Here is a 225000-nt window from a genome sequence, read left to right as displayed (position 1 = left end):
CTAGTCTCATTAAAATACCGCGGTTGGGCTGGTTATCAAGCTTGCAGTACGCCTTCATGAGCGCCGCGCAAGATGCTTCTTCAGGCTACAGGCATACAGTAAGAAAGGCAATTAGTCGTCAGGAAACATCGCTGGCTTTCAAGGCCACATCGAGCCGCGACATTCCACAGCAGCTGGCACTGCCAGCCGGCCCGCCGGCGCTGGGGAACATGACGCCGGCGCTAAGTACACTGAAGCACTGGCCAAAAACAAGTGTGAACTGTTTCACCACTCCGCGCTGTTTCGACTAGCAAATGCTGACGCAATGCCTGTTCTTTCTTCTTCCACTTCAGCCGTTATCTTTTTCATTGTTTGTATCCATCCTGCACACCCGTGAACACCTGCTTAGATAAGGCGGCAGCGTCGTTTCCAGGAACGTACACACTGTGTTGCATGAAACCTGCAACAGGTACGCGTGACTGTTGCTGCTACACCGTTGGCTTATCTCGCTCAGATATTTCACGGATGTGCCATTTTGCGCGACGTTTAACAGGTTTTCTTCAGGGCGTTGCTGAGCGGTTTCGTTCACAATGAACTTGAAGTCGGTATCCACTGCGGCGACGCTCCACCATGTGTCGTGGTCACAATCATGGCTACGGTGAAGACAGTGTTCTCGCCGTAGCCGTGGAAGAAGAATTCAAACTTCATTTAGTGACGTCACCGCACATGACGCCCACTTCAAATTTATCGTGGCCAAAACTGACAATCAATGCCCGCAAACGTCGCAACATACTAAACGCCATGCAGAATCTGTCCGAAATATGAGTGATGGCAAACATTGAGCAATAAATTCTTCAATGAATAGAGATGAATGAGGACGAGCATGGGTGTTGCTTGCTGCAGGTGGACCTACACTCTCAAGCAAATTTACACCCTTTGGCTTGTCCCTTCTTCCACACAACAATAATCGTTATCTGCCTTGATGCGTTTCCTTTCTTTAACGCTGCGAGCCCGGAACTTTCCAGTAACGAACGGCACGCGCGTTATCAGAAGGGGCACTCCAAAGGGTGTAAACTGTGCTATGCTGATAACGCGCGTGCCGTTCGTTACTGGAAAGTACCGGGCTCGCAGCGTTAAAGAAAGGAAACGCATCAAGGCAGATAACGATAATTGTTGTGTGGCAGAAGGGGCACGCCAAAGGGTGTAACTTTGCCTAAGAGTGTAGCCTTGCAAAAAGTTGCCAGCAATTTGCTCCCCTGAACGCCGTCTATCAACCTCGATACGGTCTGAAACACTTCGCAGAACAAATGACAACACCAGGTTTCGAAAACAAGTTCGACTCGGCACCCAAAACGGTGCGCGCTTTCCGTACAATTACGACCCACGCGGTTCGCAACTCAATTCCCTACCCTGTATCATGGAGGAACTTTACGAGGAGCCGAAGCACCTCCCTTCTGAATATCCAATTCCCTCGCGGCAAGAAAATGTCATTTAGCATTCGAGTCTGGTGCCGGCTTGCGCTCGAGTCCACCTAGTAATGACGTGCGGTCTGCTTCAAGTTCAAGACATTTTAGTAAATAACGTTCAGTGTCACCAAGAACTTCACAATACATGCCCGACCATGAGAGAGAGAGAGTAGAATTCAGGAAGGCAGGGATGTTAACCAGTCAATAGTCTGGTTGGCTACCCTACACTGGGGTATGGGAGAAGGGGAAGAGAAAGAAGGGAGAGAGAAGGTGTAGATATGTGTACGGTCAGCACTTCAGTTAAAGTCGCTCGAGCAAACCAGAGGTTCTGAGAAAACACAAAAGTGCCTTCACTGCCTTCTGAGCCGATGATCGGTCGGGACGGTGCTCTAATATGGTCTGTTCACTCAGAGGACGAGCATCTAGTGTCCTCAATGCGTTGGACAAAGACTGTCTTTGTGCTTGAAATTGAGGGCAATGGCACAATAAGTGGTCAATGTTCTCCTCGCATCCGCAAACATCACATGCAGGAGTATCAGCCATTCCAATTAGTGCTGAGTAGGCATTCGTGAAGGCAACTCCAAGCCATAATCGACACAGAAGATGGGCCAACATCAGAGGGGGCTCACATTTTTCCTACGTCCAGTTTCGTTTCATTTATTTGAAAAAAAAAACAGATAATAACACGAGAAGCACGTGAGCTTTCACGAGCAGCTCTAGAACAACACTTATATTGCAGCAGCATCCAAACAATCACCTGCTGAAACGAAAGAACCAGGAATGAAATAGAGCAACCCGCCGTGTTGGCTAGCAGTTATGGCACTGCTCCAGGGCGCGTGATCGAATCCCGTTCCGCGGCGGCCGCATTTCGATGAGGGTAAAGTGCAAAAGACGCCCGACCGCCTCGCATTGGGTTCAACTTCAACCCCGGCGGTCCAAATTAATCCGGAGCTCCATTCCTCATAGTCAAATTTGTGATTTTGGCATAAATAATTAAGGGGTTTTACGTGCCGAAACCACTTTCTGATTATGAGGCACGACGTAGTGGGGGACTCCGGAAATTTCGACCACCTGGGGTTCTTTTACGTGCACCTAAATCTAAGTACGCGGGTGTTTTCGCCCCCATCGAAATGCGGCCGCCGTGGTCGGGATTCGATCCCGCGACCTCGTGCTCAGCAGCCTAACACCATAGCCACTGAGCAACCACGGCGGGTTGATTTTAGCATGTAAAACCCGACAACATGTTATTTTTTAGTGGTGTGAGTATACTTACATTCGAGTGCCAGAGGATAGCGGTCTTCAGTAACGACGCAAAGAAAGTCGTGCTTTAGAAAGCTGTCAGGCGTAGGTGTTTTGGCGGCTCAAGTGTGTGTGGCCGATCGTTTGAGCGACGCTCTTTAAAGGCAGAGGAGGCCCCGCATACGCAGACGACGCAGACGACGCAGACGACGCAGACGACGCAGAAGGATTGATTGTGTTTTCGTTTAGACAGAACAGGAAGGACGCAGGCTTAATAATAATTTTACGACAGACATGTCTTCCTACAGTACCCTACGCATCAGTGAATTTGCTGTACGTATGGGAATGAAGGACATTTAGATATTTTCATTATTTTTCAAGTTTGACCTACTAAAGAGAATGTTCCTTTGTTTCGTTCTTTCTTGATTTTTTATTCATTTCGGAGCGCAGCTTCGTTGCCAACCCAACGTCTACACTTCAGCTTTGCAGCGTTGGTGAGCATATGAATGGATGGTACAAAAGCAGCTGTGGAGTGTATAGTTGTTTTTTTTTTGCCGCTGCATTATCTGCATGCAGACGACTTATTTCCGGCTCACATGCACCGCGGTTTGCAACACGATCTCCAGCATGCCCTAGCGCATTGACGCCGGCTGAACGAGCTCGTGGAACGTTTAACGTGCACGGCCCCAACAAAGTTATGACGACGATAAGCCAACTGCTACGATAAGGCAACAGCTGCGAATAAATCAACTGCGAAAACGGGCGCTTGTCGTCAGGCGAGGTCGACGCGTCGCAGTGGAGGTGCCTAGATGGAGCGTCAGGCTTAGACGGAACGCCTTGGCTTGTTAAGAATGAGAGCTCTTATCCAAGATCGCTCAGAAACCACAAGCCGCACCGTGCACAGGTTGCACGTCAAAGAAGGCCAAGGGGGCCAAAATTATGTCGGAGTCCCCCACGTCGCTCGTAGTTCGATCATATTTTGGGACGTAAAACTCTAGAACTTATGTAACTTAATGATCTTCAGGGAGGTGTCGCGTTATAGGGAGATGCATCAAGCACGGAAAGCTTCGCTTATATCGATTCTCCTAGTGAGCGTGGAATCTGCAAAATTTTGTTCATTACGTTATTTATTATTACTGCCGGAAGGTGTCCTAGAGATGTCGCCGGTCAAATGTTTCTCGCCACATAATATCAGCAATTTTGGATGTCTGCAAGTGTGCCTACGTGTGCGCGTGTGTATGTGTGCCTCTTTGCGTGCGCGTTTTCGGTGCGCTTGAACCAGTTCTTCTCCAGTTCTCTTGAACCAGAAATGGAATATCAACGTGCCCAGGCTACCACATCAGTCGTCTTATCTGTAATGATTGCATGCTGAAATTCCTTTTGACGAAGACGGAGCATCGCTGCTGCGGACATTAAAACGAAAATAAATGCTATCCTTCTCACTAAAATACAATCATAAGTTCTTTTAGTTTTCGTATAACTAGTTATTCTGCAGAATGTAACCATGATTCGGGTTAACAGTTATACCGCACCAAGAAAACGCACTATACTGCCACTTCTGCTAGGCGTTGTCGTGTGACGGGAATTCCCCGCATTGAGTCTTTTTTTTATTGTCCGTTACTAAGTAGAGGTAGTAACTTTAATTCCAGTATATGGTTCAGGGACGCGGTGGTTTCTACGCACAGCCTTAATTCTCTAGTTCTTTCACGGCTGACGTGTTCTGGAGCAGATGGCGGAAGAAATACAAGCGGGCAAATACCAACGAAATGAACCATGTTGTTGAGTGGGAGGGGGGGGGGGGGGGGCTGCGATCATACATGAAAACGCAAAGCGGATAAAAGTTCACCTGTTAGTGAAGCGGCTCTGGAATGATAGGGGCTGCGCTATGGTTTAGTTAGCATGGCCATACTTATGCCGCACTGCACGACTATACGTATGCCACAAAAGAAGAAGAATAAAAAAAAAAAGAAGGCAGTTGCTGGGGTGGACGTGCTGCCACGGGGAAGCGGAATGTTTCATGACAGCTGGGTCGTGGGCTTCAGTAGATTGTTCCAGAACACTTGTAAGGAATGAGTAAACCCTCGTCATAGAGCCATGTTAGGAATAAATCCTTTCGATAGGGCGAAATGCGAAAACACCTGTGTGCTTAGATTTTGGTGCACGTTAAAGAACCCCAGGTGGTCGAAATTTCCGGAGTCCTCCACTACAGCGTGCCTCATAATCAGGAAGTGCGTTTGGCACGTAAAACCCCCATAATTTAAATTTTTATGCAATGCAATTTTTTAGGAATAAAAAGACAAAAGTGAATGTTCATAAAAAAATATGCACCAGAACGCTTACCTAAAGAAAAGCATAAATATCAAACATTCGACGCATGCGACTCGTACATGAGACCATGAGTAACGGCTGCATTATGAAATTCTCTGCCAATAGCGTTATTCCGTTATATAGCAACCATGAATGATTTCTCAAGCTTGCGAATCTTCAAGTTGTTTAATAAATGGTTGGCGCTCGTGAGTGGAAATATAAGTATATGACATTCTGCGCGGTCAATAAAACACACTTTTTCATTTGGAACTGCAGTTCTCACAAGGCCGGATGCACCATTCATTCTTTGGGGAGACTCATCAATCCATAGCACATATTGCATTGCTCTTCATGGTGTCGAGTAGATCCTCCGCCGCCGCCGACGAAGACGCCGGAAAATCAATCTCGACGAAATGTAAACCAGACGTCGCCTTCTCGACGAAGCCTAAAGACAAAGAACCACCGACCTCGACGTTCCTTTTGGCGGCCATGCAATCAACGCCTTAGTGGACACAGGAGCCGACTACTCCGACATGAGTGGACCCATCGCCGCCCAGTTAAAGAAAGTTAAGACTGCATGGAAAGGCCCTCAAATCCGGACAGATGGGGGACATCTGATAACGCCGACTGGAATCTGCCCGGCAAGAATTACCATTCATAGGCGGACCTACCCAGAACCTCCATCAAATGTCACTTAGTAGTGACAGTAAAGTACACAGTAGTAAAATGTGAATGACTAAATTAAGTTTTTAATGGGCGAACCTGTGCCCACAAAAACAAGTTGTACTCAAAGCACAACGACAGCGGCGAAAACAGTCGGCGATTGTCGAAAATACTGAACTACCGGTCAGGCGCGCCGGCTTTTATACATGAGTCATCGAAGGTTTCCGACTAGTCGCTGGTGCCCGCATGTCTTCCAGAAAGTTCGACACAATTCGCGTCGCACATGCAGGCAGATTACACAAGCTTAGGCGATAACATACAACAGATAGAGCCATCGATAACGTTCGACAAATTTCCGATACAAGAGGACGCGTCCCCTGCTGAGCGATAACATGGTAGGCGGTGAAAAATGGTCACCTGAAAAAGATAAACAAGCATACGTGTAAATATTCTTAAAAGGAATAAAACTAAGCCCACGCTTGCTAGCGTAAAATTTTATGAAGAAAAGGCACACATCCCCCCCACGTTACTGTTATATGTATTTTTATTTATTACAACACCCTCAGGGCCGACAGGGGCGTTACAGATGGGGTGGGTTGAAGTATATAGTATAAAATATCAACGCGTCAAAAAAAAATTGGTTTCACATTTTAATTGCGCAAACGAGAGCAAAAATTTACGTGTACGGACACGGTAGCGCGTGTTGCCAATCGTGGACGATGCGGCAAGGGGCGATATGTGTATGATGCCCACACGCAGGAGAAAACTTCTGCATTGGTGAAATTTTTCAGGCACCGATCCTTGTATTTGGGCCTTTAATGAGTCGTTAGAAGAGATTATGCGAGGCGTTATGCACAAAGAAGACGGAAAGAGACAGAAATAAGCACACCCCGTTTACGCACAACAATTTAACTTCTGAAATTCACTAGTGATTTTAGATAGCACAAAGCGAAAAAGTGTGCATGTCACGAGGCAGAAAATCTTCTTTATTTTATCAGTGATGTGTATTAAGCCAGCGTTACCCCCCGAAGAACGCGAAGCATTTCGTTGTCAGCTAGGCGTCTACACACTGATGTATATTTCGTACTAGTAAGAAATGTGATTTGTTGTTATCCCTCGCATCAAATAATTTCTTTTTTTTTCGGCGCTAAGTATAGCAATGGGAGTATAGTAAGTAAGTATAGTATGGTTGGAGAAGTATGGGAGAGGCCTTTGCCCTGCAGTGGGCATAACCAGGCTGCTGCTGCTGCTGATGATGATGATGAAGTATAGTAATGAGATAAGATTCGGGAACACAAGTAACGTCGTGCTGGAAACCTCGTCATCGTAACTATCATAGGAAAAAATATAACCTGAGTAGTTTGGTTTCATCGAAAAGTCTCTTGATATTGACGCGCACGCTCTAGCCCTCTAGAACAGCATTTGTTTAATAATAATGCATACGAACACGACAATCAATGCACAGAAAGGGTGCAGCATTAGGTTCACGCAGACGTTCAACGAGAGAACTATAACATTTAGAGTTTCAAAAAAAAAAACTTATTTTTCGTGTGCATACGCGCTCAGAAGCGGAAACTAGTTGTTAACGAAATAAATATAGGAATTTCAAAATGAGGTGGCCCCAGTTTGTATCTAGATGTTGTGCCGGGTCAGCAATATAATTCCAATAACAAACCAATCAGATGAACAATTACTGGTTTGTTTCAATGAGAGGAAATACTCTACCCCGTGGCCGTATTGCATCAGCGATAATTATTGAATTACTGAAGTGAATGCAGCCACCGAATTACATAGGAAGTGAGCGTATTGACTTCATTTCTTATTCGGTGAAGAACAAAAAGGTTCCAGTAAAACCTTGTTCCCGGGCGCAAGCTTTTAGCGGTTCATGGTAGTGATGGCTAATAATTTCAAATCAGTTCCCTAATTTTAGAAATTCAACCTGAAGTGGGCCCAAGGGTGACTATGCAAAGAACAGCGTGCCTCCTCAACTCGCAATAACTCACCGCATTCACTCGGTATAAGTAAATAATGATTTCCTCCTACTATGCATAATTATTTCGGTTTAGTACAACTTGTACAATTTTCTTGTTGCACTTAAACTATGGTGTTTTTGCTTAGCCAATGAACCTATATAGTCGGCATGCTCATAGACAGAGCAGTAAACTAGCACGACAAACAAGCTCAAGTCAGGCAATGACAATTTTTATGTCAATCATTGTTGCGCCGTCGCGTCCACTGAAACAATAACATCAACCCTGTATTCTTAACACATAACTGCCTCCACACGGCATTAGTTGGGTATTATGGACATCTTACTATTCGGAAACGCAAACAAAAACGTCTCCGTATTTTGGACAGTTGGACAGTAGAAACAGTTATCAGCATTCATCAATAATGAAACCCTATTACACCCCGTGCTAATTCAATGCGTGGCTGCGCATAACCTCGTCTATGAATCTAAGAAATGTGGCCAAAAGTGGAAGACCTTGGTTTCCCTGATTCTTTTCGCTACCGAGATGTATATTTATCTATTTATTCTATCGGATATTGTGCGACAACCTATGTTCTCATGCGACGGAATGCTTCTTGTGGGAGTGCCTCTAGGACACATTGTCACACATGCAAGTCCAGCCTCTTGTAACACACACAGCCGTTATGAGCGGTAAAGGTGGCAGTCGCAACATATCCGCCAACAAAAAATCGTTTAGGAGCGTTGAAAATTCATCATATCGTGAGGAAACTAAAGCGCCGGTAGGCAAATTTAGGGCATTCGGATGTTTGCGTCGAAGAAGCATGTGTGGACCAGATATATGCGCTAAGTAACATCTATTGATCAGAACACGCTTTTTTTCAGCACAGGAGTGGAGCGCCGTAGAGATTACGACATGCCTTAAACAGTCGTGCTTGAACGCATATGGTTTTTTTTTTGCCTAGTCACCACGTGCCGCTTATCGCTGAGGAAGTGCTGGCGAAACGGTTCACCACTTGTGCCGTCACCGAGGGCTGCCGCCCATTGGTTGCAGCTATACTGATGCTCATTTTACCTCGAATTCACCCATCGCAACTCCTCGTAACTCTAGCCTGTCTGCTATTGGCTCAGGACTGTTGGCGGGGCTGCGTTCAATTGGCTCAGGTATTTATTTAATGTTTTTTTTTCTCTCGAATTTTGCCTTGCGGGATACTCGCCGCGGTGTATGAAAGGCTTCGATTTCACGACGAAGCATGCCCCTCCGCTGAATCCTCCATTAGGGTGAGTATGGTTTCTGGTGCCTGCTCCATTATAAAATATATTAGGCTATGTCGAATGCCACGTTTGCTTCGTAGCCAAGTTTAGGCCGATTGGCAGCTAGAACTTTTAGTTGAGGCTATGTGCCTCTGTAGAATAGGCACTCTAAGGCGATAGGCCTACAAGGTCCTTATTCGCGTTCACCAACGTGTTCATCACTCATACCAGTAAAGTTCTCAGCTCTTGCCAACTTCCCTTAAATTAAACTGGATAAGAAAATCTTGGTCGAGAAATGTCGGAAATTATTTGTAAATTGTAGACATAAAAAGCCTCAATAGCAAGGCTCCATTGCATATCAGCTGGTTATCCTTTTTTTGCCAAAATATGCATGTTGAGTTGCATTGTTAATGAATACTGAAGTACTGACAAAAGAAATGTCAGAACTGAAGAAGCAGTTGATTACCATTTCTCACTAATCTTCAGCTGCTTATCTTTGATCCGTTTTTATGTTTTCTTCCTATTATCGGCCTATATCTTTGTCTTGCATTGAAACCATTTAGTACTGCTCATTTCCCCCCATGTGCACAATGTGATTATTCTTACGTAGACACAGGGTAGCCGGTCTGAGAACTGGCTAGTCTCACTGTCTTTCCGTCTATTTCTGCTTGCTCCTCCTCCTTGTGTAGACTAGGAGAATGTTTGCACGGAATTGTTCACGCGCGCGGGTTGATTCTGTCTCTTTTGCGAATCATAAAGCAGCGTGAAGGAACAGCTGTGGGTGTACTTCCCTCTGTTGAAGTGCGTTCTTTTGATTGCTTATGCAATGCCGTTTTCATCCTCACAGAAGTTTCTTTGTAAAACACGGAAAAATATACTCAGTACGTTAATCGCGAACCTTTCTTGCAGGTTCAACTGAACGTACCATGAGACCTTTGCATCTAGTCTTTGCGTTGGCCTTCTATGGCCTGCTGGTGTCAGGTAAGTTGTTCGTTTGATCTACATATGTTGGCAGCTACTTCGTAAATTTAATCCAATGGCAGCGAGACGTGCTATTGCTCTTATGTGCTCATATTTGGACCAAGTATAGTTTCTTGTACAGAGGCGACTTAATAAAGCCCTATTAAGAACACTGCTCAAGTGGGATCTCTAACATAAATGATTTATATGCAAACGTTACTGAATATAAACTTTGAACTCAAATATAATGTATTTTACGACTTAGAAAACACGACTGTAAACAGGGAGTGGTGTGCATATCATTTTTTGAAAAAGGGATGAAATAAGATATTGAAATTGTAAAACAAAATATATAAGGATCAGTAATCGATCATAGAGTCGCAGATGATAGATTTCACGATTTTTCGTCCCAATACAGAATTTAACAATAGATGCAGCTTAACGCACATAACATAAACAGGGCTATGCTGAATGATGACCTATACATTGAGACGTGACATTTTATGGAGCTGTAAATTCAGCTTTGCTTGGCTTACGCTTACAACTAAATTACGTAAAAGTTCACAACGACGCGCCGCAAAGATATTCATAGTTTGAATATAAGAACACTTCCCCGCTTTCAGGGTCAGCCATGCAAACCGGAATATAATTCTTCCTAGAGCATGTTTGAGTAAACCCGAGAACAGTCTCGAATATACGATGAAAAAATGACAAATACTCGGAAGCATTGCAAAAAAAAGAAAAAAAACTCACTGAGTGAACACCCGGCCCAGCTAACAGGACTGACATGTAACTGGTTTTGTTGCTTCTGCTGAGTTTGGATGGGGATGTACAGACGTTCTGTTTTCTTATTTTTCGATGCTGATTTTTAGGCAATGCGCTGGAATCTGGAGATGGACCACATGGAAACCCTCAAGATCAGGAGTTAATTAAATTGGTAGACTTGCAAGATCCCATTGGATGGAGACACCAGCAAAGAAGAGAGCTCAATGAACAAGGCCGCAAGTCGAAGGTCCCATATAGAGCAGGCAGTTACCACTCACAACATTCATTCCATAGTGAGCTTTCCTACCAAGAAAGCTTTCGTAACCGGACCTCCTAGCATGAGCAATAATGATTAATGTCGGAAGTCCCCAGTTTGGTGAACTAGGCTTGCTATTTAAGCTGTAGCCAGGTGTAGCACGTTTTCCAGCGATGCTACACAGCGTATTCACTATTCCTAGGAAAAGATCCAGGAAACATGCGATATCCTGTGCTGAAAACAAAGAAAACATTGCAAGCATGAATGTTTCGGTTTGGCTTTTCCATGCTCTAACAGTTGTCACCAACTACGCGAAGCAGTGGCGCAATAATATAGATCTAAATGTGTTTTTCTAAAGATGTTGCTGGAACAACTTCTTCTCAGCTCCACGGTTGTAAGGAACTACGCATTCGCTTGCAGCTGAGCAAGAGGTCGCAAGTAGGATTCCTGGTCTCGGTGGCTTCACTTGAATGATGAGGACTAAAACAACAGCCGGCTGACTTAAATTTAGTGCGCGTTGACACATGGGAGGCGTAAAAGGGCCTCAGGTAGAAATAATCTAGGGCTGTCCACAATCTTGTATTTCGACAACCGGCCCACGCTTTCAGACTTATGTTGCTTAAATTTAAGTGCAACGGAAACTTGTTTCGAAGTTTATATTTCCTTGCTATTGTACTTATGTACACTACCAGCACTCTTTAGCAAAGCACACAGCCACCGCCACTGCTTCCCGAAGAGCCTCTGCGGGACAACGGGCTGAACCTTAGTTGAGTAACGTATTGTTCGAATTTCCAATTCCAAAGGGAAACACTTGCAGCCAAGCCCACGAATCACGGAACATACCGCAACGTGTAGGTGCCTGATCCCGTTCGCGAGAAAATGCTCCTGAGGCGTCGTTAAGGGGGTTCCTAGCTTCGCGTTCTTGTTTTCGGTTTTGGGTGGTTGCTATGTGAACGTTTCAGTAGGGCGCAGAATGCTAACGGCATGTTTTTCTGTGTGAAATGTAGCAGACCTCTGATTACGTAGAACGTTTAGGTGTCCATCATGTCCAACGGCAATTATTCGGAGGAAGGCCGGTAGTTTCTCTCTTTTTTTTTTGAAGAAAATGACACCATAGGGCCTTCCAAGAAACGCGCCGTGCGGTGCCATTTCTTCAAAATGTCCGAGACTGTGAGAGATACTTATTCACCCGCTGACACCATCACAGATCGTCTTCACTAAATTAATCAGGCTCGTGGTTCATCACTTTGATCCCAAGCCTCCATGTCGAATGGGACGCTATTGCTTACAGAACGTTCAAGAGGAATTATGCCATTTCCGTCGCAACAGAATCAGCAAGTGATCATGATATTATGACTGAACCGTCACAGCAAAGCAGACGCTTTTGACTGATTTGGAAAGATGCGAAAGGAAAACTAGCTAAAGCAAGTTAGTTTATTTGACCCATGGGCATTATCAAATAAGACAAACAGGGCTACAAAATATTAGTATGGAATGTCTACGATAATAAAGGCAGCATTGTAAACGCATCTCTCATAAGAAAAGTAGCAGGAAACTCAGTGAAGCGGGGAAACAGCTGCAGCGTACGGACGATAGCGTCGAAGCCTTAGATAAGCTTCGTAACGTTTTTCAAACAGAGCGCAGGATGGGAACAGATGAAGATTTATGGAGAAAGCGATTTCGAATGGTCAACCACTAAAATGCAAGTAGTTTCTGGCGCTGCCTTTTCTATGAATATAAAGCTTCTTTCAAATACTACAGCTTAAAATGTCACTTGTTTTAAAGCTCAGTGCAGTGCCTTACAGCGCGTTTAGTAAGGCCACTGCCTCCACATCCATGGCTTCATAATTGCCCTGCTCAGCTCACTTCGCACTTTGCTAGGCGATCTGGAACCGACGTTGTAAGAGGAACTGTAAACCAGAATGTATTTATGGACCGGATGAAGTAGGCCTGGCACTAATCGTGCAGTTGTGGCGAATTTTCGTAATGTATTCGGTGCGCCTCTCACTCGTCATTCTGGTGCATCGTTTCACGTTCACCTTGAAGAGGATACTTGGCGGCCGCCTTTAAAAGTGGCTACGTGCACCGTTCAATCTGCGCGAGTCTGCCGTCTACTTGGAGTGGTTCAAGGTCGAGTGATAACTGAACCAATTTCCGCTTTTGATTATGCAACGGGCGGCGTGGTAAAAGAAAAACGGTAGCATACTCAATATAAATCACAGGGTTTGACTGGAGCACCTTTAGCGCATGTGACAAGTAAAATGTTTTGCGGCTGCCGTCTACGGTTGGATTGCTCGCAATTCTACATGGCATACGTATGTTTTAGAGCGACACTGCAATAAAGTTACAATGAAAAACTTTTTTCTTTGGCCCCGGGCAATATTCTTGGACGATTCGGACCTTTTGAATAAAACCTTGGGGAATATCCACATTGGCGACAATATCATATCTGAGAAATTCTTGATCGGAAAGGCATTACTGGAACTTTTTTGCTTTGTGCTCACTAAGGATGATGGTAATACACAGCATTTTAATGCCTTTCGAGGGACTTCTCCTATAGATGAAATTGACATATCCAAGAATGCATCGTCATTTCTTTACCTTGAGAAGAAAATCGCCAGGCAGGTGAAACACATCAGACACTTTTCGTAGCCGATACGCCGAATGGCGCACAAAGTTTCCTAAGCATTGTCTTTGCGAAGTAATTTTTTTGAGGAGGAGTTCCATGTAACTTGAAGTTATAAAATATTATTCGGGTGGCAAAAATGAGGACTGCGTTTATTGTTTCGTCTCACAGGCCGATTTCATTGCTATATACATGTGGAAGAACTAGGGAACAGATTAGAGATGTTTAGAGTAAAGGTCCCGAACGCTTCGGGGTCCTAAATAAATAGCATTATCGGATTGCGCATGCGCCAAACGCAAAAGGCGTACGGGGTTTGCGTTGCCACACTACTTCTAAACCTGCCCCTAAAGCGTTGCTTCAGTGATCGTGGTGGACCCGCTGAAGCGACAGCTCGCGCCTTATGCCAACTTCGACTCACTTCCTACTAACTGGTAAAGTTCGTAAGCTATGATTGGTGATTTAGCATATCGCTTTGGCTCATCATACGTAAGTGACAAAAATGTGTCGACGAAAGACGGCTATTTTTGAGTTTCGTTGTCCAATATTACGTTGACAAGCCTTAAAGGAAAGGGACTGCGCTAGGGGAAAATAGACTGCCAAATTTTGCAGCGAAGCCAAGCTTCGGGTCAGATGTGGGCAAATAGTGCCGTAGCCAAAGGTGGAAGACCATTTTAAAAATGTCGGTGCCAAAGACGGAAGGAACTTCAAGAACGCGATTATGCCAGGTCGATGACATTGCTTTGCTACGCGAAGCTGTCTTAGCGAACGCGTTCATGGTCAACAATTACCAGGCCGGTGATAGCTTGGCGCAGGATGGCTTCAGTCTACGGGCACTTCGCGATAGGCTAGACCTGTTGCTTGCCAAGCACCACCACCACGAGCGGTGATATTTTTCTTTCGTTCTTTGGCGCTTCAGAAGATTGGCAGATTAGGAAAGTCGCGCAGTAAAAAAACAGACTTCTAAAGGAAGAGCTGGAAAAGCTGACGAATATAATTTGCTCTGGTTGGTTCATGAACATAGCATGCCAAGGCGCATCCTGTTACCTTTTTCATGTCTCGATCTTTTAATTAGAAGTATTGAAACCAACGCATTCTAGACAGGAACGGTTAGCTCTGACGTTAGTGACCACTGTCCTGTTTTCATGTCTTATCAATGCAAAATTAAAACTGAAGTGTGTTCACAAGAGCCACACGTACGTCCTACAACGCCTAGTTTAGACCTCAGGTTTTGCTACTTAGCATTACTTTACGTCGAAAAGAAGTTCTTGCAGCCGATGTTCGGGTCACACTGGTGGTGGTGACGCAGGATACACGCGCAAGGGAGAAACGTTCCTCCCCATTTGATTGCCGCAAGAGGGCGCGACATGTGAGGTGCGCGTGAAGGAGGAACTCACAGGCCTGAAGGAGGAAAGCGGCTAGTTCCTCTTTTGTCGCTCCCTTTTTTAAAGGGTGTGGCAGAGACAACAAGTGTCGACAAATTTGTTGAACTATTAAACATATACATTCTTTTCCCTAAGCAATCACAAAGGAGAATATGGTCTTTGTTGGCTTGATTTCCTTCTTTTTCATGCGCGTGCGTGTTTTTCTTTTGATGCCATATGTTTAAACACGGTGCTCTGTGTGTTGAATTGTCCTATGGTATAACGATTTCTTCTCTGTGCCTTCTTTCTTATATGAGCTGTTTATAGCCGACACTTACCCGTTTCACACCTTCGAGTGCGCTACTTTTGTTGCTAAAGGTTTTTTGTTTATTCTGTTTTTGTTTGTTTATTTTTTTTAATGCGTTCGCCATTGATTAAGTGGTTTCTATCTTGTCTTCGCACTGATATTGTATTCGCACTTCTTCCAACCTGAGAATATTATTTTATGTTCTGTCTGATTATGTATTGTCACCCCCCCCCCCCCCCCCCTATGTAATATCCATGAATGGCTTTTAAGGTAAAGGAAGAGAATAAAAATCTTTCCCAAAGTTAAAAGAGGAAACAAAGATCTAACAGAGTGTTAAACAAATGCCTAAATTTCACTAAAACAATGAAAAGCGGGCTTCCGGGATCAACGCGAGAATTCCACACACACACACACACACACACACACACACACACACACACACACACACACACACACACACACACACACACACACACACACACACACACACACACACACACACACATATATATATATATATATATATATATATATATATATATATATATATATATATATATATATATATATATATATATATACTCGCCATGGTGGCGTAGTGGATTTGGTGTTGTGCTGCTAAGCCCGAGGTTGCGAAAGCGAATCCCGGCCGTGGCGGCCGCATATCGCAGGGGTACGAAATGGCAAACGCACACGTTTGTCGTGCAACGAGTGCTCATTAAAGAGCCCGAGCTGGTCAAAAGTGATGCAAGGTCCCCCCCTGTGGCGTGCCTCGTAATTAGAGAGTTTTAGATGAGGGGACGCAAGCGGCTTGCGTACGCAAGAACTAGGGGCCACGGTACTGCGCATGCGCTGACCCCTACGTCCTGGTCTGCACATGCGCAGTACCGTCCCCCATAGTTCTTACGTACGCAAGCCACCTGCGTCCGTTAACCTAAAGCTCTCTATTATATTGTGGTCTTGGCACGTAACACCCCAGAACATTATTTTAATTATCTTCCTTCCTTCTTTTATTTTTACTATCTTATCTTCCTTTTAGCGTAGTATTTTCCTAACTTGAGAGAGCAACGCTGTTCTCTAGCAACAGACGTATTGCGGACTAAAATGATCTTACCCGCGCATTCGCGTATTTCGCAAGCCTGTTAAACTGTTGCCACAGCGTTCAAGTGGGAGACTTTTTTTTCCTATTTCCAGGTGGCGGCGTTTGATAGTCGGGCGCAAGTTGTATCTATTCCAGCTACGGCAAAATGATGCGCGCGCATAAAAAACAAAAAGCGGAGGAGAGGGCGATGCCGTAAGCTTGCGTTCTCTCCCCCGCTTCTCCCGCGCGCTTGCAGAATAAGCACGCTGCCCCCCCCCCCCGCCCCCCCGCCCCCCCGCCCGGAAGCAGCTGCTAGCGCAGCAAGCAAATTCCATGCGCAGTATAGACAAAAAAGCAGCTATTTTCCACCTGTCTGTGGAAAAGGAAGAACGGGGAAATGGGAAAAAAATAATAAACAGCCGCATTTCTTGCAGCAAGACCATAGATCCGCGCATTGTGCATGAAAACGCAAAGCGGATAAAAGTTCACCTGTTAGTGAAGCGGCTCTGGAATGATAGGGGCTGCGCTATGGTTTAGTTAGCATGGCCATACTTATGCCGCACTGCACGACTATACGTATGCCACAAAAGAAGAAGAATAAAAAAAAAAGAAGGCAGTTGCTGGGGTGGACGTGCTGCCACGGGGAAGCGGAATGTTTCATGACAGCTGTGTCGTGGGCTTCAGTAGATTGTTCCAGAACACTTGTAAGGAATGAGTAAAGCCTCGTCATAGAGCCATGTTAGGAATAAATCCTTTCGATAGGGCGAAATGCGAAAACACATGTGTGCTTAGATTTTGGTGCACGTTAAAGAACCCCAGGTGGTCGAAATTTCCGGAGTCCTCCACTACAGCGTGCCTCATAATCAGGAAGTGCGTTTGGCACGTAAAACCCCCATAATTTAAATTTTTATGCAATGCAATTTTTTAGGAATAAAAAGACAAAAGTGAATGTTCATAAAAAAATATGCACCAGAACGCTTACCTAAAGAAAAGCATAAATATCAAACATTCGACGCATGCGACTCGTACATGAGACCATGAGTAACGGCTGCATTATGAAATTCTCTGCCAATAGCGTTATTCCGTTATATAGCAACCATGAATGATTTCTCAAGCTTGCGAATCTTCAAGTTGTTTAATAAATGGTTGGCGCTCGTGAGTGGAAATATAAGTATATGACATTCTGCGCGGTCAATAAAACACACTTTTTCATTTGGAACTGCAGTTCTCACAAGGCCGGATGCGCCATTCATTCTTTGGGGAGACTCATCAATCCATAGCGCATATTGCATTGCTCTTCATAGTGTCGCGCAGATCCTCCACCGCCGCCGCCGACGAAGACGCCAGAAAGACAATCTCGACGAAATGTAAACCAGACGTCGCCTTCCCGACGAAGCCTAAAGACAAAGAACCACCGACCTCGACGTTCTTCTCGGCGGCCATGCAATCACCGCCTTAGTGGACACAGGAGCCGACTACTCGGACATGAGTGGACCCATCGCCGCCCAGTTGAAGAAAGTTAAGACTGCATGGGAAGGCCCTCAAATCCGGACAGACGGTGGACATCTGATAACGCCGACTGGAATCTGCCCGGCAAGAATTACCGTTCATAGGCGGACCTACCCAGAACCTCCATCAAATGTCACGTAGTAGTGACAGTAAAGTACACAGTAGTAAAATGTGAATGACGGAATTAAGTTTTTAATGGGCGAACCTGCGCCCACAAAAACAAGTTATACTCAAAGCACAACGACAGCGGCGAAAACAGTCGGCGATTGTCGAAAATACTGATCGACCGGTCAAAGCGCGCCGGCTTTTATACATGAGTCATCGAAGGTTTCCGACTAGTCGCTGATGACCGCGTGTCTTCCAGAAAGTTCGACACAATTCGCGTCGCACATGCAGGAAGATTACACAAGCTTCGGTGATAACAAGCAACAGATAGAGCCATCGATAACATTCGACAAATTTCCGATACACGAGGACGCGTCCCGTGCGGAGCGATAACATGGTAGGCGGTGAAAAATGGTCACCTGAAAAAGATAAACAAGCATACGTGTCAATATTCTAAAAAGGAATAAAACGAAGCCCACGCTTGCTAGCGTAAAATTTTATGAAGAAAAGGCACACATCCCCCCACGTTACTTTTATATGTATTTTTAATTAAAATTAAATTATGAGGTTTTACGTGCCAAAACCACTTTCTGATTATGAGGCACGCCGTAGTGGAGGACTCCGGAAATTTTGACCGATTTTGACAGTGACCGAGTGGAACTCGCCAAACTTACGACTTACGCGACTGCATCGACTAAACCCCTCCCTGCAACACCGACCTCCACTCGGACTTCCTCGACGTGAAGCGGCGCTTCTCTGCCGCCATTGTTTAGGAGTGGCTTTCACAAAGGCCTACTCTACATTAATTGGAATGACTGACAGAGCAGCATGCGAGGTCTGTGGCACCGAAGAAAACATCGACCACCTGCTGTGCCACTGTCCAAGATATGCCCCAGAGAGACAAGAACTTGTCAAAGCTTTCCAAAAACTGGACAATCGGCAACTTTCTGTGCAAGTGCTGCTGGAACACCGCCCCCATCGCCCGTCGGCCCATGAAGCGGTGAAGGCGCTTTTGTATTTCTTTAGGACGACGGGTTTTTGCGACCATCTGTGACTTTTAATGCAATTTCTGTAAGACCACACGTGTCAGCGAACTCGCCGCAATTTCCTTCTTTCCTTCCCTCTTCTCTTTCTCTGTGATCTTTGTTTTCCCCTTTCCCATCCCCCAGTGTAGGGTAGCCAACCGGACGTTATTCTGGTTAACCTCCCTGCCTTCTACTTTTCTCTTCCCTCCTCCTAGCGCGACAAACAAGCTCAAGTCAGGCAATGACAATTTTTATGTCAATCATTGTTGCGCCGTCGCGTCCACTGAAACATAACATCAACCCTGTATTCTTTACACATAACTGCCTCCACACGGCATTAGTGGGGTTGGGCACACGGCATAAGTTGGGTTGGGTTTTCTGGCAAAAAGCTCATGCAGCTTTTTGCCAGAAAACCCTCGTTGAAGCTGGAAAATAAACTTACTTACTTACTTACTATTACGGATATCTTACTATTCGGAAACGCCCACAAAAACGCCTCCATATTTTGGACAGTTGGACAGTAGAAACAGTTATCAGCTTTCATAAATAATAAAACCCTATTATACCCCGTGCTAATTCAATGCGTGGCTGCACATAATCTCGTCTTTGAATCTAAAAAATGTGGCCAGAAGTGGAAGACCTTGGTTCACCTGATTCTTTTCGCTACCGAGATGTTTCTTTATTTATTTATTCTAGTGGTTATTGTGTGACAAGCTATGTTCTCATGCGACGGAATGCTTCTTGTGGGAGTGCCTCTAGGAAACATTGTCACACATGCAAGTCCAGTCTCTTGTAACGCACACAGCCATTATGTAGCGGTAAAGGTGGCAGTCGCAACATATCCGCCAACAAAAAATCGTTTAGGAGCGTAGAAAATTCATTATAACGTGAGGAAACTAAAGCGCCGGTACGCAAATTTAGGGCATTCTGATGTTTGCGTCGAAGAAGCATGTGTGGACCAGATATATGCGCTAAGTAACATCTATTGATCAGAACACGCTTTTTTTCAGCACAGGAGTGGTGCGCCGTAGAGATTACGACATGCCTTAAACAGTCGTGCTTGAACGCATATGTTATTTTTATTTTTGCTAGTCACCACATGCCGCTTTTCGCTGAGGAAGTGCTGGCGAAACGGTGCACCACCTGTGCCGTCACCGAGGGCTGCCGCCCATTGGTTGCAGCTGTGCTGATGCTCATTTTACCTCGAATTCACCTATCGCAACTCGTCGTTACTCTAGCCTGTCTGCTATTGGCTCGGGACAGTTGGCGGGGCTGCGTTCAATTGGCTCAGGTATTTATTTAATGTTTTTTTTTCTCTCGAATTTTGCCTTGCGGGATACTCGCCGCGGTGTATAAAAGGCTTCGATTTCACGACGAAGCATGCCCCTCCGCTGAATCCTCCATTAGGGTGAGTATGGTTTCTGGTGCCTGCTCCATTATAAAATATATTAGGCTATATCGAATGCCACGTTTGCTTCATAGCCAAGTCTAGGCCGATTGGCAGATAGAACTTCTAGTTGAGGCTATGTGCCTCTGTTGAATAGGCACTCTAAGGCGATAGGCCTACAAGGCCCTTATTCGCGTTCATCAACGTGTTCATCATTTATATTAGTAAAGTTCTCAGCTCTTGCCAACTTCCCTTAAACTAACTTGGATAAGAAAATCTTGGTCGAGAAATGTCAGAATTTATTTGTAAATTGTAGACATAAAAAGCCTCAATAGCAAGGCTCCATTGCATATCAGCTGGTTATCCTTTTTTTTGCCAAAATATGCATGTTGAGTTGCATCGTTAATGAATACTGAAGTACTGACAAAATAAATGTCAGAACTGAAGAAGTAGTTGATTACCATTTCTTACTAATCTTCAGCTGCTTATCTTTGATCCGTTTTTATGTTTTCTTTATGTTTTATCGGCCTATATCTTTGTCTTGCATTGAAACCATTTAGTACTGCTCATTTCCCCCCCTGTGCACAATGTGATTATTCTTACGTAGACACAGGGTAGCCGGTCTGAGAACTGGCTAGTCTCACTGTCTTTCCGTCCATTTCTGCTTGCTCCTCCTCCTTATGTAGACTAGGAGAATGTTTGCACGGAATTGTTCACGCGCGCGGGTTGATTCTGTCTCTTTTTCGAATCATAAAGCAGCGTGAAGGAACAGCTGTGGGTGTACTTCCCTCTGTTGAAGTGCGTTCTTTTGATTGCTTATGCAATGCTGTTTTCATCCTCACAGAAGTTTATTTGTAAAACACGGAAAAATATACTCAGTACGTTAATCGCGAACCTTTCTTGCAGGTTCAACTGAACGTACCATGAGACCTTTGCATCTAGTCTTTGCGTTGGCCTTCTATGGCCTGCTGGTGTCAGGTAAGTTGTTCGTTTGATCTACATATGTTGGCAGCTACTTCGTAAATTTAATCCAATGGCAGCGAGACGTGCTATTGCTCTTATGTGCTCATATTTGGACCAAGTATAGTTTCTTGTACAGAGGCGACTCAATAAAGCCCTATTAAGAACACTGCTCAAGTGGGATCTCTAACATAAATGATTTATATGCAAACGTTACTGAATATAAACTTTGAACTCAAATATAATGTATTTTACGACTTAGAAAACACGACTGGAAACAGGGAGTGGTGTGCATATCATTTTTTGAAAAAGGGATGAAATAAGATATTGAAATTGTAAAACAAAATATATAAGGATCAGTAATCGATCATAGAGTCGCAGATGATAGATTTCACGATTTTTCGTCCCAATACAGAATTTAACAATAGATGCAGCTTAACGCACATAACATAAACAGGGCTATGCTGAATGATGACCTATACATTGAGACGTGACATTTTATGGAGCTGTAAATTCAGCTTTGCTTGGCTTACGCTTACAACTAAATTACGTAAAAGTTCACAACGACGCGCCGCAATGATATTCATAGTTTGAATATAAGAACACTTCCCCGCTTTCAGGGTCAGCCATGCAAACCGGAATATAATTCTTGCTAGAGCATGTTTGAGTAAACCCGAGAACAGTCTCGAATATACGATGAAAAAATGACAAATACTCGGAAGCATTGCAAAAAAAAAGAAAAAAAAAACTCACTGAGTGAACACCCGGCTCAGCTAACAGGACTGACATGTAACTGGTTTTGTTGCTTCTGCTGAGTTTGGATGGGGATGTACAGACGTTCTGTTTTCTTATTTTTCGATGCTGATTTTTAGGCAATGCGCTGGAATCTGGAGATGGACCACATGGAAACCCTCAACATCAGGAGTTAATTAAATTGGTAGACTTGCAAGATCCCATTGGATGGAGACACCAGCAAAGAAGAGAGCTCAATGAACAAGGCCGCAAGTCGAAGGCCCCATATAGAGCAGGCAGTTACCACTCACAACATTCATTCCATAGTGAGCTTTCCTACCAAGAAAGCTTTCATAACGGGACCTCCTAGCATGAGCAATAATGATTAATGTCGGAAGTCCCCAGTTTGGTGAACTAGGCTTGCTATTTAAGCTGTAGCCAGGCGTAGCACGTTTTCCAGCGATGCTACACAGCGTATTCACTATTGCTAGGAAAAGATCCAGGAAACATGCGATATCCTGTGCTGAAAATAAAGAAAACATTGCAAGCATGAATGTTTCGGTTTGGCTTTTCCATGCTCTAACAGTTGTCATCAACTACGCGAAGCAGTGGCGCAATAATATAGATATAAATGTGCTTTTCTAAAGAAGTTGCTGGAACAACTTGTTCTCAGCTCCACGGTTGTAAGGAACTACGCATTCGCTTGCAGCTGAGCAAGAGGTCGCAAGTAGGATTTCTGGTCTTGGCGGCTTCACTTGAATGATGAGGACTACAACAACAGCCGGCTGACTTTAATTTAGTGCGCGTCGACACATGGGAGGCGTAAGAGGGCGTCAGGTAGAAATCATCCAGGGCTATCCACAATCTTGTATTTCAACAACCGGCCCACGCTTTCGCACTTATGTTGCTTAAATTTAAATGCAACGGAAATTTGTTTCGAAGTTTGTATTTCCTTGCTATTGTACTTATGTACACTACCAGCACTCTTTAGCAAAGCACACAGCCACCGCCACTGCTTCCCGAAGAGCTTCTGCGGGAAAACGGGCTGAAGCTTAGTTGAGTAACGTATTGTTCGAATTTCCAATTCCATAGGGAAACACTTGCAGCCAAGCCCACGAATCACGGAACAAAGCGCAACGTGTAGGCGCCTGATCCCGATCACGAGAAAATGCTCCTGAGGCGTCGTTAAGGGGGGTCCTAGCTTCGCGTTCTTGTTTTCGGTTTTGGGTGGCTGCTATGTGAACGTTTCAGTAGGGCGCAGAATGCTAGCAGCATGTTTTTAGTGTGAAGTGTTGCAGACCTCTGATTACGTAGAACGTTTAGGTGTCTATCATGTCCAACGGCAATTATTCGGAGGAAGGCCGGTAGTTTCTCTCTTTTTTTTTTTTGAAGAAAATGACACCACAGGGCCTTCCAAGAAACGCGCCGTGCGGTGCCATTTCTTCAAAATGTCCGAGACTGTGAGAGATACTTATTCACCTGCTGACACCATCACAGATCGTCTTCACTAAATTAATCAGGCTCGTGGTTCATCACTTTGATCCCAAGCCTCCATGTCGAATGGGACGATATTCCTTACAGAACGTTCAAGAGGAATTATGCCATTTCCGTCGCAACAGAATCAGCAAGTGATCATGATATTATGACTGAACCGTCACAGCAAAGCAGACGCTTTTGATTGAGTTGGAAAGATGCGAAAGGAAAACCAGCTAAAGCAAGTTAGTTTATTTTACCCGCGGGCAATATCAAATAAGACAAACAGGGCTACAAAGAATTAGTATGGAATGTCTACGATAATAAAGGCAGCATTGTAAACGCACCTCTCATAAGAAAAGTAGCAGGAAACTCAGTGAAGCGGCGAAACAACTACAGCGTACGGATGGTAGCATCGAAGCCTTAGATAAGCTTCGTAACATTTTTCAAAGAGTGCGAAGGATGGAAACAGACGAAAATATTTATGGAGAAAGTGATTTCGAATGGTCGACCACTAAAATGTAAGTACAGTCCGGCACTGCCTTTTCTATGAATATGAAGCTTCTTTCAAATATTACAGCTTAAGATGTCACTTGTTTTAAAGCTCAGTGAAGCGCCTTACAGCACGTTTAGTAAGGCCACTGCCTCCACATCCACGGTATCACAATTGCCCTGCTCAGCTTGCTCCGCACTTTGCTAGGCGATCTGGAACCAACCTTGTAAGAGGAACTGTAAATCAGAATGTATTCGTGGAGTGGATGAAGTAAGCTTGGTACTAATCGTGCAGTTGTGGCGAATTTTCGTAATGTATTTGATGCGCCTCTCACTCGTCATTCTGTACTATATATATACTCGCCGTGGTTGCGTAGTGGATTTGGTGTTGTGCTGCTAAGCCCGAGGTTGCGGCAGCGAATCCCGGCCGTGCCGGCCGCATTTCGCAGGGGTACGAAATGGCAAAAGCACACGTTTGTCGTGCAACGAGTGCTCGTTAAAGAACCCGAGCTGGTCAAAACTGAAGCAGAGTCTCCCCCACTGCGGCGTGCCTCATAATTAGAGAGTTTTAGATGAGGGGACGCAAGCGGCTTGCGTACGCAAGAACTAGGGGCCACGGTACAGCGCATGCGCTGACCCCTACGTCATGGTCTGCGCATGCGCAGACCAGGACGTGGGGGTGAGCGTGAGCGGTTAGAGGACGCAAGCCACTTGCGTCCTCTAACCTAAAGCTCTCTATTATATTGTGGTCTTGGCACGTAACACCACAGAACATTATTGTAATTATCTTCCTTCCTTCTTTTATTTTTACTATCTTATCTTCCTTTTAGCGTAGTATTTTCATAACTTAAGAGAGTAACGCTGTTCTCTAGCAACAGACGTATTGTGACTAAAAATGATCTTACTCGCGCATTCGCGTATTTCGCAAGCGTGTTAAACTGTTGCCACAGCGTTTAAGTGGGAGACTTTTTTTTCCTATTTCCAGGTGGCGACGTTTGATAGTCGGGTGCAAGTTGTACCTATTCCAGCTACGGCAAAATGATGCGCGCGCATATAAAACAAAAAGCGGAGGAGAGAAGGGCGATGCCGTAAGCTTGCGTTCTCTCCCCCGCTTCTCCCGCGAGCTTGCAGAATAAGCGCGCAGCCCCCCCCCCCCCCCCCCTCCCGGAAGCAGCTGTTGCCGCCGCAAGCAAATGCCATGCGCAGTATAGAAAAAAAAGCAGCTATTTTCCACCTGTCTGTGGAAAAGGAAGAACGGGGAAATAGGAAAAAAAGAATAAACAGCCGCATTTCTTGCAGCAACACCATAGAGCTGCGCATTGTCCAGGCAAGTTGCTCCAGCGACAGAAAAAGAAGGAAATGACACGCACGCGCGCGCGCACGCACACACACACACACACACACACACACACACACACACACACACACGCACGCACGCACACACGCACGCACACGCACACACACACACGCGCACACACACACACACACGCACACACACACACACACACACGCGCACACACACACACACACACACACACACACACACACATGAAAGAGGGTTCCTACGAAAGAGGGTTAAACCATAGTTCTTATTAATTCGTTAATTATGAATTTTGATATTTCGTACAACTATTGTCGACCTCGTGGAGTAATCCCGCTAAAGGAATAGAACTCCGCTATCTACTGTGAACAATCAGAAAAATAAATTGGTAAATGGAAATAAAACGCCCTGCAACTGAAGAAAAAACTTCGGCCAGAAATCAGCGCCACCAACTCTCTAAGTGCGCGACAGCGTAGCTAGGACTTGATGGCTCGACAACTGCATGTGTGTGCGTTCCCCACAACCTTGCTAACTCTAATATCGCCTCATATCTCTTGAGATTTCGGACACAATGCGACGCACTCGGGTACGCTCAACACAACTCAAATTTTTTGCTAGGTACCTCCAAAGTGGGCGAAGGCCACCTATACTTGAATAATAATAATAAAAAAAAAACATGTGACCAATGTGAAGATCAGAGGCAGCTTGCGCGGACATTTAATAACGAAGAGGCGTGCATACCGAGAGTCCCACCTGGATTTTGATCGAGATGTCGCACCACGGATCCGTGAAGCGGCCACCGAGCTAGGAACAGCATCGTGCAGTTGGAGGCTCCCAGTCTCTGTAGCCTAGCTAGTACGCTGGACCATTCCAGGGAATGTTCAATAACACCTTAATAAAATCGTTCTTATCTTCGTTATTAAGAGTTCGCGCAAGCCGCATCAGGTCTCTGTCTTCCGGCACAGCAGCCCAAAGCGCTATCCATCTTGCCATGATCACACGCATGCTTCTATCGCGTCGAAGGAGCTCCTCGAAACGTTTCGAGCGTGCGTGACGTGCCAGGTCCTCGCTTTCTTCCCTCGTTACGCCTAGCGTTTTGAGACGCTGTGTTGGACTGCAATTCATCAGAGTAACAAATCACCTCAGAACAGGGTTAAGTCCGTCTTGAATTGTGTCACATAGAAAAAAAAATGGCTGTGGCTTAGGTAAGGTTAAGCCCAGGATGCGAAGCATACTAGCCTTTATTTTAGTTGTTGAACCACTGTTTAGCCTGGTGAACTGCTGTTGCTTGGCTATACTTGGTTCGGCTAGACGAAGAAACAACTCATGCATTACTTCTTCGCCTTCAAGAGTGGAACGCGACAGCGTTCCCGTCGACCCGCCAAGGGGTGTAAGACAATGGGCTACAGGGCAGCGACTACGCGTCCCGCATTGGACGCGGTGAGCGTCGAGCAAAGCAGCGTTCGGCGCGGCAACGAAATGTGCGCCTGAGCAAGAGACGCACGCCTTAGAAACAGCGCGTTTCTAAGGCAACACCGCATTCACTAGAGGCGCTTTTGTACCGCTTTGAAGCGTTGTACTCGTGGCTCAGTGGTAGCGTCTCCGTCCCACACTCCGGAGACCCTGGTTCGATTCCCACCCAGCCCGTCTTGCAAGAGTTGAGCCAAAGCCACTTCTCCTCTGTCCTGACGTCACGGTGTCACGTGATTTCATGGTCACCGCCGCGCCTGAGGAGCTGGGTTGAGCCCTCGTAATATGCTTCGCATAAAATGGCTGTGGCTTAGCTAAGGTTAAGTCCAGGATGCGAAGCATACTAGCCTTTATTTTAGTTGTTGAACCACTGTTTAGCCTGGTGAACTGCTGTTGCTTGGCTATATTTGGTTCAGCTAGTCGAAGAAACAACTCATGCGTTACTCTGCTTCGCCTTCAAGAGTGGAACGCGACAGCGTTCCCGTCGACCCACCAAGGGGTGTAAGACAATGGGCTACGGCCCAGCGACTGCGCGCCCCGCATTGGACGCGGTGAGCATCGAGCAACGCAGCGTTCGGCGCGGCAACGAAATGTGCGCCTGAGCATGCGACGCACGAGAACAGCTCGTTTCTAAGGCAACACCGCATTCACTAGAGGCGCTTTTGTACCGCTTTGAAGCATCGTACTCGTGGCTCAGTGGTAGCGTCTCCGTCTCACACTCCGGAGACCCTGATTCGATTCCCACCCAGCCCATCTTGCAAGAGTTGAGCCAAAGCCACCTAGAAATTTCGTTGTCGCGCCGAACGCTGCGTTGCTCGACGCTCACCGCGTCCGATGAAAGCCACCTAGAAAATGTCTAGCAGAGGCAAGCGCAGCTGCTTATATACCGCCGCGACGCCGCGAGTGACGGCGCGAGTTGTAGCGCCATTTCTCCTCTGTCGTGACGTCATGGTGTGCGACACCGCCGCGCCTGAGGAGCTGGGTTGAGCTCTCGTAATATGCTTCGCATAAAAGGTGGTGCAACTTATCTCCTAATGACTGTATACGGCAATACGATTAGCACAAAATAAATATAGCGACACAACGTATTGCCATCATCGAATCAAGTTATGTATGAAGTGTGAGGCGTATACTGCAGCGGGACTCCTTTGTCGCGCTTTCCTAAGAGCACTCGGCGCCATCTAGCGCCGCCGCTGCGAAGCCTGCGCTTGGCCTCCGAAATGCAAAGCGCACCGAGGCGTGCGAACTGTGAGAAAAGGTGCGATAAGCGTCACGATGCAACCGGGCTCCTCTCTCACGCGTCTTTCTGGCCACGCGGCTCCATCTAGTGGCGCTGCCCAGAAGTCCGCGCACGGCCTTCGAGACTAGAAACGTGGCACGCCGGTGACTGCGAGCGATGAGGATTGTTTATTTTGTTTTTGCTTGCCGCACACTCAGTGGCGCGTAAACAGTACCTCAAGTTAGCGAGTCAAGTGAAGAGGGGCACATAGTGCACTTGTGGCGGATGCTGGTAATGCGTCGGGTTGCTGTCCTCCAGGAACCGTTGTGACGTGGATTAGCTTCCATTCAGCATCGGATAAATTTAGGCATATATTTCGTTATTGTAGGGCGGCACATTCCCAATCGCACATACCTAGCCACCCAAGTCGGCGTCAAGGACATTCATTGAAGAACGGCGCATACCTAGTGATGCAAGTTGGCATGAAATATGTTCATTGTAGACCAGCACAGACCGGGTCGCACATACCTGGTTACCCAAGCTGGCGTCAAAGAGTTTCTTCGAACAGCGGTGCCAACCAGACCCGCATCTAGAGTGACCCATGTGGGCATGAGTGAGGTTAGCTCAAGAGTGGCGCGTATGCACACATTGCCACATATTCAGTGGCCAAAGCTTTATCCGTTGGTTGGTCTCAAACCCCGTTACCGTAGCACAACCGCCTGATGTGCTACACATCTGACCACGGACTACCCAGTGACCCAGGTAGGCGGGAAAACGGTTAGACAGACAGATAGATCGCGGAAAGTGCGGGAAGTATCATAAGAATGCGAACGCATTAAAAGACGAAAAGAACCTTTAAGAAGCTTAAGAAGAGGCCATTATTACTAACCGAAGTGCCTGTAATCAATCATGATGGATGATTGATACCAGCATCCCCTTTGACACGGAGTGAGCGCTCGACACTGAACTTGTTATTTTTTACCTTTTTCTGGGTTGCTTATTGGCCCTGATGGTCTACGATTTGCGTTGACAAATGACAGAATCCAGAAGAACTGATTGAACATCCTAACGCTCCCGATTGTAGCGTACTTCCGTGCGGAGTTTTCCCTGCCTTTATAGCAGCGAACGCTCCAGTTATTTTTTTATTTTTCTACACACCCAATATAGAGATCTGTGGTTTGTGCTAATAAGAGAGCCTGAAGGATTTTTGTTGCTCTGCCACCACAGAAACTACGAGTAATAAATGTCCTATGCAGTGCCTCTAGTACAGAGAATTAAGGCAAGGAGCTTAGTATCAATTCTTTCAAGCAGTTTTTATTTTGCCTTCTATTCCACTTAATCTGGAATAGTTTAATTCCCTTTCCCCTCCCTTTGCAGAGTAGCATGTCACGGGCCCCATGATAGCCAGGAAAAATCCCTGCTTTCCAATAAAGAGCTTCTCTCTTTTTGTCTAGCATGGATGGATGGATGAATGTTATGAGCGTGCCCTCTGAAACCGGGCGGTAGGTTGCGCCACCATGCTCTTGCAGTTATACTGCCCAATGTCCTACTTAAGCTAAGCAAGAAAAAAGAAAGAAAACCCACTATGAACTCCCACAACCAAATTTTTGACCGTCTATTTCGAACTTTGCTTTTATACGTCTCCTTTTTTTGTTGTTTCCCTACTTTTGTTCCACCAATTTTCCAAGCGCCTCTTGCTAATCTCTATTGCGGACATGTTTACTTTTAACCTGCTGTCGCTGAACCCAAGGGCGTCAAGGAGGCCAGTGGTGCCTAAATCGACCGCTGGGCAGACGTCTTCACATTCTAATAAAACATGCTCCATCGTTTCCCTAGCTTTACCGCAGCAAGCACATGCTTCTACTGAAAACAGCAGAAAACAGCCCATAGCGCGTCACTGCGGCAAGGATGCAAACCCGGTGGCACGCTTTCCGCACTGTCGGGCAGATGGCACAACGCTCGTGAACGGAGAAGGAAATTCCATCCAGAGGAGAAGAAAGGAGTTTCCACCGCACACGTTGTTGACGTGCTGGAGAACATGCTTTACAGGGGCAATACTGCTACTACGCCGGAGTGGAAGATGTTGCAAAACTTGCCGTATACCTCAGTACATATATGCCTCCATTCGATTTAAAGTAAAATCAGTCAGTAGGTGCTCGCGTAATTTCTGAAAGGCATTCCGGATAAATTTTGTAATTGTGTTCTTACGTAGCATTTTTTTTGCTCTTCCCACGCACTAAGCGGTAGGTAGGAAAGTTCATGTCTCGCCTCTTCTTGGGCCTCTTCATTATTTTGTTACGCAGCTTGGGGACTCCCACCTGAATTCGTGGCAAAGGTGAAATAGATTTTCTTGTCAACACTGTTGTAACGGCACCCGCTGCTATCAGTGCGTGATCGGTGAAAGACCGGAGACGACTGCAGTCCAACCCGCAGGCAAGCGGAAAAAGCCCCGTCTTCATTTCCATAACAGTTTAAGTAGAACCAGCATGACGTCAGCGACACGTGGTTTGATACATGCGTCAGGCACCATGACTCGGCGCGTGATGCGGGAGCGTGCTTTCAGCAGCAGAGGAATACGTTCCAGCACATCCCCCCTATTGCGAAATGAAAGTGGTTTTCGCGCGTTGCATTGGCAACACCCGCACATGAACAAAAAGCAAGAACCCTCAGGGGTAATCTACCACGAACAAAACCTTATTCATCAATCCCGTATCGAACTGGTCGCTTAACGACTCTACCAGACTTGGTCACGGTCACTGAAGCAGAAGGAACTAAAGTTGAAGTCATAGCCCCTGATGCTAAAGGTAACGAAGCTGTTAAGGTAGCGGGTGACTCCCTGTTTGTAGAAACCAACTCGGATGAATCACTTTCATTTGGAAACTCGTAGCTGCTTTCTGCCTTCCTCTGTTCTGGCAAGTGGTTGAGCATTCGTCGGTTACGCCGCAGCGTACTCTCATCCTGGGTGCGTATTATGTAGGACCGCGGTGTAGCGGCTGTGGCTCGCACCGTTGTTCTGGTCTTCATGTCCGTTACCCAAACGGAATCACCAGCATTTAGTATATTCAATTCCCGGGTGCTGTGGCGCCTGTTGTAGTGCCGTGCTTGTAGCTTCTTGTTGGCACTGTCTTTGGCCGCAATATTAAACAGCGGTGGCTGCACTGGACCACACAGCCGCGGCGCCATCGGAACTCTTGTCCTAAGACGCCGGCCCATGGGGGTTTCAGCCGGACTAAGGCCAAGAATGCCTGGAGTTGCCCTGTAGGCAAGCAGAGCGAGGTACGGGTGCTTAGATTTAAGGATCAGGCGCTTAATTGCTTGCACCATGCGTTAAATGTCGCCATTAGCCTGAGGGTAAGTAGAGCTAGTAGTGACGTGACCACAGCCATAATAGTGTGCAAACTTATCAAACTCTGTACAAGAAAATCGTGGCCCATTGTCTGTTACTACGGTCTCCGGGATGCCATGGCGTGCAAAAATGCTTTTAAGTCTATCTGTCACCGCACTAGTGTTTGTTGAGGGAAGGAGGGCTACTTCCGGATACCATGACAGGTAGTCGACCACGACAGGATAATGACAGTTGTTAATGAAGCACAAATCGACCCCAACTCGTTCCCACCTGAAACTTGGCATTGGGGTTGAAATGAATGGCTCCGAGCTCTGGGTGACAAAGCGCGCACAAGTAACGCATTCTTTCACTTGCCGCGCAAGTTGTTCGCCGAAACCTGGCCACCAGACCAATACGTTTGCCAAAGCTCTAGTTCTCGAGATGTCCCGATGTCCATCATGTAGTTTGTATTACTTCCTTTCTTAGGCACTCAGGTACCGCCAATCTGGTTCCCTTTAGCAGCATGCCATTGCATTCGGCAATCAGTGCTCGTTCCTGCCAGAACGGAACTAAGTAGCAAGCAAGCGTTGGCTTTTTCCGCCAGCCTTGGCGACAACTTAAGCAAGGCTTGACAAAAGACGTCAGTATTTTGCATATCGCGCATTCTGTTAAAATTGTCACCCATTTGAAGCACTTGCACACACGTTTTGACGAAAGACGACATTTCCGAGACGGTTTTTTTCTTTTTATCGAAAGCAGATAAACCGGCTAGTTTATCAGCTTTCGTCGGTGCTCTGGAAATAGCGTCCGCCGTTATCAAGTTTTTACCGGGAACGTACAGAATGTCAAAGTGATACCGCATCAGCCTCATTCTGAAGCGCTGAATCCTTGGCGGCAACACGTCAATAGGCATTTTACCAAGGAACGAAACGAGAGGTTTGTGGTCTGTTTCAAGCATCACCTCAATACCTCTTATGTAGTCGAATATTTCGGCAGCCCATGTTAACACTAGTGCCTCCTTTATCACTTGCGCATAGCGCTGCTCAGTTTTCGTCAGTGACCTTGAAGCAAACGCTATCGGCCTGCGCTCGCCATTGCATTGTTTCTGGAAGAGGGCGGCACCGAGACCGTAAGACGAGGCGTCCGCCGAAAGAATCGTGGGGAGGCGTGGATCGTGCATAGCCATGCAGTTTGCTGAGCAGATAAGAGATTTCAAGGTTTCAAAAGCCGTGTTCTGAGCAGGGCCCCAAGCCCAGTCGGTCTCTTTCTGCAAAAGCTCCCGTAGCGGGGCAGTGGTTTGCGCCAAGTTCTCCCTGTCCGACCCCATCCTTCATAGGTATCTTCCTGCTTTTATTGTGTAGAATTAAGGTAGATGTAGAACCTCTGTAGACATTTTACAAGGTACTTACGTAAGCGTTCTGTAATCCTTGATTACGTAATACCTCTCCTCTATGACTGCGGCCTCTGTGACGCTTATTGTACCGGGCGGATTTCTCGATAATCTGATTAACGACATTAATACCGCCGTTTGTGTACATGAAAAAGAAATAATAAATTCGTCATCGCGATTGTCAACTGACGTGTGGGAAGCCACATATTGCCCGATGTAAGGAAAGTAAATGATGAAAGCACCTTATTGGGAAGTGTCACTTTTGCAGACTTTCGCAGCATATAGAGTTTTCTTAACAAAGCCCTAGGGTTTCAAACCAAGCCACCGCAGCAGAGGATTGCTGCGACGTCTTGGACTGCTGGGACAATTTTCAAAGATTGCTTTAATTCCCAGGGACAAGCAACTTTGCGCACGCTGCTATAGGAATGACTTGTGCTAACTATGAGTTCTCTTACACCTTCTGTGAATCTCTCTCGCGATTTCTCTCATCTTTCTAGCCCCTCCCGCGTCTTGAAGTGCAGGGTAGCAAACCGCATTTGTTATGTGGGTTAACCATTCTGCCGTTCTTTGTTTTCTCTATCTTTATTCGTCCGTGACACTATCAATAACTCTGCGTCGCGTGCAAAGGGATCAGGCGCGGAAAGTAGAGGAGCCATTCTTCCGGTGCTCTCGTTTGTTCCGCTGAAGCTATCCATTGTGCATTGGACCGGCCACTAGCCACTTTAGGCTATGGGTCCAATTACTCTGTCTGGCTGCACCATCCTTTCGTAAACTGGGCCTCGTTAAAGCGCACCATCAAATGACCGGGAATCCCACAGACATTTTTAAGACGGCCATCAGAACTCCGTTCGGCCTGCTTGAGTATGTGCGGATGCCCTTTGGACTCCGCAACGCGGCACAAACTTTCCAACGGTTTACTGTAGAGGCGGTGCACGGCCTCCCAACGCGGCCTCCCAGCGTGGCCTCTCTGCATCGATGACATTCTTGTTGCGAGTACGACTTCAGCAGACCACGACCACCAGCTGCGTGCATTATCCTAATGCCTACAGCAATTGTCGAATGTGATCTGCATGGTCGAATGTGATCTGCATGGTCGAATGTGATCAGCATGGTCGAATGTGATCTCCATGGTCGAATGTGATCAATGTGACCTCCATGGTTGAATGGGTATCGCATCGGGTGGCTGTGCTGAGGTAACGGGGTTCGAAACCAACCGCCCGATCAACTTGGGTCACTGAGTGTATGCCAGTGTGTACTTACACGCCGCTCTTCAACGAACCCCTTTCACCACGACATGGGGTCACTGTAGATGTGGGACTGGTTGACACCGCGGTTCGAATAAATTCTTTGACACCGACTTGCAACACTGGGTACGTGGCAGTCGGTCTGTGCTGGTCTACAATGAACCTCTTCGATGCCATCTCGGACCACTGGGTGCGGGCCGTTCTTCCATGAATGTCTTTGACGCCAACTTGGGTGACCAGGCATGCACCCCTGCAAGAATGTGCCGCTCTACAATGACCAAAAATATCCCGTAAGTTTATCCAATGCGGATAATCCGATTCCGATAATCCGGTGCGGACAATCCGATTATTTAGCAGGCTGCGCCGCAAATACACTGGAATATGTCACTCCTCAATGACCCTCTCGGCAACCTGGGTCACCGCGCATGTACCACTGGGTGTGCGACGAGCGAGGGAACAATTCTCAGCGTTCTCACGCACTAGCGCCCCATTGCTTCTCGTCTCGGAGGCCACGCGCGAAATGCTCGGCGGCGTCACCAGATGGCGCAGCACGTCCGATGAGAAGAGCGAGAGAGGAGCCCGGTTGCCGCATGATGCGTTTCTAAGCGTTCGCGCGTACCGGCGCGCCGTGAATTTCGGAGGCCACGCGCAGGCCTTGCGGGGACAGCGCGCGAAGGAGGAGTGCCACTGCAGTACACGCCTTATACGTAACTGGTTCCGACGGTGGCAATACGGTGTGCCGCTATTTGATTCAGTGTGAAACTCATTGCCACCGACAGTCATCGTAGATGGGTCCTCTCGAATTTTCAACAACAACAACAACAACAACAACAACAACAACAACAACAACAACAACAACAACAACAACAACAACAACAACAACAACAACAACAACAACAACAACAACAACAACAACAACAACAGCGACGACGACGACGACGACGACGACAATCTTTATTCCACTTGACAGTCGAAATTGATGAATCGACTTCAACTACCCTTTGAATCGCGTTCCAACATATTTGTTTGTGGTTTGCATAACCTAATGCGTCTGGCGTTGAATGCGCTGTTTCTCTTTAGAGCCCAAGGTCCCCTCAGTCATTATCACTCGGCGCCAGTGACAAGTTGGAAACAACCCATAACAAAAAAAAGCAGCCTCATGCGAGCTGGCCTATCTCCTGTCTCAATACTGCATTTACCACTCAGTCTGAAGGACAACTTAATAATTTATGACTCGCCATTGAGCGGACGGGATTGTTGAGTAGAAATAAATGACCGAGTGATTGACAGAAATTTCTGAAGGGCGACATGGTAGCCTGGCCTCCCGACAAGGGCCGGTTTTTTTCTCGCGCAGCGACCGCAACCTCTGCAATAACTCTGACGTCGACTTACGTCAACCAGACCCTACTGCCTATCTGAGCACCCGGGGGTGACTCACACTTGTTGCTTCCTCATTACCGCTTCTGACGTAAGTCCCTGCTAACATGTCACTTTTCTATCTGCAGCCTGCGACGTGCTTTATCGCAGCTGTATTTACTGGCGTTGTCGCGAACCTTATTACGTGATACTACCAATCCTTTCTCCCCATCAGACGAGCAATTCATCCTGACATAAAAAAGTTGTTTACTAATTCATTCATTAGCGTCGAGCTCGTCCTGGCTTTCAGAAGCCTGCCTGTCTGTTGGCACCACTTAAAAGTCAGTTATCATTCATATTGCAGTTGGCGGCGCAAGGTAGCCGGCAATAAAATGTCGGCGTCCCAACTGTGCGAAATAAATAATATCCCCACGAAAAAGGCGAAGGCTCTATACCATTGCAAGCGAAGTCTTCGCTGCCTGTATATGTAGACGGCTGGCACGGGAAGTACAGCTGTTATACAGGCAGCGAAGTTCTACTAAAAAAATGAAGATAAAAGAAGGCACCATGTCTAGCAGGTAAAAAGATGAGTCACAAAAAAGCAGAACATCTGTGCTTCGAGAGGAAAATTCGCGCAAGCGTGTACGATCATGGAACGTAGCCCAGTGAGGCAAAACTAAAGGCTCAGACAGGCCGTGCATGTACTTGTAATCAGACAAAAATGTAATGAGCCCTTATTGTGAGCCGCCTGCGTATTCAATTTAAAGAGGGCGGGGGCTCTAAATCGGGCTCTCATTCACCAGTCCGAGTGCCAACGTAACTGTAAGCCTTACCGGTTTCTAAAGACACGACAGAAAACTATAAGCGCGCTACCAGAGAAATACGGTGAAAGATGACGGAAGACTAACACATGAGCGTTCGTGCCTCCCGTCTTCTTTCACCGTATTTCTCTGGTAGTGCGCTTATAGCTTTTTTTTTTTGTCGTGTCTTACCAACACGCCCAAACAGTCACATTATTGAGCTTTCTAAAGGTAGGGCTTAATTGCGTTGTTCCCGACTGATTTTCTCTGACATTCTAATGTACCTATATGTATACTCGCGCCCATAGACCGCAATATAAACGGAAGTCAGTCAGATTCCCTCAGAAAATATATTTTAACGGGCTAGCATTCTTTGAGTTCACTCAAGCACTTTTCGGGGGTTATCTATGTACATGTGTATCTATCTTATACTTGACTTGAGACGCATAAAAACGAGGACACAAATAGGGAAACCAGTCGGGACGAGCGCTCGTGTCCTGTCTGGTTTACCTTCTTGTGTCCTTGTTCTCTGCAACGAGCTTGTGTTAGGCCCATGCCTCCAGCCGACCTCTCTCTATAACGACGCGCGTCGCAATGAACGCGTGCGACTCTCCGGTCTGGAAGGACGGCGCATACTCATGTGAGACGCTGGGCGCAGTGTGCCTTAAGAACGAATCGAACTGTGGGGTTTTACGCGCCAAAACTCCCATCTGATTATGAGGCACGCCTTAGTGGGGGGCTGCGGAACTTTCGACCACCTGGGGTTCTTTAAGGTGCACCTGAATCTAAGTACACTGATGTTTTCGCATTTCGTCCACATCGAAATGCGGCCGCCGTGATTCGATCGCGTGACCTCGTGCTTGGCAACTCAACACCATATCCACTAAGGAACCACGGCGGGCATGGCGCCTTACGAACAGCGGTGGATCTGCTGATCCGAAATCGCCGCATGGGCAGGTGAAAACGATTTGCTCCGCTCGCAATAGGCTTTGTTTTACGCCACTGCTGCTGGTACTCGAGGTTGTCGCTCTGGTTGCCCATATTAGGGGCAGCTGAACTGCTTCCTTGCGAGAGCTGTAGGCCCTACACTGTGGTAACTGCTCGTGGCTCGCGTGAACCACGTCATCCTGTCCAGACATCCGAACTCGTCACCAGGCCTGGACGTCCAGCTGAACTCCTATGCAGAGATGACTGGGAATAACAGACGTTGAGCGAAATAGGCTTTCTCTTTCTTACAATGCATTTTTTTCACAATGCATTTTTTCAATGCAAAACTACAGATACTTTTTTTTTAGTTCGCGCAGCGCATTTGGCGAGTCTAAGATTGTCCGTGAATGATGCAGAATTTATTCGGCGGTATTCAAAAGTGGTCGAACTTGGTCTCCTCTTCCAACGTCTCAGCAAGTGGATCGCAGTAGCGATCTCCGTTCGGGAACGTCAAGCTCTCGCTGGTGTATTCCTTTAGCTTCTCCAAACACTGCTCGTAGTCGGTGTACGTGGCATTAACACTGCTGAAGAGGTAGTACTTTGAACCTGGAAAAAGAAAATTCAAACAAAAGATCTTGGGCTACATCAAGCATGTGATGCTACGTTGTCCACAGGAATTACATTGGGAATCGGAGATGTAAGGGCGTATAAAAAAAGTACGTTACCGTGCGCGAGAACTTGCCCGCCGCGACGGTCCCACGGCCTACGAGGGGCTGGACATTCAGTTTAATGACCCGCTGCTCACTTACCAAGAGATCACCTCCCACTATCGGAAAGGCAGAACCAAATTCCCGCTCCCACACGCCAAACTCGAACGCGCGCAGGCGGCCGCGTTTCGAATGCTACAAACGGACTCGTATCCGTCACGAGGCCTACTAAGTCACTATAACTCAGAAATCCCGGCAAATTGCCCAGACTGCCCAGAACTTTATTGCTCACTCTCGCACATGCTATGGCAATGTACCGCGTTACCAAAGGGCCCTCTCTCCAGTGAGCCCGAATGGGAAGACGCCCTCAAAAGCCCGGACCTCAAACTCCAACTCAAGGCCGTCCAGAGGGCCCAAGAACTGGCGGAGCGTCACCACGTTCCCGTCCCGACTTGAGTTGCCTACGGTTTCTGCCGGAGGAGTTCCCCGCGTGGGATCTCCAACGGATTGAAAGTCCTCAGGACTTCAATAAAGTTCTTGACTGACTGACTGCTGGTGATCAGACCCTTCGCGCAAAAAGAGAGGCGAAGTGAGGAAGGAGTGAAGAATGGAGCAGAAAAGCGTCGGTGCTCCATGCGTTGCGCCACTCGTGATGATGATGATGATGATGATTTATTGCAACACCTTTGAAACGGGGCGGTGGCTCTCAGTGACCTGGTTTGCTTGAGCTAATAAGGCAACCTATACTTGCGCATCAATACAGCCTTTTGACTACATGCTGGTAATCTTTTGTGCCGGTGGGTGAATACCTTAGCGTTCCATTAGGACGTGCGGAGTTGTAAGCGGATTTTTGCTGCGGCAGAGACATACCTCATGCCTTTGCGAATATTTGCTCCGGTATGGTTTTATCCTTACACAACCAGCTTGGTACTCAAATAGCAAGGCGCGGCATTTTGGTCATCCCAGAAATTTTGCGTTCTGATCTTTTTTGCCATTATTGTAAATCTCCACCGTTCTTCTTTGTTTCCGTCCTTAGAATCCAATTTCCTGCCTCTGGTTATCTTGGAATTCCGGTTTCGTTGGTATCTCTCTGAAATATTTAAGGTTATGCGTTTGTGATGGCTACCGATGCAATCTGCTCTTTGTTCATACATCGTCGTTTGGTCTAGTCATTCGTACGCCGTTTTCTAAGACTAAGGCGTAGTCGATAAACGACTGCCTGTTTCCGCATCGCCACGCTACCTGTTCATGACACTTATTCTCTTTAAAATGCTACAAGGTTTCGCTCCTGAAACAGATACAGCACTATGAAGCCGTTGGAACCATTATATCGGTCTAGATCATGCATGTGCCAATGCATATCTTCTACTAATGTCACCTGGGCTGGTTTTCTGAATTCAATAACATATTTTCTAATACAGCAAATCACTCCTATATTTCGATTCCTGATATCATTCACTACCTGCCCATAAGTAATTTATTCCAAGCCTGATCTTTTTTTTTCTTTCCATGTGCAGCTAATTCATAGATGCACCTTACATGCCTATTTTACCTTTTAACACTTCAAACAACGCCTGATAAGCCTGCATAAGACTGATTTTTCTAGATCCAGTCAACCATGATGACGATGACGATTCCGCGTAGAATGTGTTCTATTTCGAAGCTGCACAGGAAATGAGAGTTATGTGGTACCCCCTGCCCCTCCCCTTCGCTTGAAGAAGATTTAATTTTCTCGTTGCTGCTGACGAGCCTACTAGAAGGTGTGCATACAATTACGAATCCTACACCGTGCTTGTCCTGCCTTCACCTGAAGATGTCTTAGACAGCGAGAGAAATAAAAAGAGTGAGGGAGAGGCGTGTGGGAATTATTGAGGGCACTCACCTGAATTATCTTGTGGGACTTGCTCGAGAACAAAACAGCTGTCTGTGTAGTGGAAGCGTACACGAAGCTGCAAGCTTTCGCTGACATTTTCTAATGTCGAAAGCGTAGAAAAGAAAGAAAAAAGGACAACTCAGCAGAGCTTAGTGATTGCACTAGAACGAAACTCACACACTGTGACAACAAGATACTCGCACACACGACGACAACATTACGGAAACATTACGAAAGCATTACGAAAACATTGCACCGCGCAAAAAGTAGTGCTCGTCCACCACATTATTCCTTGTCGTGGCTCCGAAATAGAGGCAAAGGCGCCGGAAATCACAGAGATTGTGTGGGTTTCAAAACGTTTCACAAATAGATTTCACGCAGAGAACGTTTCAATACTCACCGCTCTTCCACGTAGCGTAAATCTTGCCTTGAGCAGTTATGCTCGCTTCTCCGTCTCTGAAATCCAGAGAAACTTGTGAAAAAAAATTTGATCATCGAGTAAGCTGGCGGGCGTTTATCTTGATTACCGAAGACAGGACCGCATGTAATCTGCACTGACTCGTTGCAGCCCCAATTTGTTGCCTTCATCACTTTGAGTAAGGGAAGTCACTTGCTTAGTTTTTTGTTTTGATGTCGGTATGCTATATTGGCTAGCAGGCCCCCTGATACAGCAAACAGGAATGTTAGGTCACGAAACGGGCCGAACATGTTTGTTCACTCGTCACAATTTGACCTCTATAACGTGATCAACGGTTTTGCACAAGGTGTTTGGAATAGAAACAACGGTCTTGCGGCATCGAGCCGAGCATTCTGACCAGTAAGCTACGGTCGTATTGTCCAAGTGCTCTGGGCGCTGTTAATATCCGGCATCACATTACAGTTCTGATGTACGAACTCTGTGCCTGTAATATTATAGACTTTTAGCCTGTCCGCTATTTCGGTAAGCGGGAGCGGTTTGGGCGGATTACCGGATTTGCGGGGGCGTAGTTAGATCGCTGCAGCCGCCCGGTAGCGTAGAGTTCAACCAGACAAACGCAGAGCTAAAATTGCAGTAACCCACTATATCCCGCTTCGCTGGTGGTGCAAATTTTTGGCAGCGGCGCAATTGTGAACACGATTACGCCACTGTCAAATATTTGCACCAGCAGCTAAGCAGAATATAGTATTTAGCTTTGTGTTTGTGTGGTTGAGCTTTGCACCACCAGCTGGCGCCACCAATCTGGCCGCTCACGTTTGCGCCCCCGCTATACCGGCAAACCACCCGCACTTGCCGGAATACCGGACACGCTAAACGTTTCTATTGAAGAACCTGCGGCAGCTCTCTTCTCTCCCACTGGCTGTCCCATTACGCAGCACCTCTCGTCTCCGAGATCTCGACCAATTCCAAAAATTTCACTTGTGCTAAACTGATTATTAATGAGCAGTACAAACTAGTTCACCGATTTCGACAAAGCTGAAAGGCTGGTAAATTATCCTTTCTCTTTGATTTCCAGCATTTAACAGCGACAAGCAGACGACGGGTGCCCCAGTGGTTAGAAGTTATGACGCAAGTCCGGGCAGGACGGCGCCTCCGAGATTTTCGGCGCGGTGGCCTGGTCTCGGAGGTCGTGCCGACGAGCCAGGCTGGTTTAGGTTTTGAAAGGTCAGATGCAACAAAATTCCACTTTGACGAAATTGGTTGTAATTGAGCCGTATATGCTCATGTACTGTTCATGCAATCATGGCAAAGCTGGAGAGATGGTAATCGGGCAAGTTTCTCATTACAGGCTTCCAAATAGCATATAAGCAGACGACGCGCTCGCCTGGCAGTTAGCGGATGTGACGCGCGACCGAGCCCATCGACTCCGAGATGTTTAGCGCTACACGAGCATCGCCTGATCTCGGAGGCCATGCCGACGATCCGCGCTGGTTCTGTTGCGCGATTTTCGGTTATGCATTTTTTCACGGCGTTTTTTTTTCTGTTTCCGTACGAAAAAAACGTAATTTATTGCGAGCTTTTTTTGACGCATCAACTTTCATTTCAATCATAAAGTTACGCGCCGAGACCGCTCTATACCTACGCCATTTGAAAGTAGGCTTTTTACACGATCTAAAATTTTCTTCCAGTTGGCCTTTAACTCATATGCGCCTAAACATCGGCAAACTAGAAACTGCAGAACATTTTCTTAGTACAATACCTTTCAGGGAGTTCAGAATGGTGGAAGAACACTTTGTTGAGAAAAGTTCCCTACCAAGAAAGCTCGTCGATAATCCCTATATGAAGCATACGGGCTCCTATATAAGGACCCACATGTTTTAGTGCCATACGATATTAGTGCGTACGTTATGATGTTTAGTGGATTTACGATAGGGTTTTGTGCGAGACATAGAGTTTTTAGGGGCGTCCTCCAGCTAAGACGTACGTTAGGCAGGTGAACTCATTCTCGAGTGTCATAACACTTGAAACCTCTTGCATGAATTTCGATGTCACATTTCTCACAATGTGTGACTGTTTCCATCATGGCAAGGGGTACACCTGGACGGCCGTGTGGCATGACAATTCTTCATAACTCATAGCGTCTTCTCAAAGATAGTCATACACTTATAAAAAAAGCCATCTGGGAAACTACGCTGCCGTTCACGAAAATTCGCCCTCATCTCACCGTGGTTCACCGTCGTCGTTGTTGATGTACTTGGCCTTGTAGGAGGCGTGGATGCTCTCTTCAGTTGTGGAATCGGTAGTTATTAGTTTTTGTGTAGGCCCATTTTTTTTAACAGTCAAGCAGCTCAGATCCAGCTGCGGGTCGGAAGTGGCATCCAAGATGAAAAACTTGAACGTGTCCAATATCTGGAAGTGGAGTTGAAGGCATCGCAGATGCCTCATGAGCATCGCTTTCAGTTCACGTAAGCACATCTCATCGCAGATAACCGTTACGTTTCCGCACACACTCGGAGGGGTAAATTTCTTTACGGGAAGCAGGGAGGCTTCGGGAACAATCTGTAGGTGGCAAATTTATATTATCGCGGGTTAGCGACAGAGCGAAAGCGAAGAGAGCTGTGGAGAAAACAACAACCAGGTAAGTACTCAAGTTACGCCAGAGTGGCCGTAATGCGATAGGATTTTGACGACCTGTCATTCGAAGAAAACTATGCACTGTGTTTACAGGAATCCTACGAGCACTATCGAGCGCCCTCCAGAACGAAGTCTGCTCCAAGTGTAGGAGTCGCGTTTCCTGGGCAATGCACGTTGCATCACGCCTGTGCTATCTAACGTGGAGTCGCGGTGCCTGCGCACGCTGGACAGCTTTCAGGCACGAACACTGCACATGCGCGGTGTTCGTGTTCTGTGCTATAAGATTACTCCTTTAGCCTTTTTCGTGTTCGCGATCAATCTTTTTATTGAGGCGGGTTGATTAAATTATGTTCAACTAAATGCAATGCGTACAGCTGACTTGATTTTAATTATATGTAAGGTAGCATAATGTTTATGCACTTCATCATTGGCAAGTTATCCCGAAGTGCACCTGATCAGGCAGACGCTCAGTGTGAGACGTTGACGCAATGAGGACGAAGGCGACGTGCTTCCCTTCCTGAGGAAAGGGAAGTGCAATCGATGATGGCAGGAAATTAGGTGGGGTGATGAGGAAATTTGCAGGCACAAGTTGGAATCAGCCATAACAAAGAGATAATTTAATTGAAAGAAGGCAGAGAGGTCGGCCTGAGCTAAGGTGCTCTAGCCTGCTACTCTGCACAGGGGGAGGGGGAACGGGGACATAAAGATGTGATGAGGGATGATGATGACATAGCAAGAGGGATGCGCAAAGGCGAAAGCAAGTTCAACACTCTGATGATAAACATTCACAAATGTCATCCATGAAGCCACAATCAGGCTTCGCATCAAGTTTGTAGACACCAATTTGAGTGAACATAAAAGACGGAAGCCATAACAAGACGGAAGTAATTAGAGATCGCGGGAAGAGGCCTTCCTCCTGCAGTGGACATTAAAATTGTCTGATGATGATGATGATGATGATGATGATGATGATGATGATGAAAGCTTCTATACCCGTTGCGTCGATACTGGCGCGTACCCCCTTGAGAAATGCGACAGGGAACAATAATTTGCTTTCAAAACTCTGTACATTGCATAAACACACATTCTAATCTCTAAAGGGATCAAATGACCCTAAATATAAATGAAAAGCCATCTGCTGCATGTTTGAATGCAGCATGCAGTGTAGCACATCGCGAGTTATTATTTCTCTAAAAGGAATTCGATCCTGCCACTCATATTGCTAGCGACTAAACCTGGGTATGGGCCAGGAATGGACACCTACACCCAGCGGCACACGCCGAGTGGGCCAGTACAAACGCGTTGCCCAAATATAGCAAGACTTTAGGACAATCAAGACGCGTTCAGGCATAACTCGCTATTCCAAGAAGGCACAACTGCAAGGAAATTTTATTTTTGGTTAAATATTTATATCAGTAGCCCGCGCTACCGAAGCAACCTTGGCTGTCTCGCGTTCTTATTACCAGCCCTTCATTAGCACTTAGGCAGACGGCCCGTGCGCCTGGTGATTAGCGGGTGCAAAGATCCCAGGACGTCGCCTTCGAGGTTGTTTCAGCGCACCTCGGGCAACCGCGGATGGCTCCTCCTCTTTGGAGTTCGTGCTCAGGAGCGGCGCACGCCCACTCACACGTCACTTCCGGTGAGAGGTATAACGGCTGCCTTCATTTCTGTTTCCATATGAAATACTTCAGCACTTTTTAAATCTAGCATCTTTTCACGCATTGACTCGCATTTCGAATGAAAAAGTTGCCCGAAGGCTGCTGTATATGTGTGCACATCATCTGCTAGGTTTTGATACGTGCGGTCCTAGATTTCGTAGAAGTGGGCCTTTGAGAGGGTCTGTCTGCGTAAGAGATGTCCACGAGCCGACATTGTACGCGCAGATCTAATTTCCTCGATTTTATCGCTCGATTACGCATTAACAGAGGCGCGCTAAGTGGCACTGTAGGTTTTCGGTCAGAATTCTGTGCTGTGCGAGCCGCACACTTTGTGGCAAACACGCGATTGCCGACAGATGTTCGAGGACGGGGCCATGATGCGAAAAACGAGAGAACTTCGTAAAATTTCAGCGCGCGAAACCTGCAACACGTGATCTAGTAAGAAAACCCAGCGGCCAAAAAAAAAAAAAATGTTGGCCCATTTTTGTTGGAAGCTGCATGCACAGGCCATTGCGATATTAAGCCTTGCCCCGGTGGACGCAGAACGATTCGCTTAAAAAAAATGAAAGGGCATCATTCGGTGCCAGCAAACCGTCACAGGATGTGTCTGCCTGTCGTGCACCGGAAGTAATACTTGTTTTTTTTTTTCTTAACATAGCGCATTGTAGACTTCAGCGCCTCGGGTGGCGCCAAAGGGATTGCTCTCAAGAATTGAACAATCTTGTACGTTGCTGGCACGCACACTCACCTCCCGATAATTGCCGACTTCTGTGGAACAGTCTCCCGCTGCCGTGTACCCGTAGAGTACCGCTGTCACGGTGAGGGCGAGTTCGAGGTGTACACTTCCATACATGTGCATCCTGATGCGCAGCGACGATCACTTCGTGAGTCCTTTGTTCATGTCTATAAAAAAAACGGAAAAAAATATGCCTGAGATGTTGGAGCCTTGACCACGCTTAATGAGATTGCGGTAAGATACCGAACGAGAAAGCGTCCGAAGTTCTTTTTTGTATGATTGCACGGCAAAAGGGGGGTGGGAACTCAGAGGGGTCGCAAAGGCCTGTTGGGTTTTTGAACACGCCGGGGTGGAACCTGGCGGGATAGCGACGAAGCTGCTGGGTAGTACCCCGACCTCCAAGATCGGCGGCGCTCTTTTGCTGAAGATCTCGAATGTCATGTTAGCACAAGACATACTTACCACTTCCTTGAGTGTATTATGCTCGCTTCCTCGAAATTCCTTCAGCTATGCGGGGCCACATTAGGTGCCAATAACTCCTACATTTTTGTTTCATTGGTTCGCACAAAGGCACCCACTATTGCCACTATTGCCAAGATATTGCCAAATTAATGTGTGTGTAAGTCGGCGGTATAGGTGGTACACGAAAGCAGAAATAGGTAACTTTTTTTTTCCCCACAAAGTGAACCCCTATGTACTAAAAGACCCCCGTAAATAGCATTTGCGATTCAGCGTCATCAGGGTAGTGTTCCAGGAATCCGAGCTGCCGCTATCTGGCTGAGTGGCGCTGCAAAGCCGACCGAAGAAGAAATGCTCGTTAGAGAAAACTTGAGCTAGGGAACTCCTACCCAAACCCATAGGAACGGAGAAATTGTTTTTCTCGGGAGGCGCTGCATCGATGCCATGAAATGCGTTGCATTTAAAATAACAAGTGAACAGGTAGTGACTACAGGATCCAGGTGTTTTAGCTACGTCATCAATTGTAAAAAAATAAATATTGTTAACAATTTCGAATCCCCCTATCCCCCCCAAAAAAAGAACAAACCGAATCACATGTGTACAATTCCGTAACTCAGCAATAAAACAGCGATATCGCACTTTTGTGAACTGCACCTAATACTGTGTCTCAAAGGTACCAAATTTACTCACTGTACATGCTGCGCTTTAATATATACCTTTGACACTTCAGTAGGACTCTTGAAAAACCGTCGCAAACATTTTATAAAATTCACGTAAGCTGTAAACTCTTATATGCAATTTCTACGCTTAGGATGTTTTAACGAAGGTAGTTTACACAACTGAGAAATCTGCTTTTGCCTCAATGTTACGGATTTGTAAATCTTGTCTTGTATTTTTTAAGCTATATAAATTTTTAACAGCTTTCTGTGTAAAATTTCTGGCCCTAAATGAAAATTCCGCTTGTTAATGTCACTAGAATCTGACTTTTTTTATCAAATACAACAAAATTCATTAAAATCTCTCAGATGATTGTCTCATCAAAGCTTTCCTGGGTTTTACGTGTACTTAAATACGCGGACACGCAGTTGGCCCTGACCTAATATTCTTTTTAAGCGCAGCCTATAGGTTAAAGCTAATCCCGGTTCACCTATTGAAATACATGCGAAGAGCAAAAATTTTATCCTAGGACAGCCGGATAGCTGAGTTGAGCAATACTGAGTGCGTCTACAGAAGAAAGTTGAATTCATCATGCTATGGGAAGTATTATTTCGATTTCAAGGGTGTCATAATTCGCAAAAAATTGAAAAGAAATGTTCATTTAAACAATTGAAACACGGTGTTGCCAAATCAGTAGCTTAGCACACACGTACGCACGCACAAGCACACGCACACAAACACAAACAAAAAGAACAGAGGTCACAGTTCTGAAAACTGCCTCTGGTAAGGTATTCAACGAGGAGAAAGGGAACCGAAGGGCACGATTTTTATTAATAATTTCAGCAGAAACCCCGAAAGAAAGACACCAAGGACACCAGAGGGGAAATTACTTGTACTTACTAATTGAAATGAAGTAATGATCAATTAACAGAAATGAAAGTGGATGAAGAAACAACTGGCCGCAGGTGAGATACGAACTCAGGTCTTCGCATTACGGGTGCGATGCTCTTACCATTTGAGCTACCGCGGCGCGATTTTTCCTATCCACTTTCTGAGGCATTTACGTTTTATTACTGAAACTAACGCTGGGATTGTTAGTTAGCAAGGTTTGGGTACGGGCTAGTAGGTATACCATGGTATCAATCGTCACTTACAGCACATACATAGACGAGGGACAAAGAAGGACGACGAAGAGAAGCGCTGACTTCCAACTGATTTTTATTATGAGAAAAATACGTATATCTACTGGGACACCAAGACAAAAGCGCCCCCTAAAAAGCAACAACCCTTGTCTTCTTGTCTTCGGCGCTTGTCTTCGTCGCTTGTCTTCGTTGCTTGTTTTCAACGCTTGTCTTCGTCGTCCTTTTGTGTCCCTCGTCTATGTATGCAGTGTGAGTGACGATTGTTAGTTAGCGCCACCGCACACAAACATAGGCGGCAGATGGGAAACATCCTTTCTGCCCCAGGAGTCGCGGGTACATGATGAATTTCAGTGACGACAACTGGTCAATAAACGCACACATGCTACCTGTAGGCGTCAATGTTGCCGGATTTTAGCAGTAAAGTATAGATAGCCCTAGAAAGTGGAAAGGAAAACGGCGCCTCGGTGGCTCAACTGGTAAGAGCATCGCACGCGTAATGCGAAGACGAGGGTTCCTGTTGCACCTGCCGCCAGTTGTTTTTCCATCCCCGTTCACTTCCATTAAGTTATCATTTCTTTAGTTCAATAAGTACGTACAAGTAATGTCCACTATGCTGTCCTTGGTGTCTTTGTTTGGGGGCTTCTTATGATCCGGTAAAGTATGTCACAATTCGGTTGTGTAGTAAGGACTATTGTATAACACATCAATTTTGTCCGCTTTGGATATAATCAACAAGTGCCGTTGATAGGATCCCGACACGGGACACAATTTGAAACAGGCACCGGTAAATGCGCTTCGCCTCCTACAAAGCTACTGGCGACATTTTGCAGAAGGAGTGAGCCTATGTTATGGAAATATTTAGTTTAGGTGGCAGCACTATAACAATACGCTTACGAAACGATGGTGGAGTCGTGCCATAGAAGTACTGTTTTTTTTGTCAGGTTTCTGCAATCAGTGAAAGAAGATAACGTTTCAAATGCAGTGATCAAGATATTTTGACAAACCAATTTAGATTTTTTATTTAAATTAGTGATGAACTACTTTTGCATAGAAAAAGATGCATAGGGACATATGTGTCCCAGTGTACCACAAGGGAATGCAGGATGTCATTTGGCGGTACTCAATCTAGGGTGACGGATTTCTGCTCCAACAGCCGCTTGAAAAGAAATAATTTATTATTTTTTGTGCCTTTACGTGAGGCCCGTTCCATTTTCTAGACAAACTTGCATTTTCCACGATTATGGCTGGCAAACGACGCATATTCTCGTATCGGAAGAAGATATTATATAAGATTTTATTTTATGACAGCAACACCAAATCTTCTTGCGAGGTTGATGAAAAAAATGTTTGCAGTTGCGGTGCAGAGAAATTGTCGTAGAACACACAGAGACGCCAGACCATCCAAAGCCATTGAAAAAAAAAAAGACAAGAGGGAAAGCCAAGATAGTAACGTATGAGACATAAGACGTATATCGTTGAAAAGTGCTTTATTATTGTTTGGAAGGTCGAATTAAATAAGAAAATATAATGCATCGATAATTTATCCGCTCGTTTGCTAATTTACCTGATGAGTTCATTACCGAGTTACCGAGTCGTAGGTTGAGGCTTAGGTTGTGAAATATCGTTATTTTCTGCATTAAAAAAAAGCTGCAACAGAAATGCAACAAACCTCATGAAATAATGTGCAATGGATGGTCTGGGCGCTGCTAGTTAAATACAGGTTCACGAGGTAAGCATTATTCTTAACACACAAAGAAGTTGTGAAAACAGGTTATTGTTTATAGTGATTTGAATGCTATAAGAAATTGCATCGAGTGCCTGCTTTAACTAACCTTTTACCTTTGGGTAAGATTTATAAACGAGGGTGTGCGAAATAAACTGAACGCTGTCAAGTTTCAAGGGTCCGAATTACCAATGTTTTTCGCTGATAGATTTACTTTGTCATCAACAGGTCGGCTTGCCTATTTATGCGCTCGATATTAAGAGTGACCCACGCATCTTCACTGCAGCCAGTTTCGTTCACTTTAACGGGGGATAATAACAGTGAAAAGGGATAATAACACGAGAAGCACGTCTGCTTTCACGAGCACCTCTAGAAGAACATGCATATGGCTGATAGCGCCGAGTGCAATGCCTGTGGTGTCGAGGAAACTATAGAACATCTACTGTGCTACTACCCATCTTTTGAAAATGAAAGACGTGACCTCTGCACAGCTCACAATCAGTTAGATTGAAAACCGTTTACCTTGAACAAGATCTTGGGGGAACGGGCTCGCATATCGCAGCTACAAAAGGCCACAAAAGCGCTGCTGCGATATTTGAAAGCTACCGGATTGAGTCAGCCACTGTGATCCAGACTGAGTGACCGAACGATATCTCCAGTGGACTTTCTCTTCTACGTTTATTATTTCCATCACCTTTTCTCTTTCCCCAATTTAGGGTAGCCAACCGGGCTCAGTCTTGGTTAACCTATATTTGCTCTATCCTTCAGCAGTATCCAAAACTGTTACTTGCTAAAGCAAAAGAACGAGGAATGAAACAGTCTGATCGGCCGGGGTGGCGTATAAGTTATGGAACTGCTCGAGGTTGCGGGATCGAATCCCGGCCGTGGCGGCCACATTTCGATGACGGTGAAATGCTAAAACGCCCGTATATACGTTGCGTTGGGTGCAACTTCACTTCAAGGAACCCAAGGAGTCCAAATTAATCCAGATTACGACGTGCCTCAAATTCAAATTGTGGTTTCGGCACATGAAAAACCCAACAATACAATTTTCGATATTGTGTGAGTACTTACGTTGCAGTTCCGGAGGACAGTGGTCTTCGAAGACGACGCAGAGGAAGTCGTGCTTCAGAAAGCAGGAAGGAGTAGATATTCTGGCGGCTCAAGTGTATAGTGGGCCAGCCTTTGAGCGCCGCTATTTAAAGGCAGAGGGCTCGCATACGCAGACGACACAGAAGCAGAAGGCTTGATTGCGTTTTCGTTTCGGCAGAGCAGCATGGATGAAGTTTTACTATTTTAGTTTTATGACAGGCATATCTTCGTACAGCGCCTACAACTAAGTGAATTCGCTGTGCGTATGGAAAGCGAGAACTTTGAGATTTACTTTTTGTTTATTGTTTAGAGTTCGCTGGAAAATCTTCTTTTCTGTCGTTATTTTTTACTTTTTGCCTTTCTGAGCGCGGCTTCATTGCAAATGCAACGTCTGCACTGCGACTGTGCCACGTGCGCGAGCCCAGGAATTCATGCTAGAAAAGCAGCTGTGGATTGTATTGTTTTTATATTGTTTTTCTTGTTGTTGCATAATCTGAATGCGGACGACTTAGTTCAGTGAATTCGCTGTGCGCGCTGTGTGAATACGAGAACTATGATATTTTTTTTAATGTTTAGCCCTCACTGGAGAATCTTTTTTTTCCTGTCGTTCTCTTTTACTTTTTACTTTCTTTTGAGCGCAGCTTCGTTGCAGACGTAACGTCTGCATTTTTGGCTTCGCAACGTTGACGGTAGAAAAGCAGCTGTGGACAGTATTGTTTTCTATTTCTTGTATCTTCATAATCTGAATGCGGACGACTTATTTCCGGCTCACATGCACTGCCGTCTGTAGTATGATCCCTAGCCGCTTTGGCGCTGCGACGGCAGCTGAGCGGGATCGTGGAACGTTTAACGGGCAGGAAACAACCAACTTTTAACGATGATAAGTCAAGCGAGATAAAGGGCAACTGAGAAAACGGCGCCCATTGCGAATAAACCAACTGCGAGAACAGGCGCTTGTCGTCAGGCCCGGACGACACGTCGCAGGCCAGAGGTTCGCCGGTTCTTCAGAGGCTGAGCAAGAGAGCTCCTATCCAAGATCGCTCAGAAACCAAAAGCCGCGCACGAGTCAAATGATCTTTACTGTCTCGTACCGTGCACAGGGTGCACGTCATAAAAGACCAGGCGGTCAAAATTATTTCGGAGCCCCCCACTACGGCGTGCCTCGTAATGCTGTGGTAGTTTTGGCGCGTTAAACTGCCTTATTTATTAATTTAGTGATCTTTAGGGAGGCGTCGCTGAGGTAGTTTAGCACCTGCGAAAACTAATGCAGATATACTGCGAATATAAATGCTAGATGATATGTAGTCTCCCAAATCTTTAGCTGGTGTGCGGGAGCGACGACTTTTCCGTGCGTCAGCGCCGTTTGACGGGGCGAGGCTGGAAACAGTCTGAGGCTAAGCGCATGCGGACAAAGCGCGCTCAGCTGGGCCCATCGTCTACAAGGCTGTTTCCAGCCTCGCCGCGTCATACGGCGCTGACGCCCGGAAAAGTCGCCGCTCCCGCACACCAGCTAAAGATTTGGGCGACTGTACGTCGTGTATTTATTTACCCTCAGGGCCTTTCGGCATTAGAGAGAGGAGTGAGTTATACAACAAATAAAGAGGAAAAATATTACGAGTTTATACACAGTACTTGCTAATTATACAATGTTAGCTGGAACTATGAATTAATGCAGTAATAGAACACGACATATAAAGGTAACATTACAAAAAAAAAGCATCAACAGTAGTTCGTACGAATGTTTGCTATTATACAGTGTTACCTAGTGCTTTTCAAAAGTTATCATTGTTATTATTGGAAACAATATCAGAAGGAAGTTCATTCTACTCTTTTGACGTACGTGACAGAAATGAGCGTAAAAATTATGTCGTGTTACAGGCATTAACCATAACTTTATGCTGATGATGAGTACGGTGAGATAAGTGATATGGTTTCGACCTGAATTTTGGATGAAGTGTAGGATGGTGATGTAGCGTATAAAAAAATGAAAGTCATTATTACAGGTAAGGAAGAACAGAGGTCTCAAGACGGAGCCTTGTGGCACACTGGAATGAACGTCGCCATGAGGTGCGTCATGACCATTAGCGGTTACACCTAGACAGGACTGCTCGGTAGCGCATACAGATGGCAGCGAGAGATGGCAGCAAAAAAGAGTTATGTATGGGTCGTGTACTGCAGCGGGACTCCACTTTCGCGCTTCCCCAAGGACACTTGGTGCCATCTATCGTCGCCGCCGCGAAGCGCGCCCGTGGCCTCCGAAATGCGTGGCGCACCTGGCGTGGCGCCAACGCTGAGCAACGCGTCATGCGGCAACCAGGCTCCTCTCCCGCGCTTCTTTCTGGACACGCTGCTCCATCTAGTGCCACTGCCAAGAAGTCCGCGCCTGGCCTTCGAGACAAGTGGCGTGGCATGCCTCTGCCTCATAAAGCTTAGAATTGCTACCACGTGTGACGCACCCTCAATGGCACATACTCAGTGACCCAAGGTGGCGAGAGGTTCGCCGCAGAGCGGCATATACGTAACCTGAGCCAACGTTTTAAAAATGAAAGGCACCGAGGACGTGAATGGAACTGAAGGCATAATGTTTCATTTAATTTCATTTCATTTTATTACCTTAAAGACCCCTTGATAGGGGTATTAGATAAGGGTTGGGAATACATTAGTACTTAATTTGCATAATACATAAGTGAACACGCAAACAACAACAAAAAACTGCATGTGCTAAAGGGTTACATACGTTAGCGCAAATACACAGAACTAAGTAGTACAAACTAAAGTTGCACGAGCATATAAGTAACACAAGTCATTCCTATTGTGAAAAGTGCGCAGTGACACTCTCCATGAACGTGCAAGGGCAAATGATGGCGGAGATTTGGTGGGGCAGATTGTTCCAATCTGTAGTGCCATGGCATGGCATGTTGGCACTGGCCTAGTGTTACTCAGGCTACTGTTTATTTTCCCCTTAACTAACGGATTAGTTATGTTTAATTATACAACTTCTTGAGTATTGGCTGCAGACCGCAAGTGTGATAGGCTAAGTTGTAGAGCACCTTGAGAAACCTCTCAATAAATAGTTTCCAACTCGATATATCTCACGTGGTCCTTTTTTCCGCGTTCTAAGGAGAGCCCGCGAAATACGAAAAAATACAACGTGACGGGGCACTTGCGTACTGTTATTGTGCTGCTCTCAAGCGTGCGGTGCGTGAACAAAGTCGGCTGCAGCGAGACTGGCCCACGATAGCGCATTTGCACCGTCATGCGACAAGACCCACATGCCCGGATTCCTGCACCAGGCGTGACGCCCTGTCGTGGGCCAGTCTCGCTGCAGCCGACTAAGTGCTCCGAGTCGGCGTCAAAGATTTTCGTCGAAGAGCGGTACGTACCCGGTCCCGAGTCTAGAGTGACCCATGTCGGTGTGCAATAAGTTCGCTGAAGACCGGCAGGTATACGTGCACGTGGCTACATACTCGGTGACCCAAGTTGGTCCGATGGTTGGTTTCGAACCCTGTTCCGTCAGCACAGCAGCCCGCCGTGCAAACCTTTGATCAAGGACTACCTAGTGATCCCGGTAGGAGGAAAGACTGTTAGATACAAAGATACATAGATAAAACATGCATATATAGATTCAAACATAGATAGATAGATAGATAGATAGATAGATAGATAGATAGATAGATAGATAGATAGATAGATAGATAGATAGATAGATAGATCCTGAAAAATGCGGCAAGTATCAGCGTCAGGCAGGGAGATACGATCTCTTTAATGCTATTCCCAGCGTGTGTACAGGAGGTGTTCGGAGACCTGGATTGGAAAGTATTGGGGATAAGAGGTAATGGAGAATACCTTAGTAACTTGCGATTCGCTGACGATATTGCCTTGCTTAGTATCTCAGGGGACCAATTGCAATACATGCTCACTGACCTGGAGAGGCAAAGCAGAAGGGTGGGTCTAAAAATTAATCTGCAGAAAACTGATGTTTAACAATCTCGGAGGAGAACAGCAGTTTACGATAGGTAGCAAGGCATTGGAAGTGGTAAGAAGATACATCTACTTAGGGCAGGTAGCGACCACGGACCCGGATCATGAGACTGGAATAATCAGAAGAATAAGAACTGGCTGGGGTGCCTTTGACAGGCATTCTCAGATCATGAACAGTAGGTCGCCGTTATCCCTCAAGAGAAGAGTGTATAACAACTGTGTCTTACCAGTGCTCACCTACGAAGCAGAAACCTGAAGTAGGGTTCTACTTAAATTGAGGACGACGCAATTAGCCATGGGAAGAAGAATGGTGGGTGCAACTTTAAGGGGAGTTAAGAAGAGAACAGATTGGGTGAAGGAACAAACGCGAGTTAATGACATATTAGTTGAACTCAAAAAAAAAAGAAATGGGCATGGGCAGGGCATGTAACGAGAAGGTAAAATAACCGATTGGTCATTAAGGGCAAGAAAAGGGAAGCGTAGGAGGGGGCGGCATAAAATTAGGTGGGCGGATGAGATTAAAAAGTTTGCAGGGACAACATGGCCGCAATTAGCACATGACCGCGGTAGTTGGAGATGTATGGGAGAGGCCTTTGCACTGCAGTGGGCATAGCCAGGCTGTTGCTGCTGCTGATGATCATGAGAATACTAACACAATAAAAAAAAGCCTTCAATAAGCCTTATACCAGAGGTCATTATTACTAACAGAAGTCGCTGTAATCAACCATGATCGATGAACGATACCAGCCTACCCTTTGACACGAACTGAGCGCTCGACAATGAGCTCGTTATTATTAACTTTTTATGCATTTTTATAGGCCCTGAGGGTCTACAGTATGCGTTAACAAATGACAGAATCCGGAAGAACTGACAGAAAATCCAAATAAGTGTACTGCTCCGAAATGTAATGTATTTCCTTGCGGTGTTTTCCCTGCCTTTGTAGCCGCCAAAACTCCAGTAATCTATTATTACTCTACCCACCTGAATCTCAAGATCTGTGGTTTTTGTTAACAAATAACAGAGCTTTAAAAATTGTTATTGCTCTAAAAAACTAATATCCACCACTAAAACTAATATCATATGCAGTAACTATAGTATAACGTATAAAGTTTAGTATCGAATCTTTGACGCAGTTTTTATTTTGCCTTTTTTCCCACATAAGTCTGGAATAGTTTAATCTCCTTACCCCCCCCCCCCCCCCTCCCACTCTCTCAATGCAGAGTAGCATGACACCGGTTGTATGATAGCCGGGAAAGAATCCCTGCTTTCCAATAAAGAGTTTCTCTCTTCTTGCCTAGTAGAAAACAGCCCACAGCGCCTCACTGCGACAAGGCTGCAAACCCGATGGCACGCTTTCCGCGCTGTCGGTGAGATGGCGCAAAGCTCCTGAACGGCGAAGGGATTTCGGGCCAGAGGAGAAGAAAGGAGGTTTCACCACATGCGTGGTGCACGTGCTAAAGAACAAGCTTTACAGGGGTAATACTGCTCTAGTTCGCCGGAGTGCAAGACTTTTGGAAAGGCTGCCGTATACCTTAGTATAAGTGTGCCTCTGTTGAATTTAAAGAAAAATCAGTCAACAGCTGCTCGCGTCAATTCTGAAAAGTATTCCGGATAAATTTTGTAATTGTGTTATTGCGTGGCATTTTTTTGGCTCGTCCCACACACTCAACGGTAGGTAGGAAGGTTCATATCTCGCCTCCTTTTGGGCCTCTTCATTATTTTATTATGCAGCTTGGGGACTCCCACCTGAATACGTGAGAAGGCAGAAAATGATTTTCTCGTCAACACCACTGCTGCAAATTTGATTAGGCTTGTTTCCCTTAAAAGAAAAAAAAATGATGAAATCCAGTGACTGTTGGTAGCGAATTTTAAAGCGAAGGCTTTACTGGCCACGAACTTGCGATTTCGCCGGGGCGGTGCTCCGAGGATGCACGTGACGTCACAACGCGCGCGTCGCTGCGGATATTTCACTCTCTCTAGCTTTCTAGTCACTACTGCGCATGCGCCACTAGTAGCACCGAGCCACAGGTGTTCCGCCACTGCTGCGCCGCGCCTTTCCGCCGCCGCCGTTTGGTATGACGTCATACGGCGTTCTCGTCATTGCTCTCGCCTCCGCTCGCTTCGCCAGCTGCGTCGCATGCCTGATAACATGTCGGAGGATTGAAAAGGAGAGCTCGCGTGCGCCGCAACCACTGTTGAGGCGGCAGTATGGACGGCGACGATTATGATAAGCAGGAGGAGGCCTGGAATCGACATCGGAACGAGATGAAGAGGAAACGAATCGCCCAGGAAACAGACGAACAGAGCGCCGAACGACTGGCTAAACGCCGCAACATAGCTAGACAACCAGACTAACCTGTACTTGCAATCATGATTAACCAAGGCTAACCAGGCTATGCCTTAACTTTCGCTACGTATATCCTGGCATAGCCGAGCTAAGCCACTGCCTATGTTTTACTTAGGGAGTCAATGTTTCCGTAAATGTTGTCGAAAATCGCAAATTTTCAGAAAACAAAACTTTGTAACTCAGCAATGAAGAAGGATGTCACAAATATGTAAACTTCGCCTAGTAGTAAATCTAAAGCAGTCGAAATTGATACATTATACATGGATTTTAAATGTACTACTAATATGTGAGTAGGACTATTGCAAAACCCTCGTAAACAATGAACCAAGCTCACGTAAGATAAAAGTTGGTATATCAAATTTGTGCACTCCAACAGATGCAGTTTACAGTGCTGCGATATCTGTTCTTGGTGTAGAGCTACAAAATTGTAAACGTAGTGATCTATTTTTTCGAGCTTACCAATGTTTGTTTGAAGATTGCTTTTAAAATATTCGGGCAAATAATTAGAACTCCGTTTGTATTGGTCGCTAGAATTGAAGTTCCACTCTCAAATGGAACAAATTTCACTAAAATCGACCCAGTGGTTATCTGAGAAAAGCGTTTCTGCCTTTTCCATGTACTAGAATGTGGGGCACCGGTGTTGGGCCCCAGCTAAAGCTTCCTCTTGAGGAGAGTGCTCGGCGGTTGGTTGAAAGCTCGACTCGAAGCACAATATTGATGCTTTAACTGTTTGGCTTCGATAGCTCGCCAATGCCAGCTAAGATTTCCACACGTATCGCGCCTGAAAACACGTGGGAGCACGTGCGAATGACCAGTTTACATTCGGCCACAGACTCCGTAACGAAACACCAGTGTGATAGTCTCGCCAAACTCTTTCGAGTACGTCACGTTGAATATGAACATATCGCTTGTAAAAAGCGAGAGCTTTAGATCTTCTCCAATCTCTCCAATGCTCTGCTCAACTGCACCGGTTTCGGGATCTGCCGAAGTGGTAACGAAACAAGTTGTAACCGTTATTCGTTGGACTATACAAAAGTCAGCCGTCACGTCATGACATCGTTCTATCACCGCCACCGTCTTCTTGCTGCTGTTGTGATGCATCGCGGTCGCGTCACACACACACACACACACGTACACACGCACATGCAAGCATAAAATCCGCTACGATACTTGGCACAAAATTAAATGATATATAGGAACACAACAGATGACTTAATTGGGGAAGCTACACGGGTTTGCACAAACGCACAGGGACAAAATACCGGACGAAGAACGTAGCCTGTTTGGCGCTCTTTGTGCTGAGTTCCTCGTCCGGTTTTGTCTCTGTGAAGAACAGCGCGTTTGTCCCAACGTGTATAAACCAACTGGCAACGGTTGCAGTTCTATCGTTTGTGTTAAGCCGCTCATCTCACACGTGCAGAATAGTCGGCGTGACGCACGGAAGTACACAAGCACTTTCTCGGCTCTTTATGCATAGTAATTGACTGGAATGCATGGGTAAAGAGAGAGAACCTATTTGAAGGAAGGCAGGGAGGCCACCTTAAGCTAGCGTGCTCTAGCCTGCTATACTCGGCACAAGGGGAGGGGGAAATAGACGTAATGACTGGATGATTAATGATGGTGACATTGCCAAGAGAAGGTGCCAAGGGAAGCGCAGTCGAGGAAGGCAGAAAACTAGGTGGTATGGTGAAACTAGCAAATTCGCAGGTGCAAGTTGGAATCAGTTGGCGCAGGACCGGAGTAATTGGAGATTGCAGGGAGAGGCCTTCGTCCTGCAGTGGACATCAAATAGGCTGGTGATGATGATGATGACACGGAAGGGGGATGCACAACGATGAATGCAGGTTCAGCATTCTAATGGTTAGCACAAAGTAAAAAAAAAGGCATTCAGAAGCGCCATCCGCCTTCCCGAGCTTGGCTGGAGTCACGAAATCAATTGGAACTTCGCCAAAAAGCGCAATGAAGAAGATTGAGTGGGAGCCCATTACCAACTGATCTCTACGTATGAATGTGGGAGCGTTGACACCGTCACCAAATGGTAGGGGTGGAGGGGGGGCAATGATTTTGCACGCTCTTTGGCATGTCTACGTGCCTACGGTAAAGGATCAACATTGTCAAGCACTTTTCAGGCGTCCTATGAGCTGCACGGAGACGTTGTAAAGAATTCTCCAATTGAAGAAAAGCCCAGTCGTCGAAAGCTCATAGAGGCCAGCTCGTGACATCACAGGATTCGACAAAAACGCTCCTTTGACAGATAGCTTTTAAAGTGCCTGTGCGTGTGTCGCTTCAGTTATTCCATGAGGGCAGGCCTGCAGACAAATTACGCACAAACGTGATGACAGAGATTAGAGTGTCCCATGCAGCCAGGAATCGTCAACAGTGTAGGAAAAGGAGAGAGATTGAGAGCCATGGTGAGAAAGTGCCGGATGCTTAGGGCACAAGGAGATTAGGCTCAAGCTAGTATGTGGTCGCTTAAATTCAGTGGCAACCTCAGTGGCTAGGGAAATGTAAGGCGGGCCAGCAGTTGCCACCTCCCATTTTTATTTGTTCACTGAAATGCATTTAAAGGCTGTATGGAGCCCATTCCTTTCAGTCTAGGCTGTTATCACTAAACTCTAGATCAGCATGTCTCCGTACGATGCAACGCTAGTTTATGGCGTAACGACTTCGTGGTCGAACAGTGAGACTCAGTTGGTCATATGCAGGGACAGTTGTTCAAGGCTCTAACTTCGAGCACAACTTTCTCCTACTTAGGAGATCCAAGCAATGGTTGCATAGTCGAATCACCAGATGAATTTCTTGCGCTGGTGAAGCAGTTGTATAATCATTTATATGCCGAGCCAGCTGCCACTCCTGCAGTCTATCCATTTGTTACACCAGCTGAGCCACCGGAAGTTTGTGACTTATCCATAGTTGAGGAAGAGCTCTTTTCGGCTTTGAAGTCTATGAAGCACAATCGCAGTCCAGGATCTGACGCTTTGACATTTGAATGTTATGCTAAGTTTTGGAAACTGTTTGGGAAACCTTTCACACCTTTGCTGAATAGGGCGCTCAGTGAAGGGATCTTGTCAGCACTTGAACAGAGGGGCTAAGCACTCGCCTTTGTAAGGATGAGTCTAGAAGCACCTTTCTAAAAGCATGGCGTCCCAACACACTTCGGCACAGCAATAACAAGCTGATAGTGAGGTCTCTTTCTCTGCGGCTCACTCCACTGCTTAGTGCTGCTTTGGACCACATCAGACGCGCTGCGTCCAGGGGCTTTCAGCTTCACAGTTTAGCAGTAAGGGACCTTCTCGTGTGGGCGAGTGCTAGGAGACTTACAGGTAGCTGGGCTCCTTCGCTCAAGAGAAGGCTTTCGATATATGGCGAAAGCCTTAGACGGGTCCGCAAATAGACCATCCGGCCTTATGGCACTAAAATTAAACGGCCCCAAAACAGGCGGTTGTACCCACGATCTTTGGCGGGAGTCTAAACCAGGACCATTGGTGTTAAGGAGAAGTAGTGGGTACGAGCGCGGAACCCGCGCGGTCCTCAGTTGAGGGTACGTGCGCGGAACGAAAAGACAAGCGTGCGTCCAGGTATCTCGATGACCTTCAAATTTACCTTCTTTCTACTGGCCCCTTCTCGGGAGTGTTGTTTCTCTTACCCTCGGGTGTCGCGCTGGTAGCGCCACGGCTGAATCGCGGCGCATTCCGCGCTCATCACACAGTTAATTAGGGCTAATTAATTAAGATAGAGTTAATTAAGACAGTCGAACCCACGACCTTTGGTGGGAGAAAAGAAATAATAGGAAGTCACAACGCATTCGAATGAAAATGTCCAGTAATTTTATTAATGCCTCGTGAACGTGCAGGCTTTTGCCTTCGTCCTCTCTAGCGTACGCTAAAGTGTGTGTGAACATTTAGCCAGAGGTACCTTTATCGGGTTTTGGGTGAGGCTTGTTTTAGTATGGTTTTTAAGCGAATGGTCAAAGCTTCGTATTCTGGGCCTACATTTTGCTGTTCGCATTGAATATCGCGTCCAGGAGGCTTTCACTGTGGGTCGTGCTATGCGGCAGGGGTATCGTCTCGCGGCGGCTCTCTACGTATTAGTTTTTGAACGGCTTCTGCGGAAGCTGCCCTGTGACAGCAGAATTGGCAGGTTCCTACTTCATCCGGATTCCCCTGCAGCTGCACATTTAGACCATACAGACGACTTTTCCTTTGTACTCCCGGGCAAGTTTGCACCATGTTGGGTGTTACGGACGGTTACTGCAGGGCGAATGGTGCAAGGTTGAAAAGGTCGAAAAGTGCGGTCATGAACTTGAACGTAGCTCAGCCCGGTCCGCAGCCCGTTCATGACCTAGCCGTGAACACACGGTTGCGAATTCTCGGTTTCCAGTCCGATCCACACGGTCTGTCTTTTGAAAACTGGCCGCAAGCTAAGGAGAAACTTGAAACCAAGATTCAGGAGATCAGTGCATTGTCGTGTCCGTTGAAAGCTTGAGCGACAATCCTTCGGCGGCTTCTTTTTCCTTCCTTACGCATGTCCCGAGCCAAGCTTATCTTGGATGGGGTCCTCCTTCGGTTTCTTCCGAAAGGGTCTACTGGCTGCGTGGCTCGGCAGGTGCTCAATTTGCCTACAGAGAAGGAAGGACTAGGGATTCCCGACCTGGACATGTGACTACTTCACTACACGTCAGGTGGACCCAGGTAGCTCTTAACTTAGATGTGCTCTTGACTCGAAGCTTTACCTCATTTTTCTTTAGCACTAGACTGAATTTGTTTTCGCGAAGCACATTCGCTCACTGTAGGCCTCGTTCAGGGCCCCCTTTCCCTTCTTTGCGAAGGCTGCCAACTTTATGGTGTGCCTCTGCAAGGTCCATCTCGATATTGATGTAGTTTTCACTTCGATTAATTCGTATTGTCAACAATACGAATTATCGTTTCACATGCCAACCTGGAAACTGATAACGACCAGCCATCTTGATGTACCGCCCAGCGCGAGACTGTCTTCCCATTAGACGTAGAAGCTTCACAGCCATCCAGACTCATGACTGTGCCCTTTCTGTGGCTGTCATGAGGACACGGTCCGCATTTTTTCTCAGTGTCTGCTTTCCGCAGCTCTCATTTAAGGGATAGCTGGTATCTTTGGCCTTACAGGTGTTCCTCTTTAACCTGTCTGTTTCTTGCGCTTATTGCTTAAGCAGGCTATCAACAAGTTCGTGCTTCTCCTTGTCGTGTGCACATACCAAATTCGGTTAGCACGCTGTGATGCAGTCTTCGGGGGGCGGGCGCCGAGCCGTCATGAGATACTTGCAAAAGACCGGAAGGAGTTCTGGTTCCGTCTCAGCCGGGAACGCCGTCTCTTAGGCGAGAAGTTTCTCTTAGTGTCCGTTTGCCCTGTCGTGATATTTAGTGAGTCTGGAGGAAAGCTCTCCACCAAGCTATATTGCATGCATTCAGGGCCGCTGGACTTGGCCGTGTGCGCCAGTCGATCCACGCGTATTTTTTTCTGCCTTTGTGGAATCCAGAGGCAGAGCCGGTTATATGGCGCATCCTACTGCAGTCCCATTGTGGCGGGGGCGGCTTCCGTGGCTTCCATGGTTGTTTGCCTTGACCTCTTTTGTGTTGAGGCAATCCGAGGGTCTGTTGGGCTAGTGTCCCTGACGACGGACAAGGATGTTTGTGCGTTGTGCGCAGAGGCTCAGTCCGTGCTGCTCCACAGCGGACCCCTTGTCCGGGAAGGACTGCTGGCCAGGACCAGAGCCCCCTCACACTGTCAACTCGGGTAGAGGGGTGTGCCGGGGTCAATATGTGGAAATGATGGTGGGTTGAGGAGTACATTCAAGCTTTTGGACGCCGCGCCTGCGGGTTCCAAGCCATCCTCTCATCTGGCAACTGCACTTAGGAAACGTAGAAGAGTAAAGCGCTGTTTACCTGTGTGTTTATCACAAAATGAAAAAAAAAACAAATAGGATCCAAGATGCAAATCTTCCGATAGCGGGCGTTTCATGCGGAGACGTTGATCAATTTTAATTATCGCCTGTAGCAGATAGGACCATTCTAGTCCTTGGACTGGTCCTCACGCTGAGGCGATCACTTGGACGAAAAATTGAAATTTAATTTCGACTGCTAAACAAAAGTTCACTAGTTGTGCCTTCCAACTAATTACCTCAAGGCACATATCGCAATTTCCAAATCGTACAAGGTGAGGCAGCATAGCATATCCACTTGAAATCTGTTCATGATGCCATTTTCGAGATATGCGCCATGATACTTGCAGTAAGAATGCACTGTTTTTCTCCTTGCTTTTTAAAATAAAACGCCGTTTTAGGCACTGAAGCATGGAAGTATCAGCACCACCAATGCTTTGCTCGCAAACTTCGGTAATTATTATGCTGAGACAGGTTTAATGTTGTCGATTTGTTCCATCCTACCTACACGGCAACAATTTGTAAACTGCAATACGAGCAATAAAGTCAATATTTCGGAGAGGTTATTGGTGAATTTTCGTTTATTAGTTGCTTGTGCCTTTCGATTTCTCGGGCAAGTATGTCTGCCTCTTGAGCAATCCATGTCGAAGACTTGAATTGCGCATCTCCAATAGGTGATCTTTAAAATAGCTTACGTTCATCGCAGAAACACCTGCTCGCAGAAACACAAGGACGCACGTGGATGCTGTGGCATTTAATAGCCCGAGTAGTAATCGGTCGCTGACATTGGTTTAGTCAAGCTCATCACTTGATCGCAGTTTCGACCTTTGTTGAGGTAGTTCACGGTTCCGCCAGAGTATTGCTGAAGCTTCCCGACGCACTCTTTGTAAGCGCTGTCGGTCACCGAGCCACTTACGAATACGTGGTAGTCTGTGGGCACGGAAAAAAAAGAGACACGTTTTTGAGGCCATGACAGTGTCGTATGTTGTGCCGGGCCTGGAGCAGAGATTTACAGCCGTTGCGTAAAACATAAAGAAAGGGCAGAAGAAAGACGAAAGAAAAGAGAAACACGGAAGTAATTATTTTTCGTATATTGTGGACAGCCGGAACACGAATAGGAGACTTCAGGTGACAAGAGCGTGATTAAACAATCGCACTTGAAAGGAAGAAGTAGTTCAATGACTAGAAAATGTAGAGAGGTCGGCCGGAAAATGGAGCCTCTGGCCTGCTACTCTACGTAAGGGAAGGGGAAGAAGGGAAGAAAGAGGGTCACAATGGGGGATGACAATGGGAGAAACGAGGTGAAGGACGCATCGCAAAACTGGTATCACAAGCGTGAGTCCAGGCCCATGTCACACTCGAAAGCAAATCACACGAAAAAGTTACCTCAGGCTGGGTGTTGATCGACCAAGGCAGCCAGTAGACAATGAAACCAATGAAAACATAGCGGAAAGACATTGTTTCTTTTACTGATATGTAGTATTGCTTAAGATGACATTAATACAATTTTGCGTAGAAAAGATGGGTTGGAAAGGACGCCTCAAGTCTCCCGCCATTTTCGCAAGTGGCACTGGCGAACACTCCCACCGCGGTATTCGGGATGTACACAAATACCCAGAGAGTAAATGAATTGGCGGAAGGTAGTACGTGCTATGCGGAGGTTCTGGGTTCGAATCCCACTGCTCTTGTGCCACCGGCGGCGCTTTCGTTTATTGACCTTTTCCAATCTTTTGTTTCAGAATTCAATAAGAATGGGGGATTTTTCTGTACGCTTTTTTTTGCTTCCCGGTCCCCTGGTTTCGTATGTGTTCAAAAAGAGCACATGACACTAAGATCCAGGCGACTCTCTTTTACTTGGTTCTCGACGCAGAAGCGTCAGCAGCAACAATCATTAACTAACAAATACCATTGTGCTTTGTGACCTGTCAGCTTTTAGCGTTTCTGGCACCTCTTATAGCACGACGTGGTTGGACAAAGGCCCACGAGATGTCGCTACCAGCGCTGCTGACATTTGGTATAATTATTGCCATTTGGCAATAAATTACGAACAATGTTGTGACTAAACTTAAACTTTTATTGCCACCCCCACCCCCGCCTGTCGGTGGGCGGCCATTATTACTCTTTAACCCTCACGGGCCATCAGGCCATTGTTTTCGTAGAAGTCCGCCGAAAATGCCGCTATTTTAAACGAACAGCCGGGATTTCATGCCCGGTCTGGATTGTGAGTGCAGGTCTTTTCCTCGTTATTCCGTCATGTACTCGTGACGTCATTAGAGCTATCATCGTCATCGCGCCAGCTATCAGTGGCCTGGGTGGCGTTTTAGGAATTTTGTGTGAGTGGCCTTGTACCTTTGTGGCCAAGTCATTTTGGCAAAGACCGGGTTCCCGGCCTAGGCTTCTAAGAGGTGGGATATCTCGCCACGGTCAAACGTACCTACGCAAGGTATTTTTACGCGTGATGCTTTAGAGGAACTAATGAAGGTACTCACACGATGCTCCTTGACTGGGTTGCTCTATAACGAAGCATTCGATATAGTAAATAAAACGCATCTTTACCGGCAAAGGGTCGCCACTTTCACCTAACGTAAAAGAAAAAAAGATATGTAGCCCAACATGTTTATTCACACACATTGAAAAGGCACTGGAATATTTTACCATCGCAATAAGAAAACGCTCGCGATCTGTGGACAACGCCGCCGTGAAAACGGAGGCAAAATATTATTTTGCTGCACGGATCAGGTAAGTCGCAGTCTCAACTATGAAACAGCGCTCGTTCTCGTGCGAGACTTGGAAGCCCAGTTGTAACATGCTGCCCCCATGACATCATGAACAAGTGCGCAACAGCCTATAGGCGGTAACCACTGTGCAATGTTCTTCATGACCACGTGCTACACCCTAGCGACGACTGGCGCAGTCACGCGCACACCTCGAGTGTACTCGTAAACAGGGAAGCGACGGTCGCTGACGCCACCCACAAGCCCAGTCCACCGCTACATTGTCACGGCACTTCTGTAACACGTCAGCCTTGACGCGCAACCAGTAAGCGCACCTATGGAAGGTTGAGAAGAAAGAAAACCTACAGAAGGTAATCTCACGACGAATGTCTACGCGCATGCGATTAGCATTTGAAGCACTGTAACGCTACGTCGTACTTAGAATGCCGACGCTCGCCATGCATGATGCTCGTACTGCTACCACGCACTAAAGACCCACGGGACGTTGGAAGGCCGGATTTATTTATTTCATATTTATTTAGAACATACTGCAGGCCCAGTGAAGGGCCCTGGCAGGAGGAGCACCATGAGTACAAGATCAAAAAGTACAAGGCAAGATATTAACAATAACATAAATTCACAGAATGAGCGAAGATAATGGCAGCTGATTTCTCTCGGTTATAGTACGCAGGAAAAAAGAAAACTTGAAGATGTTTGTTCTGGCAAAGTAAGAAGTTAGCGTTTCAGTGTGCCTGTTTCGTGTTGACCTGGACTTTACCGGTTTAAGATACAACTCTGGAGCCATTGAAAATTTCTAATTTCTTAGTAAAATGAGGAATTTAAACATTTGTGTTCTGCGCCGAGGTTCTAAGGACTTTATGTTATGTTGAAGCATTAGAATAGATGGGGAGTCAGTGGAACGACATTCGGAACATATGAACAGAACTGCTTTGCGCTGAACTCTTTCAAGCGCATTAATATTAATTTTTGTGCGAGGATCCCATACAGTGAACGTATACTCAAGTTGTGGTCTAATCAGGGTTTTACATGCCAACTGTTTAACATTAGAAAGAGCTTGTTTTAACTTATGTCGAAGAAAACCGAGATTATGAAAAGAAGAAGAGCGTACGGTTTCAATATGTTTGTTCCAGCTACGGTTATGCGTTAGTGTTACTCCAACGTATTTATATTCTTTGACCTCTGAAAGACGATGAGTGGGAAGATTATATGAAAAGGAATTATTTTCTCTTTTGTTAGTGGTCCGCATAAATACTTCCGCATTGTTCCGCATTGATACTTTTTTTCTTGTGACTTTCTCCAGTAAGTTATTGTTACTATAATTGGCATTGTTATTATTATCATTATTATATCTCTTCTATTAAAAGGACTCTGAATTTTTCTTGTTTCTTTTGTTTTATTCAAGGCAAGTTTGGTAGAATATTGCCTAGGGAAGCACGGTAAAAAGCCGAAGTAATGCCTGACTTGTACTTGACACCCTATCAGAACATTATTATGCCGTACAGGTAATAAAATGAAAACAAGGAAGCGAGTCCATTACACATACGTGAAGTCGGCGCGCAAATTAGAGAAGCCGCAGCAATAAACAAAATCGTAAAAAAATAATGTCACACACTAATTAAAGTACAACGTTTGGAATCTCAGATGTCTTGATAACTTTCGCATTATTCGGTTAGCAGTTTTCTTATTATTTTTCAAAATGCTTTAGATAAAGTTCCACACTCCAGTAAATGTAATAGTAGTGGCTACTGATTTAGCTTGTCTTGTACGCGAAAACTTAATTGTTGGTCTACGTAGTTGGCGCGTTTTTGAGTTTTCTATGTTAAGCTCAGGCGTAGCTCCTACGGGGTTTGTTTCACATAATACGTATTGCAGAACAGTGTCGTATTTGTGCCATGCTGACGTAGTATCTCCAACGATAGTTTGTACGTTTATAACTGGTGCAATATATTGCAACATTTAAGATATCGCCACTTGATTTTGCAGAGTGAAGTGTTCGAAATTTTGAACCGTTGCACTCTTTTGTTAAATTAGCAGGAAAATTGGGTTTGTGCCAGTCGTTGGTTAGCCATACCAAAGACTAGTATGCTGGCCTAGAATACACGATAGCCGTGTAAACGTGAAGTTGAACCTTCGATGGAACGCAATGCCTTAGTCTACAAAACATACCGATTTCTCCAGAAATGCATTTTTTTATCTTATGAATATGATGGGTCTGAGAGCTGGGTTAGTGAAAATGACCTCATGAGAATTTTATTGCTGTCAACTGCTGAATCAGGATCCTCTCGGAGTACATCGATATGAATGGATTGGTTGTTGCTCATTTAGGTTTGAACAGTGCGTACTTTGTTTTAGATATGTTCAGCCTAATGTTGGTCGCATTTACCCATACATTCAAGATACTGGTTCGCGTGATTGCTTCATTATAGTGTTTAAATACGTCTGAAGCTGCTAAAAGTACGCTTGCGTTGTCAGCATACACTATTATTTTTTATGCCATTCAATACTTTCAATAGCGTTTATGGAGAACAAGAACAGGAGAGGTCCAAGGATTATGATGTCCCCAAAAGGGACATCATAATAAATTATACTTGCGAATGTCTGTTATACATTGTAGCGTATTTCTGTCTTGATGTTAATGATTGTTTATAAGTTGTCACGTGGTACCGAGGAAACCATAATGAGAATCCTTCCGTGAAATTAGGTCACGTGTGCTGTCGAATGCCTTCGTGATATCCAGAAATATGCCTAGTGCACAATTTTGTTTTAATGTTGTCTAGACTGCGTTTCTTGGCACTAAATAATGGTGTCTCTGTAGACTAGTTCTTGCAGAAGGCATAATGCTCCTTCGCGACGAATCGGTAGTCGGTTACAAAGCACTGTAATGCTGTATTTATAATCTGTTCGGCTACGTTTTAAAATACAGAAAGTACAGACAATGGCTCATACTTCACGTTTGAAGGAACTGTACTTTATGCAGCTATTTCGTATCATAAATGGTTAAGCTTAACCAGCCTTTGATGATGTTATTTGACGTCACATAGCATCGTATATTTGCTTTATCTAAGCCTAGACAACATTTCGTTCGCTAAGCCTCGTCACGCGAAAGATATGACGGCAAATAACGGCACATGGCGTCATCATCCGTATTTAGTTGTTTCGGGCACATTGACGTTTGCATATCGATATGGCGGCATTAGCTAAGTATTACATTGAAGCTGCAAATAAAGTAATTTATATGACGGATCACCTGAGTTGATAAACATCAAAAGCACTCCTGTGAGCAATTCCACTGGAGCATGCAGACCTTTTCAAACAGCGGCAAGTCACAATATCATCAAGTGAAACGAATAAGCAAATTGATGGAAAAACCATGTTTCAATACTCACGGCTCTTGAAGTAGACATTGACCTCACTCTCGAGCATAGTTACATTGGCAGAGTCCTCTCTGAAACCAGTGTATTTGGGTACGAAGGCTGATTATTGAAATAAAAAGAGTTTGTCTTCATCTAGCTAGCTGATACAGAATAAGGAATCGCCATTGACTAATTGCCTAGGTTCGTTACATATATAGATTGTTATTCTACGAGTATTTCCCTGTCATCCTCCTCATCTTGACCAAGGGTTAAGAAAATACATTTGTCATTCTTCTTTTACGTGAATATGTTGTCTGAGGTACTTGTAGAGATTTTTCTTTTTGTCGCTGTAGCTAGGGCACCGAAATAATTAAAACCGTGAACTTATTGGTTGCCTCTGCTAATGGCGTATCCCATCGTCTTATTGAACGTTAACGTTTTATGAAATTCATGAAAGTTTCTCATAAACAAACTTTATGTTATTGAGCGTAACCGTAATTCAATTACATATGAAGAGTTTCTGACCACCCGCAAAAGCTTAGGTAATCCGACTGGGCTATCATCGCTACAGCCTTTTCCGATAGTGTTATTGCCCGTGAACCTAAATACTAGGTCCATGACAGTATTCTATAAATTTGGCTGAAGCTATTGAACGCAATCTTCCTAGAATATCGCACCTATATCGTCTTATCTCTCAGGCTTATTGTTCGTAACCCTACAAATTTATTAAGAGGATGAAAGTGTGCTCTGAATTTACCTAATGTTACAAAAAGTAATGCCACATCAATTCACGCAATCCAACTAAATTATCCCTCTTACAGTTTTATACTGCAGTTTTCACGGATATAAAAGTGTAATTTTGTGAAGGCCACGAAGCTCTTCTGTGAACACAGCTTAACATGTTGAACGTGATCCAATAGGGTCACGTTCAAACAATGACCAACTTAATTAAATAAATGATCAGTTGTTTGATTAAATTAGTAAGTACAAGTAATTTCCCCTATGTCGTCCTTGGTGACATTGTTTGTTGGCTTCTTGTGATATGATTAATAAATATCGGGCTCCTCCATTAACCCCCTTTCTTCTCCATTATCACATAACGAGGGTCTCGGATCCGGCAACATTGATGCCTTCAGGTAGCATGTGTGGGTTTACTGACCGAATTAAGACGGCAAGCTGGACGACTTGGTGATTGAACATGTTGCTATGGGTGGGCAGCGCAACCCGGACGAAGGACGAGAGGAAGTACACAACACGAGCGCAGACTAACAACTGGTTTATTATTTCAAGCAACGGAGTATAATATACAGAGAATGTAAACACGTGTAAAATGACGTTTACAAGGGTGTTAGCCTATCTTGCCATTCAAAAAATCAGCTTCTTTATCTTGTAGAGTGATAGAAGGCTGGCTGACGCATGCGCCTGCGTTCACATGCATGAAGTAGGCCTCTACAATCTCGCGGTTAATTTGATGCATATTTTTATACAGTATTTCCGTTTGTTCAAACATGGGTTTGCATGAGCAAACTATACAATGCGCGGCCAGATTCGAACCTGTCTCATTCCTGATCGCACCTTGGTGCTCCCTAATGCGGATGTTAAGGCAGCGTCCCGTCTGCCCAAAGTACATTTTTCCGCACGAAAGTGGGATGACGTAGACCACTCCCACCGAGCATGCCACAAGCTGCCCCGAGTGTTCGACGCGGCATGTGGCTTTGGATGCCTGTTTAGGTCTATTGACAAGATTACAAATCTTGTTTGAGGAGTTCTTCGGTGAAAAGATTACTTGAACACCATATGTCATGGCTGTCTTTTTTAACCCATGCCCCACCTGATGTACATAAGGGATGACTGCGTACTTTTTAACTTTTTCGGTCTGTCTTTGGGGTGCTTCCCCTTTCTTTGTTTTCTTCACTAGCCCTTCACATTTACTGACCGGTTGCCTTCACCCAAACAGGTCACGCACTTGTGACGCCTGCGGCAGAAACGGATGTTCCACACCCGCCGCCAAGGTTTGTGAGCGGTGGCGCTGGCTAACGCTCCTTGGGTTAGTCCTAGCAGTAAAAACATAAATACCCAAGAAAATGGATGGGAAAACGGCGCCGCGGTAGCTCACTTGGTTAGGGCGTCGCACGCATAATGCGAAGACGTGGGATCTTTCCCCACCTGTGGAAAGTTGTTTTTTTCATCCACTTTCATTGCCATTAATTTATTATTTCTTTAATTCAATTAGTAAGTCCACGCAATTTCAAAAGTCAACGTGCTAAAACCTGTCCAAACACTCTTATTTCCAGATAGTGACCATTCCGTACGAGGAGCGAATCGAATAGAACACTATTCCATTGCTTATTCGAAAGTTTACATGTTCGCACAGCTCTTGTGAGCATTATTTAGTTAATATATTGATTAATTAATTAATTAAAAAAACCATTCGCGCTGTCGCATTACAGAAGGGAGGGGTATTGAGGCAAACTTTAGCCAAAAAAAGGAAGGGAAACCAATTTTAGAAAGAACAAGAAAATAAACAATCAACCGCACTAACCGATATGTTTCATATAATGTGACGCAGCTATAGTAAAAGAAACTTTGTCAGCCGTTTGGCAACACCCTCATATATTAATACCTTAAAAAGAAAGCACGTGACAAATAATTGCGAATGAACACAGATCGCGCTAAGTTAGCGGACAAATGGAATTAAGCAATTCATTGTGGTCACCTTGAAACAGTCACCATAGTGGTCACCTTGAAACAGGGAGAAAGATTAAATAGTAGCACAGACGAAATCAAACCAATTCTGTACAATGTGGTAATTAGATGTAATAAAACATAAAAATAAAACAGAGATAAATAATTATAGGCTGGTTATCAGGTTTTGAAGTGTGGCACCAAAATAATTGTGTACATCCCTTTGCCAAATGTATGCTTGCCCCTCCACGCCTTCAGTGCGCACCTTTGTCGCGGTTTTCATGGTGCTCCTGACACTCCAGGCCTATCGATGGCCAGTGCACAGTAATTATCAGTACGCAGTGATGTCAGGAACTTAGTTAGAGCCGCTTATCGCAGATTTTTATATGCTATAAAGATTTTGTTTGGCGCGTGTGCTGTTCACGCAAAGGAGGCCCACACCAGCTTCGTCCTAACGCCTCTATATTTAAGTTCACTCAAATTGGTGACTACAGAGTTGATGCGAAACCTGATGGTGGCTTCATGGATGGCATTTGAGAACGTTTATCATTAGAGTGTTGAACTTGCTTTCACCTTTGCGCATCCCCCTTGCTATGTCATCATCATCCCCCATCACATCCTCATGTCCCCGTTCCCCTTTCCCCTGTGCAAAGTAGCAGGCTAGAGCACCTTAACTCAGGCCGACCTCTCTGCCTTCTTTCAATTAAATTATCTCTCTCTCTCTCTCTAGTTACACCCTTAGTCGCTTTCGAGGGCGTAAAATATTTCACAGTGTACGAGCGTTCATCTTATACTCCAAGGGCGTTGGAACTTTTGGCATACCAAAAGAACCTTTTTAAACAGCCTGTAGCCAGCATGGTGGTCGCAGGCATAGTGGCCCGTATTCATTTGACAAAGGCTGCACATTTTTGAAAAGCCCGATCTTAGCTTACCGTGTCGTATTGTCCCCCGTCGTGTACTTGACTTTGTAAGTGGCACTAGAGCGAGGTTTAAATGAAGTGACGAAATCAGTTGTTGGAAATCTATCTCTCTTAAACGTCAAGCAGAACTGCTGTGGCTCCGATTCTGAAGTAGCTTCCAGGCGAAAAGAGTCGAAGGTGTAGATCGCCTAAACATATCGAAGAACGAAATAAGGAAAGTTCGTAACGAAAAAAAAAGAACAACAAAGAAAGGGGGCAAAGGGGGAGAGAATAGAAAGATCGCGGTAGGTTAAGGTCAGACCTAAAGACAGTGCCGATGAAAATGTTTGACCCTGCATGCGAAGCCCAGTGTGTACGTTACAGGGTGTCCAGGCGCGCTACCCTTACAGAAGCCGGAATCGGCCTAACCATGGCCTCCCACAGAACAGCACTACACTACGCGCCTGCCGCACGCACCTGTTTCAAGGTAAAACTGGAGGGTAACATTTATTCCGGCTGTTTTAATTATTTATTCTTATACATCCCCCTGTCCCTCTAAAAACTAGAACACGCTTGGTAAGCCAGAAAAGGTGCAAGAACAAAACACGGGGGATGACGCTGCCTTGAAGTTCAAGCCCCAGTATGCGGTGACGTCATGGATTTTGTCGGCGTTTATTGGTCACGCTTATTTGAGCTTTCATGAGAGAGCACGAAATAGATTGTATTCTAAAGGAGCCATAGAGTGAAATTGGAAAGTTTCAATATCCTTTAGCGAAACCACAAACATCCGAAATGCAGACGGTAATTTTGAAACCAGAACGTCGAAACGACGTGCCGGCGCTGCTTTCCGGCGCGAAATTCAGTGAAAGAAACTTTTACATTCATTTTCTATTATAATAATGAACCGATTACTGCGAAGTTGACGAAAATTGAGTAATAAAGCATGCTTTATCAATCTAAACTGATTTAGTGCGTCTTTCATGTGTCTCTTTAGAATATGCCATGGTACTAGTCGAGCGTTTAGCTCAATCTTCAAGGTCGTTGTTGTGGCCGACATACTTACGGCATTGTCAGGGCAGCCATCCGTGCATTCCTTTCCTTTTCCCATGGACGTATGAAAAACCGCCACCGCAACAAGGATTTTTAGCAGGAGTGTTCACCTTTTTTCCATCTGCATCGTGGAATTCAAGCAACGAATATGCGGCAATCGCTCTGTTCATGTACAAAAGTGCATACCACAGAAGAAAAATAGGGCATGAAATAAACGTGGCTATTGAGGCCTGGATGATGGCATCAAATGTTTAAAATAGTTGTAGCATCTCTTGTTAGAAAATTCAATCGGGGGTTTTGGCAGCATTCAGTGAAGAAACTAGAAGTTAAAAGAGAAAAGCACCAGAAATGAAATTGCACGGGAATACACACGTACTTCAGAATGTCAGAGGAAAGCAGTCTGATGGGAGCGACGCAAAAGGGGAGGAAGGTAGAAAAGGAGGGAGGGAGGGAGGGAGGGAGGGAGGGATGGAGGGATGGATGGATGGATGGATGGATGGATGGATGGATGGATGGATGGATAAATGGATGGATGCGATGTGCGTCCCTTTTGAAACGCAGCAGTGCCTTGCTCCAACAAGTGCTGTATTTTTTATTTTGCTGAATGTCTTACATATCTATATTCTTTAAACGGACAATGAATGTCTTCAATTGGATAATAAGTGCCCAACAATTGAAGGGCTGCTATCTGGGCGAGTCGGTACATATACATTTTTACTTACAATGCTACTAATTCAAACACGTTTGGTTGAGGGACTAAATGTTGCGCAGGTTTACGCATGCGTGAGTTGTTCTTCTTATTTGTTTGTAAGCAATACACTTTTGGTCGTGAGTGAGCGCTCGTGTTAGGCCTATCTTCTTTGTCCGTGTTTGATTTGTTCGCGCTGTATTTGCAATAATGCAATAATGAAACATTCGAACAAATCTGCAGCACTGATTGCGATAGAATACAAGCAGACAGCTATACGAACTGAAGTTAGTGGTTTAGAAGTGGTTTAGTCAGCTGCATAAACTTCTGCGAACGTTTGATTCCAAACTAAATCGATGAGCGCGTTGTCACGAGCGCACAGGTAAACGCGAACACACCTGGCTCGATGACCCCGGACACTCACTGTCAGATGGCTGACGCGAAGAACAGCGGCAGCAGTGGCGAGCGAATTCCCTTTTAGTGCTGCCTCCCGCTTCAATGAGAAGTTCGCGTACGAAGCAAGAGGAGAGGATTCGAAGAATGTCAGGGACATGCGGCGCATTTGAGAGATAAAGAGAAAATGGACCAAATCTGGAGAAACCGCGGAGCTCTGCAGAACTAATCATTAGACAACTCAGAGCTCCGAAGAGCTCCGAAGAAGAAAGGGAAGGGCCTCGTCGGAAGGAGGGTGGCGGGGAAGCCACGGAAGGGTCGACCCCTTCGAAACCCCGGAAAAAGAACCTGCATCACGAAAATATCAGACGTATATTTTTGAAAAAGTATTCTAATACTGTTTGGAAGGCCCAAATAAAGAGAAAAATAGACTACATGGATAATTTCTCGGCTCATTTCCTAATGTACCTCAGGGATTTATTACCGGGCTACCAAGTCGCAGGTTTGATGCTTCATAAGTTGCGAAATATCGTTATTGTCGAAAGATGTGTTAAGCAATGCTTGAACAAAAATTCCACAAACCTCCTTATATTATATGAAGTAGATGCCGAGTATTTCTGTTTCTTCGCATATAAATACGGGTGCACAATATGGACACTTGCACATACTAAAAAGGTGTTGAATACAGGTTCTTATTTGTATTTGTCTGAGTGCTATAAAAAGCACCACTGAGTGACAGCTTTAAATAACCTTGTACCTTTGGCCACGATGTGAATTCAAGGGTGTGCGAAATTAAGTAAGCGCTGTAAAGAGCAGCTCTAGAAGAATACTTATATTGCAGCAGCATCCAAACAATCAGATACTGAAACGAAAGAACGAGGAATGAAATAGAGCAACCCGCCGTGTTGGTGTAGCAGTTATGTCACTGCCGGAGGGCGCGTGATCGAATCCCCTGACGCGGCGGCAGCATATTGATGAGGGTAAAGTGCAAAAGACGCCCGCCCACCTCGCATTGGGTTCAACGTCAAGAACCCCGGCGGTTCAAATTAATCCGGAGCTCCTTACTATGCCATTCCTCATAGTCAAATTTGTGATTTTGGCATGTAAAACCCAAGAACTTATTATTTTTTAAATGGTGTGAATATACTTACATTCGAGTGCGACAGGATAGCGGACTTCATTGACGACGCAAAGAAAGTCGTGCTTTAGAAAGCTGTCAGGCGTAGGTGTTCCAGCGGCTCAAGTGTGTGGGGCCCAGCGTTTGAGCGGCGCTTTTTAAAGGCAGAGAAGGGCCCGTGTGCGCAGACGACGCAGACGACGCAGAAGGATTGATTGCGTTTTCGTTTAGACAGAACAGGAAGGACGCAGGTTTACTGATTAATTTTAAGACAGACATGTCTTCCTACAGCACCTACGCATCAGTGAACTTGCTGTACATATGGGAATGAAGAACTTTTAGATATTTTAATTATTTTTATACTTTAACCTACTAAAAGGTATATTCCTTTCTTTCGTTTTTTCTTAATTTTTATTCTTTCTTGGAGCGCAGCTTCGTTGCCAACACAATGTCTACAGTTCAGCTCTGCAGTGTTGGTGAGCACATAATTGATGGTACAAAAGCAGCTGTGGAGTCTACAGTTCTAATTTTTTTGTTGCCGCTGCATTATCTACATTCTGACGACTTATTTCCGGCTTACACGCACCGCCGTCTGTAGTACGATCACTAGCATGCCCTAGCGCTGTGACGCCAGCTGGACGAGCTCGTGGAACGTTTAATAAGCACGGCCCAACAAAGCTATGACGAAGATAAGCCAACTGAGATAACGCCAACTGCGAGACCGGCCACAGCTGCGAATAAATCAACTGCGATAACGGGCGCTTGTCGTCAGGCGAGGACGACACGTCGCAATGGAGCTGCCTAGATGGAACGTAAGGCTTAGATGGAAGGTCTTGGCTTGTTAAGCATGAGAGCTCTTATCTAACACCGCTCAGAAACCACAAGCCACACCATGCACAGGGTGCACGTCAAAGAAGCCCAGGGGGCCAAAGTTACGTCGGAGTCCCCCACGTCGCTCTTAGTTCGATCATAGTTATGGGACGTAAAACTCTAGAATTTTTTTAACCTAATGATCTTCAGGGAGTTGTCGCGTTATAGGGAGACAGACGTTCAGTATGGGTTACACCTAGACAGGAGAGCTCCGTTAACAATTCAGTGCAGAGATTGCAACTCACTTTAGGTATAGAGGATACAAGATTAGTCTTTATTATTTGGTTGTTTGTGAAACCTGTGCGACAACCAGCTATGACCGCTGGATACATGACAACAGATTCCACAAAACGCCGCTTCAATTCATACACAACACAGGCCTCACAGCAAATATATAATACACATATGCGCACCAAGAATGATGCCTTAAGGGTAAGTCTTTATCGCAATAAAAAAGAAGAAACCTGTGCGACTGAAATTTGCGGGTAGCGCAAAACAGATACCACTTTCCGATCGGAGTTTTCCTTGCCTTAATCTTTTAGTATTCTACACACCTGCGTCTCTATATCTAGGGCTCGTGACAACAAATAATAGAACCTGACAGATTGTGACTGCTCAAAAAGCTAACAATCGCCACCGAAATAAATGTCCCACGCAGTAACTCTAAGATAAAGCAGGAAATAGGGAGTTTAGTATTAGTCCTTTCAAGCAGTACTTGTTTTCTTTTTTTCCACTCTTTTCCGGAATCGTTTATTCCCCTTTCCCTCCCTTGGCAGACTAGCATGTCAGTGGTCGTATGACTGCTGCGAAAAATCTCCGCCTTCCAATAAGGAGCATCTTTCTTCTTGCCTAAGAGAAAATAGACTTCCTGTATAGACCGTTTCTTTTAGGTCGCCGCCATTTTGCGATCACAGCGCCGTCTATCGTCGGGCGCCATGATGGTATGTGGGATCGCGCTGGAGGGTACTCGGCGAACGTGCTGCTTGACGACGAGTGGCAAGCTTCTCGCGCTTTCCCGAGAGATCTCAACAAGTTGTTTGTACAGGAAAACTTCTTAGCATGTCGTCACTAAGCTTTTAGCAGCTTCGATGTAGCCGCAATATTGAACGGCGATGGACCTAGAGGCGCTCCCGCAGCTCTTCCCACGATCGAAATAGGAGGCGAGTAAAGTCTTAGCATTGTCGATACGTATCGTATACATGTAACGAGTCATTATTTTAGGTCTAGCCTTGAACTCTGTTAAGGTTGAAGGCCAGACACAGGCGACCACAATCAGAGGTGTCTTCATGTGTCGTCGGTGTGCCGCACCAGCGTACATTGCAATCCAGCTAACTGCGAATCTCCGAGGAAACACGTTTTGTTCAGCTTTCGTGGTGCTAAGATTTTCGCCGTACGCTTTTCGAAATATCGTTTATCTGGCACCCCGGGCTTCAAGCTTTACAGTATAAAGAACCGTAAAATAACTCGATCGACAAGGCCGTTAACACGAGTGAAGTGAGTTGATGATAGTGGCTGCGAATATGCCACGATCAACCGGGGCGCACGCGACGCGTTGAAAGATTACGCGCGCTCTTAGGTTTCGAATGGTGCTTGTGCGTGCAAAGGCAGCTCGCCCACTCGATTGAGCTGAAAAACGAACTGCTATTCGCAACGGCAACTTTATGTTCTTCAGTAATACAGCAGCGCGATGAGCTTCGTTGACGGCTTGCCGGCGAGATTCGGAAGCACAGGAGAACCCGTGTGAACAAGGGCCGGCAGGCACACGGTAGGCATGGCTTTGGTAACATATTGGAAAAGTAGACAACTTCATTTCTTAGTCGGCGCGTACTGTTTTCATAGGACGTCCTCGGTCAACTTCCACCAGAGCGTTGGTTGCCAAGCACCATAATCTTAGACCACGTTGGACCAGTTCCGAGTTCGTTGCCGAACGCTCATTGGGAACAGAACCTTCCAAACATACACACAATGGCATCAAGTACTTTCGGTTTTTGCTGGCAATACAGAGCGGACACTTATCCGCTATTGTGTCCACGAAGGCGCCGTGTTAAGAACGGCCAGCTGCAGTGCAAGTTTGCCAGCCATTTACGCCAGCGGTGACAACCTCATCTTGGAATGCCGCCGCCAACCTCTAGCCACGGCGTGACTAAGTCGACTTTGTTTCAGGAACAATACACGCGTCCTCCACTCCCCGTCGCTTCAGCTAGGATGCGTTTGACGAAGCAGACTTTGTGCTGAAACCGCCACCGTTACGCTCTAGCCTCGTCGCCGTTGTGACTGAAGGAGTTCGATGAAGCAGGTTTTTAGCGTAACACGACAACGCGGACCTGATCTGCTTTCCGGGTCGGCTCAGAGTTCTACGAAATTCGTGTGGTGTTGGTTTAGGACCGTGAACACGTGTGTGTGTGCATGTGTGTGTGTAAACCGACCCGCGGAGAGGCGGCTAGTTTACGAGGACTAAACGAACGTTCGCGTCACCTTGTATCGCGGGAGGACCGAGTGTTTAAAAACTGCTGTTGTGCGAATGCTCGACACACTTTCTTAAGCAGTCATGTTAGACCGAGACACTCTCTCAAGCAGTCGTGTTAGACTGACGTACTTTCTCTCGCAGTCATGCTAGACTGATGAACTGCATGTAAATACTGTAAATAAACCCATATTCCTCGTTCTCGATGAGAAGCAGTCCTTCCCTTCATCAACGTCCTCAGCGTGGATAAGTAGGACGACGGCATGGGCCAGCTACCTTCGAATTCATGCCGGACTCCAATCTTGACAACGGATCACGAGCGATGGGATTGAGCCCCCAATCCTGACAGCCGCGACTGAAGATACACTTATTGCATGCTTCCGAAAGTTGGTCTTTTTTTTTTTTGCAGCCAAATTCAGCAGAGGGGTAGCCCGTCGACCTTGAGTCATCTGACATCGTAGAAATCCTAGACAGAACACGTTAGAATTACACTCATCTGCAGTGAAACCACTACCTTTCCAAGCTACCGCTGGGAGAAAACGGAGTCCGCGCATACCAGTGCGAGGAGAAGAGGGGCGCGATGTGCTGGTTCGAGGCCACGCTCCTCCTCGCTGATAAAGCGGTCTATATGGATACGCTAACAGAAACGAGCGCGGGGTGCCTCACTGTGGCAAGGCTGCAAGCCCGGTGTCACCCTTTCCACGCACTCATGCAGATGGCGCAACACTCCTGAACGGCGTGAACGACGACGGAAATTTTAGCCGAAGAATGATGATGACTACTGGTGGTGTGCCCCGGGTAACGTTTCTTGCGGGGATTTTGTCAGCGCCAATGACAATGTTGAGGTATGTGGGTCACTAACCGAAGATGACGAACGTACTTATTGTGATAATCTATTGAAGTAGGCTGTCGACAGCGAAGTACTACTTCAAGCAATAAAATAAAGATTTGAATCAGCTCATTCAACCACTGTTTCTTATTATTCGGTCTTTCGGGTAATTCAACCGAATCGTGCGGTCCCGTAAGAGTAGAATTACCGGTAGTCGACTATACGGTTATATGCGAAAACATGTGCGGGTACATTTGTACGGGGTTCACAGGTACGCTCGGTCCAACTATAACAACGTCATAAGAGGAGAAGAAAGAAAAAAAAAACATCAAGAGAAATGCAGGTCCATTGTCGCATCATCTGAAAACGTAGGAGGAGGACCCTGCAGTCTGGCCATCATTTTTCACACGTATCGTTCGCCGACGCATTTCCTGCGACCGCAATGCGCCGAGGAAAAGAAACCTATATCGTGGTGTGGGAAGACGCTTAACGAGATTCGCTACTCTCAGTATAGTGTCTACAGCAATGAGCTGCTGAGCCAAGCGCTACCTTAGTAGTGTTCTATATACACAGGGCGCTCCGTACCTTCATCGTGCAACTTTCCCAACGGCATAACCGTTCTGTGCGTGGAAGATCGACGATGCCAGGACCGCCCGTTACTTACGCGAGATTGATGAAGTCCGGCGATTATGGCGACCGAGCTGGCCGACAGGAAAAACGGGAGCCGCAGTTGCGCACCTTCTCCGCAAGCGCCCTCTATTAGGGGAGCTCTTCATCTTCTTTACTTCGCGTTTTATAATTTCTTGGTTTTGTATATGTGGTTGCCAAGGAGGCGTCTTGCTTGAATTTTGTTTCCTTTTTTTCTTTTTTTTTGAAAGTGGAACCATTCTTCGTTCGCTTCCATGGACAGGCTTTGCAACCTTATACTTTCCTTTTACTTCCCACAGTCTTTGTATTCTCTTACGTTGATGCCTCTTGCGAGCATTGTTTCGTGGGTTACGATTTCTGTCGTGAGCCTCTTCAATGCAGATTAGTCTTCGCCTATGTTACGGCCCCGCATCTTGTGTCATCCGCTTTTACCGTATCACGTTTCGTCTGTTTCTTCGGCCGATGTTCGTTTCTCCTTCAGTCGCCATTGGATTAGAAGTGTGGCTTTATTTTCAACCAACACTTGTACCATTGCACCTATGATGTTGAATATCGCTACTGAACCGAATGAGCATCGGTTTCTTGGTATAGTAATCTTGCAGTGTGTGCGTCCCTGTACTAAACGCAACTACAACTGCGTATCGGTCCCGCATCATCTGTCATCTGCTTTAACCCAATCGTTTTGTCGTTTTATCGTTTATCGTTTATCGTTTTATCGTTTAACCCAATCGTTTTACGTCTGTTTGTTTCTTCGGACGCTATCCACTCCATTTTCCCTCACCATGTCTCGGCTTCTCTCGGATCAGGGTGGCCAGTCTTATTTCAAAGGGTGCACTTCTTTCGTCGTCTTTGTTTGTTTGAGTCCTGCGTTTGCTTCCATCTTTGTATCAAGTCGTAAGCGCGTGCCCTGAGGGCTGCACACCTTCCAGAAGCCCCGATAGGCGTACGACAACACCGCCGTGGTGCGGTCTCTGCAAAAGGTGCTGGAAGCCGAAGCAAGATGGATTCTCTTGGGCGGACGTGCTTATCGGCGGAGGCTCGCGTCTGAGAACAAAAAAATGGCGGCCACTGTACGACCCGCTATCTCAGCCGAGTAAGAAGCCGAGCGAAGCCTGAGCTGCCTTGGCTGCGATTTAGGTCAGAGAATGATATTAAGAACAAAACGAGAATGGTTCGGCCAAGCTGTAGACGATATCACGACATGCAGTGTGCTTGTTTTTTGTTTATTTTCAGGTGTTGGCATTCCTTATTGTTTAATGTTCTATTCATTACTCTCAGTACGACACACTAACGCTCCGACCATGCCGAGTGTTGTGTATCTATATGTCCCTCTCAGACGAAAGGAAGGAGAAGTTCAGAGAAAACGACCAATATATCGCACGTTTCATGCCGCACAGCAAGCTTCCGTAAAAAATAAAACAAAGCAAAGACGAAAGAAAAGAAAAAAAGAAAAAGAGAACGCGTTTTACTCCCCATTGCATGTATACCTCAGATATTGCAAGATCCCGGTATGGTTTGTCCCCGTTTGGTCAAGCGGCCACTGGGGGGGGGGGGGGGCGAGGCGAGAAAACAGAACACATTCTGTGTGAAGTTCAAAGACATGCAATAAAGCTCCTCGAGGATCGTCCCTTCAACGTGGAAAAGTTTCTTGGGTCATGCAGTTCTGCGCGCCAGTACAGAAATCTGCTCTAAAGCCTTAATATGAGATACTAAAGATACATAGTCATCTGGCAACACAGGCCACGTCCGCCATCTTGCTGGAGCCATGTCGCGAGGTGGACGTATGTTGCAAGGCGCGACCGTCATCTTCGCGCGTCTATTCGGAACTCTACAAAAATGCAACAGCCTTCATAGGTCCGGTGATTTATTGCCAGCGAACGTCACTGTGCTGCCTAAGATTAACCATGCCACGCCAGTAGATACTCGAATATCCATCCGAACGGCATTCACAAAAAGGCGCACTCGTATTCTTTTGAAACTGAAAACCTACACGAAGCCTTTTTTTTTTTTGCGGCGACGTGTGCTTCGAAACTGAGGTAAGTGCCCTGAATAATCGGTCATTCGTCTTTAAGCTTTCGTGTTCCAGCCTCTAAATCAACCTTCATATATATATATCAGGGGCGTAGCCAGGGGGGGGGGGGCTTATGGGGCTTCAGCCCCCCCCGAAATGTTTTCGTGCTGACCATGCACCGCCGACCAAAGCGACCCCCGGCGCCGGAAATCACTCTGGATTTTGTCTAGAATGTCTTTTTGACGCTCGAAAAGACATTTAACCGCGAAGATTGCAAACTCGGGCTAGATTTCGTGGCAACGCCCATACACCGGGAGTCACATAACGCCAAGCAGTACCATCCGAGCACAAAGTTTCAAGGGCGCCTTGATGGCGAGCGGGCTCGCCGCGGCATCTCACTGAGGCCACGGAATCTATGGAGCGCATGGATATCAATTGCGAAACTTTATGGGTATAAATCTCATAAGCTCTTGATGTGAAAGGTGCATTGACATTTCCAAAGTTGTGCTTTAGATTTTCAATTGCGGAACTTTGTGGGTTTAATGTTGTTATAAACATTTAACGCCAAAGGTCTATCGATTTTTCTAAAGTCTTACATCGGAACATACAACGAGACAAGCCAAATCAACACACTAGCAGACGAGTTGACAAAGCAGGCAGCGAGGTCCAATGAGACGAAGCGTTGCGGTGGTTCATTTGTGCCGTCATGTCACGTATAAAAATATCAACATTTCTTTTTTAACCTACGCCAGAACATGACACTAAAGCCAGCCAAAGTAACTACGTTCTTATTTATTTTTTCTAATTTGACTTTTATTCGCGAGGACACATTGAGCCTCTTCAATTTTTGTTTGTTTGTTTGTTCTCGCTACCCTACCCGCGGGCTGCCAGAACCAGCCAGAGCGCATACGTTTTTCTCGTATGGCCCCGACCACCGTGCGGTGCACTTCGGTGCGCGTTCGGTTTGCTCTGGCCGAGTGGATTTTCACCGGACAGGGTTTTGGACGCTTTCTGGCTAGCAGACGAGAAAAAAAAAATGGTCGCTCGCCGCCGTCACTGTGGGGACTCGAAGGATTGCACCGCATTCCTTGAGCGGAACCTTTCCGAAAAATCTTGTTTCGCCGCTGTAGGATACTGAGCAGTATGCGTATGGTTCTCAGTGGACCAAGCGTCTCATGTTTTATTCGGTATTCCTTCCGTAGCCCCATTAGGGGCCGGAAGTAGGCATTCGATTCTGGCCAATATACTTTCTTATCCGTTTTTTTTTTCATTTCGGTGCCTCCGCCTCACAGAAAAAAAAATACATTGTTGCGGCGCAGCGAATTGTCGCATGGTGAAAGTTCGATTTTGATACTCCTTTTGCGGAAAGTAATGGGCGACGGGACGCTTCAGTTGCCGGATACGTTTATTATATTATTGCGAAAGCAATTATATGGACACTCCAGGCGCATCCCTGCCATCGCCCTCATGTTTCGTATAAAGTCCAAAAGTTATAACATCGTGACCACGCGCTGCATGCTGTATCTGCGAGTGAAAGCGTAGGAGCGGAGGTGGAATGGGTGAGCCGACAATGGTGGCTCAGTCTTGTGTGCGCAAAGGAGAAAAGCGGGGAGCAAGCGCGCCGCCTTCCGTAGCGCGCAATACATCGGGGGGAGTGGATGGAATGGGGGCGGAATCTAGGATTCTGTGAATCTATGATTGTGCAACATGTTTATTTGCCTTGTTTGACGCATTATATACAGTTACTTCTTCTTACATACATAGACTCATTGGATACTTATACGTATACTTAAATATCTTGTTGCGAGGTTTTGTGTATACTTGCAGTGAACTTTGTTTCCAGTGACACTTTTTTGTCCTCTATCAAGCCGTATTTTCGCATTTGCATATCCCATTGTATCTTTGCATTTCTAATGTACGAGGGCGAGTCAAATGAAAGTGAGCCTACTCTAACCGCGCAATAATGATTCGGTTCATTATCTGCGAGGCATGCGCGCAGGAGAACGGCATGTCTCATTTACAAAAGTGACACGTAGGTGTGAAGATAAATGTTCTTTAATGCTCTCATACACTGGGTTGAATATGGTTGCGTCACATAGTGGACACTTCAAAAGTTGAACAGCTCGGTGTCGCGAAGTTTTTGACAGCTGAAGGTGTTTCCAAAACAGAAACTTAATCACCATATGACTGCCGCGTACGTTGAACACTGCATTTCATTGACCACTGTGAAGCGTTGGAGCAAACGGTTCAAAGGACGTTGCAAAGACATTCCAAGACCGGGCTAAAACCATCGTGCAATCACCCCCCACACTATTTCAAAGGTTCATGAGCTGCTGAAACAAGAACGGAGGATAAGCATCGATGAACTGGCAGACCGTCTGAACATCAGTCACGGTTCGGTTCACGCCATAATTCATGAGCTTCTCGGTTATCGGCTCTTTGGTGCGCAATGGATCCCCAAGATTTTTATCCATCGCGAGAAGACGGAGAAGTTTCGCGCTGCCTTGACTCATCTGATTGGGTATCACAATGAGCATGACGACTTCTTGTTTGCAACTGTGATCGGGGACGAACCTTGGTGCCACTACTACGAGCCTGAAACACGACGGCAAAGCTTACAGTGGAAACATTCAAATTTACCACGCCCAAAGAACGTAAAGGCCATCATTTCCGCTGGAAAGGTGCTGTCGACTTTTTTTTTCGATCGACAGGGTCCATTACTGAGAGAATTTGCTAAATCTTGAGAGGCTATCAATTGTTTCCGATATTCTGAAACGCCAGAACGGCAGCGTGTCGCTATCAAGAACGAACAACTTGGAAAATTGACGAATGGGGTCATCTTGTTCCACGACAATGCCTGTCCCCACGTCGCTTATGTGGTTAATAAAAAAACTGGCAAAGTTCAAGTGGGAAACGCTGCAACATCCCCCATACAGCTCAGACCTGTCACCTTGCGACTTCTACATTTTGGGGCAGCCAAACAAACAGCTCAAGGGAACCAGATACAGATTTTTGAAGCAGCAACCCAAGGAGTTTTATAAGACGGGAATCACGCAACTCGTTAGTCAATAGGACAAATGTCTAAATTCTCATGAAGACTACTTTTAAATAAAGTACCCCGTTGTTGGCTCATTCATTTGACTTGCCCTCATATATCTTGCAGAACTCCTGCTTTTTATACGTGCTCTCTGTCGCGACTATAACTTCGGTGCAATTACTCACGATACACGACAAGGGACAGCTACTCCTGCGTAATACATTGGAACAAACGACAGCGTCATTGAGATTTTTCACTGGCCATTGCATATATACAAGAATGTGAGCACGGTTCTTGAATGACAAAGTTTCATTAACATATTTGTCCTCAACTTGTTGAGTTCATTGCCTTTTAATTTTTCATATCAGCGGCATGCACTGCTTTCCTGGTCTCGAACTGATATAGTTCTAAAGTTCTTGTGATATTTTCTTTACTTAATAAATAGACAAAAAACATGGAAGCATTGACGTCAGTCATGTTGGGCACAATTTTTGGCACATACGAGTATAATATTTTAAGAAAAAATACATATTTTACGTGTATTTACAGTGCGTAGCTTTCAAAAATTCATTTGCAGCGTCTCTGGCAATGACAATGTAGTTATTATTCGTGTATTTGATCCCTCGATAAATTGTTCAAGAGGAAGCTTTAGCTCGGGCCCAATCCGACGCGGCCTATTCAAATACTTGTAAAACGCAGAAACGCTTTTCTGAGATAATCCTGTTAATCGCTTTTATTGAAATTGGTTGCATTTGAGAGAGGAAGTTAAATCCTAGTGTCTGTTGGAAACAGAACTTCGATTTAGGGCCTGAATTTTGTTTAAAATATTTTGGAAAATTCAAAAGCTTGAAAAAATAGAAGCAAGAAGTTTACAAACTAATAGCTATGCATGAAGAACAGATATTGTGGTTCTGTAAACGGCATTTATTATAACAGTCAAAGCGGACAAGTTTGCTGTGTCAATTTGTATCTTACATGAATTGGTTACGTTGTGTACAAGGGTTCTGCAAAAGCCGTATTTCCACAATACTAGATTTTTTCGAGATTCATGTGTAACATATCTATTTTGTCCGCTGTAGATGTACTATTAGATGCAATTCACAGAATTGTGATATCATTTTTCATTGTTGAGTCACCGAGTTTTAAACTTGATAGTTTCGTTTTCTGAAAATTTTCAATTTTGGTCAAATTTTAATAAATAATTGACCACCTAAATGAGAAATTCGAATTCAATAGTCACTACAACTAAACTTTTTCTTTTAAATGCAACAAACCTCCTCAAATTTGGTTAAGTGATTGCCGGGAAAAACGAATTCCCCCTTTTTTTTTATTGAGATGAATGTTAGGAGAGGTTGGCGCCTTTATGGTGGCACCGGCTACTCCTTGTCACTTGGCAAAGGAAAACAAGTTTGCGTAAAAAGGGAGAATAGCGACACGAAAGATGGCACTCAGTAGAACACTCAGTAGAACACTGGATGTTCTATATGTACTTAAATAGGAGCACCCGAGCTAAAGCGTCCTCTTAAGGAGGAGGCTGAGCTGCAACGTGCAGCTATATATATATATATATATATATATATATATATATATATATATATATATATATATATATATATATATATATATATATATCTTGGGCCAGTGGCGTAGCCCCCCCCCGAACAAAATTTCTGGCTACGCCACTGATATATATATATATATATATATATATATATATATATATATATATATATATATATATATATATATATATATATATATATATATATATATATATATATATATATATATATATATATATATATATACTTCTTATAAGGGGGCAGTTCCACAGGGGAAAACAAAATTGCTGGTTTAGGATTTTGAGCCAAACGCTCTTTTCTACAGAGCGAAGGAATGTCAATTGGCAGGGATGTTTGGGTGAAACGGACACCTTCTCTGAATGGCCACGCTATAGATGTGATTTGCTGGAATCGACATGAAGACTCCATTGCTGTGTCAAAAATGCTCCAAATCCGACGCGTATGCTGTGACCCGTCTTTAGTCGACTTATAGGAGTTACACTACGATGGACGACTGAGTTCTGCTACAGCATGCCTTGAATTGCGAGGGAATTTCAAGCCTCCGGCTTGGGGAAGCGTGGCGGCGTGTACGGTGGGGAGGCGGGGGGAAGAGGGAGAGGTAAGGGCAAACGCTAGGCCCCGCATCACTGTAAAAAAAAAAACACTCAGAGACACACACAGTCGACAGTCGCTTTACCAGAGCCGCACACTTACTGCTCGTGCGCCTCCTGTAAGATTAAAATATTTGGCGCCACTCCTGCACAGCTGTCCAAAACGATTAATGGAACAGGCTTAACCGATTATCAATCGTCACTTACAGCGCATACATAGACGGAGGACAAAAAAGGACGACATAGACAAGCGCTTGAAGTGATTCGAAGTGACAGCGCTTGTCTACGTCGTCCTTTTTTGTCCTCCGTCTATGTATGCGCTGTAAGTGACGATTGATACCATGGAATACCAACTAGCCCGTACTCAAACCTTGCTTCAGTATATTAACCGATTAAGCCGATTAAATGAAAGGCGGACGTCAATGAAGAATTATCGTTTTGCGGAATAAACTTCAGTCGAGTAATCGATTAATTGTTCAACGATGTTACCAACCCTACACGAGAAGTGTTCTCTATTGCCCGAACTGTTTTCTGTATCGCCTCGTGATTTACATCCTCTATTTTCAGACAGCATTGCTGCGCTGCAACTATTACTGCGCGGGTTTCCCATCGAAAAGTGCCTTCAGCGTGTTATACGTGCCATTAAAGAATTATAGAAACTAGGATTTACCATCGTGTTCCAGTTGGTAGTTTTCTGTATCGGCGCAGCAGGCAACGAGGCCGCTGACAGTGTGGCGCACAAAACGCTTCAATTCGATTCCACGAAGAAGGCTTCCCAGCAGGCAAAAAAGACAGAACTACACGAAGAAGGCAATCCTAAGCCACTTTTGTTCCTTGTGGCCTCCGCCGCATCAACCTTTTGTGATTAAAGGACTTAAAAGAACTGACGCCGCTCTTCTCAATCGCATCCGCACAGGGTCAGCGCAAACTTCAGCCCGGCAGTGCAAGGCGGGACTTGGCCTATCATCGTCGTGTGCGCATTGTCAAGCTCTTAGTGACATTGAACGTTATGTGCTAAAGTGTCCTGAATTTGGAGCAGAGCGTAAGTCATTACTAGATGGACTCGAGCGCATGTCGGCGCCACACTCAAATGCTAAGTGACATTTTGTTGTCGCGAGAAAATTGGATATTCAGAAGGGAGGTTCCTCGGTTCCTCCTAAAGTTCCTCCGTGATGCAGCGTTGGGAAGTGAGTTGCGAGCTGTGTGAGTCGTAGTGGTTCGGAAAATGCGCAACGTGTGAGGCGCCTAATGAGCTTCTTTTGGAACCTGGTGTTGTTATTTGTACTGCGAAGTGTTTCAGACCATATTGAGGTTGACAGGCGGCGTTCTGGTGGAGCAAATTTCCAGCAACTTTTTGCAAGGCTACAGGTCCGTCTGGGGCAAGCAACACCCATCCTCATCCTCTTACACCCTCTATTCATGGAACAATTTATTGTTAAACATTTGCCATCACTCAAATTTGACAGAGGGACCATTTTGCATGGCGTTTAGTTTGTTGCGACGTTTGCAGGGATTTAGTGTCAGTTTTCGCCGCGATTAACTCGAAGTGGGCGTTGTCTACGGTATGGTATGAAGAACTTTATTTGGTCCTGAAGGTCAACCGTAGGTTGACGCGGGCCACTCCCACGTTGGGAGCGGCCCGCGTCTACGGTGTCTACGGTGGTGTCACTTCAAAAAAATTGAGTTCTGCCGCAACAGAACCATGTCACCACCTACCACTGCTACGGCAAAAATATCTTCACCGTAGCGAAGACCATGGCCACGACACATAATGGGCCGTCGCCCAAAGCACACCGATTTCGAATTTATTGTGGACGAAAATACTAAGCAATACCATGTATCTTGCTATTAAACATCGTTAAATATGGTATATCCCTGAAATATCTGAGCGAGATAAGCCAACGGTATGGCAGGAACAGTCACGTATACTTGGTGTAGTTTTGATGCAACACTAACTTCATGGAACCGAGTCTGCCGTTTTTTAAGCAGCTGTTCACAGATGTGCAGGATGGCTACAAACAATTAAAAAAAAAAACAGAGGTGAGGTAGAAGACGGAAGAAGAACCATTGCGCCAACATTTGTAAGTCGAAACAGCTGGCGGGGAAAGAGACGCAACATTTCACATTTGCTTTTGGCCAGTGCTTCAGTCTACTTAATAATAATAATAATATTTTGGGTTTTACGTGCCAAAACCACTTTCTGATTATGAGGCACGCCGTAGTGGAGGACTCCGGAAATTTTGACCACGTGGGGTTCTTTAACGTGCACCTAAATCTAAGCACACGGGTGTTATCGCATTTCGCCCCCATCGAAATGCGGCCGCCGTGGCCGGGATTCGATCCCGCGACCTCGTGCTCAGCAGCCCAACACCATAGCCACTGAGCAACCACGGCGGGTCGCCTGTTTATCGGCCTCATTCCTGGTGCACCAGGTGGAAGTCCTCCATAGTGTGTGAGCAATGCCAGCTGCTGTTGAATGTCGCGGCGCGATGTGACCTTGACAGCCGGCGAATTTTCCTGACGAGTAATTGTCTTTCTTAGAGCCATTAGACATGTTATGAAAAAGATACGATGCTTCGCTGTTTATACATACATGCGCCAGGTGTCTCAGCTGTCGTAAAGAACGGTTCTGAAGAAACGGGAACCTTAATTCTATGCGGATGAAACCAACCGCATGTCGTTGGCAGAAGCCTGAAGAAGCCTCTTGCGCGGTGTTCATGAAGGCGTACTGAACGCTTAAAGAACCAGCCTAGCCATGGTATTTTAACATTTTTTGCCTATTTCAGGCGTTTTGAGCCCATCCCTCCATCCATCCATCCATCCATATCCATCCATCCATCCATCCATCCATCCATCCATCCATCCATCCACCTATCTATCTATCTATCTATCTATCTATCTATCTATCTATCTATCTATCTATCTATCTATCTATCTATCTATCTATCTATCTATCTATCTATCTATCTATCTATCTATCTATCTATCTATCTATCTATCTATCTATCTATCTATCTATGTATCTATCTATCTATCTATCTATCTATCTATCTATCTATCTATCTATCTATCTATCTATCTATCTATCTATCTATCTATCTATCTATCTATCTATCTATCTATCTATCTATCTATCTATCTATCTATCTATCTATCTATCTATCTATCTATCTATCTATCTATCTATCTATCTATCTATCAGGCGCAGCGCGTCCAGAAAGAAGCGCAAGAGAGGAGCCCGGCTGCCGCATGGCGCGTGAATCAGCGTTCACCCGCACCGGCGTGCCGTGCATTTCGGAGGCCATGCGTATACCACGATCCACGAGTGCGACAAATAAAGAGCAATCCCGCTACAACACACGCCCCGGCATACCTCCTTTCAGCGGTGGCGATACGTTGCGTTCCCATAATAATTCAATGCTAAACGTTTACTGTCAACAGTTATCGCAGGAATGGGTTCTGCCGGATTGCCGGAATGCGTTGGCATTCTTAGGGTTGTTGAAGCACATTCTGGCGCTATGTATGTATGTATCTTTGTATCCCAACTGTTTCCCCGCTAACTTGTAGCACTGTGAAGTCCGAGGTCGAATGGGTGGCGCGTCGGGCTGCTCTCCCGAGGGAACCACGTTCGAAACTAACCATCCGACCAAATTGAATAACTGTGGATGTGGCTGTCTGTGCATATGTGCCGCTCTTCGACGAACCTCTTTCATGCTGACGTGAGTGTCTCTAGATGCGGAACAGGGTACATACCACTTTTCTCTGACGCCGACTTGGATCGGTGGATAGGTGCCTCCCGGTCAGTGCTAGTCTTCACTGAACCTCTTTGATACTAACTTCGGTCCCAGGGTATGTGCCAGTAGGTGTTTGCCCCTCCACAATGGCGAAAAAGATCCCTTAAATATGTCCGATGCTGAGCGCAGTCAAGCCCACGCCACACGAATTCCTCAAGGACACTAACCCGATGCTTTAGCAGGCTGCGCCACAAGCGCATTTAGTACGTGCCGCATTTCAATGAACGTCTTTCACGCCAACGCTATGGCGAGCTGCGCCATGAATACATTGGGTATGTGCCGCTCTTCAATGAACCTCTCGCTAATTTGGATCAGTGAGTGTTTGCCACTGTGCGCGAGGCAAGCGAGGGAGCGATTCTCAGCGTTCGCACGCATCAATGCTCCGCGCTCCTAGTCTCGGAGGCTACACGTGGACTTCTCGTCAGCGCTACTAGATGGTGCAGCGTGGCAACGAAGAAGTCCCATATAGAAGCCCGGCTGCCGCATGACGCATTTCTCAGCGTTCGCACGCATAGGTGTGCCATGCATTTCGGAGGCCATGCGCTGGCTTTGCGTCGATGCCGCTATATGGCACCGAGTGTCCTCTGGGAAGCTGGAGAGAGGAATCTCGCTGCTGTGCACGCCTCGTACATGACTCGTTTCGACGGTGGCAATGCGTTGTGTTGCTATGTCGGTTCAGTGTTGACGCATTACCATCGGTTGTCATCGTGAGATGGGTTGCGCCGCAGTTTTCTTTCATGGAAGGAATTCAGGTACTGAATCCTTCCCGGGACATCGTTACAAATTTGCCGCCGCATTAGCCAGCGTGCAAGTCGTCCCCATCACGTTCCAGCATACATGCACATCGACTAAAGCATTCGCAGTCACCAGTACGACACTTGAGAAATTACGACTTCGTGCTACACTGAAAGGTGGCCGCTTCGAATCCTAGAGGATATTGCTAGCGGTTGTGGCCATTGAAACGGCGGTGCACCGGTGGTGTTGCGGAACCAAGATGATTGGCTGCCTAACTGAATTCTGTATACTTGGGGCATTGAGTTCGATTGGCGCTCAGGTGGAACGTTGTGGTCCTGGAATGCACATAGTGTTTCACCTGCGACGCACGAAGGCGACTGACGGGGAGGCTCTGCCAGGGTCCAGGTAGTGGAAGAGAAAGTGGGGGTCCACCGCAGAACACCATTACGTTTACCACCACGACTCACTCCAGAGATGGCTCCACATCTTGTGGAGCGTTACCACCAAGGACTGGGCCACTGTTTTTCTTTTTTTGAAGTGCTCCTAGGTCGAAGATACAGTCGAATGCCTTTGTGACGAAGAGCTTGCGGTCTCCGAAATAAACGGTTAAACAAGTGACTTCGTTGTCAATATCGCGCGCCACACAGCTCACGATAGAATCGGGACAGAACTGTTCCTTCGTTATACAGGTCATTTTGTTGTAAAGACGTTCGTTGTAGAGGGGCTGGACTGCATGTGCGGTTGGTTTTACTGAGTTAGGGTTAAGACGTTATCGGATGGGGAGATTGTTCCTTTGAAGTGCTCTTAGGACAAAGATCTGCGCCATTCGCCCTTAATGCGTTGGCATTAAAACGTATACAAGGGCTGCGGCGCTGTTTATTTGAAGTCCTATAAAGATGGAGATTTCTGTCGTTTCATTTAGCACATTATCGTCAAGACGTACACGGGCTGCCACGCAGTTTCATTTTAAACTGAGCACTTAGGTTGAATATTCGCATCATTCGCTTTAATGCGTTTGAAGGAAGACTTACGCGGGCTGTCCCATTGTTCTTGTCAAGTGCTCTTACGTCGAAGCTGTGCGGCGTTAGCTTTAACGCGTCATCATTTAGGCTCACGGCACAAAAACTTCGTTGTAGCAGCATTTCCTAAACATTGCGTTTCAATGCAACTAAGCACATGCCAAGTACGCTGAAAAGAGAAAGAAGCTTTCTGCACTTTGAGGCTTATCTTATCCTCCAAAGTCCCAACAATAGTAGTTATCTCGCCTGCCATTTCCTCTAACACTGCACTAACCAGTATTTCAGGTCAGGAAAGGAACCCGCGGGACAACATTGCTAAAAGGAAAGCAGACAGGGCAAACTGTGAAACAAAATGAACATGATTGATGACGAATGAGAGCCTGAAAGCTTATCTTCACTTTAATATCGTTTTTTGCGCAGTATAATTTGGTATTGTTATTTCAGAGCTCTATGATGTAAGAAGGAAAGGCATAATCAACACTGCGCAGATCCCTCTGCCGGTTCAACATTCAAGACACGGCAAAGTTTCAAGTGGCGGGTGATGAGGTGGGCTTCCTTTCTCTCTTCCTCTGATAGCCACCGCTCCTTCTCTCCTTCAGGTAATGGAATACAAAGGGTTTCACCAAGTGAGTCCCGTAGGTAACGCATATCTTGTGCAAGCGCTTGTATTTAAAGTGAAGGGAAGCATCAACCGGTCAGCAGTCGAAATAAGCAAGATATTGTTACGTGTGTTACGTTTAGAGTGTTCGCAGACAAAAAAAAAGCATCGAAGAGATCGATACCACCGGATACATTACAGGCTTAGGTAGAGTTGCAAGGTAGGTATATAAGTTATGAGAAAGAGGAAAACAAAATTTAGGAAGTGTATAAAGATATACTAAAACGAAAACACACCTATATAACTCAGGCAGGCAAGGTGACTATTTGTCGCCACCATATTTTAAAGGGGATGCCAAAAAATCCCCATCATCAAGTCCCTTGATAAGTTTCAAGGTAGCTCCCTTCCTCTTTCCTGCTCACCTCCTCCTATCGTCCTTTCCCTACTTTGAGGCCTTCAATCGCCACCAAAGGTTCCACAACTCTGAAGATGCGTGCAGAGACGAACATCTTTTCGTTTGTGTGGTACTAAATTTATTTAAGACATTCTTGGGTTTCCCGTGCCAAAAGCAATAGCTTTATTATCACCACCTTTTTTGGGGCTCTATTCCATGCAGTAGATGTTAAATCATGCATATGTTGGCATAAACGATGCTAGGAAAAGAAAAATAACTTTAGCACCTTTTGGTGACTCTGTGGATCAGTGTGGTCACGTGGCGTTTCCACGGGACCGTACCAAGCTAATCCCGCTGGGGCAATAGCGAGAGCGCGCGACCTTAAATCTTCTGTAGGTATAGGGACCTCACCTTCCCACTGCTCGCCACCTTTCTCTACATACTCGATCTAGCCTCCTCTACCGATCACATCACCTGAATTCGTCGGGCTCCACAAAGACAAGATTGCTCAGTCATGAAATAGTTTGCAACTTATCAAAAATCACCACCACCACCACCAACACCACCACCACCACCACCACCACCACCACCACCACCACCACCATCATCATCACCATCATCATCATCACCACCACCATCATCACCACCACCACCACCACCACCACCACCACCACCACCACCACCACCACCACCACCACCATCATCATCATCATCATCATCATCATCATCATCATCATCATTAGTATCATCGTCATCATGAACCCACCAGTCTAATTTAGACTATTCTCTAACATTTTAGGACGAACACCTCTCCCTGCGATTTCAACTTACTCCTGTCTTCCGCAGGCACAGAAATGTACCAGATGGCGCAAGACAGGGGCAACGATGGCGTTCAAACCTTGGCAACAGCAGTGCTTGCCTCTGAGTTTAAAAAAAAAGGGATCTCGAAGGCTATGGTTGGAGTAATGGACAGCTTAACACCCTCATTCACTTTTAAGGTGCTACACGGGAGGCAAAAGCTTTCGTTAATAAATTAGCTCATTTGCGACACGACACCGAGACATCCCCTGTAGTGGCATTTAATTACTACCTGAATAAGCTAGCGTATTACGCTTCTGTTCAGTGGTACCCACAACGCGAAAAAGAAAGAAAGCAATTTCTCAAAGTTAGAAGTTCAAGTTCTGAGAGAAAAAAGAAGGAAAAAGAAAAGAAAAAGAAAACAGTCGCATAGTATTAACCTGAAGCGCTGGCGTCTTTATGGTTGTTGAATAGCTGCGTGTACCGGCAGCACGAAATTATGGATTTCCTGTCAGAACCAGCGTTATCTCCTCGTTTGGATTCACCGCTCTCAACGTCGCGGCAGATTATATGAACTGCAAGATGCTGCACTGGCCAGCTTTGCTTTATGCCGGGGCAGAACGTCTTGTTTTCTGGAGATACCAATTACGAAGGCGCCACCCGGAAACCTTCTGCGAGCGACGTCACACAAGACTGAGAGCGCTGACAAATTACAACTTCTTTCGCTTCTTCTTTTCCTCTTTGCCAGTTGTCTGGGACGCGATTTTGTTCAGATGGTGGATTTTAACGACCAGATGAAATTGAAACAGCGTTCGCTGATTAGGTACTTTATTTGAATTTTGCTGATGGTACTCTGCTATGTAATGGGCTACTCTGCGTCTCTTTTTTTTGCGATGTGAGAGCTTTCTTCTTATGTTTCGTGATGTAATTAGGAGCTGTAAAGATTGAACTTAAAATATACAACCTTCTGTTGTATGAATGCCACAAAAAGGAGTGCAGTTGCTTTAGTTATTTCTGGACGCAAGTTAAGAAAGTTGTTATTTCCCGGCCAGATAAGCGCTGCAATGTCACGCCCTCAAATATTCCTATTCACAGGCAGTGAAGATAGTACCTGATACACGCTAGATTTCTGTAGTTTATAAAACTTCCAGCCCTTATATAGAAAGTATCATAGAGTACTTCGGCTGCATTCTGATGAGGTTAAATGAAATTAGGTTAAATGAAAAAAAATATATACAAACAGAAAGAAATGTCGTTTGCCCAGATTGAGATGCACGGTAAAAAAAAGCAGGTGGTTCAAAATTTCTTGCAACGCCCAAACTAAAGGATGAATGAAAAACGAAATAAGTAAATCGACCACATGTTTTTGCATTCCGGTGGGCGTGGGAGTATAAAGAGGAGCTGCTCGTTGAAGAGAAGGGAGGTTTGGGATGGGTGTTGCTAGTTATTAACTGTAAAAAACTGGAAAGGCTGACAACCAGAAAGGCTAGTATTCCCTTAATAGCAGCTAAAAAACATAGCACAGAACTATGAAAATAATCAACAAGAAACGAATAAAAAATAAACTCTAATACTGGATAAGAATTACGCCAATGCGGCGCACATGTTGGAATCCGGGGGAAGAAAAGACATCTGGCAGTGGTTAAATAAATGCAACCACGGAAAGCAAGATGTCACGAGAAAAAGAACAAAACAAATTATGCAGCGAGAAAGTGGTAGGGCACGTGTTAATAGAGTTAATTCATAAGGCATCTACACAAATTTTGTCACACTAACACAAACTCATTCTTGGGATAGGGCAGCAGGAATGGGCACATATCCCCAGTGGAATGTACTCAGCAGCCCACAACTGGAGTCGGTAAAATATAGAAAATTTAACTAAGAAAAAAATACGTTCAATATATTTCCCTATTCAATTTGGTGGTTACTGTTTGGAGATTACTGTGAGACGACATTACATGCTCAGGATGCATGCGGTGTTTTGTTGTTTTATTACGCAAAACACAGTTTGCATGTTTAGTAATATGTTGTGGAGGTCAGTTATCTGCTGAGCTACCCGTTTATTACAGCTCTATGAATTTCTCCAAATACGCTGTGCAGTGAGAAGTTCATCCAGGAGCGGGTTACAGAGTAGCACTGTAAACAACATGATTCAACTCAAGACCGATGTAGAGAGAGAGAGAGAGAGAGAGAGAGAGAGAGAGAGAGAGAGAGAGAGAGGCCGGGCTCCGTGATGAACTCTGGAGAGGTTTGCCTGTAGAATGCTAATCCAGACGGGTATGATAAAAACTGAAGCAATATCCACATTGCATGTAACAGATATACAACATACACAAAACACCATAGCGCTCAGCCGCTGAGATGTCTCTAAGCGCACTTATAGGTGCACATAGCGACAATGCTTGGCATGCTTTTATATGTACTTAAGCATCGCATAAAACTTGTAAGCTTAGGCTTAGTCGAACTGTGACCCGTCATGACCAATAACTCTGAAGCATCGCGAATATTTGCGGTTTTGCCAAAGTCAGACCTATAGTGTCGCGGAAACCTTGCGCGATGGCTTGTGGTTTCACGTCCGCCTCACTTTCGAGGAAATCTGTGCCACGTCGGTTGTTTGTTAGCTGGCATTGCTTAAAGCGTAATCAAGCATATGCAGAACTATATTGGATGGATGGATGGATGGATGGATGGATGGATGGATGGATGGATGGATGGATGGATGGATGGATGGATGGATGGATGGATGGATGGATGGATGGATGGACGGACGGACGGACGGACGGACGGATGGATGGATGGATGGATGGATGGATGGATGGATGGACGGATGGATGGATGGATGGACGGACGGACGGACGGACGGACGGACGGACGGATGGATGGATGGATGGCTGGATGGCTGGATGGATGGATGGATGGATGGATGGATGGATGGATAAATGGATGGATGGATGGAAACACTTTATTGAGAGTTCCGAGATGCGCTCTTATCGCGCAGCGGGCCACTCCCACGTTGAGACGGGCAGGCCGGGCCTGGCCACCGCATCGTGGATTCACTATTGAAGTTTATATTTATAACGCGGGTTCGTCTCTGCCATGTGGTTTTCATATAAAATTGACCTTAGTGCTTCCTACACCTCATTAAGAATGTGTTTGCCTGTTATGCTTTCTATAGGAGCTTGTGTAGGGTTGCGCGCGGAGCTTGGTTTATCACCTTAGCACTGGGCAAAGACATTATTCCAGGACTTATTTAATGGTCGCAGTGCAAGGCTGATTCTTTCGCAAGAGTAAAAAAAAAATAGTCCACGCAAATCCAGAGTCGCTGTGTGTCTAATTTCTCAGCGGCGCCCAGAGAACGCCCTGGGCTCTGCGTACGCGTGGAAATTATGCCCCTTCCCCTTTACAACCCGACTCACATGGCGGCCACTGGGGTCTTATTAGTTATGCCTAATTCAAGCAGTGACACTGTGAGACGTGTGACTTATTTAGTTAGTTGCTCCTTTGCTTGCTTTTTTCCCTTTTGGAACAAATGCCAGTTCGTCGCATTTCATGTATACAGAGCGCGACGCCACCGCGACAATACCCCAAGAAAGCCGATGCAACGGCAGAAGCAACCGCTTTCATTATCTCTTGGAATGGATGAGTCACCACCGTATCTATAAACTTGGTAAAGAGAAGTTGTAAGCTATTCAGAGACGCGTGAGTCTCCGCCGAGAATACAAGCTGCGAATGTGTTTCTCATTTGCTTTGTTCACCATATTTTTTGCCAAGCACATCTCATTAATGTTCGGGCTATTTATCAACCCACAGTACGCACCGTAATTTTTTTTACGCCGAGCAGCTCTCCGCCTTTTTTACTTCTTTCTCGCACATTTTATTGATGATGCGACACGCGCGCCTCCTGAGGGAGTCACCGTCTCGAGTCGTTTGTCCCGCGTTTGTCCCGTCGAGCCACTCAGTCTTTTCATAGCGAAAAGAAAGCAAAAGGTGCCGACGAGTGAGCAGACGGCACGAGCGTTGATTTGGCAACAAATGCGCGCTAGCGTCGTCTGCTCATCCGTCCAAGCCTTCTGCATTACGTTCAGTATAAAAACAAACCGTATCCCAAGCCAACACCTTACTGCACTTGGTGCGTTCTTGTTTTCTTTTTCAGTTATCGCGTTTTCGAATTGCCAGCGCAATGCATACTAAGCATCAAATAAAGCCTCATTCTGCGTGCACGGATTCGTGCCATGAACTGTAGTGTCGATTTGTCGTCAAAAACAGAAATATAAGGAGACATTCCAGTAACCATATCTCTGGTATTTTTCTTTTTTTTTTGACGCCGTTGTACAACACCTCTGGGATTAGTAGATTGATGAGCCTGATTATTTATATATGTTTTGTTTAAATGAATACAGAAAAATAATGCTAAGAGAACTCGATTGCACGAGCTGTCGAAACGGATGGTGGAAGAAAGGTAGAACAGTGCGCGCTGCCGTTATGTATAAAAATGATGAATCGCTTGTTTATGCTTATCCTTAGCTCTCTCTAGGCATGGATGTATGTTTCCTTGTTCGGTGCTGAAACGCTTCGCGTCATGTGCTCGCGCATGCTTAACACATACACGTTAAAAGAGTAATGCATTTACAAAGCAGACGGCGCAATACTTCATTCGTTCATGTTCCTGCGCTCGAGTTTCTTTTGGACACATATGGGATGGGGTGAATGCACTACGGCGAGGCGGAGGTGCAGTGACCGGTCAAGGCTTTCGCTTAATGCGTTCGATTTTTTGCATTGTTCAGCACGCCTAGATGAACAAGTTCGTCGATCGTAATACAACTTACGATCCGCTTAACAGACGTGGGCCCCTGTGTTTGGCATGATTGTATCGTGAAGATTTCCAAATAAATCCTTCAATGTCCCGTTGTTCTATCACAAAGAAAAAAATGCACCCTTTGGGGCTTATCTTGCCTTTAAACAATAACTTTCATCTATCTGGCACACACCTCGGCATTTTTTAACGCTGCGCGTCCAGTACTTTCATGTCGCGAATGGCATGTGCCTATCAACGTATCATAGCGTTCTTGAGAGGAGAGTGGAGGGTTATTAATAAATAATAATGTTTGGGGTCCTAGTAAGTTTTAAAATGTGTAAGCGTTCCCTTTTTTGACGTGCACTAGCCCTATTAGTTAAAGAACATCAATCAGTAACCATTCTTTGCGTTGTTTTGTCACGCTCAATACCGAGTCACTGATCTTTCTGTAGCCCTGCAGTATTCAGCAGTTGGAAAAAGAAATGAAACCGATGCACTCATATTGACACGCAGGTGGAATTGATGAACACAATCAGGAAAATGATTCGCGGACGGCTTTCTTTCTTAAGAGGCACGCACCATTGCTCTGCGATTCCTTAATTTTTTTCTTGAAAGTGTCCCCTTAAAGTATCTCCAATCAAACTTAACGAGCGCTCTTGTTAAAGTAGATTACCCTATGTTACCTTACAAACTGACCATGTGTGCGCGCGAGTGCATGGTCCACTGAATATTGCGCTGCTGTCTTTTTTACCCTTCAAAGCACCGCTTTAAAAACACTTTAGGTACGACTTATTGCGCCATGGCGCGCGCGTAAATGTGAATGACGCAAAGGAAAAGAAAGAGAAAGTAAAATAGAAAACGCACGGAAATGATCAGTGCAGAAGACGAAACACAGAACTGCGCATTTGTGTAATCCTAAACGCAGGAAGAACGCGTGAGGAAGCCAGGTACACACAGGACAGTGCATTTGTTCTGTGCAGTCTTTCTTTTCGTGTCCTGATTGTCTTCCTTCACATACAGGACGCACAGATCCACCGCCCTGTGTTGCCCTGCGCCTTTTCCAGTCCGTTTGCCATTACGCATTCAGAACTACAAACTAGTTCGTCTCGCTATATTACTACGACATGTACTTGGAACATGTACTGGCGCCACCTCTGCGTCTGGCGCTGTGAACGTGCTCTTGTTATTTCCACGAGGAGATACGTTACCTATAGTTTAGGGCGTTCTATATTAGTGCACGTTTATCGTGTGTCATAAACGCCTAATTTATTTTTATCATCGGTTTTGCCTGGAATAGCGTGTTACAAGTGCACCGCTAAGCAAACATCTCCATTTTCTTGAAATGGGCCTTTCCCTCACATTTTGTTTGCAATTTACTTGCCCAGGTTATGGCTACGTGGCTGAAACGGTACAGTCGCGTTCCAAACTAGCTGCAACATGGTGCCCGGGGTCGAAGCGGATCCAATACTGTGCAGTGGCGCCGACTTGCGATAAATGGGAAAACTAATCACTGTTCCAGTTTTTGACATTTATGAAACAATTTTTTTTTCCCTAAGTGGAAGCCACCTTGCAGTCTTGGAGCGCCTTCGACCGCGGACACCGTGTTGCAGCTCACATTGAACGTGACTGCACATGCTCCGCTACGAACTAACGATCCACAAGAACGTCGCCAATCGCTTATGAAAAACGCAGCAGCACAAACCCAACTCACGAGGGCCCCACTTGGCGCAACCGTTGGAGCCACCCCGAGAAAAATGATCCCCCCCGTACCCGGAGTGCGCCAAATTTGCCTAAAACACATTGCTGGAATTCATAATTAAATTACTCTGCGACCGGAAACACGGATGCGGAGGCTTCGAAAAGGTAAAAAGAAAGGAGACGAACACGCACGCTTGTCCCTCCGGCAATTAACTAATTGGTATCCCGTTAGACGCGCCGCTGTTTCACATAGAGAATTGCCCTCTCCCGGGCCGAATAAATTACACCGTCGTCTCTATACGTTTTCTCTTAGGCATTCGAAAACATTTCGAAGGAAGCAGCTCAACAGTGCCGCTTGGCGACGAAAGTGGGAAGTTGCGCTTGGTCCAGAGTTGCTCACTCCGGAGAAAAAAAAATATTTCAATCTATGGTACTTTAAGAACGCATGCCACGTGTCCATGTCGTGGCTCGTTAAAACGCATTTGCGACTAACGTGGCAGTCCAGTGCAAACCCGAGAAAAACGGGCCACCCAATTTCCACAATAGACACGAGCTAGCTTTACAAAGCCAGTCGAAAGTACGGTTTGAACGTGCCGCTTAGGCAGTCATAACCACATAGTTACCGCCGCAACCATGTCATGTTTGATACGCTGTTACTTTCGTTTTCATAATGTTTGTCCTTGTATGTTCTTTTCTCCTTGCATTGATAAATATTACGTATTGTGGCACTTTGCTTCATTTACTGAAACTGTATTTACTCCGGTCCGCACCTTACGTGTTTTATGTTAACGTCCGAATGTTGCCAATGTTTCCTAACAGGTGGCCATGACTTAGTCAGGAGTGAATAACATCTTCTGCCTGCCTTGCAGCGGTTCCCTTTTCTTTCGATCACAGAGCTTGCACAACTTAATAATTTTCAAGGAAGTGCTATACACGGATGAATTAGGATACTGCGGCGAAATTTCGCCCGAACATAGTGTGCAGTGTTTGAAGACAGCTTGTGTTTGTAGAAACTTGTTGATGTAATTTTTAACGAGCCCAAAATATTACAAACTGTGCATTTACACCTGTTTGCATCTTACGTTTTGTTTTAACGCGTTATTTTAAACGTCTCATCACTTAGCATAACTGACTTGGCGTCGTTATAGCATAGAAGTATGTCTGCGATTTCTAAACTATCGCTATAAGCAGAAGAACGAAGGTATCGGGCTGAACTTTTCTTCGCATCAGTCAAATCTTTAAGCGCTCCGGCACGGACTATCGAACGGTCTCTCGCGGAATTCGCAGTAAATAGTTCAGAGCTAAGCTAGTAGCGTAGCTGGAGTAAAAATGGTGCGGGGAGCGTGACGTCAGTGGTACGGGCTCAGCACACGTGGCAATCTAAAAATACTGCGTCAGCGACTGCCGTTTTGTGAGGCAAATATAAACAGTTTACGCGGACCTAGATTTCTCCATGCCAAAAATATTTCTTTGTTCTTTCTGGTATTTTACCGAGGATCTCTTTTTCTATTTTGCAGGTTTATCGGATTCCTTACTGTGGCGTGGAACGACATCAAAGTAAGGCGTCGTCTCCAACACCGACTTTTTGATGCTTCATTTGCTCTTATATTTCCTCTACGCCTCCATAATACGGTCCCTGATTTACAGGTCATCAATCTGGAGATAGCAACGCAAGCATCACGAAGTGATGCCAAGTCAACTTGGAAGTGAGAAAGCGCATAGCTTTCCGGTTGGCTGCACGGTGGCATAGCTTCGGGGGCCGAGCCAATGATGTAGGCAGATGACATGTCAACGCCATTCTTGAAATCCTTCGACGACAAGCGATCCTGACGCGCAAGGTGGGGGGACAGCTTGCTGAACATGAAGCTTAGAAGAACGATCGTAGGTGGCATGTTCGGAGCGTAAAAAGAAGGATGGGAATTGAGAAGAGAAAAAAAATAACCATCGACTCTAGGAGGTCAGTAAAACTAAAAAGAAAAACAAAGAACTTGAGAAGCAAAAGATGAGCGTGGTTGATGAGCTGGAAGTTCTTATATCCCAGCGGCAGTAGACAGAGCGGAAAAGCTACGAGGAATTCGAAATTTCTTTCATCCCGAAAGATCCCCCTTCAATCTGTGCGGGGCGGAACATTACGCGGGGTTTGTGAGTTTACACGCTAGCCCTAAATGTATTTTAGTCGTTGCGATAACGTCGCTGAAAACTTTATGGTCCGCGCTCTTGTGGCGGTGGTGTTGTGCACGACTGCTCGTACAACCCTGCTATTGTACGCTGCCCTCACAGCACGTATGGTGTGGTCTCATAGTAAATAGGTGCCCTTAAACATAGCTTCGTAAATATTTCTAAGAGTATATTTAAGTTGATTTTTTTTCTGCTATGCTAACCTACGTTTTTCTCTCCAGAAATCGCTGCCCGTTTAACCACCACGGTCACGGCAAACCAAAAAAACACGCCGTTGAGTCTAGGCGCACCATCTGTAAACAAAACAGCAACAACAACATGGCGACTACGAAGCAACATTCATTCCAAAGGCGTCTCTGACAAACAGCCGTTTTTAAAATATATTTAATCTCTGCAGCTTCCCCGGGAAAAAAATATTTTGCTTTGCCGCAACATTCAAGCTTGCAAGGTGAAGAATGATTTACAGGCGGACCGCATCAAAATGTGAAACGGTTAGGCGACGCCGACGGCAACGTTGGCTTTGACGACGATGATCACGGCATGAAGACGACGACTACGCCGGCGCAAGGCCATCTAGAGTATGTAAGACATCCTACAACTGCCCCCCTACTCCTTTCTTTTTTCGGCGCGTGGCTAACTATAATGTGACGAATCGAGGAGCCCGTAGCCTCTTCTGCAATCCCTGCTCTCTCCCTGTTATCTTTGTTTCCCCCTTTCCCGTTCCCCCGGTGTAGGGTAGCCAACCGGACGTGATTCTGGTTAACCTCCCTACCTTCTTCTTATCTCTATCCCCCTCCCCATTATTGCCGTGTCATATTCGAGTAAAGGGAAATTCAAGGCACACTTCTGTATGCAAGAAAACGCTAAAAAATGTCTACTTGACTAAATGTGTACATATTGTAAAATACATGCGCGTCACCATAGCTGTGTTCTTTCTTTCTTTATTTTTTTGAGGGGAAGAAGGGATAAAATAAAGTAATACAATATCTTCATGATCAAGCAAACACCATGACGCGAGGGATGGTGATTGGGGAAGAGCAATGCTGTGGTCACGTTTTCTTCATTTGCGCAAGTTGCTTGCTCGAGCGGTGAATTTTCGCTGCGAAATTGTGTACAAAACCACAAGTGTCCGCATATTTGCCGCGGGTATTAGTGAAAATGCCGGGTCTAACTTAGTAACTGTAGAAAACGCATCTTTAGTTTATGCCATGGAATATAATGCCTTTTTTTAATCGCAAAATTTGCAAGATATAAGAAACTCATATTTCCTTCTCCTTCCTTCCTACCCTTTACCATTTATCGAACCGTTGCCCACACCCGGGACAGAAATGGGCATGGGCAGGACATGTAATGAGGAGGGAAGACAACCGATGGTCATCAAGGGTTACGGACTGGATTCCAAGGGAAGGGAAGCGTAGCAGGGGGCGGCAGAAAGTTAGGTGGGCGGATGAGAATAAGAAGTTTGCAGGTACACCATGGCCACAATTAGTACATAACCGGGGCAGTTGGAGAAGTATGGGAGAGGCCGTTGCCCTGCAGTGGCGTAACAATTCTGATGATGATGATGATGATGCCCACACATTCTCAATCATTCTGTGAAGCTACATCTTGCCCAAAGGTCCGTCCACTGGTATGCGAAGTTATTGTGTCACCTCCTGTCATTATGGAACCGTTCGCAAAGACTTATACTTCACAAGGCGCGCCTTTTATCGCGACCGAGCCCGATCCGGATCGCATTTCTCTGTCCCGATTGACTTCCTTGGTCGCTCTGCGGAAGGGGCCAATCGCGGCGGCGAATTTCGACCCAGATCGTGTTCGATCGCAATCAATATTGGCCGTGTGACACCGGTATCACTTAAGCGAAACTTATTTTGCCTCTTCCCTGCACTTTGGGGCTGCTGGCTCCTACTGTGCTGCCTCGTCAACCGGTACCGGACATAAAGCAAGCCGGCACTGGCCGTAAGGCACAAAGAGGGCGCGTCAGCCGGCAGGTGATGACGTAAGCGCGGACGCGCGCTCCAACACAAACACAGCTTCGTAATCAGTTCCACGTCATGATCTCATCGCCTTCATTCCATTATGAGCACTCCTTGATTGTCGCGCTGTCAGCGTTACGCCGTCCTAATCTCGGTCATCGTCATAGCGTCGTAATTTTGACGTCTTTCCCCCCATGGTCGCACCGTCATCACCGTGACGTCATCGTGATGTCACAGTCATCGTGCCGTAGTCGGGGCGCCGCCATAGTTGTTCAGTCATCACCATGGAGCCGTAGTCGGCGAGTGGTCATCGTTACAGTTGTCGTCGTGCATTCGGGGTTATAGCATCGTCGTTAAGCCATCGTGATTGTTCTGGTGCTGTTATTCCATCGACGTCATACAGTCGTCATCATTACTTCGAGGTCACTATATCATCGCTATGCGTTCAATCTGCATGTTTGAGCTCCTTAAGTTTATACGTTAAACGGGTTGCTTACAGGTGAAAACTTCTTTCAAACATAGTCGTGCGCCCTATACTCGTAAATAGTTGTTTGATAAAACAAAATAGCGTTCTTCGCTAACACTAATGAAAACTTTGTCTACTACATTTCCAACAGCGCATGGAATCCCCAATTAAATATTTCATTGGAATGCGGGGCACACGTTAGCGCGACAGGTCGAGTTTGAGGTGTCTCTCCGCACAGCGCTACATCGCCTGGACTCACAAATATACTCGATGACAGTGGTGTTTGGATCACAGCCGCATGCGTTGCAAACTCGGAAAGCGACAGAGTATCCGGAGTTAGCAGATCTAACTGAGACCCCCTGTCATCTCGATGTGAAGCTCCGGATTCCCGAACCGTCGCTGTTCTTTCTTTCTTTATATGCTTCTTTCTTTCTTTAGTTATTTGCTTCTTTGGTTATTTGCTTTTTTTATATGCTTCTTTCTTTATTTGCGTCTTTCGTTCTTTCTTCTTTCGTTCTTTCTGTCTTTCATTCATCTCTTTCTTTCTTTTTTCTTTCTTTCTCGACATAAGAATAACGATACAAATTATTGCCCCGTCGAGTGAACATTCATGCATATAACAAGTACGCAAAGTCGGGTAAAGTGTACAGAATAGCATATAACACAACGGAAAAGAGTTTAGGATGCCTGGCGCTATAAGCAAGAAACAGTCGCTGTTCTAGGCTCTGTTGACGCGCGCAAAATGGTAGAGCGAGCGCACGCTGACCGTTTTAGCTGCAGCGGCAGCACAACTCGTGGCGTAACGCGGCCGCAACTATAATAAAGGCGTGGTCTCGTTGGCAGGGTTAAAAGCTATACGTTGAGCGTAAGGGGTTCTCCATTAATCTCAGAAGCGCCCCTGCAGCAGGATGGAGCAGCGCTCTGAGCGTCGTCTCGTATGGAAAGAGAGAGAGAGAAAGAGGCGAGAACGACAGGTGGCGGCTCGCAATGCCTCTCTCCCCCCGGAAGCCACGGAAAAGGAAGAATCTTCTAGCTTTGAGAAGATGCAGCAACAAAGGCCTTTCGGAAAGTTCTTAACCGGCTCCGCACGCCCGGTTTCACGAAAGAAGCGAGACGCTGCTGCTACTGATGTTGTTGCTATGAATGAAAGGACGAGTAAAGAAGTTTCGAATGTAGAAAAAAGTTGGTGGGCTGTGCGACGAGAAAGTGTGAGTTGGGCTCCATTGTGAGTCAAGATGTTGCCTACAGCTTGGCATGGAGAGGCTGTCTCTCTCGCTAGATACCATGCACTGTTGCGGAAGCAACAGTCTGCTGGGGCTTTCACACTTCTGCGCGTTGGATAGCCGGAGATAGTTGAAGGTGATCAAGGAAGTTGAAGTTGGAGTGAAGCCATCAAACGCAGCTTCTCGCCTCGCTCCGACAGATTTTGTTACGCTGGAGGCTTTACTGCGTTTCTTGGACGAGAAGCCGTTCTGATGCGATGAGAGACGTCGAGCCATCTCCTGCGTCGAGAGCCCGGCTCTTCGCTCTAGGGCCTTGGTGTCATAGTGCAAGACTCACGCTATTGAAGTGAACGTGTCAGGCCGCTGTGTAAGAAAGGAAGTCACAGACCCATGTACGCCCTCGTTCACTTTTAAGGATGTAAATTATTTCACAGTATGGGCGCTTGTGCGGGGCGCACGTTGCAGAAGTTCTCACCTGCAGAAGAGCCCCCGGCGCAGGTCACAGCAGGTGCCAGGGCCCACACCTTTAAACCCCGAAGCTTCAGAAGAGACACTTCATCCAGCCGGGCAATATTGTGATTAGGTGAACGTAGAGTAACCAACCGCTGCCGGTGCAAATACCCATGCGGTGACAGTCTTCATGTTCTTGTGACTTGTGTTTGTGTTTTGATTTGCGTACTGGTGTGTCCTTCTTGCTTGCCTTCTTTTTCTCTGTTATTGCCTGAGTGGTGCGTCAGAGCGAAGCTTGCTCTGCCCAACCAAATCAAATCAAATCAAATCAGACTTTATTTGAAATGCATTTTTTTACAGATATTGTTTTCTGGTCAATCTAAGCACAACGTGGTTGTTAGAAGACCAAGCAGCAGGTGGTACAGCTTACAAACCCACCATAGTTTTGCTGCCATCGGCCGGCCACTATCTTAATGCCAGTACAATTACCAGTTTATTTCCATCATCACTATTACAAAAGAAGTACAGTGTTAGTGAGGGCAAACCCGAAAACTCTGAAGGGGTTTGACAGCGTATGCGCCCTTTTAAGACACGACAGAGACAGAACAGCAAAGACATTGAAAATATCCCTATATAAAAAAAATCCATTAGTGCCTTAACGTATGCATTATCGTATCCTTGTCTGTATCCTTATGGTATCCATTCATCCGGTATGAAATATATGGGATCCCATATAAAGACCGGTTTTCTCATATGTCAAATGATGTTATCCGACATGGGAGTTATGCGGAATACATTTAAGTAGGCATGTATCCCAAGTTCCCGACAAAATATCGAAAAGAACAAGATGCCCCCCTTCTGCGTACACAAAGAAATGCTACACCAAATACAGAACAGGTTCTTCGAACAAAGCAATTAAATTAAGAAATCGCCTAACGTAGTTACGGACAAGCCGGCTTATATGACCCTAAACGGGATGAAGGCCTCAGCACAGGGTTTTAACTTGGCACAGTGCTCTGACGCAGACAAGTACCCTCGCCGAGAGATTGGGCCCAAAACAGAGGCCTTTTTCTTTCCCCACTTTGAACCTTAAAACTCAAAGGCAGGTTGACGTCATCTAGACCGCTATGACGCGACTCTCGCACAGTCATTGACGTCAGAGTCACGTGGTGGCCATCTCGACGGATAGATTTCGCAACCTCTTACGGCACTGAGACATATGGAATTCGGGTATATGATATGGTGGGACTTCCTGCCAAAATCCGGCCACACATCGACAAAGCTCTACCCGCCGACTTCGGTCTTGCGCGCAGCCCTTTCTTTGCCGCATCGGTGCTTTTCGTCTATATATATATATATATATATATATATATATATATATATATATATATATATATATATGTATCTTTTGTCTCGTAAGAGGTTTTTCCGTCGAGCTTGCAAGCGATAGTGTAACTGTAAAACATAAGGACAAGAAGCACAAAAGACATTACGCAAGCACAAACCCGTCTCGGTTTGGTGCTCCTTTTCTGTGCCAGCGTTCAAGTGGCCCAGAAAAGCTGCTTTGCGGCTTAGCCCAACCAACCGCTCGTTTGTTTTGAGATCCCCCATCGCTACCTCCCCCCCCCCCCCCCAGAGGCGTTTGTGCTTTTCATGATCCAGGGATATACGTGTATCGTACTTCATTGTGCTGTCTCCCTTTCTTTTTTTTCTTTTTTCGTTGTTAGCCATACGCTGATTCGCATTTCGCCTTTGCCAGCACTATCAAAGTAGAAAGGAAAGATATGGCGGCATTGCTATCTTCGCGGATGCGGAGCTCCCCCGATCGCGTGCTGGCCACTCTAGGATAAGAGCCGCAAGGACGTTCCGCCACCTTTTTTTTTGTTCACCTCTTGACATCCGTCGCTATTATACTAGACTGATGGCGGGAGCTTCTTTGGAAGACTGCGACTTCCATGAAATGGCCGGATTTCGGAGAGCGAAGCCTGTGCGAGATGCTTCCCCTTAAGGGGGGGTCCCTAAACCATTCCGAACTGGAAAATTTCTTTTATAGTCGCAGCTGTGTACCATTCTACAGCAAACACAGACCCGCAAGAATCTCTCTCTCTCTCTCTCCCTCTCTCTCTCTCTCTCTCTCTCTCTAGTTTTTGCGAAATGAGTCCATAATGGAAACCCTATAGAGGCGTTTGATGAACGACAACGCGAACAGCTCGCTTTCACTACTCTCCCCTCAACTGCTCTTTCCTCTGGAAAACTGGGTTTGTGAAGCGCGCATAGACAGGACACAAGGAAACAGAACGAGGTACGTGGACGCTGACTTTGATACTTCGAAGTATGAAAGTTAAAAACACTTTAGTTTTCACGAACGAATTCTTTCGGAACATTGCTCCCTCCTTAAACTAACCTTAAAGGAAAGTTCTACGCCTTGTCGGCACCCCCGTAAGGCACTTTTTTTTTTACCTGCTATCAGAGTTCTTTAGGTATTAAAGCATACTGCTGCTACACTGCTACAACCATCAACATGCATGCTTTAGAGGTCCTGAGGTCAAATTTCGTGTTTTGTTGGTTCTCTGACGGCTGCCTAATAAACCAGGAGCAACGTCATCGAGAGTAAGTGACCGGAGGAATTGATTCTCATGTTATATGCAGCGGTCAATTCTAGGTTGGAAGCGCCCCGCTTAAGAAATTCGTTACGAACCAGCAGTTTATTTTTCTTGAAGACCTAGCAGTCACGTGACCTCAAATGCATCCTGCCACTTTGGGCGTGCAGCGTAACAAAATGACGTTTGGTATGCTACTCCGCGTACGTACTCATGTCTTTTGAAGTGCGTAGAAAAGAATGTGTGTCATACCACATTAATTTTTTTGCACTTACGCAGCGTACGAAAAACGTCAGCTGCTGACGCTCACGACATTTTGCGGGAGGCGACAACGACATGGCTGCTGAGCCTGTCACCTGTGCTTCAACTGTGCTCGTGAAAGACATTGCAGAAGTGAGCACAACGCGCGCTATGATTAACTTTTAAAGGCAACACACAGTATTTGGCTACTGTGGCTACAGCTGCATAGGGCATCCAGGCATTTCTATTTTGACGGCAAAGGGGTGGGAGGGGGCGGTGATACATCTACAAAACTGGTAACAGCGGGTCGCTCGCTAAAAAACTGCATGCAACGAATACACGTTTTAATATTCTCGCTTGTGTTTTTTGCAACCGTACTACACCCACGCGTCTTACCTTGGTATCGTTGTGTAGAAGACAGAAGTCATTACTGGATCACGCATGTGTCGCGCTAACCCATGACACCTTTGTGGCGCCACGCATGACGCAATCGGAGCTAAATATAGCTTCTCGATCGGCGTTCACAGAGACATAGATCGGTAGCACGCATTTGTCGATCAAAGGTGGAGTGCATGGTATATTCTGATATAGCTCACTCAGCCATAGTAGATGTAATCCATAAATCTCAAACGCGTTTTTATCGGCAGTTATATGGCGTATTGAGGACGACGCAAGGAGCTATGGAAAGAAGAATGATAGGTGTAACGTTAAGGGATAAGAAAAGAGCAGATTGGGTGAGGGAAAAAACGCGAGTTAATGACATCTTAGTTGAAATCAAGAGAAAGAAATGGGCATGGGCAGGACATGTGATGAGGAGGGAAGATAACCGATGGTCATTAAGGGTTACGGACTGGATCCCAAGGGAAGGGAAGCGTAGCAGGGGGCGGCAGAAAGTTAGGTGGGCGGATGAGATTAAGAAGTTTGCAGGGACAGCATGACCACAATTAGTACATGACTGGGGTTGTTGGAGAAGTATGGGAGAGGCCTTTGCCCTGCAGTGGGCGTAACCAGGCTGATGATGATGATGATGATATAGCGCACAAATCAGACATTTTTTTTAAATTTCACGCCTGCTTGGTTCTGGAAATGGCGTGAAGGGAATCGGGCAGCAAGACAAAGAGGTGCCGATTTGAGCCCACTACCTTTGACCACGGCCGGCCTACTACAAAAAGGAAGCAAGCACGGCTGCAAGATAACGTCGCAGCACCCCCACTAGATGGTTCATAGGTTAAGCATGCGAGCTCTGAGATCCCTGCCGTACGCTAAGGCCCATACACGCCCATGCAGCACGCACAACATGCGGAACGTGCTGGGAAACACCGTATTGCGGCAGCGTCCGTGATACCGATTTTCTTTTTTTTCTCGGTGAAGCTTAAATCAAAGAGCTGGACCATGGTTCATCTTCACCGACTTGCGAGCCGCCATACCGCAGCTGAAGTTGCACAAGAGGAACTCCTTTTCAAACCTGCAAAACCGAAATTGAAAGACAGCGGCTCTGCATCATTTGCTCTCTAAATTATATCTCCGTACCATCTTCGTCCGCATACTGCCATCCGCCTGGCCCAGGCCGATGAACCTTCTTCCAGAGGACCGAAACTCAATGGAGTTGGTGTATTGGTTGATCTGCAGTACAAAAGCATCGACGCGCGTTCTTTTTTTTTTACAGCGCGTTGTTTATCGAAGCGTTGGTTCTCAACGGCGAACCTTCTGACTCTTCCACGTCCGATCAAAAAAGAAAGAGAGAGAGACGAGCCCAGAGATGTCTATATCGGCCTCCTCGGACAGCCAGGGGGTCGAGTGAGCACGTCCGCCAACGGGAAAAGCGATTCGCTTTCCCGTCAGGCATTCTAGTGCGGATTCGCGGTGCGTGCCCCAACGCCTCGGTCCAGTCGCCGCCTTCTTCCTCCCACACCGGGCTCCTCCAAACTCTTTTCTTTTTTTTTTCTGCCACGCAGTTCTGGGGACTCTCCTAACTTCTCATCGCCGGTGGCGTGAGTCCAGAGCCTCCCGTCCCCTTTTACCCACCGGCGTTCATTCACGAATCGCACGTCGCCATCCATCAGGGGCTCTAATTACGGTAGCGCTCAGCGCCGCCGGGTTAAACGCGGTGCGGACGTGCGTGTACGTGAGTGGTTTGGTGGCACACAGGCGTCCAAAGGAGCTGCGCCGACGGTGGTGCCATGCCAGCATATTTTAGGAAACACGTATAAAGTCGGTGACAGTCTGATAAGAATTCAGTACTAGTTGAACCCCACGAAGACGCAGTACTTCTGCCCTCCACCTCTGAAACGGAGCCGAGCTGTAGCTGGAGTCCGCTCAGAGCTCAGTGAATGCGCTCTCTTAATGTCAATTTCTGGATTATTAGAAAATAAAAGTTCGTTGTCTCAAACCTAAAGGTTACGTTTTTTCTGAGAGCTGATGTCAATCTCACACATAAAATGTGCGTGTACGTTCATGTTTCACGCGGAAACCGTTGAAAACCGAAGACCGACCTGTGCAGATCTGTGCACCGTCAGTGAAATACGCAAACCTGATTGGCTGCCGCATCTATTCAAATTGTGTTTCTGTTGGACGACATAGATACAACCTTCCGATCCTTAGGTTATCACCAACCATAGTGGAGTGGTAGTGTAGCTAATTTGCATGAGGCAACCGATTCTGCCGTATTGGACTCAGTTTCTGAGAAATTGTGTTGCCCATTAACTACGTTTTCAACTGTGACGCGCATTTCTTTTTCTAGGTCACCTGGCATCTAGGCAGTCTCGCGCCGAACACGGTCAGCGGTGGTTATTTCTGTGCCTGCCACCGGGTCTTTCGCCTGCCGTAAATTAAATTGGTGGTTTATCCTAACTGCAACATCCACACTGGTGCTTTTTCCAAGTCAGAGTGGACCAACTCCACCGGGAATTACTAGAAGTGCCTGAGAGAAAGAGACAAAAGAAAGGGCAAAGGCAAGGAGGTTACCCAGATGAGTAGATCCGGTTTGCTACCCTACGCTGGGGAGATAGGGGGGGGGGAGAAGAGACAGGTGGCTCAGCATCTGGCTGGTTGAATGATTTTAATCCTGCATATCACCTTGGACAATGTCATTTGTTCTCGACGTGGCAGGGGGTAAAAAAAGTTGACGACATTGCTGAAAAGAAAATTCAGCATTGAGGTTCCAGTGGTCGCTAACAAGCAGCTTCCGAAAGACAGAGCCAATCTTGCTGGAGGAAGCAGACGCAAAGCAGCATCATGCAACCAGCATTTGCACATCACCGTTGCTATGCAGCAATCTTGGCTCTGAGCACGTGGAAAAACGACGTGTTGAGCCGTTCCCTGCTAGATCACTCGTTTTAAATTGCAATGAAACCGATGGAGCTTTTTTTTCTGGAATGATTGCGATTTTTTATCAGAGCCTTTTCTTTTGGCCAGAATGTCGAGGCCTGATACGGCAGGATGAGTTGTTAGTTACACCTAACTTATTTCGAGATTAAGCTTCCCATTGGAAGTATCAGAAATTAGGAGAGAATCGCGAGAACTAAACCCTCAGAAGGTCGAAGTTTTGACTCAGTGGTGAAATATAGGTTATACATACAAAATAAGGTAAGGGGTGATAGTTTCCCAGAAACATTCACGTAGCAGCGACCGGAACTCGGAGCTGAGCAAGAACACCGCAGAACGCTCTACGAGCAATAAGCTGCATGCAATACCGCAAAAACTTTGAGTGAAAGATGATCAATAGTGACGAAGCAACAGATATGCCGAAGTAGAAAATAGTGACAAAGAATGCACAGCCACAGGCAACAAGATAGACGAATAAGGCAGCCAGATGCTGCCATAGTGGTAGACCGCGAAAGGATCGACCGCAGAAAGGCCTGAACACGCGGGCACGCGGATCGATTGAGGACATCTAAAGTATTGCGCCATCCTGTACACTTCCCCCCCTTCCCCCGTCCCATCCTTCCCCCCGTCGGCCTGCAGCCTTTTCATTTCCGATACACACATCTCTTTTCCGAATACTTACTTCCATCTTCTCTCTTTCCAACATTCGTATCTGCCAAATGTATGTAGCATTCGTATCCTTCTTTTGTACAGGCGCTGTTCCTTATCATCCCGCATCGTCCTTGTCGTCTAAGCAGAGCTGTGTCTGATGACTGTTGGCTTCGCGAACGTGCGCGCTACACAGCTATAGGAGGTCGTTTTGATTGATTCGATTCGTGCACGTTTTCTTTGGCGTTTATCTGAATAGCATTATTGTTGCATCAAGTTCTTTATTTCTTGCTCACTTTTTTTTGTCTCTCGTATAACAAGCCGGCGTCTTTCTTGCTCGCCACTGCTTCCGGTCGTCGCCGACGAACCCTTTCCTGCCACCGCTGCCGCTTATTGATTTCGAGTTCAACGACATGGCGAAAAAAAAAAAAGAAAAGAATAGACGCCGTGTGAAGCGACGTTGAAAGCAATGCATTCACGACGCCACATTTTTTTTGCTTTCTGCATCTGCGTCGTGTTTATGGTCAAAGAAAAAAAGTTACCATAACCATGCGCGATGGAAATCAAACTGGGTCATATTCCCTTATGGATCATATGACCTCAAAGAAGACACTGTTGAAATCAGAGTTTCTAGAGCGTAAAGTATGCATTAACGTGGCTGTTGGGAGATGTTGGTAAGGACGTGGCTGGAGTTCTTTATCGCTCGACAAGACGAGGACGAGAAGTAGACATCAAGCACATGAACGCTGTGTTACTGCTTTCGTTATTGTACAAAGAAGCCGCGAAGTAAACGATACTTTAGAAACAGACCCGGGGTCAGAGTAAGTTATCGCGCTGCTGTTTCTGCTTATTCCTGTTCCTTCCCACAGACTTTAAAGCCTATAAAAGTTTACACCCTTTAAGGGCAGTAACCAGGTTCGAATCTCTCGATAGAGGTCACGATGAGAAATCCGCAATGTAAAGATTCACAGACTGCGCTTTCACGCTTAGTAGGAATACCGAAACACCGCAAGCGCTAAGAAATGATAAATTCTTAGTTCCAGAATCATTTTAAATGCGTTCGTGCGTTTGGTGAACGTAGAGGGAGCGAGAGAGATGGGTGGAGGCTGTTCGGCTAGATGCTTGCTGTGATGAATGAAAAAGGAGTGCCAATATGGCCGCGCGAGGAGACGTCGAACAAAGAGGAGAACGGCGACTCAAAGACGACGATAACGAAGCGTCAAAGTGCGCCGTCGCGCTCTGGCCACGCGCTCGCGCGTACGTGGTCCAATCAGGAACGCGAAGACGACGAAGTATTGGCAACACGTGCCACCGTGACCGGGTCACGTGTGTGCGCGCGCGTGAATGTAATGACCCAATCAGGGATGACTTCGCAGTGCTTCGATGGCGCATTGTGCTGTCCACGTAATCGAAACGTGTGCTCAGGTCAGAAAGAGGCGGTGACGAGAGAAGTCTAGGGGTGTACGTAGGCAAAGCCGAAGGAGACGGCGGCCGCCAACCAAGGGCATCAAGGTGGCAAGGAGGAAGATGGAAAGGAAGGAAGGAAAGGTAGGGAGGTCAGCCAGATGCACGTCCGGTTTGCTACTCTCCAGACGGGAAGGGGGTTTAAGGGAAGAAAAGCGTGGCAACTGTCTCTGGAGACTCAACGGGTCGGATCCAACGAGCAAGGCAGCCAGCTGGGGGCACCGGCGAGCACGAGTGCGAGTCCGAGGCCGCCTGGCGTTCCGGACCCGCTACAGGGGACTCACTACCGTGGTCGAATGGGGCCGCGTGAGGGCCGACCGCAGAGCGCCGGGCGTGCGTGGGTCTGTCTGCGACGACCGCTAGGCAGCGCTGACTCGTGGCCCCTGTATCTTGGTGGCGCAACCCACCACTCCGTTCCAAAGGGGACGCTCATAACGTCCATCCATCTCTGTATACGCGTTCTCGCCGCGGCGCCCCTCTACGCCGTCCGCTACCGACACAACCTCGAGCCATCGCAAGCCATCACCAGCCGCAGCCAGCAAGAGCAGATGGACTATAGAAGTGTTCTCATATAGTTTCTCACTATAACACCTAGAGGGTATTCTGGCGCCACCGTCTATGGGAGTTTCTTAAGGGGGCACCGTGCCGTCATGGGAATGACGGTATATGTGTCTGCGAGGCTCGTGTTGGCTGGTGTTGTAAGATGCTTCGTCTAAAACGTGGATATGGCTACGCAAATAACGCGTTCCCAATGTAAAATCTTCATAAAATGTTTCCATTCACGCATATTACATCTTTACTCACCCACAATGCATGACCAAGCGAAGAAAAGCAAGAACAGACGACCAACTGTTTCAAAGCGAGCGCGAACCTTGTCGTCTGTCCTCCAACTTCAGCGGCCCGCTGATACTTTTTACGCAACATGCAGTCGTACACAAAATAACAAGTTCTCATAGTTAAAGAAAACATGTTTTCGCGTAATAATAAAGCTAAAACAGCTTTTCACGTGCTGTTTTAGTAGAAAATGAATCATTGTGACAGACGGAACGGTACTTGCCAAGCGCGTCTTCAAGGTGCCCTGTCTCAACGAGAACAACGCCAATCCGAAGTCACAATATACCGGCATTCCCATGCATACAACAGCGCAGCAGCGCCAGATTTCCCTCTAGGTAATGTAGTGAGAAACTCTATGAGTGTTCTATAGTACACTCTAGACGCACCGCACCCAACGAGAGTCAACGCGGCTGACCTGCCGTGAGAGCGTTGAAGTTTTCGTTGACTTGAAGGTTGCGCGAGCTCGAGCACAAGTGAGCGGTTCAGGCAGCAACGCGCGGAATTTTCGAGCATTGTAGAAACCGCGCTGAGACTTTTTCTCGTATCCGCAGGTTTCCGTTTGCTCCTAGTGTGCTGTGTGGCTCAGCTACTTCTTCTGTTGCGCTTTTGTAAATATACTTCCTCGTGCGAGTTTACGGTCGCTTGTCTGTATCCTGCTTCCTCTCCACGACGCACCGCATGTCGGCAAACGTGACAAACGTCCGCTGATTTCTAACATCTCTTCTTGCGCTTTCGGTTACTGTGTTCGGAAAAAAAATTTCGTTAAAATGCGGACAAATTATAACAATAATGGGCATAGATACATGAATTCATCCGCAAATAATAAAGTTAAAATTAGTACATATGTAAAGAGATCACTTAGCTGATTTTCAAGCACTTATTCGACGGTGTGCCTGTCCGATGCCTTTTCCTAAAGCGCTTAATTATTCGACTGCAAGAAGTGTTAGCTACAAGCAATCTCAGAAAACGCGCGACATGGCACAAAGTTGGAACCAAACCAAACTCTAAGCAGCTCCGTTATACCAATTGCAAGAGATGTGTACCGCCGCAACGTTTTGTAATATTGGAGAGAGCGTCAACCTTTTTACGTACATTTGCACACAAAGCATGGCAACTCCAAAGGTAACATGAACAAACAAAAGTCTCTCCTATCATTGTATCGGTAAGTACGTCGCGCGTGGTCATGTGCGTCCCATCCTTTCTTCCTTCGCCATTTGATTTTCGCCTGCCGTTATACTCTGTTCGTGTAATACACAACTTTCGTGTCAAGTGAGGTGAGTCTGGAACCAAGCTTTGAGGTACAGGGGGTCCACCATTAAAGGGAACACGTTATTGTAGAGCACGTGTGTGTACGTGTGTGCGCGTTTGTGTGGGTGGGCGCGTATGTATGTCATCTTTCGCCAGGTGTGCAATCGCGAGGCCTCGAAGCGCGCAACGTGCGGTTGCAGACGCTCGCACCTGCAGCAGTGTATAATAACGCACTATATTTTAACGCGACAGCGTCAAGGAGCTCGTGTCGCAGAAAAGCCGGTGTCGTCGGCGTTGGCCGTGAGCGATAAATCCCAGCAGGCACTTCATGAATAAAAAACAACTTGCAAGATGGGCTGGGTGGGAATCGAAGCAGGGTCTCCGGAGTGTGAGACGGAGACGCTACCACTGAGCCACGAGTTCTTTTTTTTTCTTTCATGGTATTTATTACAGTAGCAACAACTCGATATTCACCAGTTGTGCATAGTCAGAGAATGGAGAGCACACTGACAGTCACTCAGAGAAAAGGCATCGTTCATACTGTGGGTAGAAATGTGGTTTCACTTTAGAAGGGTGGTAAGGATAGGCACCTCACCAAAATGGGGTACCAGTCCGGCTGGGTATCAAGTGCATCATAAACCTGCTTTAGGTGTAGGGTCATTTGGATGAAATTCACCCTTGTAGGTACAACCGTTTCGGCGTTTCTGTCCATCATTCGCGTTTTCCGCAAACTGTGCATTCCGATGAGAAAAAACATATCAAAAGGTGCACTATTATCAGCGGTCGGCAGCAGGTATCGCACAGTATGAGCGTTGATGTCAAAGTTTTTTTTTTAAAGTCCGTTGGAGGACATCCCAAAATAGTATGGCGTCGGTGCAGCTAATAAAACAATGTTCAATCGTCTCTGGCACGTCACAAAGGCAACAGTTAACAGAAGAGACAAAGATACCCTTTTTCTGTAGCCATGTTTTAACCGGTATGGTTTCACTATGAAGTTTTTAAAAGAACGTTTTGCAGCAAGGGGATACATACATTTTACGAACTCGCTTTAGAACATCGTGACCTGGCTATTGAATGTATAGGGATCGGTAAAATGGAGGCGGAAAAAGCATGCACAATAGATCTTTGTATAACGTTTTTCGCGACGCAGAGTACAAGTATTCAGTGGAAAACCGAACTGTCAGGAAACGAATCGCCAAGTAAACTTCTTGCATGAATCCCCACAAGCATAAACGCGAAGAAAAATTCGAAGAAACAATTAAGTCGGGTAACGCATTAACAAGTGTGACTTGCATGAATGACCGAAGTATAGGATGCGATGTATCGCGAAAAAAGAAGAAACGAGACACTATTTGCCGCACATAAAGATGCACTAAACCCAGCCCACCTTCACTAACGGGCCTGAAAATATTGTCTCGCCTCATGGGCTCAAAAGTTGAAGACCATACGAAGGTTGCAAAGATTCGGTGAAAGCGTTGGATGTAGAGCCTGGCACAATGTATAACTTGAAATACATAGTAAATTTTTGTTGCCAAGAACTTATTGCAGGCCTCGGCTTTCCCAAAAATAGAAAGTCGGTGTGGAACGAATGTCTGGGCGTAACTTTGCAGGGCCGAAACTTGTTCCTTCCAATAGTGTGCGCTTAATTTATATGCGTCTAGCGGCACGCCGAGATACTTTGGCGGGACACCGGTCCAATTAACGCCTGCAAACTGTTCTGGTGTATAGCACCATGAGCCAAACCATAAGCCTAAGCTTTTTGCGGAGTTCATTCGTGCTCCTGATACGCTGCCAAATTCCTCTATTGTTGATACCACCTTTTCAACACTCGACTTATCCGCGCAGAAGAATGCTAATTCATCTGCATAAGCTAAGACTTTTACTTCATGACCCAGTATATTGAAGCCATGGATGTAACTCGACTGAATAACGCTTAAGCATAGCGGTTCCAGATAAAGGTTGAATAGTAATGGGGACATAGGGCATCCTTGTTTTACCGAAGAGCGAATGGAAACGGGTTTATAGAGTTGGCCATTAATAACTAAACGAGTAGTACAACATGTATAACAAAGCTTAACGCCTTTAAGCACAACGGAGCCAACATTGGCATGCTCCAGAAGTGTAAATAAATAGGAGTGACTGACACGATCAAAAGCTTTAGCAAGGTCTACCTGGAGCATTGCAAGCTGCTCAGTGGAACCGTAACAGTATTGAAGGAGTGTACGGGTGATATGTATGTTGGTTTGTATGGATCGGCCCCTAATTCGACACGTCTGATGGGAACCAATGAGAACTGACATCGCAAATTGCAATCTATTCGATAAAACTTTTGCAAAAATTTTGTAATCCACGTTTGACAATGTGATTGGTCGGTAGCTTTCAACAGAACGCAGTTTCTCCTTATCTGCACTTTTTGGAATTAAACTGTGTGGGTTTTGCAAAAAAAAATTGCGGAAGGGCGTCTACCTATAAACTTGTAGTAAAAATGTCCAATAATATGGGGCTGATAATTGATTTGAAAGCTTTGTAAAATTAACTTGAAAGTCCATCGGGGCCGGGTGTTTTCGACAGAGGCAGCTGATCAATAGCTAGTTCAATTTCTTGGATCGTAAGGCTACCACTCATAACTGCACATTCATCATCCTGTAATGGTTTTACAAGAGATACAAAACTCTCTAAAACTTTTGCATCGTGATCATCCGGAGGGGCACTAAACAACATAGTGTAGAAAGTTTCGAACTGAGAAATTATGTCATTAGTATTTGTTAGAAGACTACCTTCGGAGTATATTTCCGGAATTACTTTGGAAACAGCGTGTCGCTCGTCAAGTAAAGCTTGACGTGTTGGTTGCTCAGACTGCAGAGCACGCCTATCTCGAGATCGAACTCGCGCACCTCTGTAACGCAGTGCATCATACTTTTGCAACTCACATTTAAGATTTTCTATGTCAACAATGTAATTGCCTGGCATTTCGCATTCCATCTGGTAAAGGTTGTGTAGGCTTTTAAGAAGTATTGTTTCTTCATTCTTTCTATAGAATGCTTTCAGCGATCCAATTTCTATAGCCACTGTACGAACCTCTTGTTTAAAGAGTTCCCAAGCTGCAAATAACGGCAAGTCAGTAGAAAGAGAATCTTTTAGGGTCATGCGCACGCGATTAATAAATTCCTGATCATTTAGGAGCTCAGAGTTAAGCTTCCAGAGTGCCCACTGTGGTCGGAAATTAGTTACAGATTTCTCACCAATCTTTGCGATAACCATGCAATGATCAGAGAACGAAACTGGGATTAGTGCAGGACAGTTCCCGGGAGAGGAGGGATGAAGAAACATAAATCCGATCAAGGCGGGCATAAGAGCAACCTTGAATTCGTGTGTAAGAGCAAGCTCCCTGTCCCGACACTCCTATATCAATGAGCCCTGCACTTTCTATTAGGTTAGATAAAACTTCACCACTCCTGTCCCGCTGAGTGTTAATGCCGCTTCGATCGCACGGATCACATACACAATTGAAATCTCCCATTAACACAATGCAACGATCACAGTGCATTAGACTACGCACAGTATCAAAGAAGACAATTCGTTTTGCAGCGTCATTAAATGCATAGACGTTGACTAATCGCCATGGCACACCCTGCAACACAAAATCACAACATATATATCGACCTTCAGTGTCTACATGGTAACTAAGTGCTGAACAAAATAGGCTCTTTTTCAGAAACAGGAAACAGCCCGCGGATAAACCAAGAGCGTGTGAAACGCAGACATTATATTCAGACAGAAAAGGTCGCAAAGCCCTTTCTGTCTCGTCGTCACTCTCAATCTTCGTCTCCTGCACGGCGACGAAGTCGAGGCGCTTCCTAGACAAAAGCCGGCGAAGCTGCGCCTGTTTCTGCAAAGACCTAAGGCCTCGCACGTTCAAAGTTGCGAAGAGAAGTTGCTGGGACAGGGCCATGGTGACTACCCACTATTTAGACTTGATTCTCTATGCGGTCGGTCCTAGAGGCTAACGGCGAGGCTCCCTCCGAACTCTCACCAGGCCTCCTGGACCGTGATCGCCGGCACTTTCCTGAATGTGTCGATGTTTTGCGGCGACGTGCTTTTCTTGTGGTACTGGCCGTCTCGCTGTCCGTGCTTGACTCTGATCTGTTAGTCGCACGTCGCTTCCGAATTGACGTATCCGCGCTACTTCGGTTGTCCTCTGCCAGCATAGCGCACGTATTGAGGTGCTTCGGTGCAGCAGATGAGTCATCAGCGGCTGTCTCATTCGCTGGCTGGGCGGCAACTGGCTGCGTGGTAGCGGGCGCTTCTTTCTCTTCGGTACTTTCCTTTTCCACGGGCAGTTCTGCGATGTCATTCTCTTTAACATGTAGAGGGGCCTTACTGGCACAGCTGGTATCCGCGGAAGAGGGAACGTCTGCCGTTGCATCGAGAACCTCAGTAACATCCATTATGTGTTCCTGCAAGCTTTCTTCTGGAGGCCTTGTCCTGTGTCGTAACTTGTCGGCGTATGTCACAACACATTCTTCATCTGTGTGACCAAAGCGTCGGCAGGCTTCACAACGTGGGGTTCTGCAGTTTCGACGAATGTGTCCAACCTTGTTACAGCGGAGACAAAGCGGGGGCCGGCCTGGAATCAATACAAGGCTCTGCACTCCACAAACGTGTAGCAGATGTGGAACGTCGCCCACGCCGACTCCATCGGCAAGAGTCAACACCACGTCACGATTGAGGGTACGCATTTGCTCCATTTCCGATACTCTCCAGCTTTCTACTGATATGGACTTCACTTTCCCGTAAGTCTGGAGCGCATCTCGAATGTAATCGTCTTCCAAACGCTCAGGAAGCCATAAAAGCTTGATGCTTCAAAGTGGTACAAAAGCGCCTCTAGTGAATGCGGTGTTGCCTTAGAAACGAGCTGTTTCTGAGGCTCAGGCGTGCGTCGCTTGCTCAGGCGCACATTTCGTTGCCGCGCCGAACGCGGCGTTGCTCGACGCTCACCGCGTCCGATGCGGGGCACGTGGTCGCTGCGCCGTAGCCCTTACACCCCTTGGCGGGTCGACGGGAACGCTGTCGCGTTCTACTCTTGAAGGCGAAGCTTAAGCGCCCTCCAATTTTTGTATTTTCGGTCCCACGAACTAAGCTGCTCAGGATGTTGGTGCTGCGTCGTGCCAGACCGCTAGCCAAGGGCAATAGCGTCTTGAACGCGCACTGTCGTGTTACGTCACACCCAACGCACGGCCCGCCCAGCTTGTACGCAGCGTGCGCGTTACAAGAATGTATCGCAAGGAAATCGCGTGCATCAACCAGTTTGCGAAAAATAGCTGCGCGCTGGTGAGATAAATTTTAAAGACAGGTAGGTAATGACAGGTTTAATGACAAGGTTTTAATATGTAACAAAATCAAAGGCAAGGGAAAAAGAAAAATTGGAGGACGCTTAATGCTATGTTCAGACTACGTGCGCTACGTACGGGTCGTTCGCACGGAACGTAAGCGTAAACGCAAAAAGCGCAACTACTTTGTTCACACTAATGCTGCATTTAGCGGAAAGTACGCAACAATCGCAACCAGCCTGGGCGTAAGTGTTGGAGTACCCGCTACTTTTACGACAGGCACAGATACGACTGTTACGACGCCGCCAATGCACGAAGCAGTTTCGGTTTGCATCTTCCGGTCACGGAGCTTCCGGCCTCCCCATATTCCGTGTTTTCATCCGGTGACCGCCTTCCCAGCCATCCGGCGTTGCAACGCTGTTCCTTGCTGCAGCTGCCGACGCCATCCGCGTTTTCCCGGGTTCGCGCCGAACGCGCGCGGTGTCCCTGAGTGCAGTGCGGTTTTCCGGTCTCATTGTGTTGTGTACATTTTCCGTGCCTAGTGATGATGCTAAGTGCGGAAGCTTCTTCGCTGTGCAGCGATGAATAACTAATTGAAGAAGTGCGACAGAGGCCGATACTCTATGACCAGCGCCTGAAAACTTTGGGCTTGAAGAGCCTCGACCTGCGCTAACAGCCACTTGCTGATCGGCGCCATGTCAAAAAATGCGAAACGCGGCTGTCCCAGAACGGGGATTGGCCAGTCGTAAAAAACGTATCTTATCGAAAGGCTCAATGTGAACGTAGGCGGTTGCTAGCTGCGTAAACAGTCGTTCCAGCAGTTGCGTAAATTGGAATAAATACGCCACTTATAGCGGATGCGACTGTAGTCTGAACGCGGCATAAGCTTCGCCATCAAGAGTGGAACGCGACAGCGTTCTTGTCGACCCGCCAAGGGGTGTAAGACAGTGGGCTACGGCGCAGCGACTACGCGACCTGCATCGGACGCGGTGAGTGTCGAGCAGCGCCGCGTTCGGCGCGGCAACGAAATGTGCGCCTGAGCAAGCGACGCACGCCTGAGTCTTAGAAACAGCTCGTTTCTAAGGCAACACCGCATTCACTAGAGACGCTTTTGTACCGCTTTGAAGCATCGAACTCGTGGCTGAGTGGTAGCGTCTCCGTCTCACATTCCGGAGACCCTGGTTCGATTCCCACCCAGCCCATCTTGCAAGTTGTGTTTTATTCATGAAGTGCCTGGTGGGATTTATCGCTAACGGCCAACGCCGACGACACCGGCTTCTCTGCGACACGAGCTCCTTAACGCTGTCGCGTTAAAAGGAAATGAATAATTTCGACCCTCGGGGTTTCCTTAGCATGCGCCCGATGCACGAAACACGAGAGTTTTTTCCCGCAGTAGCAACCGATGACATAAATAAGAAAAAAAAAACGACGTGACACTGTTTTTGTGAATGCGAAGAGCACAAAAAAAAAACGAACACAGAAAAGAGGACCGGCCAGTTCTCGGTTGATTGAATCGCGCGTAAACCAAAAAAGAACCAGCAGTGTTTTGTTTGCGGCGTAAGTTCGGTGGTTCGTTTATATAAATGAAAAAAAAAGAAAACAAGAAATCCTGTGCGTAGAACTGCTCAGTGTGCATTTGTTTCGTTTGCAAATTAGGTGTTCGTTCCTGCCCTTTTTTTGTTTCCTTTTTCTTTTTCACCCTTCCTTGCAGCGACCTTTTCACCGCCACTGAACGCTGTCCGTTTGTAAAGCCCAACTCACTGCGGCTATGCGTTTTCCACCCACAGTAGTAATAGCAATTGATCATTTATTAAAATAGAAAGCAAAAATAAAAGCAAAAGAAATAGAGGAAAGCAACAACTGACCGAACTGCTATCAACTCTAACTGGCAACTGCTAACAACTGCGAATCTGCTAACCGTACTTTCGGAATCATGAAACACAGACTAAAGCAAGCGCCTTCACACCTAAAGAAACTCGCATACACCACGTTAATCAGGCCTAAAATTGAATATGCATGTGCCATCTGGGACCCGAGCCAAGACTACATTATACGTAACATTGAATCCCTGCAAAGCCGTGCTGCTCGCTTCATTTTTTCAGGTTTTTCTCCATACTCCAGTGTTACATCTTCAAATATTTGTGCCGAACTGCCTCCGCTATCACTACGACGGAAACACGCCCGCCTATCTCTCTTTCACAAACTTTATCATCATGAACGTTTGCGCGACGACTTCTTTCAGTCACCCCCTGTCATTTTTCCTCGCCGTGATCACCCCGGCAAAGTCAAACGCCCCGCTTGCCACTCGGCCCATTACGCACAGTAATTCATCCCCAAAACCATAACTGACTGGAATTACCTACCATCTGATATTGCCACTGAAGTTAACATCGAGCAATTTCATCAAATGCTGTGGACTCATATCAGAATTTGACGTCTCTGTGCGTCTTTGGCGTTAGCCATTTTTCTTTCAGGGCTAATTTAATACCTTTGCATCTTGTTCGACATCGTATTGCAGTTTTTTCTCTTCTTGTGTCATACTTGAACCCCCGGTGTTTCAATTTTTCACACTTCATTCTTATCTTTATTCGAACTTTAATCCACTTGCAATATTGGTGTATGCGTATTTTGTGGTTTTCTTACTATGTTTGCTGAATTGTTTATTCTTACTATTCTCTTCGCATATTCCTATTAGTGTTTCTTGTGCCCCCCTACGTAATACCCTCTCCAAGAGGGCCTTTAGGGTATTTGAATGAATAAATAAATAAATAAATAAATAAATAAATAAATAAATAAATAAATAAATAAACTGTAAATGTCCTGCACCGTCTGCATGGCGGTCGGCAAGAGGTGCGGTCGGCAAGAAGGTAGTCGGCAAGAGGTGCGTTCCGCCATATATACGGCCTGTGTAAGATCGCGCATGCTCGCAAAACTGGAGACGACAAAAATAAACGCTGTAGGATGCTGCCATAGCACACGCGAACGGGCATCGAGGATCGCCCGCCGCCCGAGTCTGGTCCCTGTCTCGTCAAGGCGGGCAATCGATTGACGAGTATCTAATCCTCACGGCCGCCCGCGAACCGGTGCTCGAATATCGATGCTCACCGACCACTACGCAATATGCACCTATCTATCTATCTATCTATCTATCTATCTATCTATCTATCTATCTATCTATCTATCTATCTATCTATCTATCTATCTATCTATCTATCTATCTATCTATCTATCTATCTATCTATCTATCTATCTATCTATCTATCTATCTATCTATCTATCTATCTATCTATCTATCTATCTATCTATCTATCTATCTATCTATCTATCTATCTATCTATCTATCTATCTATCTATCTATCTATCTATCTATCTATCTATCTATCTATCTATCTATCCATCCATCTATCTATCTATCTATCTATCTATCTATCTATCTATCTATCTATCTATCTATCTATCTATCTATCTATCTATCTATCTATCTATCTATCTATCTATCTATCTATCTATCTATCTATCTATCTATCTATCTATCTATCTGTCTGTCTGTCTGTCTGTCTGTCTGTCTGTCTGTCTGTCTGTCTGTCTGTCTGTCTGTCTGTCTGTCTGTCTGTCTGTCTGTCTGTCTGTCTGTCTATCTATCTATCTATCTATCTATCTATCTATCTATCTATCTATCTATCTATCTATCTATCTATCTATCTATCTATCTATCTATCTATCTATCTATCTATCTATCTATCTATCTATCTATCTATCTAATCCCTACTTGTTTCACCATCTTCCTTGTCTTTGGGATGCACACTTCGCGACCGTAACTAAAGAAAAAACGAATTCTGGGATTTTACGTGCAAAAACACGATATGATTGTGAGGCACGCTGTATACTGCTGAACGGGGGTGGGGAGGAGGAGGAGGTCCGCCATAGTTTGGACCACCTGGGGTTGTTGAAGGTGCACCCAATGCTCGGCAAACACCAGGTGGTCAGAATTAATCCCGAGTCCTCCCACTATACGGCCCGTCTACTAATCGTATCGCGTGTTCTGGCAGAAGAACACAGAATTTTTTTTTTCTCAATGTGGCCCCGCTGCGGCAAAGGACTTGATCCCGCGCCTTCGGAATTATCAACGCGACACCGAAGCCATTGCGCCACCATGGCGGGTTCTACTAAGGAGGTTAAAGAAACTTTAACTTTTAACTTTTAACTAAGATACCTTTTTTTAACCTCCTTGGGGTCTGCAGCATTACCCGCTGTTGTGACTCCTGTGGTTATGGCGTCCTCCTCGCAGGTCGGCAGAAAAAAGAAAATTGTACACTTGAACAAACCTCAGGCTACCACACTAAGACTCCTGCAAACCCGTACATATCCCACTCCTCGGTCTCTTCATAGGATAGATCCTGAACACTCACAGTCGTGCCCCAAATGTGGTCATGACTCATGCTCCTTTGACCACATGCTCTGGCTGTGCCCAGCCCTTAACGCCTCTCCACCCGTCACGAAAGAACAATGGCAGGACTCTCTCAAGAGCAGCAATCTCAACATTCAACTCCAGGCTGTCCAGAGGGCCCACGACATTGCCGCGGGACTTGATCTCCCGGTTCCATCGTGGGCGGAGCCACCGACTTGATCTTCGGGAGCGTTTGGTTTGGCTCCCCGAGGTCTCAGTCCCTCAGGACTCAAATAAAGTTCTTGTCATGTCATGCCATGTCACTCTCGCCCACTCGCCAATACTTGCTTTTCTTTAGATTACGAACTCGACCGCGTGTACTCACACACCCACGCATTCACTGTCGCTCGTACTCGTGCTCGCCCTCATGCTCGCCGATAGTCAAACGCGTTCGTATGCTCTAACACTTACTCTTCCTCAGTGACATTAACTCGTCTTCAGCATACACGTCGAACGCTGTTTGCGCCGGATGTAATTGTAGAGGCGGAAATACCTGAGAGCCACCATATTTGGCACGTCATATAAACACAGTCTGCGCGTGCCGGATCATTAGAAAAAATGGCTGTGGCTTAGCTAAGGTTAAGCCCAGGATGCGAAGCATACTAGCCTTTATTTTAACGCGACAGCGTTAAGGAGCTCGTGTCGCAGAAAAGCCGGTGTCGTCGGTGTCGGTGTCTGTGGCGTTGCACTTCATGAATAAATCGTTGTCGCGCCGAACGCTGCGTTGCTCGACGCTCACCGCGTCCGATGCGGGGGGCGACGCCGTGAGCGACGGCGCGAGTTGGAGCCCCGTTTTTCCTCTGTCATGACGTCACGGTGTCACGTGGTATTGAAGGCGACACCGCCGCGCCTGAGGAGCTGGGTTGAGCTCTAGTAATATGCTTCGCATAGAATGCCGTCACCAACGGTTGCACCACTTACGGAGGTGCGGGTCAGGATATTCTGTTTAGGCAAGTGAAAGACAGTGCGAGCGCTCCGTTATGTGTGCACAATTGGCGGAGAAGACAATAGTTGTCTGTGCTCTAGGATAAAAACAAGGATGTTTGTGTGAGGCTGAAGGAGATCATGTTGCTTGGCTAAAATTAGCTAAAGAAAATAATTCCTGTTTAACATGTCACCTTTTTTTGAAATTGGTGCACATTAATGTTTTTCTTTTTTTTTGCAGCAACAAGCCTGGAACGAGGAAAGTGTACAAAGCGCACATGTGACTACTCTATAAATGACACGTCCACTTCTCAGCGAAAACGAAACTAAATTTGGCGTTCTTATTTAGTAAAATCACGTTCACATAAGCAAGGCTATATTGTGAGATTCCGAATTAATTTTGTTAGTTCTGTAACATGCTCATTAATTAGTTCTCGAAGGTTAACTAAGTGAAATGAAGATTTAAACGGGCTAAACGAAGCTTTCGCTTTGCACATCCAGGGTTAGCTGAGCTAAGCCGCAGACAAGTTTTTCTCTTTTGTTTTCGTTGACTCCAAGGCCAGCGTTTGCAAGGCGCATGAAAATGAATAACTGTCCAATTATCGATGACGGTGTTGCTTGCGCCGCTGGCCCTTGTTGTCGTGTTCCTTATGGGGCACGTTTTCCTGGACTAGGTAGCAGTGTGGATCGAGGCCCACTATTAATTGGGACACCTATTGTTGGCAACAACTTAACCCTGTAATGCATCAGCACTGTTCCAGATCGATGAAGAGTAGCAAAATTTGCTCACATGTATTTCTGCCGCGCGAAAGCTCATTAGTAGATCAATATGATGAAATGGCATTTGAGTTGAACCTTAACATATATATATATATATATATCAGAGAGAGGGCAGAGAGAGATCTGTCATCTGTCTCCCTTTCGCTAGTTCCGAAATAAAGCTATATATATATATATATATATATATATATATATATATATATATATATATATATATATATATATATATATATATATATATATATATATATATATATATATATATATATATATATATATATATATATATATAGCTTTATTTCGGAACTAACGAAAGGGAGACAGATCTCTCTCTGCCCTCTCTCTGATCTCTCTCGGCCCAGGAATTCCTGGGCTCTCGTCGCCACCTTAACCCGTTCGACCAACTTCCGCTGGTCGTCCAGTCTTGGGCATTACAACATGGCATTACACAGTTCTTCCTTGTCCTCTTCTGCCTTTCTTATTCAGCAGTTTTCTTCATCAGCCGTCTTCCGTTTCAGCGGTAATGCTCTCTTTTCTTTTTTAAATTTGATTGGCCGGTTCAGCTATCCCCAACTGCAACCTCGTTCCGGCGCATCAATAACGCTGTGCTGTGGGCTATGCGTTAACTTTCTTTCGCTTTAGTGAGAGTTTTGAGATACCATGCTATAGGTTATACAGTCCTCGTCTTACGACGTGGTGCGCATGGAGCCATATTTTCCCGAGATGCGTGGACAACCTCCTCCTGCAGGGCATCGACTACTATTCAATGAGCATCGAGGCGAGCCCGTGCGTACCCTAACCTCGCGGTTTTTCATGCCATATACCCCGAAAGATATCCCAGTGCGGACTGCCCTGCCTGTGGACTAAGGGCAACATTGGACCATGTGTTGTGGGAGTGTGAAGCCATCGGCTCCTCCTTCAGCGAGGATAGGTGGGCTGCGCTGTTGGGCAGCCCCGAACTCAAGGACCAAACCCTGGCCGTCCAGAGTGTCCGCGATCGGGCCGTCAAGCTCGGCTTGGTGGTCCCTACGTGGGACTAGCCGGGTGGCGCGGGGTCTCCCCTGCGTCTTCTCTGGACCAAAATAAAGATACTTCACTCACTCACTCACGCTCGCCGTTGGGGCGACGCTCGGAATCGGGACGACACTCGCCCGATTCCACATCGAGCCGCACTGCAGATGGATTCAATCCTCAGTCGTTCTAGGCTTTATCTAATCACTGGAGGGGATTACGGCCCCGTCTGTACTAAGTGCGAATACGGAGTGTTCGCCACTCGGGCACACATTCTCTGGGGATGCGAGGGTGACCCTCCCCCACAATCATTACTGCCAGCTCCCTCCGAGGAGGGTTGGAACCAGCTGCTGACAAGAGCAGACAAGAAAAACGCAACTCGCACTCGTCTCGTGGGTCCAAGACGTCGCCCCCACCTGGGGGCCACACTAGGCCTACCTGCCCTAACTTCCTACCCTACTGAAGTACTATAGCGCCAAACAGACGACACAAAAAGAAGAGACACGGACGAGTGCTTCCGTGTGCGCTCGTCCGTGTCTCTTCTTCTTGTGTCGTCTGTTTGGCGCTATAGTACTTCAGTAATATGCACCAACTAGCCCAACAAGAAGTTCCTACCCTACAGTGGCAAATAAAGTTGTTTCTCTCTCTCTCTCTCTCGAGCCGCACTGGTCGTGACAAGGACAGACTTGCTCCAGAGTGCGAGCAGGATCAAGACAAGATCAAGAGAACAAGACGACGTCTTTTTTTTTCTCCTAGCCTGGATTTGAAAAGGAATGTCAACACCACCGAAATCAACAATTTGAAGAGGAAGCAACAAACCGACATCAACAAGCTGCTTGTTGGGTACGATGGCACTTGTCGCGACAAAGTTCCAACATTCAGTAAACGGCGACAATAGCATACGGTGGGCAACGCAGGGTACAGCGTGCAGTGGAAAATACACCATTGTGCAAAAGAAAAAGAAGAGAATTCTTGAAGGTGTGTTCTAGCCAATTACAGCTCCTCATTGGAATGACGTAATGGCGAAGGCGAACAACTTTAAATGCCGACGCTTGTTGGGAACTATGCTTTTGGAGCGCGGAGACACAGAGGAAAAGATGTATAGCAGTTGTACGAGAATTCGATGGTACCCTCACGATGCAACCTAGGTTATTGGGTCTTACCTGGCTTACGAAAGGCACGCTCGTAGTAAGGCTGACTCACCGACCAGACGTGTAACGATCATGGTCGTTAAGGTTAACGTAACATTGCACTTAGGTGTCTCACTGAAACGGGGGGGGGGCGTAAAATAAGGGGGTTTCACGTGCCAATACCGTGATGAGATTACGATGAGTGTCGTAGTTGACCACCCGGGGTTCTTTAACGTGCACCTCAATCTAAGTACACGAGTGTGTTTGCATTTCGCCCCCTTTTGAAATACAGCCGCTGCGGCTGGGAACGAACCCACGACCTCGGGCTCAGCAGAGCAACGCCACAGGCGATAAGCTACAGCGGCCGGCGTTCAAAGAAAGAACGAACAAACGAAGAAAGACTGGCGTCAACCCTCTGCGGGCTACGCGTTTGCAAATCCCTCGTGCATACGTCGCCGACCGACGCCTTCCACACAAGGGCTGCGATGCTTCAGCTTATTGAGTTCCTACGAAATTCGGGCGTTCGGGGTCACTGGGTCGTTCGGAGAATTGAAAAAATAAAAATGTGGCGGAGGAGGGGGAGAGAGCGGCGTGGTGTAACTGGCGAGGGGAAGTGTGCAGTGAAATAAATATAAACACGGCGGAACTGATCAACCCCACCGGGGACCACCCACACGGACCTCCGGTTTTCGAGCGAGCCGCCGGTCCGGGGCTTCTTGTACGCGTCTTGTCTAAACATTCGCGCTTCGGCGCTTCGCTTGCCCGCCCAACAAGCGGGGACGGCGTGTGTATTTAGACGCGACACCCTCTTTGCTTAAGACGGTCCCTGTTTCTTTTCTCCCTCTCTTTCTCTTTCTCTCTCTCTCTCTCTCTTTTTTGGGGGGAGCAGGGGAAGGGGGAACCGAAAAACAAACACCTCAGCGTAGCCGACGCCTTCTTATTGGGCCGGCCGACGTCTCGAAACCCACGCAGTGCAAGCAGAGCCGTGATGCCGCTTCGGCTACCGCAGTAACTCGAATTGAACCTGCTGAGTCGCAATACGCTTCTTGGGACGTGATCTGACGTTCGACGCGCTACTTGCCACGTACTGGAAGACGAGGTTGTGACGCGACCACGATGTCGGGAGGGCACACGAGCGAGTTCGAACCATCGGTAATTACTGTACGTGCGACAACTAGGAGCCGCTCAGAAAACGTGACGCGAAAGACGCGGTCGCTGGCGCTACGTACGCCAGATATCCCGTACGCGGCGCAAATCCAGCCGGACAAAATCGCTTGACGATTGCAAGACAATTTTTCCGACCTCTCTCAACTTCGTGTTAGGCGCGGGGCACTTGGAGGATACGTCTAAAACAATAACCTCCACCACTTCACACGTTATCTACCCTATTTCGAATCTCGTACTTCCTTTTATCTTTCCTTCTCCCCCTCCTACGTGCAGGGTAGCCAACCGGATGCGATCTCGCTTAACCTCGCTGCCCTTTCCTTCTTGTGTGTCTCTCTCTTCTGCCTCCGGACGCTCGCAACAGGAGGACAATGCGGTGTGGCACCTCAAGATTTCTTTTTTCATTATGGGGTGTTACGTGCCATAACCATGAACAATATTTTTATTAAAGACGCTTTTATTCTCTATCGTACTTTTGCCAAATAACACGTATGCATTCGCATTGTACTACTGACATGCACGGTGGCAACGTGATCGCCTTTCAAGTTTATTTCGGGTGAAGAAAGCTCCTTTTCGGCCTGTAAACGCATTGAGCAACAGTTATGGTTCGATTTTACTTGGATAAATGTCAATATCCACTGGAATAGAAACGAGGTCTCAAGAGGTTTAGCCGCTTGCCAATCTTAGCTATACCGCTAGGTTTAGGCATTCGCTTTACAAATAGGTAGAAGTTTACGGCGGCCTATATGGCATCTGGGCCTTGCTTGCTGCTCAAGCGCCCTGTTCCAGCCTTCACCCTACTGCACCGTTTCTCGTGTGACAGAGCCAGCTTAACGGTCGGCACTAAAGAAAACCAACTAAAGGCAGTAAAAGAGGTTCACTAAAACAAGATGAACCTATATGCGCAGCAACCAAAGGCCAACAAGACGCCACTCGCCAAACGCCTTCCACTCCCCCTCGCCCGCCGTCACCCTTTCCACCTCCTGAGGGCTTCCCCGCAGACGATGAAATGGCCAGTCGAGTAACGGTCACCCGACTGGAAGTAACGAAGAAGCAGCACAGGCCTCGGAAATACGACGTTAATTTAAAAGCGCAAACGCAGATGTAGTAAAGGAGGAGTCTAGGTTTTCATCGGCTTTTGGGTTGGTCGGAAGAGCGAACAAAAAACTAACGGTGCGGCGAAACAGGCCGAGTCGACCGAGGAGTGCTCCTCTGACGTGGTGTGCGGTATCGTTCAAAGGACGCCGCAACTTCGCGAAACACCCTTCCCCCCGCCCCGCTCTCCCTCCCTTTCCCCTTCCTACCGCGGATGGAGTGGATAACAGTACTGCGCAAGCAGAGGGGCACGGCCGTGAACTCCGAGGTGCACCACCTCGGTCATGGGAGAGGGGGTAAAAAAGTAGTTACTTCAATGGAAATAAAAGGGGCGGGGTGGAGGGTCTAAACTGTTTGCTTAGCGCTTGGCTTCGTCCGTCATCTGTCAGCTGACGCATATGCTCTGACGAATGGGAAAATATCGATGACCTCGACCTACGTAAAAGGACAGAAAAGAAACAGCTCTTTGGAAATTTTGGTTCCTGCATCGAAGACTCTCGAGTAGCGCTGTCAGCTTCGCCGTCACCGTCAACAAGTGAGTGCACTGTTGACACCGTTAGACGTACGTGCAAGTGCTTTGGGGACAATAATAAGAATGTCGCTTAATTTTAGCGGTTCGAATGTTCCCAAGAGAAACACAGAGATAAGCGAGATTTTTGTATTATGGGTACAGTATTATTTCCCCTATGTGATGTCCGAATAGGTCTTTACGGTAATTGAATGCATGAATACCTGAATGAATAAGTGAATGCTATATATATAGGTCACTCTGATAAATGAGTGGAGATAGCTAATGTGCAATGTACACGAAAAACAAGAAGCCCGTAGCGACTCCAAGCACTTTAACATTACCACGCAGCCGACTCACGATCCATGAGTTTTGATTGTTTCTTTGTGCAATGAATTTTAAGTAAAGAAGGCTTACGTCACATTTGACGTCGGCAAACGATCGAAGTAGCTTTTACGTGAATTCGAGGTTGTCCTGCTGCCCTTATCGATGTTACCGAGCATGTATGTAACCATTAAAGTCTTCTTCAACAACTTAGATGCTACATATCTATAATGAAGTCTTTCATTATCACCCGGTTTTATATTAACATGTATATGCGCTTACATACACCAAATAAAATGAATATACACAGGCAATATTTCGTGATTGTAGTGCTTGATTATGAAAAGAAACAGAGACGTGCTCACCGGTACAGCTATTTGGGTCTGCATCGGGAGCAATATCTGTACGCAGATGTGTTCGACTCTCAGTGGTGGTGCGGATAGGAATGGAGAACGTGGACTCAAAAGTTAATTAGAATTATAGTCCAACATTCACTTCACGTCTGCAGACGATCAGCCTGGTGTTGTATGATTCACGTTGTCCTGCATTGACCTCCGCTATCCTGCATAAGCAATTCCAGATATGGAGATGTTGCATCTAGGCTAGTTTTGTAACTAACCGATTAAGATAAGACCAATTACCTAAGTATTTCTCTGGTGGCCTTTGCTTTGTTTTGTCAACCCAGGAGAAAGAACTTCTAGAAATTATATATACGGAAAACTGCTACTGTGAGACGTTCTAGTGCTTTCGCAGAGCAGAAAGACGAAGCACATTATCCATATCAATTCTCGATGCAATGTGCCGACACTGCTCACAGAACTGACTGCATGCCCAGTCGATATTGTTACATTTTCATCGACAAGACGTTTAAACCAATAAAAAGAGTGCGTAATCTTACCGTACATTCGTAAAATAAGTACATTAAGTTTATCTTGCTATAAAATTGGAGTAATGCGCTGTATAACATAAATTCGTCAAGCCGTTGACGTAGAAATGGCCTTCCGCAGGAAATAAACAAAGTATGCCCTGCCATTGTGATGTTATAAGGCCACTACTGACGTCTATGACGCGTACTGACCCATCTATAGCATGCTTTCATACTTTAGACGTCATCTTCTGCGAATAAAGCAGATACACGGCCACTTTTCGCAGCGTTTTCCCTTAGGAAACCGGGCGGAAGTACAGTAACATTTGTGGAGACACAGCAACGCAAAATTCATATATGAAAAAAAGGAGCTTTCCTTTTTTAAGCTATAGATGAAACACTTTCAGGCCAGAAAATGCAGGAAAGTTTCCAAATGATAATCTACTACCAGTGCACTACTTTAATTCCTTCACACAGTGCTCCCATAAAGAAGCTTGCAGTAGCCATCAGGACGGCTTAAATCTCGAGTTTACCTCGTCTCAAGGGCAACGAAATATTGTCGGATTCCTTATTATACGCCTTCAATTGTACGTACAGTGGGGCCGCAGTTCCCAAAGAGGTCAACAGGTGTCAAGACATTTCTTGCCAGCGAGCACCAGATCATGGCTCCACAGCCACGGTCTTTTAGGGAAGAGGTCCGACAAGCAGCTATTTTTCAGTGGAATGCCCGCGGACTCAGAGCGCGCCTTTCGGATTTCCGTCGCTTCGTGTTCGCCAATATGTTTCCCATTATCGTCATTTGCGAGCCGAACTTATCGAACAAAATCAGGCTTTCTGGATATGAATCATTTATGTCGTCAGCTGTTTATGAAAACAGTAAGGTTTTGGTGTTCATGCGCCGTGACCTCACCTACACTCATCAGCCTGTACCACCTAATGACAGTAATCAATATATATGCCTAAACGTAAGGAAAAAGAATCTGGCCTTCACTTTTGTAGGCGCCTACCTATCTCCGTCAAGTCGATTTGATTACAAAAGACTACGAGACATCCTTTCCTCAACTTCCAATCCCTGGGTCATCACTGGAGATTTCAACGCCCATCATACACTCTGGGGAAGTCCGATCATCAACGCAAGAGGCAGAGCTCTGGTATCTTTCGCCTCCAGTTATGAACTTTGGCTGCTGAATGATGGAAGTCCTACGTTCTTACGTGGCTCCACGTACAGCAGCTGTCTTGGCTTGGCTTTCGTCTCACGAAGCCTAGTCAGACGTGCAGGGTGGTTTGCAGACATAGAGACGCACGGAAGCGACCATATCCCCACGTACATCAAGATCAGAGGATTGACCGCTTCCAAAATACGGGATACGATCCAAAGAGTGGACTGGCCTAAATTTCAGTCTAATATGGAAGAACACTGCGACGCCAATCCATCTTTCGACTTGGAAGAGGCAATCAAGAGCGTGGTGCAAGACACTATGCGTACTCTAACATGCTCCTCAAAACTTGATGATTTTGATGTCGAACTAGAACGGCTTCGAGCAATCCGACGACGTGCTGAACGCAGATACCGACGTACGAAAACAATGGACGATCTACGGACCGCCAGGCGCACGCAAAAGAAGATACAGCGCCGGTTAGACAAGCTCGAATCGCAACGTTGGGCTGCCTTCTGTGAGTCGCTAGATCCACGCAAGCCTTTATCGCAACTATGGAGAACGGTGCGCGGACTGCGGACACTTCCCGTACAGCGATTCCCATTCAAGGCACTTGCCCTCTCTCAAAAGAGATCGGAGATTGACGTGGAAGAGGATTTCTGCGCCAGATTATCCGGCCAACTCACAGCTGCCAACATTCCATCGCCTTCGAGCAGCTGTCCGCCACCACGTGATCACCGGTTGGATCTACCATTCTCGATCCACGAACTTAAGGCAGCATTAGCTTTGTGTAGCCGCACATCAGCGCCAGGACCTGACGGAATTTCCTACCGAGCTCTGTGTCACCTGGGGGATCGAGCGAGAGGGGTTCTTCTTGAGGTGTACAATGAATCTTGGAGGAATGGCACGCTACCGACAACCTGGAAGACAAGTCGCCTTGTTCCACTGCTGAAGCCTGGCAAGTCGCCGTTGGAGCTCTCTTCATATCGCCCGATCACTTTGGCGAGCTGTGTGGGCAAAGTAATGGAGAGGATGATCCTAGGACGCCTGGAGTGGTACTTGGAGTACCACAACACCTACCCAGATGCCATGGCGGGCTTCCGACGCGGTCGATCATCGATCGATAACGTCGTCGACCTGGTGACCTACATTCAACATGAGAAACGCCGTAAGCGTCTCTGCGCATCCTTATTCCTCGACGTTAAAGGGGCGTATGACAACGTTACGCATGAAGCCATCCTCTCTGCTCTCGCAGAAGTAGGAGTGGGTGGTCGGATGTTTCAATGGATACGGAGCTATCTATCCATGCGATCCTTCTTTGTAAGCACCGAGGAAGGCCATACTTCTCTACATTATAGCTACCGCGGCGCCCCTCAGGGCGGTGTACTTAGCTCCGTGTTATTTAATCTAACACTAATTGCTCTCCTTGAGCACGTGCCAACCACAGTCAGGCTATCAATGTACGCAGATGACATCTGCATATGGACATCTGCAGTAACACGCCTACAGCTGCGAGCAAGAATTCAGAAAGCCGCGACACAAACTGCTGTCTACCTCCGTAATCGAGGCCTCGAAATTTCCTCCGAGAAATGCGCACTAGTGCCATTTACGCGCAAACCCATGGCAAACTACAGTGTAACGATAAATGGCCAAGTAATACGACGGGTCCGATCGTACAAGTTTCTAGGAGTCATAATCGACAGGGACTTGTCATGGAGCCCACACATATCTTACGTGAAAAAGCGGTTGACAGGCATATGCCACCTGTTCAAATTTTTCGCTGGCAAGACCTGGGGAATGTCGCCTAGTGCTATGTTACAACTGTACAGGGTGCTTTTTCTGGGATTTCTGCGATACAGCTTGCCAGCAATAGGCAACACAGGCAAAACGAATCTACGCACAATACAAAGTCTTCAGGGTCAAGTGCTCCGGATCTGTCTAGGCCTGCCTCAGAGTGCTTCAACAGTGGCTACGATAGCAATCGCTAGAGACCACCTTGTCAAGACCCACATTGAAATAAGTACTCAGGACCCATATAAGGCATCTAGCCAGGACTCCTCGTCACCATTTAGCCTCTCTACCAGCGGACAGGCCACACACATCTTTCAGCCAAACGATAACTGCATATGATGAATCATTGCCAGCTTGTTTCACTCCGGCTGCGAGACCTTCGATCCCTCCATGGTGCCTCGCTCAGCCAAAAATCAACCTCGCAATACCTGGTATCTCGAAAAAAGCTGATCTGTCATCACCAGCCCTTAGACAGCTCACGCTACTGTATTTGTACGAGAACTACCGTGACTCTACGCATATTTACACTGATGGATCTGTCCTCCAAGCAGCTCCGCGGCGGCAATCGTCATACCAGCGAAAGCTACAACAATCAAATTTAAGACGACCCACGCGACAACATCGACGGCAGCAGAGCTCGCAGCGCTCTTTACTGCTCTTCATCACATTGGTGATGAACCACCACACAAATGGACAATATTCTGCGACTCGAAGGCGGCACTGCAGTCTCTACTGTCACCTTTACGACGCGGACCGCACGAACAGCTAATATTCCATATTACAGAGACATTACACCATATAAGTGGTGCAGGCCACGAAATAACCTTTCAGTGGCTTCCAAGTCACTGCGGGATTGTCGGCAATGAACGGGCGGATCACGCTGCCCGCTCAGCCCATACTGAGGAGCGCCACGTCCCAATTCCTCTTTCTAGAACTGACGCGGCACGGAAGCTCCGCCTACTTGCTCGGCAGTGCACCGTGTCGCAATGGAATGAGCCACATTTAAGAAATCCGCGACTGTACTCATTTGATCCAACATCAAGTCTTCGAGCGCCATCACAGCTTCGCCGTAGAGACGCCACGCTTTTATATCGACTTTGGCTGGGCGTTGCCTTTACTAAAGCCTATGCCTTCCGCATAGGGATGACCGACACCCCAACCTTTGACCACTGCGGCCATGAAGAATCAATTGGCCATATTTTGTGCACCTGCCCGCAGTACAGTCCACAGAGGGCATGCCTCAGCCAGGAACTTGGCCAACTGGACGACCAACCGCTATCCGAAAAAAGAATTCTGCAACATCGAAAGGACCTACCGTCACAGAAGAAGGCCATGCAAGCGCTTTTGCGCTTCTTGCGATCTACCGGCCTGTGTGAACGACTTTAACTGGAAGGCCTTTTGTGTGTGTGTCTCCATGTGTGCGCGTTCATTTTCTTTTTTTTTGCGTTTTCCTCTCTGTCATCTTTCTAACCCCTATCCCCCATCCCCAGTGTAGGGTAGCAAACCGGAGACTCATATCTGGTTAACCTCCCTGCCTTTCCTCTTCATTCTCTCTCTCTCTTGCCAGCGGTTCTTCATGGCGCGGAGCGGCGGACGCAATTAGTTCGACTAAGAATGTCCACCGTCAAAGGAGTCGTCGAAGCGTACGCACGCACGTCACAACTCTACAGCCCCCTTCCATACTTTGCCTGCGCTCTGACTTGTCACTCCAGTTCACGCTTGATTGGGCAATTCAAACGCTTCAGTTCAAACATAGCAGCTATTTAATTGGGTAGGGTCAGCTGTCATCTGGCCTCAACGGCAGCTTGACAAGTGCAAATTTTTTTTTCCGAGAAGACTGTCGTTGTTCTCCTGGCATAGGTTACCAGGTTTGTATGCTTCACACCATGTTATCTACTTTCTTTTGTAACTTCTTAGCTGCACAAGAATTTTGGCACTTCTATTTGGCCGATTCTTGGGAACTTCAATTTATAATATCGAGTGCGATAATGCGGCCACAGATACAAGCTTTTGCGCAAACAGTAATGCCGCTGACTGTAAAACTACTAAAGACCGAAGAAATCCTAAAAAGAAAAAGAAAGCAGAAAAAGAAAGACGCTGACGCAGAAGCCCCGAGTCAACCACTGCAATAAGCAGCTCAACAGCAATGCAACACTTCGCATTACCTATAGCAACCCCTTTCATACAATCGGGCAAATTCACCCAGATATCGGTTCAGGTTATCAGTGATCTAGTAAAATTTGTAGCCCGATACCGGTGCACGAGTCAGCAGGAGGCGATGCCCATCGAGCGATGCTTCGCGGTGTTGCCCTCTCTCATCACGCCACACCTGGCGCGCTATCATTTCAACAGCAGGTGTTCCCTATCTCCCGTTCTGCTCCGTCGAGGAGCGCTCGTACCGAGACGGAGGGTGACGTGGTATCACGACCACGCTCTCGCTCCCCTTACGCAACACCCTGAGCGCCAGCACGGCCGCAGGTGGGGCTTCTTTTTTTAGAAAGGAAATATTTTACGCCGGGGTTCACCATCAACTTTCTGTAATGTACGTGACGTCGCCACCAACGCAGAAAGATATGTTCTCTTTTGACAGCGATCGAGTCACCATCTAGGAGCGGTGAAGCGAAGTACTGTGTCACGACACTAAAAAGCGCCGACAGTGAGCGCTTCGGTATAGTATAGGCGCAGCGGAGGCTCCAGCGCGGTGTAGCCTGGTGTAGGCGGTGTATAGGCCTTCTACCGAGGCGACGACGCAGTTTGCGCACGTGGTTTGTCTTTCGCGTTGGATTAGCCTGTGAGGCCCGTGGAGTGCAACTTCGGCGTGCATCAGCAGTGCCTATACGACGCCTACTGCTTCGCTTGCGATGGCGCCAACTAAGAAAGCTGTTACGCTAAGCGGCGCAGAAAGACAACAACGTCGTCGGACGAATCTAGCTTTGGTCTGGCGAGAGAGACGCCAGCGTGAAGCATAACGCCTTCACGTGTTCGCGCCGCCCCAAGCTGCGAACTCCGCCACTCGCATTTCTGAAGCTGGGTGCGTCGCAACTCACTTGGCTGCCCAGGGCAGTACGCAGCCGGATCCAAGATGTGCTCGTGCCTTCGCCAAACCGACTCGGCAGAGGCTCAGCGCTGCCGCCGAGAGGACCCGGTGGTTCAGAATCAAATTATTTTCAACAATATATTGCGAATGCAGACCACCTAAACAGATACGCTCAAAATTATCCATTACCCTAATCATGTCCTAATTGACGACGAATTTACTTTTTTCTACTTGCAGTTTCCCGCTATGTATGCGTTGTGTGCGCTGTGCTCGTCATGCGAAAGACAACCAACGCCAAAACAACCCTGTAGCATATCGAAAGAAAGTGATTACGGTACCAGAAAATTTCGGGCAAATATTGTGTACTTTCACATAAATCCTGTAAGTTGAGTCCACTTTTTGAAGTCTTGAATGGAAGGATTAATTTGCCTCAGATTGGGAAGACCACTCCTTTGTAATGCGCTGATTATGCAACCGTATGCAAAACTTTCTGAAGAGCCCGATGTGCTTGTAACTTGTTTACTACCGTGTGCTACTCCTTCTATTGCCCTCCTGCTCCTTTATTTCGAACTATTTAATTGAGTAATTTGGTGCACATATTGCAATTTACAAATCGCAGCTGACGTGTTCGCAAGGTGTAATCACTTGGAACCAATTCCTAGGGCAACAGCAGTTTCGAGATATTAATTTTCGAAGTTTGCTATGAAATTTATTGGCGTTTCAGGTACTTTTGTGCTTTAATGCACAAAACAACGTTTTGTTAAAAAAAGTAAGTGGAACAACAGTGCATTTTTACCGCAAGTTTTACGCGGTATATCTTGAGAGCAATGCCATCCTCAGAATTGGTTCCAACTGGATAAGCCTTGCAAACTCAATAGCTACTATTCAAAATTGGCAATATCCGTTGTAAATTATTTAGCAAAACCTTAATTAGTCAAATTTTGTCAATTAGTCAATTACGCATTCAATCGCTCCTGTAAGTAATGCCCACCTCACCGAGTAATTCAGTTTAAAGGTTAGAATTCTGCTACCAAAGTTGATCTTTTAATTTTTTCTTTTTTCCAGCGAAAAAAAAAAGCCTACATATGCTGTTCTTCTACGACGCGCAGGGTACTATGGAGGTTTCTCAGACCTACGTTCCGATAGGGGGCCTATCTTTGTCCAAGATAGTCCCGTTCTCTTCTCTTGTGTGTGTCCGTTTATTTGGCGTCATTATATTTTATAATGAAAAGCTACCAACTAGCCCAACAAGAAGTGCTTTTAAGCCCTATTGGGAACTATGTTTCTGTACGCCTCCATTGCTTGTAGTCTGTATACTTTTCGGCCACCAAACCTCCGATCGCCTCTTACTGATTTCTACTGCGGACTTGTTTACTTTCCCCCTGCTTTCGCTGATCCCGAGGCCTTCAAGGAGGCCAGTGGTGCCTTAATCGACAGATCGACAGATGTCATCAAAAGCTTTGAGCGTGTTAAACAGCGCCTCTCTCGGCCAACGTTGCGGGTGGCAGATGGGACGTCCTATACCCGCATCCCTTCATGTCAGATGTCGTATGCACGCCGACAAATATATCGGCCTTCCGAAAAAGTGCTTCTCTCTCTCTATCTCTGCATGCGGTGTTGCAGTCACATAACATGTCTTATATTTCGCAGAATTTTCCTCTTACTCAGATAATGTAGACATGCGATGCGCATGGTGCTAGGAAGACCTCATCTTGACGTGTCTTGCGATTTTCAGGAACCCTTCATTTGGCGTCTTCACCATTAGAGCAACAAATGAAGCTAGGTAATCACGTTTGATGAACTAACTGGATGTCAGAAACCTACTAAAACATTTCTGGTAGTTTCTGAAAAAAAAAGTACTAAGCAGCATGGTCTCGGTGTTTTCGGCATGAAACAGTCATTTTCTTAAAACTTTGGGCCTGATAGCTGGGACATCCTGTATATGATTTGTCCGCTTTAGAAGCTTTAACGGGTACAGTTTGCAAACTGCAATACGTTTGTCTGGTGCAGAGTTGACAATTTGCAAAGAATGTGACTGTTTTTTTTTGCTTGATTTATTAGCTTTGAACAAGCTTTCTAGCACATTTGGAGCCCTAAATTAATATTCTGCTTCGTACAGTGGTCAGTTTTACCTCAATCTATTCTTTTCTGAAAAATGGAACAAATGTCATTCAAATCGGTTCATTGGTTGTGGAAAAGCATTTCTGCGTTTTGCATGCATTTCGACGGGGAAATCGAAGTTGTTAGCATAATGGCAGGGTGCGAAGAATCGTTCCAGATCGTTGGGCAGGCAATGAGCCATACTCCCCGACCGGGAACCAGAAACCAGTCCTTCAATGGCGAGACATATAGGCTGCAACTACTGCGGAGAGTGCTACTATTATGGTGTGTCTCGGTCTAAAAATAGAACACCCGAATGCGGAAGGGGACTCTTTCGACGTGGGCGCTGAGAAGTTGAGGTTGACGAATGGTGGGCAGAAGAGAATTAGGAAAGCGCTTGACAGGAGCTTGAACAACGCCCTATTATGCGTTCACAAAGATAAGAGACGTGTCTCGCGATGACCTGCGACAGCTGGAAGCACGTCTTTCAACACCAGCGAGGGATATATGTGAGGTTTAGAAAGCCATTAGATGTGCGGAGCCGAAGTCACAAAGCTTTGTCATTAAGATGAATACGTTCCTTGAAATGTATACTTCAGACTTACAAGAGTAAATTAAATCTAAACTTTCGTTCGCAAGGCACGGGTGCGTTTGGCTAGGCGGTTTTAATAACTATATGACGGACTTGATTATTGTCTAGCATCTGCCGTTAAGAACGTTTCTAGCGTGGGAGTTTCTACGAATGCGAGCGCGTGTCTAAAAAAAAAAAAGGAGTACACGAAACCGCGTCTCTGGGTGTGTTCCGATTTCGGTCAGCATTGTAGTCAGTCTACGTTGTAATAAACGAAACAGCTTTGAGTCTAAGCAACGGAGCGCTTCTGGAACCGTCTGAAATACATCTCTCCGACATGACGCCAGATGGCACTTCGACAAGAAGAAAGGTTAGAAAAGCAGAAATCATCGCGGTGTTGTAACACTGTGCACGTGCGAACTTATCAAAGAAACAAACAAAAAATTGCTCACCACATATGTCCCACAAAAAACCCGTGATATATATATATATATATATATATATATATATATATATATATATATATATATATATATATATATATATATATATATATATATATATATATATATATATATATATATATATAATCTGTGGGCACACGAACTTCCAGTTTGAGTACAGAAGCCTTCCGATCACTTCGTTTCATTTGTCAAGCAAAGTAGCCTGCGCCACTAATGGCATGGATGATCCATTCGTAAAGGTCTCTTTTTTTCGGGCTTCGTGAGACTTTACCCTTTCATGCTCAGCGTTGCCCAGAAACAACAGTTCACAACTTATCTTTTTCTCCTCGTCGATTGCTGTGAATTGATAGACCTAAAGCCATTTGATGACAGGCCCGAGTATTCTCTACCTTGCAAAGGGAGACAGGCAGTAACACTACCGGCTCATTGTTCTAGTGGAACAAAGGACGCGGAGAGGTTTCGTGACGCTAAATCACTGGCGAAAACTAAATAAGTAAATTTGTACTGTCGCAACAAAAACACGTGCTTTTCTAAAGGAATATTTAGTTTAGTTTGCCTCAGGCTACACAAGCGGTGCTACGTGTGGTAGTCATGCACGTCCATGACATTTTGTTTATGCGTAATGAACCAGCAAAAAATAGTGTTGCTCCAGGGCAACATGGGGACATGAGAGTTTATGAATAGTGTTACACGTGTAGCTGCTGTCCAGGATACACAGACAATATAACTGCGGTATAAATGCTTACGTAAACGATTTTTTAGCGATTAGTTACACTTATCACAATGTTTAATTAAATTATGGGGTTTTACGTGCCAAAACCGCTTTCTGATTATGAGGCACGCCGAAGTTGAGGACTCGGGACATTTCAACCACCATAGTTTTTTTAACGTGCACCTAAATTTAAGTACACGGGTGTTTTCGCATTTTGACCCCATCGACATGCGGCCGCCGTGGTGGGGATTCGATCCCGCGACCTCGTGCTCAGTATCACAATGTTCTTTTGTTTTTATAAAAGAAGGAATGTTGCACTAGTAATTAAAAAGGCCAAATCAGCAGAATTCCCAGCCGTGAAAAAAAAATTGACTTGGAGAAGAGGACTTTATGTCAAACGAATTAGAAAAACAGGGGAAGCGCCCTTTTACAGCAAAGCTGCTAGACTCTAGTCGGTCTGGATTTTTTTATGGCATCGTTCTCACGGTAAAAAATAAACCTTCAGCAACGGAAGCGAGGAGGAGGGAAAGAGATAAGAAGAAGGCAGGGAGGTTAACCAGAGTCACGTCCGGTTGGCTACCCTACACCGGGGGAAAGGGAAATGGGGAAACAAGGATAACAGGGAGAGAGGAGGGAAGGAAATTGCACTGAGTTCGATGACGTGTGTAGCCTTACAAAAATAAAGTACATGCATGAAAGGGAGCTTGTTATTGTCGCCAGGAAAGTGATATGTATGTTCAGGTAAAACCCCTTATCTCAACGAAGAAAAAGTAAGTTTAACTCAAGGGTTTTACAGAGCCAAAACCACGATTTAATTACGAGGGCCGCCATAGCGGCGCCACTACGCGTTAATATTTAAAAGCAGTTGGGGTCCTTTATTGCGTGCCTAAATATATGCACACTAGCGTTTTGGCATTTCGGCTCCATGGAAATGCGGCTGTCGGGATCGAACCCCCTACCTGGAATCCAGCAGCGCAACGGCATAGCCACTAAGCTACGCGGCGGTGGGTACGAGGGAAAAAAGCAGACCTGCGAAGAGTGACGACGGGGTGTAGGCAGTATTATAGAACGTGAATTCGCTAAGAATTAGTGTCGTCCGAGCTTGTAGCTCGTTGTTTGGAAACTAAGAAGCACAGGGATGGCTGGCTCTCCTCGATGATAAAGGATGTATGACGCATTCGCTCAGTGACTTCGTCTTCCAACCCACGTATACCACGGCTCCAGAGAGAGAGAGAGAAGGGAAGACGGAAAGGCAGGGAGGTTAACCAGACTGAGTCCAGTTTGCTACCCTACACGTGGGGAGGGGAATGGGGAGTGAAAGAGGGAGAGAGAGAGAACTTAGGTGTAGGAGGTCTATAGTCGGGCACTCAAGTCTGTTGCCCTCAGGTAGCGAAAAAGCGCTCGAACTGCTTTCTGGGCCAATGAACTGTGAGGCCAGGCTCCCAAGATCTTCGCTTCCGTAAATGGCCTGTCACCCAGCCTATTCATGGCACGCTGGAGAGTCTCACGTTGATTATCGAAGCGAGAACAGCGGCTCTAGGTTTTGTCATGCACCATGGCTCCTGGGGCTTTGTCAAGCTGCTGATTGCAGGTCTAAACTCGGTGTTCCATCCAGACTTGGCTTGGATAAACTTTATTAAAGGTCCTGCAGGACGCGCACGTGCGCGCAGCGGGCTTCTCCCAAGTGGGGACCGAAGGGGAGTTCCTGGTGACTGCTGCGCGGGCCTACCGGACGGCAGCCACAAGCACAACGACATACGTTTGTGGAAAACAATATATTATTTGATTCGGTTTGATTTGAGCCCAACCTCTCACTCTCTCTAGTGAAGGGGCCAGTGCATGCCAGGTCGCGGGCGCATGGAGGACGGGCAACCGGTTCGCGTTTTCACTGTCACAGAAAGTTTACGCAACCCACAAGCTTGGCGAACCCGCGCGTCGGCTACGGTGCGTGTTTAGTTGCGTGCAACTGAAGCCTAATCTAATCCTGTTCCTGGAACGTGGTTGAAGTAGTAAAGGCAAGGCGCAGAAGACCAGGACTCAAGAAGAAGAACACAAATGACAGGACCAGCGCCTGGTCCTGTCGTTTGTGTTCTTCTTCTTGAGTCCTGGTCTTCTGCGCCTTGCCTTTACTACTTCAACCATGAACCAACTAGCCCAAGCAAGAGGTTTACTAGAACATGGCTCTGTGGTCGCCGAACGCTGTCTTTCCCAGGCGCGCGAGAGGTAGAGCGGACCCAAAGGCTCAACCCAGACATGGACGATGAGCCCCATTGAGTGTGCTCGCAACTTCCTGGACTTTGTATACGGGCCGCTGGTCTTCTACCATGCTTTAATCCATTTAGAATCCGTTTAAATATAGTAATCAACATCAACATCAACGACAACGACGACAACGACAACGACTACGACAACAACGACGAAAACGACGACGACATCAACAACTACAACAGCAACCTCAACAACACTAGCTTTCTCTATAGTCGGATACAACTTTAGAAAAAAGGGGGCGTTTTCTCCTCCGCGGCGGATGCAGACGAGCATCCACCAATGGGCGCGCACTCTGGACCGACGTCATGCTCCGGACGGCCGGTGACTTCGCCGCTTCGGTCACCTGGGCGGGGCCTCCCCTTTTTTCTAAAGTTGTATCCGACTATAGGTATGATGCCTTCTGAATGCGCTCGCATGGCGCACAAGTATGACAGCTATGAATACAAAGACGAGTAGGAACAGGCAAGCGAGGACTGGTGCTGAACTTTGCGGCCGTCTCCGTGGATGGTCTTCTTCATGGAGTTGCAACACAGTCCGCAAGATAAACCAACTTGTCTAGATCAAGGTAATGTTCCACGGGAACATTGTAGTAGTAATCGGTTCTTCAGTTAAATAATTAGATAAATGAAGAAAGGAAAAAAAATGCTGCAGATCACAGTAACTGTCTAGAGAAGTCTGCTGACACTTTAACCGCGGTGAGCAGTGGAGCAGAGTGAGGGTAAAAGGCAAAGGAAAGAAAGGACAAAGGAAAAATATTTACATGAAGCATCGGACACGGAACAGGAAGAAATCGGTACATCCCGTCTATCTACAAGCGAACAAAATGCGTTACAGCACATTCGACGATGGGCTGATAAAACGTTTTGGTACAGTGTTCAAAGAAGGTTGGCTGGCAGTACAAAGCGCTAAGAGCGACTCCAGTTACAGCGAAACCCCAGCTACAGTAAATACGTTGCTCCGCTCTAGAAAATTTCGCCGCAACGGCAGCTGCAGAGTACGATAAATTGGGCCGTCATTCGCTTGCTGCATCTCGCTCCTCGATCTACCACGGCGTGGGGAGCAAGCAATAGATCACGGCAGTGCAATCTCACAAAACGGCGCGGATGCGGCGAGGACGTTAGATCGACCCGTGCGATATGCGGGAGAGGGGCTTAGGGCCGATTTACGCTCGAGCCGCCCATCGCCGCAAGCCGCACCGCACGCGTGCGGTCGCGCGAAAGATTGCACGTATCCAGCACTTGTGCACAAATTACCATTTACACTGCGTGCACAGTGTATACCTTACACATTGTAAACCGAAATTTGCGCACAAGTGTTTGATACGTACAATCTATCGCGCGACCGCACGCGTGCGGTGCGGCTTGCGGCGATGGGCGGCTCGAGCGTAAATCGGCCTTTAGCGCGCGAGATTCTTCTGATGTCTGCGGCCGGGGTGTATAGTCAGAACGTGTTGACGGTGTCTTCGCCTCTTGTCGCTGCGGGCCGTCACGTGCCAGTTTACTAAATCCGTGCACCATGTGCGGAAGCTGAGTGATAGACAACTACCCCGACCCGTTTGTTTCTACTCTGGAACGATGTTGTGATTGGTCGGCAGCTGTCCGCTGGCCAATCAGGACAAGCCAGGTGGATGTATACGAATGTCGAGACACTGAGGCTTGGAATCACGCAGAAATAAGGTGTGGCAAAAAAAAAAGAAATCGAGCAGTTGCGCAATCCGCAACAGAAGGCTCGTGGGAAAAAATTATTGCGAAACGTCAACACGTCCCGCACGTTGGATATACTTCTGAAAGCGTGGACTCTGATTTGACCAAAAATTCCTACACCAACTTGGATATCCGCCGCGCACTGAGACGATCCAATTTCGCAATCGGAGCGTGAGCGGAGAAATTATTGTTCAGCTAGGGCAATTGGAGAGTGAATTAGTAGAAAGTATTGTCACAAGTAAAGGAACATGCTAGGAAACACCGCCACAAATTTCTCTGCCAGGTAAGCCACATCTTCTTCGGGCGGAAATCGGAATCGGAGTCGAGAGGCGAACAATGGCTTTGCGCACAAGGCTGCCTCCATTGTTTTGGTGTAAATCGTCACTTACAGCGCATACATAGACAGAGGACAAAAAAAAAGCGACGTCGACAAGCGCTTTTCTACGTCTCTATTTTTTGTCCTCTATCTATGCATGCGCTGTAAGTGACGATTTATACCATGGAATACCAACTAGCCCGTACTCAAACCTTGCTTCATTGTTTTGTTTTGATCCCATATTGAGCAGGCGAGTAGAACGATGACTCTCCTGCAAATACATAAATGGCCCCTGTCTTGTATTTGTAATGATATTATTCCTACGCTAAAGATGTGCGTAAGAGGAGATGTGAGCCAACCGCATACATATCGGACATATTATTAGCGAGCGCGTATGGCGTATGTGAAACAGCTTTTAAACCTGAAAAGCTTTTCAAATAAGGCCCTTGAAAATTTCAATATACGTATGCGGATTTACACAGGAGGTTCACGCTGACATGATTGTGACCGCCGTTATCTTGTACAGCTAGACAGTTCGCTACAAACTTCTGTGCGGCGTCCGTGGATTGATCTTGAAGAACGCCGCCGGAGCTCTGAACAGAACAACAACGTTGGGGGTCGTCCCTGGAACAGTACATGCACAGAAAAAAAATGTGTCAATTCGGCAACACTCTCGTCAGATGGGCCAGCAAATTGTGAGTCATTCTCAACGGCGAAAGCAGCTTCTCTTAATAGCTTCGGTATCGCTGCATCGTTTCTTCGGGGAACGTTACACGGGGGAGAGGGTTCGAGCTGCAAAGCAGCAAACTCTCAGCTCGGAGCCGAGGCCTTGCCGGAAGCTCCTGGATGCTCAACATCTGGGCAAGGGCTTATTTCGTGCTTCGGCTGCGAACCGGAAACCATCAGGGTTTTTGCGGCACCCACTGCAAGGGTGATCCCCGACCCCGGCGCTACAGACGCCGTCTTGCTCTGCTTCTCTGATCCATTATCGATGGCGGCAAAAAAGGTGTGAACTCCGCGGAGATGTTTATCGCACACACGCAGGCCACACACATGGCTAAAAGCAAGGGAAACAAATGATCACTGCTGACGAGAAGAGACCGCGCAGAAGAAGATGCAAAGCGGAAACGCATTGAAAGGGAATTGTAACTGTTCAACGAATATGGATACTGTGGTAATCGAAATGCATTTAAATGATTAATGTTACTCTAATGCTACGAACAAAAACCAATCTTCTCATTTTTTTTTACGAATGAGAACGCGCAATGGCATGCAAATAGCCTCGCCGGCGAAACAAGATGCTGCCTGGCGGTTGAGAAATCAAGCAAGAACTGTTTAACGATTCTCTAGCCCTCACGCGATCAGGCCTGATCTCCAAGAAAGCGCCTGGGAGTCGAGAAAGTTATTTTTTCTTTTCGGAAGCGTTCTTACGTGTTCGTACTGTTGTGAGCGACAATGATCGTTTCAATCGCCTCGAGACACTAACTCCGGCGAGTCGGGTATAGAGTCCGAAGTGTCAATTCTTGGTGCGTTCCATGTTGAATGTTTAATCGGTCTGCAACAGTATAAACGTATAGCGATTCGTGTCGCGGCTCTGTCAATCGGTGCGCGGATCGGTCCGATGTCTCACCATATCGCGAAATGAAAACGCGTTATATAGCTGCGCTTAGACATTGCATTACAGAGTATTGTAATTGTCGCTGAATTTTCTATATATTCAGCTAATAAGCACCTTGAAGACTCGCCGTCATAAGTCCTAAATGCCATTTTTGGAGTGCGAATTCAAGCTCTCCGATAAAAAAATTGTGACCACTCAGTGTGTTTAGATAAAATACTTACTCTTTGCCTCAAATAGTTCAAGTGTTTTCTTTATTAGTAAGGCCTTGACATCTTCTGAAATTTATGCACGAAAATGTGGCTGAGAAAAGTAGCCCAAGTATGCGGGTTGCTTGAGACAGCAGGAACGCATGAGAAGTGTGAAAGCGGCTCCACTTACCGTCATTGGAGGTAGTAGTAAAGTGTCGTGAATCACGTCGCCCGAACTGGACACATTTTTTTTTTCGGCCAATACGCCTTTTTGAACCATTGTAGCACTTTACCATATGTGCATAGGTCTGTCGTAAGAATTCATGCAATGGGTTAGCAAGTGACAGAGGTTGTAGAAGCAGCCCTTTCTCGATTCAAAAGTCCCCTTGACTTCTAGTTACGAGCCGGAATGCTGCATGACAAGGCAGAATTTTATGCGAGCACTTCGTGCAATCTAATTTTCGCAGTTCGTCGCAACAAACATCGTCGAAGAGACGGAACAAAAGATGCATATCATATTTTATGTGAAACTGGAGAGCAAGCACGCAGAGATCTGTAGAATGTTGTAAAATGTATAAGAAACGCATGACATAAAGGAAGGAAGGGCGTTAAGTGGGTGCAGTGTTCCTGGGTATATCGTGAACATTCCAAGGATGATACAAGGTTAGAACGCGAGGTTCCACCTCATGCGAAGATGAAACATCGATCGTGCGCATGCGTTATTTTATCCTCTGTGACTCCCCGAACGATTGATTGTTAGAAATATATCACACATTTTGTTCGTGAAAGTCGTCTGTTCATCAGATTTTTGCTGACATTTTCAAAATTGGAAAAGATTTGAGCCAAAATGGTGCCGGAACTGCTGATTCCCGAGGAAGAGTTAAGACAAGAAAACTCTTGTATTGACTAGAAACCTTCAGACGAAAGCGAGAAATTCTTGCAAAGGTTCATCACCAGTGACGACACTTAAATTTACGAAAACGACGTCGAGCTGAAGTTGCCGAGTGCGGAGCGAAAAAAAAAATGAGCAAAGCCCGCAGAAAAAAATGAAAGGCGCGAGAACAAAGCAAAAATCAAAGTATGTTCACCATTTTTTTTGGCTGCCATGGAACTGTGGACCACGAATCTTCACCTGCTGATCAGACTGTTAAGGCAGTTTTCTACGTGAAAGTCTTGAAGCGTCTGAGAGATCATGTTCGTCGCATGCGATCGATATTGTCGAAAAAAAAGGAACGCTGGATTCTGCGCCTCAAGAATGCTTCTGCGCGCTTGCATTTACAGCGCGTGGTTTTTACAACGAAGTTGTCTATGGTTAGAGTCCCAGGACTTTTTCGCGTCTGTCTCGTCGACACAAAACCCCGTGGACAGATGTCGGTGGCACTGCAGGGCCAGAAGACATGATTCATACCTCAGCAAAGGAGAGAGAGAGAGAGTGGTCTGAGGAGGAAGGCAAGGAGGTTAACCAGGCTGAGCCCGGTGGGGTACCCTGCCCTGGGGAAGGGGGAAAGCAGAGGCGTGAATCGAACACACAGCACAGCTTTCGTTTCAATACAGAACGCACAAACAAACAAACAAACAAACAAACAAACAAACAAACAAACAAACAAACAAACAAACAAACAAACAAACAAACAAACAAACAAACAAACAAAAAACAAACAAACAAACAAACAAGCAAGCAAACAAACAAACAAACAAACAGACAAACAAACAAACAAACGCACAAACAAACAAACAAACAAGCAAACAAACAAACAAACAAAAAAGCCGTCAAACGACATGATTGACGATGAGGCATGTACACTTCCGCTTTGATCGACGTACGTTACCGTCAGTCCCTCGCCGGTGGTCGTTGTCGGATACCTTAACGTCGGCATCTCAAAACCGGAAACAATGCACTGTGGTTCAACCACTTCGTGGGAGAGTTTGGCCTCGGTTACTTTAACAATCCGATTCAACCAACTACCGTACACGGGTAATGAAGTGACTTAACTTTGGCCAAAAACATTCCTCAAATAAGAACGGAAAACATGTGTGCATATAATTTCAAAGGGGTAATCTCAAAGGAGTAATCTCAAAGTAATAAATAAGTGTGTTTTAAGCTGCACTGAAACGCATGTGTGTCTATTATCACTTTGACGAGCAAAGTACATAATGGGCGCACATCATGGGATCAGTGTTTGAGAAGTTTCCCTACAATAGGTACAACATATCTACAGCTTCGCTGACCAACCACCGTCACACGAGTGGATTGACGGTGACTTTTTTTTGTTTTTTGGCAGACAGTTCCATCCCTGCGCTGGAGCCCCCATAATTCTTGATGAAGCGAGTATTTCTTGTTTCGTTTATTCCCAAAGTACAGCCTAACGCCTCAAGTGCAACATTTCGGGGATTTTGGGAGGAGAATTCATAATCACATGACTCGGATCCGCTGCTGAAGCACTTATCCGTAGAGAACTGCCGAGGGTGGTTCCACCAATGGTGTAGGAGCTCCACCCAGTGTGTATTCTCTAACAAGGAGTATTTTGAACGTGACCACATTGATGTACTCGAAAGTTTTTGAATATTTTTTCTTTAATCGTGCAAGCACCAACATTTTGCTCACACCTGATATCTCTGGTGTCCTTTCAAAGTTCCAATGCACGCAAAGCAGAACAGGACTGAATTGTCACCAACGCGCTATCGCAAAACGACATACAATGTGATGTTTTATCTCATTTTGGAAAGCGTTGGAGGCGAAATGAAATAAAAGGCTTTTGTTGCCGGCGAAAATGTTTAGAAAACCTACTGTATGTTGTTGCGCGGTCAAACGCTGATGAAGTATTCATCATAACGTCGCAAATTTTGCTAGAGCGACTGGCACGGCCGTTGTTCGAGGACAAGCAAACTTTATCGCGTAAATTTCGACCTTTACGCAGCATTATAGTTCTGACCACTCCCATCGACGTTGTCATCTTTATAATACATGACTGGCGTTAGCTATGGAGGAGCAAGAACATTAACGCAGCGCCAATCTGTCAGCAGAGGAAGAAAAACGGACGCGGCTTCTCGCGCCTACACGCAGACTGAAAGAGAGGAGGCGAGATTTCCATGCCGTCACGTGACTGCCGCAGCGGCTCGCCACCACTTGGTGTGGCCGCAGCTGCGTCTTCGTGGCGCGCTCGCGGCGCGGTGTCGCAGCCACGTCACGGACTTCTGGGGTGCGATCTTGTACGGGTGCGATCTTGTAGTAGACGACACGGAATGATTGACAGCAGATATCACGTCACAATTGACGTCATGGCATTCGGCACGGTTCAAATTGACGAATGGTATTTGGCTCGGTGGAACGAACCGCCTCCGTTCTATTTTGGAACGCGTACAAGATCGCACCCCTGGGTCGGTATTTTGTAGCGATGCCTTTCCCGATTCTATGCTTTTTCAGGCTTTTCGTGCTTGGCCACTGGTCAGAGCGACGGTCTTCCCACATTATCAACGCGATCAGGCGGCCGTGTGTGGTGGATGATAAGAATAGCATAGAATAAGGCATAAGGCATCGCTACAAAATAGCGGCCCTGGTGCCGTTTGGCTGCTACAGACGCCGGCTTTCTCGCTCAGTGGGTGATTTGACGCTTTCGCATCAAAATTTGCCATTTGTGAGGCACTCGGCGCGACAGGACGGCTTGACCCAAGCCGTGGCACATTGGCATGCTGCTGCTTTTTACGCGAGAAGTGCGAAAGAAAAATGGCAGTTCCTCCCGAAGCGTCGCCTGGGGTAGCGAGCGTAGCTGCACGCTTGAAATCGTCGGACGGTTGCTCCACTGGCGCTGCTCGGCAAAAGGAACAGCGCAGAGTCCTGGCTGCTACAAGGCTACTCCACAACGCTGGTGCGGTGAGGAGTGCCGCCTCTGGCGTCGGCGGGGCTGTCCCTCGATTGTGAGCGAGATCAGGTCGACGTCGGCACACGGTCAGCACTGAGTGAAATATCAGATAACGTTGCAGCTTATCGCAAGGAGGTTTTAAAGAACTTTCTCTTTCGGACATCCTTGGCTTTACCACGGTCGCTCGTGATCGAGCGGCCATGGCTCGAGTGTCCGTCCTGCTTAGGCAAGTGCGTAGGCACAGCAAGCCAGCAGTAATCCGAACTAAAAAATGGGCTGTTACGTGCCAAAACCACGAGTTGATTATGAGGCATGCCACAGTCGGAACTCCGGTATAACTTTGACGACCAGGAAATCTTTAACGTGGCCACATTGCACGCGACACGGGGGACACGCCTGACGACATTCGCAACGCGTTGGCTTTTTGGGCACGGCTCTCGATTTCCAGGCAAAGCATCCAAGCTGTTTGACGACGCAAATCCCGAGTGGGTGCTTACACTGTATCTAGGCCTCAGCAGAGACGTAAAAAAACATCGCAGCTGATGAAACTCGCCTTCACCACTCCAAAGACCACCGCCGCTGCAGTGAGGACGGCAGGCTGCCAGTTCTCTGTGACGGACGCGCCACTACGAGAACTTGGATTGAGCCAGGAGGGAGAGTCCAACAGCGTGTCGTCGCCACCGAGCTGCGATGAGGCGTCGGAAACAAGCGCAGGTGAGCTTGCACCAAACATGTTTCACATAAGCTATGAAGCTCTCACTTGGTTCTGGGTGCACGAAAACAGACAGTCTTTTCTTTTTTTCTTCGCAGGCGAAGCTGTGTAGGCAGATCTCTCAACACAACAGTTGCATGCACTGCAAGTCCGTAAGACAAGAAGGACTACAGAAGTGTGCACGTTAAAGAAGGGAAAAGAAAGTCAAGGCGTTACCGATGCATCGCTTCTGGAGGACGACGGAAAAGCAGTTTTCTGCCACTGTTTTCGCTTCGACAGACAAAGTCAGATTCTCCGGCGTGCATTGAATAGACGGCACGATAGGCCATTTACAGAAGCAGAGGTCCTAGGAGCCTGGCCTCACAGCGCATCAGCTCAGTATGCCACTCGATATTTTGTACAGTACCTAGAGGCGACATACTTGAGTACCCGACCTTGGATACGCTGAACCAGGCCTGGTTCATGTAAAGGTGCGATCAAGACTCGTGTCATATCTCTCTCTTCTGTTTACTCAACCTCCCCCCCTCCCCCCCCCCCCTGACTTCAGCTTGTGCAGTCTTTGATAACCTGAATTAAAGTGAAAGTTGTCATCCACTCGGCGGTAGAGCATGAGTGTAAAATTAAGTATTGCCGGCATATCTGCCAATTCCCCTGACATTTATGACTGTTACATTCATGTTTTATGAGAAATAATTTTAATTAGCAAAAATGTTTCCAATTCTTGTAAGCTGGTTTGGCGCAACAAAGCAAAATATGCATGCAATGAAGAAATAGAGCTTGTACCTCAGCAACCTTATTGCGACAGCCATAAGGTGCCTACTTACTTCAGACAAGCTTATCCAGATAACTGTCCGCTTAAGGCAGAGGCTGCGTGCAAGCAGCAAAGCGAAGCGAACAGTGTATACACCCTTATGGAATCACGCCTACAACATACAAGCCTAGCATAAGCCCCTCTTTTCCACCGAATTCGCATTAACTCTCTGAAACTTCTTCACTCTCCGTTTTACTCTCCACATTATGCCTCCCTTAACATATATCTGACACATGCCCCTAATCACGAGAAACAGTAGTCAGTGAAACTTATCGTTCTTTTTCTGTAGCACTAATACTATTAAATACTGTTTCTTTTCCAGGACTATTCAACTCTGGAATGATCTGCCTGGTTCCATGCGTTGTTTACCCTCAGAAAGAATTTGGGGATGCTACTGATTACTCCCTTTAACCATGTTCTCACGTATGCTTCTTTTGTAGAGAGAGAGAGAGAGAAACAACTTTACTGGTCCATTGTGAACTGAAACGCGTTAAGCGTCTGATGGGGTGGCTCCCTCTTCGCGGGCTCCATATGCTTCCAGGGCCGCCTGGCCCCTGTGGATCAGTCGGAGCTGATCTTCCAGGGCGGGGCTGGACAGCATGATCTCCCATCGCTCGGAAAGAGTGGGGATAGCAGGGGGGTTAGTTATGGGTATAGGTGGGGGGTGGTCAATAGAAAAATTGCACTCTCCTATGAGTATTGTGCTTCGTATTTGCCACATATTGTATTCTCGCGCTCCGGCAGTAGCCATTCTTCGTCTGCTGTATTTGCAAATAAATAAATAAATAAATAAATAAATAAATAAATAAATAAATAAATAAATAAATAAATAAATAAATAAATAAATAAATAAATAACGATCCCAGAACAAGCATCCGAACCACATCGTTGATGATAAGGCTTTACAATGCGAAGTACGTAGCGTTGCCTGCATACATTTCCCGGTAAAAATTACCGTTGCGCAGGCGTCCGTGGCGACGGCAGCTTGCGACGTGGGGAGTGACGTCCGCAGCCTTTCGTGTACACTTTTAGACAAACGTACATCTTTTGGGTCGTATCTTGCCGCACAACAACAATAACCATCTGTCTCGCTTGCATTTCCTTTCTTGAAAACGCTGCGCTCACTACTTTCTTGTCGAGAATGCTCTGTCATGATGTTAACGCACATGCCGTTCGTGACTCGGAAGCACCGGGCTCGCAGCGTTAAACAAAGGAAATGCGGAAAAGACAGATGATGGTTATTGTTGTGTGGCAAGATATGACCAAAAGGTTTAAAATGACCAGCCTAGCAACTGATTTCAGTGTTGTAGCAGCACCACGGGAGGTGGCAGCGTGCTGTCAGAAATACCATTACTCGCATTACTACCATATAGTACCACCATTACTACCATTACGCCATTACTACCATTACTCCTAAGTAATAAAACATGCCTACCCCCCTCCCCCTCAGCCGTTGTAGTGGTGGTTTTCAACAGATTCCCTGGACATCCCCTTGCACAGAGCCAGGATGGAGGGTCATTGCTTTTTAATGTTTCATCCTTCTGGTCTGTTTTTTTGTGATTACTAGTTGTACAATGAAAGAATGTCACCGAAGCCAATGTTTTGAGAAGGGTACTCGCCTTCGTCATCGCAGCAACAGCCTTAGCAACGTGTTGGAGAAGGCGTAGTTCACTCCCCCCCCCCCCCCTCACAAAGGAGGGGGAGGATCAGAATATGCCAGTGCGTAGAGTAAGGAAAGTGCTGGTCTCAAAGAATTGGGGGGGGGGGGGCGAGATCGAAAGAGAGAAAAAAAAAACATACGATAACATGAAGCAATTACACCTATTAAAAGAACAACCACCTCTAAACCAAACGCACACTCCTAAATTATAACTTGCAACATTTAAAAACAAACACTTAGAGTGACTGCGTTCAAGACATCCAAATAAAAGGCATACGCCGCCTACAAGGTGTTTCTATAACAGCTTCTATATATTAAGGTTGCGCAAGGTCTTGTGATTATATAAATGAAATTTCAGGCGCAGCACCTGCAAATCTCGGCGGAATGCATATAATGACAGCTATGGAGCTGTACTAGACGTTTGGCTCCAATGAGAGTACCGGCGAGCGGTCTCCTCTGTGCACTGTATTGGAATAACGAAATCCCATTCCCGCCTGCCATGCATACGCTAAATTAATCGTAGTTCTAATTGCTAGTACGACAAATCAATTTTGAAGCGAAGCTTGTGTTTGCCGTACGAAAACATTGAGGCCACGCGAAGATTAGGATTGCTTGTCGGGCTGTGGATTCGAACCACCGACGTCCGGGTCGCGAGACCACCCCGATAACCGATTCAGCCACTGTCGGTTTTTTTTGTTTTTCTTTATTTCCAGACATTCGGCAAAAACATCAATACTCACTTTCCCACCGCTGCTGTTAGAACTCACGGTTGAGACGACAAAGCTTTCATTTTGGCAAGAGGATTCATCAATAACTACAGTTCATCTTCATACGCTAATTTCTGAACCACTTCGTCGTAGTTTGCTCACATTTTCAGCAGAGTAAGAGTTTACTGTTCTCACATTTATATCGCATTTCCTTACAGCCATGCGGTTTCTCCAGATGCCGTGAAGGCCGAGAAGAAAGAACATCTCATAAAGAATGCTGTCTTGCCCTGTGGCTAAGCAACGAGTGCCATGTGGTGTTATCGAGAATTCTTTTTAATAGTTCTTTACATAATATCCCCCCAAAAGACCCCACTCCAACAGTCTAGAAAAACGCGCTCTATAGATTCTGGTTTCTTCCAAATCTAACAGCGTCCTTGAAGACGCCGGTTGAACAGGTGGCAAGCATCGCAAAAAAAGCTGTGGCAACGCCATCCGCGTCGACACAGGACAACAGAGCAGGAAGAAAGCAAGAGACAAAGAAGAATGAATGAAGAAGAGAGGACACCGCTTGCAACCGAAGAAACGGACCAGCAGGGATGTGACGCGTTTAACGTGGAGATGGACGCGGAGCCAGAGACACCATATGAGACGCCGGACGCTTTTATGCGTTGCATATTGCAATCACCCAGTTCAGCCCTTGGGCGCGGCCGGGCAGCCACCATTGACCTTTAGCGCAACCACGTGACGTGAGGTCACGACAGCCGGAGGAAAAGCTGGGCCCCAACTCGCGCAATATGCAACGCATTCTTGGCTTAACCAAGCTAAACCTGGCCCTCCTTGCTACGTTTTTGCATAGTCTGCAAGTGAGTTGCACTATCATACCATCATGTTACCTTGTCAGTAGACACGTGCTTAAAAGCGAGAAAATGTGAGGGTATAAACGTGGAGTCCGTCCAGGAATAAATATGTTGTCAGAAGTTAGCGCCTGCGTGTGTCTGTTTTTCTCTTCTGCGTCCTCGTGTTTTTTTGCGCTACAAGAAAAAAACTTCGAAGCCGTTCCTCCCTTAAGTTTCTCATAATGCATTTCGGCCGAGCATTGCATCGATGCCACAGCACGGACGGGGAACAGACTTAGAAATATATTCAAGCGCTGTCGCGCAGTGTAGCTCAGCTAGGGGAAAAGCAGAGCAGAGCGCATTCACCTGGGGAAGGGCGCATTCCTAGAAACGGAAGTCCCCAGATGTCTGTGTCGCAACTCACGCATGCGCCTTCCTTCTTCCCTGTCTCCTCTCTCTCCCTGCCATCTTTGTTTTCCCCTTTCCCATTCCCCCGGTGTAGGGTAGCCGACCGGACGTTATTCTGGTTAACCTCCCTGCCTTCTGCTTTTCTCCTTCCTCCTCCCTCACGCACGCGCACGACGTTTTGGCAAATACGAAAAAGTGGGTGTCCACCACTCCCGTAACATTTACCTGCATTGCCGCAGGACGTCGTCCGCAAGCGTACAGTGCTCGGATATAGACGCATGCTGTAATGGAAGTTTCTCCGGAGGCCTCTACGCCCCGTTCTCGCCAAAGCCCGAACTGATGCGTTTGAGGCGCCTAAAGGGCCACTCTTATGAACGTGCGAGACGCCGATCGCGTAAGCTTCGCACGTTCGTTACTCGTAACGCTGACGTTAACGCGACGTGCTCCTCGAGCGATAAACTACATCTGTCGTCATTTCATCTGCATCTGCGATAGATATTCGCTTTCCAAAGCGCTTGAGCGATTAACGGCCACCACCACGTCCGTTTACTCTGCGTCTGGCCTTTTCCGGGGACCAATAATCTGAATGAGGTCATAATGCTTCGAGAGAACCGGCGAGGTCGTGAGCGGCCTTGTCGTTCTGGCTTTGCTATGCGCAATTAAGCCAATTAACCGACTTCCCAGCGCTCCACGAGTGCCCCATGGCGCGGCTCATGAAAAGGCGGCTCGTAACCTCTCTCTCCCTCCCTCCTTGTCGCGTGGTTCCTTCAATCTTGCCTATATAATCTCGCGCTATACAGAAAAGCTGCCTTATTGAAAGCGGAGCACATTGTTTGAAGAAGGCCTGGTCGTCGAAAGGAACAGCCGATGATTGACCCAATGATTGACCTAACGGCCTAAGCTTTTCTCTTACGACGTGCTTTGTGCAAACGATTTGGTATTAATGCAACCTATTCGGAAGCAGTCTCTCTGCCCTCGCACCGTGGCAACTCGCAGGCATGGTGCGCAGCTCCTTTGTACTTTGTTTGAATGTGTCTTCAAGCTTCTACGCGTTACAGAGAGTGGTGTCGAGAGAGAGAGAGAGAAGGGGAGAGAGGGGAGAGACGGAGCGAGTTTGATGAATAGCTGAAGCTGTCAGCCGTGGTATCAGGAAGGCTAGTGACTTCAGACGGTGTGGTTGAGGTGACGCGAAGATGAGAAGAAAACGGCTAGGAACAAAGTAAACTAATCAGGAAATGAACAAACTAACAAGACGCATGCAAGCGTTTCGTCAACTTGTTATGCGTATAACTTCGTGCAAAACGTGAAATGACGCCCCACGCGTTGTTCGAGTGCAGGATCCCTAAAAAAAGGCAAGAAAATGCGTATTGCGGTACAACACTCTTCCGTTGTTCGAGCCATGCCACGTGCTTTTCAACGAATCGCAGCCCTTTCGTACCGTCACACTATCATGCTGTGGTGACGTCATGGCTTAGCGAAAGCAGGGCCATATGTGCGGCAGAGAGTGGCCGTCCAAGAAACACTCAGAAAGTGCAGCCGATCTGAACAAAATTTGACTAGGAACAACTCCAGATGCCCATGAAAGGGGGAAATGTCTGAGACGCTCACACACACGTTTTCTTTTCTTTTCTTTTGGGGGAGGGGACGTGGAGGAAGGGTCAATGCCAGAGAAATAAAATTAGAGTTCCTATTGTGCTGCTTTAGTAAAGCCCTCGTCAAATAAAGGACATGCTGTACACCAGCCACGGTTGGCGCATTGGCTATATGTCGCTCGGCTGCTCAGCAGAAGGTCGTCGACTCGACTCCCAGCCGCGGCGTCCACATTTATACAGGGTTTAATTTGAAAATAACACTGCCTATTGGCTTTGGGTTCACGTTCAAGGGACACTAAAGGCAAACACTAAATCAACGCAGACTGTTTAAATACCATTCCAGAAAAGTGGCAACGCTTCTCCCGTGCCAAGAAAATACTTAGTTTACGAGAAAATTGCATCTGAAGGGTCCGAATACCTTTATCGCACTTCAAACCTCCCGCCACCAAACCGGGTAGTGGTGACATTGCATACGCCATCCGCTCCCTTTGCTGCCGTCGGTGAGTAAGGAGGAGCCCGACAGACGGCGGTACGGTTGTTTGCACAAAACGCAAACGCGCGGCCATAGAGAAACCGAGCCAAGGCAGAGTGGCGGATTCGCCGCGGCAGCTGCTTTTTGGACAAGTGGTGCGGAACGTTCGGGCATCCCAGGACATCACGTTGAAGGGGAGTTCTCTGCTACTTGCAGTTTGTGCGACTTTCGAGAGGCAGCAAAACCAGCGCAGCATTACGCGATAACCAAACTACTGAAACGCGAAAGTGCGGGCGGCGCAGAGTCGAGCGGGGAAAACGAAACCTTTCGATCACCCGTGCCGTTGTCAAGGGTAATGTCAATGAGTTCTTCTTTCAAAAATGAAATAGAACTGGACAAGTAGCATTTTATTTCGTCTTATAATGTAATGCGATAATGTTTTTATAAGGAGTGGTCGAGTACTAGTGCCAGAATTTAAATGAGGTGTGCCTTCGTCATCGGGTAAGTACTCAAATGTCCCGGTGGAGTCTACTGGTGTGCTGCATTTACCTAAATTTCTCGATTACTAAGGTCTTGTTTGCTATCACACTGACGCCTTAGAGATTCTCGAGCCCTAATGTATATCACTTTAGCTTGACTTCATATTTCCCTTTAGCGCTTCCTTAAAGAACCCCGGGTGGTCGAAATTAATCAGCACCTTCACACAGTGGCATCTCTAATAGCTGATTTAGGGCGATAGCCCACCGGACACTTAATTTGGTTAACTTCTCTGCCTTTAACCTCTTGTTTCCCTTCCTTGCTTACTTGGACGCTATATTAACGCAAATGAGGTAATTGAATGGAGGGAGAAAAATATAGGGGTGAGCGAATATGCAAAGTTTCTACTACGAAACAAATAAATAGTCTTCGATATATCGTTTCCATTCGGTTCAAGAATTTAGTATTCGGAATTGTCGTATATTCTTTTCGCCTAGACTATGTGACCGATACCAATGCTTAACGGAGTCTGTAGAGGGTGAAAGCCAGATGCAAGTGAGGGTTGTTTCTAATAACGCTGGTGGCTGCATGGGAAGCGCGCTTGCTGAGCATGCAGAACAACAGCTGAGCAAATGCAAGGAGTGGCTAACTTTCGATCAGTAGTTTCCCGTCGTTCAACGAGTTTGCGCCGCACTTACGCAGCCTACGACGCTATTTCTTTTTCTTTCAAATTTGGACAAAGCGTTTTATTATTTGGACAATCGCGTAACGTTTACGTACGATTCCAAATCACGTGTCCTGCGCTGCTGCGTATTACCTTGCGCACTTTCGAGGTCACGTGACTTACTATACCCCCTCTGCGTTCGGTCGCTCACATTGTGATGGTGCTCCAGGCACGACCACCCTTCAGTCGCGTGTACTCAATCACAATTAAGCTCCCCAATTGACCCGCACCTCCAGTTCTAAGCGGCAGCACGCGTATCAAATCGTGTAGCTAAGCGCTCTTTTTTTTAGCCCCACTGACTTTACAGAAACCGCCTAGACGACAGGCCGTTTTCGGAAGCAGACATCCTGGGACCTTGGGCAACGAAATTGAGTACGTGGAAGAGCGTCGGAAGTTTAACAATGACCTTACGCGTCTCGACAGCCCACCGTTTTCGGCGGACGTTATTTTAGGCCCTTGGCCAGACGCTCAATCGAGTTTCTAGGCCATCCAGGCGTTACTGAACTGTTTAAAAAGTACGGGCCTGGACTGTAGGCTTTGAGCATTCGAAATCACTTGCCACATGTTTTACAACCTCCCTTCATCATCATCGTCACCCATCGTGCGCCTCTTTCTTCCCTCTTCCCCTTCCCCCAACGCCGAGTAGCTGGCTAGAGCAATATCCCTCAAGCCGACCTCTCCATTTCGTATCATTAAACTTCTCTCTCTCTCTCTCTCTCTCTCTCTCTCTCTCTAGCATGCCCGAAGGCTACAAAAGCGCCAATGCGATCCTTGAAGGCAATTCGCCTATACGAGCATATCTGACTACTCGGGAGTGAGCATTTATTTACGGATACGTGCGCATTGACTTTCCTTCTCCCTTCATATCTTTCTTTCCACCTGTGGCTACCCTACGTGCATTAGAGTAGCCATTCATAAGGCTACCAGAAGCTCTCATCCGCGTCTCGAATTAGACTGCATGGTCTATGCGCACACTATGCCTGAGTAAGCATCCTACTGTGGATGTATGCACGATCACTCTCCCTCGTTCTTATTTTTTCTCCATATTTGGCTATCCTACGCGTAGGTCACCCAACCTAGAGCGACCTTGGTAAAGCTCCTTGCCTTTTATAGCGCAGGTGTATATGGCCAGGGCACGTCCGTCGTACGCGAACAACCCGCGAACTAGATATTATACTGACGGCAAATAAAGGCGGGGACCGCGGTAGAGAACACAAAAACGACGCGGGGGGCAATATGAATATGATACGCGGTCGATATGACATGCAGTAAACACCAACTAGGCCAAACTGAAGTTCTGCGAACTAGCTCGTGGGCGCGCTCGCCGTCGTCGTCTCTTTCCAGAGCAGGCTCCCGCTGCCGCTCATCATTCCAGCGTAGAATTTCACTTTTCTGTCGTCTTAATGAGGAGGCTGTGTTTACGGGGTATGAAAAAATCACCACCACCATTACCACCACCACCACCACCACCACCACCACCACCGTTACAATCATCATCATCATCATAACTATCAACTACCATCATCAGCAATGGCTCGAGAATCCTCGTCCTCTACCAAAGCGGCCTCATTTGCACCCCTCAGAGCAACCACTCGGACGCGCTCGTGCCCCTGCTCGCGCGTTCGCCGTCGTCTTCTTCCACAGCTGGCTCCGTAGCGTCGCTTGCCAATGTGAGAACATAGCAGGCGATGCTGTGGGAGCTTGTGCACTCAGTATCCGTGCGAAATGATCCAGGGAAGGTTTTTTTTTTTTAGAGCGCAGCTCTTAGACGTCCGTTCCTGCGTTGAGCATCGGCGTGCCTCAGCGTCCCTTGTAACCGAGGAAACGAGCTCAGCGAAAGATGAAAGAGCGAATGCGAAGCGCAGCGGTAAATGAAAGGCGGCGATAGTGAAGAGAGCGCGAGGAGGGAAACGGAGGACGAGGCTGCAGTGAAAGCATGAGACGGAAAGCGGAGGAGGAGAGCATGGCGAATGGATGAGAGATGAAAAGCGTCGTTCCGCGCAAGAGAGGCTCTGCGGCGACGGGCTCTGCGACGTGCAAGAACGGCTCTGCGCCAGAGTAGCGCGCCGTCGTCTGTTCACCGATGGCATGCGTCGAGCGCATCGACTGAGAGCATATATGGAAACAAAGCGCTGCATGAGCAGATGTCTGTCTGCGGCGGCTGCTGCGAATCGCGGCCATGCAGCGCCCAGGCGCTGGCTCTCGTGATCTCCCGATTAGCGAGGCAGTCGCGCCACACTTCGCTCCGTTTGCGACGTGCCGCACGAGACAGATTGTCCCCGCAAGCCAGTACATCGTGAAACAAAAACACTTAGATTTCGCCTTATGGAGCATCGTAATCGTCGGCGAATTTCTTCGGTTCTCAAAATGCGCGTTCTCGCAAAATACTACCTTCAATATCGCGTTCGTGCTCCTTAAGGTCTTTGCGTGGAAGATGTTGGGATAAGGGGTTTTCGTTGCTACCGAAGCGGTTCACGAGGACCGTTCAGATTTTCTAGTTAACGCGACAATGACCAAGCATTTGTCAAAAGCCTGCAAAGATTACCGTAGAGACTGCGGTGGTTATGAGCGATAACGTGTAGGCTTGTGCATGTATAATTGGCTTCCAATAGCAGCGGTATCCAACGACCGGTACCATGACGCCGCAGGCTCAGCGGCCCGATGTACAACGAATGCCTCTGGAAAGGAATGATCTGCATAACGAACGAATAATTCTGTCCCGGCTATTTTGTGAACTGCCCGCTGTGCGACCTTTACAACGAAGTCATCTGTATAAGAAAGGTTTTCGAAGGCCCCGAGCACTTCGTTTACAAAGGCATTCGACTGTATTATACTTCTTGGCCGCGACTGCCACGTACGTGCACGCCCCATATAGCACAAGGTAGAGCACTTGTATGTGCACTAGCTTCCATTCGGCCACTGGAATTAAAGGTTTTCTTCCTTGCCTCACGAGCGCGAGCGTATTTAGTTTGTCGTATTCTCGCCTTGTAGCAGCGATAACATTGGTATGCTATGTTAAACTTGCGTCCACCCCTTCGGGATCTGCATTCATTCCAGATACCTTTCCTAGTAGCAGAACGCTACCCAGACGCTGCAAGACGTTGTACCACCTTCGGTTACGGCTCAGGTGGTACCGTTTGTTTCTGAATTTAAAAAAAAAGGTTTCGTCAGCACAGGCTCGCGTAAAACATAACTGTTTGTTTTACACAAGATCGTTGGTCCATATGGTAGCTCTTCGAAGAAACCCAAATGGAGCTGGATAAACAGCTACCTGCAAAGATATTCCCACAGTCCGTGGGACCTACAGATTTTTTTTTTCGTGAGCTCGTGTGCTGGCTGAATGGATGGATGGATGTTATGAGCGTCCCCTTTGGAACGGGGTGGTGGGTTGCGCCACCAAGCTCTTGCTACTATACTGCCTAATATCCTCCCTAGGTTAAACAATGAAAAAAGACAAATAAACCACTATGAACTACCACGCCCAAATTGTCTGATCCCCCATTGCGAACTGTGCTTTTGTACGTCTCCGTCTTTTGTCGTTTCCCTACTTTTCTTCCACCGATCCTCCAGTCACCTCTTACTAATGTCTATTGCGGACATGTTTACTTTACCACTGCTCCCTCTCAACCCAAGGGCTTCAAGGAGGCCAGTAGTGCCTAAATCGACCGCTGGGTAGACGTCTTCACATTCTAATAAAACATGCTCCGTAGTTTCCCTAGCTTTACCACAGCAAGCACATGCTTCTTCCTTCTTATATCTCGCTTTATAGGTGCATGTTCTAAGGCGTCCCGATCTCGCTTCGAAAAGTAATGAGCTACCATGAGCTACTAATGCTACTACCATAAGCTACCATAAGCTACTACCGTACCATAAGCTACCATAATCTGCTAATGAGCATACCGATCTCGCTTCGAAAGTAATGAGTTATCATAAATGGTTTCTCTCCTGATTTCGTTTTTTCCTCTTAAGTAGTTACTCATGGCAGGTTTCTTTTCCATTGCCGCCACTCATGAGATTAATTCAGCCTCTCTGACTTTCCGCTTGACCTTCTTTGTTGCTGTGTTGTCCACCCTACAGGCCGCATACTTGCTGGTAAGCTTCCTAGTTCTTTTCCTCCACTGTGAATCAATGTTTTTCCTGTACAGATACCTGAACGCTCTCCCAGCCCATTTACTTTCTTCCATATTCCTCAGCCGCTCTTCATAGTCAATCTTACTGCGAGCTTCCCTCACTTCAAAACAAGTCCAGCCCATATCACCCTGCACAGCTTCATTTGTAGTCTCCCCGTGAGCGCCCAATGCGAGGCGACCCACTGACCTTTGGTTCCCGTCGAGTCCTGATTGTACCCCTGATTTAAAGCAAACAACCGCATTTCCAAAAGTAAGTCCTGGAACCATTACACCTTTCGACATACCTCGGAGGACCTCGTACCTATTGTATCCCCATAGCGCTCTGTGCATGCAAAAACGTGCATGCAAATGTGCATGCAAAAACAGAACCGCCACCTAGCGGCCGCGGCCACTCAGAGAAACCTCAAGGACAGCTGCAAAAGGGCTTTGATTTTGAGTTTCCTCGCAATATAATTGTGTTTTCTCGTACATTGGAATCACAATCCGAAGCTATCATGTCTGAAGTTTGCGCGCAACAAGTACTTGACGAAATTTCTGACGCACTTTAGTTTGACAAAATTCAGTTAGTTTAGTGGGGCGCTTGCGCTTGGCGGAGGGCCTAGAAGCAAGAGGATCATGCTGCACTTCCGTGCACGTGCTTGCGCTCGTGACGTAAGTCGCTCGTGGTGGTCGTGCTGGTCCAACGTCGGAAGCAGTTTCGCTGTACATCGACTTTCGCACGGTGGAGTGGAGGCAGATTTTTTGATGATTAGAAGTGCGAACATATTCGCCTGTCTATTCGATATTCGAAATTGGTTCTTCTCGAATATTTGTAATCAATTCAAACCCGGAACTTCGTTATTCGGACACCCCTAAAGAATATATTATAAACCTACACCTTCGTTCACTTCTTTTTTTTCATCCTCTGCTGTATGCCTCTGCTGTTGTCTTTGTCAGTATGGGGGCGAAGGACTCCCTCAAGCCATCCTTGAATGGCTATTCCCTTCGCCTTCCATCCCATCTATATGCGATAAAATAACAATAAATAAATAAATAAATAAATAAATAAATAAATAAATCTGTCAGTCAGTCAGTCAATCAATCAATCAATCAATCAATCAATCAATCAATCAATCAATCAATCAATCAATCAATCAATCAATCAATCAATCAATCAATCAATCAATCAATCAATCAATCAATCAATCAATCAATCAATCAATCAATATCCGGTATCAGTTGAAGCTTTGCGTTCTTCTGTTTTCATTGAAAGTACGCCTTCTTTGCAAGTAAGAGAAACCGCTCGTTAAGTATTCAGGAAGTTCGAGACCCACCGAGAATCTGCCGAGGTTCTCCGATGACGGCTCAGCAAAGTGAAAGACATCGAGGGAAAGACAAACGCGACCGAGAGCTTTGTTTGCCGCTGCTCAAGAGTTCGGCAGCATGCTCAAAGTCGAGGAGCTTTCAGGGAAGTCTTCGTTATTTGTCCAGCCAGCCAAATTCTGGGGCCCGAGAAGTTTCATGGGCTGTGAAGTGTTTTACCTTTTTATGCTTCTGCTTCACGACTAGGTTCATCACGCACTTACTTTCCCCCAAGAAACTGACTTAGCTTCCCGTTTGTAGCACCTTTTCTTTTTCACTCTGTTATTGACGAGAACAATAAAAAAATAGTTTTTTAGCCAGTACGATCTGCTGGCCTTTTTTGTTTGTTACTGCTGCCACACTCTGTTCTTTGGTGTTGTTTAGCTTGAACGAGAAAGCACCGACAAGTAGGATATTCAGATTCAGGGGAGAAGCGTTAAGGATCCACGGACACAAAAGCAAGACAAAACATCACAACGTGTCGCTTTCTGTGTGCCTTCACCTTTGACAGTGTTCTAAACGCCTGGATAAGTTTTTGCTTTCGTCTCGTTGGCCACACATCTTGTTCATGCTTTCACCTTCCTTTCCTCCTAAACCTTCAACTTCTGTTGAACCGGCTTAGACAGAAGCAGCCAACGAGGCTATTTCCATATCTTATGTAATGGTCCATGGACGTCCGAATGGGCTGTTTGAACAAAGTTGACTATTCCTATTATACGCTCCCTCAAAAGTCGTTATAGGGATTGAAACGTGTTTCCGTTGACTTTTTGTTGCCGATTTAGCCTCTTATGAAGCAATCGTGCATTATGCATTATTTTTCCAAGGGAAGTCGACAAAAATTATACAGTCATGCACAGAGACTACATGATATTTACAGGCAATCTATGAGTAGCAGAAAAAAGAATGCAGGTGCACTTCTATAGGTTTTCTCATTGAATCCTTATGCGAGTTCTCGACACATCGTGCACCTGAGCGCCACTCCTCAACAATGAGGGCCACGATCAATATTGATCAGTCATATCACACTCGTCTCTCCCAAAACTCGGCCACAACCTCTTTGACTTCACAATCGTAGATGGACGCTCAGCACATCCTGTCTTCTGCATCGTCTCCCCACCCCCCACCCCCAAATTTGCACTGCAACCCAGACGGCTGAGTACCTAAATCAAATTAACTTCGCCGGGAACGAAATCGAAACTATAGGAAAGTCCTCGACTACTTCCTCGGGCAAGGAAACGAAACGCAAACAGCATTGAGAAAGCGCTCTCCTCCTCGTTCGCCTCGTCGTGATTAACTAATTGCTGGAATGCACTCCCTCTCCGGTGCGCTCACTCACTCACCCACCCACTGCACTCACGGTAAGTGCCACTCACTCTCCGTTCCTATCCCAGCGAATCTCCCTCTCTTGGAGAAAGCCTGCGTGCGCGCGCATACCGACCGCTTCTACTTACACCATGTTGTTTTGGCGAAAACGAGAAGGAGGATAACGGGGGTGAGGTTTGCTGCATTCGGAATGCATTTGCGAGTCGAGCCTCTCGTTCAAAAGGCCCGGATGATTGTTAGCGCTCGCAGCACCGGCTCGGTTAGCACGGAGAAGAAGCTGTGAAGAGCGAGCGATGCAAGGCTGCATGCGGTGCCGGGGCGCCGCGGCGTTTGCGGGCCTAATTAAAATTTACGAACGCGCCTGCCACTCTCTCACTTTCCTTCTTTCCATCTTTCTCGACCCAGTCGCCCCCTCTCTCACCGCGAGGGATAACGCTTGAGATTCAATTGCATTTCAAAAAGAAGTTGCGTTGAGTGCAACAAAGGTAATGCGAAAGTGAAGAGAATTCTTATGCCAATTTTTGCAAGGGCTCGAGCCAGCCCTCACCAAACGTTTGAGAGAGCCTATGTAAATTCTAGGTTGGATAAATTTTAATGGTTCGTAGAAAAAAAAAAACAGTGTCCGTAAAAGAATGACGTAATGCCTCTTTAATTGAGTTACTCGCACAGGCGGAGATTATTTGCTCGAGAATCGAATCGAACGTTCGAGTTATTGACAAAAATCTTGGTTTTTAAATCGCGTACCTTTCGCCGCTTACCTTTCTTCGTTCTTTTCTCGTCACTCGCTCTCTCGTTGCGGAGAAAAAAAATTAAATTATAGGGTATAACGTGCCAAAACCACTTTCTGTTTATGAGGCGCGCCGTAGCGGAGGACTCCGGAAATTTCGACCACCTGGGGTTCTTTAACGTGCACCTAAATCTAAGTACACGGGTGTTTTCGCATTTCGCCCCCATCGAAATGCGGCCGCCGTGGCCGGGATTCGATCCCGCGACCTCGTGCTCAGCAGCCTAACACCATAGCCACTGAGCAACCACGGCGGGTTCGTTGCGGAGAAGGCCCTCGAAATTTGTTCACATTTTAGCGTAAGAAATGTAAAGAGAAATGTCACACTTGACTGCTGTAAGGGGAACTTGATGTCAAAAACCCTTATATTAAGCAGTTTATATAGATGCTATATGTAGAATAGGTAAATGGTAAAAATGCTACAAATCCTCTATAGACAACTCGCGAAGCAAATAAAAAATTCTAAGTGCCTCGATTTTTTTTTTGTTGGAAACGACCATGTGGTTAAAGATCCCTTGGTGATCAAAATTAATCCCGAGTCCCCCACTACGACGTGCCTCATAACCAAATCGTGGTTTGGCACGTAGAACCCCAGAATTCAATTCATTTCAACCACCATCTGAAGTCCACCAGGCAATTAAAGCAAGGAATACATAGGTTAACTTGACTGCCTTTTCTAATGAAAATATATAACAAAATATGAAAGTCAGTCCATCTTTAGCAAATAATTAGGTAATTGCACTGACAAGGACAGGTTCACTTGTCAAAATATGCTCCATGGTTAAATGTTCCCTTGTTCACTTCCTCTCGATAAACACAAGATATTGCGCCTAAAAGAAGGCTTGACCCTTCACAGAACCAAAAGTACGAATCTGTAATGTACGAAAGCAGTCCACTTCAAGTAGACTGTACGCCTATACGTTGCAAGTTCTTTTTCAGTAGGCTTCATGTATAGACTGTAGAACTTCTTTTGTTGCCAAGAGCGGGAACTGCGAAATGGACATGGATGGGGCAAAACACGGTAATCTCGATACTAGGCCACTCTAAGCTAATTATTAAGGACATGAGGACAGTATTAAGGACAGTTGAACTAGGCTGTACCTTTCTATGGACTCTAGTCTTGTTCTACTGATGATTTACATATTATATTTTATAGAATGTTCAAACATTTTTTAGCATAATATAGGAACTTGCAAATGGAGACAGTTTATGAAAAAATGCCATAATATCGGTAAGACGCCCCCTAAGCTGACAAATGCCTCAAGTAAACTGCACAAATCCTTCTCTTATGCGCTGCGTACATGCTGTATTCGACAAAGTGTATACAAACTCTTTTCTACAAGAAATGGGAACAACGAAATGAGCACGGACGGTGGAAGATGTTGGGATCTCCGTAAGACGCCATTCTCAGCTAATGAGAACTTGCAGTAGACTGCAAAGGTAGACATTTTATATCTTTATGTACCCACTCTATCCTACAGACTGCGCAAATTCTTTTTTTTTTTGCTAGAAATGGGAAAACCGAAGCGGACATGGATGGGAGGAAAACGTGGTAATCTGGGTAAGACGGCGTTTTCAGCTAATAAGACGAAAGGAAGCCGGTTCAACGTCGAAGCGAGAGATTGACAGCCAGGGTTTTCGCAGAAGGACAAGATGACGTTTGAACGACGGAGGCTTTCCCAGAAATGAAAAACGGGAGCCCGGCCTGCCTTCAAGAGAAGCCGCGACGACCTGCGCAACTCGTACGAGGGCGCGAAGAAGATCGAAAAAAAAAACCCGCAACGAAGAGTAAATATGCGAAATAAGCTACACAAGAAGAACAGAAATGTTCAGAAATTTAAGGGCTTGTCAAAGTCGGAACGAACTTTCGACCAGAGAAGAAGGAGCCGGCCGGGAAGCGACGGCTGAGACAAGTCCGGAATTCAATTTTCGGTCGCGGCTTCCGTGGAACAATGTCTCGGCCGATTGATTATTTCTTGTTTTTTTTTCTTTCTGCCATGTTTTTCTAACTTGATTGGCTGGGTTTCCTGAATCCTGGGATTGTAGTAAACGAAGGCACAGATTTATTTGTTTCAGCGTTTGGCTCGGGTTTTATTTGATTGATGTGCAGAGGTAACTTTTGTTAAAGGTGTTGCGCTCGGCGACCTTGCTTTTTGGTTTGCAGATGGACATGTGTCAGATAAACAAAGAGACGAACGTTCATATAAATGATCTAACGAACAAACAACAGGCAAACGAAGATACGGACCAGATGTACAAAGAATTGGCAAACAAAGAAACATACATACATACATACATACATACATACATACATACATACATACATACATACATACATACATACATACATACATACATACATACATACATACATACATACATACATACATACATACATACATACATACATACATACATACATACATACATATATACATACATACATACATACATACACTAGTAACAGTCAATCGCACAAACAAACACTAAGAGTAAGAGGCAAGCGTATACAGAAATAGTTGGAATTGCTCTTGAATAACGGCTTTGAAGATTTTCAGCCATCCTCTCCTCAGGAGAAAAGCGAGGCTTGTTCAAAGAAATCGATCGTCTGCCAAAGGTCACGTTCGAAGGAAGCTATTACAAGAAGTCGCTATTGCTTATTGTGTAAAATTCTATAGTTTGCATGGTATACCGATATGTTCAATAAAACAGCAAAATTTCACATCTATTAATTAATTAATTAATTAATTAATTTTTTATTTTCAATACTGTTGCTTGCCTTCAAGAGCGTGGCAGTTGTGCAGTACAATAAATCAGCAGTACAGTACGAGGAAATCAAACTTAATATTTGGTTGTATGTTCCTTATGTAACCATATGTTCCTTATAACATTCAAGGATTTTTCATTTAAGAAAATAAAGAAAAAAGCTGAAATAATTTCCTTTGGCGGACCTTACGTAGATATGAGTGAAATTTATATATGAAGCAAGATCGCACGAATTTACCAATTTCAGTTTTCCAGGAAATAAAAAAAGACATCGGCAGGTTACGTTGCCATGACAACTTAGTTCGCGAGATCTTAGTGGACTATAACCACTTCACGGCTACTGTTTGCAGTATATCTTATTGGACCCGGCAAAAACGTAGATTTATATTGCTAGATTATATTCCCTATCATCCGCCACTCATGATGGGCCTATCCCGGTGACAACTAATGCGGAAGCGCCACAAGAACTGGCCGAAGGAGCACGGCAAGAAAAAATAATTACGTTGGAAACGTCACACTATGCCGATGACCGTTTCTCCTTTGACGTTCACTTTAATGGTTATGTTCGACTGTTCGAATCCGTCCTCCGAATCAGAGTGCCGTAGATCTGGCGTTTCTTCGAACTCAAGAGGTCGAGGAACGAGCACGCAAGTCCAACATGCACCTCGCTCTCGGAGCAGGAAATAGCAGAGGCGAAACCACGTGACTACAGCAAACGTCCCATTTCACCTCGCGGAACCTTTCTCACTATATTACCCAGAGGGGAATCTGGTGCCGCTGCGCTGTGGTATGAGTGAGAATGACGGTAAATTGTGACTTTGGATCGGCATCGTTCTTGGGAGAGCCAGGATGCCATGAAGGTGCGCCTGGCTAGCAACATTCCGTCTGTCACAGTGATTCGTTTTATACTCAAACAGCACGTAAAAATTGGTTTTAAGTTTACTATTACACAAAAAAAGCATGTTTTGTTTGATTATGAGGACTTGTGATTGCATGTAAAATTATATGAAACGTAAAACTAATCAGTGGGCCGCTTAAAGTTGGAGAACAGACGACAAGATTTGCGCTCGCTTTGAAACAGTTTGTCGTCTGTTCTTGCTTTTCTTCGCTTGATTATGCACTGCATGTGAGTAAACTTCACTGAAAGATACAATACGGGTGAGCGAAAACTCTTTTTTATGGAGATTTTATCGTGAGAAGGCATTATCCGTGTAGCGCCACATCCACGTCTTAGACGAAGCCTCCTGCAACACCAGCCAACACAAGCCTCGCACACCCATATACCTTCATTCCCACGACGGCACAGCGCCCCTTAGAAAACTTCCATAGATGGTGGCGTCAGATTTCCCTCTAGGTAATAAAGTGAGAAACACTATTGCCGTAAAAAAAACAGAAAAGACGGCGATAGGACGAGTGTTTGCTGAGGCATCAACAGACAGTGCCGTCGGGTACGTAGGCCTGGCTGCCACCAGCAACGGTGACGCTGTGTTCTGATGACGCGGCGGAAATGCTCTGTATCTCACCGAACGCTCGACGACTGCCCGGGCGACGGGGCTCGGAGCGCCCGAGAGCACTCGTTGTGGAAAGAGAGCGACCAGTCGAACACGAAGCTGCTCGCAAGAGCAGTTCAGAGCACTCCTAAACGAGTACTCGAAGACGCCGTAAAAGACACACCTTACGTAACCTACGCACGCGGCACTGTTTACGCTGCGTCAGCACAAATCAGTCAAACTGCGATCGGGTGTGCACGGCATGACGGTGCACTCGGCAGCCTTGGACACGCGCCGGCATCGGCGTCGCCATGGAAACGCGGGAACCTCGGGATGCATCATCGTCGGGCTCTGAAGTGCTCACAATTGCTAACACGCGGTTCAGAGTTGCGGAACAACCTACCGCGCCTCCACCACGACGAAAACCGGCCGAACGAACGTTGCAATCAGGTTACAATGCATGACCACAGGCTGCCCATAGGTGAGTGGGTTTTACGTATTTGCAGCATCGTTAGCGGAGCCTGTGTCTTGTGCCTCTGACAGTGTAGACTTCCTTGTAATGGGGGCAGGCAATGCGCCTAATGCTTAAGTACAGCGAATGGTTTGGAGGCACATTCAATTTCATCGCAACGGTTGTATCAGGAAAATTTCGAAGCAGTGCTCCAGGCTTTTGGATACGTACTACAGCCGACCACAAAAGCTTAAGGCTCAAGAATTTCAAGGTGAATATGAATTTTCGATTCATTGAGGCATGGCTTGTTATATCTGATGCGCCACTACGTAGATCGCAAACGATAATCGGCCCGCATTACATTACACGCTGAAACAGATTTCAAGGCTCCTTTGGCCAGACTTCCCGAGAACTTCCTCGCAAGTCTATTGTCCCGTAAGCTTTCGAGGCCGAATGTACACTTGTGTCTGAGGACAGAAGGCACAGTGCCTAATGCTAGCACACCGTGAACCGTATGCACGTCCGATTAATTCACTCTATTTATCAATACTAATAACAGTGATAGTTTTTATCACACCATCAATAAGTTCATATCGCAATATCGTAATACTATCGATAGCGCTACAGTTAGTAATTTTGCCGATAGTCTCTCTTACGGCGTCGATACGCAACTTCCTGGCAGGTTTGCATCACTAGGCGACTACACAGTACTGTATCCCTGGCGGACAATGTGTTATTGATATGAACACTGTGTCGTAGAAAGTTTTCCGCTAGCGCATCGGCAAACACCCAGTAGCGGACAAGTGATAAGTAACATACACTGATTTGAGGCAAGGGTGGTTATCTCGTAGGGCAGAGAGCCAACCAGCCAGGACTTGCGTCGTCATCGGAGGGGGCTCCGTTCACATTCATCACGCATGCGCAATGTAACGTCGCTCCGGTTCATTTCCTCTTCGAGGTCGAGATTCCCCGGAGCAGACTCGATCACTTCTTGCCAGCGAGTAACCGCCGATAACGTCAGCACACAAGACTCCCTGTATCTGCCATCGAATAGCGTGCAGTGCCGTGGAATGTATGCGTGTACTACTGTCTTTCGAGCATCATGCTTTCACGTGGGCATGGCTGCTCAATAGCGCTTCCCGAGTCATATACCGTCTTGGGCGTCGTTGTATTGGGTGTCGTGACAGGTTCGTGATTCTCTCTATTGTGATCGACAACACATTGCGAACGAGATACCACGCGTGGTGTGGGTGTTAAGACTTCACGAAATGACTGACTAGAGTCTATATATAGCTTTCCAAGTACTGCGCGGTTTTTTTGGAAGAGACGAACTGTGCGTAAGCCTAACGCAACTCTACCGCTGCAATCTCCGCTGGCCTTTCATCATCACAGAACCTTGCTATTACCCGAATCGCGTGCTCATGGTCTTTTGGAGCCGGCGTTGATCGTTAGAAGAGATTGATTATTCCCTGGATAGGCTATAGCCGGCAGCGAACGCGGACCAATGTTTTCCCCCTCCCCCCCCCCTCGCCTACCCTCCTGCCTCTACGTTTAAACCTCTTCGTATGATCATCCTCCTCTTTTCAGCTTGCTATTTGTCATTTTTTTTTGTCTGTGTGGATTCTTTCACTATTTTTTTTTACAGTCTGCTGACCTGAGCACCCAATATTTTCTTTCGCTGTTGGACGCTAACGACAGTTTATTTTCTCGCTTCGAACGTCGTCTGTTTCCGCTTTCGGTGTGCGTCTGCTTATCGTCCAGCGTCTTCTGCAGCGCGTATCAATATTACTCATTCAAGAATGTCTGTTTTCGGTGAAGATTATCAGCTCTAGAACAGCAATAAAGAAAGAAATGATAAGAACGAGGTGGACAATGCTGGCCACAACCAAAATAGTTCTTTAAAGCATGACTCATGAACCATAGCAGATAGCAATCAACACAAAGACATCTTAATACTTTAGCATATAACATCGTCTTTGTTTTCTTATAATTTCTGCACTTGTATCACGTTACATTGCTTCGCCGTGAAATTCTTGAATTAGTGAACGCAACGTAACTTTATTCTGAAATTCCTCTAACTACGATGCTCTCTAGCAAACGTTTAATTGACCAATGTTCCATTCTTAAAGCTTGTTTCTCAATCTACGAGTCTCTTGTATAAAATTGAACAGCGCACCGTCTGCTGTGCATTCCTTTAGAACACATCTAAACTTCTGCACCGCTTTACTGGCAATCTCATTCGCCTCAGCAGTGCGGCTTTTATCTTCACAGTTTTGAGAAATTTGCTCTCACTAACCTCTTGGATCGACTTCTTTCTCTCGGCTCCGGCTTTGGCTATCACCACGGTCTCCGCGCACACAAATGTTCTCCCACAGAATCCAGCTGCGTACCACCTTCAAGCGCGTGTCGTCTGCTGTCGTCGTCTGTCGATACCGTTTCCTCCTTGAGCACAGTCCTATGTCAACAGGATTTCACACGCACTGCCATTTGCGATCAGTGTTGACGTATTTGCACCCTTCTGGCTCGCATTTTTTTTTTTAGAGCGACAGCCGCAACCGCGGACCACGTTCACACGAGACGGAATAAACCCAATTTCGCGTCCCGGATCGGTATTCTCAGACGTTCGCATTGGGGTACACAACAACTTTAGCGAAATTTCTCGCTACTAGCGTCCAACGCATCGAAACCTATGGGCGATAACCATTTTGACGTGTACTGCGCGTAAATTGCGAGCTTTTCGGTGCGCCAGGGGGCAGGCTGTCTCCCGCTGATGCCGACTCGGCCGACGCTATAGTCACGCGAGATCTCGCGACAGCCTCTGTATACCCAAACGCGAGCGGCCGAGAACGCCGTTGGTGATGCCATGACTCGTGGTCGTCGTGCACTGTCGGCCAAACCATAGGGCGCCGTATAAAAGCGAAGTTGTCTTTTTCGTCATTTTTTTTATCGCTGGTGGTCAAGATGATGCTCCGTCACAATGAAAGGGCGCCGTTCGGCCGTTCGAGCCTGTGCGATACCGGCTTACGCCCGTCGGCTTTGCTGCGTCGTTCGTCTAACGGGCTGCTTCGGCCCATCTAGCCTTTTGCGTTACAAGAAAAAAGACGTTCGGGGGACTGTGCGGGGTGAATAATGCACGGAGCGTCGCCTTCGTGTGCGGGCTGGGGATCGGAAACGTTTGTTAAGGAGACTCCAAGGGCGAATGTTTGGAACGAAGCTTTAGCTGGAGTCAAACTCCAAATTAGAAATTGAAATACACGTGGCAGTGGTGGTTTTCAACAACATCGCTGGACATCCACTTAGCATGCATTTGAGTAGGAGCCCCCGCACTAAAGCCTCCTAAGTTACGCTGCATTAAAAGATTAACATATTTTGAGGCATAAAGTCCCGACGGCACACAGCGGGCTATGCTATGTATAGACCGCTGTCTCGGACTATGCACCGCTTCCTGTGACGTTCTCTGTCGTTCTCTGACATTAAGTTCCCTGACTTTTGGTGCATGTTAAGAAACCACGCAGGTTCCTTTAGCGTGTACAGAAAGCGTGGTATCCGTGGGTTTTGCATACCGCAACCACTGATATGCGGTGGGGAATCGAACTCGCTACCTCGTGTTCATCCGCTTGACGACACATGCACTAAACCACCTCGGCGGGTATACTGTTCTGTAATACTTCTGGAATAAACAGAACCATCATTATTTCTCCCTACGAGCCGAGTCTCGGCAAACAGGAAAAGGCGTTATCTCAATCAATCAATCAATCAATCAATCAATCAATCAATCAATCAATCAATCAATCAATCAATCAATCAATCAATCAATCAATCAATCAATCAATCAATCAATCAATCAATCAATCAATCAATCAATCAATCAATCAATCAATCAATCAAATGTTTATCGTGCGCAGGAACCGCTACGGAGGCTTCGCCCTGGTGCACTTAAAAGGCAAGAAAGTGCACAGAGAAGACAAATGCCGTGGACGAAACAATGAGATGCTGTAAGACAGCTATGGGAACAGAAACGAAGAGGCGTGCGGAAAAGGAAGTTAATCCTACATCATGATTATCTATACATATACAAAACACAGGGAATCAACTGTGAGGCGTGTCAAATAATAATATTGCTTTAATATTGCTGAGTATATGTATTGTTGCTCTTTCTCTTAAGTTTTGTTTGCTTACTTCAAGCTGTGCTTTACATCTTGATGAATTGCATTATTGTTCACTGTTATTTTACATTTGGCTTTGTAATTATCTATCCATGTTTTTGTATGCTATCTACGCACCTCCTGCTCGGGCCCTTACTGGGGCCTGTAGTATGTTATAATAATAATAATAATAATAATAATAATAATAATAATAATAATAATAATAATAATAATAATAATAATAATAATAATAATAATAATAATAATAATAATAATAATAATAATAATAATAATAATAATGCTGCTGCTGCTGATGATGATAACAATAATAATAATAATAATAATAATAATAATAATAATAATAATAATAATAATAAAGACGTAGGCGTTGTGCAAGAGAAGAAGCTGCTAAACGCCGTCCTCTATCAGCCGATGGAGGCATTGTCGATGAGATATCCTAATCACTTATACACAGTATTATGCATAATACGCACCGAAAGAAGGCACTGCAAAAAAAAAAAAAAACTCCAGCGTCTGCATATTGTCAATGCTTCTTAATGCGTTCAATTCTCTTTCGGAAGTAACCAGTGATTTCTTCCTTTCTAAGAGTTTGCGTGGGCTGAACCCGAATGTAATGCAGAGGCAAAAAATGGCTGTGGCTTAGCTAAGGTTAAGCCCAGGATGCGAAGCATACTAGCCTTTATTTTAGTTGTTGAACCACTGTTTAGCCTGGTGAACTGCTGTTGCTTGGCTATATTTGGTTCGGCTAGACGAAGAAACAACTCATGCGTTACTCTGCTTCGCCTTCAAGAGTGGAACGCGACAGCGTTCCCGTCGACCCGCCAAGGGGTGTAAGACAATGGGCTACGGCGCAGCGACTACGCGCCCCGCATTGGACGCGGTGAGCGTCGAGCAACGCAGCGTTCGGCGCGGCAACGAAATGTGCGCCTGAGCAAGCGACGCACGCCTGAGCCTTAGAAGCAGCTCGTTTCTTAGGCAACACCGCATTCACTAGAGGCGCTTTTATAACGCTTTGAAGCATCGTACTCGTGGCTCAGTGGTAGCGTCTCCGTCTCACACTCCGGAGACCCTGGTTCGATTCCCACCCAGCCCATCTTGCAAGAGTTGAGCCAAAGCCACCTAGAAACAAGCGCAGCTGCTTATATACCGCCGCGACGCCGCGACGCCGCGAGCGACGGCGCGAGTGGGAGCACCGTTTCTCCTCTGTCGTGACGTCACGGTGTCACGTGGTATGGCATGGGCTCAAAGGTCATTGAAGGCGACACCGCCGCGCCTGAGGAGCTGGGTTGAGCTCTAGTAATATGCTTCGCATAAAAAAAAACCCAGAACACGTGGTGGTATTACACCGGCTCTAAGGGGAGCGTTATGGAATTTTCACCTCTTGACAGTTTTGAGAAGCTTTCGTGCAGATGATGCACCTTCGTTTGAAGGCACGTACGCTGTCGTTTCAGACGCGGCGCCTCAGGCCGCAAAACGCAGCACGGCGTTTCGAAGTGGTCCTCGTGGAAGTGGTGCTCGAACTACCAGTTGCCACCCGCGTACGGGTAAAAGGCATGGTGTTGAGACAATCGCCACCCATGACACACAGTGCACAACATAGCAACCACGAACAACGACCTCCCAAATTCTCGCTAAACGCATTCTGGAATAGCAACCGTGGTTGGTTCTTCATAATTATTCTGCTGCGCGCGTTGATTTTGTTGTATACTTGAGACATTTCTACGCGTAACTCGAGCTGTTGAGATCGACCGAAAGATCACCGCTTTTTAATGGAGCGACCGGCGTTATGCATGGAGAATTTTTCATGGTTCCGCGAACATCGTGGATAGTAATTTGCGTTTGGTATTAACGACGGAGATTATATTTAAAAGCGATAATCACAAAACAAAGACCTACGCGTGTTTTTTATATCAAAGCCCCCAATACAACATGTGGAAGGTGTGCGCGGGGTACAAGTCATTTCCTGCGGGGATATTGTGTGTACAGCTGCGAAAACAATGGCGGACAATGCTCGTGCGCAAATTATATATGCAAGTTCTTTCATCGCCCCGGGCCAATGCCGCCGCGGCGTTTTCTCATTACTTTACGTTAATTTAAAACACACGCGCGCATTGTGCTACCACGCTCTTTATTCTTTCTCGCGACGGGATAATTACCAGCCCGTTCGCATTCATTATACCTGGTTCCATCGGCTCCCTCTCCCGCACCGCTTCGTTATAAGGAGGGACAAAAGGTTCTCCCGCAGCAAGCAGAAGCGGGAGAAGAATCAGCAGCGAGCATTGTCAACGAGGCTAATTGAAATAAATGCGCGAGCACCCTCTTCATAAACTGGGCGAAGGGAAAAAGGAATGAAAGATGGGGCAGGGATGTCGTAAGCTATTCATAAGCACCTAAGCTCGCGCGAAGAAGTGCAAGCTGCATTTTTTTCTTAATGGTTATATTTCTTTTCTTTTCGTGCACTGTAAGCAAGTGCGCTTCTATCCCTCCCTCCTTCTCTCTCTCTCTCTCTCTTTGTCTTCTCCTTCTCCTGTCATTTCTCAACTTTCCGTTGCACAGTCAGTAATTTCTTTCGCGTCCAAGAGTCCACCCTCCCGTCCCTACACGACCGAGCCTTTTTCCTTGTACCGTATAGACTGCTGTAATAGTGGCACCTCTCCCGTCTGGATGCGAACGAAAAATTAATTTATCTCGTCAGATATATAGGTTATACCTGCTATGTATAAGCGTAACGTTTCGCTGTGGGTGAAGAGATTAGCGGGCGTTTCTGGGCGAGTTATCGTGGATTCAAAAGCAGATTTAGGCGCCACGACAGGAAGGCTGGTTGGTATGGGTTGATCCTCCGTGAAAGGGTGCCGACCGCTTCAGGGGCGTTGGAATAGGCCACGAATCTGCCGGTAGTATAGGGAAAAAAAACAAAAGAAAACAGAAGTTATTGTTACGAGGGCAAACGTAGCATCTATTTTAGGTATGTGTATTTATGCTGACAGGTGTAACGCTAAGGGATTAGAAAAGAGAAGATTGGGTAAGGGATGCGTTTGGCAGGCATTCTCAGATCATGAACAGCAGGTTGCCATTATCCCTCAAGAGAAAAGTATATAATAGCTGTGTCTTACCAGTACTCACCTACTGGGCAGAAACCTGGAGGCTTGCGAAAAGGGTTCTACTCTAATTGAGGACGACGCAACGAGCTATGGAAAGAAGAATGATAGGTGTAACGTTAAGGGATAGGAAAAGAGCAGATTGGGTGAGGGAACAAACGTGAGTTAATGATATCTTAGTTGAAATCAAGAAAAAGAAATGGGCATGGGCAGGACACGTAGTGAGGAGGGAAGATAACCGATGGTCATTAAGAGTTACGGAATGGATTCCAAGGGAAGGGAAGCGCAGCAGAGGGAGGCAGAAAGTTAGGTGGGCGGATGAGATTAAGAAGTTTGCAGGGACAACACGGCCACAATTAGTACATGACCGGGGTAGTTGGAGAAGTATGGGAGAGGCCTTTGCCCTGCAGTGGGCTTAACCAGGCTGATGATGATGATGATGATGATGATGATGATGATGATGATGATTTATGTTCGTCCACTTGTCTGCAAAATTGAGAGCTTTTGTACGTGTTCATGGACTATTCAAAGCTCATTTAATTAGTTATGCGGCGGTACGCTTGATTGTGCGCTTGATCTTCGCTGGCTTGCTGGACGACTCGCTTGCCGCGTACTTTGAGCATGTGGTCATGCTCTGAGAATGTATGGAACGTCCTTCGACAAACTTCACTATTTTGTTTTGTTTGCCGTGAGACGACGAGCGTTCCGTACCATCCTAAAGGCGACAACCTTAGCTCGGAAGAGACACTAAAAAAACAACAATAATAGTTTGAGTTGTATAAGAAAATTACGCTCCCAAAATATCGAAAAGGTAGCCATTAACTCGAGAAGCGGCTTTGTAAGCTAGAAAGGACATGGAATCAAACGGTGGGTCGAGACTCTGGTTTGAAGTTCTTGCGTCATAACACCGTGACGTCATGGATTTGTACGGCTTCTACACTTAGTATTAGGCGTGTTTTTTTTTATTTACCGATAAGGATGGACTACCACGCCATTTAGACTAGCTAGCGATTGAACCTGAGAACTTCAGAACTTGAGAAGTGGAGCAGGCTACGTCACTGACGTAGCCATAGTTTACAGGCTGTACAGCGATCACTCGCGCTCTCTGAAGAGACCTGTGCATGCCAAGGAGCAACTTGATTTCTCATTATGCTCCATTTGTGCTCTCAATAAACGCCTCTTCATAACGAACTATCTAATGACAGAAGCTTACTGACATTAAGAATACTATTATATCAACATCTTTGTCTTTTCTTTGCTTTTTTTCTCTCTCTCTTTTAGATTAAACGTGATAACGGCTGTTAATTATTCTAAAACTATACGAAAACTATTCGATATTCGATTTCATTTGATTCTGGCACTATCCGATTTGTATTGGATTCGTTCTCAAAAGTCTCTGTTCGCACACCCCTAATTCTAGTAATACTGAGCCGACTAAGAACGCAGGATGAGCAAAGCGGAATGATATTTCAGCAAGCGGGGTTTCTTCATTATAAACTATTTGTAATTATTCAGCCACACTCGCCGTAAACCACGCGCGTAACCTAAAGAGACACGTCAAGCACACCATCATCAAGGAGTGCGCCCAAGTGTCATGGGACCAATTAATGTTTAACGACGTGTAATGCATACGTAAACATGTAGTCCTCACCAACAGCGATGGTTCTTCGGTATAGGCCTGGTGTCGTACTAGTGTGAAGGTTCAACGACACATTACCATTCCTTGTTGAGCCAGTTGCGCTGAAAGTGAAATTGGCTTATCTCCAGCCAAGTTATATCCAGCCAAGTTATTGTTTTATTCAATTTAGTTATTCTATGGATTACGGAGACCAGCCCTCGGTGTGAGAGCTTGGGGGGAAATTTGTGTTCTTTATTTATCTTGAATTATGCGATTTACTTGATTGACCGCTGGTCAATTGCATAAAATGCACAATGCGCCGTTTCGTTGCTTCGTTGGTTGTTTGGAGAGAGTTAAGAAATGTGCGTTACTGTCGGAAAGTTTTTTTTTCATATCACCTCATGTTATCATCTTTTGATCACCGCAAAATTTCTTGTTCTTCAAGAAGCCGGCGACACAATGGTTGCAAACATTTCCCGATTTAATCTCAATAAATGCCTCGCTCAGGCAGCATTACAAAAGTAAATGGCTGATCAGTTGAACAGAACAGTCCCAGGACTAGCACATAATATTTGTACAGTCGATACATGATAACAACAAGGCATCGGAAAATTGCGGAGTCAAACAATCGTGAGATAAGAAACCACGGTAAGAAAAGAAAAAGAAAAATCAGACGCACGCAAGACCAATAGGCTTGTGGTGTAGATTACCCTGTAACTTCACCAACGATGACATGCGTGCCAGCTCGTGCGGCTATCATCAAAATCGTGCGGCTATCATCATAATCATCATCATCATCATTGTCGTCGTCGTCATCATCACCATCATCATCATCAGCAGCAGCCTGGTTACGCCCACTGCAGGGCAAATGCCTCTCCCATACTTCTCCAACGACCCCCGGTCATGTAATAATTGTGGCCATGTCGTCCCTGCAAACTTCTTAACCTCATCCACCCACCTAACTTTCTGCCGCCCCCTGCTACGCTTCCCTTCCCTTGGAATCCAGTCCGTAACCCTTAATGACCATCGGTTATCTTCCCTCCTCAGTACATGTCCTGCCCATGCCCATTTCTTTTTTTTTATTCCAGCTAAGATGTCATTAAGTCGCGTTTGCTCCCTCACCCAATCTGCTCTTTTCTTATCCCTTAACGTTACACCTATCATTATTCTTTCCATAGCTCGTTGCGTCGTCCTCAATTTAAGTAGAGCCTTTTTCGTAAGCCCACAGGTTTCTGCCCCGTAGGTGAGTACTGGTAAGACACAGCTATTATGCACTTTTCTCTTGAGGGATAATGGCAGCCTGCTGTTCATGATCTGAGAATGCTTGCCAAACGCACCCCAGCCCATTCTTATTCTTCTGATTATTTCCGTCTGATGACCCGGATCCGCCGTCACTAGCTTCCTGCCCTATGTAGACGTATTCCCTTAGCACTTTCAGTGCCTCCCTACCTACTGTATATTGCTGTTCGCTTCCGCGACTGTCGCGACGTGCGGCTATAAGAGGAGTCTATACGGTACTTGCTACAACCTTCAGCTTTACCGTGATTCGTACGCTCCCGCCCCCTTGTGGCGTCGCTGTCTCGAGTCGGTGTAGTGTTCCCGTTAAGTCGCGCTGAGCCCGGTTGCTTTCTTTCGTGACAGCGTTACATATTTGCTGTGCATTTGTTTTACAACAGAGCGATGCATTGCATACAACAAACGACGCTGCAGAGCTGATAGCTTCGCATCGTGCGGAGGCATTTCATCGCGCGAGGTGCAAGTTGCATAACCGTTCGAAATTTGTTATGTATTCGTTGACGGGCGCGCGGAACGACGCATTGGGGAGTTGTCGATTCAGAGCACACTTCGCCGTCATTCATAAATTTCCTCGACAAAGCGTTAAAATATATGCGTATGCAAGAACGGAACGGTTTTCCGAGGCTGAGCCTAACCAGATAGAGAATACACGACAGGAAGAATGATGCGAAGCTGTTTATCACAAAAAGGACAAATGACTTGTTCGCGCCTGTACCTTCTACACACGTTGGGGCAAGATGGATGCCGAAGCGATGGTTGTTTCTTTCTTCAATAACCCTGCGCCTGCGTGTCGTCGTCTCGCTGGCTTAGGTGCAAGACGTATGCGTGGTGGGAGTAATTTATCGCGGAACACATTCAGTACTTTTTTTCTAACAGTAACTGCATTTTTCAAATGGGTCCCGGCATATTTTTCGCTGGTACATGTTTCGCGATGTGCGCATTTGAGCGTACTAGAGGCGCGACCCAATTGCAGAGGTAAGGAAATCTGCACTGTAATGATAATAGAAGCGAATTATTGTGAGATGGACATAAACATGACGGGTGAAGAGGGAATTTCAAGCGTCTGTAAATACAATAAAAGCGTAACGTTGTAAACGTATTTTCTGTCAAAGGAAACAGTGGGCCGGTACTCTGGTATTACGTTGGTTTTAAGTTGCTATGATTACGGACCCTGATATACAACGGTGTTGTAAACTGTACTGAAAAAGCGTGTTCCAATGTTGCGTATTCTGTTGCTCTAATTCGTATGGTAATTAGGATACGTCGGGAGTACTCTGCTACAAGATGTGTGACATATTTTATAATGATGTCGCATCTTTCTGTCCGTTCAACTACACTTACGTTGCTCGTCTTGCCAAGTACGCTCCCATCTCCAATGTTACTGCGATTGAGGGTATTAGAAATAAATATGTGAGGTGCCTTAACTGTACTTTATAGTTCAAGAATGACCAAAGCTGGCGGCACGCAAGGCTGCTGCTTCATGCATCGCACCACTGGTTAAAGAACTTGCTGCAATGTCTCATTTCTAAAGTGTGTGACAGCAACCACTTTGATACTCTACAGTGATACTCTGCAATACTGTAAATGATCCGCAACTCGATCGGCAGCACAAAAACCATGGGGATTGGCCAGAGTTTTGATTCGACACGGGTTGAACTTGACAGAGCTTGAAGTATAGGGAGAGTTTGAATTCCACATAACTCGAAGTCGACAGACTTTCAATCTGACAAAATTTGAAGCTGGCCGAGATTGAATTCGACCGAATTTGATGTCGAGGACAGGCGAGTGTCTGGAGAAGCGCGAAGACAAGCCTCAAAGAAATGAACAAGACGAAGTATTTCACATACCGCCTTCAGGTAAGTGTGGCTAGTCGAAACAAAGCTGTAGCCGTCAAATCAAGTATCTCAACTTCGTGCACGGGATTGGCTGAAGAAAGAAGAAAAAAGCCTTCGTTATCGTGGTGCGTGAATTCAGGTATGAGAAAGCTTCTTCGAAACCCGAGAAGGGTTGCGAAATCTAGAGGCTCTATTTACCGGCTTTAAGAGAAAGAACGGCACACTTCCCTCACGAGTGCCTTCATGCCGCCGCTGATGCTCTTAAAGCTCTGTGCCGTACTTAGCAGGAAACCCTGCGGAAGCTACGGAAGTAGTGCGGCCCAGCAAGTCTCACTCCGCGGGTTTCGCAGTGCAGTTGTTCTCCATGTGCAAAGTTTCCCAAGATATGACTACTTCGCATTTCGCAACTACGCAACTTGTGGACGCATTGCTTACGTCAAATCGCAAATTATTTCCTTGTACTTGTGCTTCTAGCAGGCGACGTCTTACGCTTGTTTTTCTTTCTTGTTTTGTCCCAAGAGCGTGCGATGCACTGTAGCCGAGGTCCTGGAGACATCTCAATCCAGTCTGTTGGCTAGAAACAGGTTCGGATCTCCGACGCCTTTCATGGTTCAAATACGTCATATTTCGCGACCTAAAAATGAGAGGTTTGATTTTTTTTTCATCGAACTACACGGCGCGCTCCTAATGCCTTTCCTTCGTATGCGAACGCACTACTTTCTGGTCGGGGATGCCAGCAGCCAGGGCAGTCTCTCTATAGATTTCGCAGCGTTGCCCAGGAATGTACGAAACAAAGTACCAAGCCAATAGCGTCTCCAAAGCTTGCCATCACAACACTTCCACATGCGGCCACCAGCAAAGGTGTTATCCTCGAGATCGCGTCTTTTTTTGTTTTTTTCTCACCACGAGCCGACCCGCAGCTGTTTTTGCCTCGAGCGTTCGGTGTCCGCTCGCACCGGCGGGCTCGGCGCTGGCGTCGCCTGGGTTAGATTGATCATGACGGATGAGCGGTGTTACGCTACGGCCCGCGACGTTCGATTGCTTCTTTCTGTTCCTCTCTCCTCCCCTCTCTTCACTTTCTTTTAGTAGGAGACCGTTACCGTAGTTAAAAGAAAAAGGAAGGTTTACACGAAAGCTCTTCCAGGGTCTCCTAACAACGGTTCAGGCCTTCTAGAGGCACTGCGAAAGGTAAGCGAAATAGTAGTTCCTTCCCGTTTGTAGACAGACTATATAAACACACAAGACATAAATAATGAACTTCCTTGGATTGACCGGGATACGTTACACTTGTCACGCCGTGTCTGTAGACTACGGAAATGAAAGCGTTCTAATGCGGCGTTTCGCGTTCCTTTTGAAAAGCGAAGGGGGAACTTGGTACTCGTGCTAAAAATGTTAAAGATATGTATTTTTCAGTGCAACTCCTTATACTACTTAAATCGAATTCTCGCAGGTTCGGGACATCAGTTTTACTTAGTGCAATGTGCAGTACCTCTTTCGAGGTTAACGACGCTATTACTGACGACCCCATCGTAGTTTCGAATGCTTTTAACTCGTAATTACAATCTGTTTTCACCCTCGATGACCATGCAGTTCCAAAATTTAGTTGTGATGCCTAAACTAACAAACTAGGTGATATCGTAATAGGTAATGATGGTGTATTTAACCTAATCTTGAATTTGAATTTTGAAGTGTACCGGTTCAGATGCTATCCAGAATTTTTTCCTTGTAAGATACTACCTATGGACAGCTCAGTACCTGACCGTAATCTTCCAGAAATCCTTCGACTCTAGTGAAGTACCATCTAAATGGAAAACAGCCGGAGTGCTGGCTTTGTATAAATCGGATGATAAATAACTTCTTTCTAACTACAGGCCGATATCTCTCACACCCCAGTCATGCAAGATGTTAGAGGAGATTATTCACAAATATATATTCGAATTCCTTATATCTAATGACGTTCTAACATCTGCCCAGCATGGTTTCCGTCGCAATTATAACACTGTAACGTAATTAGTCAATTTTGTTCATGATATCGCTTCTAACCTAGTCATAGGTAATCAAGCGCGTGCCATCTTTACTTACTTCTCGAAAGCTTTGACTCTGTCATTCAGTCTAAACTACTGGCAAAATTAAACGCCATATTCAATAATCCCTCTCTTATTTCTTTGACAGCCATTTTTCTTCATTGTCGTTCACAATTTCTTAACTGCGGGGGCTACCACTCCATGCTAAGTGAGAGCTCTGCCACTGTTTTCTGTGCGACGCACTGGAATCTGTACATTATCTTAGTAAGGTAAGAGATAGGGCCGGCTGGTTTTGCATATTTCACTACGGCGAAGTTCAATACACAGGGCCAAAGAACAGCGCGGTATTGACTGGGTTTGCGACCTGCCATTTCGTTCGCTGCTTCGCCATTGCATTGCGAAAGCAATTATATGGACACGCCAGGCGCATTTTTACCGTCGCCGTTAGCTTCGCCCTCACCATAAGGTTCCGTATAAAATCCGACACCGTCGCCGCGCGCCGCATGCTGTATGTACGATTGAAAGCTACGAGGGTGAGCCGATGAGCGGGCTTGAATTTCGCGCGCGCAAGGAAGGAAAACGGGGAGGAAGCACTCCTCCTTCCGTCGCGCGCAAGGAACTTGGGGGAGGGGAGGTAGGGGGGCGTTGTGCTTCAGCAGCGACTGCGTATGTCGAGGACGCGCGCGGTCGTGCAGACTTTATCTTGAAAGCGCTCTGCTTTGGGGGCAGAGTCTAGATGGGGCTGATGGCTCGTAGCTTTGCATGAGCTGTGTTCTCGCTTCTCAGTTTGCGTTGAGTGATGGACAACACGAAGGTCACTTCGCTCGCTGCTGCTACCGCGTTTCCTCACGCCAGCGTTTTGACAGCGAGCGTCCGCGGTCATCGAGTGCGATGTGTTTAGGTTCGCCTGTGCACGCTGACGGCACGCTGATAGAGCGAAGCTGTTTATGGCTACGGTTCAGTGCATATCTTGTGTCCGTCAACAAGTCTGTGCGAGCAAAAACTATCATCATCAGCAATGGCTCGTGCCACTGATCGCGTGTTCGTATCGTCCGTCGGCTTCTTCTACGGCTGGCTCCGTTGCCGCTCATCGTGCCAGCCTTGCCATACTGCCGGTACGGCTGTATTAGCGTCAACGTAGTCGTAAATTACCATCGCGCTGAATCCCTGTAAAGGGTGCACCGCCGTAGTTCAAAGCTTGCTGAGGCAAAGCCACCATACTGGACACTTGCTTGTGTGTGTTTTCATTTTTCTTTTACACTGACGCCATTTATGGTGTTTTTATGTGTGCGAGCAACAACTATCATCATCAGCAATGGCTCGTGCCATTTCTCGCGCGTTCGTCGTCTTCTTCCATAGCTGGCTCGTTGGCGCCCCTCGATGTAACCGCGCTGATGCACTCGCGCCACTGCTCACACGTTCGTCGTTGTTTTCTTCTAGAGCAGGTTTCGTTCCTTCAAATAAAAGACCCGAGTGCGGAGCAGTGGGAGAGGGTGCTCTCCAGCAGCGACCCGAAAGTCCAGCATGAACTAGTAAGGCACGCTCGCCGAGTAGCCACCCTCAGTGGTGCCCTGGAATAGGGGCGTCGACCCTGCGCAGATGGGGAAGAAGACCGTGAAGATGGCCGACCACATCTGCCACCGCTAATTTCTACACCATTAGAGCAAATAAAGTTTTTCCTCGCCTCCTTGCCGCGCATCATGCCAGCGTCCCCATACTGCCCCTCATGATGATGATGATGATGATGATGATGATGTCGTTGATGAGTTTGGCGCTTACCCACTCGCGGGGATTAGCGAAGAGTCGGCCAGACTTTGCCTATGTGTTCAGAAAATGGAGGCAAAAATCTATAATTTTGCTACATGAATTTAGGCGCAGAAAAATCGAAACGGTTCAGTAGACTGTCATGCTATGAAGAGGAAAAAATAATTATCTATAACATATAAATGAGGCAATAGAGGAGAAATGAAAAGAATAATACGGTCATCAATGAAATCGGTTTGATTCCATAATAAATTTTTCTAAGGCGAAGCACACATTCCTGTGTGAGTGCCCAAGCACAGACGCTCCGAAAGACAGTCATTTTGTCATTGTCATTTTCCTCATGGAGAAGAAACGCCGGCATTCCAGTAAGTAGTGCTCGTGCCACTGCTCGCACCTTCGTCGTCGTCTTCTTCCACAGCTGGCTTTCACGGCACTCATCATGCTAGCGTTTCCATGCTGCTCCTCCCTTTATGAAGGCGTTGTCGGCACTGGGCCACTGCCAATCGGTGTGGTGGTTTCGGACTCCAATTCTTTGCCTCAGTATATCGCGAAATGAAAACACGAATGTATATAACGAACGTATATAACGAATGCATAACACGAATGAACACGGATGCGCAAAAATAAACGTGTTTGTTTTCCTTTCGTAACGATGACCCCCGATCATGACTATGAATGTGTTCGTATCCTTGTTCAAAATTCCGTGTCACCTCATTGTCGTGGGTTGCACAGCTTCGCTGGTCATCCAATTTCACAGAGTGGAGTGGCCCATCATATTTTAGTTAGTAAGCGAGTGTTTAAAATCGGTTTACACGGCCAATAAAGCTACTATCCTTATTTATTATGGTTGTCTGCTAATTTGCTTTTTCAATCGATGCTTCGCCCTTTTCAGGGACGGTCTTCGTCAAACGCGGTACGGCGGCTGAAGAGCGGTAGAATTTGTCACTGCGAATTGAGAACTGAGAAATTAGCCGCGCATTAGACGCTCAGGGTATTTACACACGAATACTGTGTTCTTCTACTAATTTAGGTATTTCATTGCTTTGGTATGCTTCTTGTGATTACTAGTTCTACAATAAAAAAATGCCGCAACAGACAACGTTTTGACAAGCGTACTCGCCTTCGTCAGCTCATCAACTGCTTCCCTTAGCAACGCGTTTATATACGCGTGGCTCACTCTTCCGCACCCTCAGTGGGGGAGGAGGAGGAGACTATGCAGGTGCGCAGAGTAAAGTGAGGAAAATAATAGTCACAAAAAACGGAGAAGGGGGGGGGGCGAGGCCGAAAAGAAAGGAACATGTAAAGTGAGTATGAAGTACCCAGAATGAAATAAAAAGAAACCAACGGGTAGCACAAATAGACACTCGCAGCTTATAACTTATAACCTTTAAACAAAAACAAACAATTACAGCCACTGCGTTCAAGATAGCCAAATAAAAGACATACTCCAGCTACAAAGTTCTTTTTCATTGTGTCCTCCATAATAAGGTTGGGCGAAGTCTTATTAATATATAGATGAAATCTTAGGTGCAGCACCAGGAAAACAAAGCGAAATGTGTATGATGACAGCAATGGAGCTGTTTGAATCATTTGGCTCCTTTACCATAGGGTAGTGACCATGGTATTTCCTCTGAATGATCAAACTCGCTTCCTGCAGCACCAGGAAAACTAAGCGAAATGTGTATGATGACAGCTATGGAGCTGTTTGGATCATTTGGCTCCTTTACCACATGGTGTTGATCATGGTATTTCCTCTGAATGATCAAACTCGCTTCCTGCAGCACCAGGAAAACTAAGCGAAATGTGTATGATGACAGCTATGGAGCTGTTTGGATCATTGGGCTCCTTTACCACATGGTGTTGATCATGGTATTTCCTCTGAATGATCAACCTCGCTTCCTGCTTGCCATGAATTCGTTAAAACATTTGCGAAGAAGCAACCCAGCTTTGCTATCCGAGAAAGCATTTTGTATGCTTCGAGAAGTATGCTATGGGTGGCACTCCCCTTACCGCCGAGCTTACGCCTACGAGGCAGAAACCGGTACTTCGAGCGCCACTTCCTCAAGGACAATTTCGTAACCCCGTGCAGACTCCGCGACCGTCTCTCGTCACCAGCGGAGCCGTGTCCCAAGCGATGGCGCCTTTGTCTTTCACTATAGACGCAGCGCCATAACCACAGCGTCGCGACGCGCTAGGTGTCGCGAGGGAAGAATGCGAGGGAGCTGTCCGTACCATCAGTAACAACGCATGGTGGTACCGCACCGCTGTACGGTATCGACCGCTTTGCTAGGCGGGTGACAGTTGGTGCGATATTGCGGGCGTTCCGGCTTACGGCGCGTCGGAGTCCGCTAGCTGCGTACAACGTTTTCGGTAACCCGCTGTGGTTGCTCAGTGGCTATGGTGTTAGGCTGCTGAGCGCGAGGTCGCGGGATCGAATCCCGGCCACGGCGGCCGCATTTTGATGGGGGCGAAATGCGAAAACACCCGCGTACTTGGATTTAGGTGCACGTTAAAGAACCCCATGTGGTCGAAATTTCCGGAGTCCTCCACTACGGCCTGCCTGGTAAATGCGTACTGATGAAATACAGGTGTTGGAAAAAAAACGTTTTACATATACATTAAAGAACATCCTAAGCAAGCGTTACATGGTGTCTCACTGCTCGTATCAGCAACGTTTCCGAACTTTTCAAGAGCACTCTGCATTTAGAAGGAAGGGGTTCCGCATGAGTGGAAAGTGTTGTGAATGTTTAGCGTTCCGGGCCTACTGACCAACGTTACGAACATTTATTGAACACTTGTGATTTTTTTTTTGTTCGGGTGACCTTTCTTGTGCGATACGTATATTGGTTTCACCTGGTGTCTTGAGTGAACTAAACGAGGCCGTTTCTATAGGTTCGGTAACAGTAAGGACGATGTAATGTTTGGTGCGTAGGGAAAGTTCGAAGTGGGTGGGCACATTAGGCTGTGGTAATATACTACATGTGTTTGTGCTCTAGAGCATTTTACGTTTGTTTAACGAACGGGCCTAATTTAACCCGTTGCCCTGGTACAACACCAAAGGCCATTAGGCTCAACATTAGTTCGAATGTGCCCTGCCCTCTGCTAGCCGCCTGATTAGCTCAGATGGTAGAGCTGCTGCCCCGAAAACGCGGTCGTCCCGGGTTCGAGGCCCGGGCCGGGACAAATTTTTCTCCAACTGCGAGGGTTTTCTTTCGAGGAACTGGAATGGGTTTCTTTTTTAGCAATTGCTGTGATTGGGTGGATGTATCATTTCATCTTTATTACCTACTTCTCTCCACCTTGCGGGTTTCCGCAGAACTATTTCATCTCTCATCCTCAATGGACGAGGGGCTGGAGGGGATTATGCCGGTGCGCAGAGTAAAGTAAGGAAATTGCATGTCGAAAAAATTTGGGGCAAGGCAATGGACGTAACAAAAAAAGAAATCGATAGTAGCAAGAAATGAATGAATATTTTGATGCAAAGCCTTTGCGCCAATAAATCGCATCCATCACCAACCTATGGGGAAAAAAAGCAACTCGTAGCACAAACGCTAGGAACTTCGAAATTACAACCGTTAAACACAAACGAACACTTAATTAATTTAATTATAGGATTTTACGTGCCAAAACCACTTTCTGATTATGAGGCACGCCGTAGTGGAGGACTCTGGAAATTTCGACAACCTGGGGTTCTTTAACGTGCACAAAAATCTAAGTACACGGGCGGAAAACGAACACACAAAGTGATGGCGTTCAAGAAAATCAAATAAAAGACATGTGCTGCGTATGCAGATAATTAGCAGAGTTTTCCACGTATTCAGGTTGCGCGAATTGTTTTTCATATATTAATGAAACTGCAGGTGCAACGCCAGGAAACCTAGGCGGAACGTGTATAATCACAGCTGTGGAGTTCATTGGAGCAACTGGCTCCATTGGCAATGCGACCAGTCCCTTTCTCAGGAGTACGTTGATATATTTATGAGAAACCAAACCTCGCTTACTGCTTGCCATGAATACGTTAAATTATTTGGGGAGAAACTGACGCCACACGCACGTCACGGGTGACCATGCCCAATCAGAGTTGTCGAAGTGACTTTTCTATGCCTCGCATATCTCTTGCAAACCTGCAATTTCGTGGACACACTCGCATACGCCCAAAGCTGTAACCGCCATGTCACGACCGCACGCATGCTTCTTTCGCGCCAAAGTCGCCCTTTCAGACATCTGGCGCGGGCTTCACCTGCCAGGTTCTGGGCTTCTCAATTATCTCGTGACAGATCGTGCTTTTTGAGACGCGGCGTTAAACTGGACCACGGTGTAAGGATTACTGGACTGTCATTAGGATGGGCCCATATTAGTTCTGAAAGACTATATGTCCCACGAGGCAGAAAATTCCGCAACGAGTGGTAGCAAAAACTCATCATCAGCGTCCTGTAAGTTAGAACAAGTCAGTGTAATGTAACTTAACGTGGCGAATAGTGAATGGGAGTTAAGTGGATTAAAGTAGATTAAGATTGGTAAAAATTAGAGCAATGTGGATGATGATGGAATAAAGTAGATTAAAGTAGGTGCCGATTAGGCTGAGGTGGACTAATGTTTATTAATGTTAAGTTGTGGAGGACACTTGATAATATATGACGTCACGTGTCATGCACGTAACCAGTGAGGTAATTCATAACGCTTTCTCATTCAAATCACGTAAGAATAATTAAGTGACAGTTTTTTTTGTGTGTGTCGCCTACCGCCGTAGCGTACTAGAGCTCTGGAGTAGCGCTCCTGAGGTTCAGGTTATAGGTTCAATCCAGGAAACGGCGGTCGCATTTCGATGGCGGCGAAATGCAAAAGTGTTCAAACACATTATATGGGTGCGCGTTAAAGAACTCCAGGAGGTCAATATTAATTCGGAATCGCTTCCACTGCGGCTGGCACGCCTTTTATTCAGATCAGGGTTCTGACACCTGCAGTCCCAGAATTTTCTTTATATTTTCGACTGACAGGTGCCGAAAGAGTGCGTGACGCCCACCTATACGTCTATTGCACTATTAACAAACAAAAAAAAGGGGGGGGGGGAGTGGTGCATCATCTACGGAAGTCAAGATCCTTCCCTTTATCAACACTTCAGTCACTAAAATAGGACAAGCCAGTTATTAGGCAGCTTTACCATAGCGTTTGCGGCACCAAATGTCAACGTGTCACGCACGTAAAGAGATCGCGTTAACGTGAACATGCGTTATGTTAACGAGGGTTGCAATGTGAGGTTGTTGGTAATGCACCTTCAAGGGGAGTACGGTATCACGTATAAAATACGGGACAAAAGAAGACACACAGGGACACCCACAGCGCTAACTTCCAACAATGTTTATTATCGAAAACCGAGTCGTACTTATACACTAATCCAACATGAGCCACAGCCACGTGAACAGAGAAACAATCAGAGCGAAACATTTTTGTAAGTAATATTTTAAGCCATGCGCAAAAATTTCAGTTCTTTTTCAGAGAGAGCCAACGACGGTTTACTGATACTGGAATCCCGTAGGGCATCAAGCTGCTCGGCTTCTATTACAAGTTTAGTGAGTTCGCACTTATTTCTACCAGTAATCGTTGTTGATTCCAAGAGGGGGGAGCACTGATGTTGCTTACAATGAAGGGAGAGAAACCCACCTGATACATGTTTGTCGACTTTATTTTTGTGTTCGAGCAGTCTATCATTAATGCGTCTGCCCGACTGTCCGACGTAACAGTTCCCACTCAATTAGGGGTATACTTGATATAATCGACGGCTTAGAATCTCTAAAGTTCTTCCTGTGTTAAACTTGGCAGCTAGGAGCATTTTCTTTCGTTTCTGGTCTTGCTTTCGAGCACAGGCTGATTAGTGTGCTAGGGGCAGAAAAAGCCATATCAGTGTTACCTCGGCGGACAATTTTCTTTAGGTTGTGCGACAACCGGTGGATATAAGGTATCACGGTTGGTCTTTTTTTCTCTCAGTTACTATTTCCTTCCGCACGTTCAGAAGTCACTGATTGCTGCACTTGCCTAAGTATTCCCTCTCAAACTGATGCCAGAGCGTGATTGGGATAACCTGCTTCATGTAGCCGCATGGCCTGTTGTGTGAATGCTTTGTCAGTGCTATGATGGAATGATTTAGTAAGTGAGTTAGTAAAACACATTTTCGGAATTCCTCTTTTTACCAGTTTGGTGTGGGCTGAATGATATGAAAGCAACGGTTCTTTTGCCATGGGACTGTAACACCAGCAAGTTAGATCATCACCGAAGCTAAATTTAACATCCAGAGCCTTGATTTTTTGTACTATGGGAACTCCGAACGTTACTTCCAGTAGACAAAGGCGCTCGCATATAATATTACTAACAGCTGAACACTCTGTGTCAAAGTTTTCTAGCAGAACATTGACAAACACTAAAAAATCATCAACAAATCTAAATATTTTAGCAACTTTTGTATCATTGATGCGGGAGCACAGGTGTCTGTCTAGCTTAGCTAAGTACAGGTTGCTTCAAACAGGCGCTAAGGAGGATCCTATACAGACCCTTTGTTTCTGAAGGCACGGAATGTCATTTCCTTGCACAATTGTTGACTTCGTGTACAAGTCTAAAAGTTCTAAACAGTATTCAACGGTTGTGTCCGCTTTCGTACTAAATCTTACACCCCAAATTCATCTATACATGATTGAACACAACAATTCATTTTGCGCCAAAGAATAATACAGGTGTTTCACATCTGCTGAGAAGGCCTTTAGTCCCGCGTTACAGGTGGCCTCTACAAAGGCTAAGAGTGCCTCAGAATTTTTCGTGACGAGCGGATTTTTAATATCGAGTAGGTTAAGTTTGTCTAATAAATAGACTTCAATGGATTACCCTGAACAGGGCACCAATTACCCTGAACAGGCACCTTGTTTGCGCGTTTTAGGGCTAAAAATATATCGAGACTGTCATTCTTGCTTTTTCCTATGCTTTCAATACTTTACCTAGGTTCATGTCCCGGCACATCGCAACAGCTCTCCTCTTTCACCAGTGAAATTTCCTTGCGTTCATTGAAGACGTCTGTTATTGCTTCACCTGCTTTTTTGTTGTAGCAACCACGTGAAAATAGTGCAAAGCCTCCTTCTTTGTCAACAGGTAGGACAGACAGCGCTTTTTCAACTAAGTACGAAACAACGTGTTTCACTGGTAAGTTCGAACTTTGAAGCTTGCATTTGTTCAGGACATCCACGCCTTCAGAGTTCATCCTCATGCCTTCGTCTTCCGGTGCCTGTCTGGAGATCTGCCGCACGAGAGTAGCTCTGGTTTTATACTCTTAGCTTCCATGGCGAACTTAGGTCCCCGCTCCAAGACTTGATCGGAGACTTTCTATCGGGAGCTGCCACAGTTGATGTGGCCAAATATATTCCGTGGCCAGATGTGTGAGAGCCGGGTACCTGTGAATTTGGCTATTTGCCCCACTAGGCTTGTAGGCACAACGCACTTGTGAGTGTACAGCACTGTGCGTGACCTTGTGTGTCTTCTCTCGGCCCGCCTTTTATTCGCGCGTCCGTACACCCCCTGAAGGTACGTTATGTGGCGAGTTTTCCCTACGTAATATTTACATGCGCCGAAGGACAACGTTGTGGAACATGGTGTCCCCAATGGGCCCTACTTCCGCGTGAATTCTCCTGATGGCAACGCCAGTGGCTCTTTCGTAGCACAGTGGCAGTGCACTTCGAACCATGACGTCATGCTAGCTTGCCAATCGAACGGCGATGCTACCGAGTTAACAGCGGTGATATTGAAGTCACCACATTAGGGCTACGCTCGCCATCAAGGATTGCCAGTAACTGTTGAAATGAGTTCACGCTTCCTCTGTGCTCACCTGAATTGTTACATATCAACGCTTAGCGCGTACAACTTCTGAGGTCGTTCGGCGATTCTGGCGTACATTGGCCTAACAAGACGCGTCGGCATAAAAATGATTGTCTAAAAGGTTGTCTTGGCTTGTATATTGTCACGTGGTGGTGACGCTGAAGAACACAGTAGCAATACTGTGAAAGACAAAACTAACTTTTATTGGGCGAACCTGTGCCCACAAAAACAGACTACACTTATAGCACAAGGATAGCGGCGAACACGGTCGGCGATCGTCGAAAATCTGATCAGCGGGTCATGCGCGTCGGCTTTTATACATCAATCGTGGAACGTTCCAGACTAATCGTTGGGACCCGCGTGCCTTCCACAAAGTTCTACACCATTCGCGGCAGGCGATGAAATCAGATAACATAAGGTTCGGCGACAACAGACAGCGGATAGAAGCATCGATAACTTTCCAGAAACTTCGGATACATGCAGCCGCATTCCGCACTGTGCGATAACATTTGTTAGGCGGCGAAACGTGGTCGCCCGATAAAGACAAGTACGCGTGACAATATGTTTGGCTCGAAACACTAGATGGCACACTGTCTTGTAACGTCTTCCTTAGATTATGCGTACGCTCACTTTGAACTAAAGGTATTGAAGGGACGCGAAACCATAACATTCTGTAATGGCGCTTGCGTTTATCGATACGTAAAGTACGAAATGTCGTTATATAACTGTTCAATATTTAATCATAATATTAAATGGGGTTTTACGTGCCAGAACCACTTTATGATTATGAGTCACGCCGTAGTGGGGACTCCGGAAATTTTGAACACCTGGGGTTCTTTAACTTGCACCTAAATCTAAGTACACGGGTGTTTTCGCATTTCGCCCCCATCGAAATGCGGCCGCCGTGGCCGGGATTCGATCCCGCGACCTCGTGCTCAGCAGCCTAACACTATAGCCACTGAGCAACCACGGCGGGCGTTCAATATTCCCGCATTGTTCACTCAGTGTCATGTGTCAAAGCCGACAAGTTCCTTAGGCGTTGTAAGTTATCCTAATGCTCCAATTTGTTTAAAAAAATAAACAATTGGTTTCATAATTTAGGTCGTTCGCTTAATGGTGTTTTCTGCCTGCCTGCCTGATTGATTGAGGTAAAATTGAAGATATTGTCACCTATTGCACGTCCGCCTCTTCCACAAACGAAAACTTGCAGTTTCACCCTGAGGCGAAGCATTAAAAGCGATAGCAAGGTTTTGCGTTGCGCTCGAGTTACCATCATGGCGTCACAGGAATACGCGTACGCGACAAGACACGATGTAACACGGGAGACAGCTGATGCTGCACAGCGGGAACTGCTTCCCCGTTGACAGAATCTATGCGTGTATACAGCAATACAGGCGCGACCAGGACCGTCGGCAGTGACGCTAACGGCGTCTCGCGAGACGAGACGAGACGGACAGAAAACCTTCGGCGTTTGCTCGGCGCCTAGTGAAGGAGGTTAGACAGGTTCAGTTTAATGCTTACCGTCTCAGACCAGCATGTGCGCTATGGTGTCGTCTGCACAAAGCTGCTCGTCAACAACTCTGATTCTGTGTCACACACAATAGGCGCTTTTGGCAGAAGTCGGGCGGGGCAAGGTGTGGCATCCTCACCCCCCCCCCCCCCCCTCCCGCCCCTACACAATTTTGAAAGCGGGCGCTTTTTTCTGCACGTTGGAAAATCCAACAGCTAATACCGAATTTTCTTTGCCGATGCATCAGGCGGGTAGCTAATTTTTCTTCTTATCATGCACCTCCCCCGTTTGAGCAGTGCGGATTGTCCTTGGTGCCTCACCGCGAAGAGCTGTAGCAGACGACGAAAGGAGTGCGCCAGACACGCTGGCGTTGCGCAGAAGGCTGGCGCTCGGCAGTTCCCGCCGTAAAACATTTAACGATGCGCTTCGTTCGTCCTGGCCATTGTATTGGGACCGTAAAATTATGTTTGAAGACACAAGAATAGCTTCCTATATCTAACCTATGGGCGAGGGATTCTGAACTATTATAATCAGCAGCGCTGAACAATGACTGTGTTAATATATTCCGTATGCTTGTGCTCTGCAGCTTTTTGAACGTGTGTAATGAATAGGGCGTAATTTAACGCCTGGTTAGCGCATATGGTAGAGTGGCTACCCCGTAAAGGCGGTGGTTCCAGGTTCGAGACCCTGACCGGGACTAATTTTTCTTCAACTGCGAGGCTTTTCTTACGAGGAACTGGAATGAGTTTCCTTCATAGCAATTTCTCTGATTGCGTGGATGTCTCACTTTATCTTTATTACTTACTTCTGTCCACCTTGCGGATTTCCGCAGAACTATTACATCCCTCATCCTAAATGGATGTGGAGGAGGGGAATATGCCGGTGCGCAGAGTAAAGTAAGAAAATTGAATGTCGAAAAAATTTGGAGCGAGGCCGCAAATGAAAAAAAACAACAACAAATATAGCAAGGAATGAAGGAACGTTTTATGTAAAAGCCATTGCGTCAATAAACCCCATCCATCATCAACCTACGTCAAAAAAAGCAACGTGGAACATGAACGCTTGGAACTTATAACTTACAACCTTTATACATGAACGAACACATAAACTGTCTGTGTTCAAGAAAATAAAGTAAAAGGCGTGCGCTGCCTACACAGTTCTTAAGCACAGTTTTCAAAACATTAAGTTTGCGCGACTTGTTGTTAATATATTAATGAAAATTCAGGTGCAACACCAGGAATCCTAGGTGGAATGTGTATAATGACAGCTGTGGAGTTCTTGGAAGCATCTGCTCCATGAACGTTGCTGAAACATCAGTCCTGATCAGAAAGTACGTTGACATATGAAAAACCAAACCCCGGTTCCTGCCTGCCATGAATACGTTAAATTATTTGGAGAGGAACCAACGCTGCACGCACTTCACGAGTGACCTTGCGCAATTATCAATGTGACGTTTCTATGCCTCACATCTCTAGCAAATCCGCGATTTCATGGACACACTCGCACACGCCCACAGATATAACCATCAGGTCACGACCGCACGCACGCTTCTTTTGCGCCCAAGTCGCCGTTCCAGACATCTGGCGCGGGCTTCACCTGCCAGCTTCTGGCAATCTCAATTACCTTGTGACAGATTGCGCTTTGAGACGCAGCGTTATACTCGACTCTCTCCAAGATGGGCCCGTATTGATACTAAAAGATTATATGTCCCACGAGGCAGAAATGTCCGCAACAAGTGGTAACAAAAATCATCATCCGTCTCTTGTAAGTTGGAACAACCAGAGTAAGGTAACTTAAGGTGAAGTAAAGTGAATCAAGTCTAAGTAAAGTGAATGAAAACTAAGTTGATTAAAGTAGATTAAGATTGGCAAAAATTAGAGCAATGTGGATGAAGATCGATTAACGTGGATTAAAGCAGGTGCACATTAGGCCAAGGTGGATCGAGGTTTATTAATGTAAAGTTGTGAGGGACACTTGATAATCTGGGACGTTACGTGTAATGCACGTAACCAGTTAGGTAATTCATAACGCTTTCTCGTTCAAATCACCCAAGGATGCTTCAGTGAATGTCATTTATTTTGTGTCGCCCACCACACTAGCGTAGTAGAGCTCTGGCCTAGCGCTGCTGAGGTCCAGGTGACAGGTTCAATGCAGGCCACGGTGCTGGCATTTCTATGGCGGCGAAATGCAAGAGTGCTCGTGCACATTCACTTAGGTGCCCGGTAAGGAACTCGATGAGGTCAAAATTCGGAATCTCTTCGACTGCGGCTGGCGCACCTTCTAAGCAGATCAAGGTTTTGACACCTGCAGCCCCGGAATTCTTTTAATATTTTTTTGACTGACAGGTGCCTAGAGAGTGGGTGACGCCGACCTATAAGGCGATTGCACTATCAACAAACAAAAAAAAGAGGGGGGGAGAGGTGCGTCATCTATAGAAGTCATAAGATCCTTCCCCTCATCCATACTTGAGTCACTACCCTCAGAAAACCCCGTTATTACACGGTTTTACCATAGCGTTTGCTGTAGCAAATGTCAACGTGTCACGCATGTAAAGAGATCGCGTTGTCGTATTTGCGCATGCTCCATACTCTATTTGGTTGCCATGGCTTACGTGCATTACGCGAACGTGGGTCATGATGCGAGTTTACGGTACGTAATATTTACGTGCGCCGAAACACAGCGTTGTCGAATATTGCGGCCCCCATGGGCCCCGCTTTCGCGTGAATTCTCGTGATGGCAACGCCAGTGGCGCTTTCGTAGCACAGTGGCAGTGCACTTGGATCCATGACGTCACGGTAGCTGGCCAATGAAACGGGGATGCTCCCGAGTCAATTGCGGCGATATTGAAGTCGCCACTTTAAGTCAATGCTCGCCATCGAAGATTGCCAGTAACTGTTAAAATGAGTTCACGCTTCCTCTGTGCTCCCCTCAATTTTTATACTTCTGAGGTGGTTCGGTGATTCCAGCGTCCATAGGCCCAACAAGACGCGTCGAAATGGAAACGACATGACGGTCACCAGTAGGTTTCCTTGGTTTGGATATGTTTAGTGCGAAGCACTAGATGCGCACTCTCTTGTAACGCCTTGCTTACGTTATGCTCTCCCTCAATTTGTACTAAAGGTATGGAAGGGACGGGAAACCATAACGTTCTGTAATGGCGCTTGCGTTTATCGGTACGTAAGGAGAGAAATGCTGTTAATATAACAATATATGGGGTTTTACGTGCCAAAACCACTTTCTGATTATGAGGCACGCCGTAGTGGAAGGCTCCGGAAATTTCGACCACCTGGGGTTCTTTGACGTGCACCTAAATCTAAGTACACGGGTGTTTTCGCATTTCGCCCCCATCGAAATGCGGCCGCCGTGGCCGGGATTCGATCCCGCGACCTCGTGCTCAGCAGCCTAACAGCATAGCCACTGAGTAACCACGGCGGGTATGCTGTTAATATAACTGTCCAATATTTCCGCACTGTTCACTGAGTGCCATGTGTCAAAGACGATAAGTTGCATTGGTTTTGAAAGTTATCCTAATGCACCCATTCGTTAAAAAAAAATAAGGAATATCCTTCATGATTTAGGTTTTCCACTTAACGGTGTTTTCTGGTTGCTCTCCTGACTGATTGAAGGGAAATTTGAGAATATTGGCACCTGTTGCGCATCTGCCTCGTCCACAATCAAACTGAAACTGGCAGTTTCAACCAGAGGCGGGATCGTTGCGCTCGAGCTACCATCACGGCGTCAGAACAGTGCGCGTATATGCGACAAGACACGATGTGGCACGCGAGACAGCTCATGCTGCACAGAGGGAATTGCCACCCGCCTGACAGAATCTATGCGTGTATATACCAATGCAGCGGTGCATTGCACCAATGCAGTTGCAGCGGTGGCGTAGAGGTAGAACACCCGCCTCGCGTGCAAGAGGTCCGTGGTTCGAATTCCGGTGCCGGCAATTTTCCACCGGATAAAAAAAAAAATCCGCGTGTTGATAAAATTGCATAAGCAGGCCTGGAGTGTGGCCTGATCCCGGTGACCAGTACCGGTAACGCACTCCCTCACCAGAGCAGGATTGGCCACCCTGGTGCAGTACTTGGCCACAACCTCCTATATGAACAACACATTCAAACCCCGGCCCTCGGTCCCCAGCAGCTGCGAAGCAACTGACCACGGCGGCGGTCAGACCTGTGATGCTGCAGAGGGTGCTAAGAATCACTGGCTCCGGACAGGCCGCCATTGGAATATGAACCTGGCAACGTTTAACGCTAGAACGTTATCTAGTGAGGCGAGTCTAGCAGTGCTATTGGAGGAATTAGAGGGCAGTAAATGGGATATAATAGGGCTCAGTGAAGTTAGGAGGCCAAAAGAAGCATATACAGTGCTAAAAACGGGCACGTCCTGTGCTACCGGGGCTTAGCAGAGAGAAGGGAACTAGGCGTCGGATTCCTGATTAATAAGAATATAGCTGGTAACATACAGGAATTCTATAGCATTAACGAGAGGGTGGCAGGTCTTGTTGTGAAACTTAATAGGAGGTACAAAATGAAGACTGTACAGGTCTACGCCCCTACATCCAGTCATGATGACCAGGAAGTCGAAAGCTTCTATGAATACGTGGAATCGGCGATGGGTAGAGTGAAAACTAAATACACTATACTAATGGGTGACTTTAATGCCAAGGTAGGCAAAAAGCAGGCTGGAGACAAGGCAGTGGGGGAATATGGCATAGGCACTAGGAATATCAGGGGGGAGTTATTAGTAGAGTTTGCGGAACAGAATAATATGAGGATAATGAATACCTTCTTCCGCAAGCGGGATAGCCGAAAGTGGACGTGGAGGGGCCCGAACGGCGAGACTAGAAATGAAATAGACCTCATACTCTGCGCTAACCCTGGCATCATACAAGATGTGGACGTGCTCGGCAAGGTGCGCTGCAGTGACCACAGGATGGTAAGAACTCGAATTAGCCTAGACCTGAGAAGGGAACGGAAGAAACTGGTACATAAGAAGCCGACCAATGAGTTAGCGGTAAGAGGGAAAATAGAGGAATTCCAGATCAATCTTCAGAACAGGTATTCGGCTTTAACTCAGGAAGAGGACCTTAGTGTTGAAGCAAAGAACGACAATCTTGTGGATATCATTACGGAGTGTGCAATGGAAGTGGGTGGTAACTCCGTTAGGCAGGATACCAGTAAACTATCGCAGGAGACGAAAGATCTCATCAAGAAACGCCAATGTATGAAAGCCTCTAACCCTACAGCTAGAATAGAACTGGCAGAACTTTCGAAGTTAATCAACAAGCGTAAGACAGCTGACATAAGGAAGTGTAATATGGATAGAATTGAACATGCTCTCAAGAACGGAGGAAGCCTAAAAACAGTGAAGAAGAAACTAGGAATTGGCAAGAATCAGATGCATGCGTTAAGAGACAAAGCCGGCAATATCATTACTAATATGGATGAGATAGTACAAGTGGCTGAGGAGTTCTATAGAGATTTATACAGTGCCAGTGCCACCCATGACGATAATGAAAGAGAAAATAGTCTAGAGGAATTCGAAATCCCACAGGTAACGCCGGAAGAAGTAGAGAAAGCCTTGGGAGATATGCAAAGGGGGAAGGCAGCTTGGGAGGATCAGGTAACAGCAGATTTACTGAAGGATGGTGGGCAGATTGTTCTAGAGAAACTGGCCACCCTGTATACGCAATGCCTCATAATGTCGAGCGTACCGGAATCTTGGAAAAACGCTAACATAATCCTAATCCATAAGAAAGGGGACGCCAAAGACTTGACAAATTATAGACCGATCAGCTTACTGTCCGTTGCCTACAAACTATTTACTAAGGTAATCGCAAATAGAATCAGGAACACGTTAGACTTCTGTCAAGCAAAGGACCAGGCAGGATTCCGTAAAGGCTACTCAACAATAGATCATATTCACACTATCAATCAGGTGATAGAGAAATGTGCGGAATATAACCAACCCTTATATATAGCTTTCATTGATTACGAGAAAGCATTTGATTCTGTCGAAACCTCAGCAGTCATGGAGGCATTACGGAATCAGGGTGTAGACAAGCCATATGTAAAAATACTGAAAAATATCTATAGCGGCTCCACAGCCACCGTAGTCCTCCATAAAGAAAGCAACAAAATCCCAATAAAGAAAGGCGTCAGGCAGGGAGATACGATCTCTCCAATGCTATTCACAGCGTGTTTACAGGAGGTATTCAGAGAACTGGATTGGGAAGAAATGGGGATAAAAGTTAATGGAGAATACCTTAGTAACTTGCGATTCGCTGATGATATTGCCTTGCTTAGTAACTCAGGGGACCAACTGCAATGCATGCTCACTGACCTGGAGAGGCAAAGCAGAAGAGTGGGTCTAAAAATTAATCTGCAGAAAACTAAAGTAATGTTTAACAGTCTCGGAAGAGAAGAGCAGTTTACAATAGGCAGCGAGGCACTGGAAGTCGTAAGGGAATACATCTACTTAGGGCAGGTAGTGACTGCGGATCCGGATCATGAGACAGAAATAATCAGAAGAATAAGAATGGGCTGGGGTGCGTTTGGCAGGCATTCTCAGATCATGAACAGCAGGTTGCCATTATCACTCAAGAGAAAAGTGTATAATAGCTGTGTCTTACCAGTACTCACCTACGGGGCAGAAACCTGGAGGCTTACGAAAAGGCTTCTACTCAAATTGAGGACGACGCAACGAGCTATGGAAAGAAGAATGATAGGTGTAACGTTAAGGGATAAGAAAAGAGCAAATTGGGTGAGGGAACAAACGCGAGTTAATGACATCTTAGCTGAAATCAAGAAAAAGAAATGGGCATGGGCAGGACATGTAATGAGGAGGGAAGATAACCGACGGTCATTAAGGGTTACGGACTGGATTCCAAGGGAAGGGAAGCGTAGCAGGGGACGGCAGAAAGTTAGGTGGGCGGATGAGATTAAGAAATTTGCAGGGACGGCATGGCCACAATTAGTACATGACCGGGGTTGTTGCAGAAATATGGGAGAGGCCTTTGCCCTGCAGTGGGCGTAACCAGGCTGATGATGATGATGATACCAATGCAAGCGCGACCAGGACCGTTTACAGTGACGCTAACGGCGTCTCGCGACATTAGACGAGACGTACGGAAAACCTTCGGCGTTTGCTCGGCTCCTAGTGAAGGAGATCAGAAAGGTTCAGTTTAATGTTTCCTCCCACAGACCACCGTGTGTACTACGGTGTCGTCTGCACAGAGCAGCTCGTCAACAACTCTGATTGTGTGTCGCACATCATAGCCGTATTTGGCAGGAGTCGTACGAGGAGAAGTATTACATCCCCTCCCCCCCCCCCCCTCCCCGTAATTTTGAAAATGGGCGCTTATGTCTGCACGCTGGAAACTCAAACAAGAGCTAAGACCAAATTTCCTTTGTGAATGCATTAGCCACGTAAGTAACTTCTTTTTTCCTTATTACGCATCCCCCTTGTTTGGGCAACGAGGATATTCTTTCGTACCTCACCGCTAAGAGATGTAGCAGACGACGAAAGGAGTGCGCCAGACACGCTGGCATTATGGAGTAGGCTGGCGCTGGGCAGTTCCCGCCGTAACACATCGTCAAAAGTCAAACACAAACACAAACGTCAAAGGCGGTTTAGTGTCGGCTGGCAAGCTTTGGAATTTATCACTACCAATTGACATGTGCGATATCAGCGTCGCACAATAGACGCCCAGGGTCTTCAGCGAGGTTTGCTGTCTTCTCCTTCTTTAATTCATTCATTGCTCTGGTCTGCTTCTTTTCATTACCATTTGTACAATCAAATATTGTCGCCGAGGCCAACGTTTTGACAAGGGTACTCGCCTTCGTCAACGATCAGCTGCGTCCCTTAGCGACGCGTTTATGTACGCCTAGCTTTCTCTCTCTCCCACCCTCAATGGGTGAGGCGGAGGAGGGGAATATGCGGTAGGCAGATTGACTTAAGGAAAATGAATCTCAAAATAATGGGGAGGGGCGAGGCCAAAAATAAAATAAAAAATCATATGAAGCAAAGAATGACGAAACCACACTTATCAAAAAACAACGTGTAACACAGACACTTACACTTTGCAACCTTTAAACGCAAACAAACAATTACAGTGGCTGCATTCTAGACAGCCAAATAAAAGGTATACGCTCCCTACGAAATCCTTTATCACAGCTTGCCATAAATTAAAGTTGTGCTACGTCTTCTTAATATATTCATTACATGTTGTCTGCAGTACTTGGAATGCTAAGCGGTATGTGTATAAAGACAGCTGTGGAGCTGTTTGAAACGTCTGGCTCTATTGAGGGTGAAGTCGTGGTCTCCATGTCTGGTTCGTCATTATGTTGGGTTGATGAGTACACGTAAGCTCATGGACACGGCACCTTCCGGTGCCAAGCCCTCTTCCCATCTAACAGCGGCTTGTTAACTGTGAACTGACCCCAGTTGCTATGCAGGAAAGCGTTTTGTATGCACTGAAGGGTGATTTGTGGAACCATGTGTCGTGGGTGGCGCTCCCCATACCGCCGAGCTTGCGCAAGCGCGGGATCCCACCGGCAATGGCGTAGCCAGAAATTTCGTTCGGGGTGGGGGGGGGGGGGAGGCTCACGTTGCAGCTTGGCGTCCTCCTTAAAAGGAAGCTTTTTCTCGAATGCTCCTATCTAAATGCATGGAGAAGGTGAATTAGATTTTCTCGGCAACCACTTCACAATATGTCATGACGTTTGTTGCAGTTGAAAGGAAAACATAAATCCTACTGCCTTCTGGTTTCAAATTTTTCATTTGGGTTGTAAATTTTGTGTTCAAAATTGGCACAAATCTCAAATTTTCACAAAACGAAACTATCACGTTTAAAACTCTGTACTTCAACAATTAAAAAGAATATCACAATTCTCTGAATAGCATCTAATAGTAAATCCAAGGTCGATTCAAATAGGTCGCGAAGCTTCGGGCGAAAAGCGGTTCAGTACAAATTGTCACCGACATCAGCATGGGGGGTTATGGGAGCAGTGATAGAAACGCGACTATGTTTGGAGGGAACAAACATTGAAAAAGAAAAACGCGTTTTATAATTCAAACGAGACACATGTTAGATTCATTCAACGAAAATAAAATTCCTAGTCAATTTTATATATTCGTGACGAGTTAAGAAAATACTAGTTTAATTTTATTATTATTCATAAATGCATTTCTTTTCAGCGCCCATCGCTACAGGGGGCGTTGACGCCACTATCACTCGCAGTGCAATGCACGTCTTGAAATGGGCAGAAAGGCGCACTCGTAAAGTTCACCTGTTGAAATACGCCCCCCTCACAGTTTGTTTTCGTGCTTGTCGAAGTTTGTCTGAATTTGGTGACGTGGGTAGCTTCATCGCTTCTTAATCTGTTCGGTTAAAAGGAGTGGGTTACGACCGCCAGATAATTGTGTAGTTGTTTTCGTGAGACTGCGCTGGCCGACGGGCTTGGCATCCGACAATAGGATCAGCACTCTACACCTAAAGCTTTCGTCGGCCTCCAAAGAAAGTATGTTCTGTGCAGGGATGCGATTTCTACAACCGTACGGCTGGCCTTTTCATGCATCGCTTTCCACGCTGAAAGCTCGAAACGCCCATCTAGTCGAATGGCGGGGCATTTGAATATATAGCTCCAAAGGAAGGACAACAAAACAAATTTCGCGCCTTCGAAAACAAGATGACGTCACTTCTGCTTTTAACGGACATGGCGTCACATTATTTTTTCTTCCACCGGAAGTGTTCCCACCACATACAGATGGCGCTAAGCCCCATGAACCGCCGATAGACCGCCATGTTTTGAACGTATGGGCTCCTATGGAAGCTTCGCTACCAGGTATATTTACCTTGGTAAATCTACATCAGACAAAATTGATATGTTACAAATGAATCTCAAACAATTTAGCATTATCGAAATACGGCTTTTGCAGAACCCTTGTGCACCACGTAACTAATTCACGTAATACACAAATTGAGATACCGAATTTGACCGCTTTGACTCTTATAGTAGATGCCGTTTGAAGAACCACGATATCTGTTTTTGATGAAGAGGTTCTAGTTGGTGAACGTCGTGCTTCTATTTTTTTCGCACTTTCAAAATTTTCAAAATATTTCAAACAAAATTCAGGCCCTAAATCAAACTTCTGTTTCCAGCCAATACTAGAATTTAACTTTCTCAAATTCAACAAATTCCATTAAAAGTGATCCAGGGGTTATCTCAGAAAAGCGTTTCTGCGTTTTACATTTATTTGAATAGGCCGCGTCGGAGTTGGGCCCGAGCATCCGCGGGCCCGAGCATTTGATTCTGCGACTTCGTGCTACACAGCCCAACGCCATAGCCACGTCGTGGCACAAGATGACTCCATTCGTCCAATTTCCATGTCGCTTGTTCTTGATTGCTACACACAGCCGATCTGGCATTGCACAATGTCGGAAACGATTGATAGTCTCTCCGGCTTGAAAAGTTCTATCAGTTATGGCCCCTGATGGATGGGTGGAAAACTTTATTAGGGTCCTTTAGGGCGCGCCCTAGCGCGCAGCGGGCCGCTCCCACGTCGGGACAGAGAGGCCGAGCCGCTCCGCTGCGTCGCGGGCCCGTTGGACAGCCCATAACTGTTCTTCGAGGTTGGGCTGTGTAGGACAGCATCCCAGCCTCAAGAAGTGTTACTTTCATCACTGCGTAACGCGGGGCATCGCCAGAGCATGTGAGGTAAGTTGGCCAAGTCATTGCATAGTGCACATGCATTTGTCGTCTGAATTTCGGGGTACATCTTGTGAAGAAGTAGGGGGTTTGGGTATGCCCCCGTCTGTAGAAGCCTTAGTGTGAAAGCCTGAGGTCTATTGAGTTTGCAATGTGGGAGGGGGTAGATCCTCCGAGCCAAGTAAAAGTGCTTGGTAATTTCGGTGTACGAGGAAGGAGAGTCCCGATTGTCAGTACCCCCGGCGTCACGCTGCCCGGTAGCTACGCGGTTGATGATCCCTCGCGCAGCTCCGTGTGCCGACTCGTTGAGGTTGGGCGGGGCACCCTCAATCTGTCCCATGTGAGCTCGAAACCAGATCAATGTGTGTGGCTTGATTTCCTTGCTTCCTAATATCCCTAGGGCCAGCTCGGATATGGTTCCTTTGGCAAATGCCCTAACAGCTGATATGGAGTCACTGTAGATTGATGTCCTCTTGTTGTCCAATAAGGCCATCGCTATTGCAGCCTGCTCTACGATTTCAGAGGACGTCGTCCGAATCGAGATTGCGTTCGTTATTTGGCTTTCATGATTTACGCTAACTACAGCGAAGGCCTGTCCGTCGGCGTAGCGCGCTGCGTCTAAGAAACTGTTCTGCGAAGCCCGTTCACGAGCCTTTTCCAGGAGAGCCTTCGCGCGCGCCCGACGTCTTCCCTCGTTGTGTTCTGGATGGACGTTTCGTGGGATAGGCGCGACAGTGATGCGGTCCCGCTGCTCTCGAGGGATGCTGCAGAACTTTGTTTTGATTACTCTGGAAGGAACGCCCAGCTCCTGTAAGATGTGCCTTCCAGCTTGTGTGGTAGATAGCCTGATGAACTGGGCCCTCTCCTGTGCTTCCGCTATTTCCTCTAGCGTGTTATGCATGCCAAGTTGAAGTAAGCGTTCCGTGGGAGTGTATACGGGGAGGCCGAGAGCTCTCTTGATTGCCTTCCTGATTAATGCATTGAGCTTATCCCTTACCGATCTTTGCCAGTTGTGCATGGCCGCGACGTAAGTGAAATGACACATTACGAACGCATGTACCAATCTCACGAGGTTATCTTCTCCGAGGCCTTGCTGCCGGTTGGCCACTCTTCTGATTAGTCTGGTGGCATTGTCCGTCTTCTTAGTGAGTCGCAGCACTGTCTGGTGGTTTGAACCACTCGACTCTAACATCATGCCGAGAATCCGGATAGGGAGCCCCTCCTCCAGGGTCCCGCTGGTTACAGCGGCTCGCCGAGCATGGTCAAGGGTCGCCAGTTGGCTTCCCAATTGCACTTCCGCGAGTCGCGCCTCCCACGACCAGTTATGTCGAGTTTTGTCTAGCAGCGGCGACGTGGCAGCCGCCGGACGTAACGCACACTGTAATGTTATGTGTTCCAGTGTCGGTGTACCTTCGCACCGCGGGCATGTGTTGCTGTATTTGTCTGGCTACATTTTGTGTAGCCTGTATAAATGTGGGAAAGTGTTTGTTTGTAGTTCCGCGCTTGCCTCCTGTCTAGGTCTGGGTGAAGAAGGGCTTTGGTTCGCCTACTTAGCCATTGTGATTCGAGGATTTTTCTTGGCGCACCGGGTGTGGAGATGTTCTCTCGGGCGGTGTGGCCCGCGGCTCAGCCTGTCATGCCTCGAGCCAAGCGGTCCGCCCGTTCGCTCCACGCTATCCCTGTGTGCGCCGGGCACCAAGTGACGCAATGATCTAGGGTGAATTCCGTTCCTAGGATGCGGAAGACGCAGCCCGGTAAAGCCCCCCCAAGGAAGAGGCGGCAGGCGTCCTGCGAGTCTGTCAGCACGTAGGCCGATTGGCCCTTAGCTTCCGCGGCGCGTATGGCCAGGGCTATGGCCACAGCTTTGGTCGTTGCAACCGATTTCGTGTGTATGGATGCTGCTACGGTTGTTCCTCTTTGGCTAGTCACGACTGCTACAAATGTATTGAGGGTGCCTGTATTCTTGTGATACGAACTTGCGTCTGTAAAGTAAGTATCCGGATCGCTTCGCCGCCTTAGTAACGTGGCTGCCCGCACGCGTCTCCGTGCCGCATGATGGACTGGGTGCATGTGACGGGGGATTGGCGTCACGTGGATCCACTCTCTGATTTCAGATGGCAGCAGTATTGTTTCGTCGCCGCAATATTGTGGTGTCAGTGGATAGTGAAGTCGTTGTAAAACCGAGCGTCCCTGAGGTGTCGTGTTTAGCCGTTCACGCTGCGCCATTAGGGTGGCCGCTGCATATTGCTCGAAAGTGTTCATCATACCTAATTCATTCAGTCGGATAGTGCTTGTGCTTTCAGGCAGGCCGAGTGCTGCTTTACAGGCGATTCTTATGAGCTTATCCGCATGTTCGATGTCGTTACTCCGCGTGGTTTGGAAAGGCAGAGCGTACGTTAGACGACTAATGACGAAGGCCTTTACTAGTTGCATGGTGTCGGCTTCGGTCATGCCTTCTCGGCTGCGTGCAACTCTACTAATAAGCCCAGTTACGCTCCGAACAGTACGTCTGAGATTGGAGAGCGCTATGCTAACGCTGCCCGTTTCTTGAATGTACATTCCCAGTACGCGCAGGTGGGATGCCCTCTTGATGGGCTCTCCCTCCAAGGTGAGCTGCAGATCCGGAGCCCTGGTCACTAGGGTATGTCTAGGTCTAATATGAATATACTCCGATTTCGCTGGAGCGCACCTCATGCCTGCTCGCCTCATATGGCTTTCAATGGTGTTGATGGCCTGTTGAAGCGTGTCCTGTCGGTTTCCGTAGGACCCTTTGCAGGCCCAGAGTGTTAATGTCGTCTGCATATATGGCGCAGCCAAGGTCCCGGTTCTTCTGTAAGTCCAGGCCCATTCTACGTAAGCCGATGTTAAAAAGAAGTGGTGACAATATGGATCCTTGAGGAGTGCCCTTATCTGGTAGGCGATACAGGGCAGAACGTGCTGAACCCAGTCCTATTTTCGCGCAGCGGCTGCTCAGGAAGTCTTGAACGTAATGAAATACTCTTTCTCCACACCCGACATATCGTAGTCCGTCTAGTATTGTAGTGTGTGAGATGTTATCAAATGCCTTATGGACGTCGAGTGCTAGCAGGATTCTGTCCATACTGCCCGGAGGAGGATCGACCACCTTATCTCTTAATAGAAGAAAGACGTCCTGTGCACAGATTCGCCTACGGAAACCGAACATGGATTCAGGGAAGAGTGAGTTTCATTCGATGTGGGCTTAGAGTCGGGTTAGAATTACTCGTTCAAAGAGCTTGCCCATGCAAGACGTGAGCGATATGGGCCTGAGATGGTTGAAGCTCGCGCGGCTTGCCCGGTTTCGGTATAAGCACAATGTCTGCCTCCTTCCAATCTCGCGGTAGTTTTCCGCCCGGTCGCCAGACCTGTTTATTGAAGAAGTCGACTAAGTGCTGTAGGGCTACATCACTAAGGTTGCGCAGCATTGCGTTGGTGATTTTGTCGGGTCCGGGAGCCGTGTTGTTCTTGAAGGTTTGTGGCGCTGCGTAGAGCTCTGAGAAGGTGATGGGGGCGTCCAAGCTCGAGTTATCCTGTCCTTGGTATTCTCTCAAAACGCGTGAAGATGTCTGGGCGGCACCGGTGTAGGCTCGTTTTAGGTGCTCGAGTAGTTCTTGTTCTGAGCTCTTGAATTCTACTAAGAGCCGTCGCATGACGTTAGACGTCTCGGTGCGCGTGCTAGTTGGGTCTAACATGCACCGAAGAATGGCCCAGGTCTTCTTGATGCTGACGGTGCCCTTGAGAGAGTCGCAGAAGCTGCGCCAATTTTGATCATTCAGTTCCTTTGCATAGGTGTTAGCTTCGTTTGCCAGCAGGGCTATTCGGAACCTAAGTTTGCGATTACGCCGCTGCCACTTCCAGCGTTTGGTGAGGCTTCTGTGGGCCTCCCAGAGGTGGGCGAGGTGGCTGTCTACTGGTGGTGCTTCCGTTGTGGTCTTGATCTCTCTGGTGGTGGCAGCATGGGCCTCCTTGAGGAAAGTTGTCCAACCTGCCACCGTGGCTGGAAATGAGTAAGCAACCTGCTGTTGTTCTTTATACCTTTTCCAACCAGTGAGCCTGGCCACCCCTAGGGAATGTCGAACTTTAGCTGTGTTAATATTCACACACAATAGATAGTGATCACTACCTAGCGTTTCGTCTAGGTTACACCAGGTGACCCCCGTCTCATTGTTGACAGACGTAAGGTCCGGCGTGGTGTCCCGGGCAACGCTGTTTCCTATCCTTGTAGGAGGGCCTGGCTGCGTAATCAGTACAAGTTCATGGGACTGAGTTTCTCGTAGTAGATTAAAGCCCTTGGCGGTGTCGCGTTGATAATCCCATGCGGAGTGCCAAGCGTTAAAGTCTCCGAGAAAGATTAGTCGGTCTTTCGTTGAAAGCAAGATAGATGCGCGACTCAATATTAATGAAAAATTGGCCCTGTTATCCTTAGGGGTGCTGTATACGCTGGTTATCAGGCACTTGGGACGACCCTTCTTAACTGGCCAAATGGTGAGTATTTGGTGGTGGATTTCTACACGAGGTGCTATGGCGACAGTGATTGTGAGGTCCTTTCGGGCCAATGCTGCCACTTCAGGGTAGTTTGAATGGCTGTAAATACGGTAGCCCGCAATAGGTATGCGCATTTTCCCCACTTCCTGAAGACAAATAATGTGAGGTGGGTTGAGCGCCACCTTGATATATTGTGTAAGTGCAGCATGTTTGTTATGCAGTGATCGGCAGTTCCACTGCCAAATTACGAGATTCTCTTGGTGTGTAGGTATGTAGTTAGCCAGAGTATGGGCTCTCGAAATGTTCTTTTTCGTTGGTACGGTGACCTTTGGATCTCGGTTCTCCGGGCTAAGGCTGCTACGACGTTATCGCGTTTTTTTTACTCCTTTGAGCGAGTCGTCGACGTACCGCTTAAGATTGTGAAGCTCTGCAAAAAATAACTGCATTTGTGGGCACATATTGTCTAGTTTCCCTTCCAGATGAGTGATGGGTGTAGGTATCTGTTCTATACGCTGCGTTTGTGATAGTGGTTTGGTCTGTGTTGGGTTCGTCTGTGTGTTGGACAGTTGTGCGGGTGCGTTTTTTTATGGGTTCCTCCGTGCGTCTTCATGCTTGCCAATTGTCGTTTAAGTGTTTCGAGTTCATATTTAATGCTGTCCAAGCTTGTCTTAAGTTGTCTGTTTGCGGCAAGTATTTTCTTGTATTCCTCGTTTTGTGTGATAGGTGTGGTTGTGGAGGACGCGACCGCTGCCCAGCTTACCTGTGGATTTGTCAAAACGGAGGCCGCCTTCGGTGCTTCTCTGGATGATCGTTGCGTCTGCCTTGCTTCTCCTCCCTGGACGCGCTCTCGTCCTAGAGAGCGGGATCTGCTCGGGTGAGGTGACGCTGATCTGGACCGAACGTTCAGTCGGTGTGGAGGTGGCGATCTCGTCCTTCCCTGTCGGCCGCGTTGGTCGCTCCTATGGCCGTTTGTGTAGTCCGATTCCTCATCCTCTGAGGCGAACCAGCGAGGTTTTTTCTGCCCTTCATAGCGCTTGTCAGTGCTCTTTCTGACGAGGTTTTTTCGGTTGCTTGAGGCGTCGTTGGCAGCTGCGGTCTCCGGTGACGTGGGACCCCTCCCACGAGGCACACTTTGGCTCACACGGGTGTCCCTCCAGTGGGTTTCTGAGTCCACAAATTCGGCACACTCACAGGTGGGGCTGTGGACAGATGTCTGTCCGATGCCCTTTTTCATGGCATATTTTGCTCACCTGAACAGTAGCACGGTAAGGATGACACAGGAGTTCGCCTCCGTTGTAGTACACCACCCGAGGTAGTGACGGGCCGCAGAAAGTAAGGGCGGCACTTTTTGTTCCCCCGATCAATCTTGCTTGGATAAGCTCGACGCCTTGAGTCCGTATACGTATCGTTGCTATGATGATCTCCGGTGGTGTTCGGGGTGGAAGTCCGTGTATAACTCCTCGGATAGCTTCCTCTCCGGTGGCAGCGTATACGTTAACGTCACGCGAACGTCCGTTGATAGTAAGGGAGTGGACTCGGCGTGCCTGCTCCGCGACCTCCTGACTCGATGTCGAAAGTATGGCGACGTTGGATCCGGGCTTTATACGGAGCAAAAATTGCTCACCTCTTATTTGGTAGTCGCAGGCCGTGGCGATCGCTTCGGCGAGGGCCGGCGTGCTGATAGTCTTCAAATGCAGTCCCTGGTGTGGTCGGGTAACTATCTTGAAGTCATCCTTAGGAAAAGGAGGAAGTTTGGGTATGCCTCTTCGTCGTTTCCTTAGTTTCGCCGGCTTAGTGCTGCCCGTTGAGTCCGTTTCTCGCTTGCGCTCTCGAGCCTGCTGCTTCTTTTGCCGTAGTGTCAGGGCTGTCTGCCAGTCGCCGTCAGTCCGCTGGAGTCCCCCGGCGTTGTGGCGAACGGAACCTGTTATTCCGTCTTCTGTTCTGTCTAAATTTGTTAGATCCATGTTCTCTGCTGGTGTGGTCTCACCTTGCAATGTCGTCGTCGTCTGTAGTTCGCTAAGCGTTCCCGTAGCCATGCCCAGGCAGAACGGTTGCTCCCTTACAAGCGAGCTTACGCGTACGGGTCTGCCAACCGGTAGCTCGAGCGACACTGTCTCAAGGACCAGTTCGGCACCCCGGGTAGCACCCGCGACCGCCCCTGGTCACAAGAGGCGCGTCGTCTCAAAGACAGCGTCCAAAACGCTAGCTGTCACGAAACGAGAATGCGAAGACGCTGTCTTCACCACCGGTAACATCGTACGGTGGTACCTCACCGATGTGCGGTATTTACCGCTGTGTTAAGCGGGAGGCACGTGGTGCCATTTTGCATGCGATCCCTCGTACGGCGTGTTGGGTTCCGGGTTGCTACATGCGAAGATTAGGGACTTGTGGCACGAGCGAACCTTTAAAACTTGGTCAAATCTTAGCAGAGCCAACTGTTTACATGTGCGGCAGAATTCTCATGATGTGATGATTGTGACATCTCGACAACTGGGCGCACGCCCAACACGGGTGACCTTGCCCACTCAGAGTTGTCAAAGTGAAGTTTCTGTACCTCGTGCCTCTGATAAAGGTGTAAATTCGTGCGCACAGTAGCACACGCACAAAGCTGTAACCAGCAGGTCACAACCCCACGCATGCTTGCTTCCTTCGCGCCAAAGTCGCTCTTTGGCGACTTTCGCGCGAAGGAAGCTAGCGTTTTGAGACAGTGCGTTGTACTGCTCTGTCTTCAAGATCATTACGCAATATGTTTCCCGGCAGTCAGCAAATCCGGCGTTGTGCGCAACGAATACTACGAAAAAAAAATGATCATGAACGTCTTATAAGAGAGAACAATTCAGAGTAAGGTTAAATTAGGTGGTTTAAAGTGAACTAAGCTGAACTAAGTGAAGGCGAATTAAACGGCAATAAAGTGGAACAAAGTGTTATAGGGTGGCTTAAGATGGGTTCAAATTAGAGCGACGAGGAATATAGCGGATTAACGTAGATTAAAGTGGATGAAGGAGGCTTTATAATGATCATCATCAGGCTATTTTACGTTCACTGCAGGACGAAGGCCTCACCCTGCGATCTCCAATACAACTTAGGCCAAGGGAAAATTAAGCACGAGTTGTGAAGGACACGTGACAATGTATGATGTAACCTATCAAGGGCATTACCAATTCGAGAAGTGATGATGCTTTCGCATTCAAATCATGTAAATGTACTCAAGTAAATGTCCTCTCTTTTTTCGTCGCCCGCCGCAGTAGCACTGTACAGCCATGGCGTTGCGCTGATAAGGTCAAGGTCGCAGCTTCAGTCCAGGCCACTGCGGTCTCTTTTCGATGGCGGCAAGCAGCAGTCCCTATGATGAAATCTTTCTTTTCGCGCGTGCTATGTTCGCTAAAGCTCTCACCTGCGTTCTAACGGCGGCCGGTAAGGGCCAATCAAAACTCGCCAATCATCACAACGCGCTCGCTTGCCCCGAGGAGTGTATAGCTCCAACAACCGCTCAGCGGGGTTCAATTGGACAATAATACTTTTTAGTTTATACACCCATTTTTTACACTCATGATCTCACGGCACTTCCTTGCCATTGGTTGCGCAGTCACATGCCCAGTTGCGCACACACTTGGCGCACCTTTATTAAGCCAGAAACGAGGAGCTGCTGTATCTTCGGGGAAGCGTGCTTCTCTCGAACCACGCATACCTGGGTTTGATTTCCCACCCACACCCAAATTTATGAATGTCTCTTGTCAATGAATTTAATTTATATGGTTTACAGGAGCCTGGCTGGGAAATTTGACGAATTTCTTCGTGAGTTTTTACACTTAGTGGCCTCGGCCATTTTTGGGATCACTCGTTGCGAACAGTACTGGCTTTTCTGCCTCCTGGTACACGTAATGCTTTCGCATTAAAAACAACAACAACAACTGAAAAAACGCAATTAAAAAATCACATTTCTAGTCCGTGAACTGCTGCCACGTGATCGCATGGCAGTTTTCTGGTGCGTCAAGGAGCTTGTTGCCCTGCGTCCCCTCTTCTCGGCTGCTCTGTAACTGCGAGAGATATGAACACTTTATTTCAAACATCATTGAGAGCAATTTGTACAGAGAACACACTAGGTAGCTACATTCTCTTGCATGATATTTTCAAGCGCAAAATAAAGTATAGCCTACATGCAGAATCGCTGCTCACTGTGACAACTTCCTGCAAATATTTTTAGTACCGCATACACGAACGCAAAGACCATATGAAAATCTTGTTACATGATCTACTTCATCACGAATCAAGAAGCAATACATAATTTACTAACCTAATAAATGATTCCTTGCTATAGAATGAACCAGTTTGTTCCAATAGAGAAATGGTAAATGGAAATAGGGATAACTGGATTACAACAATGTTGCCGACAGATAATGTTATAGTTTTCTCATGACATTTTGGGACAAACCTTCAGAAATGGCTACATTATAAGATCTTGCATTTGTAAGTGACAAAGCTCGAGGAAGCAAAAAACTCTCGTTGAAACACTGTTCTGTGCTGCGGACATGTTTGTATGTTTTCCCTGTTACGGAGAACAAAATATCTCAAGATACGTGACAAAATGCCTGGAGGCGCAAGAGAGTGCTAATCGCATTTTAAAACGAGCAGATTCGCCTGCAAAACACCGCAGTTTTACACATAACTTGCGCCCGAAGTACAGAAGAAATTCTAGACGCCAGTGCTTGGTGCGTGGAACGCGCTCCTTTAATCAAAAACGGCCAAATTCAGGGGACCCCTACCTTGGACGCTCGAGCAGTCGCACAGTTTTCCTTTTCGGCAAAGAAATGGCGAATTCTGAATAAGAATGGACACGTATGCGAGGCATCAATGAAGTCGTTAACGGTGATAACTAATTTCTCACTGTGTTCGTGTTCCAGTATGTTGGTTGAAGGCGCCATGCATACAAAGCACACGACTGGAATATTTGTGGACTATATAGATAGCTCCTGTGCACAGAAATATTATGTGAGCGTTATTTATATATTGACACTTGGCGCAAGAAATACCACTAACCCACACATGAACAAACCGTTCGTTGCACTGACTGTTGGACTGGTGTGCTTAGTAGCATACGTGTTCAAAATTTGCGGTATCCTTCTGTATTAGTGCACCACGGTCTGCCACGTTTCATTCTAAACTCCTCCATTTCTTGACTCAGTGTGAAGAAGCAAGCCAGAAACACCATCCTCTTGACCTCCTCTCCACTTTCCTTTCCACTAATATTCTTTTATTTTCTCTCTGACTCTCCCTGGGACACAAACAGTGAATGATATTTTTATTAGGAATATCAGAATATTAATAAACCGTGGATTATTTACTAATAATTACCCCTTCAGTTTTAAGTATTCGATACTTAATCAGCCTATCCGCGTAAATCCCGTTATGGTAAACCGTCACACAGAATAGCGAACGTACTGCTGACGGATCAAGCAATCCAACCGCACCGAGATATTGATCCCTTCTTCTGAGTAGCCAAGTGGACACTTAATCTCGTTAACCTCTCTGCCCTTTAGCTCTTATTTTGCCTGTTCCTCTTTCTTTTATGCACGCCTGTTCAGGCTGGATGGACTCATTAGGCGGCGAACCAATATCAAATCAAATTAATGGCTATACTTAGAAAGCGAAGCAAGCGTTACGCGAAAATGAAGGGACTGTGAGGTGGCGGCCCATTTTTTGAAAAAGTTCGCTGCTTGGCACTTTGTTGACGATTGTCTTCCTTAACTGCGGTTTAAGAGGATGGAGAAGCTGTGCGATTCGTCACTGACAAGTGACAAGTTAGTTATCAGCACCGCACTATAGACGTCCAGAGTCTTCAGCCAAGTTTACGGTCTTCTCCTTATATAAGTATTTCGTCGCTCTGGTCGGCTCATTTCCATTAGCAGTTGCACAATCAAATAATGTCGCCGAAGCCAACGCTTTGACAAGGGTACTCGCCTTCATCAGCGCAGCAGCTGCGTCACTTTGCGACAAGTTTATGTACGCCTAACTCACTCTCTCCCACACTCTGTGAGGAAAGAGGAGGAGGAGAATATGAGGGTGCGCAGAGTGACCTAAGGAAACGCAATCTCGAAAAAATTGGTAGGGGCGAGGCCAAAATAAAAAAAAAACATTTGAAGTAAGGAATGAAGAAATGAAATGTAAGAAAAAAAAGCAAGTAACGGGAAAACCAAATGAACGTTTGTGCTGACAGCTTTCAAGACAGTGATATAAAAGGATTGCGCCGCCTACAAAGTTCTTCATCGACACTTCCTACAGAGATACGTAGAGCGACGTCTTCTAAACACATATGATGATATTGTAGGTCCAATACTTGGAAAGCTAAGCGGAATGTGTATAATGACATCTATGGAGCTCGTTGAAGTAGTGGCTCCATTGCAGTGCGACATGCGCGAGCATTACATCTGAAGTCAGCAGTCCCACAGCCTCACAAACGAATTCTGAAGTTACCTTATATACCGGTTCCTGCTTGCCATGAATGTATCGTTTCCTAAGAGCTAAACCCCTGCTACTAACGACGAAAGAATTTGTATGCTTTGGGAAGCGATTTGTGCCACTGCGTGGACATAGGCGTTGTGGGTGGCGCTGCCCTTACCGCCGAGCCTACACGTACGAGGAAACCAACCGATACTTCGAGCGCCACTTCCTCAAGGACCAGTTCGTAACCCCGTGCAGCCTCCGCGACCCTCTGTGGTCACCAGCGGGGTAGAGTCTGAAACGACAGCATCGCGAAACGCTAGCTGTCGCGAGAGAAAAATGGAAATACGCTGTTCTTATAATCCCACCTACCAAAAACAGCACAGGCAAGACAAGACAACGCAAAAACGAAAAAATCAGAATCGTCACCAAATCCGGCAACGTGATACCAGTGGTCGGCAAAATTTCGATCCTAGGCATGGTCATCGAAAAGCACGGAAGAAACGGCGAAACTATCACCCGTCTCAGGGCAAAAGCAGCCAACGCGACTCGACTCCTAAAACGAGTCACTTCCCGAAAGGCTGGCATGGGAGAGGAGAGCCTACTTAGGCTCGTCCAATCCTTCATCATCAGCCACGTCACGTACGTTGCAGCCTACCACAGATGGCTGCAACACGAACGAAACTAAATCAACGTGCTCATCAGACGAGCTTACAAGTCGGTGCTGGGCCTGTTCGAGTCCACGAGCACGAACCGCTTGTTACAACTCGGAATACACCATACGCTCGAAGAAATAGCCGAAGCGCAACGGACTTCTCAACTGGAGCGGCTCTCCGTGACCAAAGTCGGGAGGAAGATACTGGACGATCTGGGAATTATACGCTCGAACGAGGTGAAGATGAAGCTCCCCGTCAACGAAGAGGTCCGACGCCAGACCAGAATCGATCCCATACCGAAGAACATGAACCCCGAGTTCAACAAGGGAAGAAAAGAGGCGAGGGCCAAGGCTCTCATTGACCATCATGCCAACGACGAACACGCGCGGTACGTGGACGCGGCCGAATACCAACGGAACGCCTTCGCAGCGGTCGTCATAGAGGCGTCAACCGGTGCTACGAGGACGGCAGCGAGCGTGAGAAGCGCCGGAGCGGAACAAGCGGAGGAGGTAGCCATCGCCCTGGCCATCGCCGACGCAGACTGCCACACGGTGCTGTGTGACTCAAGACAGGCGATGCGAAATTTCGCCAAAGGCCAAATATGCAGGGAGGCTGAGCGCGTACTGCGAGCGCTCAAACTAGAAGAACGAAAAGTACGACTGAAGTGGTTCCCGCCGCACGCTTGCGACGCGTCGGAACGCAATGAGAACCATAATGAGACAGCACACGCAGCGGCGCGAGCGCTAACCTACCGCGCCCCGGCGACAGACCGTCGGACGTGGTTCGAAACCAAGGACCGCATGACGGATTACAATGAAATAACGAAGGCCTACCGCCTGGCTCGCAGGACTCTCCCACCCCCGCACCCGAGACTAAGTCGAGCGGAGGCGGTAGTACTGAGACAGCTCCAGACCGGATCGCTACCGATCCCGAGACTCATGAATCGCATGTACCCCGAGAGATATCTGACAGATATGTGCAGAGTCTGCCGGAGGGAGACCGCAGACTACACGCACATCTTGTGGGACTGCGTCAAATATCCAGAAGAAGCAAAATCAAGAACGTTCCCACCGCGGCTCGAAGCAGCCGCGAAGAGCTACGACCGAGACGGTCAGCTCTGGGCCGTCCAGCAGGTCCTCGAGGCGCTCGAAAGGCACGGACCCTGCGAGCCGGCAACGGCGAGCGGAGACCCGGGCCAGGTAACGGCGACTTCCAGGATGACGTAGGCCTTCGTCGGGGCGCGCGAGTGCCCAACTGCAGGCCTAAATAAAGTTGGCTCCAATCCAATTCAATCGGTAAATGGTGCGACGCACGGTAATTATAGTTCGTTAAGCACACTCATAAGCAAAATTACACCCGTTTGCAACACAACAAGAATCAACATGATTCTTGTCCGGTACTGCCCGGTACTTTCAAGTCATGATCTGCATGCTCGTTATCAGCGTTCGATTATATCAGCATGACGATTATTGTTGCGGGGCAAATATACACCCCAAAGGGTGCATGCACATTTGCTTAAGATTGAAGCAAACGTGGTTTTAGTGACGAGCGATAAGTCTTTAATCTCTGCGGGTTCAATGCAGACCTCGCGGAAAGTTATCTATTCGGTCATTACAAAGTGTGATGCTGCTGTTATCCCAAATATATCGCTGACTTAAAAAAAAGAAAAAAAAGAACTGCAGGAGGCACGAGCTCCAAATTCCATGAAATTGTGGATAACTTTTTTGTGG

General features: G+C 46.6%; 2 protein-coding genes, 2 long non-coding RNA genes and 1 other non-coding gene across 8 annotated transcripts; 2 read left to right on the top strand and 3 right to left on the bottom strand.

Moving 5' to 3' along the window:
* Nucleotides 1-8817: 8817 nt before the first annotated feature.
* LOC135914559 (uncharacterized) lies at nt 8818-11123 on the top strand. Its single transcript, XR_010568341.2, has 3 exons — nt 8818-8904; nt 9787-9858; nt 10710-11123. It is a non-coding gene; the product is annotated as an uncharacterized lncRNA (long non-coding RNA).
* A 9089-nt stretch (nt 11124-20212) lies between these two features.
* LOC135914560 (uncharacterized) lies at nt 20213-22505 on the top strand. The gene is made up of 3 exons (XR_010568342.2): nt 20213-20280; nt 21166-21237; nt 22092-22505. It is a non-coding gene; the product is annotated as an uncharacterized lncRNA (long non-coding RNA).
* Nucleotides 22506-37365: 14860 nt separating this feature from the next.
* Nucleotides 37366-50206, bottom strand: LOC135914583 (uncharacterized). Its single transcript, XM_065447505.1, has 6 exons — nt 50050-50206; nt 45007-45161; nt 42191-42375; nt 39949-40004; nt 39558-39647; nt 37366-37574 (listed from the first exon to the last, which is right to left on the bottom strand). Exons 2-6 carry the CDS (start codon nt 45115-45117, stop codon nt 37402-37404), a joined length of 615 nt encoding a protein of 204 aa, XP_065303577.1. The 5' UTR covers nt 45118-45161; nt 50050-50206; the 3' UTR covers nt 37366-37401.
* Nucleotides 47068-47140, bottom strand: TRNAT-CGU (transfer RNA threonine (anticodon CGU)). The gene has a single exon. It is a non-coding gene; the product is annotated as a tRNA-Thr (tRNA).
* Nucleotides 50207-53456: 3250 nt separating the features above from the next.
* On the bottom strand, nt 53457-178269 carry LOC135914584 (uncharacterized). Of its 4 annotated transcripts, none has more exons than XM_070540365.1 (6): nt 75264-75348; nt 73045-73152; nt 72015-72190; nt 68431-68489; nt 64799-64888; nt 53457-53623 (listed from the first exon to the last, which is right to left on the bottom strand). In XM_070540365.1, exons 2-6 carry the CDS (start codon nt 73087-73089, stop codon nt 53613-53615), a joined length of 381 nt encoding a protein of 126 aa, XP_070396466.1. In that variant the 5' UTR covers nt 73090-73152; nt 75264-75348; the 3' UTR covers nt 53457-53612. The 4 variants fall into 4 exon arrangements, with proteins under 4 accessions (XP_070396466.1, XP_065303579.1, XP_070396465.1 ...); XM_065447507.2 differs by lacking the exons at nt 53457-53623; nt 75264-75348 and adding exons at nt 62344-63239; nt 178087-178269; XM_070540364.1 differs by lacking the exons at nt 53457-53623; nt 75264-75348 and adding exons at nt 62344-63239; nt 80057-80075.
* Between the last annotated feature and the right edge of the window lie 46731 nt (nt 178270-225000).

The sequence above is a fragment of the Dermacentor albipictus genome, chromosome 6 (genome assembly GCF_038994185.2).
Source record: "Dermacentor albipictus isolate Rhodes 1998 colony chromosome 6, USDA_Dalb.pri_finalv2, whole genome shotgun sequence".
NCBI classification, from domain to species: Eukaryota; Metazoa; Arthropoda; class Arachnida; order Ixodida; family Ixodidae; genus Dermacentor; species Dermacentor albipictus.
This window is presented reverse-complemented; position numbering and strand designations above follow the sequence as displayed.

Coding starts and splice junctions, on each gene's coding strand:
- LOC135914583 (XM_065447505.1), bottom strand. CDS start 45,117: ATGCACATGTATGGAAGTGTACACCTCGAACTCGCCCTCACCGTGACA. Junction 42,376..45,006: donor AAGTCGGCAATTATCGGGAG/GTGAGTGTGCGT, acceptor CTCCACTTCCAG/ATATTGGACACGTTCAAGTT. Junction 40,005..42,190: donor AACGACGACGGTGAACCACG/GTGAGATGAGGG, acceptor TCTGGATTTCAG/AGACGGAGAAGCGAGCATAA.
- LOC135914584 (XM_065447507.2), bottom strand. CDS start 73,089: ATGGGAAAAGGAAAGGAATGCACGGATGGCTGCCCTGACAATGCC. Junction 68,490..72,014: donor ACGGGGGACAATACGACACG/GTAAGCTAAGAT, acceptor CACTGGTTTCAG/AGAGGACTCTGCCAATGTAA. Junction 64,889..68,430: donor CAATGTCTACTTCAAGAGCC/GTGAGTATTGAA, acceptor CTTTTACGTTAG/GTGAAAGTGGCGACCCTTTG.